This window comes from Anas acuta, chromosome 1 (genome assembly GCF_963932015.1).
Source record: "Anas acuta chromosome 1, bAnaAcu1.1, whole genome shotgun sequence".
Taxonomy (NCBI): domain Eukaryota; kingdom Metazoa; phylum Chordata; class Aves; order Anseriformes; family Anatidae; genus Anas; species Anas acuta.
This window is the reverse complement of record NC_088979.1, coordinates 121888881-122177238: the sequence shown is the minus strand read 5'-3', so window position 1 is coordinate 122177238 and position 288358 is coordinate 121888881. Positions and strand designations below refer to the sequence as shown.

The 288358-nt window shown below is 40.5% G+C and overlaps 4 protein-coding genes and 2 long non-coding RNA genes across 10 annotated transcripts; 3 read left to right on the top strand and 3 right to left on the bottom strand.

The window, feature by feature from the left end:
- The first annotated feature begins 38721 nt into the window (after positions 1-38721).
- LOC137850229 (uncharacterized) lies at positions 38722-42189 on the top strand. 2 transcript variants are annotated; one of them, XR_011092388.1, is made up of 4 exons: positions 38722-38902; positions 39058-39109; positions 39850-39981; positions 42073-42189. It is a non-coding gene; the product is annotated as an uncharacterized lncRNA (long non-coding RNA). The 2 variants fall into 2 exon arrangements; XR_011092387.1 differs by having other exon boundaries at positions 38722-38912.
- A 67542-nt stretch (positions 42190-109731) lies between these two features.
- Positions 109732-215003, top strand: SPAG17 (sperm associated antigen 17). Its single transcript, XM_068698742.1, has 48 exons — positions 109732-110047; positions 117422-117562; positions 117890-117953; positions 134674-134801; positions 139222-139429; positions 141129-141323; positions 146325-146506; positions 149966-150121; positions 150788-150869; positions 151244-151362; positions 152268-152405; positions 152489-152599; positions 153205-153355; positions 154988-155218; positions 157317-157405; positions 158070-158186; positions 159663-159817; positions 164561-164745; positions 165726-165820; positions 166667-166903; positions 168122-168233; positions 168796-168924; positions 170817-170930; positions 174913-175121; positions 179217-179337; positions 181639-182099; positions 182896-183025; positions 186069-186289; positions 187218-187359; positions 190124-190278; positions 190685-190861; positions 191952-192079; positions 193116-193246; positions 194877-195004; positions 195399-195581; positions 197933-198046; positions 199643-199688; positions 200804-200906; positions 201310-201363; positions 202576-202678; positions 203311-203407; positions 204716-204814; positions 205602-205753; positions 206216-206385; positions 209941-210001; positions 211281-211434; positions 212527-212655; positions 214866-215003. The coding sequence occupies exons 1-47, from the start codon at positions 109943-109945 to the stop codon at positions 212652-212654; spliced, it is 6711 nt and encodes a 2236-aa protein (XP_068554843.1). The 5' UTR covers positions 109732-109942; the 3' UTR covers position 212655; positions 214866-215003.
- Positions 215004-217459: 2456 nt separating this feature from the next.
- Positions 217460-237671, bottom strand: WDR3 (WD repeat domain 3). Its single transcript, XM_068698713.1, has 26 exons — positions 237501-237671; positions 236717-236926; positions 235872-235990; positions 234667-234745; positions 234212-234310; positions 233658-233768; positions 232723-232824; positions 232506-232603; positions 231471-231569; positions 230927-231157; positions 230682-230775; positions 229928-230029; positions 227932-228017; positions 227364-227499; positions 226766-226822; positions 226113-226213; positions 225701-225812; positions 225462-225596; positions 224042-224092; positions 223397-223462; positions 222628-222720; positions 222003-222050; positions 220066-220109; positions 219450-219578; positions 218410-218503; positions 217460-218241 (listed from the first exon to the last, which is right to left on the bottom strand). The coding sequence occupies exons 1-26, from the start codon at positions 237669-237671 to the stop codon at positions 218086-218088; spliced, it is 2823 nt and encodes a 940-aa protein (XP_068554814.1). The 3' UTR covers positions 217460-218085.
- A 42-nt stretch (positions 237672-237713) lies between these two features.
- GDAP2 (ganglioside induced differentiation associated protein 2) lies at positions 237714-257870 on the top strand. Of its 2 annotated transcripts, none has more exons than XM_068698734.1 (14): positions 237714-237850; positions 239409-239660; positions 240791-240930; positions 244919-245072; positions 246626-246714; positions 248256-248332; positions 250409-250568; positions 251882-252032; positions 252903-252979; positions 253461-253537; positions 254090-254229; positions 254824-254878; positions 256112-256255; positions 257114-257870. In XM_068698734.1, the coding sequence occupies exons 2-14, from the start codon at positions 239485-239487 to the stop codon at positions 257159-257161; spliced, it is 1488 nt and encodes a 495-aa protein (XP_068554835.1). In that variant the 5' UTR covers positions 237714-237850; positions 239409-239484; the 3' UTR covers positions 257162-257870. The 2 variants fall into 2 exon arrangements, with proteins under 2 accessions (XP_068554835.1, XP_068554828.1); XM_068698727.1 differs by having other exon boundaries at positions 237719-237850; positions 239329-239660.
- A 3823-nt stretch (positions 257871-261693) lies between these two features.
- Positions 261694-267340, bottom strand: LOC137864565 (uncharacterized). Of its 3 annotated transcripts, XR_011101549.1 has the most exons (5): positions 267184-267340; positions 266829-266980; positions 266261-266356; positions 265909-266041; positions 261694-265666 (listed from the first exon to the last, which is right to left on the bottom strand). It is a non-coding gene; the product is annotated as an uncharacterized lncRNA (long non-coding RNA). The 3 variants fall into 3 exon arrangements; XR_011101547.1 differs by lacking the exon at positions 266261-266356; XR_011101546.1 differs by lacking the exons at positions 266829-266980; positions 267184-267340 and having other exon boundaries at positions 266261-266563.
- A 13468-nt stretch (positions 267341-280808) lies between these two features.
- On the bottom strand, positions 280809-284273 carry TENT5C (terminal nucleotidyltransferase 5C). Its single transcript, XM_068698699.1, has one exon. It carries the CDS (start codon positions 284271-284273, stop codon positions 283101-283103), a length of 1173 nt encoding a protein of 390 aa, XP_068554800.1. The 3' UTR covers positions 280809-283100.
- Positions 284274-288358: the final 4085 nt, after the last annotated feature.

Here is a 288358-nt window from a genome sequence, read left to right as displayed (position 1 = left end):
TCATTTCACCAGGCTCACTTGCAGTTTAAAATGAAGACCGCCTCTTTAGCTGGGCATGGGTCCAGCCCAGAGGTATCCCCCTTTTGAAGGTGCAATGAATACAAAAGGTCTGGCATGCACCTGAAAACTGGTACTTTCTTTCAGGCTTGGATTTCAGGAAATAACTATGGAGAGCATTTCTTGCCCTTAGTAATTCCCTATGATCATTACAGGGTTTCATGTTTGGGTGAAGGCTACAAAGGATTATGGACAACTTAAAGCACTGAAGTCAAAAATGCCTCAGGCACCAATTTTCCCTTCCAACTAATCCATCATTCCTGCTGTGATTTGAGGGAAGTGATATAGTAACTTGTCTCCCTAGAAGAAAAGATGGTCTACTGCTGTCTTTTATATTATTTTGAATTATAACACTTTCCTTTTTCATCTGGCCTTTCATCACAGTCTTAAGTGTTTTTCTTTCCGCATATACAACCATGCAGGTTTCTCATTCATTATCTACACAGGGATGACCACACTGAGCCCATCTGCAATTCTTCCTTTCCACTCCTATAGGACCTCCTGAGGAGCAAAGTTTTTCTAATTTGAAACAGACTCATTTGAGCAATTCCTTACCAGCACCTCACCACCAACTGCATCCAAACTTATGACAGAATGGGATTTTAGGTGCTGTTTTTTCCTTCTTTTCCAGCCACCCATAGCAGAAAACATCACCCTGTCTTTGAATAGTGTATTCTGGTATTAGAAACATTGCCAGAGAGCAGTGAAATGGTCCTTCAGTTTGTATGAGTTCAAAACAAAACAAAAATTCTCAGTATTGGTGCAGCATTGATGTATTTCATACATGTTTTGTGCTTATACTTTTACCTTGATTTAAAGACACATTTTGTCTTTGTAATATAAGAAATAGAACATCTTACATCCTGAGACCACATTAGAGTTTATATCAAAGATGCCTGTTAAGATTTTAAGGGTGATGCATTAAAGATTTCATATAAATGCTCAAGCATTTATTGAATATACTGCTCAAGCAGAATCACATTGCATAACATTAAGAAGAAAATAAATGAACAAGGACTGCAATACTTTTTGTTCAATGAACAAAACAGATTCACTTTTAAGGCAAAAAAGTTGCATGATTATCTTGTACTTGGTTTTGCAGGTATGTCAAGTGGATTTTCTTAGCCATGGAAATCATTGGTAAAATGCCAAGAGTCAGATGGCTTTTTTTTCTGTCATGAAGTCCACAGTTTTGCTGTTGATACTTCGAGGTTTTTTAAAATTGGAATTTAAAGAGGAATGCCTGTCCCAGCTCCTGTGTGAAAGTGTTCAGTGAGGATTTCTGACCAGTGTGAAACATAGCAGATAAAGTCATAATCATGAAAAACTTCACAGCAGAAATCAGTTCCAAGAACTTCCTTCTCAATTGATGCTCCACTGCGGTGTGTTTCCATCTTGGATGATGCTGACTCCAGTCAGCTTTTTAAAGCACCCATAGAAACGTACCAGGAGGATAACAATGTGGAGAAACAGGAGCACAGATGTTTATGTGATATTACCATACATGCTCAGAGTTGTGAATCTATTCCATGAACCCATCCAGCAGTTTCCTTATAAGCTTGTTTAAGCAACCCTACCAATGAATAGGTCTAATGAGGTCACCATTCCTAAATTTTATTTCTTTATTTGAGGAACAGGCATCAGCAAAAGATCTTGGGCTTGGTTTGGAAGTGTCTCTCTGCTCTTCTCAGTTTCAGTCTCTGAGTAGAAATCTGGAATAGGATTAATTTCATCAAACTTTATCTGTCTCAATACAATACATTTATTTCCACATGAGCTGGTTACAAGCAACTCCCTTCAGAGTCTACATCAAGAAACAGGCATCTCTCTGGAGAAGTTCATGACCTATTTTGGACAAGATGAATGATAAGAACAGAAGAATCTTTTTCTTACTTGGACTAAGAGGGGAGTCCAGACAACTACCACAGTTGAAGAAACCCTATATTCTTGGCTTAGAAGACAATGTTCTAAACTTAGGGGATGACAGACCTGAGCCCTGAAGCCTGAAGTTTAAGTCCTGATTTTCCCTGCCCAAAACAAAAATAAGATTTGTGAACTCTCTGATATTCTGGAGTCTCCTGTAGAGAACAGTGGAATGTCTTATGCCTGATACTTTCTGAAGACAAATACTTTGAAGTCAAATATTGTGACTATATTCACTGAAGAATTCTGCATTAACAGGCACAGGCAATGGCCCTTTTGATTCAGCATCTTCACATACTGGATAATCCTTCCTTCTAATACTGACATTCACTTCTTTTGATTTTATATAAACAAATTTTTCTTCCAGACAGTCCTTCTCTTTGCCACTGTTGATACATAACACTGCAGTAACTTCTGTTCACATCTCACTGTCATTCCCACATGCTTTTATGATGTGTTGAACCTGTTTTATTAAATGCCGTCTTATGCAATTCCATTTATTTATATTCCAAAATTCTGTTGCACAAATAATAATAATAATAATAATAATAATAATAATAATAATAATAATAATAATAATAATAATGTCAATTTTGCACCATTTGGGGTACTTTTTTTTACTTATTTTCATTGAAAATTCTTGCCATTTTTGTTTGTTTGTTTGTTTGTTTGACAGCTTTGCTTATTACTTTGGGAGTTTATAAAGTTAACTCCCATGCTTTCAGTAAAGCCTCACACATCTTGTCTAGAACTGCATGTCTGTAGCATATTCTTTAATGCTTTCTTTCACCTGTTAGATTCTCATGAAAAAATGATTTTTTCATCAGATGCATTTTTCTTGTGGACACAATAGGTTTCTGTTTGTGCAATGATCCTATCAATTTCTGTGCAGCTGTAAGTAAAATCTAGATTGTGACTGAATATATGTAGGACATTTGCATCATCAACAGTAAAAAGAAGAGTTACTTTTCAATTAAGAATATTTTCAAGCAAAAATTTATTGGCACAAATCAGTGCCTCTGTTCCTGTTCCAGACATACATAGCAAAAAATCCTATTGAAAATTGTACCAGGATTTCACAAAACTCAAACCTCAGTTCAGGATACAGTTTCAGTCTACCTGGGCTCATTAGCTGTGCTGTGTGTGTTGTCCTCATCAGATGATGGGCAGGTTTCATGGGAAAACAGATACAAGTCCCTTGTATCTGCATGCTAAATTATTTTATTTTTCAGATGACTTTAAGGAACAAAAATGAAACCCTGCTGATAAAATGTATAATCCAGACCTCTGTCCAACACCCCTGGCATTTCTGTGCTGTGAAGGGTATATGGCAGTCACCAGGCTGACAGAAAGCTGCAAAGGTTCTCCTCAGAGTCCTTACTGCCCAAGTGGATGTGAAGGGCAAGGAGAGAAGCAAGGCATGATGTGTATTTACTGCATCCTGGTGTACCTTCTGCGGGCATTGCTTGTTTCAGAAGCAGCAAGTTCAGCTCTATGGGGTGGGTTTGGAGTCAGAGCCCCTCATGATGGAGTTTTCTCTTCATCCATGGTACAGGAATATCAGACACTGCCAAGGTTTCTCCCGTTGCTCTATAAACATCTGATAGATGTCCCATTTTTCCCTCTTCCAGGAGACTGTCTTAAAGAAAGCCTGTTCCTTTAGCTCATGCAGAACCACAGGAGCACTCTGCTAGCTGTTTTACTCTTCCAGATGAGTTGTCCAGCCTGTTTCCAGGAACAGGTGCTGTATCTGCCATATCTTTCACTGGCTGTATCTACTGTTTACAGATAGAGCTCATCTCTGTGGGATGATGAGCAGAAAACTACAAACCTGTTAAGGCCCCTTCTTCTCTCCTTGAGCAGCAGGACTATGTGCACTTCTGACATCCTCCAGGTGCAAACCACATTCTCCCAAGTGACACATTTCATCTTCAGTGTTTCTGGTCCCATGTTCATTAAGAAATGTGACTAATCTCAAAAACAAAAGAGAGGATTCCTTCTTTGGAACTGGTCCAATAGTAATCAGCCACTAGATAGAAATTTTAAGAATCATGATACAGATAAGCTAATTGTGCTTGCCATGCAGAAAGCATTTGTCCCTGCCTTACTGATTCAGGGATGTGAATAGCCTCATCTTTGTCACTTTCTGTCACCTTCCATTTGCTCTACTGTCTCCTTGGTCTCTTACATTTATGCAAAGACCATTTTAAAGCTTGTTAGAGGCCATGAAATGATTTTCCTCATGAAACAAATTTCAAGATCTTTAGCAATGACATCACAGGCCATCTGGAAAGGAAGGCAGCAGCTACATATCATTTGAGAACACACACATACCCAACACCTCCTTCCTATGTGGAAAAATGCAATCAAGTCCTTCTGGCTCAATGGAGTTGTAAATGTCCTTTAAATCTGTCACTTTAATGTCCTCCTTGGAAGAGACAGAATGAGGAGGTAGTTTTTTCCTTATGGTTCTGTATATTACCAACTAGACGAATTCAAAGTACTCTATGGATTTGTTACAGGAGTTCTTTGAAAATACTGTATTGTCTTCTGGCAGCAGCAGCAGCAATAAAGTTTTGAACTGTGTTTCCTTCTGACATTCAGGAGAGTCAGAAGTCAACCTGGCTGTGAGCAGCTGAGACAAATTTTTCATGGCAGTAGACTACCAAAGTCAAGCATTCTCTCTAGGGAAGGCCTCATTGTTTCAGTGTGCATTTAGGAAAGTTGTAAAAATAAAGTTTCCCATCCTAGGGAAAACATCTTGCTTGGACAACAGGACTGCAGTGCCTGCTGCCTAAAGAATGTTAGCAAATCTGTAAAAAAAATTAGTGCACAATTTGGAGAGCAGTTAGTAATCCTCACAAGCACATAACACCTCTCAAAAACAATGTCAGAAAAAACAGGGATAGTCAAATACTATACTGTTGTACCCCGTCAATATTTTATTACCCTTTCCTGACCATTGCAACTGCAATGGCTTGTTACATCAAACTGCATAGAAAGCTGCATGCAGTGAGGAGAGCACAACAAGACAAACTCCAGGCTAACAGATGGAACAACCAGCAAGCATGGAAATCACCAGATAAGAAAAGTTGTTTTAACGGAAAGCTAGGTATTTTCAAGCTGAAAATGTTGGGCAACCTTTTATTTTAAATTCAGTTAATGCTCCCCTATATAAGAAAGCTATACTGCCTCACTTTTAGAGTTGTTTTTTTTTTTTCATTTTATTCCTTTAAACTTTTTTTCCACTTGATATTTATTTTTAAGTTCAATATTTCCTTTCTTTTTTTTTCCTTTAATTATCTTTTCACTCTACAGTTCATTTGAGCATAGTGGCATGCTTGACTGGCCAACCTGGCAGGCATTGAACATTCCAATACTGTGTTTATGAAAGTAATGGATGAACTGGTTTCCCTGCTTACTTTTTTTTTTTTTTTTTTTGAGCGGGGGGGGAGGTTGTTGTAGAGGATACCCTAAAGGACATAACCAGTTTTTGCATTTCAATTTCGTAAGTTGCTTTTTTAGTGGTAGTGGTGGGTTTTTTTGTTTGTTTGTTTGTTTGTTGTTGTTGTTTTTTTCCTTGCTCCAGATATTTTTGGTTTGATCTGTAGTCAGTATCACAGTCTTCTCTGCTAAGTCTTTGGTACGTGTCACATGATTTATAATGGCCCTGAGCAGAATGTCTCCATTTGAAATACACCCCACAGCAAGTGCTTGGAAGATGTGGTGCCAAGCATACATGTGGTGCTTTCTGCACATGAGTAAGTACTGCAATGAATAAGTACTGCACCCAAGGTTTTTTTGATTGCTTAGGACAGCCTTGGTTTGTTTCTGATTACTGTACTAATTTTTCTTAAAATAGTTTTGAATCCCAGTTGTGTACCTCCCTTCCACATCTATCAGAATTCTCTTACCCTGTTTTATCCTTAATTACTGCAATTTTCTCCGTTTTTTGTGGCCAGTTGCTGTTTCATTTTTGTGTGGGCAGGAGAAGAGGTTTTGTGCTGACAGTGTTGATTAATCAGTAGGGCCACGTGTTGGGATATTTTTAGAAGGGAAAAAAAAAAAAGTTTTAAAACATTTTTTCTATGGAAAAGTGAACAAATGAAAACATTGCAATGAGAATTAATACACTGGTAACCACTCTCAAAATCAAATAATTATTTGCTGCAAAGAACAGATGAAATTAAAATAATTTTGAAAATTTCCCCAGTGCCTATAAAACTCCTTTGGTTCCGGGTGTTTTAAGACAGTTCTGGTAATACAGACTGGAAAGTGAAGGAATGCATACAGACCATGTAATTCTCTGTGAAAACAGAGAACAGTGAGACTGATATTTCCACAGCCTGATTTCTTAAGAAACCTCCTCTAGAAGGAATTGGAAATGAGTTTGCAGGACTCAGTCAATGTAGAAATTAAAAGTAACCACAACAAAGATCCCAGAATGCAGAACCTATTTCAGTACATAACATCCCCGTGAATGCTAGACAGAAAGGGCAAGTGAGACCTTCTTAATTAAAATTACAGTATCTGAATTATTCTGCATTGAGAACTCTACACTCCGTACTGTGACCACTAGAAAAAGCATGCAGTTTGCTAAGACACTTCAGTTTATGTAGCCCTTAAGGTCCCAGAAATTTAACAAAGCCTTCTCATGTGAGTGAGGGTCAAAGGGTATCAGCCAGATCTTACACTTCTACCTCCCATCTGCATATTTTCCTGATGCTCTGCTCTGAGCCAGCTCCCTGGCAAGGCACCATCACCTGGTGGCCATTCTCCAGAGTACTGTGTCACTGGAGTGCTCTACAAGATCAATATTGTAAAACTGGCCAATGGTGCCTATGCATGAGCTTCTGCCAGCCAGCTCCTCCCTTCAGGGACTCAGCATTTCAGGTTTGGCTACTGCAAGCAGATTAGCAAAACTTTGAACTGCTTAATTTTGCACGTGTTACTGGGGCTTCTGGCAATGTTAGAGTGCTGCATTGAGAAAGATGTTTTTTGGGGCAGCTAGAGAGTTACAACTCCTCCAGATAGACCTTTTGCACAACAAAGGCATACAGTCCTTTTCTTATAATAGCTGTCATCTTAACCAGAATGCCACAATCAGAGTTTGTGTTTCAGCGTTGGATGCAGAGTACCTTTCAGTCTTTCATACAACATCCAAGAGGGGGTCAGAAGATTCCCAGCAGAGCAGGTGTGTTGGCACCCTTTTTCTTCTTTTTCTATTTCATTGTGTAGGACTTAGAAAGCTCTTTCTCTCTGCAGTTAGAAAATTCACACAGATACTAATGAAATAAGAAGCAAGTATAAAAGTTTTTTTTTATATGCAATTTTGTATCATCATTTCACTAACCTGCAAACTTAGAACTTTTGATAAACCCTTCAAACTTTACCAGTGGAGCTATCAGAGCTTTGTCTGAGTGACTGTTTTACACAGCCTACATTACTCCACACATTCAGTGGTAGTAGTAACACAGTCATCAGCATTAGTTACTTGGGACACTGCAAAAATGACCAAGAGATATTTTTCAATACATCCTGAAAGAATAGGGCTATCTACATTTCTTAGAAAAGACTGAACACCCCTGTAAATGTTTATCTCCAAATCCACACAGATGCCTCTTGAGAGGTTATTCTACATGAACAGTTTAACTTCTATCACTGCATAAGAAACAAGGAAAAGATCAACTGCACCCTGGTGAAATCCTCATTAACACCTGCCATGACAAAGAACATTATCTCAAGTCTATCTTCCACTCTTTTTGCATAAGCTGCCTGTTGGCTGTTCTCAAATTTATTCGAAAAAGTCTGTAATGATGTAATAATCTGGTTACATTGCTCAGCTGAACTTCACATGCAAGTCACACATACAGCAAATGCTAATTTAGCAAACAAAATTAGCTTCAACAAGCAGAGGAAAGAAGAATGGGAGACTTGGTCCTGGAAAGGCTCCAGGGTGATTCTGCTGTTTCCTGGTTGGATCAGGGAGGAGGAATACTAAACATTAAAATCGTTGTCTTTAGAATTATGTGAGAAATTGAACTGATGCAGGCTAAGGGAAAATAAAAGTTTTCACTGACAGTTTCAAAAGTGCCTCAGTCTTGGAAAAATACTTTCCAATTTCAAGAGTACCTCTAGACTGGTTTTCTGAGGCTTTGAAGTGTGTACAGGTCCAGAAGGAAAGACACTGAGAGTTTCAACAATAGCCTGTCACATTCAGCAACTGAATTGCCATGAAGTCAAGAGGCGTAATATTTTAAATATCAGTGGATACCTGTTTACATCTGAAAATCTTATGTAAGTCTTACTAAAAGTCAGCAGAACTTGGTCTCATAGCTCTCTAACGTGCAGTCAGTCAGATGTCTAACTCCCACTGATGTAGGTTTTGGCAGATTTACTTCTGTAAGTGGGACCTAATCTATTGTGGAATATTTGCAGCTCACTTCTGTGGGTGCTAGTGGGAGAATAAGCTCCATGAGAAGGATGAGTGAGTAGGGGTAAGTATGAACTAAAGTGAGGACTTGAAAATTTACTTTAAAATTCTACTGTAACATAGAACAAATCACACCACACAGCTGGAAAGAAAATGGAAATAAAATGGGGAAAACTGATATCAAGAATAGATACCTGGAGATACTAAGATAAAATGAAAATATGCTGGATGCATTAGAAAAAAAAAAAAAGAAGGTCTGGCTCCTGTGAGGCAAAGATGATGGTGTTAGAGCAATTTCCAGGAAGCAGAGGAGCAGCAAAGAACTTTAATGAGGTCTCTGCATGACCTTATAATAGAAGACAATGGGGAAATTCTTACTGCAACGGTCCTTTATGGTAAATGAGTATAACCATAAGAAGTGTGGTCTGCAAGAGAAGTTACAGAGCAATTTGAGAAACTGCACTGCAGTAAATCACTGCAAGCATAAAATTGCACAGACATTGGTACGGCTGTAGAATTGAAGCAGAGGTATAGCAATTGCTTCTGAAGACTAGAAAACCTCTCACATGTTACCTTGTCCAGCTTTCAAAAGAGGCCAAGAAAGAGCTGGGGGATTAGAGAATTACTTTTATTGATGCTAAAGACAGTAAAGAATTTGTCCCTAAGAGCAGTTAGACTAGACTGTACCATAACACATACAGAGTACTCCTCCTCTTCTCCTTCGTTTATTTACCTTATGGAAGGTGTGTTGCAAGAAGCAGCAAGAAGAAGGATTTTTTTTTTTTTTTTTTTTTTGTAGCATTCCTCTGAGGTGAGAGCATAGTAGCATGATCTTTTCACCACTCATCTTTTCACCACTCATTTTTTACTGCATTAGTTCAACAAAAATGACTCTTATGAATGTCAGGAGAAACCACACATTTATGCACCACAGATAAGAACAAACCATAATCTGGGTTTTAACAACAAAAGTCACTGCAAAAATTTGGCTGCTACAATACACATCTTTACAAAGCTGTATATGTTCAAAAAGTAGATTGCAGAAGACAATTTCTAGCTGCATTTTAATCTATTTTTCTTCTTCACATAGAAGTCCCACAGATACTAATGTTACCACCAAGCTAGTGTCTTACCAGCCTGGCCAGTGTTATTCACAGCTTACTGTTTGCAGCAAGATAACTTAGGCCACTAGATGTGTTTCTAACTTGAGGGGGTTGTATTGGTTGCACACAAGAAACTCAGAGGGAAGCAGATCTGATGCATTCAAAAAGATGCAGAACCACCTTGGACAATCATGTAGCGAAACATGCCATTATTATTAAACAGCCACAAAGCAATCCTGAACCTTCTCAACAGCTTCAACTTACAAAGGCCCTACAGGATCTACATGCTTCCCTTGGTGATGCTGCAGACACTGGTTCAATTTCATAGAATTGGAGTGTACAAGTAGGCTGTCATGTAAGCTATGAAGAAAGGCTGGGAGAGCTGGGGATGTTCAGACTGAAGAGAAGTCTGTCTCCCTGATGGCTCCAGGGAGACATCACTGCAGCTTTTCAATATTTAAAGAGGGTTTATGAAAAAGATGGAGAGCAACATTTTGCTCAGTCAGATAATGACAGGACAAGGGAGAATGGTTTTAAACTAAAAGAGGAAATTTTACTTTGATATAAAGAGGAGATTCTTCACTCAGAGGGTGGTGAGGCACTGGAACAGGTTTCCCAGAGAAGCTGTAGATGACCCGTCTCTGGAGGTGTTGAAGGCCAGGTTGGATGAGGCCCTGAGCAACCTGATCTGGTGGGTGGTATCCCTGTCCATGGCAGGGGGTTGGAACCAGGTGATCTTTAAGGTCCCTTCCAACCCAAGCTGTTCTGTGATTAAATGATTCCATGATCAAACTTTGTAAACAGCCAAATAAATACAGAAATATGCAGCCTCTACACTAGCATTTTTTAATTTGATATTTAATGCTTAATTAATGATGTTTAATCAGGCAACATATATTGTCACTTCAGAGAGTGTTATGGTGCATAAATACATTGACACAGTTATCAATGATCCACTGAGCATGTAATCCTGAGATTTTCTTTTATTCCAAAGCCAATAGTTAATCATGAATGTATAGAAAGGAAATAAATATAACTGTGAACCAGAGTCTTTTCAAGGGTTAAAAAAATCACTGATTAATACCAATATTCCTTCTGTAAAGTGAATGTGGTGAATATTATGGGGAATCCAGAGGAGACAGAATGATTGGGCAATGTGTGTGAGAATGCCACCAGAAATACAGCCTTCTGAAATTTGTTAATTTTTCTGTTGTTGAAATGTGGAATTAACAATAAAAAATGATTTGGTAAAATTTACAGGATTTTATTTCACACATACAAAAACACACTTGCATATACCAAAACTTTCTTTTATGAAGTTCTTGCAAATAACTACAAAGGGAGTAATAGAGGTAGCGGCAATCTTTATGTTCTGCCACTACTGTTTTCTGTCACTGTCCTGCTCTTCTTTTTGGTCCATCATTGTTGCCATTCTGCCTCTCTATTGGTCCCTATGCCCAAAGAAGCACAGAGACTTTCCTGCATGTCTTGCGGCTTTTAGGCATATCTTTCTACAAACTTTCCTTGTGTTTACACTCTAACAAGTGCTACCTATAAGTAGGGAAGAGAAAAACAGGGTACAGCTGTCTTCTCTCTCCAAACACAAACCAGTCACCAAACTGACACAGCTGCTTCACACAGCCTTTCTTTCCTGAGCACAGAGAAGGTCTCTGCAAGAACTGATTCCTGCTCCTGGAAATAAGTGACTTGACAATTTTTCTGCTCTAGCACATAGTGGAAGCACAGGAAAAACCTTAACCTCCAAACCTGGAATAACAGTAAGATGCTCAAGTGAATAAAATGAAGAATTTCAACAAACACGAGTGTAAGTGGTTTTATTCTAGCTTTGGGGGTATCCCTGAACACCCTGATCAGTAGAGTTGACCTCTATTTTCTGGTGTCTGCACACAGAAAAAAATGAATGATGAAAAAAAAATAAAAATACATTCTTGAAAAAATTAACTCCTTTGCAACTTAATAGGACTCTGATCACCCATGTAAAATGAGTCACATTTTATTACACTCTTCTCTAACCCTGACCTCCTCCACTCAGACACACCTCATGGAAAGAGAGGTGGAAGCACAATTTCAAGGGCAAGGAGCAGGTAATAATATTAAATGGCCACGGTGGGACTGCAGCAATGGATTGAGCAGATTGGATTTGCCCAATGCACCAAAATGCCCATTCAGCCCTCACCTCTTTACAGGCTGCCTTCCCAGTCCCTCTGTGCTATATTTCATGGTCAAATTCAGGTGATGACATGGACAATTTAGTGTCTGAGTTCTTTCTAACCCAGGACATGGTGTTGTAATTACACGCTCCAGTGCAGGCCTGCATTCCGAGATAACAAACAACCTTGTAAAAGAGAGAAAAAAAAAAAAATCCTTTAATAGAGTGCAGTTCCCTTCTCCCTGGGCTGAGAAAGCAGAATGGCAAATGAAATTTCACAGTATTGCTGCATACCTGGAAGGACCAGTCAGAGTCCAAGTAACACCAGAAATTATTCTCTGAGAACTAATGACCATTAAAAGTACAGTTTATTCCTTCACCCTAAGTGTCTTGCTATAGGTTTAATGCAAATGCTATTTTCATAAGCAGCTCTTTTCCAGATACATCACCTCTGACAATATTGCTTCAGTCTCTGGTCTTGCTCGAAGCACTCCTCATTGAGTACCAGAGGATCATTCCATAAAACAGTTTTCATGCACTCAAATTATCTCCCAGCACACACTCAATAAATCTACACCAAAATCATCTGCATTTCTGTGCTTTGGCCTCAAAGCAGTAGTAAAAGACTACAGGTTGGGACTGCAAAGGTTGGGACACAAATCACAGGAAAAATACATAGCTATCAGAAGGCAGAAGAAACAGGAGAGGAGTAGATCACACAAACTTTACATGATATATATATAAATAAAGAAAACAAATTGGGGTGAGATGAGACTTGCAGGTAGCAGTATTATGGCATATCTCTCTGAAAAAGGTACCACTTTTTGCCAGAATCAGCTTTAACTTTCATTAAAAATAAAATAAAATAAAATAAAATAAAATAAAATAAAATAAAATAAAATAAAATAAAATAAAATAAAATAAAATAAAATAAAATAAAATAAAATAAAATAAAATAAAATAAGAGTTATGGCTTGATCCGTTTGTTGAAAACAGTATAGTTATAACTGTCCCATTCATAGGGTTGTTCTCCTTTTGGATCCTTCAGCTCTCAGTCCTTCATCCAAGTATGAAACATCAAAATACTTAATTTTCTAGGCAGGAGTCTCACCTGTCACTATAGATATCATTAGAAGACTGTTTTTCAAACATAGTGAGGCCACAGCCATGTTAAAACCAACTTTAAACAGTTTACTTTAAGAAATGAGACTTGTAAAGGAGGAGGTTTTTAAAACAGAGGTGTCACACCTGTCTGTTGCACCGTCTTCCGTTCATCTTGCAGATGCTGCAGAGGAAGTCTATCTTTCCACATTTTTTTACATGATCCCCCCTCATTAACAGAGTTTCTCTGTCCACTACCACCCCATATCTTTTCAGCCTTCCTGCATGATACCAGTTTTGGTTGTGGCCTGGAAGTGAGGCTGTTCAAAGTTTATCATTCTGCCATTTACCTTTAACAACCCTTGGACATTTTTGTTCTTTAAATTGAGCCATTCTCTTTCGTGTTTTTTTTTTTTTTTCTTTTTTTTTTTTTCTTTTTCTTGAAGTCTGTTTATATACAAGAGAACATTCACAGCATTCATGTGTTAGTACAGAGAAGACCCCCTTTTCTTTTACAGTTTTTCAAGCTCTGCCATGAACAGATGTAATTTTATCTGCATGCTAACTGGAACAATAGCTCTAAGAGGCATGAACCATGCCACTCATCTCAGCAAGTGTTAATTCAATATTCATCTATACATAGACTGGAACTAAAAAAAGACTAGCCCTATAAATCATACCTGTAGCCCAATTGTGTACCTGAATATTTTGGGGGCTCAGCTACACATTAATCTGATTTGGTTAAATCAATGCCAGGACAGAAGATAGACAAAACACTGTATCAGCTCCAGAGTACAAATTTAGTGGAGGCTGTCCACATGCTGGGCAGGAAAAGGCCACTGAAGGTAAAAGCACAGCATTGTCACGCCAAGATTTACTGGTAAGTTCAGATTTAAACCCAAGATGCTATTTTGGTTTCAGTTTGGGTGCACATAAGCTCTCCAATGCCTGTAGATAACAGCTTAAATATCACTAGCATTAACCTTTTCAATCCTGCTCATGGGTTTCTGTAACTTGGTTGGATGGGGCCCTGGGCAATTTGATCTAGCAGGTGGCATCCATGCCCATGGCAGGCAGATTGGAATTAGATGATCTTTAAGGTTCCTCCCAACCCCTGCCATGTTTCTATGATATATGAACTTTTTATGTACAGCACATCACTCCACTGCCACATACGGACAGGTAGAGGACATGACTCCTCGTATTTCTTCTTTCTCAATAAAGAACTGAACTCAGCAGAGCCTTGGGCTCTCCTGGGATATGTGAAACTTGAGCAACCCAGGAAAGCCCAGAAACTCTTTGCATCATATACAAACCTCTGCATAATGGGAGAGATGGAAGGGAAATCATTTTCCAGCCACTGTCCCTTCCTGTCTCCTCACCATCATGTCTTTTCCATATGCTTTTGGCTCTGTTGTGACCCCACAAAGGGGTTTGCACACAGGTGCGCACAGATCACAGAACCCCAGAAACACACAATGGTTGATTGAGGTTGGCAGGGACCTCTGCAGGTCATCTGGTCCAACCCCCCTGTGTAAGGAGAGCCATACAGAGCAGGTTGCTCAGGATCATGTCCAGGTGGCTTCTGAAGATCTCTAAGGAGAGAGACTCCACAACCTCTCTGGGCAACCTGTACCAGTGCTCAACCACCTGCAGCACTGGAATATAGGTGGGAGATACAGAGGGCTGTCAGGGATCAGCTCCTGGTTTCAAGCAGCAGCACTTAAAGCTCTCTTATTCCTTTTTGTTCCCTGGGGCTTTGGGCATTTTCCACATGCTGAGGACACATCCAAGCTGACTTTCAGCTGCCTAAGACAGGTAAAAGTACCAATCAAACTGTGACAAGTATTTAATATCAGACGTAAAACACAAGCTAGGGTTTTGAAAGCTTGTCTACTCCACAGACTGCCTTGTCTAAAAGCAGCCAAGTACGTCAGCTGAAATGTTTTAGGTCCGTAGTTTTGGTTCCTAACTAATGACATGCTGCCTAAGTCTTATGAACAGGCCCCCCCACTCATGCCAAGTGTTCTCCATTTCAGCTGGGGATATGTGACATATTGGCTAATCCCAAATCATGAGCCTCACTCCACTAAGCAAGTCATTTCTAATCCCTTGTGACTCTCACAGAAACTGCAAATCTCCCACTCGCAGCATCTATTTCTTTTCCGTAAGAAAAGCCAGTGCCAGCATATTTGTAGTATGCCCGTGCTGGGGGACAAGCACAGCCAATGCAGATGCTTAAGGGCCTGTGTGCTCAACTTACAGGACAAAAAATCAAATACAAAAAGCCCGTTACAAGATATAATTACACAGCCTTCTTTTCCTGTAACGTTGTGGCCACCCAGAGACAAGAGGCCCCGCTCCTCTTGTTCCTCAGTATGTTCCCACATTTCCCCAGTGTCTGCTCATCCCTAAAACACAAGATAGAAACACAAGGTTGGAAAGGACCTACAAGATCATCTAGCCCAACTGTCCTCCAATACTACCCACTCTGCTATTAAATCATGTCTCGTAGAAGATGCCCTCCTCAATGCACTCAGACTTTCCTTCTCTGATTTTGTATTTTTTTGCTAATATTAAAATAAATGGTCTTGGCATTCCTGCCTAGATTTACAGATGTTTATTACCCCTTATGAAAGTCTGTCAGATTGAACCTCAAAGAATCAAAGCCTAGTGTAAAACCAAACCTTGGGGAAAATAATAAAATAAAATAAATAAAATAAATAAAATAAAATAAAATAAAATAAAATAAAATAAAATAAAATAAAATAAAATAAAATAAAATAAAATAAAATAAAATAAAATAAAATAAAATAAATAAAATAAAATAAAATAAATAAAATAAAATAAAATAAAATAAAATAAAATAAAATAAAATAAAATAAAATAAAATAAAATAAAATAAATAAAAGTTTAATTTCTCTCTCATGCAGCCTTTCTTCAGTGAATACTTTGTGATCCAAGGAAGCAGGTAGAGAATAGCCCTTGAGCAGTGTCAGCCCTTCAGCAGTTTTACAGGGACATCATCTTTAACAACACGTTTCTTTCTGCCATAAACATTTCACTTCTATCTCTTCATTTTTCTAAAGTCACTACGTGAAGACAAGAGAGACATATATATGCCTGAAGAGACAGGCATTTGCCCCTGCAAATTCACATTAAGGTCACATAAAGAAGTGACATTATTAGGAAGCAGCAAGAGTGTGGCTGTCCCACAAGGCAAGACAAGAGGGGAGCCAAGTGCTGTTACCTGTGGGATCTGGAGAAGAAAGGCAGCTCCAGAGAGCCAATAGCCATTTCTAATGACAGCCACAACCAAGGCAAAGTGATGGATCATCTCTAGGGTCAATCTGGGGAGTTGAGTGAGGATTGGCTGGAGAAGGGGGGCAGAGACAGGACTGGAAAGGAGACTACAACATAGGTCCATAGGTCCATAGGTTCCTGAGTTGAAATGAAGTCCAGGGCCCACAGACAGTGTGTGTGGTTAGAGCTCCCACGTGACCCTGGACAAATAGGCCTTTAAGTCCTGTAAGTGCATTAAGGGCCCTGACAGATATATCTTGGTAATTTGTGGAAAAGAGAATACCTTTTGAAATGAAGTCTCTGGAGAAGTTTACCAGAAGTGGACTCTAGGCTACAGTTTTTGTACCTCCCACACAAAGCATCCATGAATTATCGGAAACTCAGCACACCACATCAGTAATAATGAGGATGATGTGAACAAAGACGATGTAGAGTCTCTGTGTGCTGGACTGAAAGAGGCGGTCTTGGCTCAGGATTTCTCAGCAGGGAGTGCTGGCCAATGGAGAGGAGAGTGGTGCCAGAGGATGGGAGGGATGATCCTGTGCAATACTGGGGCACCACAAAGAAACCTTTTCCATATATTTTTCATTTGTTTGTTTGTTTTTTAATTGTTACTATATCTCTGAGCTGAACTCTTCCTTTCCCTGCAATTAGCTCTGTCAATTTACCTTAATTTTCTGAGTCTTTAATGCACCTGATACTTTGCAGATATATTAGCCTGTGGCATTTTCTACCTCTTGAGAATGGCATTCTACAGAGTTCTAGCACAGCATCTTTATTTTGACATGCAATCACTGCTAAACATCTGGACTCTAAAGGACCAGTCTCTTCTCCCACCAAATAGGGAATTGTTCAACAGTAAGAGGAATATTTCTTCTTTCATTTACTCTCTCACTGGGTTCTCTAAGAAATTTCCCTGACCCTTTTTTCTGCTTCTCTTCCTCTCTGCAGTTAAAGCAAAATTTAAAGAGAAAGGCAAGATATTCTTACACTCCTGCTTTTCTAACTCCAACTTACTTTTGTTCCTGCCCTAGATGAACCTTTCTGTGGTCTCATACATCCTTTAATCTGCATTCCCACTCACATGGGATTCCTGTTCACCCTTAGTCTGAAGAAGACACAAATTTTTCACCTGAACGTCACACTGAAGGGGCTGCAGGCCAAGGCATCACCCTGCACAAGGCAGGCTGGTGGTACTGCATGTTGACATCACTTTTCGGCAGAGAAATCCTACAAAACATGTATTTGATTAGTTTTTCTCCTGCTGTTTTTGCTCAGACACATACCTTCGCTGTATCTTTTTATCTTCCATACAGTCCTCATCAGTCCAACACTGTCTGTTTTGCAAAACCTGGTGAAAATGTCCCTAAGAAAGCCAATGTTCTTAAGAAGCGTTTATTACACGTTTTGTCTTTCCTTTAAGGACCTTATTGATATAGGATGCAGTTTTTCTTCCTTTCCTTTTTTTTTCTTTTTCCTTTTTTTTCTTTTTCTTTTTCTTTTTCTTTTTTTCTTTTTCTTTTTCTTTTTACTTTTCTGCCTCTTCCTCTCTTTCTCTTTCTCTTTCTCTTTCTCTTTCTCTTTTCTTCTTTTCTTTTTTTTTTTTAATTTTTTTTCTTTTTATTTCTCTACTTTGCCATTGTAATTTATTTTTATTTTTTTGTACCTTTGCAACTTGCTTTACTTCTCCAAGGATGAGTTCATTTTAACTTAAATTCTTGTCTCCCTTTCTTCAGCTGCCTTGATTATAACATTGTGTTTCTCATGAAAACCTGAACTCTCAGAACTTTGTTAAGCTTGATTTGAGCTGTTTTACGTAGTCTAGAAAAAGGGACAATAAAGGTGAAGGATGAGATCTGCAGCAGGAGAAGTATTTTCCCACTATCGTCACTGTGGTGTACCCAAATCCTTTCTTGTGACATCCTGATAAACTGCTGTCCAAAATTGTCGCTTTGACAAACCTGCTAGGGACAGACAGAAAAGTGTGGTGGGGAGAGCCAACCTCTGTCATTGATTTCTGCTATGGGTCAAGCAAGAGGAAAGACCCTGGGAGTTAGGACACATGGGTGTACGGGTAGAGGATGACTGAAGTTCAAGCAGAGGCAGCCCAGGTCTGCCTACTGGAAATAGAAAATGGGTTTCAAATAATATTAATTACTAGATGTCCCTCTTTCACCTGTGTACTCCTTCCATCTGAACTCCACTCACTTTAGGACAGGCCAGTGTAATCTGTCTTCCATATGTTGCAAAGGGAAACTGTCTCTTCAGTGGCAAAGCCCGATCAATTGTTCCCTGCCAGACCCCTCCCCGTGGCTGGTGATGAATGGCCCCAGCAGGCAGCCTGCTCTGGGAGATGCACATGCTGCTCATTGGAGATTGCAGCCTTTCTCAAAACCTTTCAGCAAGGTTTAACAAGTTCATATTTCTTCACCAGGCTCCGTTCACAGAACTCTGTCAGGAGTGGATAAATCAGGCTGGAGAGCTACAAAGAGACATTATCTTGTCATTTGGACTAACTTTCTGATAAGAACTCAGTAATCCGACTCCTGCCCCCACTGCAATCAATAGCAGTATACAGTAAGCTCTTTGGAACTCTGGGTCTTAGTAGCCAAAGTAAATTTTCTGCCTATTAAGATTTTTATATTGCATTTTTTATGCTGCCTGTTAACTTCAATAGTAATTCAGTGTTTGTTGAGCAGTGGTCCCATGCTTTTTTTTTTTTTTTTTTTTGTGTGTGTGTGTGTGAAACCACTGTGTGTTTTTATCGTATTTTAATTGAGAACATTATACCGTTTTCCACCTTAAAAATTGGGTTTACAGACTAATGATTTGAGTTACAATAGCCTGGGCCCTACAAAATAATCAAAAAGATATGACATCCTGTAGCAATACACAGCCTCTTGCATAAAGATATTTTAAATATATAAAATCATATTTTTTTTGCTGTTGCCTTGTGAAGCCATAAACACCAGTTACTACAATAGCAGGAACATGTTAAGTAACTCAGAGCAAAGTTCCTGAGCAGCTGCAGCATCCCTGTAGGAGAGAAATCAGCCTGCACCATGTTTGTTGTCTGGGTGTCTGCAACACAACCTCTCCCATAGATGCCGAGACTGACACAAGATGACAGTGAAGGTAATATTTGTGTAAGTAAGAGTGAGCACAAGGGGTACTCTTGAACACAAGCGTGGCATGGAGGAAGACAGAAAGAATGCAAACGCTTACAAGACAAGTGCTCCTCTGTCTCGGGAGCATCATGATCTTGCCTCTCATTCCTCAGCATCCTTTCCTTCCTTTACCTGGTTTACTTTCACTTGTGATTCCCTGCCTTGCTGAAACCTTTGTTTCTTCTGCTACTCTTTTTAAAATTTGCTTTTCCACACTCACTCACCACATCTGCACCCATTGCTGTCTGCCTATGCACTGAGAAAAAATGCTGCCTGCTCCCATCAGAGCCCCTCTCCTGGGACATGAGTCTTCAAACAAACAAGGTAAAGCTGATGCAAAAGCTAAGACTTCCAGAAAGTCATTGTCCATGGCTTTCTCCTCTGGCAACAGGACATTCAGGAGGATATGTGTGCCCCTTGCCAGTGGGTAAGCCTCTCGATGTGACTCACAAGGGAATAGGAACAGAAATAAGACAGGAAGAGCCACCAGGCAGCAACAGGACCAGGAACAGAAGTAGGGTTTGCTTACCTACACGCGATCCTGTGGGCAACAGCGGCAGGAAAGAGGGCGTGCAATCATCATCTCTGTGGGGCTGCCAAAAAGACAGCGTGAGGTTTCCAGGCAAGGCTCACTGAGGGGCCCAAAACCTTTGAAGAAGATGTTTACGGGATGGCTTCCCTTCCGACAGCTACAAGCCACATGAGTAGAAGGGACACTCGGTCTGGCTGACTGCAGCAGCTCCAGTACAAAGCCAACCCCTGGAACATGCACAGCACTGATGCAGCAGCCTTAGCACAAGATTTTTTGATCTACTGATGTGCTCCTCTTGTCCCACACTTCTTGCTGATGTCAACATAAAGATTTATAGGGGAAATACTGCATTTGTATGCATGGACCATGAATGATAGTATGCCTGTACATGGGTATCAAAAGACAGGGCAGAGCAGGAGATAAATAGTGCTTGTTAAGGATCATGTGAAGAGAGAAGAAACTGCAGGAGACCAACAAAGACTGCTGGTAACACAAAGGAGCTGGAAGGCACAGGCAGGAGTGCAGGCTGAATGGAGTCCATCACAGATGTGGAGCAACGGTGCTGGGATACAGCCCTGGAGCCTTTCTTACCCAGAGGGATACAGCCAAAAATGAGAAAGATCGCATAATTATTTTTAATCTCTTTTCTCCTTTTTTATCTTCACTGAATGAAATACAACAGATAAGACAACATACAAGAGTGCAAGCTTGTAATGCCCCCTAATTCACAGGGCCCTTCCAGTGCCTGAATTACAGAACAGATACGTTTGATTCAGACATAATTCTGAAGTGTAACACCAGTGAGTTCAGCCACTATCTGCATGCACATCAAGAAGCCATGATACGGGCATCTTCCCCTTTTCCCTCTTGAAGAGGGCCAGCATAAAGCAGGAAAAGCTGCAGTGTCTGCTCTGTCTGCAGCACCAGTCACTCTGATACAAAGATGTAGTTGCCAGTGGGAGCACCTAAAGGTCTCTGTTCTCAGCATTTATGTGGCCAGGTGCAAATTTCCTAAAGGAAGGCAGTGGGGGGCAAAAGAAGGAGGGCTGCTGCTGCTGTAGGCCATTAACACCTCCTGAAGCTGCATACCTACTCGAGGTCATGTAGCATAGGTCCAGCCAGGCTGTAGACCTCCCTCTCCTCCCAGCCCCACTCCCTCCCATATGAGGTGTATAACACATCCAATAAATTTGACATGCCCATCTACCCTCTCCCTAGGGAACCTTCTCCCAGTGGGAATGTCCACTGACTACACACAAAAGATTATTAGTTTAAAGCTTAGGAAGTGGAGGGTTGAAGGTCAGGAGTTAGTTGGTTTTCTTTCTTTCTTTTTTTTTTTTTTCTAAGCACAAATTTGGAACCTGTGGGATTCACTGTATTACTGAGGTCAACAGTTTGTTGCTGTTCAGAAAGGGATTAGGGCTTTATATGGATAATGGGAACATACACAGTTTTATTAGACAGACTTGGAAAAAATGCTTTGAGAAGAGATCTAAGTCCTTCTCGTGTTTCAGGGCATAAGCCAAACATTAAGTAATAGAGGCTGGACAGAAAAATGCCATACACTGTAATCATCTGCTTCATCATTTCTTTCTGCCTCCTCTGATACACCAGGCACTGAAAGGAGGCTGTGGGCTTCAGACGTCTGGTCCTTCCTAGGTCATCCCAGGGCTACTCCTAAGGCAGGACAAATGCAAGTGACCAGAGCTTTCCAACACAGAGGCATGTATGCATCTACCCACGCAAACATGGGTGACAAATATCCATCCCTACCCAGGCACAAATGCAGCTCTCTTAAAAATAGGCACAGCATTTCCCTGTTTTTTACAGCAGGATGTTGTTTGGTTTGTGGCACGTTAATTACTATTTACGGGGCTGCTATAAAAATTAGTTACCTTTTTATAACAAAAGGCCCACAGCCAATATTTTATAGACGACACACAAAGAGGTTTGGAATTGATGATTTACAGATCAGGAAATAACACTTAATCAGCTGCCCTACCTTCCCAAGCGGGGCTGTGCAGTTTTACGCCACCTTGCTGTTTTCAACTCGTTATTTATTGACATTGATTGCTCAACATTTTGCGACAGGATACGCTTGTCCTGAGAGGTGCACCCTGGGATTTACCCCAACGTGGCAGAGAGGTGTGGGTTATATCATTTTGCCCACAAGTCAGCTGTATTGAGCATCCCAATACACGTAGAGCAGTCTCCAGCATTTATGCCACGCAACACAAAGCCTGCTTTCAAGGGGTGCCCACACTCTCCACACACTGAGCACGGGAAAGCCTGTGAAGGAAATGCCTCACTTGCACCCTCAACACAGTGCAAGGTGAGTGTGGCTGCCCTGCCACACCGCCACTGCTGTTTCCTGCCACTTGCTTCGGTAACATCTTTCAGCGCACGATCTCAGGGTTCTCTAGTGACGTGAATCAATTAACTGCACATCGTCACCGTGATGCAGAAAGACAGGGAATAGCCATGGGTAATTTATAGATAAGTAAATGGGACCATTTGTTATGGTCATATTCCATCTTAAGTGCTACAAATCACGGTTGGATGATTAATGTCTGCAAAACACTTTGACTATGCTTGCACTTAGTCCTTCACTGAAACATTGCTAAACTGACTCAGGCAGTTTTGGAAGGAATAGCTTCATGTGCCATGGGTGGCAACAAGTGAAGGTGAACAGCCTGCTCAGCCTCGTGCAATATTGCACAGTGCAGCTGGCAATAGCACTATGGTGGAGGTGCTCTACCAGCATTCTGCTTTAACCACGCTGTATCCCTCCTGTGCTGGAGAAGGTACTACAGAAAAAGAACTGAAGCCTATGCTCTGCAACCCTGTAGGCTCATGCCCGTGCCAAGCCTGAGGTCACAGCATGGTACTTACAGCTAAGCACTCCCAGCACAGGCAGCTTTATGCAGGGAGCTTCCACGCCACAGCTGTTGGCATCTTTTGGGAAGGTGGGAAAACAGTCACAGTAAAGGAATGTCTGTAGCTCGAGTTCGCTCCCCCCTAAAAATTGTAAAATGCATCTGCCAGATTTACCCTCACATCTACGCTCCGTCCTCTGTGAAGTGTGATTATTCTCAGAGTCAACACAGCTTCACATTCATCTCTGTCACATAAGCTGACAAAAAAAATGTATGGGATCATTGCTCATTCCCTTACCTGGATTTAGTTTTTAAAGTAGTGCTATTTTATGTCCAACCAAAAGGCAAAGATCACAAGGATAGCTTATTGAAGTATATTTGCTACTTGTGTTTTTGCGAAGAAAGCTGTTTTTCAAAATTAACTTCAGTGACTTCTCTTTTTTCTAACTAGTTAAGAGGGTTATTTAGTATTTGTTTTCTTCTTTTTTTTTTATTTCCAATGATTTAGAAAAAATATTTTGTATTTGTTCACAAGTATAGCTCTAAGACAAACAAATCAACACTAAAAAAAATCATGAAACAGTATGAAACATAATTCAGCAGTTTATACGTTACAGCTGGCTGAACTGGAAAAAAAACATCTGCAAGCATGCCAGTGACTCCACCCCTTCCCACCCATGATCCAGTCCCATGGTCTGTCCAACCTTTCCACCCATTTTCCATCATCTAGTATTATGCCAGCTTTTCTTTTCTTCGACTGCTTAACCCAGGGCACATAGGCACACAGGCATTTGTTACAGATTTTGTTTGAAAGTACTTAGCACCTACTTAAACTCTGCTTCATATGCTTGCACAAAGAAATTAATCACAGTTCATCTCATCACGAAAGGGAGACAATACAGAGATGGCAAAGGAAATAAACAGGAATCCACAATCTAGCTTTGGGGAAAAAATGAAACCATAAATATGCCTGAGTATGAAACAAATAAGAGAAAATCTTTAGGAGCTGTAAGTCATGAGGAGAAAATACACAGCCCAATAATTTCAGATTTTTGAGAGCTTTCCCAGTGAGTGAAGTTTTTTATTTTTAAAGGATGACATTGATTTCGGAAGGGAAAAAACAAAAACAAAAACAAAAACAAAAACAAAAACAAACTGTGACATTGAGTTAATCCAAAAAGCTAGTGAACCTGCATCACTGGACAGAAAATTAAAGTTGATGAGTATGTTAAATCAGCACCTAATGTATCTTCAGGAAGTATTTATTTGACAAAAGGAGCTGGGCTGCAAGACTTGATGCAACTAAAATAAACCACTGCATTATGCAGGAAAGAGTGCAGTTTCTGGTGCCCCCACTTCAGAAGGACTGATGGAAAACCTAAGAGCATCTACATGGTTTCTGTACTAATATAACCAATCTGACTGGACTCACTAATGTTATAGAACTCAAGCAACAACAATTAGAGGTCTGGACAGTATGTCTTACTGTAATCAGTGTATTTTCTCCAAAATCAATGTATTTTCTCCAAAATAAAGTTAAGAGATGACTCAATTCACAACCACAGAGAGCTAAAGAATACTCAGACATCTAATCAGACCTCTTGCTTAACCCAAGGCTTTGTAATTCACCCCGAGGTACTGCTCATTAGCATGTATGGCTAAAGAGAAGATGAGACAGAGACTCAAAACATTGTTCCTAGTAACTAGTAACTGATAATGACTATCTTTATTACCTTCGTTATCAAAATGCATGTATTTTCAATTGGGATTTGTCTGGCTTTAGCTAGCGTCATCACTATTTATCATGGCTTCCTGAAACCCCTACACCTTTTAGTGCTTGCTTACCATGCAAGAGTTTTACACAAAGTAATAGTCAACTCTGAATATTCTCTTCAGTGAAAAGAGCAATGAAGTTTCAAATTTGCTCTGTTTTCTCTAAACAAAGTTTTAAGAGCACCCAAACAATAGTTATGTCCCTCCTCTATTCCCTTGTCAATTATGAAAATATTTTAAAATTGAGAACCTAGAACTAAATGAATTCTCACCATTCTGTTTCCACCAGTACTCTACAAGGATGTAATGCTTCCTCTCCTCCAGATAGTTTCACACTACCTAACGATGGTTTTAGTTTTCTCTGCTGGTGACACCAGATGGGGAAATCATGCTGAATGTTTGTTAAAATTTTTAACTTGCTCAGTGTTTCAGGATACAGTATTTCTTTCAAAACATGGCTTATTTTTCTATCTGTAACACTGAATATGGCTGTATATTGATTTTAGAAGAATGGTCCCAATTTGACATATTACCTCAGCTTCCCACTGATTCATTTTCACTCTCATCATTTCCAGTCTGTATCATTTCTTCTGTGATCACTAGACTTCAGTGAACTTCTGGCACAGACACAGACTAATTTCTTTCTTGAAGATGTAACTTCGTATTTGTACTGGGTCTCACTGGGATGGGCTTAACTTTCTTTATAGCAGCTTCTATTGTGCTTTGTTTTGAATTTGTACCTAAAACTGTTGATAACACACTAGAACTCTGGCTATTGCTCAACCTTGTTAAGGCTTTCTCTGCATCTCACCCTGCACCACCCCAGCAAGTAGGCTGTGGGTGGGCAAGAGGTTGGGAGGGGACAGAGCCAGGACAGCTGGCCAGAATGGATATTCCTTATCATATAACATCATGTTCAGCAAATAAAAACTGGGGTAAATGAAGAAGTGTTGGAGGGTTGTTATATTCTGATGTAGTTGATGCTTGTAGACTGGCAGGTGGTGAGTGACTGCTTTTGCATCATATGGATTTTTTACTTCTTTCTTTCATGTATTACACTCTCTTTAATCTCAACTCATGGATTTTCTCATTTTTGTTCTTCCTATTCTCTTCCCTCTGAGGTGCAGGGAATGAGAGAGCAGCTGTGTGGGTGCTTATGTTGGATGTGTGGTCAACCCACAACAATATTAGATATAATACATTTGTGATTAGAAAAATATTAACCTCCACATACTTTTAAAATGTTGTTTATAAACAACTGCTGACTGTGAGAAACTTTAAGAACATGTCCTAAACTGAGGTCTCCATAGCAACATTCTGATAAACTCCATTATATCATCCCTATTAATTGCATCTACTGGACCACTCAAGAGCTTATTATTAACTGATCCATACACTTAAAAACCTGTTAACCTCTGCTAAACTCTACCCATCTCCCTGACAGGGAGGAATTAATCACTCAAGGGCTTCAAACACAATGTGTGCGTAGGAGATACCTGATATTATTTAGTCCAGCAAACAAAACAAAATCCAGTGACTGCAATTTCAGTTTAAGCTGGGGGGAATGTGCAATATTTAACCTTTGGAACAAGCATGGGGTGCACAAAATTGTCAGCTCCCAAAACTTTTAAGTTAATGCTACATTTCTTGGCACAGTTAGAGGTGATAGATCACCAAAACGGTTCAACCTGCTCATGGACTGCCTCGCGTGGTCCCCTCTCCTGAGTATGAAGTAAACTGGTGGTAGCTGCCTACTCCATGTGACCCCTCCACCTCATGGCAGACAGACCTGTGTTCTGCCCACCGTGAACCTCATGATGAAGACTTCTGTCTCACTGAGAGGTTGATGTGGAAAAATCCAATGATTCTCAGGAAAGAAGTCACCCAGGAAAAACCTGAGTCATTTCCTCCTGTGGCATATTCCCAGCCTGCACCTTTGCCAGGGACTCTTTAAACTCAGGGAACAGGTGAGGAATGCAGAAGCTGGGCAGCTGAACTATAGGAAATCCCATACCTACAGACCTGCCCAGCCCAGATCTGTGTGATCCCCTGCTCCTGGAAGAAGATTTCTGGTCTCTTGCTTCAGAACAGGATAGCATTGTACAAGAGTTACTGCTGAAATTCTGTGGCCAGCGTTATGCAGCATTATGTCCAGGGTTGGTACCCTCTAGATTTAATGTTAATGAAAGAAAAGACGGATTAAAAGAAACAAGTCTGGCTTGATTCAGCTGCAGTAATGATGCGCTACTATTAGTCCCTCTAAGCCTTCCAAAACGACAGGGAGAAAGTAGCTTTGATAAAGGTGGCTTAAATGGATACATATGAAATAAAGGGATATACTGAAGCAAATTAGATATTTCTCACCCCACCATGAAGATATATCAAGTAGTGATCTGGTCTCTGGAGAAAGTCAGAACTCCACTGCTGTGGACTTCTTAATAACTGGGCAAAACACAAGCTGAGAACATGCCCCTCAGATTGAGTACTGCAAGGAGGACTCTCACTCCATCCAAAGCCTTGCCAGCTTCTTATCGAAGATCCTAGAACAAGCATGCCTAGGGTCCTCCCCACTGCTTGCCATGGTGGCAGGAGCTAAGAGCCAGGTTTGTTTGCTCCCAGCTGGTGAGTTGGGTCCCTCTTCAGTCGCCCTTGCACATATGCACTTCATTGTACTAAAGCTATGTAACAGTGCCGTCTTGATTTATGAAGGCTGCATTTCTTCCAGTGATCCCTGCTGGTACAGGACTCACTACTTCCCTTTTATGTGTCTGTGTCAGAGGGCAACTGGCAACCAGCTGTTGGAAACTGATTTAAAAAAAAAAAAAAAAAAAAAAAAAAAAACACACACAAAAAAAACCCACTTTATTATTGTTGTGATATTATTTCAAGTCACAGTACCTGCCTGCAGTATCTACAAGGAAGGCAACGGGGACTGTCTGCAGGCTAACTTCTTCACAGGTTTGAAAAAAAAATAAATAAAAAATCTAATGAAATTATCACACTTCTCAGTGGGACAAGTCACTGGAGTTAGCAAAGCAAAACATATCCCCTGGGAATCCTATGGCAAAGCAACAGTGAATCAGACTGGGGACACATTTGCAAAGTAGGGTTCTATAATCAGGGACCACACAACACACATATTTCCCCCTTTGGAGTAGCTGCTAATAAGGGGATATCAAAAGCTCAGGAACAACAGCTATAGTAACAGCATCTTTTTGTTGAAAGAAAACCTCCCCTTATACATCCAAACCAGCTGACCCATTGTGCTGTTTTATGACATACAGAGCATGATAGTGCTGGGAAGAGCCGTCTCTCAGCATCAGGGCTCCCCATGTTCTCTGCCCTACCTTCTTGCCAGGTAAACATGAGACTCCTGAAACCAGGCTTCATCATTCCAATGGCTTATTGATCCTACCAGAACTCTGCAAAATCCGTTTGCTAAAAAAAGTCTGCCTCACCTACCCCTCCTTACCTCTCAGAGAAGTAAAACCAACTCTCGGTACACACAGGGCCATTTTTGAAATGTGCCCAGTCACCGTACCACAAGGGAGGAAAAACGAGCAAGAAAACCCCAGAGGAAGGAGGTGGAGTTCAGGCTGGCTGGGATCACCTGCATTCCCATTGGACACAGACACAGGGGTTGATGATTTGCGTGTAGGAAAAGCCAGGGTTTCTTTTCCCACTTCCAACTACTCCGTGGAAGGCAGGCGTGCAAATCCAAACAGCAAAAAATAGCTATGAGTGACCATTTTATTTCTTGCTATCCTACAGCCTCACCAGCCTCCTGCACCTCCCAGGCTGTCCTCCCCTCCTGCTGCCTCTGCTCATGCCAGGTGACAGGCTATCTCAGGAAGGTATTTATTTTGCATTATTGCTTAGCTTTGTTTTACCTCCTAAGTAAACCTTCCCAGTATTTATAGCCTTTCCTCCACACTTGTAGTATATATTAGCCTTTTATGCCTTCTCTGTCACCTGTTGAAATGAGAACTCAGGGTCTTCGGGCCTCTGCGGCCCTTCCCTTACATTAACTTAAATCACACCAGATGTGGGCCCTTACTGCAGAGGAAGACTAATTGATTTCGCCAGTCACAATATGCCTATTGTTTTTTAACACAAATAAACACTGTGGTGTGTGGGTTTGTTTTTTTCTTTCTTTCTTTCTTTTTTTTCCTTTGCCACAAAAGCCAAAGGTTATTCAATTAAAGGAGTCCAGAAAGTGTGACTAATAATCCATGGGCAGCGTGTTTCTACAGTAAAAAGGCATGGGATAAAAAAAGAAAAAAAAAAAAAAGAAAAAAAAATCTCCATGCTACCCTGAGAACAGCGGCCTCACCGGGGCCGGCCGTAACTGTGATAGATGGCTGGTGTGTGTAAGACGTTATTATTTGTTATGTGAGTGGGGGGAGATGGCAGGCACATTGGGTAGTACACCTGCTGGGCTCCGAGAAGCAAGAACAGCTGTGTGCATTGATTTAGACGCTCGCTACTTGGGGCTCCAGGAACGAATCAAGCGACAGCTCATAAAAAAAGAGGGTTTTATGATTTTTTCCCCCTTCTTTCTGCAAACAAACGGCCACATCATATGTTTTCCTAACGCTGCCATAACTCAAAATTAAATCCCAGCCCAAGGTGTCAGGCTGGTACCATGTCAGGATTGTAACGGCTTATTTTAGAGGTCGTTATGGATGTACAGGGGAAACACTGGGGGTTTCTGCACAAAGGTGCCATTTCGTTTTGCTGGAGCTCAGGCACTTAAGGGCAATTAGCTCCACTGTTAAAAAATGAGCTGAGAGTGTTTTAACTGGTGATTTTATGCTAATAGCAACTACTAATTCATATTGTTAAAAGAGAAAGTGAGGGCTGCCAAAGCCCTCCAAGCAGCATACTGTACAGCCCCAAAGCCTCCCCCTGCCCTTGTCCTTTCCATGCACAGAAGGTGCGTATCAGTAACTTCCTTACCAATGCAAAAGATCCTGGCCTTGAAATCATGGATTTTACTCAGTGTGTTATGCTGGGGGTGAAGAACTGATATTTAGCCTGTTGAGCAAAAGGGTGTGCGGCAAAGGAGAGCCTTGTAGGAACATTCAACCCCATGGCTGGGTTATCCAAGAAAGTGTAATAGGTTTTGCTTGTCTTAAAGAGGAAAGGGGATAATCACCTTTCAGAATTGGGGGAAAGTTGATCTGTTCCCACTATCTGCCAAACAAAAAGGTGCAAAGCCATTAAAAAAAAAAAAAAATATCTCAGGTTTGTAATATTATCCTCCAGTCTGTTAGACTTTCAGCCTTGGCTTTCAATTATGAGAATGACAACAGTGAAAAAGAGCAAACATCTCTCCATGAACATAAAAGGGCAGTATGAAGCTACTTATGATCCTTCTTCTCTGGCCTACCTCACAGCTTTGACATGCCAGATAGCAAATAGAAAACTTGAAATAGAATAGAAATAGAAGAGAAAATAACAAATCACATTCAAAATTTAATTCTGAACAAAATAAAATGAAATCCAAAATGAATAGATTCCTCCATTACAAAGACAAAGATACGTATGCCAACACAACCACATAGCAGCAGAATGCCTCAGAGAACTCTAAAAGCAGCAGCTGAGCCTGTGCTGCTCTTCTCTGCTTGGGTCTGACTTATTCTTAGGCCCTTGGCTGCACTGCTTGGACTAATCACCCTCCCCTGGCAGAAAGTAATACTGCTCTACCTTCTCTCAGGATCCTCCTGCAGTTTCCAACACCTCCCATCTGAGCAATTTACCATTTATGTGCTAGCCAGCAACATGCTGGCTGTTTCTCAGAAATGAATGGGTCTGCTGGTACACCTGAACCTGGGTCTGCTGAGACTGCGACTAGCTGCTGGTGCAGCTGCTTCTCCCTGCTGCCAGAGGCCGCTCAGGTAACATCTGCTAGAGCAGGAATGGAAGATGCTGTCTGCTTTCTCTCCCTGCATTTCTTTTGCTGAAGCCCAGCAGGTTTAGATGAAGAATGGGAGGACTTCTTCAATCAAAAGTAGGGGAATGTGGCAAGCTGTGATTTGAACACACAAAGTGAGTAGAAATGTTTTTCAGCATTATGAAAAACATGCATCCAAAGCTGAACTTCCACAGCCAGTGGGCATCTTTGGAAGCCCTTTATCTGACTTCTTTATGCCTTCTCCACCCCCAAGAGAAGATGGATGGAAAGGGAAGGATCCCCTCACTTTTCAATGGAAACACAGAGTATTGAACTATTCACAGTAACACCAAAGAAAAGCCAAGGAGAAATGTCAGTTTTTCTTAAAGATTGGATTAAATGAATGCGGACCACAGACTGGATGGAGAAAATTTCTGTAAACATAAGAAATGCCATTCATGAGAGCAGTGGTCCATCTCACCCTGTATCTGTCTCCAGCAGCGGCAACAAGAAATGTAGTTTTGAGGTAGCATACAAACCGGTGGTACTCCGGATCCACAGCCATTGCATTAAGGATGCTAGAGAGTACATCTGTTAGTAACCATTTTGGTCCATTTGACAGACCTGCTATCCACAGATTTGCCTAAATCAATAATTCTCTGTCTCTGCAACTGCCTGTGGCAACAAATGCCAGAAGTTTACATCCATTGTGTAAAAAAGTACTTTATCTGTTTTAAGCCTGCCTGTTATTTGTTTCATCTAGTGCCTTTGCAGTTTTTAGTGTAACAGTTCTCAGTTCAACTTATCTACCATGTTCATGATTTTATGTAGTGCTGAGCAAGGGAAAATAATACATAATAATAATAAAAATACATCAGATTGCTATTCAGATACAGATTTCAAACGTGAACTAATTCCCTAAGGGGAAGAATGGTGTCATTTAGAGAACAAATGCAACTCAATGTAATGAACCCATGTATTAAACTCTAAGTTAAACCTTGGAGTTTCTTTTCTTCATAGAAACAGACCAATAGTCATAATAACCAGGTACAATGCATCGCATCACCTGCCCTGGAGTTAAAACACTGTGAAGCAAAATCTCAGATGTTTTAAATTGTCATAACATCACTGCCTTTGCTAGAATAATGACAATTTCCACTACCTTTTTTTTTGCTTGGGGGGAAGAGGGGGAAAGGCGGAAAGAAGGAAGAAAGGGGGGGGGGGGGGGTGGAAGGAGGGAGGGAAATATTTAAGGCACAAAGCCCACCATGGTCCCATGAATCTCAAAGTGCTTTCTCACAGACTCAAGGGTTTTCTAATTTCTTTAAAAACAGGTATTAGAATAATACATGAGAATATTACCTCACCCTCTTTAAAAGAAACAATTTTTAATGTGTGTAACTGTACAGAAACGCTAAGATCTCTGTATTTTTTCCTAAGAATTTCCTCCAGATACAGAGTATCTGTGAAGTATATTTGGCTCATAGGGTCCTAATTTATTCTGATGTTCTTGTGCTTTTACCATTCTCCTATCCAATTCAACAACAGGCTCATATACCTCTCCCTAGCTTTTTTCTTTCCCGTGTAGGACTAATAGAAGCCAAGACCTAGGGTAAAAAGACTGAATGGCACATTTAAGAATACTGTTGATACTATTTTTCATTATTCTAAACGGGTTGCCCAGGGAGCTGCTGGAGTCACCATGCCTGTGGGTGTTCAAGAAAAGATTAGACATGGTGCTTAGGGACACGGTTTAGTGGGTGGCATTGGCAGTAGGGGGATGGTTGGACCAGATGATCTTGAAAGTCTTTTCTAACCTTAATAATTATATGATTCTATGACAGTATAAAAACATAAATAACATGATAGCATTTAAAAACACTGAAATATGATAACTTTCAAAAGTGTAAAACAAATAATTTCAAGGAAAGCAGAAGAATTACAGAAGATATGCACTATAATGAATATAATGAACACACAGCAGCAACCACCTACATTTTATTCTATGCACAAATAGAATGACAATATACACATCAGAACAGTTGTTACCTGCATCTTCTGAAGGACATGCTTCACTATTGTATTTTATGAAACACCGTATCTCTTTACAACAGCATAGGGAAAAGGGTGAAAAAATCCCAATCCAGGAGTAAAATTAGAAGATGATGTAGAATTATCAGAGGTAAAAATCGACTAAAAATTGAGCTAAGTATTTTAATTTCAAATGATACCCATGTAAAGTCTTCCATGGTCTCACTTGTTTAGGACTAGACATTTTCAAATAATGGAAACAAAATTCTTCATAATTTCTTTAATTGTTAAAAATCTGACATCATTCATGAAAATTATTTGCCAGGAATTAGGCAGGTGATTTGGTTTATGCCTGAATTGAGAGATGTCTCCAGTATCCCTACTGCATTGATTCTTCACTTTAAGAGGAGCATATTATCATCTCAGTTTGTGATACTCATGGTTTCTTGGAAGTTTCCTATATATGGGGTGACCCTAGCCTATGTCTTTTTAGGATGCAAAATCAGATAGGATCATAGTGCACAAGATAATTTGTTTTAAAAATACATACTGGTTACCTCTTTTCCCTGTCAGGGTTTTGCATAGGGGCAGCCTGCCAACATTTGACATATTCCAGATGGATATAGAGAACGGCAGTGCGGGTCAGTGGTGCCTTGTTCTGTGGTTAGACCTCAACACAGGAGGATAGAAAACAATGGGAAAAAAAGTAGAATATTTCAGGCGAAGTGTCCTAGTTTTGGAAAGGGCCACAGGCTTTTTGTACGTTTACAAGCACTTTCTCACATTACGAGCTGACAGGTTTCTACTGAAGCCCGTGTCAGTCAGTCTCTCTCTGTATTTCTCCCTGGTGTTCTGTTAAAGCCAAATAAAATCTATTTGCCTCTGCTTTTCCCCCTTGTTGATGTATGTAAAGTTATCAACTTCTTGCAGGTGTCTGCTTCTTGCATTTGTAATGACAGTTTAACAAAAAAAATCAACCAAACCTGAGGCCACAGAAAAGCTTTCACAAGAGGGGTCAAAAGGGTTTCCTCTTCTGCTAAAGGTCTGCTACATTATTAGCAGTGCCGTGCTAGAGATATTTACCTGTTGGTTGCTTTTCAATTGATTCAACATGTGGCTACAGGGAGGCTGGAGTCTTGAGATTAAACCAACTTCAAGTTAAAATCTTGGGCTAATTCTGGGAAGAAAACAACTGTTTGTCCTGCTTTGGCTCCCTCATGACTTTTCCCTCTGTTTGTAAGTTTAGCCTCAATTAAAAGAAAACAACAAATAGAGAAAAACAGTCCCAAACAATTAGGGTTTTGACATCTAAAAAAGCCAATATTGGATGAGGTCATCTCATCACAGCCCATAAAGCTATCTCTTCCTCCCTTTGTAATACATATGTTCCAGTCCAAGTTCCTCTTTAGCCTTTTTGTGGCTAAAGTGAACTAAACATCCCAAACAAAATATGTGTCTGATTTATTGGTTGTCTGGGAGAATTAATGCTACAAATGCAATAATGTCTAATTTCAATTCAAAAGGAAAAACAAACCCCAAAAGCATAGACCTCCCCATAAAAGAATTAAGGAACTGATTCATGACTTATAAAGCCAGAGGGGAGCAGCCTGCATATCTATCCTGACCTCCAGGATAGCATAGGCCAGACTATTTCTTCCCTGAGTTACTTCCTTTTGGAAAGAAGGCACATCTTTAAGAGAAACAGTCAATCTTAATTTTCAGATTACCAGTGATAGAGAACCCTGCATAGATCCATCAGATCTGTTCTTTGATGATTAGCTGTCCTCTAGTAAAAACATATGCGGCTTATTTTTGGTCTGAAGGTACCATGTTTTTATTTCCAGACATTGGATCTTGGGATGCCTTCCTCTACTAGACTAAATAAATAAATAAATAAATAATCTCAGTGTAGGTAGATGTGGACATTCATTTTTTCAGCCTTCTGAGATCTTTCTGAGCCTTTGCTCTAGTATAAGTTTTCCAGCCTTTTATTTACCCTCTTGATTCTTGTATGAGCCTTTTCCTGCTGTTCACTATCCAGCTTGCATTGTGGACACCAGCGAATATAGCAGTTATGGCCTCATCATCACCAAACACCAGGCCGGTATTCACTATTTATCCACTATTCTCCTGTCTATTCAACCCTAAAAATGCTTCTGGAGTTCCTTGAGGAACTCCTATTTGACAGCATACTCGCTTTGGTCCCACTCTCTCTCCAGAGCCATTACACAATATACAATCAAGTTATATATTCTCTAAGTATGACCCAGGTTCTATTTTCCAAACAAATGCCACTATTTCCTAATGTGTTGCTTGCATCTGTTTTACCAGGCAATCTGGTTTGCATCACTGTTTTATCTTCTTTTTTTTTTTTTTCCTTTTTCACTTTATAATCTTTCTGTCATACTCACTCTTATCTACGTCAGTGATAACTGCATATCTTTATCCTGCTCATTGATACTAATACTGAGTTGTTTAATTCTGAAAACTGACCCATGCAGGGCCCCACATAAAACACACTGTTTTAATAGAGATTCCAGATTTATAGTGTTACTTTCCAATTTATCAATTGATTTTTAAAACATGTAATTTATGCCACGTTAATTTTTATTATGCCGGATTTGTAATGAAAATACATAGTGACATCTATTATAATTCCATACTGAAAGCTATTTTATGGACATACACTTTATGAATTGTATTTAGGACATGAGCTCCCAAATATCTGAAGCTACTTGGTCAAGATTGATTTTACATAAATCCACTTTGAACATACTAATTGTTGATGATGCTTCAGCCACCACTGTTTTGCTTACCAGTTTCAGAGAGGCATCTGATTATTTCAGTCACTCTACTTTCACTTTATAACCAGTGCTGGCAGAAAGCTTTTATACGTATATGTACGTATTCTGTATTTTAAGGACTGCTGGAGTTCACAGCCCTATTCTTGAGGTTCAAAATTCTCCCTTTTGTCTGTAAGGCTCTTTACTGTGGTCACTTGGCCAAGGAGGGCTTTTTGCATAATTTCCATTTTCTGTGCAGAGCACAAAGCTTCAGTAATCTGGAACATCTGCACTGGCATTTAACTAACAGCATTTTGAGGGAGTGCAGTGACCAGACAGACAACCATTCCTCTGTATGTATCTCTGATGTGCACATATGTGAATGAATGGGGAGCTAAAACAGCAAAGGCAGAGGCTAGAAATTAACTTAATGGGTGGAAATATGAGCACAAAGCAGCCCACAGAGAGTTCAAATACATCTTTAGAAGCCCTTCTTTCCTCAGATGTGCAACAGCAAGGGAGATAGATAGTACCAACAGGTTTGTGAATGAAATGAAGATCTTCATTTTGGTTAAATGGTTAACTTATGTTTCTCCTACCATTGATACAGAATAGTTAGACTCTGAGCTACAAACACTACTTTTGTGCCATCTCTTACCTCCAAAAAATAAGCTTTGTTCTTAGGATACCAAAGAACAAATATTCATTGCAGCCAAGAGTTTTAATAGAATTGGCTAAGGAGTTTTCTGAGCCACTGACACAGCTTTTAAATAAATCTCAGATTCCTGAAGATGTTCTGCAGAACTGGAGGGGGGAAAAAATAATAAGCCAGTCTCATGCCAGTAATTATAAATGACCAACAGGAAGCCTCAGGAAACTATAATCCCCTAGAAACTTGACTTAGAAGGCCAGGGTCTTGGGAAGGTGGAAAGGAAAGATTGTAAGAGATACATGTAGAGAGAGATAAGAAGATGTACATTTCCCAGTGGTACATCTAACATCTCCCTGATATATTTCCTCTTCTCTTCTCTTTGACTGAAAAGTGGAAAATATCCTTAGCTAATCATTTCTGGAAGAAATGGGAGACTCAGAGTTCAACATATGGAGAAACCCTTTGGTTCCAACAGTCTACTTTTCATGTGTATGTCTGAAGCTGCCAGACACATGCTTCCTTCATATCTAAAGTATTTATTTCTGACCGCTGGTCTTCCTTTTCTTTTTCTTCCCTTGAGGCTGGCTGTGGAGGGAATACTTCATTACAGAGTGTTGAGGTTTTGTTTGTCTCACATTTTTTATTTACTCCAATCTGTTGTGTATAACAGCATTTCTTATTCAACTTGCCCTGGATAATATTTACCAGATATCAAATATCACAGTTAATTTGATGTGGGACCTTAATCTTAAACCACCTGCTTTGACCTTGTTTGTGCTGAAATGTATTGGCTGAACTGTAACGGGCATTAGTCTCGGTGCAGAAGTAGATATTTTTGGAAGCCACAAGAAAAACGTCAGTTTTCAAGTTACACAATGTATAAATTTTCTGAACTTTTTTTTTTTTTTAAATGCATTTGTTCTAAGAAGATGTTATTTTTGTGCTTCATAACTGAACAACATCTGAACTTTGACACTTGAAACTTCCCAGGTGTTTACTTTATGCTGTTTTCACATTGCAAATAAGCAAGTTAAAATTATGGAAGAATAACCCATTTAATGTACTTCTGTGCACATTTAAGAAGAAAAGAGAAGACTTTATATTCAAAGGGCTACTATACACCTCCATGTTATCAATGGTGATTCATTCCAATCCATTCAGACTTTGCACAGAGGGAATAAAAATAGGGGGAGATATGTTATGAAATCAGCATAGTTCAGGAGTTTTTTTAGCTGCTGCTACCATTTGGTTGAGGTTGGCCCCACTGCTGTTCTAAGCAGACTGTGACACTTCTTGGCATGGAATTTCAGACTGGTAAATGGAAAGCTGATAGCTAATAGGTCTCACGGATCTAATCATGAATCATATATTTGGTTTTGTTCAGTAATTTCTTTCTAGCATGACTGAATAGTGGGGAAATTTAAGCATTAATAGTTCAAATCAAAAAGGATTTTGATTCCCTTTGTGTTTGCATGACAGTTTTCAATAAAAATTTCAACTATATCTACACAATCATTTGAATCCAATGGTCCATCTGTTTTACTTTTTCATCTGCAGTAGCAGTCAATATACAGGCATCAATTATCAGGCAAAATATGCCAAATACATAAACAACAATATAAGGAAAAGTTTTTTCCTATCCTTGTTTGGTTAGGAGATGAGCTTACATTTAAAAAACAACAAAACAACCAATGTACACACCTGTTATCAGTTTAAATTTATTTGTATATCACAGGGAATAAAATATTATTTTTGGCACACTGTTTTTCCTAACTATCCTGGCATTCAGGTGGTTATGCACTAAGCAGTGTTAAGGACAGACCTACTTACACTGATACCCACATATTTTTCATGTGGTTAAGATGGATTTACAGCTATAAGAAAGGCAGCTGATTTCTCCTGTCATGCACAGCATTCATCCAGTATTGAATGTTTTTCATTCACTGAGAGTTCAGTGGCTGTGAATGTCACCAAACTTTTATGACCATTCTTCAGAAGCTTCATTCTTCCAACCCCTTCTTGCAAGAAATCATGCTCACCCCAGGGAATGCACAGGTTTCAATCTACTGTGTCCTCAGGGTGGTCGTTCCCCTGGGAGGTGCAGCTGGATGTGACGACACAGATGCTGGAAGCTTCTTGGGTGGTGGGAGGTGCCATGATGCTGTAGACAGTCTGAGGTTGTAGCTTTTACCAGGGATAGGTTTCTTCTGTGGCAGGCTGGAACAACCACACCTTCACAAGTACAGCCTTTCATCCCAGCAGAAGATGAACTTGTTGAAAATCTGCCAGAAATTACCCATGTGAACATTATAAATAATTGGAAAAAAAGAGATGTGGAAATGACAGGCTTGTAGAAATCTGGTGTTTCCCTTCATGATTTGCAAAGCAACACTCAGAAGGCAGCTGACAACATGAAGAAGAAGAAGATCCAGGAATCAGGAACTTGAATTATGTGAAGTCCCGCAGGTGCTGGCACCAGTAAAAAGAAGGGAAATTTCATATAAATAAGGTGAAGTGGGCAGGCTTCCTTAGAACACATGTACAAAATTTCATTATCATTAAATGAGGGAGCCAAGCACAGCTTTTCATTTTCAGCTCCCTGCAAGATTGATTTGACCTGTATTTAGTGAGAAACTTCAGACTTTTGTAGCCACCTGGAGCAGGGGACAGGCAAAGGCCAAGGTATTTCCCTGTCCAGGTGGCCCTCATAAATATCTCATTGGAATTTATTTTCTTTCATTTACTTTGGCATTGCTTGGGCACTGCTTGATTAAGGGGTGGTGTGCAGAAACTGACATGCCCAGAGATAGACAGCCACATCTGCTAACCATTTGGATTAATTATTACACCTGTACCATAAAACACATGTTAATAAAAGGCTGGTGAACAGGTTCAGGTTGCAGTTTTAAAAGGGCCCAAAGAAAGCAAAATTCTAACAATATATAAGAATCCAAACTGTTTGCTGATAAGATGCTGCAGGCTCCAAACATATACAAGGAAGAGGCAATGTCAGACATGTAAATAAAACAAATCACACAAGCAAACAGAATAGGAGAGTGCATATCCTAGCAAACTATGCCTTTGTAGTCTATTGGCTAGAAGGTGAACAACAGTACACGTTCTTTCTTTCCTTCTTTCTTTGCTGTTAGATGTAAAAGGAAAAAAATCATTAATCACTCTGCAGGATACAGCACTTAAATGGGTAAAGTTGCTGAAGGGGTCTGGTTAACATCAGCCGATTTTTCATTTCCTTTCAGTGGGGACAGTGTGGTGCTCTGGAATCCCTGGAGACCAGGAGCATGAATGCAGGTATTGAATTTTCAGGAGGAGACAATTAAGACCAAGCATGTGAGATACAATCATATTTAAATTAATTCAGGTACCTCAACTGAAGACTTAAACCCCCTGCCTTCTTATTTGGGATGCATATTTGGGATGGTTTTACTGGAGTGGCATTAATCATACTAGGCTTGTTTCATTTCTGATACAACACACTGGATCTCTCTATTTATTATTTATTTAATTGAAAATGTTTATTACATTCTTTCTGCCTATGTGAAATCATTTTGATGAACAAGCTCTTCAAACAAGTCTTTACCAGGTTTTCCCAGTCCGTAATTCTGAGATTCTCAGCAGCTGAAATGGATTGAAAGTGAACCCTGAACCCAGTGCCAATTCTCTGTTGCTTGTTAGATAACTCCTGACCAAAACTAGCTTCCATCATGATCTGCAGATGGGCTGAAAAAGAATAGATATCATAGGACAACTGTAGACCTCCTCACTTTGGATTGCATCTGTAGTTGATCTTGACATTTATGTGTTATTTTGGGGGGCTCTTTTGGCAAATTAATCATCATCACTGCGAATATCACCAAGGAAGAGGTGCATCTCACTGCTCTGATGCCCAGCACTACCAGGCAACAATGGATGGTTAATGAAATCTTTACAGAAAGAGGAAGCTAGAGAATGCACCTGTCCCTTGAGTCTTCTCAAATTATGCTTCACCAACAAAACCAATACTTCAATACATTTGTTCCTGACCTTTACAGCTAGAAGTCACATGATATGGGAGAAGGCTGAGGTCTCAGCTCTACCACCAAACCCTGCAGAAGCCATTGGATCAGCTGGAGAGCTGCTGTATGCTTGGTGGATTGACCATAGGTTATGAATACCACTGCCAGGTGAGACTTTCCATTTACCAGTCTGTTTCTAGCCCAGGTCTTCCCTGAGATGATGGATTCACAGACAGTATGGCAGCCTGATTACGTGTAATCCTTTGCTTTTAGACATTGTTGTACTGGGGAGATAGCAAAGGTTTCTGTGTCAGATGTGCCAGCTGACCACTACCAGGCTGAGTATGATAACAAAAAATCACAAAAAACTGGCAGGTCAGGCAGGCAGAAGAAGCTTTCTGTCAAGGACTTTCAACTTCACAAGGAATCTGGGGTTTTGACATCACCTCAGTCTCAGCTTCAGACTCTGCTAAATGGGCTGCAGTCAAGGACACTTTATAAGACTTAATGAAGTCTTGGACCAGCTAAGGCAGTCTTCTGCCCTGCCACAAAGTGAAGGGTGTTCTTTCGAGGGGATTTTGCATGAATCAAAAAAAAAAAAAAAAAAAGTAAAATGTCTGCCTCATCTGCCCAAAAAAAGTATTTTTATGGAAACATGAGAACCTCCAAGGAGTGGGGATATGGCATATGGAATTTACTGTGATTTTAAAGGCATCCCATGGTCACTCTAAGAGTGCTATTGATATAGATATTTATCTATGTGGTTTTCTGTCTGAAGATTACTTTCCCCTTCAACTTTAGTTGTACTCTCTACTTGTATACATTCAGTTTGTACCATTCACAATATGGAAATGCAAAGAATTTCCAAAACTAAGGTTATAGTTAATGCCAGGACATATATACTAAAACCTTAACAGCGAATAACACTGCCTTTGCTCTACTAGCTTTTTTTAGTGCTCCGAGTTTTCCCAGTTAATACTAGAATATGCAAAGGTTAACCAGGGGAGGGATGGGGAAGAGAAATTATGATTTTATATATTTCCACTGTAATCTAGAAAAAAATAATGGCTCGCAGAAGAGTGATACTAATTAAATGTACCCTTCTAATAGATAAAAAAGTCCTGGGTTTGATTTTGGTTGCAAGTTCAGTTGCTGGATTGTTTTTTGTTTATTTGTTTGTTTGTTTGTTTGTTTTTAGTATCCCTTGCATTCAGTGCAGATTAAAGATTCCTGAAGAAGGGTAACGTGCATGCACATGGCAGAATAACTATGTTACAGGTCCAAAGACACGCATATGCTTAAACTGTTTGGACTATTGGAGCTAAAATTAGCATTTCATTTTCTTTATTTTCAAACTGTACTTTTGCAGTCTTCTTTGTATTACTACTATATTATGCAAGAACATTTTTGTGGTTACTCTGATCATTATAGTACCGTCTAGGTTACAGATGCCAGTTTCAGCATAGCTGTAGTATCTGAATTGCAGCGGACAGAAACTACTGGCACATCAACCGCATTCATTCTTCGGTACTGCAATAATCCCTGGAATGTATTAATTGCAAGTTATTGTTTAGATTTACTATCCAGCTCCACCTTCTGGTAAACTTGTATTAAATCTAACTTCTTGAGTTTCTTTCTACTTGCAATCACTGAAAGCGAATTCTTTGCTATGGTACTGCTCAACATACAAGAATGAATTTACTAACCTGTATTAAACATGTCAGTCACTGAATCTGTACTCCATTGTCTGTTTCAGGGATATGTGGAATAAATGCAGGACTTTTAGAGTAAGCAGTAAGGGAGATCATCTGCATACTCAAGACACTGAAGTTTCTGATTCTTGACATCTCTTAATGAATAACTCCTGGGCTCCAAGATTGTGGAATAGCTTTCTCAGACCTGTGCTTCCACAAACCTTTTAATCTTAGCTGTTCCAGAACAAAAATGTGCAAATGTGGTACTTGAAGTGTCTCTTAGAGATCTCACTGCTCCCACTGCGCAAACTGTACAACTTCCATTTGTCCTTCCACAGGTTCTTAACAAAGATAAGCATGAATCATTACTCCAAGCTCTTATATATCTGTTGTTTTTTTTATGCACACTGCTGCCTGTGAATTTGAAGTTTTCTTTTGCATCCTCCCTTTTTATATTTATATATATATATATATATGTAGATAAAAATCTCTAGTCATAAACTAAACAGGACTGTAACTCAGGCTCAAGAACTACTCAACAATCATCTGTAATGTTAACTTCTAGCACGCTCCCAGACACAGTTTCCCCAAGCCAATTAGACCCTCATGGAGAAAGCCAAGGCACTGAACTAAGGGATGGTGCAGGCTAGTGAGTATTTCCCATAGGTATTGTGAACAAAGGTAGGTATCTCACTCTCCTACACTGCCCCAAATGAGCTCATTTTATTTTTTTTTTTAACATAGAGATAACCTATAACTACCATTTTCTATTCCTAAGAACAGAGAATATTAGTGTAAACTGATCCACCAAGTGGCTGCGTGGAAGATACATTAGGACATGTAGCCCTGGGACATGTAGCCCTGGTATACCTCTTGCACAAAATGTGACTGAAATTAAAGTTTCTTTTCCACTTACTCCCTACAAGCAGACCATCTTTCTGCTTAACTGCTACTTACAAAGTGCTATGAATAGTCTCTTTCTTATGCCGTTATGAAGATATCGCGTTTTCTATTAGACTGAACACTGAGAATAGTGTGTATTTTCTATATTTTCTCCTGAACCAAGTTCTTTCTGTATTTCTGCTCAAGGAGCATTTAGCTGCACTATAGATAATGAGATGTTGCCTGAGCAAGAACTTAGCATTTGTCCTCCTACTGAAGCAAAACATCTTATTGTTTCTTTCTTATTTTACCATAGGGCATAAGATGCCTGGTCTTAAACCAGAGTCCCACAGGTCTAAGGACAAAAGGAAAACATAGATCCGCCCCTCAAAGTGATTATAAGACAAAACACACTGGGCATCTACAAATGGATGAATGAGCACACAGACACAGAGAGACAACACTGGTCAGTGCAATGGGCTGTGACCTAACCATTGTCACTGTAGGCATTACTGGAAAGAAAACAATTGGAAAGAGAACAGAGCCAAGAGGGGCATTTTATTTGCGGAGGAATTTGCATCTCAGCACTTGGTGACACTCCAGCCAGAACAAAAACCGGAAATGTTGCAATTTTTGGTGAGAGAGGATGGAGACCCCAGTGGGGACGCTCTGCTGGCAGGCTAGCCCCTCATGGGACTTGCACAACCATCCATTTGCAGCAAACCGGCACATGCCAGCAACCACGAAAACACTTCCATCATAATTTTTCCAGCCAGCCAAGCCTGAAAGAGGCTGGTGGAGCAGTTTATGTGTATGTTTACAGGGAACTGCTCCAGGAAAGAGGGGCAGAAAAGGAGAAAGCATGGTCCCCAGGTCTGAAAATTTAGTGAGCAGTCACTATGGTATGGCATCATAGGCAGGCCAAAGTATCTTCTAGGTGAATGAGAGGTGATAGAAAATACAAGAAATGACCCCAGCCTGCTTAAAAAAAAAAAAAAAACAAAAAAAAAACTCTTTGCATTTGATGCAGGAGGTACAGAAGAACCTCCTTGCAAGGAAAGGTTGCAAATGGAAGGTAACAACCACAGTGGAAAGCTACAAACACAAAATGCAAACTGAGAAAACTTGGACAAGAGATTTAGCTATGCACATGGAAGGTCATGTCCCAGTCACACTGTGCAAACTATATGGTCTGGATAGGATTCATGAGTCTTTGATCTCCCAGGCTATGACCATACAGACTGTGAGTGATGAGCAGAATAGTGATCCTCAAGAACAGAGAAAGGGAGCTTTCATCAACCTGAATTTAAATTGTTGATTAGCTCTGCATAAAGAAATGCAGCTACCACAAATAAAATTTTAATTTGGAAGAGAAAGGGATTCTTCTATAGCAGTGATGTGAATTGCCAACATGGAGTATTCTGTGTGGAGACACTGGGTGGATGTGTCTGGGCCTAACTAGAAGCTTGAGGGATTTTACATTGAAAGAGGTGTCAGAAAGGATCAAATTCATAAGAAAGCTTAAGTCTGATTGGGTTCTGGACACATGAAAGAAAAGTTACCTCTGAATTCAGTCATCTGTGGGATATCTTCATCCTGGAATATTAAAAATATCACAGAAGAACGGTTGGCCACCACCACCACCCTAAAATGGCTAAGACACTTCCTCTTCTCTGAAAGCTCCTCTTTCCCTTGGATGAAAGGAGGCTGACCCCAAAACACCCTGGTAGATGATGAAAGGGAGACTGCTTGGCTCCTCAGTATTTGCTGTTGTTCGCAGTCCTTTCCTCTGAGATATCTGTCCTCTCATAAATTTCAGTCCTGAAAAGCAGTACTAAGAGGCTCTACACTCTAACATGGGTGGGCAGGCTTGCGTCAGATGTACAAATGAATCAGAAAGTCAGGCTGATAACTCATCCAGTGACAGGCAGATGTTTACCTGAGAAATCAAGGCAGTGATCACAGTTTTTTGTTTTGTTTTGTGTTTTTGTTTTGTTCCTAAGCCCCTAATCCTGTTCTTTTTTTATCAAGCAAATCAGATGTTCTCTGTGAAGGTGTTGTCTATTGGTATCATTTTAACCTATGTGACTTTGGAGGTCAGTAGGAGAGCTATTTTACTCACCCAGATTTTTATTCTTGATAGCAATTCAATGTCTCATTTGGTTTTTGGCCTATAATGACAATAGTTACCACACTAAAAAAGTACTTCATCTTAATTTTTCTTGCCAGTTGACATCAAATGTCTTACATGCAATGTGGGGGCCTATTACATTTATTCATTTTTAACTCTTTTCTTCAAAGCTTAAATGGAAATTTCCACACCTCTAATGAATAATGGGATATAAAAGTTATAACTGTGATTAAAAAAGCACAACTCATAGTCTGTCAGAGTATTTTAAATTTCTTTGTGTTTAGATACTCAGTTCAAAATTGTACGTGCTAGACCTCTTAGTGGTTAGGGAAAACAGTGGGGAGTTACTAGTCTGGAGCCAGAGGGTGTCTGATTTTCGTTGGAAGCTGGAATATCCAAAGCAGGACTTGGAGGAGCCAAAAGTCCTTCAGAATATTTTTTCTGTTTTGCAAAATAAACAAAGGAGGGCTCAAATGAAAGTAATGCTGGGACAGATTCCCATAGGAACACACAGCATATTGTAGTGGAGTCCTGGGGATCTTTTCTATTTTGATTTATATCAGCAGCATACACTCTTGATCATTTACCAGCTGCCAAGTACCAGCAGAATCTACAGGAATAATATAATTCAGTAATCTACAGGATGGCTATTCCTCAGTTACCTTGTAGTTTCCCCATCTCTCCGCCCTCATATAACTGGCCCTGTGCATGTGGGCTGGCTGATTTCTCTAGCAGGAACAATAAGGTCCAGTACAGCATCCTGCCTCCTGCCACTCTCCTCTCCTTCAACAAGCAAATTCTATCACAACCAAGCTATAGTCCATAATGAATACAGAGGGTCACCAATGCCTTACACCACTGATAGTCTGCATATCTCATACAAGGACAATAAGTAGCAGTATGACTTGCTTGTACTGGGATATTTGTATTCACAGTTGGGGAGTGCTCTACCAATTTAACTATGCTGAAATCATTAAATGAATACCAACATCACACTCTGATGTGTCCCTAGAAATCCAAACCATAAGCAGGGATTTGCCCGTTTCCTTCATCCTTGAAGCAGCTTCAGAGGCAGGCCTTGCCTCCAGTTCCATGTCTACCTTGACATAATTATAAACGGCCATCGTAGACCAGCAGGACAGTCAACATGCAGGAATTGTTGCTATTCAGGATATTTTGCTGGTTACAGAGCAGGTTAGGGTCAGCACCAAGTCCCACACTTGCTCCCTTGATTCTTCCTCCTCCAACCCCTTTACCTGTGTGCTATAACCATAGCACACAATTAGAAACAGTCAAACAGACTTTTTTTCATCTTGTATGGCAGCAAGACTGTTCCACACTGGAGCAACTGGATGATCTCTTAACAGCAGAGAAGACGTACTGCCACTAACTTGGAAGGTACGTTGTGCAATGCAACAAAGTGTACTATCATGAGTGTCATTTAAGAAAAAAAGTACATAAAGGAACAATTTTCTTTAAAATGAGTAACACTTATGTGTTACTTCAGCTACTTTTGACATTTTTTCAGGATTAGAATATACCTTCTTTGGCTGTTCAAAGCAATACTTTAAGTAGGATGTTTGTTTGAATTCTTTCTGCCGTATACTTTAGGTTAAACAATGCACCAAAGTCAGTAAGTCACTTCCCACAAATGAAAACTATTTGTAGAATCATAGATATCAAATGCCAGGATAGAATCAAGGTCTTCTGTTCTCAGATCATCATTTCACCAACCCAACTAGAAAATTCCAGAAAAAATAACGCTGAAAAAGATGTCAGGAATCATCTTCTCTGTTCCTCCTACTCAAAACATAGCAACTCCACCTAAGGCATCCTCAGCAGCCATTTTTGTCTCTACACAGACACAGCATTGAAAGGGAATACTGCATTCAATTCTTCTAGAGCCAGCAGAATTGGAGATAGGCAATACAAGAAGCTGCGAAAAACAGTGAGCAGAAAAAGTGCTTATTCAAAAGAAAGATTTCCCATACAAAATACACGAGATCAGAGATTTAGTCAACAAATTCATGCTATGGACAACTTGGTCTGTACAGCTGCTATGGAAAGGCAGCTCTTGGGTTGCGGTTCAGTTCACCAGTTGCACCAGTACTGACATTTTGTCCCCTACCCCAATCCTTGTGTCTACCTGATCTTTTTGGAGTCTGATTCACCTAACTCAACCAGCAGTGAAGTTGGTATTACACTGCTTGAACTCCCTACACACCTGTGGAATCAGACCATCACAGGAGTGGGAAGATGTTTATAGTGTGGAGGAGGAAGCAGACCCCACAAACACCTTCCTCACCTGCTGTCACTTAGGCTTAGCACAATCTACCTGCTGCTGACTCTTTGGGAGAATGTACATTGCCCCTGTCACCAGAAACAAAACTCTTCCTCTGTCCTGCACCCCTCCTTGTGCTACCTCATGTAATTGTGCACCCACACAGGAACCAGGCAAATAAATAAATAGATAAAGATAACAAAGCAAAGGGGACGAGAAAAAGGGCAAGGCAGAACCTTTACTGTCAGGATGGAGCAGGGCTGGCTCACTGCCTGCTTGTAAAGGCAGTGTGGAAACTGTGCCCCAGGCTGGGACAGACTTGCTTAAAGGACGCCTGCAGCAGGGTCATGTGCACCTGTTGCACATCCCAGTGCAACCATAGTCCCTCATGGGAGCACTGATAATTAGATAGCTTCCGTTCCAACCAACGGCAATCATGCCTTATTTACCTGACCATTCATATGTCTCTTTAAGCATCTCTAATATGAGATTTTAATGAGGAGCCACAGGAAAATGATTTGTTAGCCAGCACCAGGGAAAACACCCATCTATTTTATCTTCACTATGGCACTGAGTGCTCTCATCACCTTTGGTATTAATACAAATGGCTGATGGCCTAGCTAAATGATCCTCTTGTTCCGGCTGAAGTCTCACACTGTGATTTTTATTTTTATTTTTTTAATTCATTTAAAATGAGGCAAAGAATGTAGGGAGAAGACTAAGAAGCTAATATGCTAAAGTCATCATTGCCTGGCAAGCCTAGGCTTACATGGGAGGGATTTCTGGAGGCAAACTTTTAGGGATAAGGTACTTGGTGGTAACTTGTCTCTGATACTTCCATGTCAAGAGTGTAGAGAAATAACTTTAGCCCCACATTGCCCATTGGTCTCAGAGGTCCCACACTGCAAAGACACCAGCTGTGGATTCACTGTTTTCTTATCATATAGTATTGATTTTCCCTGTGACAAGGCACCACAGCATATTACAGTTGCAGCACCACAACGTTTTTCCAGCATGTTACCTCTCACAACAGCAGCTGCTATTGTTATTATCATCATCACAACTGGCTGTGCAGACTTCAGTATTGCAACACTGACAAGATTGAAGCTATCAGCCATGGCAGCTCCAGCTTGCATCATCAGCTCTAGCACTCTTGCTTGTTTCTCTGCATTAGCAGGGACAGTTTTATGGCTCATACCTCTAACAGCAACAGCTTGGTACCTGTGGTGGCTTTTCATTTATTGCTATATCGGCTGCACTGCACAGAGCCCTGAAGAAACTCCAGGCAGTAGGGTGGGCCAGCTGCATGCCTTTACCAGTGACAAGATGAACTACACAGCCATTTCAGTTCACAGCCTAAGAAATGAAAAAGCTCGGTGCAAACAAAACACATGGGGGAGAAATGCAGCTCTCACTGCCTGTAAACGATCACAGAAAAACACTGGAGGATGAAGACCGCCCCGCCGCCCGGCCGTCTGAGCCACTGTCTGAGTGAGCGCTCCGGCTGGACCTGGATTTTCCTTGAACCACAAGGCTGCATCAATCCCAAATTACCCGGAGAATGAAAAGGCACAAATGAGGTGTTTGTGGTGAGACAGTCTCCACTGAACTGAACCCGAAGCGGCAAGGAGATTTCCGCGGGGCTGGCGAAGAGAAAGCTTGTGGGGCAAGGATAGGGAGACTGGGGTGACTGGGGGCAGGTCGTGCAGCGCAGGATGCTGAGGGAGCAGTAGCGGTAGCTGAAAAATGTCCAGCGCTGCGGCCAGTGTCATAGAGATGAGGAGAAGAGCCATGGAGCAGAGCTGGGGCTGACCATTGCACCTCCCAGCCCATGGTCAGAGCCAGGGAGTGGGTCCCTGGTGCTGCCACAGGAGACAACCCCGTGCTCTCTGCGACCTGTGGGCAGGAGCTCTGCCAGCTGAGAGAAAACAAAACCTCTCCAGCTAAGTACATAGAAACCGTACTGGAACAGCTGGAATCTGCTTTCTGCAGTCCTGGGGCCCCTCTCAAAAGCCTAGTCAGCACTTTGTGATGGTCTGGGTACCAGAACTACGGTCAAATTGCACTGTTGCTTGTTGGAGACGTCTAGCAGAGCTGCTTGTCATCAGGGAATCAATTTCATTGAAGAAGAGTTGTTTCACAGGTCTTCAACGGTTTCGCAGAGGTTTTATTTCAGAGGTAAAGCTGGAAGAGATGGTCTGACACTGTCAAAAGGACAAGGTCTCTTCAAATGAAGCTGTGGGCTGTGACCTTGAAATTACTTGTTGTAATGTTTATCTTTGTCATGCATATTTTGATTTAATATTTTAAAAAGATATCAAAATGAGATGTTTGATCCACCTGGAATGTACACTTTCCTGACTATTATTTCACAAGGATCATTTATTGATTAAATTCAAGCATAAAAAATGTAAGATATTCTATTTTCTACAACTCTCAAAGACATGATTAGTCTGAGCTAAGAGCATTGATTTTCTCATTCTTCTCCACAAGCATAGCACTCTGGAAAATAAGAAATCCTTCTGGGGAATACTCTTCGTGGCACCAGGGATACAGGGGTGCCATGTCTTCAGAAGGAACGCACCTGAACCTCACCAAATACCTGACCTCCCCCTGAAAGCCTGCACAGATGAAAATGGCATTAACGCTTCCCCTGCCCCGTGCTTAACGACAAGGACTCCTGTTGCCAATTAGATGAGGTTAGGGAAGAGCTGTCTTGTGCATACTGTACATGACAGCCTATTCCTAGATCCATATATTGCCTCTAAATTGGCTAATGCTGAATTCAGGATGGAAATGGAAAGCTATTTGCGGGAGGCTTGTCCTGAGTCCCCAGCAGGGTGTAAGAATTTGTGCTTAGTGCTCATGTAGGGTTGTGCTGCCTTGCTGATGGATGTAGCAGAGGGCTGCCAAGAAGAGGCTCCGGAACCATTTCCTAAATAGCAGCAATAAAAATTACTGTTAGAGCCTAAATCGTCACTGTTTTCCTATATTCCAGGCAACTCCGATCTGCCTGGGGGAGCAAGGACATAATTTGCCCTCGGAGTGTTATTATGGAAGTTTGTGTTCACTGAGCTTTTTATACCCGCCTCACAAGAAGAAAGACCAAAGGGAAAAACTCGGCATGGAGAGTGAGAAAGAACAACGTGAAGAAAGAAGAAAAACACCCGAGCAGGCTCAGAGGGACCAGAGACTGTACGAGAGCACCGTCACGTCAGAAAACATCGCACTGCTGCGTGGTCAGAGGTGCCATGTGGCCCTGTGAAAAAAACCTTTACCAAGCAATCAAAATAAGTTTTCATGCATTCCATCTGCTTTGCGGAGTCTAAGCAAGGATCAGTTTTAAAAAACAAATTTTGGAATAAAATAGTCTTTGCCTTTAAACCTTTGCATTGAAACATTCGTAAACAGAACAATAAATCCTTGCTGATAAAAAAATCCATTCGAAATTTGTATTGCTCAAAAAAAAAATGTCTTAAAAGCAGAACTTCAAAAATGTCTTTTAAAAAGAGTTTTTTGTCTCCACCAAGGCAAATATTTCAAAATCCTGGAATGTGAATTACAATAGACTGGATGATAATTTGATCTTGGTTGATGTTTATTTCATTCATTTTTTTTTCCCTTTTATATAGTTATTTCTTTTGAAATCGTTCACAGCACTGGGAATGTTACAGAGGAAAAGCTCCTACAACTCTGCTGCTCTTTTTAAAAGCTCTTGAAGTTTCATGTTAGCAGTTTCAGTTTCAATTTTTTTCTTCTGACACTTACTTTTCTAAGTTGAAATATAAACACTAACATTCTCAATGGTGTTTGCTCTCAATGACCAAAATAAAACAAAAATAATAAAAAATAAAATAGTAAAAGTAAAATTATATCTGGAAAAAATATAAAAAGAAAACACTGAAAAATATTCTACCTTTATTCATAGGAAGGAGAAATAATTCTGAATTTGGTGCTTTTGTGTGAAATAGTTCTAATATTTTTCTTACAGCTTCAATCCACACATATATTTGTGTAGTGAAAGAAAAAAAAAAAAAAAAGAAGAAGAAGAAAAAAGGGTGCATTCAGAACTACTCTGTTTTTCTGCAGTGTGAAAGTGGAAATTGTCCGTTCCGATGCCTATTGCAGATATACTTTTTTATTATACAAACAGAAAACATATCTATTTCTCCCCAACCTCCCCCCCACATACACACACTTTAAATTTGGAGGAATTCTGAAATGAGGAATATCCATAGTAATGTAAGGAGTATATGAGAATTAATTCCCCTTCAGTTTTGTTTTCACATACGCTGAGAGGCAAAGCCGTGCAAACGACGAGTTATATATAAATATATATATATATATATATCAGATACATATATATATCTGCTAGCACATTCTCATCTGTATTTTTCTATTTACACAATCTCTTGCAGAGTTTTGTGTTTGGCAATTGGATCTAGTTTTAACTTTCACCCTCCTGAAACTATATTTGTCTACGGTCTGTACCTCTTGCTAGTCACAAGGAAGAATTACTTTTCAGGCAATTTTTAGATCCCCTCTATCCTCCTGCTGCAATTTAGTTATATCTTAACAGGAGCTTCTGTCTGACATCTCTGGGACTGGGCTCCTCTAGCAGGGGAAATACCAGGATTTGATCTTCCCTTCCCTTTATAATCAGCCAGAGAAAAAAATAACATGATTTTTAAGAAATATTGCAAGACGTTTTCTTCTAGGTTACCCTGTTACGTTAAGACCAAGAATGCATGGATTAGGATCTCAAGTTTATAAAGAGACTGATTAAAAAAAAAAAAAAAAAAAAATATTAATCCCTTCTTCCCTTATCTGCTTACCACCTTCACTACATTTCACATTTATCATCCTGCAATATGAAATCATTTTACCGAAATTTTTCTTTTTCCTGATGCTATTTTCCCTGTGTACAGATTCCACTCTTTTCCATCACGTTTTTTTTTTACCATTTTTCCTCTTTCCCTCTATTAAGCTGAAAATGTTGTATAAGTACCTTCACCCAGAAACTGTTTTTTTTGTTTGTTTGTTTTGTTTTCTTTTGTTTTGGGTGTGGGAACGATCTCTGAATGCTTCCTTATTCAATTTTATTGATATATCAACTTAAAGAATAGTGTTAGCCTGTTGATCTTGCTGTTTGTGTAGACTAGCAATTTAATTCATAACTGCTGTTACAACCTCCACCTACTAATTGATTACACTTTATCGCAGAAGCTCCCAGGAGTGTTTCCCATAGTGTGTAATGTTGACGTTTGTTTCCCGTAGGATACTGACCTGGGTCCAAGGAATAAGCATGACCTAAAATCTCTAGACTATCTCCTGTGCTGTGATTTATGGAGACCTTTGATAGGAAGATTGCAGACATCAAAACTTCTTTTGGAGCCTTCCTTTGCCGTTACCTCTCCACCCCACAGCTGTGAAATCCTGGGCAAAGTCACACAGCAGATCAGATGCTGGTTCATTTGCAGCCAGCAGCAGAATATTTTGGGCAAGTGTATATCCCACCAAGTCAGCTGCTAATATTTTGCTGTTGCTTTTCAGTGAGGCAGGGAGGCATGAGATATTCTGACTAAGACCCAACTTGCACATTCCCACTACAGCTTAATTTGGCTGCATTGCAACATCTGTGTTGTGCTGTGTCCAGTATCTCTCTGTGCTTTCAAGGCCAAACTCATCTATCATCACAGGCAGCAGTTTGGAGCATGGCACTGCTGCTGCTGGTCCTAACTAAATGACAAAAAGAAGAGAAAAAAAAAATCTCTTCACATTTTAAAAGCTGCCCAATAGCTGAGGCTACCACTCTAGGCAAAAGTGGACAGAGTTACACTTCCCACACAAGAGGTGCATACCCTTGAAATTTAATAAAAAGAGTGAATGACACACCATAATTTTCATTCCAAGCACCAAATGAAAGGTGACATTACACAATAAGAGTAAATCTCCCACTCCGCTTATACCAGGCCAGTATCCAAAGACATTTCTACCATAACTTTGAAACCAAAATAGCAATTGGTGAAATACAACCTGCGTGCTGTTGTCAAAAACAAGTGCAAGTATTGTAGTTAATGCTTGGCAGTAGGCCTAGGAGCCAAAGTTCACCAGAGGGGCCCTGTGGGGGATTCCCACATGCTCTATATAAATCTCTGCTTCCCTCCTCCCATCGGCTGAGGCTCACAACATGGATGGGAGTAGCCTGAGAAGTATCCCACAGGTTTCCAGCCGCAAGTGCACATCACAGTGCAAAATAAAATAAAATCATTACAGGCATCATATGTGTGTGCACACAGAAGAGCAATGGACAGTTCATCTTTTGATGTAATCTGATGATCTTGATCTGATAATCTTCGACCAACCATTGAGACCACTTGGTTCTTACTAGACTCTTGCATCTGATAATCGTGGCCTGATCATTTTGGCTCTCACTGGCCTGGCACATGCTATGAATACTCCCCTCAGTAATACAGTTCATGACCTCACAGTTCAAAGCCAATCCACAGCATTTGCTCTAGGGAACTATACAGTCTTATTTTAAATGGTCAGAGTGATGCAGGATTTACATTTTCTACTACTTATGTGTCCCAAAGGTCAAGTATTAAAAAATAAATAATAATTTTTTAAAAAGTCTGATAATAGATTTGAAGTGTTCAGCTCTCAAACCTTGTTATATACCTTTGTCTACTAGACTGAATATCCCTGTAATATCAGACACCTTCTCCTCACAACAGTAATTATAGAACATGATTGAATCATTTCTTAAGCTCTTTTACAAGTGAAACAAATAGATCCCTTCTAATCTCTCATAGTAAGCATGTTTTCCAGGCCACAAACCATCATGGCAGGAGTCAAGAGTCAACTGAAGTCAGTGGAGCTACAGCAGTACTCACTCACTTGGGATCTGACCCCTCAAATGCCAACATGAATATTTACAAACTAGAATGTGTCTAGGTATGTAACTAGAGTGTGTACTAGAGTTACATACCTTTTATTCTGGTCACAGAAAGTATTCATAGTGTTGACTGCCTGCACTCTCATCAAATATAGTATATTCATCTACATACTCAAACTCACAGGATACCTGTAAATGCACCACTAAGCAAAACTCAATATAGTTATCTAATAGAAAATTCTGGCATTTGAGATTCTTATTTTATACCAGCTCAATAGACAAAATACATTTAAAAAACAACAACAACAAAAAATCTTTTTACCTTAAAAATGACAGAATGTTGAATAAACATAACAATACAGAGGTTTCACAAGTATCTACATACACATTGCATGTACAAACAAAACTGACATATGGACTGCTACATATATATAAATCACAAGTAAAAACACACAGATTCTGAATGCATGCAGTCAGAAAACCTAAATTTTAGATGACTATTCTAAATAGAAAAAAAAATTCTATCTCTTTCAAAGAGCCTCCTCATCTAGAGGAGATGAATCTTAGGACAGTATAAGTTGTTTGCTTCAAAGTTTCTCTTTACTTTCTAGGACGTGCTTAAATAGTTGATTTAGACCAAAGGTTTTTGTGGCTAAAATATACATTCTGCACAACAGCATTGTAGAAGCACATAAACATTTAGTTATTCTACTACAGATGAATGCAAGTACAAAATATGAGTAGAAAATACTGCTAATAGAAACACGTACCCTGATACCTACCCTGCAAACAGAAACAAGGACCCTTTTAACCAGCTCCCAGAATTTAATATATGTCCTGCTGTTTTCTCCATGTCTTTATTCAAACCTCAGCTCTTATAGCCAAATGATCACTGTAGAATCAGAAATCTACTTTTACAATGAAAATGTTGCTCTTCTGTCATCAAAGTTGTAAAGATCAGATTGAAAACATGAATCTGACAAGCTAAGAGAAAAAAAAAAGAAAGAAAGAAAAAGAAAAAAAAAAAAGAGAAAGAGAGAGAGAGAATGAGGAAAAAAGAAACAAAAATCTATTATTTTCCCCAATCTTATGACTTACTTTGTCTTGCTCCATTATTTTTAACACTGTTGGCAACACTGCAACAAGCTCATACACATTAAAAACACATTCAGAAGCAAAACCTAAAAACATAAATACATGGAGATATTACTGGCATAAACTCAACATATGTGTGCATATCTTACTGCCACTGTGCAAATGTGGATATCCAAACCATACAGATGAGGGTACATTCTGCAAAATGTATATAACACCTGCAAATACTCAACACGCATCCTGCACAATACGGTCACACTACCACAATTATGCACACACAAATATTGCAAACCCACATACCTGCAGTTTTGGAAGCATGGAATAGTCTGACTTTCTGAGGAGATGAAATGAAAATATTTTCATTTGTAATTGATACTTTGAAAGTAAATGAAAAATTTTGTTTTAGTTCAAATTAAAATGTCAATTTTTGGTTAGAAAAATAAATGAAATGCTTTTATGTCAAAATAGCAATTTTAAATGACAGATTTCCTTGGGTTTCAATCTAAATTGTTGTTTTGTTTTGAAAAGAAGAAAAAACATTTAACGCAGAAGGAAAACAAAAATGAGCATTGTGTTTCAACAGGCCAACCCAAGACAAAAATACTACTTGGAGAAAATGAAAACCGACTGGAGAAATTGCAATGAAAAATCTTCATTCAAGATTTCTCTTGGGAACCTTTACTTTCTAGACAGTGGTAATGCATACACACAATTCCCTTCTTCTTCCAGGTACGTGCATCATCTGCAAAAGTGTGTCGTCCAGGCACTCTCCGGGCACTTCACACGCACGCTCATGGGCACTTTGTGTTTGTGCTTTCTACATGTGTACAAGCATCAAACACACATTGGCGGGCAGCAGGCACACACATGTGGACTCCGTTAAGAAACCCACGAAATAAAGCCAATTTTAGATCAAGTGAGCTGTGGTCCCCTGGCTCAGCTTCTACTGCAGGTGATTCTATAAACAAAGTTTAGTGCCAATGTGAAAGAACAAATACACTATAAATAGTTCGTGGCTTCCAAACCCCCTTGTCTCGTTCCAGCCCTCATTCTAACCCAAGCCAGCAGATGGGCTGAGAGCACTTCAAACTGACTCCTTGAAATAAAATACTGGAAATAAAGGGGAACAGCATGAAGGCAGTAAAACAAAATAGGAAAAGGAGGAGGGGGGGAAGGTTTTAATTTATTGGGGAGAGCACTGGGAATGTAAAAAAAGCAGGAGTGGAAGGAAGAAAGGGGACATCATCCTGCCTGATTGCAATTGTCATTAACTTGCAGCAGGGGTATTAAATTGCAGCATGGGTGCAAGTGCATGCGGCCCACCTCCAACCCAAACCTCCTCGGCATCTGATTCTTCCCCGAGCCAAGCAATTTAATGCCCTGGTCCATGCGGTTTATTTACTGCCTTTTGCTGCTTTTAATTGAACCCAGGGGCCTTCACACCCGTACAGGTCAGTGGCAAAGCATTTGTTACCTGTGCCGGGCAGCACACCAGAGGCACGGAGAGGGAGGGGACTGGCCATTAAAACACAAAAAGCAACAGTTGGGGTCTGTGCGGTGGGACGTGGCTTGCTGTAGGCTCTGATTAGTTTTATGGAGCAGGAGGCTGCGCTGACATCTGGAGGGAGTTTGCGAGGAGCTGAGACAACACGGGACTGATGCAGTAGGCTTTGCCTGTAATGGGCATTTGCACACACACAGAGGTGTTAGAAGAACTTGAGAAAATCCCCAAATTCTCCAGTGGAGATTAAGTGCCCTAAACACAGTTAAGCAGGCAATTGGTTTAACTACAGCCTTTATAGCTGTTGAATGTCAAATAATGACAATTGCCATGCACTTACGAGTAAGAAAACAAGACCCTTTAGGTATTTACCCACAAAAGGAACCAGGGATTGTGGCAGCTAAACAAGGTGAGCCAGCATTACCATTAGATTATCAAAATTCAAACCTACTAAGATTAAGTAAAACTGGAGTTATACGTAATTCAGTATTTCCATGTGCTGAATTCTAGTCTAATGGCTGGATCTCCACAGGAGAAATGAAGTGGCCACAATAGCGTGGCAATTGGTGGATCTCCAGGAGGGGTCACTACAATATGAAAACATAGAGAATTTTAGGGTATGCACACAGCAGACAGTGCCATGAGGAGACAGCAAACCAGGTTCTGTATGAGCACAGTGTTAGACACAGAGGCATCAGCTATGCGGAAAGACACTGTCTGGCACAGATATAGCTTTGGAAATCTTTTTTTTTTTTTTTTTCGGGAAATGTGCTATGGAAAGAGCAGCATGGCTGAGAGCACAGCTTTTAGGAACAGAAGCAAGTCGACCACAAATGCAGAACCACTGTTCAGTACCATTGGATGAATACTACTGAAGCTCTCAGAGATCTGTTGAGGAACTGCAGTCAGTGTAAGGAAACACATGTCAACTGGAAAAAAAAATAAATAAAATAAAATAAAATAAAAAGTTAAAAAAAAAATAATAAAAAAGCTCCTGAGCACTGGGCTAAAGCAGAAATTTATTTATTTATTTATTTTCGGGGGGGGGAGGAAGAGGGGAGGACGACACCCATATAAAATACATCACTACTTCTAATTACTATTGAGACTTCTGGCAGCTAAATGGACTGCCAGGCATTGCAACAGTAGCTATTAGAGACCAAACAGAGATGTATTTCAGCAAGTATGGCCTACTCAAAAAGTATAAGACTTTGGTTTTCTTTCAGAAAGTTTGTGGCAATTAGCCATGAAAAGGAAGACATCATCTTCATCACACAACCAATCAAATGGTGACACTGACCCAGCAGTTAAAATTGTTAAAATTCTGTCAAAGTCATAGAAGTTACTCACTGCACCATTCCTGGCCAGACAAATGCCCAAAAGGCCCTGGAAAGGCACAAGTGAGAATTTTTGGTGTTTAGAGCTTCAGCAGTAACAAAGCCAGATGCAGTGAGAAGAGTAATAGGAAAAAGAAAAAAAAAAAAAATGGAACGAAGAGACAAGTAAAATGATGGCTAGAATGCGGTCCCAGAGGTATAATATCTGAACAAGAACTGTCTTAGATTAAACTTTTTTCTTGGGAGAAATCTGTTCCTGACAGAAAAGTCACAGGTGTCAAATAGATAAAACTTTATTCGTAAGTATGATAGTGTATGGACTTTTTCCTTTGCGGCACAGATAAACCTGTCTACCTCTAACACATAAGCAAGACACAAAAGCAGAAGAAAAAAAAACATTTCACTTATCAGTGAGAAACAAGAGGAATTTAGCCTGGCCAACAGGCTGGATGGAAACACACTGTCCAAACTCCCACACCATCAAAACAGCTGAGGGCAAGGTGGTACACTTCAGTTACAGGAGTTATATTTGCACCTTATCAAAGCACTCACAAACTAGACACAAAATTCCACACATTTTAAAGGCATGAAAAAATGAGCCTTCTTAGCCAAACAAAAAATTCCTTGTCAAGCAATTTTACAGGTTTCTGACTTTAAAAAATCTACATTACACCATAAGTTTGCCAATGAAAGCTTTATGGGAGCATTACACAATGCTAAATATGCAAACAGATTATCCTTCTTGTGTTTCATTTTATTCTAAATAAAGACAAAAGAGACAGGATAATAAATAAATCCATATTGGGACCATTTATATAAAAATTTTCACTCTGATTCCAGGTGGCAATACTGAAAGTCATGAAGGCATGACAAAAAAAAATACTGAACACTGCAGTATCAATGATATTACACAGAGTCACAACACGTACCAGAAGTGTAGGCAATGCCAGTCAAATGCCTTGAGAGGATGAAGAATGACTTTGGTGTCACTGGATAAGGACGGAAAACTAACACTTGTCTGCTGGTGGTCTCAAGCTTGCCTGGGAATGTAAGGACTCGCAGTACTTCTCAGCATGCTCCAATGAGAAAACGAGGATAATCTTTGCTGTCAGGGTAGGAGCAAGGAGACACTGAAAAGACAAAAAACCCTTAACCAGATCTCCTAAATTTAAATTTTTTAAACTATTGTATATGTAAGGGAGTTTAACTGTTGTGTTACCAAACATTTGAAAAGCTTCAAAAGAAATATAATCTGTGAAATCAAAGAGGTACCCTGGCAAAGTTGAAAGCTAACAAGCAGAAACTTTTTTAGTTTATCAGAGAAAGATCTCAGCTTTAAACTGCAGTAGTATGAATGTGCTATATTTGAATAATATGAACAACAGGGGAATAAAGATAACTAGTAGAAAAAATACGCTTAGTGAAATACTCTAAAAACCTTCTAAAAGTGGAGACAAATGGAAAATCTTTCATCACCATAGCTAAGGTCAGGAGATTACGGGCTACAGATACAATGCATTTAGATATCTAACTGACTTTACAAATCTGGCCCTGTACTTGTCTGAAATATAAAGAAAGGTAGTCATACTGTGACTTCCCTATAAGGCTTTTTCATTAAAGGAGCACAGAGTGACAAATATGTCTGGAAAAAATAAATAAATAAATAAATAAATTCCTGGCTTTTACATCATGTAGGGGTGAGTGGAAGATGCTTACTGATGAGTGAACTGTGGGAGTTCATTTATATTGCATGTTTGATTAATAGGGCTGGGTGTTATTTGCAAAGTCCATACCATAGTTGGTATTAACAAATCAAATTATTTTCACCAAAGAGTGTTTTGAATTCTATCAAATGGTAGGAGAGGTGAATACCAAACATCAGGCTTCAATTGGTTCAGAGAGACAATCTGAGAGAAGGATCAGTGATTAGGTGAGCTGCCAGAAAATATTTGATAAGCAGCAGACCTAAGGAACTGTTACATGTCCATTTTCAAAGTCCCATTCTTTCCTGCTGTGTAGAATCAAGAGTGTTATTTGGCTATGTGTGAACTACAGAATCCGAAACATCTGGGGGGTGGGAAAGAACTAAACAAAAGGAAGGACAATGGAGGAAGCATTCATGTGTTCCTGCTTCTTCATCGAAAAGGATAATTTTCCAAGACAGGCAATCAGCAAGTGCTAGATATGCTGCAGGATGGGGTAAGAGGGTCTTGATCATACCTAAGTGTCTCTTGAGAACAGCACTTGAGCTTCAGGAGAGCAAGCAGATCTGTAACCATTCTGCATATGTACGAAGAAACATATTTCTAGCAATAGACCAAATAAATTAAAGGTGTCAGACAAATCTGTCTCACTCAGATTTGCAGTTTTACAGCAAAGATAAGATGGGTGGAAAAATGGGAAAAAGCAGGTGCCAGGGATTTCCCATTGGATCCTCTCTCACTTTGGTTGGAACGATAAATACCCATGCAAGGGCAGTCCACACCACAGACACAAGTCAGAGCTCCCTGGACCACGGGACTATGTAGGCATTCAGCCTGCCCTGGAGCTGGCAGCCCCAGGACAGCTGGGCTTCGGCAGAGTTTGCGTAAGTGTTTGGAACATGATTAAATTGTAAATGATACAACCAAATCTGCTATGATGGTAAGAGGGAGCATCGGGTAAACAAAATGCCTTGCTTTCCTTTTATCAGACTTTACCAGTCAGTTCCCTGTTGTGATAAAAATTATGTGATCTGCTTCCTTCTTCCTCCACTCCACCCAACAGAGCCTTCTCCTGTGAGAAACAATGAGACTTGCCAGCACCCTTTTCACCTTGACTGCATCTATTCACTACTCCTGTTAATCATGGTGGTGGCAGCTCCAAACAGCCAAGCAAGCAGTAAGGAAGAGAGGAAAGGAAAGGAAAGGCACTGCAGACTTTGGGGTTCAGCCTATGAGGACAACTGCAGAAAGAAAACTCATGGAAGTGAGCCTCCTCCAGCAGCTGTTCTTGCACTGCTTCAGGAGCACCAGTTTGTACACATTGTAGACTGAAAGCATTGTAAAGGGGCAATAAGTAGTCAATTTTTTTCCATACTTCATTTCAGCTGTGTTACAATGATATTTTCAGAAGATATATTAAGAAGCCCATTAACACATTCAGGTGCTGTTACCACAATAGCATAGGACTGTGAGAGCAGGATAGGAAAACACAGAGTGCCTGCTTTCTGGGCATTTGTGAACCAAAATCATCCTGAGAATGTAACATGGCCTTTAAAAGGGACCAAAACCACACAGGGCACATCTCTTGCAGTTGCTCATTAGACCACGGAAATTAAGAACTAGACCTTGAGCCTATCGTTCTTGCTTCCTCATGTCTTTCCCTATGCCATTAGCCAAGACAACTCAGCAGAGAGGAAGGCTATAGGATCAAGTCCTCATTGGTAAATACAGAAATCTGAACTGGCTTTGAAGGTGGCTGGGAACAAACCAGTGATGGGCCATGTCCATGCATAGCATACACCATCAAGATGTGACATGTGGCCAGTATAAATCCCAAAGATGCTTCAGTCAAGCAGTCAAAACAGGATTTCGCTGTAGCACCGAAAGCCACATCAGCTATTTTTCTCACATCTTATCTCAGATCAAGTCTGTAGAAGGCTGTGATGAAAAATTGCAATAAACATGTTTAAAAACCTTTATCTCTTCCCTGCTCCAGAGAATGAATGCTGGTTTCTTCTAAAAATTCACCCAGTGGGAACAGGTGTATAGGTGTGATCTATACAGAAAATTGGAAAGAATTTCTTAGAATGCAATTCAAACTTAACTATGGACCTGTCGCTTTGGTGGTTGTGATAATTCATGGATGTTAACACCAGGAGGACTATTGCCATTGAATTTGTTGAAATGTAAAACACATATTAACTTGGAAATATGTTTCCTTACTGATGTAATGTTCTTTATGGAAGTGATTGAACAATTACCACTTCCATGACCTAGAGAAGGCCTTCATGAAGGACTTGTCCAACATTTCAGAATTGGGCTAGAAAGCAACTTTAAAATACACATACATTCTCAATTTCAAGTCTGCAGCATGTTACAAATTTAGGTTTTTCCTTCACAAACTGGTCTGGTTATTAAAAGTACTCATGGTTAATAAGCAGTATGTTTTTACTAATTTGCATTTTTTGAACCTCAATTTTCAGATGACACATCTAATTACAGTCTCATCAGCTATATTAAAGGGCCTCAGAATGATATATATCTCCTTTTGCAGACATCTACTGGTTATTAGTTTACCCATTAATGTTCCCTTTCATGAGCTCTTTTAGTCTCTCATTTTAAGGTATGCTTTCCAACTTTCCAGACTTTTTCCAGACTTTCTTTCTCTCTATTCTTCATGCCCTCTTCAATATTCCAACTTCATGATTTGAGTCAACATGGAAAGCAAAAACAGTACTTTAAAAAGTAATCTTAGCAGTATTCTGCAAAGAAGAGATGTTACCTCCTTATTACATGCTAATTTGAACTGCTTCTGTTATGTTTTTTTGTTTGGTTGGTTGGTTGGTTGGTTCGTTGGTTTGGTTTGATTCAGCTTGGGTTGGCTTGGGTTGGCTTGTTTTTTTTTTTTCTGTTGTATGTTTGTTCTTAGGTCCATGGACTCCTGGCTTGTAGTCCTCTAAAATTATGCAAGGCTCTATATTAATTTTCAAATCCAGAGCTTACTCACTTATAGGACTCAGGGTGTGATGTTTCTTAAGATTTTTTCAGCTACTACACTAAAGGTAAGTGCCCAGATCAAAACTTGATTTAACATTAAGTTTTGCTCAGTAACTTTACAAAATTAGTATATATATTGAGAGACTATTACAATTAAGTCAATTGCTAAAGTGAATAAAGCTGGTTTGTAACATGAAGATCACACAGACGTATATGCAACACATACATTGATACATTTCAGTTCACACATTTTTGAACAAATGTTCCCATCTAAAAACAATTGATTCTGCTGTAAAGATCAGTGGGAGTACAGCTCAGAATAAACACAAGGGATTGTATTGTCAAAAGTGTGAATAAGCCATTTTGCAAATAAGAAACATATACAGAGATGGTTAAATAAAGTCACACTTGTACAACACAAATTCACAGAAACAGGCGAAACCAAATGTGAGATTTTATGTGATTACAGATTGCCTAGTCTCAGCTACTGTCAAACAACATTTGCAGGGACATAAATAAACTCGAAAACAAAATACTGTGAAAGAAGTAACATTTTCAGAATAAAGAGGGAATAATAAAACAGGAAATATCTTTTCACCTCAGAGTGCCTCATCTCTTTCTGCCTGGGGAAATAAAAATATCCCTTTACAGTCAGACTCACAGCAGCTCTCTCTAGACAGGCTACAGGGTGCTTATTTGTAGTATTCATGTTTGCATAAGGCAGTCTGTTCAGTTACAGATCTTATTTAAAAAGTGGCAGCATATGTAATCCTTTTTTGCTCTGATGAAAATATCCAATTGTTCCTTATAGTAATGTGTTTCTGGAAATAAGAATTTGGAAAAAATGTTTATAGGCAAATACAACTGATTTGTTTTTAATTAAATAGACTAAGAAAGCAACAAACACTTTCAGAGGCATCCTGCCTCTTGAAGAATAATCATTTAAAAGCAGTAAAACCTGACAGACACTCTTTCTTTTCAATGCCGTACAGTTTCATTTAGTTCAAAAAGAATCACTGAGATCAGCCAGCAAAGTACATGCACACACACCCACAAGGCAGATTAATTTTGAATAAAGGATTAATTTCTAGTAAATCTGGAGAATGAATAGAGATGTCATGTCAGTCTGTAATGAACTTTTGGCAAATCATTAGATGGTACTAAATTATTGAAGTCAAAAGTCAAGAAGGAGGATGAAGTCATGAGAGAATTGTGGTCCAGTGATTAGGTCATTCATTATCTCATTTTAATGTCTATGAACCAAAGCTATTGGGCTGTCCCAGTATTCATACTCTTTAAGAAGTATTCAACAATGGATGTCACCAGGTATGAGATCTGGTTTTTGCTACCTTTGACCTATCACTCATAATTTCCAACACATTTTTTTCCAAACACTGATTGATATGAACAGAAGGATGGGAGGAATCCCTGGAGGTTTTTAAAATACGTTTAGATGTTGAACTTAGTGATGTGGTTTAGTGGAGGACTTGTTAGTGTTAGGTTAGAGGTTGGACTCGATGATCTTGAGGTCTCTTCCAACCTAGACAATTCTGTGATTCTGTGATTCTGTGAATTTAAATCTCCTAAAAGTATGCAGCTGAACAAACAAGGAAAAATTGATTCAAAGAGAATTTCAGCCTGTAACAGTTTCCCTAGATATGCTTCCATCTCAAAATACTATGTGTACAGAGAACAAATGTGCTGATGATGTGGTAAGCCATTTGGCCCAAAAGAGGAAATTAAATTCAAGTACAAAATATTGAATCACTTGGATATACATTCCATACAGGGAAAAAAAATAAAATAAAAAATTATTTTTGCCACAATTTACACTAAAGAAAACAGTTCTGAAAAGGTCCATCCTTGCTGTTTTTTTGTAAATCACTGTACCACTGTAGCAGGTCTCCCTCTGAGTTGAGGAGGGCACCTTGGGATAGGAAGGAGGAGGAACCATACACCAGTGCAGGGCTACCTACTACAATGATGGCCTACATCCAAACCCTTTATGTCAGCCCAGAAGTCCTGATGCTAAGGATTAGTTCTGTGTTGTATGACCTCCTGAGTTTCTAATATCACATCTGATAAAAATCACAAGATGTTAGTAGGTCTCTTAACTCTAAGTGGTATTGATCTTCATGAAAGTTTCTGGATGGTTAAGAGAGAGTCCCACGCAGAAAACAAGTTGTGAACATGAGATGTTATCATTTACAGTGAAATACCTGCACATTTCAGGAACTGTGTGTATCAGGATTTCTTACAGTTGTTGGAAAACCAGCAATTACACTGTCTTTAAACCTATAGTCATTTCTACTGGGAAAGAGACATTACATGTCACCATATGAGACAATAGGCCATTCATTGCAACACCTCAAACGTAAGGGAGAGTGTAGGTCTTTTATTTATTTTCAGTGACACACTGTATCAGCTTTGGTAAGTTCACTTCCCTCTCTCTCTTGAAATAACATTCACAGGTTTTGTATGATGTATGCTATTTTATAATGAGGAAAAATTCTTTCAAGCTTGTCCTGTTGTCATATGATAGCATGTGTGTCCTTCTTGATCAACAGCCATTACTTCATGCAAGCCATCAGGACAATGCTAAGCCTCTTAGAAGCTTTCCTATACGTGCATACTACCTATACGCAAAAATAATATTAAGGCTAGGGGGGGTTGATAAATTATTTGTTTGATTTATAGACTAAAGAAGAAATGTCCAGAATTGCATATTGGCCACTGTTATGTTATTAAATATTTTTTCTGGGCCATTCTGAGCTAATCTGCTGTCACACTGCCAGGAAAACAACAGTGCTATGCTGCTGGATTGCTCGGGGTTAGGATAACTGATGACATCAGATGGGTTTGCAGCAGAGTCAACCTAGAAACTTTGTGGTGCATACACTAAAAGTGTGATTCTTAGAAAAATTGTCTGTCCTCTCAGATCAATGTAAAAGGTGCAACGTAAATAGAGTCAATGGCCAACTGGACCAACAAGAAGGTAATCTAAAAATGTCAGGGAAGGTTGACATGGTAGCAGGAAGATCCTGTGGACACCCAATACTGCCTTTTGCAGTTTTTGACTGCATTGCAATTTGTGTGTGGTGGATGTGGCTATCTTCTCCCCCACAGGAGAATAAGGACATTAACTGGCCAGTACTGAAGACCATCCATGCACTAATTCCCTCCCACTATTTCCATGATAAGCTCAGAGAACCACCAGCAGTCTTCTGTGCTGTTCTGTAGAAAGTGCTGGCAGAGAGTGTTGTGATGAATTACAGGCTTAAAACTGCACATGATTTAAAACAGCTAATGATTTAAAATGTTTGCTCAGACACTGGGAGAATATTGGCTAAAGCTGGAAAAAAAATAATTTGCTGTGCTGATTGTGTTGCACAGAAGAAGAAAGAAGCTTCTACTAGCACAGGGAAGAAAGTAGAAACCACTTACCAGAATTTCAGAAAAGTACAAAGGCATCAATCCTGGCCCAAAACTTGAGACAATCTCCTGGTTTTACTACCACAGGACTTCATTTATCTTGTCTCCCCACACCACTTTTCCCATTTTGAGCAGCATTCAACTGCTTGACACAGGAAAGCATGAATTCTCTCATCTGCATTCTACCATCTACAAGAATTGAGGCCCAGCTTGTACCTTCTTACAACATATCCCCGATCTAGACCCTACTAAGCAGGGTTATCTGAGAAGCAGGTTGTCTATGGGAAAAAAAAAAAAAAAAAAGGAATGCAATTAAGTTAAAAAAAGCTAACACCATAGCACAATTCCAAGAAAGGGTGAGTGAGTTAAGCCTGGGTGGTCAGCTTTAATCCTGGGATGTCCTAACTTCTCTATAAAATTCTTTTATTTTTTTCTTTTCATATTTTTATACAGTTGAGTATACAGAGGCATAACCAGTACAAACTTGTGCAGAAGAGGCAGCTATTTGGCCATTTCTCTTGTCAGCATTAACTGGAAGAGAGTGATTCCTGCCTGCTGCTCCACTGTAGTCAGCACGCTCAGTGGATACCCCACCAGAGTGACACATCTCCTGAACCTTTGTACTTCTCACCCCAACCTGAGTGACATCTGCACCTATCTGTCTAAGAAGCCACTTGCTCCTCTAGTAGTAAAATTGTCTATTGCATCTCTTGCATCCATTTTCAGGGTTATTTTTCAGATTGTCCCATCCAATTCTAACTTTTTAATCGTGCTTACAAGAGAAGTACAAATACGCTCAGCCTGTCTATGACACGCATGTAAATATGGACTTGTGCCTGCACTCAGAGCACAAGGGTGCAGCCTGTAAGCATCCATCACATCATGACTCACTACCAGGGCTATAAAATGTGACCTGAAAAAAATAACAGTTCTGTGCTTTTTAAAGGATGGGTTTTAGTTTAGAGAGACAGTCAGAGCCCTGGGGGTGGGTTCTGGGCATTTCCTGCTGGAATATGCAGCTGTAAAGATCAGTCACCTTATAAGCTTAAACAACTTGACAGAATCCCTTTAACTAAATCTGCAAATGAAGGCAACCCCTGATGGGAAGGAAGGGCCACTGTGGCTTAATTAACTGTTAATGAAGAGCCTGGGCCTTTCCAATACTAGTACAGAAGGGCAACTTAAAGTAACACAACCAGCTGGGGATCACTGCTGGAAAAACAGAAAGCTGCAGCCCTCTTTCAAGAAATGATATTTCTCTGCCTTTTACAGTTTTGGTCCTGTCCAGCAAGCCTCTGTAATACAAGATATAAGATATAAGATATAATTCCAGCAGACCATTACCAATTACTCTCTTTTCTTACCCCACCATCCACTGTCCCTACATCAATGTACTAGCCATGCTTATAGTGTATTTTGACATAGAAATTATCATCTCCTGTAAAATATCTAAGTACAAAAGTCAAAGCCTATCTTTTGAATGTCTTGAGTGATGGCCTCAATTAAACTAGCCAGATAATTCCTGGATCCAAACAATTGTTAGTTAGATGTTGTCAGGGCCTCAGCTGAAAGCCTTCTGCCTGGCGGGCTCAAATGGGGACGTGTTGATCTGCTGAGGAGTCAGTTTATCCATCTTTCCACACTGGTCAAGAAATTTGTGATCACCAGCATTCACTGACTTACTGTGGCAAACTGAGATGAAGAAGGATTGAAAAACAAGCCCTTAGCAATTGTTCACTACAGTGATCCAAAACATGAACATACCCATGGACATTCAGCTATCAGCAGTATTTTTTCTCTGAGCTAGTTCTGCATTAATCTTCTTCAGATCTTGTACATTGTCATAAAAATCATGGGAGTAGAAGTGGAAAAGCCCATTGTTTTCATAGTATGTAGGGACCAATGAAGGCACAGTCCTTTTGAAATATTTGGCAATTTTGTACTTTTAAGCACAGGACTGTTTCAAATGTCTCAAGAACTATCTCTCACCATTTCTAGCAGACAGATTTCCACAGTTAATATATGTCACCAAAACATTTTTTTTTCTTAGTGGTGCACCTATGTTTTGGTTTCTTTGTATTTATCACATTATTCAAACTGTAATATTCTACCTTTTTGGGTGTTTTCATACCGGAAGTACACATAGATGTCTCACATGAATTTATAGAGTCTAGAAGGGAACATTGTGATGACTTAGTCTGAATTCTACGTAACATACTACAAAAATTTTGTCAAGTGATTGCATTATTTCATCCATTAGTTTGTGGTAGAATCAAAGTGTCCTTTATAAAAAGACAATGAAGTCTCCATTCAAGTGGCAGCACACTTAAGATATCCTTGAGTAATGTGCTTCAGTTGTCCATTATTCTTATAGATACAATTTTAATTCTGAATTTTAGTGACCTGAACTCTGTACCACCTACTCTTGTTACAGCTTTTGCTATTAAATAATGTTCTGTTTTTAACTATGCTTGACAAATCACTTAGTTTTCATGTAGCTTATACTCACTGGGAGTGTTTAAAACTCTCTGACTACGGTATTCCAGACTTCAAGGCAACTGAGGTCTCAAGATTACTCAGAACTACCCAGGTAATGTCCCTCGTAATGTTTGACAGAGATCTCCCTCTCCCCATATCTTAATCTTTATGCTTCCTCTTTCTCCAAGAAGGAAAAAAAAAAAAAAAAAAAAAAAAAAAAAGATAAAATAAAAAGCCAAACAAAGGAAAATGAGATTCAAGTGAGTAATTATTACCACTTTTTCCATTCTGTACTTGTGATATTTTTCACCCAGAAGATCAAGATTATCTGTGATACAGAGACCATTATATGCATATATATATGGAACTGGAAGGGATGGCTCTGAGGAATATATGCACCAGGACAGCAAGGAATAGAGGCCAGCAGTTTTCTCCAGAATGCTATTGTTATTAAACAAATTTGTTACTATAGAAACATATAGGCCTGTTTCAGAATAATGACCACTCTGAATAATGATTGACTTTTAATGATTCCTCCCAGAAGCCTTTTCACACACTGAAGAGAAGGGAATTCATCCCATGCACCTAAAAAATAATGACAATAATAATAATCTTTCACTGCAATTTACAGATTTGACCTTGTTGAGCATACATTTCCGTACCAGTACAAACTGTTTTGGTTAGAGGCTTGACTTTATTTTTACCTTTGAATTATAGCCTCAGCTGTGGATATAGTCACACTTTATGCTTATCCTGGTATAGATTATCCTTCTCCAGTAAAGGACTAAGCTATACCAGTAAAAACAGGTGCAGATTCACCATATGTGTCTGTGTTTCCCCAGCAGCACCACCTGCAGTCTGTGCTTGCTTGGATCACACTGTGCATTAATGGCCATGTAGCTGCACAGCTGCCTCCCCCATCCATCCTTCCCAACTATTAGCACCCTCTCTTGAGCCTAACAGAACGAATACAAGTGAGGAACTTGATAAAACTTCAACTAAGCCAGAACAGCTATGTCTCAATAGGGGGCTTGAATAATCAGTCCACTGTTCACAAAGGGCCTTTTGGACACAAGCAGACATTAGGCACCCTGGCATGAAACATGACAATAATTTGATACCACAGCATTAGGTTCATTAGGTAGCTCCTAGTGGAGCAATGTTACTCTTGCAGGCTCCTCCGTTCTGCTGCTCTTTCTCACCTTGGTCAGAGAACTTACAGGTAGTTACTTCTCCTGACTTGTTCTCCTTGGTACCACCATACAGCTGGAGCTCTACGCACAAATACACCTGCTTCTGCCTGGATGTTTGCCAACATATTTTTGCTGCTAGAGCTAAGTAGATTTGTACAGGTCTTGGAGAAACAACACAATGTCTATCATCTATGACTAAACTCTCCAAGAAATTCCAAGCATGGTGCCAAGCAGCATATGGTTTACATACGACTTTGGTAAATCACATGTGGACTAATCATTGTCTGTAATTTGGGGTCATTCAGATATGGCCCTTAGGATTAAAGACTTGCAGACTTTAAGTTCAAATTCAAAGTACTGTCTGTTCTGGGAATTGGTCGATGTGTAGATAGTTGGTAGCTCATCTCCCAGACTGATTCACACTCCATTTTAAGGAGAAGTCATTGGAACATTGGTATAAATTCACAGAACTGAGATTAGAAAGCCATTACGCCATTTTGCACCATCTTATACAAAGAACTTTCGAAGGTTTCAGAATATGACCTTGTTAATCTTTTGCATTGTACAGTGACTTTTATTTGAGAGGGGAGGTGCATATCAGCCAGAAGAGGAGAGTTACAACATATTACTTGTTTGAAAGCAAAGAGAGTTGAAGTTTCTCTGATGTCACAGTACTGTGACATCAGAGAAAAACTGAGACTACACAATGATACAAACTGTTTCTCCCTACGTAATAGAATAAGTGAGGGAAAATGTTCTGGGACAACTCAACAGGACCATCTTCTGTGGAGCAGTGTTTTCAGCATCATTCATCATCAGGATCTGCACACAGCCCACTACCCACTGCTGACTGCAACGTCTGCCCTACCATCTTTCTTGGTCATGAGACAGAATCCAAACACGAAAACATAATCAGTTCTCCAAAAAATAAGTGAGTTAGCACTCTGTGATGGTACATCTCAGGTAACAGACATGACATATCAAACCTACAGAAACCTCTTCTGGTAGCCAGGCTGAGTAAAACACAAAGCCCAGATTCTTTGCCACAAGTTAATCTCTACTCCATGCTAAGTTTCAGGATTTCTGCAAGTCTTAAAGAGTTATTTAAGTGAAATAAAAATAACCTTTCATAAATAAACAGTTTACTGACCAAACTTGCCAAGGCTGCATCTCCTAAAACCTCAAGGGAGGAATTGGCTGTACTGAATCAGCTACACTGAGAAAAGTCCCTCTCTTCATGCCTTCAACACCTACAAATCTTCCTGGCTGCCCACAGACTGACAGCATTTCTGCAATTAAAATAAACTGGCCTAGAGTCAATTGTACAAAGGGAAAGTGCAGAATTTCTTTCTGGATTATATGGGAGAATGAAGGGGGAGAGGCTTGGGAGAAGATAAAGTAGTAGTTGCGGAGTAGTAGAGGAAGAAAGGATAGGGTATAGCTGCAAAAAGCTGTCTTGTGTTGTCCTTGGTGCTTAGAAATAGTTGAGCTTTGGGCATGTGAGAAAAATACAAGTCTTTCCACCTAACAAGAAAAAGACTTTTTTAGCCTTTTTTTTTTTTTTTTTTTTTTTGGCGTTAAACACCTTGTTAATTTTTCAGCGATTAACAGCCGTTTAGCACATGGAGAGTGAGGTGGGCAACTTATGTAGAGGAATAAATTAAGGCTAAGAATGCACACTAAGATGAAAATCAAAGCTGTCTGTTTTATTGGAAAGGCATCTGCAAATGAGAAGGGAGGAAATTGGTATCTCATTAAAAATGGGAAAGAGAGCGACAGAGAGAGAGAGAGAGAGGAAACTGAAATCTCATTAAAATAACTGGAAAGTCTGTCCTAATTATGTGTTTCCAATTGCTAACAAGAGGATATTTGTTAGAGGTTCAGAGTGCTTTTCTTCCAACCAAAACAAACAATACTAATGGCATTATTCTGTCTCCTTGGTGCAGTAGCAATGACAGAATCTTTTTCAAAATAAACACTTCAGGACGGGAGATCAGCAAAAGTTAATGCAAGCAAAAAAAAAAGAGGTCAATTGCTTTTTCTGTTAATGACTGGTTGGAGTGTTGTGGCCTGACCTCTACCCTCGTACACATGAAGAGGCAGGTGGGGCCTGGAAGGAGGCAGCTCTCCTTAGCAATGAACTCATCCATAGAGCCACAGAACTGCCCTTGCTCTGAACTGCAAAGTGAACAGCTCCCTTCAGCCTCACCGAGCACCAGTGAATTGCACCAAAATAGTGAGATTCTTCACCAACCTCTAAACTTAAAGCATGGTGTTTAACAGAGTACTGAACTGAACGCCAGGGATTTGCGACATTTATTCCCAGTTCTTCCTTTGGCTGATTCAGTGACTTTGCAAATGTTACCTTGCCTCAGTTTCCTTCTGTACAGATAGAAAAAAAAAAAAAAAAGATAAAAAATATCTGTAGATAAAAATAACTTTCTCATATTATTTCAAGATCCCAGTAGAAATGAGGCAGGATTATGAAGCTCCACCACACTAGAGAAGGGAGCCTGGAACCTCCTTTGACTACTGAACCAACTGCAACTCAGCTTGTCAGCAATACTCAAGAATTTGACCCTCAGGTAGCCTGATTTGGGAAACTCATTACACAACATGACAGGACAGTGACTCACAGCTGCAAAACAAGCTGCCCACAAATAGACCCCATAGCCTTCAGCTTTATCTCTGGGTCTGATGTGCCAGCGAGAGTGACTCAAGGTCTAAGGAAAGCTATATACAGCTACACCTACCATCTCCTCCCTATTCCAGCACCCAACACTGGTGTGCTTAGAGGCAGTGAGTGATGAAGAGAGGTGCAAAGAAACACTGCCTGTGAGAGTAATCCCTGGCAGAGGCAAAGATCTTGTCCTTCCCCGAGGAGAGACAACCTGCTTGCATCCAAGAGGAGCTTTTAGACCCTCAGGCAGCACAGCCCAGTTATCCTGAAGAAGCCAACAGCAAAGCTGTCTGAGAGGGCAAGAGGGGGAATGGTTGTGACCACTTCCAAGTGTATTTCAGTTTTTGTCCAAAAGAGCCCAAGTGTCAAGAGTTCTTATGCTTTGATGCCAAATTTGTTTTTCATGTGCATAGACCGCATCATCACAGCAGTGTGTACTCACTATCTGCCTACATATGCCAAGTCAGTAGCAAAACCAAGTTGCATATAATTGGACCAGTGGCCCTGTCCTGATGACTGGGGCAATGTGTCGGGATATGAATACCATCTACTATCCCTCCTACAGTGCTGCTGTGAAATCTTTTTTAAGCAAACAGTGCCATTCAGAAGGTCTGGGCCTGGAATGGTAATAGATAAAGGCCAACTTGCACCACTTGGCCAGAAAAAACAACAGTTCATTCTTCTGCTCGGGAAAAAAAAAAAAAAAAAAAAAAAAAAAAAAAAAAGTACAATGTAAATGGAGACAAAACTTCCAAGATAAGTGAAGGTGACACATTAAACGAGCTGCATAGACATATGAAACAGCATAACTATCTCAAAGCAACACTTCCCAAAGATCATTATTATGCTGCCAAGAAGCAAGAAATACTAGCTTGGTCAATAGTACTGACTTAGCTAGACTGCTCTTGGAGCTGTTTTTGAACACTGATTCCCATCTATTCCAGACTGTGCACTGGGCCCTTCTGACCAGCCTCAAGGGAGAGAAAACATGCATGGCAGACAGTGAGATGGTCAGACATTGTGAGCAGCTGAACAGAACCAGGCTCAAGTGAACATCACTGTAAGCTAGCAATGATTGGTGATTTATAAGGGGTAAACTGAATGCCAATATTGACTACCTTGTGACTTAGCCTGGTAATGTTTCTGGAATCTTTGTACAGTGTAACAAATAGACATGTCAGATTTTACTAGAAGGAGCCAACAGCAAGCCAAATTCAATTTATGATCTCTTCATTATGCAACAAAGTCCACAAGTACCTTCCCCACTGTTTGTTGATTTTATGGACCACAGCCAAGCTGCCATTAAGCTGTATGTAAGTCTGTTAGGAAAGGCTGGCTCTAATTTATGTCACTATGAATCATCCAGTAGACTCCTGCTATTGTAAAAATACTTATAATGATAGGGACAGAAAAGGCCTTGAGTGATTTCAGCATGTTCAGAAAAACTCTATGCATCTGCTGTGGAAACCATGGGGAGGCCAAGGAATGCACTTGTCCATGTGGACCAGATTGCCCATGCAAATGCAGAATGGACCTGAACCAGATGACCTTCTTTCCAATATTCTTTCTCACTTTCTCCACTTTTCTTTTTTTTTTTTTTTTTAACAGGCGATTTCTCTGATAATCCTGCATGCTGGTATTACCAGCAGCACACAAGTGTGTCTAAAACCTTGACGACAGTAATTAATGTATTCCATCAGCACCCATGTCTCACAGCCAGCTGTTTTGTTGTGAAATCTGCCAAGCCCTTGAGGCAGAAAACTGTGCCCCCTCCTTTCACTCCATACAATGTCTGGTGTAACTTTCACTTAACGATTAGAGGCTTTATTCAATCCATCACCATAGGGCAGGGGTTACACTACTCTCAGGGGCATCCAGCAAAACCTGATCTGATAGAGAGCACTCTGCTAAAGGAGAATTGCCTACCAGAAGAGTAGCTGCAGGTGGAGAAATGAGAGAGGAAAGAGGAGAGAGAAATACCATTTCTGTTCTGCTTAGTTATCAGAGCATGCAATAGGATGCCTGGGGAAGCAAGATCTTGGCTGTCAGAAGGCACATAAGATAGAAGCTATGCTTGATTATTTCAGTGATCACCAGACTGTGCATCTGGGCTTTCCATGTTTTATTCTTTTCCAAATAGAGTCTGAGAAACCTGTCTTGTACTGTCAAGCCACTATAGCTTCTCTGTATGGAAAGCTCCATTGTTAATTGCACTTAAAATAGGAATGAAGTAGTTTTATATACCATACATATTTGCCAAGTAGAAAAGGAACATTGGATCATCTGTAAAGAAAATCAAGATTTAGAGGAACTAGAAATGGAAAAACACTTTACAAGTCCCCTTTAAAAAAAAAAAATCTTTGCACTGACTAATGAATTTATGAGACATTAAGGTTATTGCTGTCCTTTGTTCCACAGCAAGAATGTGCATACAAATGAATTTTCCATTAATATTGTGTCAATAAATGCACACAAGAAAAAAATCAAATGAAGAAATGGGACTTGAACTTTGTTCTCAAAACAAGCAGGTTTATAACTTTTCTCAAATCTTCTGGAGGCAGTAGCATCAAAGTGTTCTTTACCAGGAACATTACATTTTAAATGTGGCAGATATGAAAGTTCCATAAGCTCCCTGTTTTCTCTGGACCCGTTCCCCAGCCGAACCTACTTGGAGGCTCTCAATCAGTCTCTGTTGGCTGCTTTAAAAGTCCTTCAAACCTACCCTCTATTTCCTTCCTGAGCTGCACTGCAGGATGCAGTTGTCATTCTGTGTTCCTGCACTCCAGGACCCTTGTTTGCAATAGCCTTTCTGGCTTAAGTCTTAACTTGTGTCTTTCACCTTCTCATCACACAGCAAAACTATGCTCTCTAATTTCAGCTTCATAACTCTGTTCTTAATTCTATCTCATCTATGATTAGGAATGCCTCACTGTTACTGCTCTGCTGGGTAGATGAAGAAGCTGTGCGTCCTTCCATCAGAGTTGCCTGTTGCTGCATATACCCCAGCCTCATCTAAAGAGGTTATCACCACCCAGACTCCCAACTTGGGTCAGGGCTATGCTGCCAAATGTTGCCATGAACAAATGCTTTTCTACCCTTGTGATGTTAGATATTTTCCTATGCTTGTCTTCTTCTCAGAAATACCCTGGGCTGTCCATGGTTAGGAGCTTTCTTCTCCTGTTACAGTTCTTTTTTATTTACTGGAATCCTTTCTTTTAGCCATACTTTGGGTCACATTTCTACTTACTCTCTTTTATTTACAATATGGTAAAGTTAAATTCCTTTCATAAAGTCATGGGGAGAAAAAAGGGACAGCAATAACTTTCCAATTTCTAGCAGAAAACTGATCTTGCCACTTCACTGAAAAAAAAAAAAATATAAATAAAATTTTTTAAAAAATCAGTAAAGTTACTCTGTGTGTGTGTGTGCATGACTTTTTTCACAAACTTTCCAGAGCTTTTCAGACCTGAGTCCCAAGTCTTGGACAGCTTTCAGTGAGGAGCAGGTAACCCCATTTGATCCTTCACTCTTTTGCAGAAAAAGTGTATTGTTCCTGATCTTTGCGGTAGGTGACAAATACCTCCAATAGGTAGGTGTAATATTTAAATATAGGTAAAGACTCCCTCCTGTGGAGCTTGTGAACTCTGCAAAACCGTGCCAAGTTTTGAAACGGCTCAGCAAGGGAAGTTGTTAGCACAAAACAGCATTGGGACAGTCATTAGATTTGGGGACACAAGTATTTAGGCAGTCAGTTTGAGTTGATGGTGTTTATGTCCAAATTTGTTACCCTGAAAACCAGACTCTGCTTCTGCCTACATCAGTGGGCAGGTACAGCGAGGTGGCTGTGTACATCTAAATCATTTTCAGAACAAAAAGCAATGGCTGCTGTGCTATCTATCATCAGTTGGTGACGGTGGGAAGTCCCAAGTGTACCAACTGGTACAGCAGGGATGTGTTGGAGGGCAGTTCAAGACCAGTAGCAAGTGCATTTCGGCAGCCCAGAGGAGCCAGCCTCTTTAACTCCTTCCTGATCCAAGGCTGGCCATTTAGGCTTCCCAGAGGCAAAGAAGGCCTTTGTGCACTTTATTTCTCCCAGGAGATCTGCAGTCAGCTCTACCATACACCTGCCACCCTGCCAAAAATAATGTAAACAAGGTCCTTCTGTTTAGTCTGCAGCCAAGAAAATCTCTGTATATTTTGAACAACCCTGGCCCTGATGTTCAGGGTTTTTTGAACATTTTTTTTTTTTCCCCCTTTATTTCTTTGTGTGTGTGTGTGTGTGTGTGTGTGTGTGTGTGTGTGTGTGTGTGTTTAATGGCTTGTAGGTGGTGTGTTCTCCTGTATTTATGCACAGCCTTACTTTTACTGGTCCAGGGTTAGACTCTGAAGTATGTCTCAAAGGACTGCACTACTACATTTAGGGGCATTTGAGTTCAAAAGCAAAGTGTTCTGGATATGCTAAAAGGCTTGCAACAATGTTGGTGCCTCATGGAGAAGACTTCTATAGCTCTGTAAAAAGAGAAGAATATTTTTACTGCTTCCCTTAGCTGCTTTCTTTATATTGACAGTGCTGTTGGAGAAAAGAAGTGCACCAACTAGGTAGAAGGCTGAGTTTTAAAACACAATAATTGCTTTTGCTGTGGGGAATTATTTTAGAATGATTTAGGATTAGTTTCACATTTCAAAATTCCTCTTTATATTTTATTTCTGCTGTATTTCTTGAACACAAGGCATCTAAACACATCACAGAATGGGAAACTTCTTTCACTTGCATAGCTAAGAAACATACAACGGGATTGTGGTCAAACTTTCTAAAAAATTTTACCTCCGGAGCTGAGACCAAGCACTGAAACAGGAGATTATAATAAAAGTCCAAACATAACCTTAATGAAAGGTTTTGCTGTTTTGAAAGCTATAATATAGGGCAACTACTTGTACCAGCCAAGCATGTGGGGCACGTCTTTTGTCTCTGACACTTACAAAAGCTTCCTTTGAGCTAAGAAAACATGTTTAGGTTCCTTAACTGAATCACCAAAAGGAAAAGAAATCGGGTAAAATTACAAGAAAAAAAGCCCTATCAACATCATCTAGTTCTTCAAGCTCTCAAAATAACAAGAGAAATCAGCCAAACCTCTGACGCCAAAAGATTCTCTCATTCCATGACCTGATCTTGTGTTTTTCATTCCACACTGGGATAGAAAATTTCACTAGCCCCTTCTCCTGCATGTGCTGTCAAGCCATGTCCATCATGCATTGTCTATTCTTCCTGTACTGGGGACACCTATGGTCATAGAATAAGAGCAATGAATACGGAGCACAGAAGGGCAAGAAAGAGAAAGTGTTAGTCATGTTGAAAAGCCAGAAGACAAGAGAAGCTGAATAGATTAGATAAAGAAAATGCAGGGAATGGTGAAAGGAGAGGAAGGTGATAAGAGGAATAGAGATGTCCCCGAGAAAGAAAATGATATCTTGGAGAAATATTTTACTTTCCCATCCATCTGTTAAAAGACAAGAAAGCAACAGAAGTGCACTCTTCATTTCATTGTATACTCAGTGAAATTCTCCCATCTGGTTTGACATGCCAGCTGAATCTACAATCCACCCTGTAGCCTCTACAAATACGTCAATCAAAATGACCTGCTGTGAAAGCTGTGAGAAGGCACTCTATTGTGTTATCCTCACATGCATGTTAGACCCACACAGAATCCCTGCTGTATCTTATTTTCAATCACAGGACATTGGAAAGCTCCTGCAGATGTTATTTTTGCCATGCAAGTAAAGGAATATTGTGATGTGACTAAACCATGAAAGATGAGGAAAAGCCATGAAATGAGGTCTGGTGTGTGAGCTAGCAGAAGGGGATCAGTCACACATGGGAGGCTCTGATACAGGACAAGCTCAACACTCTTTTACAGGACTCATTTTGGAACCATGGAGACAACCAGCTTTGCAAATATTGCTAGAGAGCTCATGGTGAAATTGCTACAGTGAACCCAAATGTTCCTATAAAGAAGCCCTTCAAGTCAAGAAACTCTTGAAGCATCAGTGATGGCCAAAGAAAACTTTCCCATTATACCACACAGAAACTTAAACAAGTTTCACCATCCAACCTCAGGAGTTTTCTTATGGTACGGTTCTTTTCTAAGTTTGTGCATCTCAGATGTCTTTGGATCCAAAAGTCACTTTGATAATTCAATAACAGAACTAAATCCCTTACCTCACAGGAATTTTGAGGAACATCTTCCTTCACTTCCTTCACACTGTATTACAGCGTCAAGTTTAGATTTAGTTAAATTCTGAGGAAGCTGCTAAACATGCAACCAACTTGGTCTACCAGTTTCCAAATGGTCTTGATCCAGATGCTCACAGTAATGTATACTGGTCCTAGACCTATCTGTTACTTGTGTAAGTAGTTCTCATAATAGATAATGAAAAGTGTTCAGGTTTACACATCTCTATTCAAATGATGTATAACTAGGCCCCCTTTTGGTACTTCAAATATCATGAAACTTATAAGTGATATAAAAGTAATTTGAAGAATTTTCCCTGTAAAATGCCAGATTTTTTTTCTCACCTTAAGACCAGGCTTCCAAAGGAGAGACAGAGGTTCTCTGTTTGAATAACAGAGCAATGTTTTTGTAAGATCATTCCAGTACATTTTCATCATCTACCATATGCTTCCTTCACATTTCTATTGCCATCAGATAAAGTAGGAAAGCGTTCTATGTTTTGGGGTGTTTGAATGCAATTAATTCTATATTCATAATGTAAATTGAATTCAAGTAGGAAATTCTGACATTTCTATGAAGGGGGACAGAGTTAGTATTTTCACATTCCTGGCACACAGTAGTATAAGTGAAATCAGAATAATTTTGTGAGAATGCTGAGGGAAAGGATTGTAGTAAGACATCCATATTCTTTTGGAAAAATGATGACCTGTAGATAGAATGGCAGGGTGAAGACTAGCAAGAAAATATATAACAAATGCATAATAAAGAGGTATTATTTTACATGCTTTCATAGAAAAAGTCAGGGGCACCGTTTTCTTGGAATTACATAATACTGACTCAGAGATAAGCATAAATGCCTGGTATCCTTCCTCCCACCTCCTGATTTTGAATACCAGATGCTGTACTGGGTGTAGCCTTTTCATTAATATTGCACTCCTGGTACATAGTCTTCTGTAAAATCAAAGTATTGTATAGTTCCATTCAGGGCTGTACTGTAGGGGAAACATTTAAAAAAAAAAAAAAAAAGAAAAGAAAAAAAAAAAGGAAGAAAGAAAGAAAAAAAAATGTTATTTCAGAATAACCAAAACTTTACCAGACAAACAATGCCTTAGGGAATGTTAATACTATTTCCTTCTGACAGGTAGTCACGACTTAAATAAATGTGTCTGGGTGGAAAATTGATACAGCAGTGAACACTTGTGTATGCTCCCTGATAGAGTCCTCGGATGCTTCACTGATTAATTCATTTCAGCTTCAACTGAGTTGCTTTACTGGCCCTGCTGTACTTAAGTTTTCAACTGGCCTGCAATTGGATCTTCATCATGCATCTCAAAGGTATGGGGAGCCAATTTGAGCCAATGTTGATGACTCACTGTCATGCTAAGCAGGTCACACTTGTCCTAAAGGCTTGCGTAAGTGTTGGGGGATGATGCTCACCAGGACAACGCTCAACTGATCTGTGCTGATCTCAGTCAAGCCTCTGTCCAGCAGTAAATCAGATGCTGTGACACAAGTAATCAAAATAGAAATCTGATGTGCAAGTGTCTTTGTGAACTAGAGATTGTTCCTTTCTTTAGACAGCAGACTGGTAAAATGATGCCTCAAGCAAGCTAAAGTGGAAACAGTTTTAGTAAGGCCTACTGTATCAAGCAGAATTTTTGTTCACAGTGGAAACACTGCAAGCATCCAAGGACCTGGTTTTGCTCTCAGCTTCTGATACAAGGAGTGCCAGTTCTCTTACATGTTCTGAGAAAACCAAGAGACCATGTTTCAAAAGAGACAAAGAATAGTTGTCTGGGGTTTAGTTTGCACTTTCTGTATTTACATTGGGTTCTTGACCATTGGATAAATAAGTTTTCAAAATCTGGATAAATAAATAGCCTCTTGCCCTGTCCCCCCAGAGGATCTTTCTCCACAGTATGTTCTGCAGGAGCTTTCCTTGCTGTCTTGCTCCACTCTCCATTCCCTATCAGATAACCAAAGTGAAGTTCTAAATAGAAGAAGCATGGGGACAGCTACATAGCCTCATATGGGAGAACTGCCCTCCCTTTCCTCTTTCCCTGTCATATGATCAGAGGTGGAGCCACCACATGCCAAAAATGCCAGCATCCCACATCATGTGAGGGGCACACATGCTCTCGCATAAGGGGGGATATCATTCAGCCATGTGATCAGCTCACTCCTTGTCACTTGATGGAAGGAAGGGCTGTAGGGCTTTGGAAAAGAGGATAGCAAAGAAGAAACTAACAGAAACCTTAATCCAGCTCACAACCCCATCCTTGTCCAGCCACTTCAAGTGATGCTTTCTCCTGTTGATGGAAGGCTTTCCTAGCAGACAGTGTCTTGGCCATGTCTTTGCCATCACACAGCTGATCTGTAGCAATGTCACACACTTTGAGAAGAAACCATTAGACCATATGAAACCCCAGCTAAATACAGAGGGGAACAGGCTGTCCTTTCATCCATATAGATTTGTGAGACATGATGCCTGACCTCCCTGTGCTCTGGGTGTGTTCTCTAAAGAGGTACAAAATCAGAAACAGGATATAGGAAATTAGTATCAATATCTTCTTTGCCATCTGCTCCTCCAAATGCCTGTCATATTTTTTGATATAGTCTTTTCTATAATATTGTGAGAAAAATCTCAAATAATTTTCTTCAGACAGGATCTTCTGTGAAGCTATTTTATTCACAATTGCAATGGCAGGCATTCTGCCAATTAGGAGCACATTTTAGTGAACAAATCATGACCTTTTATTCCCTATTACCCAACACCTGGTCACCTCCCCTGTTTCGTCATTGGCTGAGTACTACAGGTTCACAAGCTACTCAATGCTCCTCTATACCATATACGTGTTTTTTTTTTCTTCAACCCTTTAATTTCTCCTTTTTCCTTTTTTTTCCTCCTTTCTTATGTTTTGAGAACTTGTGATCTTTGTTTTACTGTTCTCAGACTGCTCATCCTGTTTTTCGCAAGCTTCTACCTTATTTTGGAATGGTGATGCCTTCTACTGTCAACTTATCTACTTAGCATTTCTCCTTGTTATGACTACTCAGCTACCTTTGGATACAGAAAATTAGTTCTCTACTGCAAAAAAAAAACAACTTAGTTTCTCACAATATAAACAATGCAACATGTTCTTTTAACTTTTTTTTTTTTTTGACTGAACAAAAATGACAAAAAATATGTTTCTCCCTATGGAACAAACTTTGCTCTTCCAGCAGCAGCTTCTTCCACTCCTATCTTCATAATTCTGGCCCCCTTTTTTCACCCATGCACTCTGAGCCATCTGTGGTACTCACTATGGCATCCTCCTTGGATTCCCATCATATCTGTGCCAGAAAAGATAATCTCTGCATTTACATTGGTTGTAGCAGTTACAGGTCCCATCTGAATGAGGTGCAGGGAGCCACATTAGTAATATGTTTCTCCCAAGTTATGTGGTATGGGTGATGATAGCAAGGGGGGCTGCACCTCAGTAAATCTACTCCTGAAATGGCCCATCCAGCCTCAGATCATTACTCTTGAATTCATCATAATCTTATCTGGAAGGGGGCTATTTTGTATTCTTTGCATAATGCTTTTCATAGAGATATCTTTGTCCCATTACAGAAGTCTCTGAGATAGTACGTACAATGATGATAGTGATATATATTGAATGAAATCTACTGTGCTCATCCCATTTTCTTTGCATGTCCCTGGACAATGGAAGAAGTTTGAGAACTGCTTCTTTATCAGATAGTCATGCAAGGATGACCACTTTGGAGCCTTGATACTTACATGTTTTTTGCTACCTCAGTTTACTACATTTTTGAATTTCATTTCCCTCTCAGATCATTGCTTCTTCAAAGTTGCAATTTTCTGTCCTGTGAATCAAGTTCTTCGTGATCTACCCTCCTCTTCATGTCACACAGTTCCTGATGAAAAATTCATCATCATGATGGGTTCTGATTGACAGTTGCCATTCGGCCACAGATTTGCACTCAGGGATGCAAGACAGAGGGGCATTAACTGAGGAACTCCCCAGACAACATGTGCTCTAGTGTATTCAGCATAATATGGGTATATATTTCACCAAAAAAAAACAAACATGCCACTTCAGCAAACCAACTACATCAATTTGAGGACATGCGTAAAAGTTTTTCTTTGGTCAATATGTCAATTAAATAAATAAACAGTAAGTATTTCTGAATCACTCTGTCTCTATTGTGTTGCAAGAATTTTTGATGTTTAAATTTTTGTGTTTTGATCTGGGAACAAAAATTAATGTTGAAATATTGTGATCTCCCAGAATATTGTGCAATGCGGATAACTTTTTAGTGCCCTACATAGTCTATTGCAATTTCTTCTGATGTTAATTGATTGCTTGTAAGCAACTGATGGGTTCTGCTGAATTTTTCTGAAGTGGAAGAGCAGTCATCATATCTGTTCCCACCAACCATCATAACCTGGATTTGAAGCTTTTTAGTCAAGCTGAAACACCAGTATTTGAAATGCACCATCTCAGTGTAGAGGTACCTCCAGTCCTTCCCCTTCTGCTAAGACGGCTTTCTTCTGCTAAGAAAAGGAATGAGGCAGAAATGCCAGATAAAGGCAGTATCTTTGGCCTTCTCAGCAAAGATTCAGCATACTTCATCAAATGAAGCCCTTGTGCTTGCTGTACTGCTGGATTTGCATCCCAGGAGAGACATCTGATCACCTCAGGTGAAGGCCATTGCCAAGATATTTCTGTGGTTGTCCTTTGGCTTTGCAACACAGATGTCTTAGCCCTTTGCTCACCTTGCAGTGTGTGCCTTTTTGTTCCCTGACATCTGGCAGAACTCTTGGATATGACTTTGTAATATAAGTGCAATCGAACACTAATAAAAGAGGAATTCGGTTTTGTGTATGTGTGGACATTCCAGTACTTAGCATTTAATTTCTGTACAAATGCCTGGACTGAGCTGAGGCAGGGTTCTTGCAATATAAGAATAAAATGTACCTAAAAAAATCTAAATAATTCACTGACAGTAAGAATGGCCTCTTGATATTTATAAACTATACTGACACATGGAAGTGTTAATGTTAATGATAATGTAACTAGATTATCTGCATATAAAATTAACCGGTCAGTTTATATCAGTGCTGAATGAGTTTTCTGTATAGCACCTTTTAAATTATGTCTCTTTTCCTTAGCTGATCACCTTTTTGAACAAATTTTCCTGTGATTTTTTTAAAGAAGAAAATGAAAAATCTTGACTTGAAAAGTAGTCACATTGGCTGATCTATCAAAACTGCCAAAACCAATTATGAGATAATATCTTCCAAGCTGCATATTTCATATTTTAGTTCCATTATATTTTTAAAGAACTATCTTTTGTAAAAGGAATTGATTTCACAAAAATACCACTTGGGGAAAAATTCTCAAATGAACTAGTTCAAAGTCTCAAACTTTTTGCAATTAACATTTTCCTATTTAAGATCAGACTTACGACAGCTAATGTGAAGTATATTGAGATATTTTAAAGAACAGTACCACAGAAGAGCAAAGCAATATTTCTTTCCTACTGGGACACATAACCACAACTGTCTGAGTCCAAAGTATTCACAGTGAGTGGATCTTAGAACTGGGAATGAAACTTCAGGCTTCTGGCTTGCCATCCACCATTTGAACACTATTAAAATAATGAATACAAATAATGGAGTAATGAATAGTGCGGTTCCTGTGCCAGGCATCTTCAGATGATACTTGTACTTAGCAAAATAGTAGACATTTAATTATATGAAGATTTTCTGCATTATGGATTTCAGCCCTTGATAGCATCAGTGTCTGAAGACAACAGCTGTACAAGCAGCAGAAAAATTCACCCTCTGCTTCCATCTCTGATCAGAGTCAATTTTTGAAATATTGTCTTTCATGAACTGCAGAATAGACTGAAGAAACAATTATGTCTCCAGCGCTTGATAGTGTTCAAGAGTGTGTGTTTTGTGAATAAAGTCCATTTAAGTACTGAGACACCAAAATCGCTGTTACGGGTGTTTCCATAGCCCAGATATCTCTTTTCATTTCTCATGGAAAGGCCACCAGCACCTGAATAGAGCAAGTGTCTGAAAAAAGGGCATCAATATTCTGAAATATCCCACGAACGAAAGGAGGCAGCACATGACTGTAGACTTTACTTAATAGCACGAGTATTTAAACCTCTGTTTTTCCTGCAGTAAAACTGTTATTATCTGAACTCTACATCTTGGTTCCAAATATCTGGATCTTGTCAAATTCACCTATTTTTGAGAAATTACAAAAATAACAAAATCCATTTAGCAAGAGACAAGGAATAAAATCCTTGAGGAAAATAACAGTTCCCTTTAAAAACCTGGAGTGAGGCTCCAGTCTGCAGTGCCAGATTGCAACAATGGCGAAGGAAAAAGTCATCAAGGAAAATGCTGACTTCATATCACACCTGATGGTAACAAACCCAGCTGCAGTTTCAAGCAGGGGAACGGTACTTCTCCCTCATCACTTTAAAGTCTGCTCTGTTTTAAAGTTCCTGCTAACTTTGACGGTTTAAAGGGGCATTTAATGGAATTGCTCCTGTACCTTGGGTTATGTTTTAGCTCTGGAAGGAACACTTGCCAGTTTTGCTGAAGTCATGCCAGGAGCGTGGCAATGTGTGGTATGCATGATCATCCGTTTGGGACAGAAGCAAGATGGTCACTTGCACAGACCTTTTATAGCCATCTGAAGATCAAATGACACACTGTGGTTCTAATCAGGGCTCCGCTCTACTGGAGCTGCCAAGAGGGAAAGGCCAAAGGAGAGAGAGAATTCAAAGCTCACATCATAACAGTAATCAAGCAGGACCATAGTTACAGGCAAACCACAGAAGTGAGCAGGGTAAAAGAAATATCCAGCTATCACAGGCACATTAATGCTGGTCACATTCCAGAGCACTCATTACAGCACTCCAGTGTGGCTCCCTGTACAGCTGGTTAAACAATGCTCATCAAATAAATGATTTGACAAATTTTGCAGAGTTTCAAAAATAAATTATCCAAAAAGTGTGCCTTTTAATTATTCCCACAGCTGTAGTCTTGCAAGTCTAGAAATATGTTCAAAAACGCCTCTTTTCCTCAGCTTGCTCACTCTCTACATTTTCTTAATTCATGCTCCCCAGTTGCTCTTTCTGAGCAGCCCTGTTAAAGTAAGTCTCTGGATGCACATTGCAGCTTTCCTAAGCAACTCAAAATAGCAACGCAGTGTACTTCATCCAGTTCTCCAGAGCACCCCTAAGTTTTAATAATAAATCAACATGTCAATACACATGACAAAGCCCAGAACTTTGATGGAGTTCCTCCCAGACAAGTCAGGCATCCACTTGTACCTTATCTTCATACCACTGAAGTTAATGGCACTGTCTTGATTTACATGGGATGAGAATCTGTTCTATTTTCATGATGACTCAAGTCAAGGCACCTTTGAGAAAGAGTCCTTCTTAGCTTCTGGCCTGCATTTGCTTCTCTGTTGTCTAGTACATTGGAGTTTTTAAAAAAATACAATCCTGCAAATTCCTGTTTTCCCCTAATAACCTTGTTTGAAAGATAAATACAGAACATACATTTATCAAGTTTACTTGTTTGAGTTTTTTTTTTTCCTTTTATTTGTGTAGGCATCACAATGACTATACATATTAGTGTACATTGAGTGTATTTCCTGAATAACTATAAAACACCAGGTCAGCAAATCTATCCGAGTACTTCTGAGTGACTTTAAATGAGAACTGTGTTTGTACAAACAAGACTGTTCATTCCTCCCTCAATGCTAGACCTGGCCAATTCAGTTCTCCATAGCCCTTACGCGTAGGCCCTTCAAGTGAGAAAGGCCAAAGTCATTGAGTTCCTCTGTATGGTTAGGAACAGAGACGCAATAAAAAAAAAAAAAAAATAATAATAATAAAAAGAATTTCATCTCCTAGCCCTGCTGTACCTCCTTCAGTAGTATTAAGTGTAGATTTAACCAAAATAAAATAAAATAAATAAATATAAATAAAAAATAAAAAATTAAATAAAAAGAGAGAATGTAGAAACAATTCAAAGCCATGCAGAAAAAATTATTAAAATGTTTGATTTTGACTGCATTTTCAAAGCCATTTTGCAAGTAGTCCCAGATACCTGGTAGATTGGCTCCTCCTCTTGATTCTAACAAGAGCTTCCTTCTCTTGAACAGTGAAATTGTCTGTCGATAGAGGGAGGCTTCTGACCATGAGAAGCAGAAACCTGAGCCAGACCAGGGCCAGGATGCAGAATTTTGCTGCCTCGTGAAACAGGAGTGTTTGTTCAGCTTTGCCACTCTTAGGATGAAATGAAAAACTGCCAGTTTGAAAAGGTTACCACTTCACCACTACTCACTGAAAATGCATATTCTGCATAAGCCAAATACATATGAATACAAGTTTCTCAAAATTTCTTGTCACTTTTTGACATTTCTTTCAAACTTGACTTTGACTGTGGCTGAGAGAGGGCAATGGAGAGAGATGTATTATTTTGTTAAATCCAGGGAAGAGGAAGTTTTGTATGCAATAGTAGGCCTAGAGACTAGCTTTGGAAATATATCAATTATCCTTAATTTTATTAAGTTGAGGGGCGGGGAGAGGGAGCCTGAAGTGTTCCATTCTATTTTGCTAGTTCAAGCTCCTCAGAATGAGTGTTAAGCCATGTTGCAGACTCAGTGGGAAATTAAATTGTGGATTGTTCTTATGATTAGTACAGGAAGAGTAGTGTGTGCTGATGGTGGCTGTGTTGGTGGTTGTAGGCATGTGATCTTTTTCCAGATCATAGCAATATATATGTATTATGACCTGGACAAAGACGTGCCATTTTGTTTTGTAAAGAATTCTGAGCTGTCAAAGCAGATCTGTAATGTCAGTGGAAAATCAAGCATAAAGAAAAAAAAAAGGAGGTTGCAGAAACAAATAAAAATAGAATGAAAATGTATGTATAAAATGGAACTAAAATGTTAGTGGTATAACTAAAAGCAAAAGAACTTTTTGGCCTGATTCCATATGTATTTCAAATGTTCTTAAAACACAGAACCATACTCATTTTACCTTTTTCTCTCTTTCCTCGACTGTACATTTTTTCACCATTTTCTATCTTGTTATACTGGACTGGATTCCAAGCACATTTGTATGATCCAAGGAGGAGATTTTAATTCTGTCAGAACATTCAAACTTTAAAATATAGGACAGAGAGAGGGGAAAGGGAAAGGGTCCAAGGGCCAAGAATTGCCAGAAAGCACCAGACTGTGTTTTTCCAGATGCAGAATTGACATCTATTTTGATTTTTATAGGCCAATCTTAAAACACAAAAAGCATACTTTCTGCCTACATCATTTTAATCTGGGATTGTTAGACTTGTAGATCCAAAGACATGAGCCCTTTTCTAAGAGGACAATTACCAATCTTCTTGTTCATGTACACAGATGGGGTGGATGTGGGGCAAACAGGTCTGGGCTCAGGCGTAGCCATCATGGCAGTCTCAGAAGTCTTCCTTGAAGCTGAGAGATGAGGAAGCTGAGCCTGATCTGTGGTCTCTATGCAGCTTCCAGCAGTGTTTCATATTTAGATGGGTCTCCAATAAGTGGTAAGTCATCACGGATACAACTTCTGCTGCCACTGCTTCATGGGTGAGGAGGACTTGTGGAAAGCCTTCCTTCCCTGAGCGAACTGCACAAATCCTAAGGGAGACTCAGAGAACAGAGCTGGAGAGACGCTTATTTGTGGCAATAGTGAGATAACAGGAGAAAAGGGAAAAAAACATACCAAAGGTAAATAAAGAAGTGTAGGTGTAAGCAAAGATGCTAGAGATGTTGTCAGGGAAGAAGACCCCATTAAGATCCTATAAAAGGACTGAGGGACAAGTGTGGAAATGGACAAATGGAAATGAAAAGAAAGAAACTCAGAGAGAGAACTGTAAGAAACAGTGCTTGACAGAACATGTGCCATAAGAGCAGCTGAGTGGGTGAATAAGGGCATTGGGCCAGAGCTGAAGAGAAGAAGAGCAAAAATAAGTCTTTGCTCAGATCAAAACTAATGCAAACAGTGAATTCATTCAATATATGGACTGGGTACCACCAGGGGAGAAATTTGAGAGACTGGAATAAAAGCAGGCAAGGGGTCCATCAACAACAACCAGCCAGGATCATCAGTTCAGAATCCGACAGCCTTGCCATTGGAAGATGACTTGGTCATAGTGGCAGGGAGCAGGAACAAGGAGACTTCAAGGTCTAAATAAGCATTTTAACTATGAAGCAGGTATTTGAGAGCAAATGGACAGAAAAGGTAAGAAGCATAAAGCTAAACAGACTTCAACAAGAAGGATAGGGTGAAAGGAGAGCCTGGTATTTAGAACCTGCATATTTCTTCCATGAAACAATGAGGCAATTTATTTTGGAGAGATTTATACTTTGTGGAGAGAAAAGAGGCTGTAGACGATCTTTCTTATGCAAGTTAGATTTGAGCCATTGGTGTCAGGTGGCACAGGAAGGGTTAACTTCAAGTCCCACTAAGCGGCTGTACAGCTGGTGAAATGCATCTGTCAACAGAACTATTACTGTCATCCCCAGATCAGCACAATGTCCTTGACCCTGGAGGTCAACGGAGAGGCATTAGCTGTTACACAGACAGAGCCGTCATGCTCCTGTGGGAGCAGAAAGGTCAGAAGACCAATTGAATCAGCTGGAGAAGTTCAACCATCCCTCCTCATCCAGTAGAGACACAGGTGGAGTGAAGTGCGATGAAGCTGTTCCAGCTCCTCTTCCCTTTGGAAAACTCAGTTTAAACACTCTTTCAAACAGACAAGAGTTGACTCCAGTTATCATCATTCATAGTTACTGTTACACACAAGGCTGGCATGTCATTTGTGGGTGCAAAACCCGCACCAGACATTGAATGGAAGCAGGTTTGGGGTGGGGGTACAGGGGTGGCACAGCTGGACATGGGTTGTAGGACCACAGTAGTGAAGAGCTGCAGGACAAGATGAAGTTTACACTTTTAACCACAGGGAAGGCAAGCACAAAGATGTCCTTTTCCAAATAACTGGTGGCATTCCCATCAAATTCAGCAATGTTTTTTTTGCCATTTTGTTTGCAGTGCAGTCACAGTGACAACTTGTCGGTCATACTACAGATAGCGGGCTCTTACTGTCACGTGTCTCTGAAAGGATGTGAAGTCTTAAAGATAAGATTTCATTAGAGAAAAAATTTCATTAAACCTCCTCTGCTGATATATATATTGGCCTATAATCCAGAGCTGTTCAATTGCCAGGCATGGCTATTACAACCCAGCTTAGCTGAAATATTATCTTAGTTGCATTTTCAAAGGGGTGATTGACAGCAGGAGAGCAGTATTTCTCTCAGTATTCGAATATGTTAGCATGAAAGGGAGATGAGAGACAGAGGAAGCAGAAAGGTTGGAAAAGTTTAAAGGAAAAGAAAAAAACTATCAGGTTCTACATTTCTTCCAAACTGATTGTGAAGTGGTCATCTGGCAGCATGTTGTTCAGCTTGTAGAAGCGCATACCCTCTTGCTCAGCCACCACACACACACCTTTTTTCTCTCTTTTGAGGAAACCTGCATTAGTAAGACATTTTTTGTGTTACTTATGTCTGGGACAACCTCCCACTGAGCTCTGTGCACAGACAGGACTATACTGTTTTGTTTGTCTCCGGCATTTGGAAATCTTGCAGTGTTCATGAAGTTAGCTCAGCACTCACAGCAGGTGGAAGTTCCCAGCCCCAGAACAGCTGTGCGCAGCCTTGATCTTCAGGTTTTCACACACAGTCCTCAACCTCCCTGCCCAAAGCTCCTTCTCCTCCTCCCCCCCACCCCCACCCCCCACTTTCTTTTTTTTTTTTTTTTAATGCAGAAAGCACTAACCCTCTGGCCTGGCTAGCCCCCAGCTATCAGATTCCACTGGAGGAATTTTGGGCACGAAGCTTCACAGGGCAAACAGGTCTCCTGCCCTCCCTAAATGTCTCTCCCTCCCTCCCTCTCTCTCTCTGTCACTGGGAATCCACCCTTATCCACTACAGCGGGGACGATATTTTTGAATTGTGTTTATTTGTTGGCACCCTGGTGTGAAAGCGCTTCCCATCAACTGCATATTAATCTTGTCAGCAGTTTGTGAGCATTTTCCTCCCTCTTTGCCCTAAGTAATTTATGACTTTTGGGTCTCTTGCTCCCTCCCATCCCCACCTCCCACTGTAATTAAAGATAAATTAATCTTTCTGATTTCTGTTAAAGTGACTCCAACCATGTCAAAATGGTAATAAAGGGACTACTTTAGCCCTAGGAGGAGTGAATTCAGGCAAGCTGTAAATTGACTTTTAGGAAAACATGTGTGATGTTATAGATATCTAGCCATTACAGGTTCAGAGGATCTTTGAAAGTCCTAGGCCATTTCTTGCTGCACTTTTTCCATTGATCCATAGCCACTGGTTGGAAGCTCTGCTGGGTTTTCCTTATCTTGAAATCCCCAGAGACACTGAAAACACCCAAGACTGTATTTTCCTTTATCTTGAAATCTTTGAGGACATTAGTTATATTCATTGATGCAGCCTTTTGTTCACTGTATCCAGACACATTAGTGCTTCTGCTAATTGATTAACTAAACATGCTCAGACATTTTTTGCAATCCCCAACTCTTGGTCCTTATTTCTTGGATACATAACCCACAGAGTTTCAGGGGGAGCTGAACCAAACTGAGTTGCAATGAGCAATCTTCTTCAGGAAAAGGCACTATTAAAAGCTCTCTGGAAGATGGGGGGGAAATGCAAATGGTATGATGCTGTTAATAGCATAGCATATGGAGACACAGACTTGTGAGGCTACACTAGCACAGAGTAGAATGGGACAATCACTTCCCTCAATCACCTGGCCATGTTGTGCTTGATGCACCCCAGGGTACATTTGGCCCTTTTGGCTGCCAGGGCACACTGTTGACTCATATTCAACTTGCTATTGACCAAAACGCCAGATCCCTTTCTGTGGGTCTGTTCTCCAGCCTCTTGTCCCCCATCCTGTACATATATATTATGCCTTCTTAAAGAGTATCTTCCTGAGACTGCACACCCCCAGGGCCCTGAGATTTTTGTCATCTGCTTATTACACTACAGTTTTGTTGCTTGTGACCCAGAATAGCCAGGACCAAACTGAACAAAAGATTCCCTCCTCCCTGCATCCTGTTCCCACTGATGCTAGTGAAGGTGTTTTGACAAATCCAGACCACGAATCTCCAGATCTTATTTGTCCTTTTCCCATCCTGGAGTCCAAAATTACACAGATCTGTCAGCCTTTTTGGTACACAATATAAATTGTTTATATATTAGTGTTTCAGGAAAAGAAACAGCAATAGGATAGAAGGGAAAGAAGGAACTTTTATGTGGGAGAAGGAAAGTGGACCATGGTTCATATTTATAGTGTTGAGCTATCTGCAGTAAGAATACTCAGTGATGCTGGCTGACAGATATTTTATAAGAATTTGATATTGCTAAGCACTTTAGCACTGCTGTTCTGTATTTGTATTTCTACTATCTTTACAAAGCCTTTCATAGCAGGCAAATAGGTATCATCCAAAACTGAGAAGCCAATGGCTCATCTGAAAAGTTAGCACCTTTGTTCTTGGGGACTTAAAGTAAACTCTTTCTCTTCATAGACCATGTTTTTCCTACCACAGAGTGGAGCTGTCTGCTTCAAACAAGCTCTGGCTCCATTGGAATATCAAGAGCATGATAAACACTGAAAAGTGCAGCAAGGTTAGTAACATGTACTGATTAAAGATTAGAAATGCAACAGGCAGAGGACACATTATATGCTAGGTGCTTTAAATTTGAATAATTCCATCATCTGTCCTCTTCCTGTACAGATTTCACCTGCTGCTTGTCCAAATGCTGGTCTCCTCTCTCTACTGACAGAGGTACATCCATCTCTTCTGAGCTCTGTTAGTGACTGCTACCAAATTTACAGGATTTGCAAATGTGCCACTTTATTATTTATGTCAGCATCATGCTGGTTAGGATTAGTAAGACTTTGTGTACCCTAGGTCTGCAGCTATTTCTCTTATTTCTGTTAATAGGTCCTGCATAAAAGGTTTTGCCAGAGTGTAAAAAGTGTAAAATTGATGACATAATCGTGGGAGAGTCAATGGGAATATTAAGGAGGATTAGGATACTATCAACAAATCAGGTTCTAAGTATTGTTCTGCTAGGCAAGGAGTGTTTTCAATTAATTTGTAATTAAATAAGGGAAGCAATTTAGTGAAGTCAGAGAGATATTCCAGCAAATGGTTTATCTCATCAGTCTGAACCTCACATTCCTCCAGAACAGGATCATTGTTTAGATCTTGGACATGTTACATGATCCGACCTATAGGAGTAATTTAATAAAACATCAATATTTTCCTTCTATTAACCCTCAGTCTCATGCTGAATTGAGAGAGCAGCCTCTGCCTCCCTTCACAGTCCCCATAAGATCTGCACCCTCTTTAACTCGTTGGACAGGTGTTATCACTAAGCAGCCTGGGGCTTTCAAATATAGACAAGCCAGGACAGCAAGACAGCAGTGATACATGAAGGCATGGAGATGTGGCAAGGGAGAGGAAGGACAGGTCGAGAGGACTGAGAATAACAAAGGGGAAACATGTTCTGCTTTCACAAAAGAAAATATAGTGTCACATGAAGAGATTTCCAACTAAGATAATGGGATTTGCTCATATTTTCTCAAAATAATCTTTAGAAAATCCTTTCTTCAATCAGACACACAATTATAAGGTAGTATAAGAGGACCTGAGAAGGGATGAGCAATTCCAGATGGGGTTCTATGCATGAATATATTCAGTGCAGGCAGAGCAGGGATTTGTTGATTGTTTAAAGGGCTTAGTGCAACAGCTGGGCACATTTTGCGTATGACCAAAAATAAGAGTACAAATGAATGCTGATGTTCAGACATCTGGCCTTACAGCTATTGTTCTTGTGGCCTTTTTTCTTCTCATAGCAAAAGTCATTCCAAGAAGGAGATTGAGGGGGAAGAAAAATATGACTTGGGGGAAAAAGCACCAAGAGAAGATATTTAGGAGATACTTAAGAGGTAGACTAAAAAACAAAACAAAACAAAACAAAAAAAACTACAATGAGATGTGAAAAGAGTATAAAGAGATAGAGTAAGAGATGAAAAAGATACAGAACTGAAGCATTAAAATGGTGGGGACAAGGAATTGGGAAAGGGATTACATGGAGGAGGAAACTAGGCAAGCAGAGGGTTGAAGAGAATACCAGACCATAACTATGTTGTCAATGACTTACTGCAAATGCTGATAAAGAAAGATATCGACACCTTTGTTATAGATTTCTTCTTTTCTGGGTATCCACTCACTTTGGCTTCTCCTTCCCTTCTCTGTCCCTAGTCTGCCTTGATCATGTGATATTCATGATAAAACACTTGTTTGGAAAAAATCAACAACAAAAAAAACTAATAATTGAAAATAAATGAATTATGAACTTTTTTTTTTTTTCTTTTTTTTTTTGGAAATGGGAATACCATTTGAATCAGGAGTGTTCCCTTTTCTCTCCTTGTGAAAGCTATCAGAGCTTGACCAAGTTGGAAAGATTTCATTTTGACATGCACAGGTCAGAGCTGTGCAGCTGAAGTCACCAAGGATTTCGTGAATGCTCTGCATGCATAAGAAGTCAAGTAGGATGTTACTGATAGACACTGCTCCTGGAATGACCAGTGGTAGGAGAGATTATCTCAGGATTGCTATAATGTGCAACTCAGAAAACCTGGTGAAGAGGACATACTGAATGGAACTGGATGTGGAACAGAGAGGGAAGAAATAAAAACAAATTGATATACTGAGCAGGAAATTGACTTTAGTATAGAAACTGCAAACTTGAGTTGTGCAGATAATGTTCAGGACAGGAATCTGAGGAAAAGTGGAGGCTACATTGAAGAGGAGGCATCTGAGGAGTAAATAGTTTCAAGAGAAAGCTGAAGCAACAGTCTGTATTGCAAACCTGTTGGATGAAGAGATGTGGCAGGAAAGAGATCAGAGCTAGTGGGGGCTCTGTCCAGTTAAAGAAGCTGGACTAGAGAAACCCAGAGGCTAGAGAGGGAGCAGCAAATATGGAAGGAAGAAAAGAGAGTGAAGGCCAAGGATGGATGAAGAGCTTGAGAACCTGGTGTGGTGTGAGGAGAAAGAGAGTTTGAGAGCCACAGGTGGGGAGAAATTAGTGTAAACTCAGAGTGGCACAAGAAACAGTTTGGTAAGGGAACTGGGCAATGTTGGTGACACACATCAGGGAAGGGAATCAGTGACGAGCTGAGCAAAGCAGGGATGGGGAGAAGGGAATGAACTACATGTGTCTAAGGATGGTGAAAAGAGAGAGCTGCAGCAAGGACCAAAGAATAGAGGTGGGGCAAAAGGAACATGGCTTTTTTGGTGCAGGCAGAGGGGATCCCCTTTGATCACAGTCCCCATTGGAGCAGAGTCCAGATTTCCCCTGCCATGGAGTCTCTCCAAAAGCCAACAGTATGTGATAGTATGAATAGAATGACTTCATCCCTTTCTAATGCTCACTCTTCTACCAAATAACAAACTTCTGCCATTACCAGTTATTCCAGCTAGCTCAAGTGACAGGGGCTGCTGAAAGTGATCTTAAGTTATCAGTTGTGGAGTTAAGGATGTCAGCCTACATAACTGGTTTATTTTTCTTCAAGTTCACCTTTCCTCTTTGAGGCCTAGGAACATAAACTCTGAAAAAAATATTTTAAGAGAATACTATTAAGCTGTTAAGGTCAAAGACTTCTAAGTTGTTGAAAATAAGGTCAGCATAGTGAGGTATGCATCATGTCAAAAGTATGAGGTTTTGCTACTGTAAGAATTTAACTTTATTTTTCTTACAATCTCTCCTGTGATGTTATATTAGTTTCCATTTTGTATCTAACAGTGAACTCAATGTCAAGCTTGATTTTTAGTACCCTGAGACACAATATTCAGTGTGTCTGGAAATGGATCCAACATTTAAAAGAATTTGTCTGAGCCCTTCTTCAGCTACACATCCTGCAAAGAAAATGTCAAGAAACATCTCATATAACCTTTGGGGATTCTCTCTTGCTCTGGAAACTTCTCCTTTCCCTGCTCCGGCAGCCGTGGTTCACCCTGTCCCTCTCAAGCTCTGAGATGAACACTGACCTTAGGACGTAAATGCTAAATACTGTTTGAAGAATCAGATCACATTTTTTAACGTCCATTTAGTACTGGCTCCTTATCTGCGTGTGGCTTAAGCAAGCCTAGCTTTTCTGCCCATCCCTGAAATAACTGTGTGCCACTATGTGTAATTTGCCTCTGAAGTTTTGAAAGAGATCACTTTCCTTTTGGAGAAACTGGGCAGGACTTGGTTACAGAACAATATGAAACTTCAGTCACATAAGAATTGCCTTGTTTGTGGTTGCTGGGGTTTTGGTTTTGTATTTAAAGGCTGCTTAACTCTAGGAGTGGAATACAGCCAGGGACCCGACTTGTTTATCTTTGTTTTGGTTGCACCATAAACCTATAAATGAAACAGAAACCCCAGAAAAGGATTTCTGAGCTTAACTTCTGTTGAGTTTTTCCCCAGCTATACAGCCCCTAGCTTTTCCTCAGATAATTATGAAAGGCTTGATCCTCAGTCATGTATGAATTTTCTCCCTTGCAGAAGGGGAAAAAATAGTTCTTAAAATGAGCTCCACAAGGCCAGAGGAAGTGCTGTAGGAAACAATGCATGGAGCCCCAGTTATGGCTTAAGTAGGGCCTGGCTGGCATTTTTCACTCCCATTGTGGATGATAAATCCAGAAGAAGCTATTCTGCACATCTGTGCTGGCCTCCAGCATAACACAAGGCATAGGACTTTCCTAAATTAGCTTATCTTTAAACTATAGCATTTGTTACAGGAGGAAAAAACATCCAATCTCATCTGGAAGCTTTCCAGAGAAGGACCGTTTGTCATAAGGCTTGCTAATTGTCTCCAGCCATTAGCTGCATTCCACATTAAATATGTGGGGCCTTGTTTCCAGGCTGAACTAGTCTGTCTTCACCTTCACCCACTGCATATTACCACACATTGTCTGCTATACTAAAATGGTCCCAGTCTCCGTCTGCCTTATCTATCATGCCTGAGCATTTATTGAACGGGGTCATCTCTGCAACGTGGCTCTGTGGAAAACAAAGCACTTGAACACAAGTCATGAATGATCCCCACTTCTCCTCAGCAAGGACTGCAGAGCACCGTTGAGAGAACTCATTTCTTTAAAGTCAATGGGGGTTCCTAGTGGTAAAGACACGATGACTTTCAAAACACTGAAAAGAGTTTATAATTGAAAGAGTCACTTAAAAATAGATCCACCTCATTGTCATGTGGGCGACTTAATTAAGTAGTGCAGAGCGTGTGCGGTCACTTATCTCAGATGATAGAAAAATCTGTATTGGTCCTTCACCCTAATGTGAATTTCCTGACCTGACAGATGGGGATTGAGTGTCTGTTTATGCCAGAGGAGTTTGCTAACATTTTTCCTCTAATTACTAATTATACCAGTGAAAGGGGCTTTGCAGCCAGGGTCCTGGAAATGCGAAACTCGATCATCAGAGATTTACAGGAAAGATGGAAGATTGATGTGTGACATCAAACAGCTGACAAGGAGGCCAGGGCAACCAGACGGACAGCAGCTGCTCCAAGGGGTTTTGGGGTGGGGGGGGCAGCTGCTCAGCAGGGCCGGGAGTCCATGGTGGAGCAGCATGGAGCGGGGTGAGCCATTTTAACAGTTTTGCCTTCATCCACTCTTTTCTCAGTCATTTCAGATATGAATAGGTCTAATCTCCCAGGGTTTGAGGCTGCGTGTGAGAGTGCTACTACCAACAGGTGGTCAGGAGGAGCAGCAAGGCTGAAGGCAGCTGCAGCCTGCAGCACGGTTTCCTCGTCTGGAGGAGACAGGAGTTGTGTATTCTTGTCAAGATGTACAAATTCTTGTTTAGAGGTCCAAAACCATTATCAGTTTGGCTCAAAAATACTCTGTTTATCTCTGGCTTGATAGTAGGATGAGCACATTTCCTGATTCTCCAGAAGATGCTTGGCCTAGGCTGGGTTGTGTTACTGTTGTGGTTTTACCCTGCTATACAACTGAACTCCACCACAACCATTCTCTCACTCTCCCTTCTCAAAGGAATAAGGGGACAAAATACAATGGAAAGGGCTCAAGGGTTGAGATAAGGACAAGGAGATCACTCATCAATTATCATTACAGGCAAAACAGGCTCAGCATATGGAGATTAACGTAATTTATTGCCTATTACTAGAGCACTAAAACAGTGAGAAACTAAAAGCAAACTAAAAAACCTTCTCCCCCATCCACCCTATTCCATGGTCTCCTCTCTGGGTGGAGCAGGGGAACAAGCAATGGAGGCTACAGACAGTCCCTAACACTTCATCTCTGCCACTCCTTTACAGTTACTCTCTTCTTCTGCTCCAACATGGGGTCCCTCCCACAGGATGCCATCCTTCCTGAACTGATCTCTGGGGGCTTCCCACGGTCAGCAGCTCTTCAAGAACTGCTCCAATATGGGTCTATACCATGGGGTCCATCCCCCAGGAGCAAACTGCTCCAGCACGGGTCCCCCAGGGGCAGTAGCTCCCCCCAGGCCCCCTGCTCCTGTGGGGGCTCTACATGGGCCACAACCTCCTCCAGGCCACATCCACATGCTCCACCAGGGGCTCCTCCACAGGCTGCAGCATGGAGATCTGCTCCATGTGGGACCCATGGGCTGCAGGGGGACAGCCTGCTCCACCAGGGGCCTCTCCACAGGCCACAAGGGAACTGCTTCTCCGACGCCTGAAGCACCTCCTCCCTCCTTCTTCACTGACCTTGGTGGCTGCATGACTGTTTCTCACTCCTCTCTCTCCCAGCTGCTGTTGCACTGCCTTTTTTTTTTTTTTTTTTTTTTTCCTTTGCTTAAATATGCTCTCACACAGGTGCAAACAATATTGCTTATTGGCTTGGCCCTCACCAGTGGTGAGTCCTTTTTGGAACTGGCTGGAGCTGGCTCCGATCTGACATGAGGCAGCTCCTGGACTCTTCTCACAGAGGCCACGCCTGCAACCCACCTGCTACCAAGCCCACACCACAGAAACCAAAGAGAGTTATTTCTATTCTCTTAATGTCCATCAAGGTGGAGGCTGGTGCTACATTGCAGTGGTTGCACAACCTTGGTCTGCAGGTGTTCTGCCTTGATGTCTGCCACTTCACGTGGCCTCCAGACCACCAGTTTTCGTGACATTATTGGGAATCACACAGATAAGCTTCTCCTACACACTCTGTTTTGTAAGCTGGACATCTCCTCCCAGTTACAGCTGATTTGCCAGTGTGACTATCCAGAAAGGACAGGAGGCCTGACAGATAAGTTAAAGCACCATCCTGAATGCCCCTGAGTAGACCTTCTTCCGGATAAATTAAACCACCACCTTGAACAATAGTCCCTGAGTGGACATAGGAGCCCTGGTGGTGGCACAGCTGCTTCTGCTCCCAGGATTATTGCCTGCTCACCAGTGTCACCATGAAGAGAATTAATTATCACACCATGAGCCCATATAACTATGCCAGCAAACTGCAGCCCAAATCCTGCCCAAATCTGGTATTCTAGAAAGCACGCAAAGTAGACACTATAAATATATGATCTGGGAGTCTCTTGGGGAAATGAAAGCAAACAAGCTTTGTCCGGGAGAAGTAGGCAACTGTTTGATTTCTGTAATGCTTATTACAACTTTATTCTTGAAAGGCCCAAACTACTGGGATTTGGTTTCATATCCTATGAAAATGAAAGAAGCAAACAAATAGTAAGCTGTGGTTATGAAAATTACTTTTCACTGGATGTAGGAGAGTGGGCAGCAGCAGTAAGATAGGGATGAGTAGAATGTGTGACAACAGGAACTCTCTCACCAATACAGTGAGCTGAATTTAAAACTGGTTTAGAAAATAGCACACCGTGTATTAATACATAAATAAACTCTACTGCCACCTAGCCAGTAATCAAGGTAGCTAACATTACCACAAACCCCATCTCAAGGTAACAATTCTGTCTTTCTGTCACTTTCTGTCATTTTTCTGTCATTTGACAGAATACTACAATAATTATGATTGCTTTTCAGCATTTTTCTTCTTGTAGATGGAAAGTAACGAGTATCTACTAACATAAAGGAGAACAGTCTTTCTACTTCATAGTGTGAGGAAAGCTGCCTTGAAGGAATTAGCCTGAGTTTTGTAGCTCCAGCTTTACAAATATATAAATAAATAACATCCTGAAAATATGCATATTTAATGCTAAAACAAGATTTGTGTCATCTTATTATATCTCTCTTTCTTCCAAATATGTTTTATACATACTATTGTACAGAAGTGTCCTATGCTTTCTAGGAAAAAAAAAAAATAAAAAATAAAACAGGCTTTTTGAAGTACTTATCATCAAATCCTCATAAATATCCCAGCAAGAAGCTGGGCAAGACAGTCCCAACTCAATCTTTATCAGACTAATTAGCTGTTCTTTTAAAAAGTCTAATGCAAATGATTTCCAGGGCTTCCCTCTAGGTCAGCAGCCTTTCAAAACTCAATTAAAACGTTGTATTTCCCCACTGACCTGAGAAAAACAAATAGATGAAAGTCTGTGCATAATGTTTCCTTCCTTTGACAATTCTTTACATTCCAAATACATAAGTGGAGGTATAGAGCCCAACATTGGAGGATGGGCAAACAAATGGGTTAAGGCAGGTCAAGGTACCTCAGTTTAATAAGACTTTAAAAGCATAGGACAGTCCCTAACAGTAATATTGCCGTGCTCCACTAGTACCGTGCCCCACCATCAACATATTTGCATGGGCAGAACTGAATTGTTTCCTCACAGCCTCAAGTGCCTGCCTTTCAGTACTTGGTCTTCTCACCCTTCACACACTTCCAGCTGCATGGGCCGCTGTCTGTGTGTAGCAGCAGTGATATAGTGTGCCTCGGGCTTCTCATTTCGAGCTCCATCCCTCCTTTGTTTTCTCCATGCCTTCAAATCCCATACATAGATAAAATCCGGAATAGGAATGTACTCATTCTTTCAGAAAACCACACGGTTCCTGGCTAGTTGATGAAATAATCAATGATGGCATAAATACAGCCTTGAGGAGTGCCTCCCAAAGCCAAGCGGCATCATCAATAGTCCTTTCTTATGAAGATTTAGGCAAGAATTTGGTTTATGGCAGTATAAAGCTTTTTATCATTTTCTCATGTTTCTGAAAAGTAAAAATGGTAGCACTTTCTACAGTGCTTAGCAGTAAAAATCTCCAAGTCTCTGATTTAAACAGCACCCTCTTATGTGTGGTGGATGAACTTCCTAATGCTTCTTTTAAATCCATTAGAAGGATTGGATGAGAAGTGCCACCAATCATATCTGCTGTGTAATGCTGATGCCCTCATTCTGGACAGAAGGGAAGGGTAGGACAGTTCAGTCTGCCCTATTTTGCCCCGTTAGACAGACCTCTGATTGAATGTGATTATACCTCTAGTGATCCAGGATGTGTGGCAGAAGGTGCGTGAGCCATGTGCATCAACTTAGATCTTCAAAGGTACCTGGGGAGCTAACTGCCTATGGATCTGGGCCTCAGCCTGCTATTCGAAACATCTAGAATTACTCAAACTCTGATGGCAAGGTCTGAATGAGGTAAGTGTTGAGCTTTAGTAGTCAATATTTTCATAGCTCCTAAACTGATCAACTGTTCCCACAGCTAGCTTACTGCCCCCAAATAACAGTAATATATTTGCACCAGCTTGGAATCCCATGAACCAAGCTCTAAAAAACAACTTAAAGTGTTGGTTGAAGCTTTTGTGCAAAAGCTAAATTATGATTGCTGAAATCAAATTCTATCACCTCTGAAAAATATAATGAAAACAGCTCTAGAAGTAGTTCTTTTTCAGCATAGCCTTTTATTACACACAAACTCTCTCTTGGTGGCATAGCTCTGTCTTTTTCTAATGCTGTCTAAACATCATTAGACCAGAAGACAGACTTTCAATACCATTTCATTAATTTTCTGTCCTGGAAAGCAATAGTTGGGTTGCAAAATCATATATATATATATATATATATATATATATATATATATATATATATATATTCTATTCTATATATATTCTATTCTATATATATTATACCTATATATATTATATCTATAATAATTCTATATATATTATATCTATATGTATTATATATATTATATTATATTATATTATATTATATTATATTATATTATATTATATTATATTATATTATATTATATTATATTATATTATATATATATTCATATAAATCTTGCGAATGTTAGACTTTTGTATAAGAGGAAACCAGACAAGTTGTACTTCATTGATGCATGCTGGTAGTAATGGCACTCAAGGTTTACTGACAGGAGTTTGCAGTTAAAAGTAACTAATTCATCATGGCTTTCTTTAAGATGCTATTGCTTAGTTTTTGTAGGATTTTGTGGGATGATGAAGAAAAGCAAAGATAATTCAAGGCAAATGGAAGAAGATACATTCACCAAAAAAAACTTTTTGTTGGCATTTAACATACATTTTAAAGAAAGCTAAGAAATTCTGCTTTGTTTCATTTTACTCACAGTCTTACTTTGTAGTTACTGATGACAGGCAGTCAAAATGACTTTCGGATGTTTGTGTAGATTTGCATGTACTCAGAATACATCAGTGCTGGCCAGATTTAGAGTTTAGACACCACAGCCGGCACATTGGGCCAAACTGCTGAGCTCAGCTGGTTATGTCAAATCTCTCCACATTATTCTCAAATGCTGACTAGTCCCTCTCTCAGAAAGCACTAGGTACAAAATAAACACCACAGATCTCGTGAACACTGGCTCAGGTGGGTCATTATGTTGGGAATCTAGCCAGGTTTTAGCTAAATATTGTACCTGCTCAACTGACAGCCCTTAGCATCTTGCATCCCTGGCACAGTAAATGTTTTGCTTTGCCTGATGTAATGAGATCAAGAGAGATGGGAAAAGGCCTCATTTTACATTCTAACTGATGTTAGTGTGAATTTATTAATTTGGCTGATGGGAATTAATGTTTATACTATTTGTTCACTAAGAAAAGTGCTAATTAGAAATCCTTTTTGACTTGATCTCTGTAAAGTCCTGCTGTGTTCTATTTGTTTAAAGCTTTCTGAATATATATAGGTGGCCATGGCAGAAGCTGCATTATGTTAATGATAAGGTGTTACTGTTTGTTCTTTGAAACTGTTATTTATTAGAAAATACCTGTCAGTAGTGAGTGGAGCTTTTACATTAAATCAGTCATTTAAAGGCATCTGAGAGGCTTTCAGGGAAGTTAAACTATTTTAGTGTTTAACAATATTTTGTTACTTAGCTTCCTTAAAATTACATAATTCACTCTTTGAATAAAGAATTAGTTTTATGAGAATATTTAACTAAATCTGCTCTCCTTCAAATAGCTAAAAGAAATACAGAAATTCTGACAGAACGTTGTTTTTGCTGTCATTTACAGAAGCAAAGAACAAATTCTTTCTGCTTCCCCTACTGTTGAGACTCACTAAAATCTTGCACATAGGATAGATAAGAAGACTTGGAGGAGTGCAGGAAATTGTCTTTTGGGGGTTACTTTGCAAAACCGCACTGCATTCATCCAGTGAAGGTAAAGAATAATATTCTATTACAGGTAATTCCACAAAGGTAAACCACCTTTCATAATAATTTTCATCTTTCACTTAACTCAGCTGGAGGGGTGTAAGGTGAGGCCCTGGCATGCAGTTATTGCTCTTAAGCTGCTCATCTCTGACACCTGTTTTTCACTGAGTTTTTCTGAGTAATATCTGGAGCTATAGCACTTGTAAGGGGCACTACGCAGGTTCAGAGCTCGATTCTGATGCCTTCAGGATGCCCATATTATTTGATTTCCTACAGGATGGCTGGCCAAATTCTAGATTGCCAACTCACTATGTACAGCATCACCTAGCCTTCCCATAGTCTTTTATTTCAAACAGAATCACAGAACCAGTGGTCTGGAAGGGACCTTAAAGGTAGTTCCAGCACTCCTGCCTTGGGCAGGGACATATTTCAGCAGACCAGGTTGTCCAAAGCCCCATCCAATCTAGCCTTGAATACTTGCAGGCATTGAGCACCCACAACTCTCTAAGCAACCCATTCCACCACCCCAATAATAAATGATTTCTTCCTAATGTCTAATCTAAATCTACCCTCTTTTGCTTTAAAACCATTATCCCTTGTCCTATCACTACACTCTGTGATGAAGAGTCCCTCCCCAGCGTTCCTGCTGGCCACCTTTAAGCACTGGAAGGACACTAGAGGGTCTCCCTGGAGCTGAACATCCCCAGCTCTCTCATTCTGTCTTTGTAGGAGAGGTGCTCCAAACCACTGATTGTCCTCAGGCCCTCCTCTGAAACCCCTCTAACAGGTCCATGTCTTTCATATTCTTTTATTTCATATCAGCCAGGAAATGGTGGTTATCAGTCACTTAAGAATGTGCTAGGGAGGAGGCATGCCAGGGCAGGTGATGAGGAAGACAACCACACCTACATAAATACTTTTGTTGGAGCACTGTGCCAAGATCTCTTGCACTAAGATGCTCAGCAGATGGGTAACAGATCACACAGACCAGACATATCTAGAACCAAGGATTGGCAGGAGAGAGGTGATGCTGCTTTGAACATCAAAGTGATGTTCCTGCCTTTGCTGAAAGGTGCTGGGTTTGAGTCTTGGTGGTGCCACAGTCTGCTGACACAGGCAGAGTTCTGGACTGGAAGTGGGGGGAAATTTCAGGGGATTGGGGTACTGGTTGATTTTTGGAGACACAGAATGAGGAAAAATTGTGAAGAAGAAATGGTGCAGGAAGGAAAAAGAGAAGTACAGGATGCAGTTGTGGTCTGAGGTAAGGAGAATATTGGTACACTTCAGGTTTAAGGAAGAGTAAAGGATTTAGTGGATGATAAATCAAGGCACAATAGTATTTTGGAATACGGTCATAGGACTGGCAAGTTTAATCATTACTGTTCTATAAAGCAGATTTTAGGCACAAGTGTGACAGAGAGAGAAAGGTGCCAAAATAGGGCAGGAAATAGATATTATTTTGTGTATTTCTTTCCAAAATCTAATCATTGAACTAGATCTACTGGGGCATGCATATGCTCAGGGAAAAGGGTTGGAAAGAAAGGAGGGGGAATTAAAATTGAAGAAACAGTTTCAGAATAAATCACACTGCTGTAATTTAATTATTTTACAGTTGGACATTACTCTCAGAAAATTCACAGTTAAAAAGCATCCAAATATGAATTCACAGAATTAGGACATCAAAGTCAAAGAATTATGATCCTAGCTATTTAATTACTGCAATTCTAGTTCAGACTGCATAGATTGTTAGAACTAATGTCTTCTCCTTTAAAACAATAAACAAACAAACCCACCATGTCTTTCCACCACTTATTATCAATACTTTCAGCGCAAGCTCTGGCATGAATCTTAGGTCTGTTTACCCTCCATGGTGTTAATGTTTGTTTTCAGTGGATTAGAAACAGTTTTATTTTTGCACCAGTAAGAGTATAATGTTTCAAATTCCATTTATTTAGACTTTGCTTTGTTTGGCTGTTGAGAAAGGTTAGCGGTTTGTGCTCAGCACTACTGTGTAAGATTCCCTTTCTTGACAGTGGTAGGAGTGCTACAGAAGCAGATCAGAATGGAGGACTCTCTAATCTTAGGGAATATACTGCTTTTATGCCAGAAGGAAGTATGTAATGATAAAGGATTTGAATGTGCAGAAGGATAAGGTTGTAGAGGGCATGGGGACTTTGGCTTTTGCCAAGGGTGAGCAAATGTTTTCCTTGAATTTACTTCTTCAAGGAGAAAAATAAAAACCTCATGATTTGTTTTGGAAGATGCAAGAATAAGGCCTGAGATATCAGAAATTGGACTTTTTTTAGTGACTGGCAACAATGAATTGATTCCAAAATCCACTTACCGAGAGACAGTGGAACTACAATACCAAATGCAGGGGGAGTCTTTCTTTAAAGAGACTTGCACAGCATCCAGCTGGAATTTGGAAGTCATTTTACTGACAGATGATAATGGATTTCATTTTGAGCTTTGCCAGGAATCCCTATATCATTGGCTACAGAGAGGAAAAAGCATTCTCCTTGCACATGCATACACGTGGGAGAGACTAGGCTATGAAAGCATCTTTTCTGAAATTAAATGCAGGGCCTTGTAAGGTTTGGTTTGTTGGTGGTGTGGGTTTTTTTTGGTTTTTCTTTTCAGTAAAACAAAGTTGGTGGAGGCTCTTAAATGTAAGCTTATTTGTATATATAAAGGAAGTTTGATTTGTTCTGCATGTTATATTATTGATAAACAACAGAGGCTACATACATTTGTAACTCAGCTTGACGGAAAATATGAGTGAAGAAAAAACAATGGCTGGCCACCAACACCAAATGCTAGAGCCTGGGGGAGAGGAGAACATAAACAGCTTCCTTTGATTTTGGCCACATTATTAGATGGACAGGCTTAAGCAGCATATTTACAGGTTATGTCTATTGATAAGCACATGCAGTGGCTTCGATTTAGAGCAGAGACCTTGCCACTTGGCCAATAGATTTGACTCCGGGCTGAATTGTACTGTTTCTACATTTAAGTGCCTCCTTTCTCTCTAACCACTCCTGCGTGATCTTACAGTTCAGCATCATCTAGCACCTCCTACGTGATTGTATTATGAAGGCCTGTTACAGTCTGAGGAAGGTTTTATTGTTTATTGTTTATTTTACAGGGTTTATTTTATTGTTTCATCATGGTTAGAACAGATCCATTAAGAAATTAGTGACTTTTGTTGCCAGAAATATTATAAGCCTGCCTTGCCACACTCAGAAGGGGACTGTGCTAATATATTTATGCTCAACTTTTGTTCCTTTCAGGGCACATTGTTAACTAAACTGCACTGATAATTCACTGATGTAGAAATAAGCTTTATAGGTCCTGACGCCAAAACATATTACTTGGTCTACGTCCACAAGGCCAATGTAGTTCATGTGGGAAGCTTTATGCAAACTGTACAAACAAATTTAGAAACTGAGAAACAAATTGCAAGGAAGCATTTGGTGGCCAGAGCAGCAACTGTAGGCGAAGACCTCCTACATCCAACTTGATATGTGGAATTTCAGGGAGGCTGGGGAAACACATGCAATGGCTGCCAAATCTGTGTAACTTGTGAGATGGTTGTGTCCGGGGGGGTTGCAGACTTCAAGAAAAACAGTTCCCAGCCTGGGTGCTACAGCCCTATGAAACTGAAAAGGAAAACGACATGAGTTTTATGGTCTTCTCCCTCTTCATTTCTGAGGGGACAAAAAAAAAAAAAAAAACAAAAAAAAAAAACACGAAATGTTCTCAAGAAAAAAAAAAAACTTTTTTCTTTTAGAAATGTAAGGAATATGAAGGAATATGAAGGACTGTTTTCCTTAGCAGTGCTGAAGGCCATGTTAGCTGTTCTAGACAGCCTTCTGGAAAGTTTTCCAAAACGGAAACAGCTTTCTGAAGCTATAATTCAGGAAGCCTCGCTGTTTAAGAAACATTTAAACATTTAAATCCTAGGAAAGCAATATAAAGTAATTAAGCGTGTTCTTAACAACCTGAGCAAAGAACACTCTTTGCTGACTTGTCAGCTGAAGGAGAGAAGTTGATGGTTCTTACTGAGATCGTTTTTTCAAAATATTTGTCAAGCATTTAAAATAATCACTTAAAAACATACATATATATATAAAAAGAAAGAAAGAAAAAAAAAAAAAGAAAAAAAAAGAAAATTAAAATTAATTCCCCTCTCAGCTGGTCAGGCTTTAATTATTTAAGATCCAAAATCTCTACTAGTTCTTCAGTCAATTGTAGTCTTTCAGGAAATATCAAGTAGAGAAGACATGATTTTTACAACTAGTAGTATCTTTTCACTCTTCGCCCTTTACTGGAGAGCAAGTATGAGCAAATGTTCTTTAAATCACACTACAGTAAAAGGCAAATAGTGTTTCTTCCTCCTGAAGGATGTAGGTACTATACCTACTTCTCTTCTATATTATTAGAAGGAAAGATCTCTTCTATATTATTATTAAATACGCGGGCACAGGAATGTTACTGTGTCTAGCTACACTGCAGCATTAACCTGCACATTTTCTTACCCTGTTGTACAAATTGAGAATATAGGGAGTAGTTAACTCCTCTCCCAGGAAAATGCAAGTTGCCTTGTATTTACACACAGCATTATTTAGAATTGCAAGTTTATGTTAAAGTCACAGCTTTGGTTACTCCACTGTCATTTGTTCATGTATTCATATTTGTTTTTTAATAAGACAGAAAATGAAAAAGTGACTTGAAAATTTTAAGGTTGCCACTGCAAATTTCATCATCAATATTCCTGTCATACAAAAAGTCATTACAGATTTGCCCATTAACTCTTGCTCTAATGGTAGAACCAATTTCTCTGTGTAGAAATGGCAGTTTTACATCTGTGAATTCCTTTTTAGCAAGTATATCAAACCACATAAAGTCACTCTGGATCCTTACTTTGCATATTACTTTCATTCTTGGTTTATAAGTATAGTTGAATTACATTCAGTTTTGCTAATACAAGATTTAAGATTTCAGTAACTTCATCTCAGTTATCAGAAGGAAGCTGGAGGTTTTCAGATGGCTCAGCGACAACTGGGCGTTTTGCAGTCTGCATGACTTGGAGGGAACAAAAGCCATAGTTTCCCAATATTTTTGATTTGTTGTTTTTGTCTGTTGGAGGATTTAACCAAGAGGGTTTCAATGATCTGGTTTATAGCTTGGCCTACAAGCATCTTTGGCAGCACAACTGAATGGACAAGGACAAGCAGCCAAACAGGAGACATCTTTAGCTGACTTCATTAGTGGAGAACCTATTTTAGAACAATACACTGGGGCCTTTTGTAAGAAGGAATAAATATAATTTCCTTCTCTCCTTTGTTCGGGAGAGTGGTGGAGGTCATTTTAAGCTCCCAGTGATCAGCTGTCCTGCTTCAGCTTGACTCGCTGTTTGCTACAGCATCCAACAACAATAAACAGCAAGTTAGTTAGATGTGTTTAGTAAGACGATAGGCAGCAAAACAAAACAATTTCCTTTAACTAATCCTTATTCATCCAAGCAAACACACAATAGATAAAACCAGGCCAGTTCATGATTCTCACAGCTATTGTTCATGTTCTCTGAGCTGTTTGTGACTTTTCTGTCTTTTAGCCTTCCAACAACCCTGAGCTTACAGACCCAGGTGTGGGCACAGCAGGCAGTGCTTTTAAGCAGTCCTCATCTCTCACTGACATCATGGTGGTGCGTATTTCCAGCCGTACCATCAGGAGCTGGGTGCAGAACCCACCAGTCGGTCATCCTGATTCTCACATCCAACCCTGTAAACTCAGCCATAAAAAAGTAGGACAGTTAATAGTAAAGGCATTTGGCAACTTCATCTGTGCCTTCTGCCCCATACCTCTGTCCTGTCCTGCTGTATTAACAGCTGTTCCTAGCCTGATCCTCCTTCCCCATACTCTCTCAATACACCTCAGCAGGCACAGTCTGCATATCCAAGACCTTAATGAAGAACAAGGGTATGGTGGAAATGTCACAATCCCTGTTTCTGTGAACAATTGCAGTCTGATTTTAGTTTTTTTTTCTTTCCTGGACAACAAAAGAAAACTTCAAAACGAGAAAAATGGACATCAGCCAAGAAATGGGGTGGGGGAAAATGTTTATGGATGTTGGCAAATCTACTGTGCAGCTTTCCCATGTTATAAACTACATCATTGTCTACAAACCCGGGCAAGATACACTTCTGCAAACGAAGGATGATACAAGACTTGTATCTTATGTTCCTTATAAACCTGAATTCCTATTTCTCCACTAAAAGCCTGTAATTAAAGGTGTTTTTATAAAGCACATACATGAGGTCAGTATCCTCCTAGAATAAGATTCAGACTAAAGCAGTAACGGGCTGCACAGCGTGGCTGAAAGACTCCTGCGAAGTTAAAATAAAAGATTTGGAGGCTCCGAGCAGCGCTGGTCGGTACAACCGGGTGGGGGAAGGGCACCATGTGGTTTGGGGTATTTTCACCAAATGTTAAATCACACAGAATATTTCACTCGTCTCCAGTGTGAGATCACGACATGACTCCTCTGTAATGAATTCTTTATCTTGGCAGCCCTCCTGCTTTCTCCCAACCGTGCCTCCCTCTCTCCCCTCCTGCTCCCGGCGCAGCCACATCTGGCAGCGCTGGGGGTGCGCTGTGGGGCTGGGGGGGCTGCCTCGCCGCCCACACCTGCAGCCTCCAGCACCGCTGCCGTGTCCCCAACCCACCACAGCCCCGTTCCCAACACGGCAACCCCCGAGGCCCCGAGCCGCTGCCGGGCCGCAGGGCGGGCCGGTGCCTGTCGCCAGGGCGACGCGTGAGGCGTGAGGCCGCTGCCGGCACCGCCATGGGCCCCAAGCGGCCCAAGGCCGCCGCTGCCGCCGCCGCCGCCTCCTCGGGGCCGGCGGCGAAGAGCTGGGAGGCAGCGCTGGTGGCCGCCGCCCTGGAGGAGGTGAAGGAGGCACCGAGGGGGACCCGGGGCAGCCCCGGCGGGGCGAGGGGGTGGTTTGGAGGGGCTCTCACCCCACCCCGGTGCCCCCCCCCCCCCAGGGAGCAGCCGCTGCCCTCCCCTCGGCGGGGTGGGTGCCAAGTTGGGGCTGGGAGCGAGCTTTTTTTATAAACTGCTGAACAACGGGGTTTGATGGAGGTGCTGACACAGCATTAACTCCAGCGTTGAAAATGCGAGGCTGTAATTTTCCTGCCTCGGTGTGTGCAGCTTTTTTTTTTTTTTTTTTTTCCCCCTTCTTCTTTTTAACAGCGTGTGAGGATCTGAAGGCGTATTTGGGTTTCCAGGTTCTGTGTAAGCAATGTAACTCTAATAAATCCTGACTCGGGAGAAAGAATTTGATTTCAAAATAGCGTAGCAGTTTCCCAAACAATAATATTTATCTAGCATGTGTTTACCTAGCACCACTTCTGTAAGTGAGACAAATGACTTCCATGGCTCCCTTGTTTGTTGGGTCCCTGATGTGCCTTACTCGAAAACCAAGGGTATTTTTTCCTGTTCTGGTGTTTTTTTGTTTGCTTGCTTTTATTGCACTAGTTCTAGTAATTATCAAGATTTCCATATTCTGCAGGCAATTTTTCAATTGACTAATCAGCTTTCCAAAAATGCCACAGATGTCCAAAAGTCTCTTAAGTACTCCCTTGCATTTATTTTTTTGTTTGGTAGTCACAATATCGTACAAGTATATCACAACTTGAAGTAAGTGCTGCTCAGCTAAGGCTGTTGTTTCCCGTTTTTCCCCCAGAACATCCCTTTTCAGTACAATTCAAAAGCGCTCGAGCCCTTTCTTGCTAGCAAATCCCTCCCCTGCCCTAGGAGAACCTCCCTGAAGCATGGGGCTGAGTGCAGGTCCGATCTCCAACACCTACTCAGTGCCTGGCCTTTTTCCTGGGCTTGCTAGCAAGGTGCCAATTAGTGATATTTTGTTTTTATGGTGGTGTTTATGAAGGCTGTGGATATTGTCCAGTGAACTCGCTGAACAAAGTGCTTTGTTTACTCCACTGCTCCTATATGTAATTTATTACATTTGTTAAATGCAAACCATTATATTGAAGTTTTTTAAAAGGTAAGAAATAAATGCTCGAAATATAGGAAATGCCAGAATTAGGATTATTCAGGACCACACATTGAGGCAGATGGAAAGAAAATGTTGAATATGTTCACTGAATGGGGAAGAATACTGTAGGAAAAAAAGTTTGTGATCGCCTAATTAAAGATTATCATAATGCCTATACCCAGCGGGGCTTAATTAAGGTTCTTTGGCTTCTTAATTCTGGTATTGTCCATCTGTTTTATGTTCCAGTTAAACTAATTCCACTTTCTCTGTCATGCTGCTAGCAGGCAGAGCCTCGGGGTCAGTTTGAGCTCAGGCTTCTGTGGTGCTGGGCAACTGCTAAAAATTCTTACTGCAGGAAAATTCGTGTTCAGCTCCGATAGTCTTGGTTAGGGATATACATGGTGCAAAGCTGTTAAATGCCTGCAGATCTCTGGTTCATCAAGTATGGTCAAACATGGGAATGCTTAATATAAATAAACATGCTGTGTAAAAGCACACCTTTGCAACAGTATGTCTAGGCTGCCAAATTTTAGTTCCTTCCTCTTGAACATGGAGAAAACTGAATTTCTTAAGTACTTAATCTTACAGGGTTTTTTATTAAAGGATAAAAATGATCTTTCAAATCAAACCTCATTCTGCAAATAGTCTAACCACATTATCTTCTTCCTCCGCCCTCCTCAGTAAATATATAGCATACATAATTTAAGCTTGAATACATAAACTGAAAGCAGCCTGTAACACAGAGTGTTGAGCTACTTTAATTATACATGTCACCAGCCGCACTGTACAAAATTATTTCTTACATTGTGTGTGATATACCGTATGAATCTGAATTTATTTGGGAGATGACAGGAACTCCTATCAATTAAAGACATTTCTCTCCTGGTAAATCATGTTTAATGAATTTTAAAATCTTTTACTTTTATCAGTTTAGATAATATTTTTTCCTATTAGTGGAGTCAAAGAGAATTTACTAGAACTGGTTTTATGTTGTACCAGATAGGCTGAGCAATGAAATTTCCCATTTTAATGTGTGTTTATGACTTACCATATTTTATTAGTCTGATCTATGAAAAGGAGTCATTTTACCAGTGGTGTTAACATTTTATGGAAGGGTATGCTAACTAAAATATGATTTAAATGGTATTTACTAACCAAATAATGGCTTTTACTTAAACACACTGTGAAAACTGGCAAACAGACAACATAAAAACATGTACAGAGGAAATACGGATTTTGGAGAGCCTCACATTATAGTTTATATGCACCTTTTGTGTCTAACATGCTGTGCAGAAGAACATACAGCCGCAAGATGTGTTTTTCTTCATATATTTATAAAGGTATTTTGATTGGGTTCACTGCAAAATTAAATTACAAAATTAAACTTAAATGCTTAGTTTGAAACTTTGTGTGCTTTAAGTCACTAAATATACTTGCTAAGTGAAATTCTGGTCAAATACAGCCCTGACAATTGAAGTAATTGTTATCTATTATATGTCCTTATTAGCAACTGTAATTAAGCATGGCAACTGGAAGCCACGTTCTGTTCTGTTTTCCCATATGTGCTGTTTCTGCCACTTTATGTGCATTTTAGGGCCTGAAGATTGAACTGAAAGCAAACCTTGTATAAAACCATTTAAAATGTTCTGAACTGGATGACTCCGCTTTGATTACTATTCATACTGCTTCCTCTTAGGAGAGGAATTAGATTTGCAGTTGAATTGTGATACTCTGTAACCTGCAGGGATAATGCAGCAAAAGTTCAGGCCCCTAAAACCAGAAGCCAGGAGCAATATGGTCATGTGTCAGTCAAGAGGTAATGAAAGTGGACTTGGAGATCTCTTAATGCTGGTGCTCTACCCAGTCACTACATGAGGGCTGCAAAATGGCTGATGAGCAACCTTTTCCAGTAAAGCCTGCTGGACTTGCTGATTTACAAGCTCCTTCATTGTTGAAAGCAAAGAATGCTAGAGGGGATGTTTTCCTAGGTGTTCATAAATCTTTAATAAATCTCACTATTTCGAAGGCTTTACTTAAAAATCGGGAGATTAAAGAACTCTTGCCTTTTGATGCTGAAGTGTTTGGAGTTTGAGTTTTCAAATGTTTCTCTTCAGCCATTACACTTGTATTTGAAACTAAGGTGTAAAGAAATGAGCCTACTTCTTGTGGCCCTTGGAAAAAAAAATAAAATACCAGAAGAATAAGTGACAATGAAAAATGACAGATACTCAGATTTCCTGGAAATGGGGATGAGGTGACTGCGTGATGCTTTTCCTAGCAAAAGAGATCTAGAAACTAGTACTGCAAACACAGTCAATATAGCTGATTTGTTAAAATGCCTTCTCTAGAACAGCTGCTCTTCTGTGTCTAGGAAATGAAGCAGAAAGTACAAGACAGATTTAAAAAGGAAAGAAAATTCTGTGAGCTGCGTCTTCTTTCTTCTTCAGCATGGATGGAAGTTAGAGATTTTTTGACATACCTTTATTATTCCAATATTATTGTGATAAATAAGTTATGTATATTATATATACTGATTTTTAACTGGTTGAAAAAAAAAAAAAAGGGTTACAAAGGAACACAGTTGAGGCTTGAGACTCTGAGTAGGTAGTGCTTCTGCTGCTCTCCCAGTGGCAGCCTCCCCAGACTGTTTCCATGCTTTTCCTCTAGTTACTTGCATGGTTTTCTCTGTCCTGTTCTTTAAGCTGGGAACCTCATTTAAGGTAGCCTTAGGGTCACTAATCTATCCCCCTTCAGATCCTTTCTTAGGTCTCACTTCTACAAAAACATTTGAAAGAATTAAACTAAGTAGAGGAACAGTTGTATATTGAGGGAGAAAATGTTTTTAAAGTAACCATATACATTTTACTACTTTTCCTTCTCGTTTTTATGTTGTGATTTTAGGTGGTGAGCTGTAGAAGCAGGGTCTGTTTCTTCTCTATCCTTTCAGTGCCTTGTACATTAAGGATACTGTTACGCTATTGATAACATAAGGACGATGTTGCAAAAATAATAGATTTTAATGTCAGAAAAAAAAAAAAATAAGCAGTCACTTAAACACCTTAAACTATATACTAATGCTGCATGTTCTCTGTTCTCATTGAGTCCAATTACTGATCTGAATGTTCAGCTTTTCTGAAAAACGAGCTTCAAAAACAGTCTGTAGAAATGGATGACATGCTGTTAGTGACTGGGAATTCCAGATCATTATTCCCTGCAAAAGTGTGTGTAGCTATTTCTGGCATTTATCTAGCTCCAATTTCCAGGTATTGTACCTTTTGCATAAAAGGCATATATATTTGATTCATAGAGGGATAGGATAACATTGCTTAATGCTGTTTAAAGTTTTACACAAAAGACCTTGCATCGTGTTGCATATACTTCTTCAGAATTGTTAGGTGGATTTTCACTACCAATTGTCTTTTAGATGTTGATTCATGTATTTTATTTTAAGGTATTAGCCAGCATTTGGCCAATGCTATATGTACTCTCATAGCTGTTGTGTGGAGAAGCTCTAGCAGGTTGTTTATTTGAAGCAGAGAATTAGCAGAAGGAAAAAGAGGTGCCATGCTGGTGTCAAGGGCATATCTTTTGCTGAATCCCAAGAATGTTAGTTGGATAGATCCTGTGTTTTGAAAAATCAAATTTTCACAAGCAGGATTTACCCTGATGTTTTGCTTTGTTGTTACGGGGTTCTGTGAAGGTGGCCACCACAGTGGAAATCTGGAAAATTCACTCCATTTCTTCTGATGCCTTCCCTGGGAATGCAGAAGTGTTGCAAAAGAGAAAGTCTTATTACTGAAACAGAACTCTGAAAGTGCCTGGGAAAATATTACAGGTGCTAGGAATTTAACAAGGAATATAAGGGTTGAGAAAGGTGGAAATGGGATCAGATAATGAAGCTTAGGGACTAGCTGGACAAGGAACTGAGGAAAAGATGATGCTAGGGGTGCAAGTAAAGGATGTGTGAAGGATTTGGAGAAGTTATGGCACTCTGACAAGGAGCAGGGAGTTGAAATGGAAGGAGAAATGAGCTAGCAACCATTGTGAGGAAGGGGTGGAGAGGTCAACAAGAGACAGGTCTCTGAGGAAGACACGTTTCACAGACATCGTGGTTGCAGGATGTTAACCAGTCCTAAGCAGGTGTAATTTGTGGGCACAGAGACACCAGCATGTTCTAAGGAGGAACTAAAGTCATAAGGTAGAGGTTTTAGGACTCTGACAGAGATTTCTTCACACATCCAAAGAACTGGAGGAAGTTGTAGGAACAGGCTCTGTTGCTGCTGTACCATGCCTCACCACAAATCTAAACCCTAATTCCTGAGTATGGTGCACTTTCCGTGCTGTCACTGTGTGTCTGTGACACTTGCAGGGCCCCATGCTTCTCTTTTGGTGGCTCACACTGAAGAGGACATTCTGGTGATACCATTTGCTCCATTAATTCACCCAGCATGCGGATGTAGCTTTTCTCACAAGCTATGGGAACACCAGGATGCCACCACATGGGGGCCTTTTGATCTCGACATTTTGCAATTCCGAAAGCCTAAAAATTAGTACATTTGCACACAAGTATGGACATCCATGTGCGTTGTTCAAAGAATTAGTTTTGAGTCAAACTCTTGGCAGCTATACGATGACAACTTTAACTTGAATTCAGATTAACTGCAGCTCCTGTACACATGTATTGATGGTGAAATACCAAGCTCTTTCAGAATACTTTCCACCAGCAGCTATGTGGTTAAAAAGAGGGGCACTTTTGTATAATCATGTTATGCCATGTTTAAGCAACATTATGTTTTGTTACCTGAAGAGTATGATAAAACATTGCAAACATTTACTAGTTTGAAACTTACATCACGTCAGCTGTCACTTTCTCCCACCTAAAGTCATCAGTTAGTCAAATTGCAAACATTTAGGGTAGGATATTCTTTTTTTCCAGATATGAAAAGGAACAAATGAGGAAGGGTGTTTTACAACAGGAAAAAGATAAATATCTCCTCTCACCACTTCCATCTCACTTTTTTTTGAAGGCTCCTTTCCCTCACTTTACCATAAACTCAAGCTGTGTTCCTCTTTTCTGCAAGTATGTGCATATACACTGTACATGATATATGCATATGAAATTATTTCCATCAAAGTCCTAAAGCTACCAACCTTACTTAAATTTGTCTTTAAAATCTTTCCCTGCCGTGATGTGTACTGATTGGCATGTGAGTCTGCTTAAGCTGGTCCTGGTTAGTGTGTGACAATGCCCTGGGACCACCTGGGTCTTACTGATGCTCTTTCCATGTTGACCTTTGTTAAGTTTTATTGACATCCTTGCAGTTTACACATGCGAACATTGAACTTTATAAAAAAAATAAAAATGATGCATCCTGAAGAGTGGAAAGCACAACCCCTAGAAGTGCTTAAGGTGTCACTGATGCTGATAGAGAAGACTAGAGAGAGATGTAGATGTGCTGGAGACAGCTGCTCATTTTCCTAGAGAGATTCCAGTAGGTTAGAGTAAAAGAAGTAGGTGGAGAAGAAGAGTAACCAGTTGCTTAAATTACATCATTTTAAAGCTTTTGTGGATGTATATCCATAAGTAACTTGCTACAATCTTCTCTTGCTTGCGTTTCTTTTATGCTGAAAACAAACTTTTCTTCTTAAAAATGCGTATTTTCCTGCAGATGTTTGCAAGCTGCTAGTGTTTTTTATTTGTTGACATTGTCATGAAATATAACTTGCCATTGATACAGATTTTTTCATGTTTCAGAACACTTACTGAAAGCATGTAAGAATGATAGCATGAGTAAATATAACCTCCTGAAACACAGTACAAACCATGCTACAATTAGAAAATAGTTCTGGGCTGAAAGTTGTTTATTTTTTCTAGAGCAAAGAATGACAACAGTATAAACACATACATTTAAAACTCTATTTCTTGTTTGTTTACCAAAATGTGAAATCTCCAAATAACGTTTTAAAGTTCTTTTATCTTTGTGTGATGCTAATGCGGCCTTTGCCTGTGCGGAGGTTTTTGGAGTGTTTCTAGGCATTTGTGTTTTCCACAGCATAATGCTGCCACCTGATGGAAGAAAGAATTGAGACAAAGCTGTACGTGCTTTTTGGGATTGTATAATTTATTTCAGCGTGATTCATATTTTAATGTTGAACATGTCTTAAAGAGAGTAATCATCTCTGCAGGCTTACTCCTTGAAACTGCAGAGAAGCATTTTGTGTGCTTGTGTTCTAATGCATTAAATATTTTATTTTGTAAATAGGATAACTGGAAGCCTAGCGTCGCTTTTGTGGTTGGGACCAAAATTGAGGATGAAATCCACACAACGGCCTTGTCTCTTGCTGTGCAGGTGCCACAACGGAAGCTCTTCAGCGTGGTGACACGTGAAGATATCTTCAGACAGGTATTCCAAGAAATCAACTTTTAATAACAAACCAAACCCTATTTAAATTCTCTGTGGAAGTTTTAATAATCACACTAATTCATGAGAAAATGGAAGAAAAGCTTACTGCATAAGCTGGTGTGCCCCTTGCAAACACTGGGGTTTTCTGCAGACTTTTCTTCAAGATGCTGGTCATCAAAGCTCTCTCCCTAAAATACATGGGTACTTTAAGATGATTCCTTACCAATTTAGAGTGTGACCGTAGTGTTTAGTGAAAGAGAATAACAAGTAAAATAATTTGTTTAAATTTAAAATCTACTCACAATATAATACCATATTTCCTTACAGATTGCAGAATCTGGAAATCAGAAGGGAAAAAAGGTTAAGGATGTGCCTATGTTCTATGAGGTAGGTTGAGACGTATTTCAGAGTCAGAGCTCTTTTACACTGCAGTAATTACAACTGTGTAATTATGGTATGTATACCAGAGTAAATGCAATTCTACCTGGTAAAAGCACTGACCCATGTAGATACTTAAAATTCTTTCTTCTCCTGATACCAACACAGTTCCATTGGACTACTAATTATGTAAGAATCAAGATGTCTTTCTATGGATCTGAGTTGTATTAAGTTGAGAATATGTTACATGGTCATATTTTGATGGTGTTGTTACAAATTACAGAAATATAATTAGACTCTGCCCTCCCAGATGTTCACAGTAATTTAGAGACTTGTACCTTCCTTCATTTACAGGCATGCAGTCCCATACATGAAATACCATCTCCATGTGGTAGTATCCATTATAATCTCAGACTGACGTTAAATTCTAACGTGGTTCATCTAGTGGGGTATGTCAGCTGGACTGAGAATCATGCATAGTACAAATAGGACTTCCTTCTCCCTACCTTGTTAATGTTTTACGTACAGCTTGTGAGAGGTTATAAAATTCTGTGATTAATTAGAAGATTGTTTAAAATTTTCTCAGGTAAAGTTTTATGGCCCTACAGACCTGGAAAATAAAGAATTTTGGATCCCTCTAAAAAGATTGTGTTAGCATTTTAGTTCTGAAATGACTAATAAACTTTTAATATGTCTCAGGTTTTGGCGGACTTTATAACAGGTCTTTTTAGTTGCAGTCTGTTTTTCAGTATTGCCAGACTACTATCTGAACAAGTCCCTTTGGAATTATTTACCACTGACATGACTGTGAATTTTACGCAATTAACCCTCTTCATTTAGGACTAGCCTCCCAGGCAAACTCACCCTTATATTACCTGGGATGTAAAACCCCTTCAGTCCTACTGACAGAAAGATTTTGAAGTCTGGTTCTAAGCAGAAGCTTTGCGTGATACCTGTATTTAATTACTAAGAGCAATTTTCCTTGTGAAGGGGATACTTATTAAATTCCAGCTGTCAGTGCTGTGTCTCATTAGCTACTTACTTTACTCCTCAAAGACATTTTTTTTCCTCCTCTCCTTTAACAGAGAATATAAAATGCCTGTTCTGACCTTTTGCTTGGACTCAGTTTCCGTTCTGGCTGTAGCAAATTAAAAGATTGATCATGTTGCTACAAGCATTAAGATTCTGTCTCTCTGGGTAGAAACTTGCTCCTGAGTGTTCATTTAAAGTCCACGTGCAGTTTGTGCATTCAAAACTTTCGCTGCAGTAAGGATAAACAAGCACGAGGCTAGCACAGAACATAAAGCTGGGAAATGTTCTTCCAAGAGGAACATTTTTGTCCTTTCTGCATACAGTTCTCTGTTTTGGGACTTGACACACTGGGATTTCCACAAGCGCATATTTGTTTCTAGTGAGACAGTAAATATTAATTATAGAACCTATAATGATCTTTGAACATATGAAGTATACATGTGTATGAATTTGGGACTGATGTCATGGATAGCAATGTGGTTATTAATGGTATTAATGGTAACATTATTACCCATGCTATTAGTCTTGCATGTTGCCTTTACTCAAATGTGGGGTATTTTAATAAATTTAAGTGCAGCAGTCTGCGCTGTCCGCTGTAAGTCAGGAAACATTAACAAACTATATTGCAGGCTAGTTATGTATTATATTAAAGTAATGCCTTTTGTCTATTCTAAATTATTTTCATTCAGGGCTTTTAACATCTTACTGTGGTCAATTTCACATCATTCTTACTGTATAAATAGAAGAGGATTTTGGCCTGGGTTATGAACGTGTAGTTAAAAGATTTCCATATCTGGGACAATTTGGTGTCTAACTGTTTCTCTGTCTCTTAAGTGACTTGATGAGGAGTAGGAGTCCTGATCTGTAATTTTGTGCTAATTCCAACACTTAATTAAAACATGTTAAGTTGAGTTTCTCATAAAGATGCCATGAAAATGATTTTTTTTTCTTGTATATGCGAAGGAAAATGTTAAGTTTCCTGAAAAACAGCAACAAATTTAATAGTGAATCAGGTTGATTTATCATGTACAGTTTTTCTAACAGACAAGACCTAAGGCTGCAGTATGTTTGAATAAATTATGTGTATTATATATCACAGAATCATAGAATGGCTTGGATTGGAAGGGGCCTTAAAGATCACCTAGTTCCAACCCCCCTGCCATAGGCAGAGATGCCACCCACTAGACCAGGTTGGCCAAGGCCCCATCCAACCTGTCCTTGAACACCTCCAGTGATGGGGCATCCACAACTTCTCTGGGCAAAATAGAATATATGCATATTATATTATTTTATATATATATATATACATATACCTTGTATAAATATATGTATATTTATATACATATATACACATATATTCTATTGTTTATGTACCTGTTTTTTGTGTCCATTTTCTATTAGAGTTGCTCATGTTATGTGTAATTAAGGTGCTTCACTACTACTAAATATGAAGCAGTTTCTCAGTTACCATAGTTTGAACTTCGAAAATTTATTCAAGCCTAAATTTTCCACACTAGTTTATTCATCAAGATGTTTTGTTTTGTTTTGTTTTTGTGGAAAATTCTGTTGAGATCAAGTTCAGGGGCTGTGTAGATGGAAAGATTTTTTTCCCTGCAGCAGTTTCTTTTCCAGTTTTGTTGAACTCATTGATACTGGGTTAGGAAAGTTGCCTTGACGTTACTCAGGAAATTTTGAGAAGGATTCTTGTCACATACTCAGAAGGGAATAAGTTGAGCTGTGGAGCAGTACCATAGTGAGAAAAGACTGTGAAACAAGATGGAACCTCATGCTGCCCCTTCATGTGAGAAGACTGGAAGTAGATAGCCAGGTTTGCTGCAAATAAACAATCGAGTAATGGATGTGGCCATGAGGGAGAGGGGCACGGAAGGGAGAGAGACATGGAACAATTTTGTGGTTCTCTCAGGCAAGCTGAGATGCTTGAGACAAAGGGTCATGGAAGGATGAAACAGGCACCAGTGGTAGAGACCAGAGCAGTTTTTTTTGGATGTGAATCTCAGAATGCAATTTTCAGAATGTGTGCCTGTGCTTATAAAGCCAGCGGAATCGAAGTCTCGTAACAACAGCATCCTTTTGTACACTGCTCCAACTCATCTCCAGGACAAGCCAGACTGTGAATCCTGTGCAAACAAAAAGGTTGATTGCAGTTTAAAATATTAATCTTTATTCCACTGCATGTGAAAAAAATTAATATATTAATTCTGCTTTCTTGCAGGAGAATTGTTAGGTGTCAAACTGAGAAATACTATCAAATCCGGGGACAAACACAAATCCTGACCCATTTGTAGAATCACAGAATGGTTTGGATTGTAAGGGACCTTAGAGATCATCTAGTTCCAAACCCACTGACATGGGCAGGGACACCTCCCACCAGACCAGGTTGCTCAAAGGTCCATCTAACACGGCCTTAAACAGTTCCAGGGATGGGGCATCCACAGCTTCTCCGGGCAACCTGTTCCAGTGCTTCACCACTCTCATAGGAAAGAATTTCTTCCTTATATCTAATCTAAACCTACCCTCTTTTAGTTTAAAGCCATGACTCCTTGTCCCATCATTACACTCTCTAACAAAGAGTCCTTACCCAGCTTTCCTGTAGGCCCCCTTTAGGTAGTGGAAGGCTGCTATAATGTCTCCCCAGAGCCTTCTCTTCTCCCGACTGAACATCCCCATTTCTCAGCCTGTCTTCAGAAGAGAGGTGCTCCAGCCCCTTGATGATCTCTGTGGCCCTCCTCTGGACCTGCTCTAATACCTTCATGTCCTTCTTACGCTGGGGGTCCCAGAGCTGAAGGCAGTACTCCAAGTTGGGTCTCACTAGAACAGGAAGAGGGGGATAATCACCTCCCTCAACCTGCTGGCCACACTTCTTTTGATGCAGCCCAGGATACAGTTTGCTTTCTGGACTGCAAGTGCATATTGCTAGCTTATGTTGAGCTTCTCACCAACCTACACCCCCAGGTCCTTCTCCTCAGGGCTGCACTCAGTTCATTCTCTGCCCAGCCTGTATTTGGGATTGGCCTGGCCCAGATGCAGGATCTTGCAATTGGGAAAGAATGTGCTTGCATTTGCATGCTAGAATTCCATGCCACTGGAACAGATTAAATCAGCTGTAAATAAAAGTTTCTCAGCTGTTAATCACTGGGTAGACAGCAAACTCGACTGATGTCTGCTGCATTTTGGCGATGGACACAGCATGAACAGTGTTCACTGCACTCCAGAAGTCCTCGCTAGACTTGTTATTCCTTGAGGAAAGGTATAGGTGAATGCAAGACAGAAAATCTTTCAGGCATGGTAGAACTAATAAAATTTAAACAAAATCAACAACAACTTAAGCCAAGAGTAACTTCATTTTCTGCTAGACTCTGTTTAGTATGCTGTGGAAAAGTGGATTTTAAAAAACTTTTCTGCAAGCATGTTTGAAGTAGAAAAGATGGGCAAAACTGTGGGAAGAGTCCATTAAACAAGTGAAGTAAAGTCTGTGATACCAACAAATCCCATAAGTTGCAGGGTGTGGTAGGAGAAGATGGTTAACTAGGTTATTTCAATTTTTAATAACTAAGTTTAATTCTCAATAACTAAGTTCATATTCTAAGTTAATAACTTCTTTTTCAATAAGAAAGGCTACTGACAAGAAAAAAAAAAAAAAAGTCAACACTGTAGGCCAAGAGTTGGATTTCTTATTAATGCAGCTATCATCAATTTATGTCGTGTGAAATTAGTAAATTGATAGATATGATTGGTAGAAGAGATTATCGTGACCTGTGCCACAGGTCACAGTGGTGTTTTTTCCAAAAAATAATCAGCCTTGAAACTTCCAAAATCATGATCGGATGTTTTTTTTCTGAATGATTACAAATGACTGAGAATATGTTACAGCTTAATTTCTTTACAGGAAGGACCTTTCCTGATAAGATTTACCTATAGTTTCAGTGTAAATGCATGTTTCAATATATGGCCATATTTACTAGATCAAAGAAAATCTTGCAATCAATCTTCTCAGTGTAAAAACTTTGAGATTGTGTTCAGATTGCTCCTAATTTTTTTCTCTTTCTTTAGCAATGTGTAATAGACTTCTTCATATTTTTCAAATCTGTGAGTTTTCTTTAAGAAACATTTACAATTCACTATTTAATTGTGGACACCAGAAGGAACTTAGTGGTTTTGTTGAATATGCATCAAATACAAATGTAATGTAATGCACATACTCTATTTGATGGCTCATTGTATGCAAGTCTGAAGATTGACTAAGTTACCTTGGCTAATGCCTTGCTTTGAGTGTGAATTCACTTTTGAGAGTGAATTTTCAACTGAGTTGTTCATTGTTGACCAGTAAGTCCTTCCCAAAGTTACCACTTCTCAGGTTCTCCATCCTTTAAATTTGGTCTGTTTACTTTGTTCTAAGATACATATCTTGTAATTTAACAAAATAAATCATATTGCTTTCTCACACTATGCTGACTAAGCTAGCCAAATTGCTTTGTATGAATGAGTTTTATGCTACATTCTTTATAACTGCTATGGCTATTGTGTCTTCTGGAAATGGAGTAATTGAAGATTTTGTGTCTTCTCCAAGATCACTTAGTTTTTTAATAGAGAAGTTTAAACATCTTGTATGTTTCAGACCCAATAAGAAACTCACCTGTTTGATGGTGCTTCTTTATTTATCTCTGCATTTTTAGGTCTGTCAGTTAATGAGTTTCAGTCTTTGTCACTGCTTCCTTAACTGTAGAATGCTTATTTCTAAACCAATAGTTAAATAATACAGAGGGAAATATGTTTTTCGCTATATCATTGTTAATATGTTTCAACTAGAATTGCAGCCTTACCAGGGCTATTCTGTTTGTGAAAAGATCTTTTCTTCAAAAAGAACAAAATTAAATTGATAATAACCATTTTGGAAGGTGGTCCAAGTTTCATGGAACCCAAGTTGATTGTTGTAGTGTGTGCTTTGGCAGATGTTCACTTAAGAATCCTCTGCTTTGCATCTTTTCATTTGGTACAGTGAAATACTCAAAACTTTTCTGTTACAGTATCTTCCTAATTTTTCTGAAGTTGCCTGTAATTTGTGAGGTATCTTGCAAAATATTTTAAAGTTGAAATGCACATTCTACATACCAACTTTATAGAGCTAGAGTAGACTCTGATCATAGAGTAATTTCTCACATTTTGAGTATGGGAAGATTGTATAAAACTCCACTGTCTGCCTACCACTTATGAAATGTTCCTTTCATTCTTTTCATTGTAAAATTCTCAACAAGATTCATCTTTGTTCAGCACTGTTCATTTTCTTAAGACTAGGATAAGCCACAACCATATCATGCAAACCATTTTTTTTTATGAGCATGATCATTAAATTATATTCCACAGTTTTCATAAAGAAGACTTAATTATGGCTAGAAGCAGTTCAGTTATGTGGAGAGTCTCTTGGTTGTATCTTTTCTGCTATTCACAGCCAGCTCGCCCTTATATCTCTATAACCATGCCCCCTTTCCATGTTCCCCATAAAGAAATTGCCCAGCTTTTTCCTCTGACTTCTTCTGTCTCTCTGGGTATCTTTCATGACTAACTCCTTTCTTCCTTAAATGTGAAATAGCGAGGACTTCTAAATCAGGCTGTCCAAGATCCTGTTACCCATCTGATTACACTGAATTGTCTCTGATTCTGCAACCCAGAAAATCATTTTTCTCCATCATAATCATTAGCTTGCAAGTCACATGCAGGAACTGTTAAGATTTAAACAGAAGAAAGCGTAGGATATTTACTACAAATTGTCATATTTGGCTGAACATGGAAACGATTTGATTCTCCTTTTGGCTTGCTTCTAGATATGCACAGCAACTGATTGTCATTCAAAACCTCATTTCTATTCTACCTTCTTTTTTACAGGGAAGAAGTATCAACTCAGATACTTCAAAATTCAGGACTGGCAAAAGCAGAAAAAGTGCCAGTTTTATTGTCGGATTGAAGATCCATAACAGACAACCCGTACTGACAGGGATATAGAAATATCAACCTAGTTGTGCAATTTCAAAAAGCAAACCAAAGAGACAGTCCAAATTAAATCCTTCTACTGCTAAGCATAGTATGTACACTTTGCCATCAAAATGCAGTTCAGTTGACTGTTTGCACGTAAATCTTAATTAGTTCATGTTTTGTACATTTTTGAGGACTAAAAGGTTATGGATTAGAAACAGAATCTTGCATTGTTTTAAAATTATTTATAGGGTGCTTTTTTTTTTTCTTCATTTACTTTTTTTTTTTCTTCCTCAGTTTGTGCTCTCAGAGTCCTTGGGAAATTGTGTAATGTTCACAGCACTTTTTGCATTAATAATAAGCTGTAGCAGGGTCAGAAGGATCCTTGGGTTTTCTAGGTGTAAGTGAAACATATTCTTCTCCTGTCACTTCCAACACAAAATACATTACCTAAGATATTAAGACTTCATGTAGGGTAGTGAAACATAGCAATGAGCAAGCTGAAGTAAACTGAATGAATTCTGGCAGAAAACAAGGAATTTAAAGCAGTCTTACTTCAAGCATTTCTGTGAATTGTTTGTTTGCTTGTTTTCTGGAATTATGTAGAATGTAGATTTGTGAAGTAAAGGTTGTTGCTGGTAAGACTATTTGAAGTGTTCTTTTGGTGGTATCACAATGTAAAGAGAAGGTCCACTTTTTATTGGAACTCAGTATGTAGTTCTTGGGTATAGGTGTTATAAATGTATTATGAAAGTTTATACATACACATACACGTGTGTTTGTGCAGGCACGTAAGTATTCAAAGCTATGTTATTCTAATAAGTTCTCACCTCAATGGCATGAATTTCATTAAGGAATTCTGAATATTTTTTATGTCCTCTCTTCAGCTGGTCCTAAATAATTCATGCCTTTCTGTTATCTTTCTGATTGTGTCCTTTTTTTTTTTTCTCTCTTTTTTTTGGGGGGGATACTGCCATCTGTCTCAGTACTTTCATGGGAAAAAAAAAAAAAAAGGACAAGGGTATGTGTTTATGTTGCCTTAAGAATATTACAGTAAATTTCTAGCATAGAAAAAGCAAAAGGTTTAGGTTTATTGTGTTGTTTTGTGTGTGTGTTTGTTGTTTTTTTTTTTAAGTGATATAGCTATATAGCTAATGATACTACATCTTCAGCAAAAAAGTGATATGAATCTCTCTTACAATGCTGTCCTGAATGAAGTAGCATTAAATCTCACACAGATCTTGCTTTTGAAAGAACAGAAATGAAAATCAACATATCTGGCCCATTGGCCCCTGCTCTTATAAGAATTCTTCTAATCCTCTGTAGTGATCCCTCCCATAAAAACTCTCATGTCACCCATTAGCTTCCTGTCTCTAATTGCATTCATGATTCCACATCTCCATTTTAGCTGTACAGTTCCTTCTACTCTATTACCATAAGTATTTTCACAGTCTAATGACCTAGAACAACTTTGTAATGGTATATATTTCTTGTGCTTCATTCTTGCTGCATAAAATTTATATATACAATGTTTTTCACTAGGATTTTACATGAGGTTAATAATCTGATGTAGAAACAAAATTCTTAATGCTGCAGACGTAGTGCTTGTGGCTAGGAATATTTTTACCCAAGAAGGTACAAGCTGTTTTGAGTTGTGCAGTGGCATCTGGAGGAGATCAAAGAGTGGTTAGTAGCCAGAATATGTGTCACTGAAGAAACAAGTTTCGGAAATAATGCTAGTTAAGAGTATTTTTAGGGAAGCCTTTTGATTTCTTGTGGAAACATATAATTAAATGTGAATAGTTTTTGTGGAAGCATATAGATTTTTACAAAGCACCGTCAGAATGGTCAGGATCAAGAGTAGGCTCTCTCAAAAGTAGAGATAGTCATTCTAAGATGCAGTCTTTCCAGTTGAAAGATGTGTCAATATAATTCTATTTTGTAGTAAAAGTTAGCAAAATTTTGTTTTCTTTCCACTCTAGAACAAAAATTAATTGGAAAAGTGGTTGTAAAGTGCAACAGTTCAGGGGCCAAAACTTGTCAGGTGTCATTGTTTTCTTGAGTGGGTTTGACAGTAAAAAAGAACTTTGGCAGCCTTGCTGAATGGTCAAAAGGATAGAAAGATTTCATATTTTTTCCAGTTCCAGTAGAGAGCAAAACAAACACTGCAGTCTTAAATGTTGTAATAGAATGGAACCGTTCTCTAGTCAGCCTTTGTCAAGTGCAATTGTGTGGATGTCAGTTAAGAGAATTTTATTGCAAGAGCGCTTGGCCTTCACTCTCTATGGGTATGCTGATGCTCACAAAATGGCTAATGGCTGTCATTAAATGAGGACGCCTTTTAGAGAGGTACTGGCTCCAGGGAAGGGTAGGGGACATTTAAATCCTACTGTGGGCACCATCTATTCCTTGCTTTTCATGTCTGTAGTACCAAATACCTAGCAGGTAAATAATTGTATGGAACATAACTTGTTTTGTAAATGAGCCTACTGCATGAAGTGTATTTACCTTAGAGCCATCTATTGTTTTGTCTTCTTAGGAGAGTTTAACTACTCTTCCTCCCGCGTCCAAGAATCTAGGTCAGTTTACTTAAAAGGAAGTTAAGGAGGGGAAAAAAAAAAAAAAAAAGTTAGCTTGGGTTTAGCAAGGTTCATAAATCAGATTGGTCTCAGCTTGTGAGTATCAATATGAATGATTCTTATGGAAGTTGACCAATGTCTGCATATCAGCTGAGGTTAGATTTCCCTCTCTTTATCTCACAGGAGACCTGTACAAACCATTCAATTTGCTCTGCTGACAACTGAATAGGGACAATTTATGGCTGTGCTGAACTATTCCAAACAGAGACTATCCCACCCCAAGACACAAATCTTTGGCATCTCCAGATGAACTGCAAATTTTGGGGTTATCCATATCCCTCCTAGATAATTTTAAAATATTCCAGGATTTTTGATATTCTGCTGGCTCTGGCTGGGTTGGTAGTAACTTTCCACAGGGCAACCCATATAGTGCTTTGCTCTGCACTTGTAGCTAGAACAGTATTGATATCACACCAATGTTTTGCGTATTGCTGAGCAGTGCTGACACTGTGTCAGGGCTGTCTTTCCAGCTCCCACCCCCTTACAGGCCAGAAGGCAGAAGAGAGAGGTGGGGAGGGGACACAGCCAGGGTAGCTGACCTATACTAACCAAACGGATATTCCATACCATACACCGTCACACTCAGCAATAAAAACTGGGGAAGTGAAAGGAGGGGGAGGGTCTCTTGTTATAAAAGCATCTGTCTTCCCGAGCAACTACTACATGAATTTGTTGAAGCCCTGCTTCCCAAGATGAGGCTGAACATTGCTTCCTGATGGGAAGTAGAGAATAATTATTTTCTCCATTTGCTTCTGCACAGCCTTTGCTTACTTTTTATTTTCCTTTAATTAAACTGCTGAGTTTTCCTTTCTTCACCGTATCATCTCCCCCCATACTTCTGAGGAGGGAGAGTGAGAGGGCAGAAGAGTGGAACTTAGCTGTCCATCAGTTGTTAAATCACCACAGATACCTTGAAAATTTTACTAAAACTAGTGCTTTCAGCTACACAAGCTTCCTTCTACCTGTTGTGCTTACCTTAAGAGCTGGATACTTCATAATGCCTTTCACTGGTGGACTTCTCAGAGCTTGCTACATTGCTTTGGCAGACAGTTGCCTCACCAGTGCTAATACCCAGGGGAGTAGGATGTCATTGTCAACTATTTTCTCAAGAGCTGCGTGTGTACTACATTATGTTATCAAATTATGTGCCTTCGGCGTGGGTTTTGTTTGTTCCTTGAGACTGTACTGCTGTTGCTATAAACTGGTTGCTCCTAGAAATTCTCGTTGCTTACAATCAATTTCTAAAGCTTCTGTAGTTCTGCATCCCTTTCCAGGGGCCCATCTAAGGGCAGTATGTCACATTAGGAAGTTCCAGGATTTATAAATGCTACAACTCGGGTGAAAAATCTTGAGCTCCTGCAGAAAAACAATCTGCATCTTCTAATTTTGTGTTTCATAGAAACTGAGAAATCTGCTGCTATTGTTTAGATGAGACAATTGAACATATTTTATTTCCATTTCAGAATAATGACTCTTCATAATCCTAGCTCTAGTATTCTTCAGGCAACACCCTCTGCCTGTATTATTATTTTATTACTGTTAATTGTAATTATCCGGCCTGAGGCCGTTTATAAAACCCCAAATTGCTGACAATTTATTGTCTAGGAAAGAAACTTGATCCCATTTGAAATTCATCAATCTGTTTAAAACTTAGACTTTAAACTTGCTTAGAACTCTGGTGACACCTTGTTTTTGCTTTCTGCATTACAAGATTTCCTGCATATGTGCAACTTAGTATAATTTTTTTTTGTTGTTTTCCATGCAAGTTTTGTTGCAATCTCTATGTTAAGCAAGTATGTCTGTAACAATGTCATTCTTAAACTGGTAGAGGGACCCTCTGGAAAATAAAATACTGATACCTGTTTAGTTGCCTTCAAAGTTTCAGGTGATTATAAGTGGTTAATTATGGGCTGTGGAGTGTAGGACATGTTTCTCAAGTAGGATAATTAACTACAGAATCCTTTATCACCAAAGGAAAAAAACATGCCCAAGGCCTGTCTGATGCAAACATGGGCGTAAGTGGAAAGGTCCTGCTGAGGAGCGGTGCCAAGCCCATGAGGTCATTGGGCCCTCCTGTCCCACAGGTTCTGAGGGTTCGTAACAAAATTCTGGCAACGTGTAGCTGGGCAGGTTCTGCCAGCACAAGCGTCGATGAGACAGCTCTACTTCTTAAATCTTTTTGTTCCACCTCTTACTGGTTTCTCTCTGTAGCCAGATGTAATATCAGAGAAGCATGACTTTAGCTCAGTAATGTTCATTGTGCAAATCCAATTGGCTGGGATTACTGGAAAGAATTTACTTCTCAGAAGCACAAAATATTCTGCTCCACAATGAAAAGACAAGCTGGGCACATTTATACTACTGAAATGTAAATGTTTCAAGATTTCATCATAGCAATATATCTTTTCTTCTGGGAACAGATCACAGCAGACTGGCGTATCTTCTCATTTTAAAGCTCTGGGGTCTTTAGAAGTTCTTCAGGCTTGAGTCACCATTTCAATTTTGTCTCCCCAGTTAGGGTGTTAAAAACGAACAGGTATCTAAAGAGCCACATGAGAGAATCTTTCCTTTGCATGACACTCCTGTTTCCTGAGATAGCAATGCCTAATGATTGCTCTTTTGAATAACTGGACATTCATTTCATATTTTCCCTTAAAGAAGGTGGGTTTGGTAGCAGGTCAGGAACGCATAGGAGGTATATGCCACAGATGGTTAGAGCTGTTGTATGAGATACTTAATAAAGCCAAGGTTAAAAATCATCATAATTTGTATGTAATATGTTTTCTCTTTTTTACTTAAATGAGGTTATTCAACTATTTATGTTTCCCTTAAAACATTATTTGAGTACTTCTAACAGTAAGACACATACATTGTACATAAGTGTCTTATGAAGTACTCCTTCTGCATTTCTGAGATTAAACCAGTTAAGAAGGTCCTGCAGAGAAGGACTCGGGGGTACTGGTGGGTGAAAAGCTCAACAAGAGCCAGCAATGTGCACTTGCAGCCCAGGAAACCAACCATATCCTGGGCTTCATCAAAAGAAGCATGGCCAGCAGGTCGAGGGAGGTGATTCTCCCCCTCTGCTCTGCTCTTGTGAGACTCCACCTGGAGCACTGCCTTCAGCTCTGGGGTCCACAGCATAAGAAAGATATGGACACTGAGGGGAAGAAGGGAAACATCAAATCTACTCTGATAATTTTTTTTTAATTTTCTGAAATACATGTTGGTAGAGTCTTTATTGATTAATGAGGATGATTTTCTGCTTTGGCTTAAGTTTTGCAGTCTACCTTGTGGATACATAAGCTCTGTATGGAGCTCTTTTCAGATACGCAGTTGATTTACTGATTTAGCTCGGCTTGAATTGCGAGAGCTTAATTCAGGAGTGGAGGATGATGATTATACAAGTGATCTTTTGACATCATATTTGGGAAGAGGTTCTGAGAGGTACAAGTGAAATGAGGGGAATGGTCAGACAATACAAACTAAATTACCTTTCAACAAACTGCAGGTGTGATCTGAAAGAAGTTGTTTCAGTCCGCTCAGGGCCTTCCTGGTATTCTTTTGAAATGATATCATATGCTCTAGTCAATGAAATGGCATCACCAGATTCAAAAATATTTAACACTATGCATACAGAAGTCTTCTTTGGCCAGAAGTAATTTTTCAGTATTACATGCAGCTTTCATTCCATAGTCTGTCTTGAAAGCTTCTTGTGAGGGATTCACAACACTGATGGCAGATTGGTTTAAGATTTGGCTTATTTTATTGGCTTTTATTAGCTTGCTTAACAAATTATATTTGAACAGTAAGTATTAACTCCATCGATTAAGTAGTCCATATAACCTCTTGACTGATGGCTCTTCTGTTAATGATAGATTACCTGTTTCAAACTGACTATCTATGTCAGCTATGAAGCAATATGTTTTACTAAGGAGTTCTTCTAGGAACCATTATGTATGTGAGTCTTGAATTTATACAGTTTCAAGTACAGGAGGGAAGATGGAGTTTTACAAAGCTTATCATGGATATAGAATAACTAGGGCTGACCACTGTTCATAGCAAGTGATGCTAGCCACTTCCAATTAATGATAATGCTGTGAAAGTTGGTAATTCAATTTATCACTTCAAATGCTTTTCTCATTATAATTTAGCAGCCACAGAATGGTTCTGTATAAAGAAAAGGAGGCATTTCAAAGAAAGATACTATGAAGACTGGCTTTAAAGGTTTTCCAAACTTTTAAAACCTGTCTCCAATCTCAATGACATCAGCATATGCCAGTGGTATAGTATCACCTACAAGCACTCATGCAGTTTTTGAATGGCTTGAAATACATGCCCTTTGCACCAGGCAGCTAAGGCTCTGCATGGTTCATACTGCCACCATATGAGATCAAATACTGCATCACTGCAGCCTTTCTGCACTTCACAAATGTGACCCCTGCTGTGTGAGGAATGCTAAGTTTCCTATTCCTTTAAAGGAAAAGAGGCCCTACCTAACTGAGTTTGTCTGTCCAAGTTTCCATGGTTTCTCACATAAGGAAAAGGTCATCATTGGCAGGATAAAGTATAGCCAATCTGAAATGAATCCACCTCGTAGTATCCCAAAAAATTCCTTCTGTACTCCTACCAAGTCTTTGTCTTCAGCTTTTTTTTTTTATTATTGAGGCTCTGTGGATTTTTAGCTGTTTATGCCAGGTGCCTGCATAATTCACAGGGCCACAAATGAAGAAAACTTGCATGAGTGTAATAAATTCTTTTATCTGCTCTGCATGAATTGATCTATGTTCTATCTTTAAACAAGCAGTGATGAAGGATTTTTTTATTATCATTATTTGCTTATGCATGGAGCAGACTTTACATTGCTGTGTGAAAAACTGTTTTCATGGTATTGCCAAATGTAGGGTGCTCGTTTTATTTTTGTCTGAACTCTCTCCCCAGTATTAGAATGTATTCCTGTTAAATAGGGTTTGGTTTATACTTCTCTGACACCTCACATTAAAAAAAATAAATAACAAATAAATGTCCCTCTCCACTCACTGAGTTGTCCAGTTTACTATAGACCTGGGAAAAGTCCCTTAATTTCTGTATTCTCTATCTACAAAGTAGGAATAATCACAATGCATTGCATTTAACTGGTAAAGCACTCTGAATTTCTCAGGAGGAATGGGTTGTAAGAATCTAAGCATTCCTTCCTTCTTCCATGAATAATAAATCAGCAACTGCCATCAAGCTCTGGGTTACTATATATACTTTTCAGGAATCCTTCCAGAATCTCTCCATTTCCCCTCTATTGTGCGTCAAGAAATGTGCATCTCATCTAGATTAGGCATTTGGGAAGCATCTCTTTCCATAGGCTGTTAACACCATTTCTGCAAAAAAGCGATATGGGTATTGTTTTTTTTTCTCTAAGGGAAATGACTATGATATTTCTACCAAAATCTCTTTCAGAGCTCAGATTTTCTGTAGCTAGCTCTGGGTGACTCTTCTTTGTTGGAATGGCTAGTAGATTTTAGGGTGCGTACAGTCTGTGGGATTTTTTAAGTCAGTCCTTAATGTGCCATTGATTTTCTGCCATGACTCTGAAGTTACTGGGATTCTTTCCAGAAGCCTTCTATGGTTGGCTTGTTGAGATAGTGACCAGTAGTATTACTCAGAATACAAAAGATGTAAAGGAAAACTCATCTTAACCATGATGTATTTTCTTACGTATTGTATGTTAAGGAGATATCAGATTTATTAGTGTTGGAGATGGGGGGTTATAAATACAAATATTTTGTTTGCTTTGTCTCCCTCTTATGTGATCCAGAAAAATCTAAAATTTAACATATTTTTTTTCCCGTGTTTTGTTCCCATGTACATGAAATACTAATTTGGCTTATAATATTCTGGATTCCATTCTGGCATTGATAATTCAGAGAAGCATGTGTAGTGGCTATATTTACTTACCCAGGTTTTACTGGATAAGTGAAAATTTCTAAGCTGGGCAAGAAACTATGAAAGCTCAAAGCTAATGGTGGTGTTTGCATTAGACAAGACACAGTTCAGTGAGATGCAGTGTGCACCTTCATTGTCTGAATGTTAGCAAGCAAAATTGACACCATATGTGCCCAACTGTAATTGCTCCAAGAAGGGAAAAGAGAAACATGTCAGAACATTTGAGTAACACCTAATTCAGCCCATGGTTATAAATAAAGCTGATGGTTGCTTAAAAACAAAAGTAGGAAAATATTATGGTTATATTATTCCTCAACAGCGCTTCCTACATAGGTGAACTTTATTACAGAGACAACACAAGTGAAAAGAAACATATAACAACTTTTTATGGTATTTTTATGTTATTTTATTTTTTTCGCAGTAAATAAAGTGGTTATGAGGCTCCAAGGAAAACGGCCCAGATGTTACTGTGTTGTACGAAATTTAGTGGAAACAAGCTGTAAAAAACATAGTCATAAAACAGCCTGTCAATGCCACACATCTGGACAATGCAGCTGTATGTTCCCGCTGCTGTCATCACCCTAAGAAAACTCAATAGCCTTATTTCACCCCAATTAGGCTGCATACCAACAGAATCAGCATTACACAGGGAGGGGTGTATTTTCACCAAGACAGACCCTCTCAAATTCCCTTCAAGAAGTTTGTATCTTTCATTCAAGGCTGGTGCCTCAGACACTAGTCACTTTGTAAAGTAGTACTCCAAAGTATTCCTACCGATTTTGTACCTGCTAAATGTTTTTTTTTTATTATTAGCTTATAATAAGTAGTTGCTTAATGTTGCCTGTTTAAAACCAATATATATATATATAAATATATATATGCAGTTTACAGTAAAAACAGTGCATCTGTTCACACTTGCATAGTTTTCTCTCTTCTAGTTTTATCTCATACTTACAGCATTTGGACCAAAGAATAGCTATGCATCTTACTGATTTGCTGTTTTTCAGAACATGTGGCCATTCTGAGCCACATATTGTTCAATGTGAATAACACCCCATCTTTTCTGCATGCAAACTATGTCAAATGCAGTATTAAAACCATACAAGTAATAGCTGTTTTTGTTTTCTTCTCTGCAGGTAGTAGAAGCAGCCAAAGCCATTCTTGACAGCGGAGAAGAGATTCCTGTAACACTAACTGGAAAGCTATTGAAATTTCAACTGCTTTGTCTTAAACAGAAAGACCTTCAGAGAAGGGAAGCTGAAAAGAAGGTAGTACAGTATGCCATAGAGAGGATGCTTAATTAACTTTATGAAGCCACTTCTATTCAAGAGCTATTTGCATAAATTCAGCTTTCTACTTATGCTTCATTCCCTGCATCCGTAATTGAAGATAAATGTAAATAGAAATTTATATTTTAAGTTAATTAGATTTTCGGGAAGAAGCTCCCAATTACTCAAATGCAGGTGAGACAGGGAAAAAAATAGAAAAGAAAAAGTATTGCCTGTGAACTCTTCACTTCAGTAAAAAGTAGTAAAGTCTTAGCTGAAGCATAGAACCACTAGAAAATAGTGGTAGAAACTTGCTTCAGCTCAATATATCTCTGCTGAAGTTAAGGTAGGAGAAGTTATATTACTTGAGAGGTATCAGGGGTATGTGCAGAGTAGCATTGTGAAGAAATTACTATCATGAATCACTTCTCTGGAAGAAATTTGGAGAAGTTATCTGTTCCATCCTCTGGTATTAAGGCAGGATAAAATATACATAAACTATTCTTGGTAAATGTTTATTGAACCTGTTCTTAAAAACTTTGCACTGCTGCGCTTTCACCTTTCTACAGCAATCGGTATTACTGTTCAAATACCTTTGCAACACAGATATTTGTAAAAGGTTTCTAATTTCATCAACCCTGTTCAAATTTAAATCCATTGAAGTTTCATTTCTCACTATGTATGGGGACAATGGCTCAAGATCCAAGTGGAGAGCAGGGATAAGAGGTGTCCTTCAGGGGTCGGTATTGTTACCAGTATTATTCAATATCTTTGTTGGTGATACAGACAGTGGAATTCAGAGCACACTCAGCAAGTTGCAGACAACACCAAGCTGAGTGGTGCATTCCACCAGCTGGAGGGGAAGGGTTGCCATCCGGAGGGACCTTGACAGGCTTGATAGGTGGGCTTCTGCAAACCTCACGAAGTTCAACAAGGCCAAGTGCAACGTCCAGACCTGATGAGTGGATTGAGAGAAACCCTGCAGAGAAGGACTTGGGGGTACTGGTGGGTGAAGAGCTCAACCAGAGCCAGCAATGTGTGTTTGCAGTCCAGAAAGCCAACCATGTCCTGGGCTGCATCAAGAGAAGTGTAGCCAGCAGGTCGAGGGAGGTGATTCTCCCTCTCTGCTCTTGTGAGACTCCACCTGGAGTACTGCCTCCAGCTCTGGGGCCCACAGCATAAGAAGGACATGGACCTATTAGAGCAAGCCCAGAGGAGGGCCACAAGGATGGTCAAAAAAACCCTCACTTCCACATATTCTCCAAAATCGTTACTTCTAGCTCCAAGACTGCCTTAGTCAGATTACTTCTGTGTTCTAGGAGGAATTTTAGCAAGATTGCACAGAATCACAATCATATTTGACTTGTTAGTGTTAGGTCAGAGGTTGGACTAGGTGATCTTGGAGGTCTCTTCCGACCTGTGTTTCTGTGATATCAGAACCCTAATTGCTTTCTAACTGCTGTAATTATAAAAAGTAAAAAAGTTGTCAGTGCTACATTTCAAAAACTTACTGAACAAGTAAGTATAGCACACACTCAAGAACATTAAATGCTAGTTGATGATTTAGTGTACTGGTCTCATTGAAGTCAATTACAAAACTTTTACAAATGATAATCACAGAATCACAGAATGGTTGAGGTTGGAAGGGACCTTCAGAGATGATCTGGTTCAACTCCCCAGCTCAAGCAGGGTCACCTAGAGCACGTTACACAGGATCACATCCAGGCAGGTTTTGAGAATCTCCAAAGGAAACTCCACAACCTCTCTGGGCAGCCTGTTCCAGTGCTCTGTCACCAGAACCATAAAGAAGTTCTTCCTCATATGGCAATGAAACCTCCTGTGGTTTAATTTATACCCATTACCCCTTGTCCTATCACTGGTCACAACTGAGAAGAATTTGGCCCCACCCTCTTTACATTGTCCACTCAGGTATTTGTAAAGGTTGATAAGATCCCCCCTCAGTCTCCTCTTTTCTAGGCTAAACAAGCCCAGCTTGCTTAGTCTTTCCTCATAAAACAGATGATGTAAGCCAAAAAAATGTGTAAAGAATCTGAGAAAAAATAAATAAATAAATAAATAAATAAAAGCTCAACATGAAGAAGAATTCAAAGGGTAAAGCTGAAGTTCAAATTGTTCATAACAATGGAGGATAAATGACTTTTCTCTTAGATATTAATCAGTGCTGGAAAGTAAACTGTAAAACAAAAAATTGAAGTTTAAATATTAGTCCCTTGAATATTAAAATGGAGCCCTAGGCTTTGTTTTGGCAAGGTTACTCTTGTATGTATGAACTTATTTCCCTGGAGAATCTGAGGATAGTTGGATTTGAAGGTAGAAGAACCTCCAGACTTTACAGTTTCTTCTTGGTTAGCCAAGCAACCTGGACAGTTGTCTGCTCCACTGGATTTTATTTATCAAAGTGTGACAGACAAATATGAGAGAAGCAGCTGAAGGACAAACTTGTCAGTTTGGGAGGCCTCAGTCAGCTGGGAGGCCTCTTCACTATAAAGATACTCTGCAGTACAGAATGGGAAAAAATTGGTGTTTAATTTAGAATTTTAACTCTAAATTGCCTGCCATAAAATTTCAGTCCTTTCCAACTAGCTTGTACAGTACAAGTTCCACTGATGGCTCAGGTGTTGAAACCAGGATGTCACTGGCAGATTAATTCTCAGAAAACTAACGTAGCTGTCCATTTTTCTTTGGAGTAAACACCAATAAATGGAATGGCAGAAGAAAAGCAGAAAGTGAATATGCAGAAATAAACCATAATTCCATTATGAAATCTCTGTTTTTCAATAGGAGCAGAAGCTTGTCATTAACTGCCAAGTGTATCCATTTGAATTATTCAAAGACACTTCAGCGTAATTAGAAAAGCGTGTGAGGTAGTAAGATTTATGTAATTATGTAATACAAAGTTTAAAATGACAGATGGAAGACAAAACTCCACAGAAATCTGCACCTAGTAGGGAACAAGAAATGTGACATCAAAAAGGAAAGAGTCCTCAAAAGGAGAGGCTTTTAGTTCCTGAAATTCTAAGGACAAGTAGTGTTCTTTCTTGGAATCTTAACAAATTCAGATACGTCTCTGCTGATTGGAGGCTTAATTACATTAAATGATTCAGGTGCAATTAACAAAACTGATTGTAAACACTGTGGCCTGATGATTGCATCATGTGTTTTGATGTGTTCATCAACTTAGAATTCAAATTGATACTATCAAAATCTTTTGCTTAAGATGTCCAAAGTTGAATAAATCTGAAACCAAATCATTAATACTGTTCAAAGTCCACAGTACCACAGCACAAACAGTTTTAAGAATCTATTGAAGGTATTTCTAAATGGTACAGAAAGCGAATGCATGAAGAAGGGAAGGAAGGAAATGATTTTCAGCTTTGGTTTTGAATTTGAGCTAAACACAATTTCTACAGCTGGAAAGTCTGCTTTTCCAGCTGAGTGTAAGGAAAACAACTGTGTAGAGTCATCTGACCTATCTCATTTGCATGGAGAACTTTATTATTATTATTTTATTATTCTTATTTATTTATTTAATAGCCTTTAAAGTGACACCTGCAGTAAGTTAAGATAATATCTTTTCAATGTATTTACTTTAGCTTTACAAAAAAACAAAACAAAAAAAAAACACCATTCTCATGTGGTTAGTGCATAGTCATGCTGCTGGGAAAACATAAAGATTCTTGTTCTTACAGCATTTCTCTTTGCCTTAATATATTTTGAATTATTTTAATTTTAGACTTGTGAGCTTCTTGGATTTATAATGTGAGGCTTTGGGACACTATCACCATCTTTTTTCATTCTTTACTCTTAAATTACCAAGTAGAACTTAACATAGGGGGTTTGCTTGGAAATAATGAGAATGGCTGAGTAATATCCTGTGTGAAATGAGCACAAGGCTCTTGGTTGTAGTTTATAGTAGACAGATATTTACATCAAAGACAAAATAGTGCTGGTACTGTTTTATGCCATACTCAAGAGTGTTAACAGAGATGCTGAAGACTTAACAGAAATTGAATTTTTAGTGTTATTTTCCTTCAGTCTAGGGAAGGTTTCTGGCTGATGCAAGTACTGTAGTGGTAGTTGATGAAGGTCATTGGTTCTTGTCTTTCCACCAGTATTCGTTTAATCAATTCTGTAGGTATAATATATACCTTCCCCTCATAGTTCCTCTTTAATGTCAAGTCTTAACACTATGATTTAGTAAGAATATAATAAACTGAATGGTGTGCTCAAGAAGGAAAAAGCACTGTTTTAGACATCTTTAACACAACTTTATAACTCTGAGAGGGAAAAGTACTCAGAAGTATTCAAGTTATTCACTTATCCACTATAATTTTATAGCAATCTGTCCTTTGTTCTTCACAAAGGCTACAATGAAAATTTAGTTTCTTCACCTTTTCAGGCAGAAGAAGAGCTAAAAAAGGAAAAAGATGGAGGAAAAGAGAAAGGTAAACCTCCTGGCAAGAAGGAGAAACCCCCTAGTGCCAAGACAGCTGAGAAAGAAAGGAAAGGAAGAAAGACAGACGTAGCCTCTGCAGTGCCAGCTACTGTTAAAAAGAACACCCAACTGAAGCGACGAGGAGAAGAGGAAGAGGAGTACAAATACATTGGTATGTAAAGAAAGCATATATGCTCCTGATAAACTTGCAAAAATCATCAAACCTAGCTTCACATTCAGTATGTTTTTTGTTTCATGTTGAAAGATGTATTTGGCAATATGAAAGCATTGCCACCTTGCATTTGAAGAGGGCACTATACTTTACTTAGAAGTAAGATATATTGTACAGTCCAAGAAATAAAATAGAGATGAGATGTGTAGCACATTAACATCAAAAATGTTTTAGCATGTGTAAGACTAAAGTGGCTAAATAAGTATTAAATATCCTTACACAAAGATTTCAGAATAACTAAGTGCATGTGTCAGTATCCAAAGGCATCTTTCTCCTTGTATTAATAAAGTAAAACTGAGCTGTCCACCATTGTTTAGAGGTGAAGCCAGGTTCTGTATAAAGGGCAATATGAATTAATTTACTGTAAAAACATGTGGGTAGTGCTAAGACCTGAAGAAAGCTAGTCCAGAAGTGAGCTATACAAGGTAAGGAATAATATACTAAACAGTGTTGAGAAAATCTTTATTCTCAATACATAGCACCCATGGTTACAAATGTCACTGGAACAAAAAAAAATGGGAGAATGTGCATACTTCTCCTCATTAGATCATGGTTATATTTAATTTGGACCACAGTGAGCTTTAACTACGTCAGAAAAAACAGGATTTCTCCCACTAGAGAAGCACTTGCTGGTCTTGAATGCGTAGCCGGTATTCCCCAGTTGAACCCCTGCAGGCATTCCTTCCTATTTCATCAGACTTTGTCCATATCTCTTTTGAGATCAATGATACTCCTCAAGCATTTAAAAAGCATTGATCTAGATGTTTAGAACAAATCTGAATCTGAAGCTGACGAAATTGCACAGGAACAGAACAGTGGCTTTCTGTGCATTAGCACATGTTCGTGGATAAGGCATGGCAAAAATATCATTTTGATAATTTTAAGATTTTTCACGGACTTAGAAGTGTTTGAAGAAATTTCTATGCCTGTAAGAATCAAAGCTAAAGTAATGTAGAGACCTCATTTTATCTTACTTATGTGAGTATAGATTGTACTGTACAGAATGGCTTTGAGTAGCTATTAATGTGGTTCTGCTAGGCCCTATAGAAACAATTTTACCAGATCCAGTGTTTTTGATTCCAATCTGAGGGGTGTCTGAGGAGTGGGCAGAAAACATCAGGTACCTGTATAAAATAAGAGATTTTTTTTTACCCCATATCCATACTTTGCTGCCTTGTTAGTCACAGCTAATGATAAGAAAAAGTAGGAAAAATAATAATTGCCTCCAAAAGCTAACCACCATGAAAAGTGTCTTTGTTTAGTATGCTTAATAGTTTTATGTTACGAACTGCTAGCATTGCCATTAAATTTTATTAACTGAGATCATCTCATTAGTCCCAAGGGTATTTACAAAACAGTGATAGCAATGATTGCAGATTATCTCAAAGGAGAATTTGTCTAGTTACTTTGTGCTTGCAAATATGATAGAGGAATAAAAAAACAAACACCCCAGAGACTGTAGGAATATCAGAAGCTACCTACTGTTTTTTTCTGAATGCTGCATTTTTGTTAATTGTTTGTAATAGTTTGCATCTGTGACCTTAATTTGCAGTATCACTGTATATGCAAGGGGAAAAAAAAAAAAATTGTTTAGCTCTTGAATTCCTTACTCCAGTCTGTTTTAATGTGTTTTGAACAGATGATGAACCAGATGATGGTGCCCATTATTACTTTATAATCTTGGGTTTCCACAACCCTCAGCTACTGCCCGTGATGTCTGAGCTTGGAGTTAATGTTTCAAGTGTAATCAGGATTTCTTCTGAGAATTATGATCCATTACAGACATACTTGGAAGCAGCTAAACTTCAAGAAGAATCTTTACTTTCACCTGAAGGTAATTTGGTCATAAGAACAAAATTTGTGCAGAAAGAGTACTGTTTTATATTCAAGTAGACCATTCCTGTTGTGCTTTTCTCCTCTGTGCCTTGTGTGTGTGTATACTACCTGTGAGCAACTTTATTTCCTAGTGCAAAAATGCTATTGCCATTGGTTTGGTCACCAAACCAAATGGTTTGCTAAAGCAAAAGTTTGCCTTAGCTGGCCAGTGGAAAGGACTGACTAAGCAGGCAGTGTTGCAGCCACAGTTCTGTGCAGCAGCCACCAAGGAACATTTTATCAAATGCACACCTGTATGTGTCATTAGCCAGGAAGGTCTGTTTCTAAGAAAATTTGGACATTTGGTAATTTCAAGAGAAGTGCACAGGTTGTGACTGTGTGCCCAGCCAGAAAAGAATGTGTTACAGAATAACACTCCGCAGTGGTATAGCCTGAGGACAGCTGAGTAGCACCTCTGTTGAAAAGGATGTGGGGTTCTGGTGGACAGCAAGCTAAATGTGAGTCATCTCAGCTGTATTAACAGAGCCAGTAGGTCAACGGAAGCAGTTGAAAAAAAAAAATGTTTTTTTTTTTACTGTTCAACATAGAGGAAGAACTGTAAGAGGTAGTCCTGAGAAGTCTAGCAGTAGTTAATGTTTTGAGGGGCTTTTTGTACTTGGCATGGGTATTGTGGAGGGTTAATCAGTTTTCACTACAGATACCATTGCAGACAGGTGATGGTTACAACTAACTACAATTAATGCTGGTAACAGAAAGATTCAACTTCAGATTGCAAAGGAATAGGCAAAATAGATGAGTAGTACTGAAGTAAGACAGAGGAGTTTTCAAATCAGCAGATTCAGCTTAACTTAAATGGCATTCAGTTTAAAGATCTGCCTGCCATTCTCATTTATACTTGAGACTCATAAAGAACAAATGAGATAGTGGAAAAAGATCTGGGAGGAAGAGGGAAAGGAATACAAATAGCCAGGGCACTGAAATCTGCTTAATTTCTGTTTCTGGGAAAATACTGGAACAAAGAATTTACAACTGGTTAAGAGAAATGAATATAGGAGTAACAGCTAGTATATCCCTGTACTCAGCTCCAGTAAGGCCTTACCTTGTGTACTGTGTTCAGTTTTGGGTCCCTCAGTACAAGAAAGACATCAAGGCCCTGGAGCGTGTCCCAAGAAGGGCTACAAAACTGGTGAAGGGCCTGAACACAAGTCTTATGAGGAGCAGCTGATGGAACTGGTCTTGTTTATTCTGGAAAAGAGGAGGCTCAGGGCCTTATTGCTCTCTGCAACTACCAAAAAGAAAGATGTGGAGAGTTGGGGGTTGGCCACTTCTCACAGATAACCAGCAACAGAACAAGAGGGAATGTCCTCAAATAGAGCCAGGGGAAGTTCAGGTTGGAAATCAGGAGAAATTTATTCTCAGAAAGAGTGGCTAAGCATTGGAATGGGTTTCCCAGGGAGGTGGTGGAGTCACCATCCCTTGGGATGTTTAAGGAAAGATTAGATGTAGTATTTAGGGACATGGTTTAGTGGGTTGGTAATATTGGTGGTAGGGGGACGGTTGGACTAGATGATCTTGGAGGTCTTTCCTAACCTTAATGATTCTATATGTTGTTCAAGAACAAATCATATCAGGTAAGTTTAATTTCCTTACAAAATTAAGTACTGACCTTTTAAGCAGAGGAATAGTGTTGTATATTTGAATTTTACTAATGCTATTTCACATGGCCCGCAGTAAGCAAGATAGGTCTAGAGGAAAGTGTGTGTATAGTAGGTGCAACCTCCTTGGAAAACCTTAGCTTTTGTAGAGTAGCTATTAAAGGCTTATAAAATAGAAGGATGCATGGAGTGGAGTCAAGAGAATTTGTGCTTGTTCTAGTATTATAAAATATTATCATCAATATTGGAAAAAGGGGGTGTGATTCAAATGCAAAATGTTCTTGACAGAATAGAGAATAACAATTTGGAATAAAGCATATTATGTTTAATGTGGGCAACTATAGTATAGTATATTTATGCAAGAATAATTTGTGTACAAATACAATCTAGGAAGCACCTAACTAAAAGACACATTGTGAGACATGCTATCATGCTGACTCTGTAAAGGAACATGTCATCAGTATCACTATGCCACTAAAAAAAATCTCCAGATTATAAATGAGAATATGACCTAAAAAAAATACCTGAAATAATTCTATCATACAGCTCAACAGTGAGCTAAAATTTCATAATGTGTGTCAATCAGAAAATTCCAAATGATCACAAAGAAAATTATTAGGAATCTGTAAAACTTGACCTATGAGGAAAATAAAAAAAAAAAAAAAAAAAATTGTCAGCCTTATCTTTTTAAACTTAAGGATAAAGGGCATAAAGGGAGATGTGGTAAAAGTTTGCAAGTTTATAAAAGGCTAGGATAGAAAATAAAGAGTATAAATTACAAAAAAAAAAAAAAAAAACAATATAACAGGAAGAAACTTTGTACAGGAGAGGTTGGTGAAGTACTAAAGCAGATGGAGTAGGAATATTGAGGCTTTTAAGGTTATATTAGGCAAATGTTTGTCACCAGTGATATAGTTAATTGTGCCTTGGAGCAGAGGTTACATAATTTCCTAGTTGAATGGCTTTTGAAATAGATCATGACTGATCATTTCAGTAATGTACAAAGATGTACTTCTAGAAAGGAAGACATTAACCTGTAAATCCCATTGTGTTATAATGTTTCTGTTGTTCATGGCATTAGTACTCCTAAACCATGGATTAGGCACCATAGCTTTCATGTTCTTTTCCTTCTCAGGTGTCTACATGCCCTATTGGCTTTCATTTTGTGATGTTACCAAGTCAAGCACTACTAGTACCTTTCATATGGTTAGGTTTTTGTTCTTCTAATCACTCTAGTAGCTCTACTATTATCTCCTCTTTTCCGAGAGTTAATATTCAGAACTTAGACCAATCACTCAGCCTGACAAAATGGAATTTGTTTTTCTGTTTCTGCTGGAAATCTGTGACCTGACACGTCCTAGTGATTCTAGGACTTCTGTTTCCACAGCGATGGTTCAAAATCACTATGCAATGTATTAGTATATACTAGATGCTATTATTCCACTGTTACATGATTATAACAGATTGGTGTTGTTCCAAAATTACGTAGAGTACCACTGAATACCATCTTAATTTCAAATTCTTTAGTAATAGAAATGAGAATTCAGTTCTTCTGTGGGGTTGTGTCACATTTCTTCTGCATTGACAGTTTCTCCCAACTCCTGCATCTTCTTTTGGGGTTACTCATGGAAATTTAATTTATTCTGAGAGGGTTTACATGATGAAAATATACTTAAGGACCTTAGTACTATAGGCATAAGAATGAAGAAGAGAGGCGATATTCAAGGATAGAGCATCTAACGATTGATGCTAGAGAGCCAGATGTTTCTGTGCAAGGGAAATCTAAGTGTCATATGCTTATGTGTTTTATTATTAAACTGTGGGGCAGAGTTAGTAAAACATAATTATTCTTCTGTTGTAAAACTTATATTTTGGGCTGCAATATTGTTAGTAGAGTGCCACTCAACTTCCATTCAACAACATGAAGTGGATGACCCATGACTGAGCAGTCTAAATACTGTTATACTGCCATGACATACATTCAAAGCTGAGTGTGTTAGGAGAACATTACCACTGAACTAGAGTTTATCTTTCATGAGCAGATGAAAAAAGAAGGAAGAAGAAAGATGGTCCTATAACTGAGATGAGCTGTTAGGAGAATGGAACAGTTTAAATCAAAGGACCATCTGGGCCAGTGTTCTATCTCCAGAAGTGGTCATGAACTGATGCCTGAGGAAGATGAGAGGAATATGAAAAGAGTAAAGGAAAGGAATAGAAGTAATAAGAAAAGAAGAAGCGTAATAGGAAAAGCACATATGAAACTTCTCCGTGTGCACCTCACTTAGCATCCACGTATTTTCAAGTCAAGAGATTTTCCTGATCCTGATGTGTCTTGTCTTTGTAGTAAACCTCAATGTATTTATTTTATTTTTTAAGGACTTGTCAGTTTTCCTTGAACTCCTGAAAATTTCTTATATCTACAAAATCTTTTGGCAGAGAGTTCCATGATCTTCTACCCAGTGCTTGGAGTCACTTATGGTACATACCTTCAAAATCATGATAGGGCCATTTTATAAGTTAATTGGCCATCACTTCTGATGGCTGCTGCACAAGGAATATATATCTTTGAGTTCTTTAAGAAGGTCAGCATTTTTTGAAGAGTTCACAGCCTCACAGGGTTGTTTTGGTTTAAATCCATAGGGCCACTGGAAAAATACAAGTGTGGTATTTGGCCTCAATGCTAAGGTTTTAGAAGTGCTGAGCACCCACATGTCCAAATGAAAGCAAGTCATTGCAGGTTTAATGTTCATATGTCCCTTAAATTAGGCTATAATAAGTATGATTGATCTTGGGTTCAGAGTGTGATTGTAAGTTTGGCATTAAGAGAGAAAGTTTTTTTCTCTGTACCTGGAGCACCTTTGAAAACTGATCATCACCACGCAATAAAAATGAGAGCTATACAACTTCTAGACTCACTATTCATAGTCATGCTATACCTTAAACTTCTTTTAACCCCACTTTCCACTTCAACAAAATGTTGATAGTAAAGCTTGCTTATCCTATATTTAATGAACTGTTTGGTCTAAATTTGTGCTGGCAGCTTTGGAACAGTGCAAATATTTTTATATTTCCTAGGTTTCAAACATTAATTGTTATTTTGGTGAAGTTTTTCTTTTGCTTTATTTCTGTGTGTTTGTTTTTCTAAAAGAAATGCCATGTTAGCCATACTTAGGCTTTATCTTCCTGGAGTTTTTTAAACCCAAAGTTTGGTGTCAGATTTATTCTGAGACCATGAGAATGGGAATATTCTAGCAGTACTTATAGAATACTATTATACAATGTGTGCTTTCTGTAGAATGGAGATAGTGTACTATCTAATTTTATCTAATACTTTAAAATTTTAGATGTTGAAGCAGAGAAAAGAAAGAAAGATGAAGCTGTCAAAGATCTGGAAATGTTTTGGAAATACCTAGAGCCAGTTCTGAACAGTGGAAAGCATGGATCACGTCTCTTTGATGTTGCCAGACTTCATCACTTGGTTAAAGAGAATGCCTTTCCCTCCGACTGGTCTGACAAAGAAATGCTGGTCAGTAGATAATGCTTTCACAACATGTGGCATGCTTTGAGTTTTGTAACATTTAGCACCAATTTAGAACTGGAAAGAATTTTTGCTTACTTTTCTATGAAACAGAAAGAAAATAGTGTATTTGTTATCTTCAACAAAAAATATTTTGTATATATCCAACAAACGTATTCAGCATGTATTCATGAGGAATCCTTTGAATAAAAGTACCTACCCTGGAGTTTCTTAATGTTGTAGGCCACAGCAGCAGAGTTGAAAACAAGGTTGAAGTACTAAATTTATTCTTTCGCTTCACAAAGGTCCAATTTGAATCTCATTAGAGAGTCAGGTGTCAGTGCTAAGTAAAAGTAAAAATATGTTGTTGTCCTACTGACAGCAGGTCTACTTACTGTATATCAGAAAAGTCACAAGAACTAATGAAAATGAATACAAGAGTGCTTTTTGTTCATAAGCTGTTGTTTTAGCACTCCTTGTACTACTTCTTGTTGTCCTACCCAAAACATGTCTCTGATGTGTTACTCTTTATAGCCTGCTGAGTCAGGAGCATTGGAAGGCAAAGTAAACTGTTAGAAATTTTTTCCAAACTAGGATCTCAAGTATGACAAGGTAAAAAGGTCCTGCTTCTTCCAATCCTCAGTGGTGGCAGTGAAAAATAGAACATGCTAAAGCAACATTCCATGATTTATCCTACTGTATTTGTGGTCTATATTATTAGGGTTAAAGGACAAACTACATTCTCCTAACACTTTTTTATAGTACATTAAATCCTGTATATAAACAATTTGGTGAGCTAGGAAGTACCCTTGATCCTGAAGGGATCAGAACTGAATTGGGCTAAATCCATAGTGGTTTCCAAGGCATTCACTAAAAATGCCTCAGTTGTGGAAATGTGTAGACTTGCTACTGACAACATTATTCACCATTATATTCTTGATCTAATCTTAAAATATGAAGCCAATTTTGAGAAAGAAGTTCTTTAATCCTGTCTATCTTCCCAGTAATCACCTTTTCTAGGGGCCTGTTGCAGCCCATAAATATCCTGCAAGCACATCTTTACTGAAATAAAAGAATAATTATCTGTCACTGAAATTGTTCCAGCAGATTGTAGTTGTAATTTCACATTCTTCTGTATCAGAATTCAGCAGAGCTCTAAAGAAGTAGGAACATTTGTAAGTCTTTAAAGAAGCAGATGGGAAGAATGCAAGTCATGAAATCATAGGTGGATAGAGTAAATCTGTTCTGGTGGGCTTCCAGGCGAGTCTTTGAGTCCTATCTTGCTGCATCTGGAAAGATCAAGAGATACAGAAGGAGAACTTTTTTGACAAACTGTTAGGCATTGTTACAAAAAATGATATTGTTATATACAGATGGTCACGTCCTTTTAAAATATTTTAGATATTTATAATGGAAAATGCTTTCAGAAATGTTTTCCTTTGTTCAAGAGTCACTGGTGGCTAGACTCAGAGAACTTTCAACAAGAATCTGATTCTGTTCTGAGATGAGTAGAAAGCAGGGAAGTAAATTCATAAAACTAATTATACTAGCCTTTGTATCTGTCCCATTAAGCAGTGCCAGGTTGCACTATTTTTAACTCTGTAAAAATTAGAATCATATAATCATAGATCGGCTTGATTTGGAAGGAACCTTAAAGATCATCCGGTCCCAACCCCACTGCCATGGGCAGGAACACCTTCTGCTAGACCAGGGTGCCCAAAACACCATCCAGCCTGGCCTTGAACACTTCCAGCAATGGGGCATCCACAGCTTCTCTGGGTAACCTGTTCCAGTGCCTCACCACTCTTACAGTGAAGAATTTTTTCCTAATATTGAATCTAAGTCAAAACTCTCTTAGTTTAAAGTCATTACTCCTTGTCTATCACTATACTCCATGATAAAAGAGTAACTCTCCAGCATTCCTGTAGGCCCTCTTTAAGTACTGGAAGGCCACTATAAAGTCTGTCTGGAGCCTTCTCTTCTCTAGATTTAACATCCCCAATTCTCATTGCCTGTCTTCATAGGAGAGGTGCTCCAGCCCTCTGATCATCCTTGTGGCTCTCTTATGGACTTGCTCCAACATGTCTATGTCATTCTTATCTTGGTGGCTTCAGTGTTGGACATACTAGTCTGGGTGGGGTCTCATAAGAGCAGTAAAGGGGGAGAATCTCCTCCTTTGACCTGCTGGTCACACTTCATTCTTGTTTTGTTTAAAAGACTGTGCATGAAAAACACTCCAAGACTTTCAAATTGAAATTTTCATATGCTCCAGTGATTTCTTGTAACCTATGAATGGAAAGTTTTGCAAAAGATCATTGAATTAGAAGAACAAAGGTGCACAAATATTAACTCTGAAAATTCTGTTTTCACAAATATGGCTCCTCTCCCAAACACCTCCTCAAAGGTTCAAACGTTACGAAAACTGAAACAAGTATTCCGTATCTGATCAGTGATTTGGGTGCTTGTTTTGAAGAGCAATAAGGAGGGCCAGATTTAGAGAAAGCAAATGCTTGGTACTTCTTAAGGGTCACTTAATGCTTTTAGTGTGAGTTAGGAACTTAATGACAGTTGTGTTTCTTCACCGTGCTTCATTTTAGGATACTTAAAATTGAGACATCTGATATTTACTAGACACCATCATTACATGTTTAGGCTGTGGAGAGAAGAAGGATATGGCCACTAAAGCCACTTAAACCTGAGTGTGGCACGTGGTCTGAACAGGGTTTGGTATCAGTACAAAAGCATTTCAATTTTAAAATAGCGGTTGCTGTTAACTTTTCTATTCCTCCAAAACCTTGGTGAAAACCACAGTACACCACCTCTGTAAACTTGTCTCTTCCTATGTTAGATTTCAGTAGATACAGTTTTCTCCCTTTGGATGTTTGGGTGATATGATGACATTCCTTTGTTTGCGCAGCTATGGAATTCTGTTCTTGAGGCCTTCTTTGTTTTAACATAGAAATAGAAAGAAAGAGAGAAAATATTATGAGATGGCATTAATTAGTTGGATTATTTATATTTTTTTATCCTTCTAGGGCAGGAGAATGGCTGACATTGCACATATGCTGCAGGTTGATCACCAGTAGAGACATACACAGATGATAGAAGTATTTTATGTTCCGTTGCCTTTTTCTTCCCATCCAAAAAATAACCTACATTTCAATTGCAAGACAACAGACCTTGAATGGTTACTGTTAAGATTATTTAAGCTGTATACAACTGCAGCAGTTGTATACAACACTCAGTCCATACTGTGGTATGGCAGCATTTAGGCATATAAAGATGAGGATGCCTTGTTTTCTTAGACTTACTTTATAAAACATTTTGAATTAGTAAACAAAAATACCCTTGGAAAATTTATAAACAGTTGTGTATCTGCTGGTTAGAGAACTAAGGACTTCTGTGTCTTAAGTTACATAACACTTTTGCATGCAAACTTCATCCTTTTTATCTTATTTTCTGTTGTAGCTTGCACTTGGCACTGCGCTGTTTGAAAGTATTGCTTGTTTAATGTATGACTCCCTGGATTGGAGAAGACAGCATTGTAACTACTTGGAAAACACCAAGTTTATTAATGTGCCTGAATTATCAGAGAGCAAATCAACACAACCACCTGCAACTGAGGCAAGGATCCTTTTTGCTTTACCACACTTTTTGTGGAAAATAATTAGCTATAGGATAGAATTATCTGCCTTTAATTCTGCACTAAAAATAATCAGCTTGGACCATCACTCCACGTGTAATTTTTTGTGAATGAAATTGGGATTTTTGTCTTCAGCATTTAAAACTTCAAAACTTGGAGAAAAAAAAAAAAAAAAAGCAAAGCAAAGTGTCATGGGTGTAAAAATGGCTTAAATAACTTCTGGTGACACCTTTATGTGCCTAGAAAAATCACTGTGCTTGCAGAGGTACTATGTCTTGTTACAGATCAACTATCCAAAAAAGATGATTAGTTCTGTGCCAGATCAGTTCCTTTACTTTGTTCATGGTGGACAAAAGCTTAAGTGGGCACAAGAAAGAAGCTTGTAGGATGTGTACTAGTGCTGGGGAAAAAATTGGATTACTCCATCCATAGCAGTGCTACTGAATGTTCATTTAAAGCATTCATAAAACAACATTGCTTGTTCCTTTCAGAGTCAGATAGGATTTGACTCCCATAGTAAGAACCATTTAAAAGTTTAGACAGAGGGTAAATAGCAAAAGATAAAGGAAATTGTTTTTTCCCACCAATTTACATTGGGCAATCCTCATTTGTTTCTGATTTTTTTGTCTTTATCTTTGCTCTTTTAGATACAACCAACACCACAAGGTACACCTTCAAAGAAAAAAGGGCAAGCAGAAGAAAATCTGCCAACAGTAATTTTGTCACAGGGTATGATTAAAGGATTAAAGCACTTGCCCTGTAGCTGTTCACTGTTAATCTTGCTGTTCCTTCATCTGACAGCACAAATCTCTGAAATTGTTTGTTCAGTAAGCCAAATCTGATTTGATGTTGTGAGAGTAGTTTCTTAGTGAAAACGTGAAAGTCTGTGGAAACTGCAATGGTGATAAATAAGTTCTTCAGAGAATCACTTTTTCTACCTGTTACTAATCACACTTGGATATGAGAGATATACAGTCCTGGACTTTATCAGTCTTTTTTAGAAAAATTGTTTAAGAGTTGAACTGGTCAGTAACACAAATTGTAATTTTTTAATAAATCCATCCTAATACATTCTTTTTTTGTTGTTGTTGTTTTTACAACAGAGGCAGAATTTCCGGTTTTGGCTGCTTCTATGGATATGAGATATTACAATGACTTGCTGAATCAGATTCCTGAGGAATACTTTTCTGTGCCCTTAATGCTGAGCTGCATGCTGGAACAGGTGGGAATATTATTTTTTTTTTAATTCCTGTGGTTAATTCAGCTTAGACCTGTTATAATGAACTGATCAAAGATTAATAAATCCATCTCTCTCATACAGAGCTAAGAGACTATGCATAGAGGCACTGACCATGGAGGTTTAATATAAAGGAATCATAACTCAGAAGTGGCTTACTTATTTTCTTTTCATGTTGTACACGCTTACTCTGTACATACAGTATTATCCCAAAATCATATTTCCAAGACTATAGATCCAATATAATCAAATGAGGAAAAGCTTGTCATTTTGTAGCTAAGTCAGTAACAGTTTTTCACATCTTGCACCAGCAGTACTAAACTTTTACTGGTTTACTCAGTGCAAAGGTCTTACGGCAAACTTAACACTAGAATTCGTGGATATCTCTGCTAACACTAGAAAGGTCTGATTTCTGTTGAGTTCAGACACAATTTACAAGATAGTAAAGCTCTGTGTTATTTGAAAATCTTCCTTCTTTTCAAAATAATATATCAGTTCAATTAGTTTATTTACTTCAAGAATAGACTCAGGCAAAAAACCTCAAGATAAGGTCCAACATCTGAAATGCAGTCAAAATCTCTGTTCATCATTACAATTCTTAACATTTCAAGTCGGATATATTTTTCTTCTTATCCTTTGAAAAGTGAGTAATAAAAGAACACATTTATCTGTTTTCTATATTCTGATTGGGGCAGAAACTAACATGCAGAATTGCATTTTTGGTATTTGTAAAAAAAAAAAAAAAAAAAAAGGTTTTCTTTCTTTACAAAACATACGGATATGTGTTTACCTTATAAACTTAGCTTATCTCAGGATCTGTCTGCTAGTTTTCAGGATGTTATGCAGTAGTCATACTAGTAGTGAAAGCTATCATATATCATATTTACTAGGTTATTGCAAGTGAAGAAGACCTTACACCACCTAGTCTGGTGGTGCCAGAGCGCCGGGCAGATGGACTACATCATACCATTGCAGATCATATAGCCTCGGTCCTTCCTTCTCTTCCACTTTCTGACAGTGAAAAAAAGGTTTGTGTTGTCTTTTATTTGTTACCTAAAATGACAATTAAGTATTATTATCGGTGTTCAATGCATCTTTCTTTTTTTAACAGAATCTCTATGACTACTTTGCTCCTAAGTACAGTGAAGAAACTGTAACCCCCAAGTACCCTCTCTTATTTAATTACCATGATACTCTGGCTCAGCAATTGCACCTGCTGAAGGTATAGTGCTAACAATCATATATAATCAGTTCTAAAGTCCACAGACAGCAAGTACTCAATGCACTAGAAAGGGTAGAGTGGTTTTTTACAAAGGAGAACTGCATAGCCTAGATTTTTCCTACTGAGATAGACACACTAATACGTTTTTAGTCTGCTTAAGAAGCAATGGGTTACTGCTGCTGACGGAGGACACGTCAGAAACACAGAGCATTATATTAGCATTATATTGATTTCAGTGTTTGCATTAATAACAAGAATGTTTAGCTTTTGGTGTAGATGAGAGATACAGAACTCTGTTGATTTACTCTAGTATTCCAGAATTTTTGAGACTATCTAACACAGACAAATATCTTCTAACATCTAGCTGTTTTTATGTCTTCTGTCAGTTCTTCTCTTATGCATGTTCTTTTTCCTGTCCAAAATATCTGACACCATGATTCAATAACGTACTGTGAGCACATGCTCAAAATTTAAGTATATATCCAACTGACTTAAGCACAGTTAACATTTTTTTCTATAAAAGGATGTATTTATTCTAACAATTTTTAGAAATCCACTAGTGTTAAAGTTTACTTTAACTCTTGTACTTTGTTTTTTTGTTCCAGGTCCAAGACAACTTAAATCCAGAAAAGATTGAACATGAAATGATGGATAAATTGCCTCTTAGGGAACTTATCCATTTCACCCTTCCTTCGACTGTAAACAACACTAAACGCTTAGCCAGCGTTCATGAGCTCATGCATTATTTCACTAGTGGTGAACTGATTTTCTTTTTCATTGATATAATTTAATCTTTTCTTCTGGCTGATGATTCTGTTGAATAGATGGAATTTGGGGATGAGTTTTGTCAGCTACCTAAAACCTTTGAAGAACTTCCCATTTTTTGTATTCTTGATCATGCCTTGGCCTACCATACAAGTTAGGCTAACTTTAGACCTCGGTTTCATGTTTCTTGGGCAAGCCAATATGTGTATTAATTATTGTATAACTAAGAGCTGGAAGCTTCTCAGAACTCTCTTATTACTTATTCATGTTTAATAAGAGAGAAACAGTTACATCTGAGAAAGGGAAAAAAAAATTGTACAAATTGCTATTTTGATCTTAGGATACAGAATGCATTTTGGGAGACAATGACATGCACTGCATGTTTATTTACCAACATTCTTCTGGAGGAAGAGCACATGTATCTCAGAAAACTTTAATTGAACACTAACTGGTTTTAAAAATATATTCTCTGTAACCTGCTGGAATTAATAATGAAATGACTTCTACAATAATCTGTATCAAACCAGCAGAATACCTTCACTACTTCAACTATAATCACTTATGCTGTAACTTTTTCTTATAATGTGCATACCACTGTGATGTACACTGTGAAACAATCCCAAAGATTGCATAAATACCCTTAGGCAGTTTTGAAAGTTTACTCTATGACTACTAAGAAATATAAACATTCAAATCTGTTTCGTTACAGTTATGTCATCATATAAGGCACAGTATTTGAAGTTACTTTCCCAGCTATTCATTCCCAAAATCCCATGTGTTGGATTAGTTTACACTAGCTGCATTGTTTCTAGTTGTCAGTATGTTTTTTTTAGAAGGTGTGTCTTACCTATTAAGGTATTCTGTATTGCTGTAGCTTGCCAGCCGGTGGATATCAAATTTGATGGTTTTCACTGGACCATACTATACTACCAAATTCTCCCAACTGTTAACTTTGCTCAAGATAGCCAACATTTTCAAGATATTCAATGTTTAACTCCTCCAAAGAGAAAATGTTTCAAATTGAAGATATACTGTGTATGATTTGGGGACAGAACTACCTGTCTTAAAGTTCAGTCCCTGTCATAATTATCAATGTGTATGGACACCAATGCAAATAACCATAAATAGCATTTGTTATTGCCTTTGCACCTTGCATGCTTCTATGCAAATTTTGTGTAACATGTTGTCTGAAGAGGAAAAAAAAATCACTTGGTTCTTTGTTTGAAAAGCTACAGATTAAAATATATATATATATAATGATAATAGAAGCCTTTTCATGAGCTAAAGCTGAAAATAACTAGTTGTTAACTGGTTTGGTAAAGCTTACACAGTACTTTAAAATCAACATAATTTGTATAAAGTTAATGAGCCAGTACGTATTCAGATGTAGGAAGCACTTCATTTAAGATGGATTAATAGTCAGGCATATCATTTTGCAATTTGGAAACATTCAACTTTGAATGCAGTGTAAAAAGTAGCTGACATAATTTGATCCAATACCATTAAGGAAATTGTTCTTGGCTTTTGCAGAGTTGCCAAGAACAATATGCTTGCATAGTCTTCTATTTATCTTCTGCTGAGCCATAAGAACATTTTCAGTTAATGATTGTAATTCTTTTATAGAACTTCTGAGTTGGGCTGAAGTAGAAAGAGCCTTCAGAGTGTTTACTTTTGAAAGCCTGAGGCTGACTGGGCTGAGTGACTCTGGTCTCCTGGAGAGCTCTGGATCTATGGTTGGAGGTGATTCTGAAGTGTCTTATATCCCCTGGGATAACCCAGCCAGGTTTGCAAGACAGCTGAGACAACTCTTCCTTATGGAAACGAAGCTTAATGAGAAATCACCAAGAGGCTCTGGTAAAAACCTCTCTATTTATGTTACTCCTGAAGAATTTAAATCTGCTATTTATTTTACCATATCGTTTGCTGTTACAAGGCAGTGATTTTTCTTCCTGGTACAAATCACCAAATATTAAATATTGCATAGTGTGCACATTGACTATCAACATAGGAATACTGATATACTAGATATTTTTGTATGACAACATTAAACAAATGATTTAAGCAACTCTTTGAAATGGTATGTGTAGAAAAATATGTACTGTAAAACTGTTTAATTGCTTGTGACATCAAATACATTTTAGAGACAAAATAGCTGAAAACATGCTTTAATACCTTTCTGAATGCAAGTTCTTATAAGTTATAATGGCAGCTGAATTTTTACTACCTTAGCATCAACAAGGTAAAATCAATATGATATATAAGGTTAATTAGATGATTACCAGTGAACAAGTAAGAGGAGTGGAAAATATATATACCTTACACATGAGGACTCTAGAAGATGATATAAAAAGCTGAAAGGTTTTTAAAAAAAAAAAAAAAGGTTTTATTCTTGGTAATTACACGTATACATATCTTTTACTGCATTTTTATCTGCCAGGAGTTCCTCTTCTTTCACATGCAAGTAAATTCAGCATGGAGTTTTTATATTCAAAATTTTAGGCCCAATTTAGAAGAAGAACCATATTTATTTTGTGTCAAAGAAAGTAAGACCAGCAAATAAGGCTAACATATGGTAGAACTGACAGCACCAAGTTCCAAGCTAGTGGAGCTTGCAACTTATTTAAAATGAAGTGTATGTTCAGGTTTATGTTAAAACTTGCTTTTGCAGCAAAGATACAGGAAAGCATGAACCTGAGAGTTCTGCAAAAGAGAAATTCTACAAAAACTGTATATACAGAATGAATGTGTTATACCTGGCCTAACTTTATCTGTCTAAAAGTAAGCATCTAGCCAAGGCTAATTATCTAGGCCTTTTTTGTGACCAGGGGAGAGAGAAGGGTTATTTAAGCAATCAGCTTAGATGGGATCCTTTCCTTACAATGTTGGTGCGGACAAAATGAATCCTTCTTATCTGCCTCTTTTCTGAAGTTTGAGAACATTTTTGGTGTTTATTTTCCTTTTTTGCTAAACACAATACTAAATATTGTAGTTGCAAACACAGCTGTCAACATTTTAACACTTCTGCAGCACAAAAACAGATACCAAGAAGAGAAAATTGCTCTTGGATTTCTTTAGTCTTCTAAAGGCAGTCAGTAAACAGATGTAATTTCCAGAGAATCATAGCCTAAAGATACGTTTAGATAAATGTAGAGAACCATTCTGGAAGATGAGCTGTTCATGAACCATTTATGAACAAATACTTCCAGAAGTATTTTCTCTCAGGAATAGAATTTTTCTTGTATGTATGAATTTCGATCAAATATTAGTGACTTGTGCCCTAACCCAGGGCATAAAGAATTCTATTGAAATGAAATTATTTCAGAAAGAGACAAAATGAGAATATAGAAGTAAAAATCTCCTTAAAAATCTCTATTCACATCAGGTGCCCATTTTAATACTGATAGTTTATCAGTCATCAGAATTACTAGTTAGATCCTTGACAGATGTGATCTGTCAGTAGCTAATAGAACTCTATAAATCCAATGATTCTCAAAAGTTTAAAAAACACATTTTTCAAAAATTCTAATATCAAAGTAATTTATTTTACCTCTTATTTATGTAATCTGTGCAAAGGAATATCTGTAGTTTCTCAGGTAGTAAGCAGAAAAATGGTTCTTCATGTTAGAATCTTGAGGACACTTAGAGTATTTTTAATCTTTTTGACCGTGCAAGGCCATCACAGGACAGATCAAGAGGAAAATTTGAGTGGAACTTATAAAGAGTTCTTTTTTTTTTTTTTTTTTTTTTTACTGAACAGTTTGGCGCTTGTTGTACATGGGTTTCAAAGTGTGGGAGAGGTATATCATGTATTTAGCTTACTAGTGTCGTAAAAGAAAGCTTCAACTTGATGGCAGTCTCACTGAGGAGACTGAAAGAAATTGCAGAACTCTGATCTTAGTGTTGAGGGCTGGAATTTCTGGAGCAATTTTAAAATTCTGCTTTCAATTTTCAGGACATGCAGAAACAGATGATAAGGATGGAAGAGATTGTCTGGCTGATCCTGTTTTGAACAAAGAAATGGATCTTTTTTCTTCTGATCTGGCAAGTGTGATTGATGAGCGGACTAAACTGTGCTCTATAGTATGAGACAACAGAAAATGTTCAATGCTGGGAAATGTTGATGTGGATTCCTTTGCAATGCTGCATGAGAATGTCAATTTTGTGATGTTTAGAAAATAGTGACATAACTTTTAAGTACTGTGCAATCACTTGCTTTGAATTCTATGGTGATGGGGTTTGGTGAAGCTACTAATGGCAACACTGGTTTCATTGAATACCAGGGGTCAAATACTTGGATGAGAATTTGAGAGAAATTGCCAAACTGTCAAACTAATAGACTGTGTAGTTTGGCTTCTTTAAAAACACCTGCCTGCCATACAGCCCTGGATAAATATAGCAATTTTAAGATTACTTCATAGGACCTGTCTAAATATTCATAATTACTTACAGCACTCAAAAACATATAACCTAATAATAAAAATAGTTGAATTATGTTTGCCATAAAGAAAAAACAAAAGCACAAACCTTTGGGAGCAATTGTGTTTTTTATTAAATATTGCCATACGGCTCTACACATGTGCAGCATTATGCAATTAACTGTGATGCAACATGGGATGCTGTCTACTAAGACAACAGATTACAGTTAACTTAATACAATTGATACTGAAATGTTGATATTCATTATTTTGTTTTGCTGTATTTTGAGGTGAGTCTGGAAAATAATGGCCTAGAACTAAACTTAGAAGAAATAAAAAAGATTCAGAAGCGTTGTCTGACAGACTGGAGTTTTGCCGAGTATTTTCAACCCCGTGTTCTTCTTCAGGTATCTGTGAACTGACAGCGTTATAGATACAGTCATGCCTCAGAATGCTTCACAAAGAATTAGTAGTGGAATTGGTTCAGTTTTATTCCTGATACATTTTCACCAAAACAAATTGTTCTTCAGCTGCTTTAAATTTCAAATAAGAAACTGAAGTTTGTACTTGTTTTTTATTTTGTGGTTTGGTGGCACTGCAGCTGTTCTTTTTCGTATGAGTCTTTTAACTAAATGCATGATGGGGAAAAAAAAAAATCTTACTCTTAGAGGGAATCCTCCATGACAGTTATGGGATTCATTAGTCCACTGTATGTAGCAGCATACTTTGCAAGTACACATTCAGCATATGTTTTATGGGCAAATAGAAAATTTTGTCATAATCATGCTTTACCCTCTCAGGGCTACAAGGTTCATCTATAGAAATCTTGCAAGCTAAAGACCAAAATTCTTCTTGCGGTGAGACAGAAAAACAAATATGAAAAATAAGCTCAGGTATAGATGTTATAAGGTGATAGACATTCTCTTGGGAGAGGTATAAGCTCTGAGCTGCCTTGAGCTTCACATGCTTCAATTCGTTTTTGATCCTCACACATGCTATACAAGCATTGAGGAAAGGCTGCTGTTTCAGCACCACTTTAGCATCACTGCGTGTCTGGTCACAGATTTCAGGAATTCCTTCTTATGCAAGGTAAATAGCTAATACTAACTGAACTGTCAATAATTAATGAATCTAGCCAAAAAATACTGATTTAAAATAACTGCAACAGAAAACAACAATATTTTGGTAATAATATTTCTTTATTTCCTATACTAAATGTCACATCTAAGCACAATTCTTACAACCAGCTGGTAATGAGATTTTCATATTTAAATCATACTTATTGTTATAGTATTACTTCAGTTTTACTTCAGTTCAATAGTTCTGTAAAAATGATGGTTTCAAAGAAAACTTTCTTCTGGCTATTACTAAAAAATAAGTTACAGCCTGCAGACAACGTAAACACTGAAAGTGATGGACTGTCCAGAACAGAGTGAAATAATAAAGGACACAGTAAATCTCAGAGACATATAGGTCATAACTTAGCAAATTGGATACCAAACTAACTTAACAGAAGTTAGTTTGTTTTTCTCTACCTGCTACACAATAGTTCTGCTGTTATTCATTATCTATTTAAACACTTGGTTTTAAATCTTAAATAGATATAAACAATAATTTTATTCTTTAGCTGATATTTTTCATTCACAGTCAGTCTCAGAAGTGGAGGATACTGAGTACCTATTCTCAATATGGATAGTAATGGAGTTCAGTTTCCACATACCTGAACACTTCAGATTGCTAGAATCCAAGTGCTTTGCGTACATCCTGATGGAAGAGTGAAGTTCCAGTGTACCTCAGAAGTACCAGCTAAAAGCTCTGCTGTGTACCATCTGCACATACTACTTTATATAGGGAGGATGTACCTTTGTTTCTTTGTTTTTCAGGTTCTGTATACTGCAACCCAAGAGTACAGATGTATTGATTGCTTTTATCATACCCAAGATAACTCTTTACTAATGGTTCTTCACAGTCCTATGAATCAGTATCGTTCATGCAAAGAGACCTGGGATGTTGCATTACACTCTAATGTTGGATTCAGGTAATTTTATTATTTATATCTCATTCACAGTCATTTTCAATTAAAGCCTGCATGGCCATGCTTGGAACAAAGCTTTGTAATGAAAAGATACCATGATGTAACTATATTTATGAGAAAGCAAGTCATGCAGGCGGAGAGCAGTACTATATCAAAGTAATTAGATGAGACAAAGCTATTCAGAGGAGAACCCTGCAGTAACTGTGTATGTAACTGCTTATCACATGCTATAAAAATACAATAATGCATACACATGAAGTCATATTATGGATATGCACATCAAGAAAATGATGCTGAGGTGGAGGATGTCAAAAAGGAAACGGTCTAAAAATTATCTTTTTTTTTTTTTAACTATGTTTACATAAATCATGCATTGTCATGGAAAATTTTTCAAGAAAAGCTAGAGGCCCTTTGTCAATATTAGATTATTTTTTTTTCTAACAATATCACATTCTTCTTGTTTGCCACTTTCTGCTCACCAGTAAGAAGTATCAAAGTACTTGCTGTGCTATTATTCAAGCTTTTGACAGTGGACCTGTTTATTTTGGAATGCATTTTTGTACTGAAGCAGCAGTATACACGATGATGTATATCCAACTGCTATTCCAACTTATTGATCACAGGTAGAATATGTGTCCACATGTGTCCATGTACTGATTTGTAAAAAGGCTATGATGTCATGGAGAGATATCTGAGCTAGCTTTAACTTCATCACAGTGGTACATTGTGATTTAATTAGATTTGATTTATCAACTAGAGTTACAAGCAACTTATCCAATGGACAAGCTTTTTTTCACAGATCTGTCAGCAAGCATCGCTTTCTGAGTGAGGTGTCCTATTTACCAGAATACTGGAATCTTAACATAATTTTTTGTGCGTACCTATATATTTAATAGGCTTGAATGCTAAATAGGCAAAATATGTCTTCCTCAAAACATATTTTGTATCATGTTTCATATATTTGCTCTCAGTCAAGGAACTCTATGTGTCAGTCTCAGCTTTCTAGTCATTTGCACTTAAATTATTTGCTATGAAAAGAGGCTGTTGTGATTAGCAGTGACTGAGACCCGAGTCAGGAGAGATTTACCAGCAGAAACTGGAAATTTCTTGGAGAAAATGATGGCTGTTTTGTGGTTGTTCCATTAAATCCAGTAAATGTCTGGTCTGTCTGGACAATTTTTTTTTTTCTCCCGTGTATTTAACAGTTGCAATGTACCCCAAAGATAATGAAAGATTGTATGTTAAAGTAAATGCAGGTCCTACATTCAGATAGACACAGACAGATAGTCAGTAGTGCCAAATGAAGTCCATTGCACAAAATAATACTGGTGGATCCTTGACCTGTTTACTTTACCAACTATTCCTACCCTTCTTTAGATATTTTTCCTATACCCTATGCTCTGGTTCAAGTTCCTAAACATAAACACCTGATGCCAGTTTAGCTGCCTGTGTCTGAGATGTCTGCACAGGGTAAGCAGATCTGATACCATCAGAGACCCATCCTTTTCTGAAATGACACTGGAGACCAGGTTACATTCCCTAATATATCTAACGTTACTTGGTGTTTACATGAATAACCTCATCCTAATGGCCTACTGTTGTGTTAACCGTAGAAGCAGATAATGATGACCAAGACCTCCTCAGGAAGCAATTATCCTTGAAAAAATAACTCTTCATCTGTGGGGTCCTAAAACAATTTGGCAGCTCGTGTTGAAAGGGCATTGAAATAGTCAATTCAAGGCTAGTTGCAAGATGGGAAGAGCTCTTGAATCCTGCAAAACAAAAGTTAAATGATTTTGCATCCAAACAAGGAATGACGCATGCTCTCTGGCAAATGAATTATAATTCTGTTGAGGCTTTTCTAGCTATATATTTTCTTATTATTATTCTTCCAGATATACTGAAAACAAGGCTTAGACATTAAATATAGCTTCTGCATGGGGCATGCCAGCTTTGTTCACTGACACTTCACAGCGTTCTGTTTCAAAGCAGAAAGGCATTTCTAAAGAAACTGGCGTAAGAGCTAACCAGAAGGTTTGGTTTTACTGTTCTTTTGGAGAAATATTCACCATGAGTGCTCTCTGTCTTACTTGGTATCTATGAGGAGCTATAGGCTCTCATTTGGTCCAGTTATGTGGCATCTATACCTGCCTTTTCTCTGCAAAATAATGAGCACGTTTTCTGACCTTATTCAACCTTTTTCTAAAGATCATTTCAGATTTCTAGACAAAGTGTCATAAATATTTGCTAGTGTATGTATCCAAGCAACATAACACTTCTGTGAAAGACAGCCTTTAAATACCTGGAGTGCTTCATGCTGTTGCCTGCATTAGCTTTCAGATCTTGAGTTGCCACACACACGTACATAAACCCTACTTATTAATGTAGTTTCGGTGATAGTGGTATTTTACCTTTATGCTTATATTATAAAAGTATTTTTAATTTATATTTATAGTTTAATTATACTAAGTATTACATTGTATTAATTATATTAATATTATATTAATTTATATTCTATAATTTATATGAATGTACTGCTTGTGTTAATAATTATATTAATTATATTAATAATTATGCATTATACTTAGACTTAACTATTGGCTCCTGATGAGTTTAATAACTATTCATTAATTTACATTTTATTAAAATTACTATTATCCTAAATTTGGAGTTATATTTAAGAGTCACACTTTCACCACAGGAAGGGTACTTGACTATCTCTTTGTTATGGTGTTTGTTTACTTGATGCTTTTTTATTGTGACATCTTACAGACCAGATTCCCACTTTGTTGGTTTTTTTCATAGCTGCTCTCCAGAATATACTTCTGTTACCTGCTTATTTGAGAAATGACTACTAGTGGGTCCTGTTATGGTAAATTCTAATGCAAGACAGAAATTAAACTTCTTATGTTGCAGCAACTTGATTTAGAGTTGGTTTTGCTCCTAGAGATGCCAGTTAACGTTTCCTTCTTCACTATGGATATCAAATCCTATAGTTCATCATGCAGAACATCCAAAAGTGTAGGAATTGTGCCTTTCAAAGGGTAGGCAGTAGGAGGCTACCTGTGAAATCCAGTGGATGCTACTTACAAGCAGGGTCCAAAGGCATAGGTGTGTATGCCTACAATGATACATATGTACAAGACGTTTTGATTTTGGATAGAACTGACCACTCTATCAGGAAGCCAATTGAATTCCAACATTATCATAACTATTCTTTTTCTCAAATTCAATCTTAATGACATTTGTTTACTGTTTCATAGTAAACACATTACACAAGTTACTGGAAAAAATAATCCTTTCTGAGAAATGATTCTGAGTCAGACATTGGCAGTAGTGACATCAGAATACATATTAATAGAATGTGTATTTTTGACTTTGAATGACTGTTTCATTGCCCTAGAATATTTTCCATGCGAATAATCTCATTTTTATTTATAACATATATTCATCTTCAAGTTATTCCAGTACTGGCAACTGTAGATCAGACTAGTTTTGCCTTTTGTTTTCAACATCTTTGTTTTTCTACCTCATTCACTTTTCTTCAGATACAGAGTTGTCTTGTCCCTACTGAATACTTGATAAACAGTTTCTCCATGCAAGTACCTCAAAGCAGGCTCCACACACATTGCAGGAGGTAGGAGAGGCTAGGGTATCTTTAAGGTGTATACGAACTGTGTACATCTCCTGCCTGTGTAGATAGCATACTTATTAAATCTCTTGACCATACAGTGTAATGCTACAGTAGCAAATTTGAAACTGTCATGAGGTCAAGAATTGTTTGTGCTGCCTACATGTTCACAAACAAAAACTGCAGATACATACAGAGCATTTGAACACAGTTGAATCATATTGAATTTATAAATGAAAAACATGAAGATGAAACAACTGAATCTTGTGCACTCTATACTAGCCCCTTTTACTTTTGCACATGTGAAGAGTCTTACATTGAAGAATTATGGTAACCCTCCAAATAAAGAGTGGCAACTGCATATATGACTTTCAGCCTTCATCCTACCTTCTAAGCAGTTGTCCACAATGAACTATTTTAGTAGTTGTTTCAGATACCACTGGAAGATGAGATAATGCAAGTACAGATGCCAGCTGCAAACTCTGGATCAGTTTATCATTCAGTGCTGACTTCAGCTGTTAATTATCAATATTCTTAATTTATGCCAGGCTACAGTGCATTGATTCACTAATCTGGTTTTAGGTGACAATTTCCAAATGCCTTTCCAGTCATACTGATAGAGAAGAGCTAGAAATTAAATAGAATAACACCTCCTTAGTTGATGAAAAAAAAAAAAAAACAAATGAAGTGTATGCTAAAAGACAATATAAATCAAGAGCTACTAAGAAAATAAGTCATCCAAGTGACTGTTCAATATTGACTGAATAGTGAAGAGCAGAATTGGTCTCAACATTTCTTAAACTGAATGTCTATATGTTTTCTGATTTATGGGTTTTCATTGATGGCAGGCATTCTTTAGAAAACAAGTTTCTAGTATCTCTTTGCAGAAAAGAGAACTAAAATCCCAAACATAAAAGAGATTAAGAAAATATCATCCAAGCAAAAATACCACCTTCTTTTAAAAAGAAAAAAGAAAAATGAAAAGAAACCCTGTCAAACACAATCCTTCTCTCAACAGTTACTGAATAATATTCGTATAAAAAACTGAGAAGCCAAGTGATTTTGTTTGACCTGAAATCATATGAGTGGAAATAGATAAATATTGTGCTTTTCAGGAACTATCTTGAGCTGGTAGCCAACTCGATTGAAGACTGGGTGAAAGAAGAAGAAGTCAAATACCAAGAAGAGAAGATAGCTAGGGAAGTAGAGGCTCTTAAACTGGCAGAAGGCACTGCAGAAGGACCTTCTGAATTTTCTGAATGTGCTGTCAAAAAAAACGGCTTCCCTAAGAGCGCCGCAAGTGGGTATCTTTCTGTTTTATTGTAGAAAATTTATTCTTCATATTAAGTATTGAGACTCAAAGCTATTCAGAGTAGAATCCCATATATTTTTCATAAGTTAACCTTGTCTTGTCATCTATATAGACATAAACATGTTTCAAAATTAATTAAATTAACGTGTTTAAATATTCTGCATCATCCTTCATTCTGCATACTGAGGCTCTTAATGTAAATATACATTTACAGTACTTGTAGTTATTTAATGGAGTTACTCTAAGGATTACAAACAAATAGAATCTCTGTTTAGATGACTGACCATATGTAAAGATGATCAGTAGTTGAAGTTGGCATCACCGTTCAGAAAAAATCATTTTTAAAAGGGCAGCATGTGAGAAGCTGTGAACTAGAAGCTAAAACTGGAATTGACTAGCCTGGAGAGCAAACTTTAGTTACAAGCAACATTTTGGATAGTGAAAATTGTAAGCCATTTATATAATAAATTTTGAGCAGGCAACAGAATCTGAAAATACTTTTTCACAAAAGAGAACTCTTGTCCAAATTCTCTATTTGTGTATTTAAATTGAATTAACAATGATTTGTTATTTAGTCTTTGCTTTATTCACTTGCTTTGAGAATATACTTGAAATCTTCTAGAACTACAAATTACCATTTCCAAAAATAGGATTGTAATTTCTTAACCTACTTAATGCTTCTGTAAATAGTTTGGAAACCAAAAGGACGCTTTCAACTTTTATATCATAACTTGTACCCATCTAGCTATGTGTCCTGCTTTTGGCTAGGATAGAGTTAATTTTTTTCATAGTTAAATAATTTAACATTTGCTTTAGTCTACTTTTATAGTTGCGTATTTTACTATTTACTAATATGTATATTTATTTACTCACACTACTTTTTATTTATTTTTCCATTCCTTTTTTTTTTTAATTATTCAATTTTTACATGTTTATGACTGTACTTATTCCCCTTTCTTGTCTTAAAGACAGCACATCAAGACCTGAGAGCATAATGGAGACTATTCCAGAATCTCAATCCAGCAATGAAAAAAATCCTTTTATCAGAGAAGGCTCTCTTAAGGTGAGGCAAAAATATGTATTTTTCTGAAATGGGTTACATAACACTGATTTGTCAGAAATATAAGCTTTTGTTCTTATAGACTTATATAGACTTGGCCCTATCCATTACACTACACAGATCTAGCTTAACTAATGTACTCCCCTTATTTTTTTTATTTTTATTTGACTATATCTCATCTTTCTTACAATGTGTAGTAATGTGTAGTGCTCTGCACTTCAAGTACTAACACTGGAATGTAGATATGAAATGGTGTTAGCCAATTCCTGGATACACAACTTGAGCAGGTATAGCTCAAGTTAGGCTAATGCCTATCTTATACTTGTGAATGCTTACTGTTTCTTCCACAGTGATTTCAGTGCTTTAGTATACTGGAAAATGTCAGATATCTCATGTTGTCTTTCTGATACAACTTGGTAATTCTGGTCTTGATACCTCAATCTTCTTTCTGTAAAAGAATGAGATCAGTTTATCTCACAGTTACACTTTGGGAATAAATTAATGCAGTGATACATTCTGATGTTGTCATAAACATTGTGGACAAGTGAACAACAAAACGAATAATTCACTTATGACTGAATGTGTAAGATACAAATAGTAGTTCTATATGTCTCCTAATGTCAAGAATGACTGATCCTGTGACTTGAATGAGTCAGTTATTTTATGCAAAATAGAGTATGTAATATTGTAAAACTATAGACAAGTTTGAAAAATGTGAGTAATTTAGAAGACCAAAAGAACCAATGTTCTTTTGAGTTTTTTTACCGATACTCTTTTCAGCATGCATGTATGAAATACTGTGAAATAGAAAGAGAACCACAGTAATTTGAACTCTAAAATTTAATTTAGGCTTGGAAGGAGGAACAGAATCGATTACAAGAGGAAGAACGACTTAAGGAAGAAAAAAAAGCAAAAAAAGAAAATTTGAGTGGTAAAAAGAAAAGACAGGAGACAGCAATATGTGTAGAAAGTGAAGGTTCCAATAAGAAATCTTCCAAAGAGAAACTTGAAGATGAGGCAGCAAAAGCCCCTGAACCTGAGGAGGATCCCAGCATCCCAGAAACACATCCTGAGAAAGTGTATAAGGTAAGGAATCATACTGTTGCACCACATAGAGACCTGTTACAATTCACTTACTTGGGCATTGCTAGACCTAACTGAAGTTTTGGCTGTCCACGTTGGAAATCAAATGAAAGGAATTCACTGTTTCTTCCATTTCCTCTTTCGAATTTCATGTTCTTGGAGTGAGTTAATACAAGATGTTCTGCCTGTTACACTAACAGAGGGATATTCCTTACCAGGGGAACTCTTCATTATTGTATCCAAACAATTTTTAGACAGTTTGCACTGATTTATATTTGCTTTTTTACATTAAGCCTTGCATCCAAGACCATCATCCTGTCATTTCCTTCTCACTACACACCATGAAACTATAGACTTGCAAAGCAAATCTTCATAGATACTAGACTAGATGTCCCAAAAGCTATTCATTATTTCAATACCAGGAAATGACAGTTAATATCCTACTTCTCCTTGAACTTTTCTGGGGCTAAAGCTATGAAAACAGGAGATCCATATTCAAGGAAGTACTTCTGTACCCAGCTTCTACTTTCATTATCCACATCTCTTTCAAATTAAGGAATGTAAATAAGGTACAATAGAGTTCCTTTGTGACACAAAATCCCATTTTACAGATGTAGACAATGGTTGTGCACTGCAAATGAAGTGACTTGCTTGTGTCAATATATTTTAGTCTAAACTTGCTTGAGTATGAGCTTCAAACAGAGAGATGTAACTTCCTAGTCTGAACTTGCCTGAGTATGCTTAACTAAGTTTTTCCAATTTGTGGTTGGTTAGAAGGCAGAGCAATCTAAGAATCAGGTTTACAGTGTCTGAAATCCAAAATCTTAGAGGCTGAAAATCTGGATCTTTACCTGTCCTGTTCATGATGTACAAATCTCATGGCATTGGACTTTGTCTCTTTGCACTTGTCCAGAATTTTTCTTTCCCTCTCATTATATGTTAAGCCACCAGACTGCTACTCTTCATTTCCACTGGTGGCTCCATACCACTGAATGACCAGATTCTGCACTCTTGTAGAACAAGTTACTTCAGTTAGTAACCAAGGTACTATTTGGATATACAAATAACATGCAATATATTTGCTAAAGTAATAATAACAGTAGTTAAATGTCTAAAAAAAAATGTTCAGAAAAATACTGTTGTAATGATCTGTCCTTCATTTACCTCTTTCACAACTTCTGCCTTTCTCATTTACCCATAGTCTAAAATTTGTTTTTCCAGTTTCTTGGCTACAACATGGGGGAGAGTCTCATTCAAGTATCGGGAATCAATCACTATCTTTTCCCATCTGATGGAGGACAGATTCAAGTAGAGAAGATAGAGTTTGTAAAAGGTGAGTCTTCTGCTCTTTATGCTTTCCTTTAACTCTGTTAATAACTGATGACATGGTTTCTTTATCCATACATGCTTTTTTGACATCTCAGCAGTAGAAATTCAGTTAAAGACATAGTGAGCATACCATATAATTCCATATTAGACTCTATTACTGCTAAAGTTTACATTTTGCTATAGTAGGTTAGCAATTGGTAGATAAAGTATCAAAAATTAGAAATGAAAAATCTGTTCATATTTATATCCTCAACGGCAACCACTGCAAGATATTCCAAGAATGCGTGTCCCAATACTATGTGCGGTCAAATGCAACATTTCTAAGTAACAGAGTTATTTTGCAGCCTTTCAGATCTCATTGTCAGGAAGTTTTCTGAATTTTTAGTCACACAATCTAAACTCAGATAACTTTAATTTTGTCATCTTTGCCAATAGTAAGCAATTGAATCCAGTTCTGAGCAATTTTCTTTTTCGTGTACCTTGTTGTTGCATGTGCAAGCTTTTTGGGGACAGAGGTCAGTTCTGAAGCCTGGTGGGAGAAGTAATAGTATTCCATTGCGTTGCAGGTCTAACCTTGGTGAAGTTGAAAGTGATAAAGGACAACCACAATTTCTTCATTCATATCACAGATCCCAAGAAAATCTTAACAGAAATTGAAGTGCAAGAAAATAATGATGAACATAAAAGTACATCAGGTTAGTGGTTTGACATCACTGATATAAAGAATTAATAGTTTGACATATTTAATAGTTGGGTGCAAACCTTATCAGCTAACATGAAATAAATTCCTAATTACGGAGGGTGAATAAGATCAGTGTTGCTCCAAATAGATGCGTAATTTCAAATGAAGAATGTGGGCAGGAATTTATGTTATTAGACGTCATTCAAAATTACAAATACATCAGAATCTCTGTGAATGTAAGGTTTTTTTTCCACCATAAGGTGTAAGTGAAATGCTTAGCTATTAGTAACATTCATTAAAAAAAAAAAAAAAAAAAAAGTGAATGTGCATTTTTCTGGCCAGTACCATCTCTTTTACAATTCACTGTCCAGATCAGAAGTCCAAAGAAGACGTAGAAATATTTTTTTCAGTAGACAGACTTACAATTGAAATAATCTGTTGGGGAATCTTGGAAACCTGCAGATCAAGAACAGCTCCAACAAGTTGGAGTTGAAAGAGTCTTTGGTCTTTGTACCCTCTGAGTCAGGAGATGGCAAAGACTGTGTACTTCTGCCTCTGTCCTCACCCTTGTGGACTGTGTTGTATGGAATGTTAATTTATGTGGGGAGACAGCTCTTTGTATCTGAGATCGGAGGAGGACCCAGTCATTAAAAGACACAGGACTAAATAATAATCCAGTTTTCTGACTTAAGCATCATGTAGAGATCATATCATGGTATAGAAGTAAGCATAGTGCAGGACAACAGGTGCAAAGCACTCTCTGAGGCAAGGAAATCACTGAACAGATTCACTATTCCTTAAGAGAAGAATTCTCTTCTTTAGTAGTAGACTCCTGATCTTAATGTGGCCTGGGAAAGCCTAAGAGAATGCAAACTGAATTGTGTATATTATGCCCAGAATAAATTTCCCTGGAAAGGGAAGAGTTTCCCCTTTGAACTGGATCTCCTTTTGCAGATCATATGGCTGTAGAATTATTGCCTCCTCAAGACATTTGGTGTGGAAACAGATCCTTTCTGCAGTTCAGCAGTATCTGTTGCTGGTTGCCATGTTGCTAACTTACACGAGTATTGAATCCAAATCCTTCCTGAACCCAGCCGAGGGTAGTTCCAGGAAGGAAAGTGTTTTGTAACAATATGTGTATATATTTGCTAAAAGCACTGTGGGATTGCTCATGGAGAGCTGAAGAGTGTTGGAAAAGTATGACTTTCAGTAGATGTGTTAGTTCTTTTATTCTTCAGTGTTAGAAAGCATCCTGTTCCTACTCCTCTCTTTGGCAGCAGCTGCCACCATTGACATAGTAGTAGGTTGGATGAATAGAAAATTTGCATCCCTTCCACAGATGAGATATTTCTTGTCTGCCCTTCTGAAAGTGGTCCTGTGTCAGTCTGGGGTCTGTCAGATGGTACTTTCAATCACAGTGTGTTAACATCTGAAGCAACTCGTAGTCATTTGGCACCAGTGGGAGGCTTCATTTCTGTGTAAACAGCAGTCCACCATGTGATAGAAATGAGCAGTTTAACATTCTTGTCAGCCAGTACGGGAGAGAAACAGAAAACCTGACTCTAGAACTTGTTTCTTCCGCTGTTTAAATTAAAAAAGACTTTTCACTCATTGTTGCTATTAAACCTGTTCTTACAGACATAGCTAATTAGAATGCTATTTGTAAATGGAAGGCCACAGGTACATTATACAAAACTGACTTTCATACACTACCGTATGAGTGGAATGACAGGCAATGCACCACAGGTATCACCCTTATAAAGCATTTCCCATCCTGTATTTATTTATTTTATGGGTTAGTCATCCACCTTAAGGTGCCACTGTTTGCACCAGTCATTGGTTTGCAGGTCAGGTGGTTCTTGTATGTGTTGCTATCTGTAAAATTAATTTATTTTTTTTTTAAAGGAAAAATGAAGAATCAAAAGAAAGCTGTGAGCAAGTTTGGATCTTTTTCAGCCACCTTAGAAAATGGAATCCAGCTGTCCCTGAGCTATTATGGACCTACAGGGAAGACAGCAGGTAAAGTAAGCAAATAGAAGAGGATATTTGAGAACCATAGGGGGAATTATTTTTCTTCTTTTTTTTTTTTTTTTCTTTCCATACACCCCTTATTCAATAATTTGTTGCATGCAATTTTGCCTTTCTTAGCAGCTGTTACTACATGGTGGGGAATTTTCAGCAAGGCTTGAGATGAGATTACATTGTCAAGAATATTCTGTGATTCAGATTTCAAAATGGAGGGAGGTCTCCATGCATTTTTTACTTACTGTGAAAATAGAGCAGTGCAATGAGAAACTTGAAAGTATTGTTATTAAGTAGTCCAGCAAAATCAGCCAGTTAATTTGAGCCAAAGAAAATGTGATTTGCTGAGGAGTCTTCTTGGTTTTCCAAGAAATAATATTTTTGTTAACTCATATAGGTGATTATGGAACTTTCATTTTATGTTAGGAGTTGGACTCTAGGCTACAGTTGTGCAGTCATAATGAGGGATTTCTCTCAGCCTTTCAATAAACACATTCACCAACTGGAAGCAATTGCTTCAAAAAACCACAGTGAAAATAGCGTCTGCTTTTACCAAGAACTTTTTGTTTCCATTACATTTGAAAGGCCACTGAAACCATCATATGAATAAAAGTGAAACCCTCCTCTGATCAGAAAATGATCCCAGCATTTTTCAGCTCTTAAAATATCAAAACATTTAATTGAATGCATCTTTGTGTGTACCGTAGTAAACCATTCAACTATACACTCAATTCATTTGAAAAATGTATTTGAATAATTAAAACTACTAAAAAAGAAATTCTTAAACTTGAGCAAAGATAGCATCCACAATGTAGTTGACTATGAAAATTCATGTATTTTGGCATGAGACGTGTCTAAACACCTACTTGTCAGCTGGTGATGTTCAGGTTTTTTTCACATATACCATAAGCAACCTGTTCTACATTAGAATAATCCTTGCCATGTTGAGCTTTACTGCATCACTTCTGACTGGCTGGTATGCTATGACGGTTTGCAGTTTTTCTACAATCATTTGCTTATGCCTATGTTCCCCTGTGGGCATTTGTATTATAAGTGCTCGAAAAAATTCTAACCAGAAAAACTCTGGCTTAGGCTATTCATATACACTATCCATCCCTAATGTAGAATGGTATGCCACGTAATCTATAGTTTCTCCCCATGGATTGGTTAAATTGCGTTACTGAATCATTTTCTGGAACCTCTATAATTCTCTCTGTTCTTCTTGTTTTTCTCATTTTATATCTACCATATTCCTTTCTTGAAGTTAAGATGTCAAAAATCCCCAGATTGTTTGTCAGCTTTATGCATCTTTTTTATTTCTTGGTTGACTTTTAATGATGTTTAAGTTAAACAAACTTTTAAGTTCTGAATTGTTTTCTCTAGCATGACCGAAATCTAACTTTTGACTTAGGAGTAAGCTTCTCATCACCTTGTGATGTACTGCTTGAGCACTTGTGGGACTTTCACATCAGGATATTATATAACCTTTGCACCTGTCTTTGTGCCTGGATGAAATCCTGAGAGCACATCTCCCAGTGCTGGAGATCTGATTTTGTTTTCAGCAGGAAAGAAACCTTCCTTACTCTGACAGTCTTCTGGAATTTCCCATCATTCTCAAGACTTCTAAAGACACTTTCCATCAGTCACAACAACCTATTCTGTCTTTGTTACCCTCAGACAATGAGTTCTTATTTTTCAGGGCAACCATAGTAAAAGAGTAGGTGAAATTTCCTTAGGGGTTGAGAGCCTATAATAGCCTTTATTCCTAAATTCAGCACTCTGGAAAGTATCATCTGAAACTGATCATGCTCCACTTATCATGCTTGATAGTGCCGTCACTAAATGTGAGCGCTTGCTTATACCTAATTTGCAGTGTTCACATGGATATTTAGACAAACCTGAAAGGATATATCATGTTCGCAAATGATTTTAAAGGTCAGTTGCCTCAGAGTCCTTCATGTCACCTATCCTGCTTCTTGGTAGAGAATTACTTCTGTCCAAGCTTATTGGTCAGCTGTTTCTGCTCATTAGCCATCTGTAGGTCAGTACTACTGCTTTTTTATTAAACGGTCATGCTGTCTAATAAATGTGCATCACAATGGCTGCCATGGAGAATTTTAAACTTTCCAATTTTGTATAATTATTTAAGAACTTATTTCTGGCATATTACAAATAAAACAGATTTGTTTGTCTTTCCTCAGACTTCCAGTGAACTATAAAAGTCACACAGCATAAATTTCAGCACATGAAAACAGAACCACCTAACAAAGCATCAGATGTGTGTGTCAGCCACGTATCAGCTAATGAAAATGAGGACTTCAAAAATCCTTACGCTGATCTAAATTTTCCTATCAGCTAAAGGTCATGAATGTATTGAGATACTGGTGCATTTCCCTAATGCTGGCACCATCACAAAAACTGAGGCTTAGCTTAAAACCTGAGGTGGAAGGCTTGTTTTCCAAGGGCTTCTAATTATGACTTTATCACCTGGTAATAGTTTCTAGATGATTGTTAATTTTTGTGTCACTTTTGCTGTTCCCATAAATCCAGAATCATTTATAAGACAGATGTTCCAGAACACACAGACAGCCTTTCTAGTAGTTTAGAATTTTATTTTTGATGTGGGCTCTGCATTTTCTTATCTTAGATGCTAAAAGCATCTAAGCCAAAACCTTTCTGGAAACCATAAATACAGTAGCAGTTGGGCCTAAATTTTATCTTCTTCAGCTGAAGATACATTAACACGTCATTTGCATTACAGAAAATGCAGTGAGCTCATACTGGAATGGTTTTATTAGCACACTTCTGTAAGCATTTCTTCCCCCTTTGTCTGAATGCTATTTGGCTTGCAGTTTGTCAATGAGTTAGTTAACTTTCTTTGCCTAATTTATTAGTTTTCAAATTAGAAAACATTGGAAGAAGCAAAATTAAAAAGTAATTTAATCAAAAGGAGTTTATAAAATGGATTTTTGAAAGTCTTCCTAAAGACACTCTTGCAATGACTGACTTGTCATTAAACTTCATACTTTCAGAAACTACTAAGCAAATCAAGCTTGCTGTATTAATTTAATTTCTTTTTTTTTAAAAAAAAAAAAAAAAAAAGCTGTTTTCTGAGGATCATGTTTTGCTTACTGGCATTTTCAGTCCTTTATCTATATGGATGTGGTTAAGATATGGATAATAAATAGCTCCATCTGGGGTAACAAATTTTCCAAAACAGACAGGAATTCAATTGCCTGAATTATCTGGATGGAAAACAAGGTGCTATTCCATGAATTGTAGTCTTGGGACTTGAGCTGCCTTCACACAAGAGGAGGTGATTAAAAAAATGTGTCAAAAAAAAAAAGGATTAGGGTTACAGCTGACTGGGTTTTTCAGATTAAGGAGAAATATTTGTTCATTGAAACAAAAAATGTGTTACAGAAAATCTTATTTTATATTAATATTATTTTCAAGTCAGTGTTTTGGAAGGCAACATGAGTACTTCCTGTCAGCATGCTTAGCAGGCTGCCCTAATGACTGACTTTTAAGAAGTGAGAGAGACTCAGCAACAGAATCTTTCTGAATCATTTTAGCAAAATAGAGCTATGGAGTCCAAAACGCTGGAGTCAGTCCATGCTTCATCAGCCTATGTTAAAGCATAATAACAGTGACTTTATCCTAGATGCTAGACTCAAAATGTCTCCACATATATAAGTATTCTGGAGGTAGAAGAGAAAAACAAAGCTGTATTTTCTATTTTTGAGACCAATGACAAGCTATTGGAAACAAGTTCCAAGATTTCTTTTAGATTGACAAGTATTCCATCTGTGGAGAGATCTTCCAAATAATTTCATATATTCAGTCCCTCTGTCTTATTCCACTGAGTTTATTATTTCAAAGGTAAAATTTAGTGTATGAAATATTATCAAAAATAGAATGTGGTAAACTACATTTATGAAACTTAATTGCATTAAAATATTTCTTTTCCCTTTTTTAGATGATGAAACAGATCCTGTCTTAGCAACAGTTCTGAACATCCCTTCTGTTCATGCTCCGACTGTTCTTCCTTCTACTACATCAGCTTCAGGAAAAAAAGATAAGTCAGTCAAACAAAAACCAGGAAAATCTCTGCCATCTACAAAAGCAAGCCATAGCAGAGTAAGCTCTCCACCACCAGACACCCACGTAAAACAAGAAGAAGGAAAGGTGAGAGAACAGACATTATCCAATTAACACAGAAAAGAAATGAACCAAAATTTAAATATAGAAGCTTATGTAATAGACAAATATATTCGTCTCAGAGGGCTTTGAGATGTGCCTTAACAAATTCCTAGTAATTTATGGTGCTTCTAAGGATATGTTTTACTCTTCCAATTGCTCCTGGGTATAAATATTGGCAGTTGTTAATGAAGGTATCCTTTAAGACTCCATGATGTAGAACAGTGAGTCTTCCATAATCCACATGTTTTATTGACTTTGGCTTTACAGCTAAGCCTGTTACATTCTCACTGACTAGAACTGCTCTAGAAATTAATTTTTAGTTTAACCAAATAAGAAAGCTTCTCTGTGCTTTCCACAACCTGTACTGGAAAGCCTTTACCGAACCAAATTGGAGTCATAGAATCATTTAGACCCTTAATATGATCAAGTCCAACCACCAACATAACATTACCTAGTCTACCACTAAACCATGTCCCTAAACACCGTGTTCACACATCTCTTAAATACCTCTAGAGATGGTGACTTCACCACTTCCCTAGGCAGCCTGTTCCAATGCCTAACCACTCTTTCAGTGAATAGATTCTTCCTGATACCCAATCTAACCCTCCCCTCAGGCAACTTGAGACTATTTCCTCACATCCTATTACTTGTCATCTAAGAAAAGAGACTGATACCCACCTCACTACAACCTCCTTTCATGTAGTTGTTAGAAAACAATGAGGTCTCCCCTGAGCCTCCCTTTCTCTAAACAACCCTGGTTCCCTTGGACATTCCTCATATGTCTTGTTTTCTAGTCCCTTCACCAGCTTTTTTGCTTTTCTCTGAATGCATTTCAGCAACTCAGTACCATTCTTGTAGTAAGGGGTCCAAAACTGAACATAGTACTACTCAAGGTGCGGTCTCACCAGTGCCAAGTACAGAGGAGCAATTACTTCCCTAGTCCCACTGTTCACAATATTTCTGATATATGCCAGGATACTATTGGCTTTCTGGGCCATGTGGGTACACTGCTGTCTCATTTTCAGCCAATTGTCAGCCAGAACCTCAGGTTCTTTTTTGCTGGGCAACTTTATAGCTGCTCTTCCACAAACATGTTCAGCTCCATGGGGTTGTTATGACCGAAGCACAACACCCAGCAGTTAGCCTAATTAGTGGAGAGTTTTGCAAAAGCCTTCTTTGCAATTTGGTCTTTCCAGTTGATCGTTAGCCAGGGACCAGCAACTTGAGGAAGCTGTTTTTGTCTATGGCTGAAGTTATTTCTGTCACAGGACAGGCCTTTGGAAAGGATGGATGGCATTTCAAGAACACATTCTGAATTTCTGCTATGGAATACTTATCACAGAGTAATACAGAAATTACATGGCCATGTGCATTAGAAGAGCATAACATTTGATCTTGAACATCTTTCATAGAGTTCTGTGAGAACTCCCTTCTTGTTTATCAGAGGGGGCACACTCTCCTCGGCCTTTCCTTTCTGGCCAATGTACCTGTAGAATCCCTTCTTGTTATTCTTTGCATCACTTACCAAGCTCAGTTCCATCTGTGCCTTGGCTTTCCTGATCCCATCCCTGCACATCCGAACAGCATCCCTGTACTCTTCCCAGGCCACATGTCCCTGCTTCCACTGCCTGTGAGTTTCCTTCTTGCTCCTCAGTTTGACCAGCAGGTCCTTGCACAGCCATCCTGGTTTTCTGCCCTCCCTGATCACTTTCTTACACAGGGAGATGGACAGTTCTTATACTCTAAGAAAAACATCCTTAAAGAGTTGTTAACTGAGCTAGGCAAAGCTGTTCAAAGAGGTGGAATAGGCAACGTGGAAATGAAGGGTTAACTGCAATAGATACATTTGAAACAGGAAATAGCTTCCAGTGAACAGAAAATGAGAGGAAAAGGTAGTAAGAAAGATAAGAATGGACAGGTACTGAGAATGTCCTTGGAAGACTCTCTGACATGACATAGCTATGCTGCTCTGTGGTACCCAGTGAATGAGGTGATGCTGTGTCTCTTGTTTCAACATGGATTCTGTCCGTATCCACAAAAAATGCTACTGAGCCAATTTTCACAAGTTTAACTAGATATTTATAAAGCATGAGCATTGAAAGTGGTGCAGGGATTTGCCAAACAGCACTCAGCATAACATACAGCAATTGTATGGTACCAAAAAAAAACTGCATAAATTCCTTTTTCACTAAAATTCTGTCATGAGGACATCTTGAAGTTCCTCCTTTTATTCCAAGAGGCTTTTTATGATTTCATTTAGAATGTCTTCAGTGATTTTTTGTGTTTTAATAAAAGCTAAAAAAAAATCAATATTAATTTGCTAGTGCATACAGCACTAGCTATGTGAGTCTGCAGGTATTTTAGAGGACAAGATCTGAGGTGAAGTTGACAAATTCACATGGACATCGTCCAGAAAATAGGATGCAATTCAGTAAGAAAATGTATTAGGTTCTACAATTGCACATAAATAATATATCAACAGAATGGATGACCATTCCATCAATAACAGTTATGCAGAAAAAGATCTGGGAGTTGAAAAGGATCACAAGCTATACGTAAGTCAACAATGCCATCTTGCTGTGAGAAGGGCAAACACCATATTGAGGAGAATAAACAGGAGAATAGCCTGCTAAATATGTGAAATTATTCTTCCATTCGGGGCTGGTAAAGCCTCAGTTGCAGTGCTGTTTCCAGTTATGGATAATGCACTGCAAGAAAAATATTGGCCATGCTGCAGAATTCTAAGGAAAGCACCAGGAACAGTAAGAGGTCTAGAAAACTTGACCAGTGAGGAACAGTTAAAAGACTTGGTTTGGGTTTCTTTGATCCAGAGCTTAGAGACAGAACAGCCTGCTCTAAAGAGCTAAATGGACAACATCATCTCTTATGTTAGCCCATATAACCAGAAATGGTTATAGAAATTATCAGAAATAAACTTAATTTTTTGCAAGAGAGATTCAGGCTAACGAAGAGGAAAGTCTCAGTAAGGCTAAACAAGGTAAAGCACTTGGAATAGATTGCCCAGGGAAACAAGGAAATGTCTAGCCCTGGAAATTTTTACAATAGGTAGGTTTTCTCAAACTGTATAGTTATACTTGATATTTTGATATAGCTATACTTGAGTTTTTTGTTTGTTTGTTTGTTTGTTTACTATTAGAAAAGGAGAAGTAGATGACAACTGAGGTTTACTTCTACCTTTTTCTTCATTGTCTTCCTTATGACTCCTGTGCCTGTGATCTTAGGGTAATGAGGATAGCCTTAATTACCCAGTAATATGTAAAGTAGCTATAAAATATACAGTATCCTTTATCTAAAATGATAGGGCAAAATATCTGCCATTTTTTTTTATTTTTTCTCTATATTTCTTTTCCTATAAATCAAGAATACGGGATAATACCAGGACTAGTTCTCTCTGTTACCTGTCTGCAAAAAAAATAATTTCATCTTAGGACTGGCATAGAGTAGCTCAGTGTTACATACGTTTCTGAGGAGATATCATCAAAGGATCCACTGTTGTATATTTCCCAAATGTTCTAGTGTCTTCAGACATTCCTTAAGTCATCCTCGTCTTTTCTATTTATCAGGATGGTTTCCACTACAAAGCAGTACAAAGAGAATTACACCTTTTGATTGTCAAGTGTTCCTCTTGTCCTCTTCTCATCTACCATATTTCCAGCAGACTGGAAGTACTGCTCTACTTATCTTTTATGCTCTTTTAGTAATTATAGGTGCTGTTCACAATTATACAGTGCTGTTCTGTTATGGTCTTCCACTTCATGTTATCCATGTATTGTCATATCATCCTGACACCATGCACAAGGTAGCATAATGACTCAGCAAAATTAATAAAATTTGGAAGAGTTTTTCTTAAAGGGTTAATGAAGAGGAATGAACTAAGATAGCATAATCAAAAAAATCAGGTAAGGTTTCCCCTTCAGAATCCATACATTCTCAAAGTGCTAAAAATGACTGATAGAAAGTACTTTTTTGAAATGTTTTGGTAAATCTGATATGTATATAATCTAATTTTTTCTTAAGTCTTTTCAAATGGAATAAACTAATTCATGTTTCACTCTGTAGGTGGAAATAGAAGAACCAGCTTCCCAAACACAAGTCATTTCAGATGCTCTTGCTTTCCGAAGCTTGAATGTCTCCTGTCCCAATGGACTAGTATTAACTTTCCTTGGTGAAATTTTTGAAGGTTAGTTTTTTCAGCCACTGTAGAATAAGGAGTTTTTAAAGAAGTTTAAATTACAGAAGGAAATTATTTCTGCCTTGATGGGTGTAGATGTAGCAATACGAAGTATTAACATCTCAGATTGCTGATTCTTTCATAATGGCTATTTAATAGCAATTGTAACATAAATAATGTGTTTCACTATTTGCACTATTTTTCATTATTTGCACTAAAAGTGCAAGGATTTAGACTGGGGGGGAGAGAAGCAGGAACCCTAAAAATACTGTGGGAGTCATGTTGAATAATCTGTTGAGTATGCATATGTATAGGAATACAGGTGAAAAGGAGCAATTTCAATTCCTGAATACATATATACAGAGGAATATTAAGTGATAACAGTAAGATAAAGTTACCTGTATCTGTGTTTCTGTGGAATATTATGTGTTGTTGTTAAGTCTACAAGGCAAGTTTTTCATAGTTTGGAATATTCAGGACAGAGTAACAAGAATGATTAATGGATCGGAAGGTTTATCTTACTGTGAGCTCATGTCAAGAGAAATTTATTTGATCACCAAAATAAAGATTAAATGAGTGACTGGTGCCAGTGTGGAAGTACAAAGAAATCAGAATTTTGATGACAGCTTGTAAATACAGAGCTTGTAAACACAGTATACAAATGTATTACAAATTTTAGAGACTTGAAACTCAAGAATAGTGCCTTTATACTAGATTTAAGATACGCTTATTTTTTAATGCTAAGAGTGACTAACAAAACTAACCCATGCTGTGATATACTGTCTTCTACTAGATATTTTATAATTGGGTTTCGTTGCTTTTCTAAAAGATATAATCATGTTGAAAAAGGAACCACTTCAAGTAAATCCTTTGCTTTATGTCACCCAGAATGTACAGACAGGGTGTTTGTAACAACCCTTTATGCACTTATGTTTGAATTTCCTGTCAAAGAATGATCAGGTATTTAGATATACCTGTAAGTTTTTGTGCTAGACATATTCTTCTGCAATGCTTCAATTTCCTTGCATTTTTGAAAATCAGCATGAGGTTCATCTCTGCATACCTTACTGTTCTAATTACTGTTGTAATTCTCTTTTTTTTTTTTTTTTTTTTTTTTTTAAGTTTTGGGTTTTGAAGCAGACAAATGTGTTTTAGTTTTCTTTTGTCACATGGTCAATTTTTAAAATGGTCGCATCCAGATGTCATTTAATGCCTATGTAGAACAGATCCATGCAGCCCAGGATGTGTTAGAGCAACTGAGTAGGTGAAAACAGAACAGAACAATTTCAGAGGTTCCTATATATCCAGGAATTATCACACATGCCAAATCTTGCTATCAGTAATTCCAACATGTCCTGTATGTGAGCTATTGCATAAAAAACAGCAGAATTGTTCATTTTCCTGGCAACCAATGAAACAACAGTAAATATCATCCATACCTCTTAGAAACTAGCCAAGTAGCAAGTCCAGTGTATATAAATTAAGAACAAAAAAAAAAGCTGTTTTTGTTAAATAGCATTAGAAATGCTATATTGTCCACCAAGATACAGCACAGGTTTATAATCACATGGTTAGAAATACCTTGATTTTTTATTTTTATTTTTTTGCCATACAAGCCTGAATTAATAGTAAACTCTTCCCTCATTTTTCTTATCAGATATCCCTTCCCTCTTCATATCAAAATATTTTGGCAGTTTAGGGTAAATGTGCTCTGATCAATCTGATATAAAGTACGGTAAAGAGGATGCAGATGGTTTTCACACATACAGTTTGGCAAGGAGCGTAAGTTCAAATACTAAATAGTTAAGGTTAATGGAACAGTTAGGGACACATACATGTAGTGTCTTGACACAACTGCCTATTATACTCATTAGCACAGTGAAAACACTGCCATAATTTAATCTAAAAACTTTTTTTGTTCAAGTAGACAAAATATCTAAGTTCATTTCCATTTAGTCTTAAATTTGGTGAAACTCAGTTACTTTTTCTCTGTTAGGGGAAGTTAGGAGATTCCTCTCACCAAATGTCAATCTTCCAAAAGTTCAGCATCCATAGTAAATCCTTCTTCAAATTTCTCTTGTTTTCATGTGGAAAAGACAGACACCTCCACAGGAATTTCTAATTAGATAACTGCTTTAAATTGTTCTCTGATAGAGACTGTCCCTAACTCCATGGATTGCAGAGGAAACTGAGGAGAGTTACTTTTAATAGCTTAAGTTGAATACCTCCGGTAGACAACATGGTGCTGGGGTTTTTACACTGTTTGAGTGTGTGTTGCACAGTATTAAGTAACTGTGAATATGCTTTCAGATTTGAAAGGTGAGACCAAAGCAGATGAAGCCAAGGAAGAGGAGCCTGAGAAAGGTGAGACCAAAGCAGATGAAGCCAAGGAAGAGGAGCCTGAGAAAGGTGAGACCAAAGCAGATGAAACCAAGGAAGAGCCTGATAAAGGTGAAACTAAATCAGATGAAGCCAAGGAAGAGGAGGTTGAGAAAGCTGTAACCGAAGCAAATGAAGCAGTGGAGGAGGAGGTTATGGAAAGTGGAGAGAAGGAACATGAGGTTACAGAAGGTGAAGTAAAGCAAGAAGACACTGAAAGAAAAAAGGCGAAACAGCCTGCTCTGGAAATTCTTGTTAGGCAAAGTTATCCCCAAAAGATAAAGAACTCTCAACTATATACAACAGTGGCAAGTCATATAGAACAAGAGGTGTCAAGAGTCATCACTAGACAAGGAACTGTCGTAAAGTACATGATGGATGGATCTACCTGGGTATGTTCAGTTGAATTAATTGGAAGCAGCCTGTGTATGGGATTACTGTTGAACTTGTGCTTGTCAGCTGACATAGAGAAGTATCCAGTGTATAGATGCAGGAGTTAAGTAACAACTGAGCTTTGCAGCTATGTCAAGATTAAAATGTTCTTGGCTTCTGTTCAGAATCAGAATTTAGGGTGCATGTGGAGCTTTAATGATGAAACTTTTAGGCAGGTGAACATTTAGACAACTTTGGGTTTAGGAAACAGCTGAATAAAGTTTTGAGAACTGCATTCCTGGAATTACACATCTAAAGTGTGGATTAGTTATTAGTTTCTCAGAAACCAGATATAAGATACATAACCGTGACTACTTTTTATTAGCTGCCTTGATGGATAAAAAAACTAACAGCAATTCTAGACATATGGAATAACTGAATCCCAGATCAATGTGGTGATACAGGTGCATTGCTAGAAAAAGAGTGGCATTCATAAAACGACATCAACCTTTGACCACTTAAGCAGTCAAAGAATAACCTTTGCTTTTATAATGCCTATTTGTTTCTAAATATAATCCCCATTGATTCTATATGTAAGCTATAGTAATTAGCAGTCCTTTCTTTTTAAGATAGCTTCTTTATTTTTTTGTATTTATTCTGGCAGTCTTACTTTTTTAGTTCTATTACCCACTATTCCAGTAACCCAATATTCTAGTCTCTATTCTAGTGACTATTATATTAGTGACACATACTTTTGAGACTCTTTATTACTGTTTGAAATTATTTTAGCCTCTAATATGTCTTTGCTTTTTGTAGATTCTGTTTGCTGATGGCACAGTGAGTAGGAGTCCTGATTCTGGCCCTGTCCTTCCACCACCTGCAATTCCAGATAACACGGAACTGTTACCAGAATCAGAGCCTTTGCCAGAGACTAGCACTAAGAAAGGTAACATTTTGAGTGTTTCAGGCAGATTTAAAGATAGCAGGGCTGATAATACTAAATAAAGGGCTTTTTTCTTTAGTCTGAATATTCTGCCAGTGTAAAAATGAAATTTTATCTGTACTCAGCTGCTGTACACTGCTAATTTGTTATCTTCACAGCAGATCATTTCTCTCCTACTCCAGTTTTCTTTTTCTTCTAAACTGCAAGAACTCTAAGTTAAAGGGTATATAAGAACTACCTAGCTAGAAGAGTGACTTAACAGTCATTTCAAAGAAACCCTTGCAACTACGGTAGTGTCAAATCTTTACTTATGTATTACACAGTTTTTAGTCCTGGTGTTCAGAAATGCTCTTTTCACAGAGGACTTGCAACATTTTTCTTTCTTGTTGCATGTATTTCAAGGCACCTAATCTTGGTCATAATCAATTGATTGTATGGATTTGTGGTCTGGCACAGTATTCTCATGTTACTGTGTTTGGCAGATAAGCAAACATTTATTTGTTTCTCTATCATAGAATCATTTAGGCTGGAAAAGACCTCTAAGATCATCTAGTCCAACCTTTAACCTTACAAGTCTACCATTAAACCACGTCACTGTTCTACATCTACATGTTTTTTGAAGACCTACAGGGATGGTGACTCAACTAGTTCCCTGAGCAGCCTGTTAAAATACTTTGCAACCCTTTCAGGGAAGATTTTTTTCCTAATATCCAACCTAAACCTCTCCTTGCACAACTTAAGGTCTTCTCTTATCACTTGGTGTGTGGGAGAAGAGACCAATCCCTACTTTGCTATAGCCTCCTTTAAAGTAATTGTAGAGCATGATAAGATCTCCCAAGCTTCCTTTTCTCCATTCTAAACAACCCCAGCTCCCTCAGCCACTCTTCATACAACTTATGCTCTAAACCCTTCACCAGCTTCACTGCCCTTCTTTGGACACACTCAAGCACCTCGATGTCCTTCTTGCAGTGAGGGGCCCAAAACTGAACACAGTATTTGAAGTGCAGCCTCACCAGAATTGAGTACAGAGGGACAGTCACTTCCCTAGTCCTGCTGGCCACACTATTTCTGATATAAGCCAGGTTGCTATTGGCCTTCTTGGCCACCTGAGCACACCGCTGGCTCATATTCAACCAGCTGTCAATGCCCGGGTCCCTTTCTGCTGTGGAACTTTCCAGCCACTTTTCCTCCACCTTGTAGCGCTCTGTAGAGGTTGCTGTGCCCCGAGTGCAGGACCCAGCACTTAGCCTTGTTGAATCTCATACAGTTGGCCTCGGCCCATCAGTCCAGCCTATCCAGATCTGTTTGTAGAGCCTTTCTGCCCTCAAGCAGATCAACACTCACACCTAACCTGGTGTTGTCTGCAGACTTACTGAGGGTGCACTTGATCCCCTCATCCAGATCATTGATAAAGATACTGAAGAGAACAGGCCGCATTACTGAGGTCCAAGGGACACCACTAGTTACAAGCCTCCAGCTGGATTTAACTCCATTCACTATGACTCTTTGGGCACAGCCACCCATCCACTTTTTAACCCAATGAAGCGTACACCCATCCAAGCCATGAGCAGCCAGTTTCTCCAGGGGAAAGCTGTAGGAAATGGTGTCAAAAGCCTTACAGAAGTCTAGGTAGACCACATCCACAGCCTTTCCCTCACCCACTGAGTGCATCACCTTGTCAGAAAAGATCAGGCTTGTCAAGTAGGACCTGACTTCCATAAATCCATGCTGTCTGGGCCTGATCACCTGGTTGCCCTCTAAGTGCCTTGTGATGGAACTCAATCTTCTCCATGAACTTCCCTGGCACCGAATCCAGACTGACAGATCTGTAGATTCTCAGATCCTCCTTCCTGCCTTTCTTGTAGACAGACATCACATTTGCTAGCCACCAGTCAACTGGGACATCCCCTGATAGCTAGGACTGATGATGAATGATGGAAAGTGGCTTGGTGAGTGCTTCTGCAAACTCCCTCAACTTGCTTCATACCTCAGAGTGTGGTCCCAGATCACTGTCAGTGCTACATAGTACAAAGAATAATTATGAACTGTCATAACATTAACTTATAATTTACTGGAAGCATGTGAATAAAAATTGCTGCTTAAGAGAAGTCTTTCAAAAAGAGATTTTCTGATTCATCAAGTCCAGTCCCCTGTTTTTAGGATATTCCTTAGGATATCTGGAAGGATGACTGAGAACTACTCTGACAAATCATCTTCTAATTTTTGGTCTCAGTATCTGTGGCCAGTGTATATATTTTATTACTTATCCTTTTTTTATAATCACTTCCCCCCCACCTTTCCTCTCTACTACTTAGTCTTGCCAAACTTACAGTGAATGTTTGTATCTTTTTTGCATTTTGTTTACTAGGATTTGTATGCTGTAAACTTCTAGAGTCTGGTCCAGACCATGCCGTTGTATTTTGCCTACACTTTATCTAGTTCCTTTTCTTGTATATGGGAGACCAAAATTCTCTGTCATATTCTTGATATCTCCATTACCTTTCACAATGTAATCTGTACCTCTTTTCTTCTGATGTGCCATAGGTTTGGATTTGCCTTTTTTGTCACTCTGCTTTCACAGTGATAACTTACACTCTTTCTATATGGATAGCATATCCAGGTCTTTGTCTTACTCGACTGCTGCAAACTTGTCTGAAGCAGAAATCATTTTTATTAGTCCTTCTTTCATACACTTATTTCTACTAGGTTTTATCAAATTCCTACTACTTTAGTCCTCAAGCTCATGGGATAGTTTGGCATGTCTTTTTTTCCTATAAGCCAGTCAGATTCTGTTCTGCTTTGATAGTGCATTCCAAAGTCATGTCATAATCAGATATCATTAGCATGCTATTTGTTTTTATATGTCATTAATGAACATATTAAAGAGCGTACCTTTGAGTAACAGCTCTTGTGATTTCTGTCTAGTCTGGTAAATCATTCTTTCAGTTCTGTCAGAGACAATACTCACAGAAATTCTTCAGTTGATAGATTTTGTCTTTTGCCTTACAGAATACAAAGTCTAATACAGACGTTTTTGTTTCTGCAGGAAAAGGAAGTGACAGAAATGGTGCATCACACCCAAACAAGGATGAAGTATCTGAAAATACCATTCAGGGTCTAGTTGATTCTGACCAACCTAAGGAGAATCAGGCAGGAACCTGGATAACAACAACCCCATTAGGCATTCGAGTGGGCACTGAAGGAGCAAAACGAATGGATCTGGAGCCAATCTTAATCTATCAGGCAACTGACCCAGCTGATGGAACGGTACTACTATTTTTTGTGTGTTATTATAGCACTCTTAAGAGACAGGGATGCCATCATCTGTTGTAGCATATGTTCATAGAATCATGGAATCATAGAATCATAGAACGGTTTGGGTTGGAAGGGACATCGAAGATCATCTAGTCCCAACCCCCTTGCTTTGGGCAGGGACACCTCCACTAGGCCAGGTTGCTCCAAGCCCCATCCAACCTGGCTTTGAACACTTCCACAGAGGGGGCATCCATATCTTCTCTGGGCAAACTGTTGTAGTGCCTCACCACCCTCACAGTAAAGAATTTCTAACCTAATATCTAATCTAAATCTGCCCTCTTTTAGTGGGCATGTGGCTTTAAAGCCATGACTCCTTGTCCCATCACTACACTCCCTGACAAAAAGTCCCACCTAAGCTTTCCTGTAGGCCATCCATAGGTACTGGAAGGCTGCTATAATGTCTCACTGGAGCCTTCTCTTCTTGAGGCTGAACAATCCCAAATCCCTCAGCCTGTCTTCACCGTAGAGGGGCTCCAGCCCTTTCATCATCCTCACGGCCATCCTCTGGTCATGTTCTAATACGTTCTTCTTGTGCTGGGAGCCCCAGAGATGAACACCGTACTTCAGGTAGTCATCAGTCCAGCTGCTCATTGACATAGAGAGTAGTAATTAAGCCCCTGTCTGTAGCACCAGTCCTTAACCATCTATTGATTTGCTTGATTTGACTGTTCTTTCAATACATCGTAAAGATTTTATTACACTGTTACTAATAAAAAAGCTGCAGATTTTGAAGGAAATGTAAATCCTCGGTGTCTGAACTAGATAAAGTTGTATTAGTCCAGCTTGTTCAGAGTTTCAATACATATCATCTTGTATTACTGTTGTTGCTGTTAGAGGTATCTCAGTACTAATATATGTCCATATTCCTTCATTCTTTCAGGTTATGACTGTACGAGATGATGAAGTGATAATTGTTGAGAAGCTGGATGGTAGCAGAGTAGTAGATCATGCTGATGGTACTAGAATCACAACTTTTTATCAAGACTGCAAAGAACTTGTGCCTGAGGATAGTGAGGAAACAGGTAAAATCAAAAGGGGCACATTTATCTCTGCTTTATCATGTTTGAAAATTGTCAAAATATACTTATGAAGGCTCATGCTAGTAGCCTAGATAATAAATCCAATGATGCAGTGTAGGCTAGGTTTGCCTTTCTGGTGTTTTTTTTTTTTTTTTTTTTTTTTTTTTTTTCCCATCAGCAGTCATTGTAAAATTTACACTGCAGCAAAGAAGTAAATTTCCTTCTTTCCACTTACATGTTTGTATGACCCACCTCACCATGTGAACACAGTGCCTGAGAGTTCTGTTATTTTCATTGCCCTCCCTACACCTGTCCTGATATAGCATGTAAGTTGATTTGAATCTTAACTGAATATATGTATAAGGACTGGGGCATCCTTACAATCCCCAGACAAACCGTGGTATAAGGGCTGGGGCATCCTTACAATCCCCAGACAAACTATGGACTCCACAACCTTGGAGATATTCAAAATTTCATTGAATATGGCTTTGGAAAATGCCCCATGAAGATACATTTGCCTGAAACAAATGAGGCTAATGGTCATCCATGTTTCTTGTGGCTGGCAGTGTATTCTGTATGCTTCCTTCAGTTGCTGTACAAGTTCTGTCTTCTGTAATTAATATGAAGTATATATTGACTGTGTCGGTCTCAAGCCGACAAACTGTTCAAACAAAGTAGGAAGTTCTGGTTGTACAGGGAAAGATAGTTATTCATTTAACAGTGTGGAATTTTAAAAATCAAAACAGTGACCTGTCTATTCGATGGGAAAGCAGTGGCCAAATTAACACACCAGTTCGATTTGATTTCTATCACTTGTGCTGCTGAACAGGAATTCCTTCACATCCTAGAGCATGTATCACAGGCATTACGTACTTCAGTGATCCAATATCTGTTACAAATATCCAGATCATTATGTTTAGTTACATACCTGATAAATGAGAATGTAGTCACCTGGCCATCCTTAGATGAATGGACTCGCTGAGGTGATCAGCTCTGGTGTGGGTCGGTTTCACAGCAGAGTCAGGGATGGTGGTGTACAGGGGGGTCTCCTGAGCTGGGGAAGCCCCAGGGGAGCACAGAGACCCACCAGGGGCCAGCAACTCACACAAGCAGCTGACGAGGTGTGGGCACAACCAGTAGTAATGGCAGCCACCAAATAAGCAGCCCCTAGGGAGCACGGAAAACAGAGTGGGCAAAAAGGGCATGGTGTGGCAGTTGGCATGGCAGTTTGGGTGGGAGGGCATCCCTTTGAGGAAGGCCCATCCCACTGGCCAAGAGGGAAGCAACAAGTACACCTTAACCCTGCTCCTGGATCTGCACAGTCCACGGGCACTCACCCTACCTGATTCTCAAGGCAGAACGATGGGCAAAGGCTGTGGCACTGGCTGCATCATCTACCCCAGTGGTGGCTAATGCCTCTACCCAGACAGAGCTACTAAGGGGTGAGGCCGCAGTGCAGACCTCTGACTAGCGAAGTGCCTTGATCTTTCCTTGGGGTAGGGACAGGTGGCAGACCTGCCTGCAAAAGTTTTGCCTAGGAGGAGGACCTCCTGCACCAGGTGGTCCAAACAGCTCATGACCAAACAGCCTGAGATTCCCTCACTGCCACTCACAGAAGGGAGGGGGGGCAATAACAGCAGAGTGGAAGATCCAGCTTCAGAGTGGAAGGGACCAACAGGAGAATCTTCCCCCAAAGCCTGAGGTGCCCGTGTGGAACTGCTTCACCCCTCTGCTTACTGAAAACACCCATTGCAGGGAGGGTGAAGCTGAGTAAGACAGCCTGGTCTGCTCCCTTCATATCAATTAGTCCAACTAGGAAAAGGTGACAAGTGATAGTAGTAGGAGACTCTCTTCTGAGAGGCACTCATCTGCTGTCCTGATCCAGTTAAAGGGAAGTTCTGTTAACTGTTCTGCCAGTTAAAGGGGAGGGGGATTGAAAAAGCCAGTCAAATCTGGCAAATAAAAAGATGGTTACAGGACTGGTGCCACAAACAGGGGTTTGGTTACTACCCTCCAAGTGAACGAACAGCTGGAGTGATGACTACCCGGAGTACCATGTTCAGCTCTGGGGCCTACAGCACAACAAGGACACTGGCCTCTTAGGACATGGCCAGAGGAGGGCCATGAGGATGATGAAAGGACTGGAGCCCCTCTCCGATGAAGACAGGCTGAGGGAGTTGGGGTTGTTCACAGCCTCAAGAAGAGAAGGCTCCAGTGAGACATTATAGTAGCCTTACAGTACCTAAAAGAGGGCCTACAAGAAAGCTGAGGAGGGCACTTTTGTCAGAGAGTGTAGTGATCGGACAAGGTGTCATGGCTTTAAACTAAAAGAGGGAAGATTCAGATTAGATATTAGGATAGAAATTCTTTACTGTGAGGGTGGTGAGGCACTAGAACAGTTAGCCCAGAGAAGTTGTGGATGCCCCTTCTGTGGAAATGTTTAAGACCAAGCTGGATGGGGCTTGGAGCAACCTGGTCTAGTGGAAGATGTCCCTGCTGATGGCGGGGAAGTTAGAATTGGATGATCTTTAATGTCCCTTCCAACCTCTACCATTCTATGATTCTATGAATCTTCCTATATTCAGTAGAGAGTTCAAAAATTCTATGGTTGCATAATGTTTACACAACAAAATTATATGATAAAGGATATTATCAAAAGTTTGATGGTCTTTTACTGATCAGCCGTTTGAGAGAAAATGCAAATTGAATCCTAACACTGTCCTATGGTTCATTTACTCCAGTCTAGTTGTTCTGTATTAATTCTTAGATGAACTCTCAGAAGCCATTACAAAGAAAGTGAAACATGTACGAGTAGAAAATCCCAAGTTTGCTACTGTTACAACAAATTGTGAGGACGGTTCTTGTTGTACCATCTTTGGAGATGGGACATCTGTTATAGCAAGGCCACAGGGAACATATCAGGTGGGAGTTATTATACTTTGTGACAGTGATATTTATCTGTGTCCAGAGTTCCACACCATCAGCTTTTCTCACCTTGACTATTTTAACTCCCTCCTCCGTAGCCTTCATGAATTGTATGAATCTCTCTATTTTATACTCTGCCAATGTTTAGATAGTTACTCACAGCTGTAAATTTATTTCACAATCTTAAATTATTTTCCAAAGTTAAAGATTTTACAAAGACTAGCATCAGCTTACTCTTACCATCTTCCTTCTTCCTCTCCCTCCATTCCCTCAAAACCGTAGGATTCCGTAGTAAAGATCTGAGAGCTCTCTTGATTTGCACCTGTTCTTTATTTTTATGCTATATCTAAGCTGAATATTTCACCTTTGAGGACTGAACCTTATCACTTTTTTACTGTGATAGGTTTTACCCATCAAGACAGGCTCCCTTTTCATTGATGAAGATTGCACAGCAGTTTATACCCATGAAGTTTACAATTTCATCAGCAAGAAGGAAGGAAAACAAACTGGGAGATACGTTATGAAACACACTTGCAGCACTATTTGTGAGATGATGGATCCTGAAGGAAATCTTTTCAAGGTAAATTAACATGGAAGGAAATGAGTTTCTGTGTTTTAGGTAATTTTATCTCATAAACATTTTTCAAAGTTAGTTTGTAGCCTTCTAGTACTAATTCTTAAAGTAGCCTAGCTAGCCAGAAGGAACAGTTCCTGAATCAGATCTCTGAAATGTTCTTGAGAACGTGACAGTTCTCAGGTTTTACTTTTTAGGTATTTCCCCACTCTAGAGAGGTTGAAATAAAACACATGGTCTACAGTTTACTTCACCTGTAAAGCTATCTTAATTATTGACTCATATCAAAAAAAAAAAAAAAAAAAAAAAAAAAAAACAGCTCTGCAAACAAGGATTAAAAATGAGAGAGGGCATTGGCTTTTCAGAAGATCCATAGAAACACACTAATCTGCCTGGTAAGGCAAATATTGTTGTAAAATTCAGTCTTTAAATTCACACTGTTTGTGCCGTGATCCTTGCACACCTAAGAGATGCTTTTGAGCTAGGTTAGTACTTATCTTTGAGTTCATTTAAGCGTCTGTGATCCACATACTGTTTTCCATTAAAGGTTCTACTTAAAGGTTCTAAATGTGACATCCAATTGTAATCATTACCATTTCTCTGGATTATGTGTATTTGTTTATAACCACATGCCCTGATATAAAGTACACTAAAATGGATATAGAGGGGCTTCAAACTTAACGGTTTGGCACTGAGACTCCCTTGGATATACATTGGCAATATGTGAGAAATATCCCAAAAATTTTCTAAGACAGCGTCTCTTGTTAACTAATTTATGCGCAATTGCAATGGCAGGCATCCTGCAAGCAGGAGCATGCAGCAGAAGTGTGTCATAGTCCTATGTCCCTTGCTACCCGATGCTTGATTTCTTCCTAGGTTTCCTCACTGGCTGAGTACTACAGGTTCACAACCTACACAATGTTTATGTTTCTCTTTTTACACTTTTTTTTTCCTGTGAATTTCAGGTTGCTCCACCTGAAATATGATTATTTTTTTTGTCTCTTTCACTGGGCTAGATCATATTACAGTCCAGCAGCAAGTTACTGTTTTAAATAAGTCATGAAACGCAAATAATTTTATATAATTTCAATTATAGGTCATGGCTGATGGCAGCACATCTGTGGTTGTTCCTAGCATTGGCTCTGACAATAAGGAGAATAGAAGTTCAGTATCAGTGCTCCCAGAAGATAAGAAACCTGTCATTTATGATGAGCATGTCCCCAGGTAAACAGCATGAGTTCAGGTTTTGTAGACTGGCACTTTCTTTGTTCAGTACTGTGTATCTACACGTTTGATGTCAACTTCTTGAAGTTCCATTTTCTTGTTTTGTCATCACAGTGCTTTTTAATTTTTGCCATCTAGAAAAGAATGCAGTTTGAAAGCCATTGGATTTGATCGGTGTGGTGGGTTGACATTGACCGTCTGACAGACACCCACTCAGCCGCTTGCTCGTTTCCCCTCCTTGACGAGACAAGGGCTGAAAATAAAATGGAAAAGCATGTGGGATAAAGACAAATTGAATAACAATTACTGTCATGGGCAAAACAGGTTCAACTTAGGGAAGAATAACATCATTTATTGCCAATTAAAATAGAATTGGATGGTGAGAAACAAAGACAAACTAAAACACTTCCCAACCCAACCCCTTATTTTTCCCCAGCTCAACCTGACTCCTGCTCTTCCTCTCCTTCACACACCCTGAGTGGTACAGGTGTATGGGGAATGGAGGGTGGTGGTCAGTCCATAACAGTTCCTCTCTGCCTCTTTTTCCTCCTCACACTTCTCCCCTGCTACAGTGTGGGTCCTCTCCATATGCTGCAGTCTTTCAGGACAAGTCTGCTCCCGTGTGGGCTGTCCACAGGCTGCAGTTCCTTAAGGGAATATCCACCCGCTCCACCATGGTCTCCTCCATGGGCTACACGGGAACTTCTGCTCTGGCACCTGCAGCACCTCCTCTACCTCATCCTTCTCTGACACTAGTGTCTGCAAGGTTGTTTCCCACACTTTTTTCCTGACTCCTCACTACCTACACAGCATTCGACCCTGTCTTAAATACGCTTTCCCAGAAGAGGGTCCAGGTTGGCTTCTGGGCTCAGATGTGCCTGGAAGCTGGGGCCATTGCAGCCAGCTGGAACCATATGTGTCCAGCATGGGGCAGCCCCAGCCTCTCCTCGCAGAGGCCACCCCTGAAACCTGCCCCAGTGCCAATACTTTGCCTCCTATGCTCAATACAATCAGAGTTGTGTGGCTGGCTCTCCAGGTTCTTCGTCATCCACACGGATGGTTCTGGAACTGAACTCCTGCGGCGCAAGGATGTAGAAGAGTACCTCGCTGAGGCTTCCAGTGATCCAGCTGCTGTGGTCTTGCAGGAACCTGTGCAAGAACATCCAGGTAGGAAAACTTAATTTCTTTTCTGACAAACTAGTAAGAGAGAAAAATACAAAGGTGGGATCGGAAGTGTAAAAACTTTTATTTGGAGAGGAAATTTGAAAATGTTGTTCCCCACATAGACAGGCATCCAAACTTCTGGCAGTGAAGCAAAGGAAAGGAGGTTGTGCAAAAACTCTGGGAAAAAGATAATTAAATGAATGACATTTTGAAGGGATCAGTGGAGGAACAGCTGGCATATCTTTTTCCACTCTCAGATATGCACACAAAAGCATTTACCAAATGCATAGATTCTCTGTGTGTTTCCATCAAAAGTATTGAATATATTGCAATTTTCATTTAATGATATAGTTGGTTTATCTATGAAGACAGTGATGTTCTGTTGTTGACCATTAGTCTAGCTGTTGGAAAGAATAAATATATGTTATTGAGAAACTGAAAAAATATGACTGAAGTAGGAGAAGCCAATACAAGGTTGGTACATGGTACCAACCATCCCGTTACAGCAATGCAAGAATTTACAACCTGAAATGGCTGTTTGTTATTGTGAAGTTAGCTAGAGATACTGTGTTTCTATAAATATACTGTGGCATAACAGGTAGATACTTATATTAAACATATCTTGAAAAAGACAGAAATATATGGTTCCCCTAGATGTTGGTGATGATAGTAATGACCAGTTCCTCCCCACTGTATAAACTGACTGGAATAATTTTGTCATGGGAGAAAGAAAAGAGAAAGGGCACTGAGAGACCCAAAAAAAGACAGGGGAAGTGGAAATCTCAGGAAGATGGAGAAGATACATACCAGTGAAAATCCCAGCCAAGAAAACCTGCTTGCAACCAGCATTCATTTGTAATGGTGGCAGTTCAATATTACCTCCAAGGAAAATGACTTTCATGAAAGTATTCCAATCACAGGTTAAGAGGAAGATAGAGGAAGAGTTCCAGGTTCGAGGTTTTCTTTGGATCCAGCCGTTAGGATGCTCTTCCAGACTCGATACTCTGCCTTTCCCTGTACACCATTTGAACTGATAATGAAGATTTACAATTTTGAATCATTGTAACAAAGTACCTCAGTGGCAATATCAGAAGTCCAACAATGGGGTAGATAAGATTAGATTAAGTAGACTTCGGGTTTGGGTAAGAAAAAATATTTTTAAAACTTCAAAATTAATCAGAACACTAAAAAGAGATAATTCATCTCTGATGGAATCCATCCAGTGACCAGATTGTGACGTATAAAACACAGTAAAAAATTATGTTTATTCTGAATATGATGTACATCTTTTGAGATTAGTATTCAGTAAACCTGGAGGATGGTCTGTTCTTCTTTGTTTGGGATATTGTACACACTGTACTACTGAGCTGTTACCCAAGACTCAAAGCAAGTAGTGTAGGCAGTCAGTTGTTAAAGATGGTCTGAGTAATCCAAAGCTGTCAGCTATTCTACAATCACCTCAATCAATCCAATATTATCTATAGCCATGTGTATCATATTTTCACATTGAGTTTTATACCTGATAATAAGTTTCTTTATACTTACAAATGTATATTTTTTCTGGAGGTCTGAAACATTTGTCCATCATTTTTGGATTCAAATTGATTCTTACCAAAATGTGCCTTTGATCCAGGTGTTTTAAGTATTACTGTCCTCCGCCCCTTGCTTGAAGCCTCCCCCTGGGTAATGAAGAAAGAACCAGAGAGTATTGTTCCTCCAAATCTTCAGACAAATACTTGGAATACATTTTCTCCTCATGAGGTATAATTTTTCAAAACTGCCTTTTGCTATTTAAGCAATATCAGATGTTTGGTACAGAGGGGGAAGTGGAACTCTAAACAATGTGACATTAAGTTCAGTTTATGAAGCAAACAAAGCAAAAGGTAAGCTGTGTCAGGGAAAATGTAGTCAACTTGTGTTTCTTTTATACTCAGCGAAGTGCTACAGCAGTTTTAAGGAGAGTTCATTTTTCCAGATGAAGAGGTCATAAGATAGATAACTTGTGCCTAATGATCTACAGACTTGATTATCTGGATCTATGATGTTATAAACTGAGTATGTGCTTTTCAGCCAAGATAGGCATTACTAATATCTGTATTTAGCCAGTAATATAAATAGCCTCTTGCTCTTTTTCCTTGTTCTTGCCTATGTTCAGAGGAAGATCACAGATCCTCCAGTCAGAACGTATGTTTGGAAGGGTCTCGACATTGGATCCAAAAAGCAGACATGCTTGCCAGTACCTGTGCGAAAATGTCCTAATAAACTGCAAATCCGTCAGCTGTTCCAGTATCAGCCACTCAGTGATGAACTAAGAGAAAAGCTACAGCTTTCTCTCAAGGTAGTACAATTATATTTGCTTCATTCTTACGATGAGTAACCGAAAACAGATAAATCGGGTGACATGAATTTATACACATCTGATACAAGAGTTCTAATACTTTTGAAAAACATCCAGCATTTCATACATAGACAGGTACTCTAAGAAGAATGTATTTCTGAAGCAGCTCAACTCTCCTCTCCCATCCCTTTTGGAACCGACTTCTGTGCAAACACATGGGGTTCAGTCCAGTGCACATCATAGACAGTAGACTAACAAATAGTGTCTTTTCTGTCAGTATTGATATCTGTTACTTTTACTTTGCTTAGGGTTTATTTTCCTGCACAAAGTCTTGAAAACGTATATCTATAATGTTGTACAAGTATTTCTAACCCACCATAAATCTAATTAGCTTAGTGACTAAGTCACTGAAACAGTAGTCTTTGTTATCAGTTAGTTTTCATGGATCAGTACAGAATATTCCTAGGTTCAAATCTGAATTCCATCACAGTTCATGTTTAACAAATAGCTGTCTAGCCTTTTGATAAAGTGCCTGTCCATCCCTCATTAGTGGCGGGTTCATAAAAAGGTCAAGGTTGCACCTCCTGTTTAAGCATTCTGAGATAGGATCTGAAAATTCCGCTGTTGATCCTTACTGGTAGTTCCATACTTCACTTCTCTGTTTTGGTATACCACTGATTTATTTAATTCACACTGTGAAAATGCTCTTAAAACAGATTTTAGAGTTAAAAACACATTGTTTGCCAACTAAAGAGTATCAAATTTACACATGTTCTGTAACTTAATTATTTAACATATTTTGGTGATGGATTTGCAGACTGTATTTCAAAATTATTGGCATGTAAAATCTGTGAAGGTAGTAGCACATTGTAACTTGTCAGACTGTTTTTTCACATTATAAAATAATAGAATATTGTTGACAGCTGTTCAGCCCTGGCATGGTTTGAAACATACCAATCTATCAGAATTAAATTTTATCCTTTTACAGTCTATTCATACAGTAAGATGATTCTTTAATTTGCATGCTGATTTTTTCAATGGAAACACTCTAAAGAAAAAAGTTCCAGACCAAAATGCTAACTTAAGTCTCTTCATCAACCAGATCTGTTTTGGCTTTTAGAGAAAGAACACTTTGTTATGTCAGGAAGGAAGAACTGCAATTATTGGCACTGAGGTGACATTTGTAAATAACGGTATTAATCTGAAAAGGAAAAATCCTCATTGCTTATATATCAATGTCTAATTAATGTATTTCTCCAGAAACAAGTATCTTAAATTTTTAGCCAAATACTCACTTTGGCAGAACCAAGTTAGTATCTAAAGAACAAGTTATTCTTCCTTCCTCCATCTACTTGGAGAGGCATGAAGAAATGAAAATGAACTGGAACCAGATTACTTCTGCCAAACTTCTCCATTCATAAAACTCAGTATTGCATGTAGCTTTCTAGCAGGGTGGTGTGTTAGCACCACCCTGCTGGAAAGGGTCTGTAAGGACCCTTTTTTCCCTCCAACTAATCTTCTAAAGCATAAAGAAATGTGGACAAAGAAATGTCCTTTTCTTTAGCATTCTGTGATTTTGACAAAGTAAACTTGTCTGTAAAGGCAGAGTTTCAAACATTTTCTGAAGCTAATTTTTCAACCATGATGTTGTACATTTCCTTTTCCCTAATAGAGAACAAATGGAAAGGAGAGAGACCACAACCAGTGTTTGTTAGATCACCTTTTATTCATTAAGCAGATCTTAATAATATAATCAAATCATTATTATTAATAGCAGATATTTTCTCAATACATGGTTTTATTCAACCACATAGTTTACTCAGACACTTGCATGCTCATTCATAATTTCCTGGCTGGTACAGCAGCTGGGAGGCCATCCCTGACTGCATACTGAGAAGCAAGGGGTCACAATGGTGCACCAGAGGATTCTAGGTAGCTCATCACCACCCTCTTGGATATGCTCCAAGTCTCACAGCTTATTGTGGATGCTAATGTGTGCTAGCAGCCTGCTAAAGATTCAGCAGATGCATGGTGCCATCAGTTTATCAGTTCTTGCAGATTCAACAGTATTGCTAGTCATGAGCATTGATTAGACTTTGGCAAGATGTTACCTGTTGCCTTCTTGGCACATACACCTCTCTTAGACCTCTTAGGTTTTTGTAACTGTTTCTCCATGCAAACCTCTAGATGACAAGTCACACAGATTGACACAGAAAGGGTCTTTATGACACTGAGAAGTACATGCGTCCATTGCTTCTACAAACCTGTTTCTATATATATGTGTCCAATAAGTCTACTTCTGCAAAGCATACATCTGCCTCTTTCTTGTTCTTTTTCCATTGTTCCACAAGGAATACATAGAAAACATTTTAAAGCAGGAAAGTGAGCTGGAAGAGATGAATGTAAAAGAACCAAGAACAGAAGATGAAAAAGAGAATGCTGCAAATCTCCTTGATCTGGTTACGGTGAGAAAAAAAAAAAATATATATATATATAATTTTAAACTGCTTCTTTCCAACAAATATGTTGTATTGTGTTGCAAGTGTCATCCTTAAAACACATCTTAATCTATTAATAGAATAGCAAATGTTTGGATAGCACAATGCCACCTCTGCTGTAGTTTAATGGTGAAGCAGGGTCACACTGAGCGTTCATCTGGACTACTGGACATCACTACTGCCATTCTGGTTAAGCAATGCCGAAAACAGCTTATGAGTTTAGCCTCTTCAGAATGATACATTCCCAAATCCACAGGCCAAAAATCACTGAAGTACTTGTGCCTACCAGAATTAGGATGAGAATTTTTCCAGGTTGTTGTCACTCCAGCTAAGAAACTTGTCTTTTCAGTCACTGCAACCTCCATACCAAGAGTTAAAACCTGCTTTTGGGGTAATCCAAAAAAAAACTGGATCATTATTACTTGCCTCTGCCTGTATTTTGGGCATATATGCTCAGTTACTTTGCACAGCAAATTAGACTGTGAGAAGAAAAGGGAGAGGAATAGGAAAGGTGGGAAAAAGGAGAAGAGGGACTTGGAGTAGGAGTCAGGAAATGGTGAGGTGAGTGGGAGATGTGTGGTGAAAATAAATTAGAAAAGTTCACGCAGCAGAAGTGGGTGGGCATTAGAATGAATAAAAGAGACACTGTTTACATCTTATGTTAAGAATGATCATAGATGTAGTGGTCAGTTTGCTCTATTTCAGTTCTTTAAATCATTTGTTTCCTACAGCTTTCTTTAAAATTTGTTGTTTTGTGTTAACTCATATGCTTGATTTTTAATAGTTACTAAAGTGTTTTCTTTTTTAGTCTCATTTAGGAAATGTTTTTATTTCCTTTTAGTCAAATAATAAGCATATAGTAACTTCAAACATACTGAATTTAAAAATCTGGCATTTGATTTAGTCGTTTTAGTGTAAATATTCACTACCAAATGATGTATCCACCTTTCAAAAGTCAGTATATTCTAGCAAATGAACATTGTTTTAGGCTTAGAGTCCCTCCTCCCAAGTCTCCACTGTTCCCTCTCTGTTACAACCTAGATTGCATGGTCATAAGAACCCTGGCTTCCACTTAACTGTTTCAGGGCCAGCATGAAAATAAAGGAAATGTCTTAGTATCTCGCACCACGCAAACACTTTACTGTCAACCAACCTCAGGAGAGTTCCTCATTAATGAAACCTGCAAATTTCTGAATACAATTCCTATTGATTTGATTTCTTGTGTCCATGAGTTTTAAATCTGGTTCAAATCCTTTGCAGAAGAATTTGAGTTTGAATATGAACTGGCTTAATTGGTTTAATAAGAAGCAACCATGTAAAATATGAAGCCACCTGTCAAGTGCATCATTAAGAAAGAAAAAAGTACCTGTTTAGACCAGGGAAATAGTACCTCATTTCATTTTGTCCCAGCTCTTGTTTTCAAACATGCTGAAATACCTTCATTCCTGTAGTCACATTCTCAGGTAACAGAGTAACACTTGTTTGGATTAGAAATCCTTTGAAGAGGATGCTATTGTGAGATCTGTTTCTCGCCTAGTCACAGTTATTTGTTCTTCATTTCAGTCCTTCCCTATATGGGAGAAGTCATCTGAAGATCTCAGTGCCAGAGGTAATAACAATTGAATATCTATCTTTTAAAACCATTGAATGCCATAGTAAATATTAAAGTACAGTAGTAGTATTTTGAAAGAGGTAACACAAAAGTGAATTAATCTGTATGCTACATACATACTTCCATCTCTTTCATTTTGAGCATGATTTGCTCAGGGATTGGAACTAGATGATCTTTAAGGTCCCTTCCAACCCAAACCATTCTATGACCTTTTTTTTTCTTTTTTAAATTGCTATTACATAATTCCTAAAACACTAACAGATGTTGTCGTGATCAAATAGGATCATATCTCTCAAATATTCGTATATCCTAAGTTTTGCCACAAAAATTTTGTTTGAACCAATAAAATTTCTTTGAATTCACAGTCTAGGTGCAAAGCTTGAAGTAAGCAGCACATTTTATAGAAGATGTAAATAGACAGGGAAATTCTTTATTAAAGCCCCCAAACTTTTCTGAGTCTTAAATATGGAAAGTTTGGCTTTTCTGCATTGTACATGTTGAAGCAGTAGTTCCTTCCATGAGAATATTGATTGTGACTGTGAAGGCAGCTACAATTAAGTACAACGTAAGACTGCTGAAAGTAATAAAGGTACCTGAAAGCCCACATTATTTTCTTCATCTGGAGACAGAGACCTGGAACGTTGGTTCCCACTCAAAGTGACTGAATGCCAGCAACTTTTCCTATGCACAGGTATTTGATTTGTGTCTTGAAAGAACATAAATATATTTCAGGAAATACAGTGTGGAAGTTTGAGCTTAATATGCTTGGTTTTTTTTCTACATTGAACTGAATTTTGCCTCTTATTCCACAGTAATAAAGAATCTGTAATTGGCCTTTCTCATAAAATTGCTTATTGACTGTAGAAGACAGAAGAATCCAGGTTTCTCTTCAACTGGCTCTGCAGTATTATCCCAGCAATAAATCTTTAATGTGATTAAAAGTACAGGGATGTAAATAATAAGGACTAATTTTATCTTCACTGCTTTTAAACCATAGGTTTTCATCAAATGTTAGAAAGAAACATTAAAAATATATCCTTTTACATGTTATTCATAACAGTTACAAATGTTTAGGATAACACTTATATTAAGTAATATTCTATACTCTGCAGCTAACGTAACTGAGCTATATGAACATGCAGTCGCTTCCCAATACCAGCATCACACAGAGAAGACAGTCGCTAAGCAAACAGAGGAACAAGAGCAGAGTTCCAGGTAGGACAGACCAGTAAAAGCTGATGTAAATAACACCAAGGATGGAACCAAGCTGACTGTCATTAAGAACCAGGACCTAGATCTCTAGATACTTATCACAATAGCTTTTCCTATGATTATTTTGTCCCACTGTGCCTCTTTTTCTTTATCTGAAAAATGCTTGAAATTTTGTCAGAAAAGGATTCTGTGGGTTATTTTGGTTGAAAAAATACAATAAAAATTAGGATTTGTGCAAACAATTTTGCTGCAAACGATACAAATCTATGTCATGAGTCCTTAGTTAAAATTAATATAACATAAAGAGCATTTCTTTCCAGGGTTATTTTATAAATGTGTTTGTGCTTATAAAACATTATGCTAGTTTTCTCATTTTCACTTCTTTTTTTCCTTCCTGATCATTCAGCACAAATGGACAAACACCAGTGTCCAAATGGCAGATCAAACTACAAGAGTACAGGTAATAGTAGGACAGAAAGTTAATTGTTTTAAGAGCCAACTTATGTCTACATTTGGAAAGATTGTTATTGTTTTCACCATTCATTCCCAGTGAAAAACACAGCAGTGTTTTTACACATTCATTCACAATGAACTTAAAATATTTTGACAGCTATTTAGGTCATTCACTATTTCTCAGATTATACAGAATAGCCTGAAATGGTGATGAACTAGTATTATGATGAGACGCTTGTTTTTTCTTTCTTGATTTTGTAAGAGGTTAAAAAGCAATTGAAAACAATGTTCTTCCCTATTACTCCTTAATTACTTTCTAACTGACTTGCATGCGATAAAAATCTTTTTATATATACAATTTCAAATGTATACTTTAATATAACATTTTCCACTATATTGCATACAATTTAAAGTATTGGTAAAGAATATATATATATATATATATATATTCTTTATATATATATAAGGAATAAGAAATATATATATATATATATATATATATATATATATATATATATATATGCATAGCCAGCACTGAAGAATATCATGTGCAGTTCTGGCTCTAAAATCAGCGTCAAAACTCTCAATAAGATTAAAAGGGTGAGGATTTCTGCAAGTCATTGAAACAATAGTAGTGTAAAAGTGGACTAACTCAAGCTGAAAACATAAGTGGTCTTTATTTATGTGAGTTTTACCTTCAGAGGTTTGAACAGCTTTTTCTGAGTATCCACAGAGACATCAAGTTTTTCTGTCATAAAATGAGGACATTTGATTAATTTTGTTTTATAAATTTAATTTTTTTTTTGCAATCATAATGCATCCGAAACACCAATCCTCAGGTTTAGATATTTGTTGGAAGGTTCAAAAGGCAATATATTGGCAGTCTTGGACATGTTCCACAAGATTTAGAGAACTGGAGCATGTTTGGAGGAGGAACTCTTTGGAGCAGTGAACCCACAGTTTATATGCATTTTGATCAGCCCCTCCATAAATCAGTATCTGCAGAGGACTTTGTCTCTGCATGCCAGACTAGCCTCTTCTCAGTTACTACTGAGAAAACTGCAAGAATATTGTTCAATGTGATTAACCAGAAAACAAAATGCCACTTGCCACTCTTCTATTTCGCAGTGTTTCAGACATAATACTGAAAAACAGGGTGAACTCGGTTATAATGCTTTTTTCTTTCTTTTCGTTACTAACAATGCCAAAAATTTCTTAGGAAAGAACTTGATGAAGAAAAGGAAACCTTAATGGCAATAAGAAACAAAATAATTCCTCCATATTTTGAATCAGAATGGGGCAAGGCATTTCTCTCAAAACAGGTAATGGAACTGAAGACTAGATATGTTTATGTGAGGCCAGGTAGCTTCTGCCATCATCCCACAAAGACAGTTACGGTTTTACATCTCAGCCTGAAATTATCTCAATAAACTGTTACAGAGGACAACTGTGGCAGAATTAATACTGGGAATTATATGCCCTTGTCAAAGGAAACATATCTTGGAGATGTTGTATATTTACTGAGGCCAAACTATGTAGATTCCTTATTTAAAGTCTGGAGACAGTCTGATTCAGAACAGATGCTGAACCTTGGGTCTTTTCATTCACCCCTTGAAACCTCTCTCTGTTAACTGGAAAGGAAATCAGTAAGACTACACCTCCAGTTAACATGGGTGGTTGCCTTGGGAACTTTCCTGTTGTATTCTCACCTGATCAATGCTCTGAGTATAAAGTATCTTCAAAAATATATTTTGGAATCTATGGTATACTTATAAGTACTATTCTTACTACTTAGGTTCTCTTTATTTATTTCCATTGCTTTTTTTTTTTTTTGGGGGGGGGGAGGAAGGAGAGGGAGAGAAGGATGAGAAGGATGCTATTTTTCTGTTGTTTTGTTTTATTTTTTAGTGTTTCTGGTTAGAATACCTAAGCTCCCTTTCTTCCTTTTCTCTAGTTTCCTGATGTGGAAGCACTGTCTAAGGAGCTTCCTCCAGTTCCAAAAGTAGAAAGTGAAAATCTCCTTTTAGAGACAATCAAAAACCCCAGGACAGGTAATTTGAGCTCTACTGTCTGGTAACATTTTAATATATTCTTTCTTGTATTATTCAGTTGTCTCATTCCATACTGCAGTTAAATTTAAGAATAAATTATCTGCCCATATGTATTCTGGCATTTTGATACATGAAGTGCTTGGACCACAATAACCATATCTATTCTAATACATGAAACACAGCAGCATTCCCTGACACTGAGATACATCAGTATGGACAAAGCTGTCTATGCTAGTAAATTCAGTCTCCTCAAAAAAGATGATCTTTTCCTTAGCCAAAACTCATTTACCCAACAGTATTTCTGGGAGGACTGCTCAATGGCACAGTCAATATCATTCCAGTGTTCAGCAATTTAACCATATAGATTAACACGTTTAAATATCTGGGAATGTTCCTGTTTAATCCACTGATACTGATGCAGTCTATGAGATTTTGATGTTTCATGTGTTAAAGAAGCCTTTACAGACATCACTGAATATGAAAGCACCATAGGTTTTGGATGCAAAGTGGAAGAATTGTGCAATGAATGTGTGGGGGTCGATGGATTAAAAATGCTCAAGAAAACCTTAAGTGAAATAAACGATAGTCACAAGTGGGTGAGCAAGAAATGGGGAGGCCAAGTTTGGAAAAAGACTAGGATGAGTGCAGGAAAAAGCTGAGCGATGGTACAAATTGTGAAATGAAAGGGGAAGAGCAGAAACTTGGGGACTGGAGCAGGAAGGATGTGCAATAGGAAACATGCAGGGTAAGTATAGTTTAGAAAAATACAGGGAGGAAGCACTTGAAGGCAGAGGAAGCAGTGACTGAGGGTAAGCAGCGTTAAGAGTCATCTGAGGTTTAAGCTTTACAGCACTGAGAGGAATACTTCAGCTCTGTTTGAAAGGCATCTCTAGCAAGTACTGAGATGATGTAGTGAGATAAAAAGTTGTACACAGCAAAGAATCATATTAGGAAAGCATTCCTCCATGGAGTTTTATCAGGCCCCTGCTAGTTCCCGTATTTCCTCCTTTTGCAGTTACCAGAAGGCCTGTGCTGGATTGTTCATTAGACCTTCCTGACTTATTTCTCAGTTAGCCAGAGAACAAGAAATAAAGAATCATAAGATACACATTTTTAAATGATCTTTGTTGCCTTGTGGAGCAAAACGTTACATGCAGAATTTTCGTAGCCTCTCATGGTCATGTAAACAGTTTTCAAAGATTGTCTAAATAAGGTGCCAAATACGTTGGGATTTTTTTCATGTGTTTATTAAAACATTGATGATTGTGAAAAACACTTGTCACAGTATCCCATTATTTTTTCCTTCAGTATCTGAGTGTCTTAACAGCACAAGTGATTCTTCACCTTCTCCTGGTCTTCTGCTGAAGACTCCTTCAAAGCATAGAAAAGGTTCCAGCAGCACAACAGGTAAGGCTGCCTTCCAGAGTGTTGTTTGGAGTAGGTTCATTTCTGTCATCTTATAACTTGATAAAGTATGTACAGTAGAAATTTAAATACAACTATTTCTGTTCAGCATTCTGAAAGTACATTTGAACATGACTGGCAGAAAGGGAGAATACTATAAAAATAATGGGCGAAATTCCCTCCTTTACCCTAGCAGACTGCTATATGGGGATGGCAGAACTGCAGACACAAGCAAGCTATAAATCCTCCCCTAAAACATTTCCATTGGCCATTGCTCTGCTCAGTATGTCTGTATTATACAACAGAGCACAGTTCAAAGATGACAGGGTAGGGGCTTGGCTGATGATGTGGTAGACCATCTTAGCTCCAGAATCAGAAGTATACAGGTAACACACATGAATGAATTGTTGCATTCAAGATAATAAATTCTGCTAAGAGACAGGGATTACTAGCTAGTTGTGCTTACAGACCAGTACTGCTTTGGGACCTAGACTAGAATATGTTGCTATGTGGACATTCAGATTTGGCTTGACCAACCTGGGTGTTCATTGTGCAGTCTAGGCATGCCTTTGGAATAGTAATGTCCTCAAATTCAATTTCAGTGCTAGGGATTTTTGTACGTCCTCTTCTGTTTTTAATCACTTCTGTAGGTGTTTGTACTTTCACTGCATGTTTCCACTGTGATGCTTCCAAACTATTATTAAATTTTAATTACTTGCTAGCATTTTTTTAAATGTACTTGGAATTTGGTGCTTAGTTTTTTGTGCTTTTGGAAATATTTTCTTTCCAGATCTAAGCAAGACTGAAGGGTCACGAGAGATACCCTTTCAACTTAAAGTTCAGAGTCTGCTGGTGGATGCTGCAGGACAGCCAAGAAAAGAGAAAGTGAAATTACCATCATCGCTCCAGGGAAGAAAACCAAACTTCATACCACACAAAAAGGTAAAATGTTAATTGTTAATACTAATATTCTCTCAGTCATCTGTTTTGCATAAAATCTTCATTCTGGAGCAATACTGGACAATGTTTTGAATCTGTCTACTGAAACAATAGAGCTTACATTTTACACATAAATTTACTAGCCATTCTAAAAGTAGCTTTCCCCTCAGCTACTAGGGACCACAGGCACCCACATGAAAGCACTGGTTGCCAAAAGAGTACGCTCAGTTTCCCTGAGATATCTCAGTGGCTTCCTTGTATGTCCAAAAACTCAAAGCACTATAAATTTGCAGACACTATTAGAAGTACTTAGCTTTGCTTCTTCAGTTAGGGTGCCTTTTTGTAATTTTTCAGCATGAGTGGGCAGAGTTTAAGTGTAGGTTACGTTAGGTTTAGTAGCTGTGAACCCAAGTTGTTGGCCACCAACTTTCTCTGTTGTCTAATACTTTAATTCTGTTTCCAAAGATAGAAGATCCTGCCGCAGGAAAGGTCAACATATCTTCTCTTGCAACAACAAAATGGAATCATTGTGGCTTCCATCTCATTCCACCAAGAGTGACATTTGGAGTACTAAAGGAAGGCTGCACCTATGCAACCACTGTGATTCTGAAGAACGTTGGCATAAACTTTTCAAGGTTGGTTCAAATTCTTAGTAACTTGTTTTACAACTGCCATAATTTGCACTGCTTGTTAACTGTCAACCTTTTCATATGAGAAATATAAAATAACAAATATTATTTTTATATTTAGAATCATTGCTAATGATTGAGTGGGTTGAGACAAGATAATATTAGAAATACTTCAGTGTTATTTGCATATTGTTGTTACTAGGAAGGTGCAAATCAGTAATGAACAGCAGGTCCTATATGCATAGGCCTAGCCCATAGCAGATGATATACTGGTTCTTATTGAAGTTCTGAGGTTTAGGGACTGGTATTATGTTTGGCTTTGCTGGAGTTGCTGCTGAATGCTGCCTGTCTGACAATCTAAATGGTCTGATTTGTATTCAGGCAGCCACGTCTTGAGCTGCATTGAGAAACAGATTCAGCAGACAAGGATGATATATAAAGCATTTCTTTGTGCACGTTTCCTTCACTCGGTATCGCCCCTATCAGTGAGTGAGAGAAGATAGCACTGCATTGTGTTCCAGCATGGTGAGGATAAATCCATTTCTAGGTCTGCAGTCCAGCAGTGCAGTCAGCACTGCCTGACAAAGTACAGGAAGTTATCAGATTTACCCAGCTGCGGTTTAGAAGATATACAAATACAGAAGAAAGCACTCATAAGCATTTTCTTACTGTGATAGACTTCCCCTTTGGGGTGACTGCACATATGTTTAATTTAATCACTCTTGCATAAGCACTGTTCCAGAGTTTTTACTTGATCAGCATTCAGGCAAGTGTGCTTATAGCCCCTGTCCTCCCAGCTGCCATACACGTGACAGAAAAGAGGGCCAACCATGTTCCTTCCCCTCAGCTCGCTCAACTGTACTTGTCTTAGCTGTGCTATATGCACCTTGCTTTTTAGCTCAAGGAAGAGCCTGCAATAATTGCCTTTGACTACTACAGTTTTTGAGCTTCCAGCTAGGGTTTGTCACATCAGCATAGCTTCAGTTGAATGGGAAGAATCCCACTGGCTGGTTTCAAGAATTGCAGTAGTTAGTGAGATTTTTTTTTTTCCATTTCAGATGGCTCCAAATCCCCAAAGCTAAAACCTGAGACTATTTTCTTTATAAATTCCTCTATTCTGAGATAGCTCTTCTTGCCAAAGTATGCCAATGTCACTTTCTTAATCCCACCTATCCTCAATTACACCCTGAAACTGGAAGTATTCCGTTTATACTCTTTATCAGGAAGTGTAATGATGGGACAAGGAGTAATTGCTTTAATCTAAAAAGAGGGTAGATTTAGATTAGGTATAGGATTAGGAAGAAATTCTTTACTCAGAGGGTGGTGAGGGACTGTAACAGGTTCCCCAGGGAAGTTGTGGATGCCCCATCCCTGGAAGTGTTCAAGGCCATGTTGGATGGGGCTTGGAGCAACCTGGCCTAGTGGAAGGTGTCCCTGCCTAGTGTAGGGGGGGTTAGAACCAGGTGATCATCAAAGTCCTTTCCAATCCAAGCAATTCTATGATTCAGCAGTTAACTGAAGGCTGCTGCTATTTATGGTTGGGCCAGAGGATCATGGAGGTCTTTTCCAACCTTAATGATTCCATGATTCAGGCCTATCTCAGCCACTTGTCCTAATGGACAGTTATAGCCTGCTCTCTCTGAATCATGGATTAAGCCAGACTTGGACCATTCCTGTTGCATGGGCCTTTTTTGTACTAGACCAACAGATCACAGGAGAGGGAGGCTAACTGAAGGCAGGGAAATAAACTTCCTACCGTCACGTTAGCCTGGGCCATTCAAAACCTGATTTGTCTTTTTAGCACTGACGATGTAGCTTTCACTTCAACATCAGCATTGATTAAGGAAAATAAAAAGGAAAGCATTAAATAGCCTTAGTCTTGGGTGTGCAAGTGTCACATCCCTGATGGCCGTACTTTCTAATATTGTATGTTTCTTTGGAGCGTTCTTCACATGAGCAAGCACCTGTCAAACTTTGCTTTTCTGCATGCAGTCTAATGTCTTTGAAATCAAGATAAGTGTCACAGTGATACTATCTTAGCAGTCACAGCATCTCTTTACTATGGTACCACAAAGTCAGAATAACATAAACATAGAGCATTTACCTCTGATATTTGTTCTTCCTCTTTGAGTAGCAAATTATCATCAAAACAGAAACTCAAGGGAGATACACCCAGCTGGAATCATCGTGGTCTCTTGTCAACTAAGTCAGGCAACTGAGCACTTTAGAAAACTGTTCGAGACCAGCTGAGAGACTCTTATACAACTCCTTCCATCAGAATGGAGGAGGCTAAAATAAAATAAACCGAATTAGATGTGGTATCAAAGGGACATTTCTTCTTTAATGCACATTTCAGCATCATGGTGCATCCTGATAATAAATCAGTAGGTCATATATCAACATCATGTGGCTCAAGATGTGCATGTTATGTTCTTTAGATACATGCAAGAGCACTATATGGAGACAGTCATGGAAAATACCACCCTCATTCTGCTAAATCCAGCTTAACTTTTAAGTCTTTTACTAGCTGCTTTGAGAAGTGAACTAAGTGAGTAGGTGCTGCATGACAGCAGTACACACTGATGAGTTGGCTGTTATGGCCCATGCCCACCATGTGCTGAAGCATTTTCCAGGACAGAGTCTGTAGTTTACATGTCTTCCAAACTGTCTACACTGTTGCCTTTAGAATATCCTGACAAAGATAAGTCCAGTTTCTCCTAACAGCCAGCACTCCATGAATTACAACAGCCAGTTTATAATTCTGCCAAAACTTTTCTTAAATCAGAGCCATGTACTGAGCATGCTTCTTCTACTACCTTTCCTTTATCACCTTCTTCTGTAAGAACTGGTAACTTGTTCAGGTGGAAATGACAATCACAGGGTAAAGTTAAAAAGTTTGGTTGGTTGGTTTTTACAAGCCAGAGCCACAACAGAACATAACTATCTGCATAGTATTAATTAAGGAGAGGGACAGGGGGAATGTCACATCACAATGATCTGGAGCAAGGGAAGGTGCACACACGTGGCAAAAGGACTGCACAGATATGAAACAATCAATGAGAAATGAAATAAAACTACTGCCTTAGTGGGTACCATGAAATTAAAGAGGCTCATTTACGTGAAATATATACCAGGATCGTGCTTTACAATAGAATCACATCAAACCACATCAAACAAGGATCAGTAAGGACTTCTGGGTGTGCAACACACAGGCGTTTGTGAAACAAAGATGTAAGTTCAGCTTCCTGTGTGTATGCAGGCTTAGGCTGCAGATGTTTCACGTCCTGTTTTAAGGACAAGGCAGAGTAATGAGCTCTTTGGAGACTTACTTTGGCCCATTAAACTGCTGCTTTGTTTTTTTGGTAGAAACCTGAGCCTTGGCTAAAAGCCCAGGAATATTGCTGTAACCAAAGTTGTACATTGTGATGGGAAGGATGATCTAAAAAAATTCTGCTGTCATTTACACAAGCACAGGAAAAGCAGATGGCCTGCTTTCCAGCTGTGCACTCTGCTTCCTTGAAGGAGATTCTAGCAAAACTGATTCTCTTCCTATTCTGACAGGTTTCGGGTGAAGCAACCACCTCCGCACACCGGACTGAGCGTGATGTACACACCAGGACCTGTAAGTTACACAAAAGATCTTTTGTTTTAGGCTAGACTCACATGGCCCTCAGGCCATCCATCTAGAGATCCTCCCATACCAGCTGTCTGGGAATAGAGCAGGCAGTTATTTTGTTATAGTTATACATGTGGTTATATATTCAAATAACTTGAAAATTATTTGAAGTGATGCTACTTTCTGCTGTCTCTGTTGCCTTCTACCAAGGGCCCTATTTTGCCCTGAGACTCCAAGTCTCAAAGCCTGCCCCAGAATGCAGAGGAATAAACATGCTCAATTCACTGGAAAGCAGCAGGTCAAGCACCGAGGTTAAAGAGGGATTTTTTGATGCAGACTGGATACTCTGCCTCTACCTCCAAGTTTTTTCATGGCATAAGGTATTTGTTATAGCTGCTCTGTCTTATGCCTGGACCTTTATGCCTATCCTGATACCTGTAAGAGCTGAACCTAGTGAGCTGTTGCCTTAACTATTCTTCCTCTTGCTTGCAACTATCCTCCACCTTATCCCCTTTTTATCCATCTATTTTTATTCAACCACCCTCTGCTTTATCCTCCACCTATCCTTTTTATCTAGCAGAGCACCCGCAGCATGTGAAATCGTCCCATTAAACAAAAAGCTTTCTTACTTTCTGCTTTACTTTAGTCTCTCTTTTCACCTGCATGTTATATGTGAACAAGTCCTGTTCAGATACTTGGGCCAGTATCCAAACAGCACCCTGGTAAATACCCATCAATGTCCTTGTCCATGGTTTTACAGGCATGGAATAAAGAAGCAACACCTTTTGCAAGGAGTCCGTGCTAGAATACAAGTTAAATTTTCTAGTCTGGAGCCCCTGCCACAATCTGACACTTAAGAGGGCTAAAAGAATTTCCATTCTCTTTTCCCCTCCACACATCCATTCATTTGTCTTCTCCCCTTTCTCCCTCATCTCTATGTTTTTTCATTCTCTCTCAGCTGCCCTCAATTCCCCTTTTCCCTCTGGAAGCTAAAAGAAAATTTAAGGGGAAAAAATTGCAAAGAGGTAAAAAGAACACCTGACACTTTCCTTTCAACCTGCAATGTGAAGAACCACTGTTTTGTGCAGACCTCTTTAATGAAGCAGATACTCAGTAACTGGCAAGCACAAGCATTTGTGCTGGGCACAACTGAAGATGATTCAAAGACACAGAAGTCTTTGATTTCATCAGAAAACACAGAACATGAACCAACTGTAAGCATTGCTGGAGGGGGCTATGAATGAAACATGCACCTTACCTGTGAGCAATCCTCTGTCTCTCCTAGGTGGCAGCAGGACTGCAGGTTGAACTGGAGATAGAAATTTTCGCCATGGTAATTGAAGGGGAAGGTACTGATGGGCGTGAAGAAATTTCCCATGACATTGAAATATTAACAGAAACAGAGACCATTCTCCTGCCCGTGAGAGCAAATATCCTTTGTTGTCTTACCTCTCACCCTCTGCATGCACAACTAGCATCCACCTTGAGGTCTGTCCACCTGTCAAGAGCTTTAAGCATCATTTCCAGTGCAAGCTGTAGAGTCCTTTTTGGAAACACCAGTTGGGTATTTTCCAAAGCATAACAAATGAAGAATTTAGGATTCTGGCCCAAAAAGCCACTTAGGTAAAGTAACAAGGTTTTGAAAAGCAGAGAAAGGAAAAATAGTATGACCAGAAAGATGCGGCTTTTAAGTAATAAACATAAAGTGTAAGAACTCTTTCCCACCCCTCATTGACAGAGATTTTTTTACAACAGTTTTGAATGTATGGAAGCATCTTATGGTACAGCCTCACATACTAAACAGATAAATGAGACAATACCTATGTCAGCAAATACAGGAGCACAGAACTGCATGAATGCTGCCTGAAATGAGCCCAGTGGGTGTTCAATAGACTTTTAGTTGTTTGAGGACAGAGGTAGAGTAAAGAAAGTAACAAAGTCAAGAAATATTATTTCTCTTTCCCTTGTGCTCCAGACCTCTCCTGAGAGGAGCAGTCTCCTTGAAGGCTTTAAAATAAATAGTAAGGTAAGATGCACCCAAACAATCATCATGACAGAAACTCTCGGTCTTCATAAGGGCCACCCTTACCAAAGAAAGGAAGAATTCAGGATCCTTTGAGGCTGACCAGAGTACTAGGGTAATTGCAACTGCATTGAGGCTTTATATGTTCTGGAAGTTACACTGAAACTCTGCAAATTTACTTTGTTGTGATATGAAGATGTCTTCTTTGTCCATTATTGTGGAACTGAGCTAGACAGGATTGGTGGCACAGCAGCAAAAACAGTTTCTGCTCCACTCCCACTCACCCAGTCCTGTCACACACTTACAGACCTCCAAAACAAGCACCCTTCCCCACCATTTTACTTGGCCTTTGATCTCTGAGCTGAGGTCAGTAGTTCAGATTCAACTTGTTTCACAGCCTCATTTCCAGAATTCCTTCCAGCCTCCACCCATGTTCTTTCAGTTATATAAACGTACAGAAATTTACAGAAACGTACAGATCCTTAACGTAATATCCCACCTGTGTTAGCCACTGACACCTATGAGTGCCGCCCACAAGGATACCCCCAGGGTGGGATGGCAGCAGCAGTCTGGACAGTTTCTACAAAGCCTAAGCCGCGGTTCCGGATCACACTACCCCGAAAACTTTCTAGCTAACGTAAGTACTGCATGCAGTGGTGCCAGCTGTGAATTAAATCACAGTAATTGTACCTCCTCTGGGCTTCTTAGCCACATCATCAACAAACCTCATGGTACTGACAGCAAAGCTGCCATGCACACACCACACACGACGTGACATGAGAAAAGGGAAGCACTGGATGGCATCATTAACAAAAAGACTCCCTGCAAGAGATTTAAGGATTATCGCAGCTGTTCTGCTCAGTGGAGGTACTACTCACAGCAGAGCCTCCCTACTCGTGTCCTTCACTTAACTGCCTCCACATTAAACAACTCATTGAGCCTCCTGGCAGCAGGAGGCTAGATTTATTGCAGTTAAGCCCTAATAAATCAGCCTCTTTTTAACACCCCTCGCTTTCTAAAACCAAGTCTTACTGCTGACCCTTTGACACTGACAGCAAGCCTAATAAGGGACAGCAGCTTTACACAGACATAATGTGACATCCTCCAGCACACACAACCCTCTGCACACATTTCATACAGCGTATTTCTATACCCTTAAAGAATCAGACTGTATACAGAGAGTAGACGTCTTCCCTGCCAACAACTCAGCCTTATTGGGGAATTTCTCTTCAAACCACCGTCCAACATGTTTAACATTAGGCTGGTGTTTCATCTAACTCAGGTGCTCTACAGTACAACCAGTGGTGATGGTTCATAAACAGGATTTCTATGGATGTTTCTTCTCTGCTTTGCTTAGAGTTCCCATTTGTCTCATATCTTTAACACTGACATCAACTTTTTCTTTCAACTTTAACATCTGTAAGTCTGTCATGTTATCTAACAAGTCAGTAAAGAAATCCCAGCTGTATCTCATTTCCTCTCTAGAGGAAAGAAAGACCACATCGGTCAGTTCTCAAAAGAAACTTCAGAGACATGCACCTCTGACTGCTGCATCTGCTCTAAGACTGCCCAGAGTACTTCAAACATAGCTTTCTTTCCTGTTTAAGTATCTTCTTATCCTTTCAGTGTGGAATTTTACTCCCAGAGTAACAGACCGCTGTAGTCTATGAAAAGCAGTGAATTTAATGTCTTCCATCTTAGCAGCTTACAAGCTGTAGTTCATCAGTGAAGGCAATTTAGACAAACCTCTCTCACTCTGCTTTGAAATGGAAGAGAACACTCAACCCAGTCAGTTCATATTTCAGTGAGACACCTCGCTGTCCCAACTCAGCCCACTACAGTCCTGCACTAAAATACAGCTGTTGGATCATCTCTGTACACCAGGTATACACCTTTTCCTGCCAAGTCTAAGCCCTGAAAATGCTGATCAGTGTCATCTCCCATTAAAATTTCCAGGTGGAGAGAAATTAACATCACAGTAACCTCTTTCGCCATAGCCAGATCTCCTTTCTGTTCTAAGAAAGTCTTTGTGTGAGTTGATTGATAATTCCTACTGAATTATCAATTATTATTAGTTACACCACACTACCCGAGCAACTGAACCAAACGTCTCTTTGAACATTCTTCCTCCAAAAAAACCCTGAACTCAAAACCATGTCCAGCTCCAACATGTCAAAAAATGGATTGGTGGAGTCACAGAACACTGACACTCCTAGGTTAAGTCTTGTACTCCATTAAATAGTCCTATTCAGTCACCCAGAATAGATGTAGTTAAGTCTTTCCTTGGAAAGGCACATAACTTTGTAAATTTCCATCATATTTCCCAGGTGATTATCACCAGAGCCAATACCATTCTCTCCTACGAGACCTCAAAACTTCCCAGCAATACTAGAACTGATCACAAATTAGCCATACCTCCTAGCAGAGGCCAAGAAGCAAAAATCACTGAAGCAGCATAACCTGCTCAAATTTAGTAATTTATTATATTTTCTTAGTTATTTCTCATATTTAAAGGATTTCACGAGGATTCTCTTAATATACTCAATATGAAATATGGCATAGGAAGCTGCTGGTGAATGCCTTCAGTATTTCCAAGTAGACTGCCAGCCTGAATCCCTGGTCATTTTTATTCCATGCAATTTATGGAATAAAAAAACAAACCCTTAATCCAGCTTAAGCCTATGCAAGAACACTTTTTCAAGTTATTGCCCTCCAACAGCAACGGCATAGACCAGTTCTACTGAAGGCAGTCTGACGTTATTACTGTGTTTCAATAACTGTACAAAAGTAGGGTTTTTTGTTTTTCTTTTACTTCTTATGTTAACTTTCTCTCCTCTTTCACTACAGGTCAGAGCCCTGGAAGAATGATGTAAAAGATCGGCAATAGTGTGTTACCTGAATTTTAGTCTAATTTTATGGAAATATTCCCAATGTAGACTTTTTCGTTTATTTAATTAAAAAATAACACGAATAAAATTTTTTTCAGTCCCCTATTAATGGGAAGGGTAGTCTGAAAGTTGCACTGCCTTCTGTCTGAAATGTGAACAGTGGAATGATTCTTACATTTCAGTCCCAGTACTTCATAATCTGCACTTCAGAAGAGTGCTGAGTGCATCCTGACAGGTTTATTTTGTTTTTAAAGGGTTTATTTTGTTTTTAGAAGCAATTACGTTTCTACAGCCCATGCTGAAGCACCTGAAATTTTTTTTTTAAGTACTGAGCAGCAGGTTTCACTGAAGTCAACGGTGACTCTGAGAAAGAAGCTGTAGCAGGAGCTGCTGATCTGCTCTGGTCTTCTAATTGCAACATTTCTCCTTGCTTTCACAACGAGAGCTTAGCTTTCTGTACACAGACTGTTCACCTACCTTTAATTAGCTTCAGTGGGGTTTATAAGTACATGAAGTTGCACACTTGACAGAGGAATTCTCTCTATATCCTCTTGTTCACTGTCAGCCATGATTATCTTCAAATGTTCATTTTTTCCATCATGGAAGATGGAAACACGTAGAGGTAGCATTTTCCCATTTTTGTTCCTACTTACGTAGTAGTGACTAAAAAAAACATCTTGGTGTCTTTAAGAGATACCTTATTCACACATCCCAGTGTAGTTCTGCTTTCTTTTTATGAATTTATTTCCAATGACTTATTTTCCTGTGCTGCATCCTTTTTCACTATGAGACTGACAGATGGGGAATTTTCCTTGATAACACAGATGACTTGTTTTCTCAACACTTCACAGTGACTGAGAATCTCACAACTGGGGATTGAACAAGAGCTTTCACCAGTGTGAAACATAAATGTCAGTTTCAAACTCACCCATCCACAAGAGTTTGTGGCATACGTATTCCAATTATAATTTGACCCTGCATTTGCAAGTGATTTCCTGCTCAGGTTTGTAAATCCAGGGGATTTTACTAAAGGAACAGGTAGCTGAGGTATCCCAGTCTACCAGACTTCTGGGAGACCAGTTGCAGGTACAGACTGGTCATGAGATACAAATCAAAAAAACGGAGGGAAAGTTCAAGGGGAAGCCCATATTAGGACCTACGGAGGGGACTTCCCAGCACCTCAAACACCTTTTCTTCTGAGATTCTTCCCGAATCCCAGGGACAGCAAACAGAGATGGAGGTGAAGAAATTCCACCTCCTCCAACTTACCTCAAAGGAGTCACCTGTCACCATCATGGTAAGATCAGAGTGCATCCCACATCACTCTTCTGTACCATGATGTACATGCTTCTCATCACCTGTGGCCAGGACTCTTCTCCCAGGGCTCCCAGAGGATCATCAAACAGCAGCTCATTGCTGAGGTTCCCGAATATTTATCTCCCTGGCATAAAGGTTAAAAACAGAGCACATCACACTGAAGCACAGAGTCAGCCTCCCCCTTCTGGTACCTCTCTCCTCAGTCATCACTGCTGAAGGTGCACTGTAGTGTCACAAGCCACCCCTCCATTTGTAACACTTCTCATCCTTTGTTTTCCTGCTGCACCAGCCTTTTTCAGCAGCTGTTGACAAGGATACAAGACTTCAAATATTATTACCAACAGAGTTCATCATCATACTGTTGCACAGAACTTCCTCTCCCTCTCTCTTAAAGGTCTCCTTTAAAAGTAAAGGAATAGAACAGTCAGGATGGAGATGTTTGAATGGAGCTGTTTGATCTCATGTTTCACGTAGACCTACATAAATATAAAATTATAGAGGCTCTCAGAAACACCTGGCAGAGCTGTATGAAGATTGCTATTCCCACAGAGTCTGAGACCTCTCTCATGGAACTGGAGTAGGAAGCTGTGCTCTAAATTTAAATTACCTGCTCCGAAGAAACAAGTGAACTATCAGCCCCCAAGAAGAGTTACTTACTAACAGCAGTTATTCTCTGAGCACCTGAAGTGCTGCTAAAAGATTAACTCACAAAGCTGTTTACCTTATGTTCTGTTACTAGCAATTGTACATAAGTCAAAGACAGTAGAGTCAGCAGTAACTGGGATGCAATTAGAAATTCAGATGAAGTTCAAGTTAAAAAGAAGTCCTGCTCTGAGTACCTGAGTCAGACCTGCAAGTTAAACAGTATTATTATTTTCAGTGAAGTATCCAGAACCAGCTCCCACCACATTAACAAAACCCATTATTACTGGGGGAAAAAATAATAATTATAATATACGCTAAAAACTAGTAACTGACCAACAGCAGCAGAGACCTGCCCACTTTACTCTGCCCCCCGCTATGAAAATAAATTATTTTATCTGATATAGGACAAGTACAACATTGCAACAGTTCTGTGCAATTTCTAATAATTGGGAGCAAGAACAATACAAATAACCCACACTTCTCATCATCCATCTGCCAGCTCTGTAGAAGAGCACAATACTTGACGGCAGCCCTTTCATTTGCTCCCACAGATTTTATTCTGTGGAAAAAAATAAATCCTTTGAGAATTGATAAAACATGGTGAAGCAGTTGAGGCTTTACTATAAAAATATCAGGACAGAACTCCATGAACAAAGTTGTCTTATAAAGCATATATAACCATGTCTTGAACAGAGCACAGTTTTCTCCCCGTTCCACTAAAAAGTGAGCGGCTGCAGACCAAGTTGTCACACCCCTGACGTCTCAGAGCCTTGCACACAGCTTTTAAGCACTTCCACAAGTCACCAGCAGGTGTCAAAACAGCACAAAATCTTGCCGGCTGCCTTCCAGGGATGGGGCATGGTCTCGCTGTCAGTCCAGGTGCTGACTCACCGCATCCAGTAACACACTGCCAGGGAGCTGATCTCTTCTGCAGTAGAAATCAACTCCAATTCTAACTGGCATTCTGCAAGAGGAAAGGCATGCACCTGTCACAGCCACCCCAGAAGTGGTTCGAACACATACGGATACAGCAGAACACAGAGAGTTCATCTCACTAGGCAGAGACAACCTTTCTGTGTTGGCATTGTCCCCAGAGGGGATAGACTTTGTCCCAGTCACTGGACATTATCAGAGATGTTCAGCCACAAGAAAGTTCCATGGCCAGCACTGAGGTTACACAGCCCCATCGATATGTTCTGGGTCTCGGGCAGCAAATGCTAAACCACTGCAAGAATCATCTTTTCTTTCTTCTTCCTCTTCCTCTTCTTCTCCTCAAAACGGTCAGTAGCATCAGCAAAAAACATGACCTCATCCTTGGCCTCAATCTCCCTCTTCAGATGCTGGAGCCCTGCCATGTTAAATCCCAGCACATCCTGCAGAGACAGACAAGAAACACACTGTTCAGCATACCTCAAGCACACGAAGAATATCAAATGGACTGAAGACCACCAACCAGCTTTCCCACCAGATACCACACGCCCCCAGCTGTCAGCCAATCCTCTTATTCCAGACTCTGGAAAAGGAGAGGCTGCAACACTCACCCGGGCCTCGCTGACTCTGGAGATGGTGGTTTTCTTCAGGTTTTCTATCACTGTCACCAGCATCTGGTTGGTTGTTATCTGACCAAAATGTATCCTGGGAATAAAGCAGGCAGAGAGCTCTGATGTACAGATGCAGCGTTGGTCTTAAAAAGATCATTTAGGCCCCCTCCCAAACCTCTATATATTTTCTGGATATAGGATTTTTTTTATTATTATTATTATTATTTATGCTTCCCTAGACCATATTTGTGTAACAGTCATGGACGGATTTACCTGGAAGAAGCTGCTTTCTGAAGCTTCTTTTCAACATATGAATGGTTCAAGGGAAAGGTCTCTGGGGCACCACCTGAGGACATGGGTGCATGTGGACAATAACTCTGTGCCAGTGGCTGGTGGGTGCCATTTCAACCTTGATGTAGACTCTTCCATACCCCTGAGGCAGGATCAGCAACCCATATCAACGTGGGCACGTCAGCACTCTGCTTCCATAGGCATCTGAATCCATAGGCAGGGATGCCACCCACTAGACCAGGTTGGCCAAGGCCCCATCCAGCCTGGCCTTGAACACCTCCAAGAATGGGGCAGCCACAACTTCTCTGGGCAGCCTGTGCCAGTGCCTCACTACACTTACAGTGAAGAATCTCCTAATGTCTAGCCTAAATCTATCCTCTTTAGTTTAAGACCATTCCCTCTTGTCCTATCATTATCTACCCAAGTAGAGAGTCCTCCTCCATCTCTTTTGTAAGACCCCTTTACGTATTGAAAGGTCACAATAAGGTCTTCCTGGAGCCTTCGCTCGTCAGGCTGAGCATCCCCAGCTCTCTCTGCCTTTCTTTGCAGGAGAGGTGCTCCAGAAAGGGCGTATTTATGTGCTGGCTCACAGCACAGGAGCAAGGAGCACTCCTCTGTTCACATGAACTGGCACAAGAGGAGCCCAAAGGACCGTGACCAAAGCCTTGTTGGGGCTTCCTGGGGTCCAGATTTGGACAGCAAATTTAGACTAAGACCAGCAGACCTGTCTGGGTGGATGCAAGACTCACTTGAGCAGGAAGAGGAGAGCACGGCACAGGAGTTCAACTTCTGCACCCAAGCGAATGTATTCATTGAAGAGCCTGAGCAGGTCAGGGACGTAGGAGAAGGGCAGCACCAGGAGAGACTCCTCCAGCTCACTGAGGAGGAAGCAAAGGTATGCAAAGCATAGTCTCAGCCACTGCCCTGCTACAGATGAGCAAGAAACACTTCCATACTGGAAGGTTCTGGCACAAGAACTGTACTAGATGTTCCCCACTGCTGGTCCATGCCTGCCCACAAAGCACAGTGCATCTGCACAGACCAGATCCAGGGCTAGCAGACACCTTCTGGCATAGAGCAGGCACGCAGCCTTCCCTCCTCAGCATCCCCAGGCTGCTCTTCACGTACACATGCATCTCCAGGCAGCCAACCCGCATGCACAAGCTTCATCCAACACTCCCCACGGAAGAACAACTTCCATTTCCCAGTTCCACACATACTCCAAAAAGACTGTCAGAGACAGTAACCTCCCTGTTTTACAGCACAGCCCACTCTAGCACAAGGTCCATCCCAAGACACAAACAACCCCGGACCCAGAAACCCAATCGAACACAAACCTGTTCAGCAATAAGACTCACAACTCACCTTGACTTGACCTTCTTGAAAACTTCCAGCACGTACTCGGAAGGCTGTAACAGAGAAAAGACACCAGCTCTGCACATCAAGAAACATTCTGACACAAACGTGCCTTACAGTCCATTTCACCCAGTTAAAAAAAATGCAGTCACATCTTGTGAGATGGACAAATCACTATGAATACAACAAAGAACACCCCTGCAGCACCAGTCAGCTGCCAGTCTGGAAGTTCTCCCTCCACAAAACATAAACCCAACCTTCTCAGGATACATTAACCTGGTGAAGAATATTTTAAGAAAACTAATTTATATTTCAGTAGCTAAACTATCTGCCAGCTAAATAAAACCAGCTATCAACTAGCTAAACAAAGTCTTGGTGAAACAGACAAATTACACATACAAAACCTTATGCAAACTCATCTCCTGAAGACTTAGTGATTCCTGCTACTCCTGTTTATCTGCTCTAGGTTTGGCACACGCAGAGCAGAGCTGCCAAGTGCCCAAGAGAAGTGCCAACATACCAAGTCATAGGGTTGAATTCACTTCTGTTCAGTCTATGAACCTTATGATTAACTACAGCTATAATCACAGAGGAAGGAACAGAATGGCTCTGGTAAGGTGGTTTAGAAGGAAATTTCACAAAAGGCAGTTTCACTTGACATGACACACTTCAAAAAAGGGGAAAATGAAAAAACAAGCATCTTCATAAAGGTATTTAAAAATGCATACTGTAAGTATGTATAAGAATAAACCAAAAAAGCCAAAAATGAATCTACTCAGAGTAGTGGATTTTTATTTGACAATTAAATCCACACATCTGTGCATGTGTATTTTGTATAGTCAGGAACTCTGAGAATATAATGAAAACTGTCAGGTAAGTGTGACAACAGCAGGTAAAGGCACCACCTCTAGCCCTGCATTACCCGAGCACTTAACTACCACATGGAATTCTCTCAATGTAAATTCTTTACAAAAAGAAACGGAATCAGTAAAAGCTGCACCAATACTGTAAAAATAAACCTGGGTGGCTTAAACACAGCCCTGCCTTGCTAGGTGCTGCCCTGCCCAGCGGATTTAGGTCAGAAAGCATCCACATGCTTCTAGCTCCTGCTTCTCAAGTCAGAGCAACACAGTAGAGATGCTGGGACAGGTGTTCCACAATCAAAGCCTCTCCCAGGAAAGAGGATAACAGACTGTCAACACAGAAGGTATTTTTGTTCATGGTTTGACACAGTAAATGCTCATCATGGTCAGCTTACCACATAACAAGCCAGGTCCTAACTTGCCCCTGTGTTTTTACCCAACAACCTAGCACTCAGGCACTCTTCCAGGACCTTCACCATACAATGAAACTGAATCAAATCAATTGGTACTTAATAAGCCATGGGATTTCATTCACCCCTATTCAATCTATTTAACTCGCACTTAAATGTGCCTGTATTTACAGAGTAAGGGGGAGAATGGTTCTGGTGAAGTGCTTGCAGATGCCACGCGGCCAGGGCAGCACAGTGGCACAGGTTTTCAATTACCAATTCCAGAGAATGCTCAGGTATTTTATATCAGACAGCACAGCTCCACCAGAACATGCTATAGCACAACAACTGCACCCTCCTGCCAGCAGGAAGATGTGCTGGCTCAGGAAAGATTTGAAATAGCAGAGAAAACGCATCTTGGAGAGTATTATAATGACTGGCTCAACCTGTGCATGGTAAGGTCAAGGCTACCATCAGGGTTATGCCCAGCTGCTTTACTTTTATTATACACATATAAAAAAAAAAATCTGTTTACTTTGCACATGAAGCAGAAGTGCTGCGTTTTCATTTCAAGTTGAACCAAAAAAGTCTTCCCACCCCACAGCAACCCAATGCTTTGGCTCAGACAGAAAATCAAACAGCCTCGTTCCCGTTGAGGATGGCACACAGCCTGTGGCCCAGGCGCTCCACTTACTGTAATGTTTCCGTAGGCACGGAGAATGGGATTGACAGGATAGGGAACCTGGAGACACAGAATGGGTTAGAATGAGGCAGGTGTGTCTACAAATGCATATTCCCAGAGAAAACTAACCCACAGTAGAATACAGCTTTTATCAAACGTCTTTGTGCAATTCCCACACTTCCATCCTCCTCAGAACCTTACTGAAGGCCTCATTTGTAGCTGGAAGACAACCTATTCTCAGACACGCATGACTAACTCAAATTCATACGAAGTTTCTTCCACTGCTTATTGCTGCTTCACTTTTACCCACTTATATGGCAGCCATTTATTTAGCAAGAAGTGCTGAGATGAAGGCAAAGAACAAGCTAAGTGATGGGATGGATTTGCAGCAGCATAGCCTCCCAGAGACAAAACCTACAGCCTACTATGACTTTAAATACAAAAATCCTTGGAAAGAACACACCACTACCTGTGCTCCAGGGCACAGTGCCACCCTCTTCCCTGAAAGACTTCAGCAAATCTCTCCTGTTCCCAGCTGTCCTGATTTTATCTGCATGCTGAGCCTTTCCACCAAGATGCCACAGCTGGAAAGTTACACCCACACACCCCAGGACTGGGACTTCCCTCAGCCTTTTACCTCTTTTCCTGCAGCTTTGCATATGGCCTTGTGCTCCTTCAGTTTCACCATCTCTTCTCTGTACAGCTCGATAGCCTCCATGATCCGCTCAGCCTGCGCAGCACGGGAACGGCACCGTCAGTCACAGCGCACGAGGCAAAGCAAAGCTCCCATCCAACGGGACAAATACAGGGGGATGCAGCGGGGCTGACTTGGAGGACATCTTTCTCAGAAAGGGAATGTGTATTCCAGACCACACTGCTACTCTGAGCACAGCAGTCGTGTCCTGAAGGAGTCAAACACCATCTGCATTCCCCCAGGGTGCAGCCTCCATTACTGCCTTGATGTCAAGCTGCATAGTTCAGTGTTGGAGAGATCCAGCAAGTGCTACCCCATTGAGGGACAAGCTAGGGTCGGGCCGTTTTGACTATTCAGACTAAGGATTTTCTCTGTATTTACAAGAGCATCAGAGTGTTCAAATCTGTGGCCATGAAATCACCCACCCCCATGCCTCCTGGTACACCTCATTCCTCATGGGTGACCCCTCCAGAGTCTTGAAGAGGTCACATCCCTCCCTGTGGGCCACAGAGCAAGACAGACTGCTCTTGCAGGCAGAAGCAATTCTGCACCTGCAGCTTTGTATCTCACAGATCAGCTCCTCTGAGCTGCTGCAGTTACACAACAGCACAGATTTCTCCTCTTCAAACTCATGTCCTGCCCCTGTGACAGCCCTGTTCTTTGGGAGATCGATAAGGCACGAGGCACTGCTGGGGGATCCGTGCAATCTTACCGCTTTGATGGTTTCGATGGTCTTCTTTCCTGCCAGCCCCGTCTCTCCTTGTGTCTCTCCAGCCACCTACAAAGCACATAGTTTGCAGTTCCCTCCTGCAGCAGCCGGGCAGATGATACAGACACCCCCTGCATCTAATCAGGGCCATTCCCTAACTTTGTCTTTTGTCTGAGCACACAAAGGACTTCCCAGGTGCACAGCTCTTGCACAGGAACAGAGGCATTGTGTCAACACTGAGCTCTAGGAGGCCACTAAACACGGCTCTCGCTCCACTAAACGAGGCCAAGTGACCCGCCCAGTGTCAAAACCACCAGCAACACAACCCCAGAACCTGCGCAGGAGGAATCAGGCTTCCCCACCCATCCTGGACCTGGAAGCAGCTGCCAGAAGGCAGCACAATCTTGCTAAGGAGCTTCTGGGGATGTGAACAGTTTGGTGAGCTCCACACACACTCCTGAAGTTGTCTGTAGCAAGTTCCAGAGTCAATTCTATCGCCACAGCTTCAGCAGCACCTTCTCCCACACATCTCCTTGAAGCCATAAAATCACCAGTCTTCTCCGACACCTCTTGTGTGTCTCTTACAGAAATCCTGACTTAGGAAGGAGCTCTGCACAGTCTGACACACGCTCAGATGGCACAACTCACCACAGGCTGATCTTCCTTCGCCACGCTTTCTTCATACTCAGCTTCTCGTTGCTGCAGGGAAGGAGGACACAACGCATTAACACAGGCAGCACGCAAGGGGACGAGTCCCTTCTAGGCTGGTGGAGCAACAGAGCCTGCAGCTTCTCGCAGCCCAGTGCAGAAACTCCTCAGCAGAGATCAACAACACCGGAGCGAAACGCCCGCTTGTCACCGGTCCCCTCCCCACAGAGAGCTCTGGCATCTCCCAGACAGAAAGAAATCAGGCTCTGCAATGTGGATGCTGGAACAGGCAGCCCACAGACAGCCCCATCAGGCCGACACAGAGACAGCAGCAATTCAGCACCAGACTGAACGGCACGTGGCACGAAGCACAGAAGAAATAATCCTAGGCATGTTCCAGGACTGCCCTAGCCTGCAAGAAGTCTCCTGCCCACCATCTCCCACATTTATAGGGCTCCATCAGTGTGTGATACATTATTGGTGTATTCACACCCACCTTGTTACACAAATTTGCCCCAAAAGACACCTCTCACATCTGGAAAAGGAACTCTGTCTCTCCTGTTACCATCAGCTTTCCCAGCACACCAACTACTGGGCATCAGGACGCTGCCTAGGGGTCACCTCAGCTCTCTGCAAACAGGCTGGGATAAAAAACATTTCCTGTGGGTTTCTCGACCACTCCTGCTTCTGCACATGCTGCTACATCGCTCCCCACTGTGGTTTGGGAACTGCTTTAAGAATGGGAGACAGAGGCAGGCTCCTCTGAGGGTAAAAACAAAACACCAGAGTTACAGTTTGTCCCAGAGTAGTTTCCCAAGGGAGGTGTGAAAAAATGCTTCCCCACCCCAAGGGTGGTTCAGCACTGAAACAAGGGCTCAGGCTGAAAAAACATCCTTCCTTGGAGATGCTCAGGAATAACCCAGAAGTCTTTGAGCAATATAAAAGGGCTTTAGTGGCAGCCTGCTGTGAGCACGAGGTTGGACTACAGACCCCCAGAGCTTCCTTCCCACAAGGGTCCTTCTGTGAGCATGGCTCCTCACGATACAGGTTCAAAAGGAGAAGGAGCTTCTTGGAGCATCCATGAGCTACAGAACTGCAGAAAACTGCAACTACAGAGGAGAACCTGGGAAGCAGGACAGAAGCAAAGCAGAGGGCAAGTCAGCCGGGCATCTGCAATGCAGCACAGACAGGAGAGCACCAGCAATATTTGCAGTGCTGTCTCCAGACAGCTCAAGGCACCAGTCCAAGCGTGCAGGAGATGGCAATCAACCTCGGCACCTCAGCACCAGGCTGTGGTGAGCGAGAAGCAAGTCTGCCAAGCGTGGGGCCGGACCCTTCCACAGTGAAAAGCAAGGAATCTGCCTGCTGGGGAGAAAACGGGTCTTGAAGTCATTTTTGGCAGGAAAAAGGCAACTCTCACCATCTCCCTCTCCTCTTCCAAAACAAGTGGCTCCCTCGTCCTTTCCCACAGGCGCAGGGACTTGTCGTGGGATGCTGACACCACGTAGTCTCCGTTGGGACTGAGTGCCAAACACCACACCTCCTGGTGATGCCCCTGCAGAGCAGAGACAGGAGGCAAGACGTGAGCACCACACAGCTCCCACCCCTGAGGAAATTGCTGCCCACACAAACACTTCAACAGCCTCCACAGCTTCCTACCTCCAGCGTCTGGATGTGCTCAAATTTATCTGCATCCCACTGTTTAATCTTGCCGTCCTTCCCAGCTGTGAAGAAGAGATGAGACTTGGCCACAAACTGGAGATACATCACACTGGGAGGGGAAAAAATAGGGGAGAAAGGAATCTCAAAATACACGTGTATACAGCAGAGTATTCCAAACCTTGTGCTTAGCCCACTGCCTGGGACTAGCCGTGGAAATCCCAGCTCATGGGCTTGGTGCTGATACAAGAGACCTTGTGGAAAAGGTAGCCAAAAGGCTCAAATTCACCCATTTGGGGAACACCATCGATGGCTTCTCCCCACTATGCTGGACAAAAAGGTCACTGCTGGATCACAACCCCCCAAAGACAAAGCAGCCCACAGCCCCGAGATGCTGTGGGACTTGACTGACCTGTCGTCATGGGCAAAGAGAGAGCGGTGACAGTCCCCAAAATCCAAGCCCCAAATCTTCACATTCCTATCAGCAGAGCCGGTGGCAATCAGAGTCCCGTCCTACAGGGAAATGCAGGGAAGAAAGGCGTGGGCAGCTGGCTGGCAGACCTGTGAGGAACCAGTGACTAAGCAGTGCCAAGGCACTGGCTCCTGAAACATCCCCTCCCCATCCCTCCCCCTCCTCTCCCCTTAGCGTGGCACATCCTTGAGGTACTGGCACAGCCCACAGGCAGCACCCAGACTTTTCTGAACCTCTGCAGGTATTTAAGACCTGAGCTAACTCTTGACGTTTTTGGCTTCCAGTGGGCCTCATTTCAAGGCCATCCCAGAGCGGGACACGGCCCGAGAAGGAACAGGCACGAAGAGGCTGCTCCACCTCAGCACCTGCTCTGTGCTCCCACTAACAAAGAATTCAGACTCCACTCAAGTTCGTAACTTCAGCAGAGAGCGAGCAGAGATCAGGAGGGGCTTGCTGTGCCCCATCAAGAAACTGCTGGCTAGGTCAGGAGCAAGGTGGTGAGAGCATTATCCTGGCAGCCCTGCTGCCAGCAGAGGTTCTCACAGTCATCAGCATCACCACAGTCCCACCTGCACACCCCTAATGATACTTACGTAGGAGATGTCCATGCACAGCACTGGCAGCTTGTGTCCGTACAGAGAGAGGAAAAACTGAAGGAGAAGAAGGATGTCTTAGTTAGAGCTGCTGGGAACAGCTGTGTGAAAATGTCAAGCTCCTGGCTAGCTCTGCTCTGCCTCAGGATGCCAGTCTTCCTAGCACCACCCTGCCTTCGCATAGCTGTCACTGTTGCTCTTTCTTTTGTCATTTCCCTAACATTCGTGTGCTAATACACAAATCACAAAACCACCACATGCTGCCTCAAACTGCACGAGGAAGATTCTCCTCCCCCAGGATTTGCCTGTGCTATTTAAGTGCCACGTGTGACACTGATCCTTCTCCACCCTTCCAGTGCCATCACGCCTGCTGGGTTAGAGTGAATCTTGCCACCTGCAGGTTCACAACCTTTTCCAGATCAAACATATTTTTTCCTCAGGGTGGGCAAGCCAAGGCTCTGTCAGTTTTCTTGGCAAACAAGTGCCCAAAGTGGGACACGTGGTCTCTCCCTGATTTTTAGTAGCGCCCTGCAATAAATGGGCACTCTTCCAACACGTCCCCGCCCTGCACAGCCTCCCAGCCCATATGGCCATGCACCTTGAGTGTGTCAGTGTAGAAAATCTTCACGGTGCAGTCCAGCAAGGAGACAGCCAGCAGTTTCTGGTTGGGGCTGTAACGCACGCACAGAACATCTTCGTCCAGCTGCAAGATGCGCACCTGCTTCATGGACAGCCTGGCAACACGGAGAGAGAAAAAACAGAGTTGTTATCCCAAAGGAACAAACCGGGGAGAGGCACAAATACAACCTCCACAGAAGTTAATCCTAACGTGCAGCATCTTGTTTCTCATCAGGTCTTGAGGAAGACAGGATTGGAAATGAGCACAGCACCGCAGGGTGACAGGCTCCACTGCTAAATTTACCACAACGAGCTGCAGACCCATCCTGTGATAAGAGGCTAAATCGCACACAAGCAAGGGACCACGACATAACAAGTTCCCTTCCTCAGCGAGGCTCAGACCTCCACAAAACCGCTCTGAGCTCTTCTCCCTGCATTCCATGCACATGTCAGCAGCAATTCTTACGGTGCAAAGCAAAAGCCGAAGCATCCGTCGGTAAGAATGAGTACTGCAGCTGAATGCAGCCTGGAACAGTTTCTTTTCTCACCTTTTCTGAACGCTGCTCTCGTCCTTCACGAGCTCAAACTCCCAGAACTTGACGCATTTATCAGCACCTCCCGTCACAAAGCCACGCTGCAGGGGAAGAGCAAAGGCAATGTGAAATCAGTTCCACCATAACACAGGAATTCTTCAGACAAGGAACTGTCAAAGCACAAGGAGGTTTGTGAAATGCCCCACATTCCCACAGCATTAATGATTAAGAGGACACCGTGAGGAACATTTGCTCTGGTTGGAGCATACATCACTCATTGGCTCAGCAACAACAATTTCAAAAGCTCTGGCAGGCAGCTCTAAGGCTGCAAATGTAAATCTGGACATGGACTGAAACACTGAGACTGCAAGCAGTCATCTCAGCCGTAGGTAATGAAATGCACATGTTTTATGCGTGGGCAAGCTGATGCTCTCGTTTCTCGATCACAAACACCTCACCATCAAACCACAAGTACATCCTTCTCAAGGGTTGAATGCACACTTCTACGTGAAGAACAAGGGTAAAAACTGCCCCGTATGTTTTAATCTGCAGAGTAAATGAATCCCAGGCAGGTTACTTGCTATGGTTTTGATACCACTGAACGCAACACCATAGCTTGTAGCACAACATGGCCACTTCAGAAAATGAAGAAAGTTGACAGAAACCAACATGTACCCAAATTCTGACAACAAAGAAAGAACAGCACAAGGAATAAAGCGACACAAGCTGATTTTGATTTCTTCAGCCAGAATAGCTAGGACAAACTAAGTGAGCGTGTGAATGTAAAATGGGAACATAAACGTGTAATTTCAGGAGCACTGACCATTTCTAGAGAGGGCTACAATAACTATTACGCATCATGGCTCAGAAAGTGTATGGGTTCAGCAAACAATTCTCATCTGTTATACTTCGGGAAAAGCCACATACCATGATCACATTACAAGACTGATAAAACACTGCTCCAAAAATTTACAAGACTGTCAAAAAGCAGCTACCCACATCAGATATTTATAAATCAACAGATTCCCCAAATCTAAGGCTTTTACAGAGCAGAATTAGGTACTGTCTAGACTGTCAATGTACATTCTCAATAACTTTGGAAATATGATGGGAGATCCAGGAAGATACTACTATATCACCAGAATTCAGGCAGAGGAAACAGGCGGGCCTATTAATTGTGAGCAGGGGTAATAGAAGAGACAGGTGATTGTAGTTTCATCAACCCAAGTAAACTGAGTATCAATTAAAACAAGCTTGGGGAAAATTAGTGTGATGAAAATCATCCTTTTTTCCTTAAGATTACAGCTGTAGTTCACAGAATCACAGCATGGTTGAGGTTGGCAAAGCCCTCTGGAGGCCATCTGGTCCAACCCCCCTGCCACCAGCAAAAAAAAGACTGCAGTAATGTAAAAGGTACCACGAGAATGATTAAGAGCCTGGAAAACACATCCTGCAGGAATGGAAAGCAGAAGTCTGGCCTAAGCAACATCAGATAGATGGGGAGGGTGATATGGTCACTCAGCAAGAGTACAACACAGGATCTTTAATACAGCAAAGGTAGCAGCAAGTCCAGAAGTTGGAAGTTAAAGCTCAGCAAGATGGAATTACGAAGCAGCAGAAAATTTAACAAGGAGGATAACCGGCCACTGCAGCAGCTTACAGGTGGCTGAAGTTCTCCATAGCTGGAACGCACCCACAAGACACACACTGCTGCACTCACAACGTGTGGGGAAGTGCGAGTTCCCAATAGTGAAGAAGCCAGATGAGACAACGATGGCCCCAGCCAGCCTAAAGACTCCCTGTGATGTGCCACGTGAGCACAGAGAGATATTTCATCACATTGTGCACACATCCACAGCCCGAGTTCCTTGATGCTACCAGCTGCATCCTCCACCTCCCATGATTAGGGGGGGGTCCCACGCTCCCACCAGTAGCACAAACACAGCACTGTAGGAAGGAGCTACACAAAAACACGTGCAACATATGATGCTTCGAAAAGTGGCTGAGATACCTGGTCTGGTGAAAGGGCAATAGACCACACGGCCCCGTCGTGAGCATTAAGTGTCTCCATCAGACTCCCAGAAGCCAGGTCATACAGCTGCAGCTTCCCTGTCTGGGGAGAAAGACACAACAAAGAGGACAAAACAGCCCCTCCACATTCACAGTACACTCCAGGAACAGCTTATGGAGCACTAATCAGATTTGCAAACGGACTTGAGCCTTAGGTGTTAAAGCGGTCTCCCAGAAATGACAAAAACGGGTGAGACTCCAGCAGTGACAAAGCAGCCACGCATTAATGGAGAAAGAAAGCTCCAAAGGTAGAGGAGAGCTCAGAGGAAACACTCCCAGGTTATGCAATCCGTGTGAGGAGCCAGGGCAGGGCCCTGCTGACAGCAGAGGAGCTCTTGCTCCATTTGTGGGCTCAGCTGTTAAGGTTTCAGTAACTCCTCAGAGGAGAGCACACCTGTCATGTCTCCTGAACAGCCATCTTCATTAAATGGCTGCCACACACAGATGGTCAAACTCCTGGTCTCCATCTGGGACTTCCCAAAGCCCTCCCCAGCTGTCCATGTCCAGCTCAAGCCATAGGAGCTAGATAAAGACTCTGGGCATAGAACAGGCACTGGCACTAAGGGTTTTACAACTAAAACGGAGCGTTCCAGGTCAGGAAATGCAATGCATTTTCAGTTAGGTTGCCTTAATGATGTTTTCAGAACATGCCCCTGGGCCTGGGCAGTCAGGAGCGCAGAAGGGACACTAGTTACCTTGGTGCCAACAATGACCTGCCGATCTCCGGGGACGAAGAACGAGCAGAGCGCGTATTCACAGTCCATCGTCCGGATGCACTGCAAGGTTGACCTGTGGACAAAGGCAGAGTCCAAAACCTCTTATCACACAAAATCTGGCCCAAGCGAGACACGCTCAAGATATGCCTTGAACACAGCATCTCTGAGTTCTGAGAGACTGACGTGCACAGGGCAGAGGGGACTGACACAACTGCAGGGCATACCTGTTCCAAATCTTTACAGACTCTGCGGATGCTGAGAGGATGGCAATGTTGTCAGAGCTGAAAGCCAATGTCCTAACGTCGCTGCGGTGGCCTCCAATGCTTATCTTGGATGCACGGACAGCCTGTGGGACTTGCGCCGACAGGTTCAGCAGGTATGACTCGATGATGTTGTTCTGGAGCAGCAACACAACCTTCAGCTCTCCTTTTGGAGAGAGAATCATGTCAAACGACCTGTTTGATTAGACAAAAAAAAAATCAGAACTGTGCACAGGGGCCATAAGACAAAATGTAGTAGGGATCAAGTGTTAAGAACAACTGAAAAAGGGGAGCATAGGCAGAGTGCATGCTACAGGCAGGTGCATGTTAAGCCACAGAGGTCAACAAGAATAGACTGGCAGATCATGGTAGGCTTCTGCTCAGCTCCAAATTGAGCAGACATTGAGGGGGGAACTTCTAACCACCTCCCCCATAATGAGCTGTGCAGAGCTCTTCCCAAGCAGCTGCAGAACCAGAGCTCAGCCTGCACAACAGGATTTCCACTTACTTGATTTTAGCAGAAGCTTTGATGTTAGTGACCCGCTGGATCTCCTCCTGCAGGCTCAGCTCCACATCCCCTTCAGGCTCCTCTTCCTCAGACTTTTTCCTGCAAATGTCAGATAACGGAGGGGAGGCAGATAACTCAGCGCAGCCAACGCAAACTAAGACAGGGTCAGAGAATAAGGAAACCACGTAGCCTGCTGAAAACAACTGCCTTGTTACCCAGCAGCACTAACCCTTTTTAAGAATAGTGTTAGAAGGTTAAGTTCATGCTGGTAGACAAGCTACTGCGGAAACAAATTATCTCAAGGAAGGCAACCTCCTCTGGAAGGCACCCAAAGCACTCAAACAAGGCAAATTAGAATGGTGGATACAAAACAGACGACAGCATTGTGCCTGATGGGAAGATCAGCTTCTGCTCATCTCCTACCACTCACCAGAAGTCCTCATTCATTGCCAAAGTGACTCCAGATTTATCTGCCCTATGCTTCAGTTTCTACCCTGGAGCCAGACCTCTCCCTGTGGGCTATTGTGAGGCATCCATTAAGTACCAGAGTACCCAGAGAGCCATTTAACACAAAGTACCCATTAATAAAGCTCTGACCTCTATCTCTGCCTGCTGTAAAACAGGAGATGAGGTACCAGAGTCACTCTGACTTGTCAGATGAAACTCTCATTCCAGTATGTCCTACCAGAGACTTTATTTGATACAGCATTGTAAATACGAACATCAGGTAGAGGTGAGAAGCTCTGGGAAAAAAAAAAAAAAAACATTTTCTGCCCATTCCCTTCCACACATTAGCTCTTTCTGCAGGCAAAGTACTCAGAAGGAATGTTTCTCGTGTTCTAAGGAAATTCCTTAGTCTCTGGGAGCAAGTAAGCTGCTTAGACATGTGCCAAGGATTCACAAAGAACAGTGCCTGCAAAATACCACAGCCAGCACAGTCAGAACGACCAGCAGCTTGGAGTTCAACCCCTGCGTCATGTTGCTTGAGGGGCTAACAGTTTTCTGGACACAGAGAGCATCCTCATAAATTCTTACTTGGCTTTTTTCTTCGCCTTCTTCATTTTCTTTTCCAGTTTCTTTTGGACTTCCTCTTGAGAAAGGATGGAGAACACTTCCAGAACAGAATCAGTTCCCTAGAGACAGGGCAAGCAGTCAGAGGCATGCAAAGCCTTTGGCTGGCACTTACAAATGTTATCAAAGGTCTCCATGAGCCTCTTCTGCAACTCAACAGCAGAGCCCCCCCATTACTTACATGGCAGGCCAAAATTTTGCCCGTTCTGTCTGTGGCAAGAGTAACTACTCGGTCTCTCCCTTCCCGCATGATGGATCCAACCTTACTGCACTTCAGGAGGCGCTACAGGAAAAAAAAAAAAAAGAAAAACCTTGGGTCTGGAAGGTCAAGTGATCTTCTCAAGCAAACTGAGAAACCTTCTCCGAAGGGAATTCAGGAGGAGAAGAGGGGGAAAATGAACCTACAGGTCCTGGTAGGTTCAAGGTTCAAATAGCAAGGACAATCTAGGAACAAAACAATATATAGCTTACACAGCTGCTTATCTCCTTTCTTTATATCTAAAATGCAAGAAACATACCATTGACAGTCCCAGTGGAAAAATAACTTAATTCCCTTGGCAAATCATAGCCATTTAAGAAACAAAGCTGAATTTCCATGCTGTAAAGGCAGGAGAGTTCAGCTCCTCTGTCACAAGAGGCAGAGCAGGTAGAGAACAGAGACTCTAAAACCAATGATTAAAGGGAGGGAAATCCTCTGAAAGGAAGTTGGGAAAGATCTTGAACAAGGACAGTTATCTACCATAACTACAGTCTGGAGTCAGAAAAAGATCCCAGAAACTTTCCCCAGAAAAAACAGACTGGGTGAAGCCTCCACCAGCAGCACAAGTGGGAATGGCTTTGCACAATCCAGTCTCACACCACACGGTGCCACCATGACCCCCGTGCTTCTATTGCTGACCTGCAACAGTGAGCATCAGCACTGAACTCCCCAATTGCCAAACAGCTAGTAACTACATCATCCCCGTGTTGCTTAATGAAAGAGCTCTGCCAAACATTAAACACTTTTAACCCCCCCCTCTCCCAAACAGAGGACAATGCAACAAGTGTACATGCTCTGGCACAAACACTGCTGATGTTCTACACCATCCCACAGCCAGCATGGAAAAGTGAGCTTACCTCTTCAGGGCTCTCATCTAACTCTAGGGTCTCATCCTCTTCAGCGTTTTTTTCTGCTACAGGTGAAGACCCTTTGCTTTTCTTAGATTCTGGCTCATCAGGGTCTTTTACCTGTTCATGGACAAAAATCCATAAGGAATAACTTCAACCACAAGACCTAAGGCGTTCTGGTTCCTGTTTCACTTGCACTTTCGTTCCCTGAAGGAACAGTTAGTGTACACAGCAACAATAACAGACTACAGCATGTCTGTAGGCACCATGTCCTTCCCTGCTTATCCCACAAAATTATCTTCTCCAGCTGGAAGATCTGGCATGCTCTAGGAAGTTTGTTCTGGATGTTCTGCAGCTTCATGTGCAAGCTCAAAATACAGAAAACATCCAAAAGTCTGTCCCAAGAGTAGCTTCTGGACCCCTCAGACAGCTGACAGCAAAGATGCTGCTTTGGCTCTGTTTCCCAGAACAGCAGTTGGATTTAATATGTTCTAGACCCATTTTAGTCCAAAGACAAGCAGATGGATGGGCAAGACTGGGGGGCTACCGAGGGAATATCTTACCTCTTCTTGGATATAACTGATATCCCACACTCTCAGCTCACTGTCAGCAGTCCCAGTGATCAGACGTTTCTCTTCTGATATCAAAGCCATCCCCCAAACCTGTCCAAAGGCACAATGTGAGGAATTGGTTTATGACTCCTTTCAGCATCATAGCAATAGCAGAGCATCTTTAATTGGTTTATTTAAATGGGAACCAAGAAGAAATTGGAGCTAACTGGAATTTCCTCCAGGTATTGGAATTGTCACCCACTGTATGTTGATGACAGTTCCTAGAAAGTTTGGAAGCCTCTCATTTGCTCATCCCTAAAGCTTAATAACAACCAAGAATACATCAGAGTTCTAGTTTACAACCCCTGAAAACAGAGAAAGCACAAGGTGAGCCAATCCAAACCCAATCCAAAACCAATCCAAAGCCCCTCCATCTCTATGGTTCTCTTCACATTCATTTTCTTCACCTCAGTGCGGTGTCCAACCAGAGTTTTGAAGCAGTGCTGGGTGTCCAGGTCCCACCATTTCACCAACGTGTCTTTGCCACTAGAACAAAAAAGAAAACCTCAAGACGTGAGGAAAGATTGCTAGAGCTCATGTAATACCATGAGCTTAGAAAGCTGAAGAAATACAATCTAAATCTAATACAGTATGATAAAATCTAAAACGTGCTGCAACATATCACAGATCAGCTGCTCAGAGTAGGAACACACTGAATTTCACAAGCTATGCATGGACAAGAGTGCAGCAACACAAAGATGCTGCAAAAAGGTACCTAGGAATTCATGAAAGTATTTCCTTCTCCAGATTCAGCTGCAAGCCCCATTGTCATGCAGCCCCCTTTTTAGCTTATTTAGGGCAAGAACAATATTCTTTAGGGTGAGACCAATAAGTGCAAAGTGCTGAACAAATTCTAAATGTGCCTTTCAAACCAAAAATATGAGAGATTCTCTATATCAATGTAGCTACCGAGAGAATTAAGAAGCATTGCTAAAACTGACCTGCAAAGACGTGAAATTGCATTAGGAAAGAGGCATCATCTACCAAACTAACTAAATATATTATTTTCTACTTGAAACAGCAAAAAAAAAAAAAAAAGCATGAGAAACTTGTTCTAATTTCATACTGAACTGATTTGAGTGCCCTTTTCTATTAACCTATTAGATTACATTAGTAAATAAAAACATTATAGACAGATATTTGAGTGAGAGTATCTTCTGTTAATCAATTATTATTGAAGGGATACAGTCAACATGCAGGTGTTAAATAACTAGAAACAAGCCCTCTATCATCTTTTAATTAATTCATTTCATTACTACCTACTAGGAAGCAATCCTTCTGTCACACTGCTGCATGAATTACACATATGGAAGGTAAGTCTACCTAATTCCTCAAGATAAGTAGCAAAAATAGTTACATACATAATAAACATATTACTTCTCATTGTTACAATAAGCGTAAGTTGCTTTATTTACCAGTAAGTTAAAGCCTTTCACAAACGTTACTTTTCAGAAGAGCTGTTTCCCTTCAGCTTACCACATCTGGAATTCAGGCAACAGATTTATAAAAACAGTGGACATGACAAACCCATATTTTAGGATGCTAGCAGGTTTGAGACCTTGTTACTCCATCACAACATCCTATAGGACTCATATGTATGGATGGGACTCACCTGGTGACCAGCAGATTCTTCTCCTTCAAGAAAAGGACTTGAGTGACAGCATCCTTGTGTCCTTTCAGCCGGTACAGACCGCTCTCATTGATGACATCCCACACAATGACATCTGTATCCTGGAACAGAGAGAGTGTCTCCAAGGGACCAGCATTTGTCTCTGCAAAATGTCTACCTCTTCTATGATCTCTCTACGTCTTCATTAGGGAGTGTAGCGTTAGGACAAGAAGTAATGGCTTTAAACTAAAAAAGGGCAGATTTAGATTAGGTATAAGGAAGAAAATTGTTACTGTGAGGGTGGTGAGGCACTGGAACAGGTTGCCCAGAGTAGCTGTGGATGCCCCATCCCTTGAAGTGTTCAAGGCCAGGGTGGCTGAGGCTTTGGGCAACCTGGTCTAGATGGAGGTGTCCCTGCCCATTGCAGGGGGGTTGGAACTGAATGAGCTTAAGGTCCCTTCCAACCCAAACCATTCTATGACTGAAAAGACTACCCAAGAGCACACTTTCTCACCTTGAATGGTAAGGATGATTGATGCAAATGATGATCCTACCCTTGATGTGCATTCAGACCAATAGACACACCTTTCTCCTGGCTTGAGTCGCTTTTGTTATTTTTAGACCTCACAAACTTCTTCACCTTCAGCAGATCTGCTAATACCCCTGCTGCCCCTCAGCATTCTCCCAGCCCTGGACTTCCCAGCCCTGCTACTGTCTTGCAGCCCTAACTCCTCAGGGCACATAACCCACCTAAAATACCAAACATTTTAGCTCAGATCAACCTTCTCCACAGAGCCTCTCCTTCTCCCTACTGTGAAAGGAAAGCCCCCCAGATGTTCAAGCCTCACCTTTGAGCCAGATACCAGCCGGCCGCCAAGCTGGTCGTACTGCATGGCCGTAACTGCAGCCTTGTGCCCATTGAAAGTCACATTTGCTTCCCCATTCAGGAGGCTGAAGATACGGATCGAGCCGTCCTCATAGCCAACAGCCAGGTGCAACCCATCTGGAGAGGGGCAGAGGTATCTGGCCTCCTGCTTGAGACCCTTCAGGATAAGAACCTGCAATTTTTAGGAGAGAAAACATGTAAAGTGATGATAAATGATACATCAGAGCCAAAACAAAAAGTGATGGTAAATGATACGTTAGAACCACGCACTTAGCAGAATGTATTTTGTGTGCCTACTGATCTTCCAACAAAGTGTTTCTACATCTTTATAAATTCATTTTTCAGGTTTCTGTGCTGAATGGAGCATAATTAACCCCATTTTACAAGGCGTGCAGGAGCTGGAAGTAATCCCTCACAATCAAACAGGAACAGGGCCTGGAACCCTGAGCGTATTTTGCGCTCCTACTGCACTTCCAACTAAGCGTTTGTGCACGTTTTGAAGTTCTTTTTTCAGCTTTTTGTGCTGAATAGAGTATAATTAACCCTATTTTACACGGCACAAGGTAACAAGTAGTAATTCCTCCCAATCAAACCGGCACCAGCACCCAAAAACCCCAATTCTTAACCCCTGCGTTTTAACCCCCACAGAGCGAGGGGCTTTACCCCAGAGCTGCGGGGCTGCCTGCAGGCACCCTAACCCATCCTCCCTCGGCTGGAGGCATCCCAGAACAGCTTTTTCACCTCACCTTCTCCCCTTTCCTCAGGTCCCACACGAAAACATGCTCGCAGGCGGCCACCGCCACGCCGCGGCCCCGCTCGCCGCCCAGCGCCACCATGGCGGCGTTGCCGCCGGCGCTGCCCAGCAGCCCGAAGAGGGCGGCGGGCACATAGCGCAGGTACTGCCGGCTCAGCCCCATGCCGACCCTACACCGCACCGGCACGTTGCCGAGGGAAGCGGAGGCTCGTCACGGAGGGCCGGGAAGCCGCCGGGGCGGAGCTGAAGGAAACGGAAAGGGTGGTGAAAGGGGTGGTGGTGATGCCCGCCCCGTTCCGGGGTGATGCCGCCGCAGCGGCGCCCAGCGGGACCCTCGGGCCTGTGAGTGGGGGCGTGGGGAGAGGGGTTTTGGATGTGTGTAGGGGTGGTGGATGGCTTCATGCGGCCAGAAGTGTGCTGAAACGTGTCGCGGGAGGGAGGGAGAGCCGCCCCTGTGGGGTGCTGTGCCCGGGTCCTGGGGGTGCGGGGCTGCAGCCCCTGTGGGGGGGTACACGGGGCTGTGTAAAATGTCCGCCCCCATGCTGGGCTCCTCGGCTGGCTCTGCAGTATGTCAGCCCTCGGAGCCGTGCCGGAACGCCGCCTCCGTCGCAGGAGGTCCCCAGGCTACAGAATTTGGGTGGAAATATTCCAGGAGGAGCTGTGGTGCGCCTCCTTCCCTGCTGCCTCTTCTCGCCGCCCTGCCGAGGCCACTACCTTTGTCTGCACCTCACGGGGTGGGCTCTGATCTATTGCAGAATCATTAGCCGGGCTAACGAATCCTACCGGCTTTTGTTCATCTCTTTTTTCCCAGTCATCAGGCCAAAAATCTTATCTATATGCTCTTATGGCCACCGTTGTCATAGCGTCTGCCTTTATTGACCATCAGCTGGGTTTTTTGGCGGGGTCGGTTTGTTTCCTAGCTAGCAAATGTACCTCAGGTTTTGGAATTGCCTTTTGTGGATGCTGTTTTGTCAAAAACATTATTGACAAAGCTGTGAAAAAGGTTAAAATAAGCGTATATGTAGCAAAACGAAGTTATGTGTGTGAGCCTATTGGTGCCAGTTTAATTCCCCAGTATGGGTCAGTGTTAGGGGGTGGAAACGTAGCCTACGTGCTGGTCTGTACTGGCAAGTGAAATGCTCAAATTTTGATCGAACACCAGTGCTATTTTGGCCTTTTGAAAAAGGGGTTGGATGTCAGAGTTCAGTCCACTTCTTCAGCGTTTGAAGTTCGTTGGCAAGCATTCAGCTTTACCTCTGCTTGTTTTTTCCGCCTAAATCCATTTGGGAGAAAAGGTTTTGGAAGTGCACGACTGTAAAAATGGAGCCTTATTGGCAGTGCCGCAGAACTCACTGGACTTGCAGTTCAGTGCATGGTGCTGCGATACAGGTGTACAACAAAGTTGTACCACTGGGATAGGGGCTTTTTTGGGGGGGAGAACAGGCACTTGTTTTCTTTTGCGTTGTTTCTTTTTAGGCATGACCCAGGGCTAGGCCAAAATATCTGAAGGAACAGATCGTAGGCACCCTACTGCAAACTTGCTTTTCCTTTCTATAAAGAAATACTGCTTTTCAGAAAGGGTAAGGTCCTTTCTGCGCTTGGGAGCTTGCTTTCAGCACTTTCAAAATAAAAGCCCACAAGTCAGTGGGACCAAGTTAATAGAGAAGGTGTTTTTTTCTTGCACTATTGGAGAAAACTTGTCCTACTACCACTATTCTATGAGCATTTTCATCATCCTTTGTTATATAGATGACAAAACTGGAGAAAGAGGTTGAGTTGGAAATAAATCTGTTTTTCTGTTACCTGTGATTGCATTGTAGCCTTGTGAAAGGTCTGACGGCTCCATGGGAATTACGTTCTGTAAACAGCTGTGACCTGGTTTGATTTTCTTCCTTTAAAGCACCCAGAAGACTCCATTGAGAACTGGAGTGTGACAAGTTAACGAGGAAAAAAAAAGGAGCCGTTCTTTCCATTCCATGGATCCCTTGGGTGCACCTTCCAAATTTGTGGATATCGATACTCTGCCAGGCTGGACTGATGTCTATGAGGCTAAGCAGCTGGATTCTCACCCAAACCCGGTTGAAAAAGCTCAAGTTGATGTTAGATCACCCTTTCCATACAGGAAGGACATCAACGAAAAAATAATATTATGGTAAGTTTGACGTGGTTCCAATGCCTTTGTCATCACCTCTCCATTTCCTGCAGGATCTGACTGCCTCAAACAACCACTCCATGTTTTTCTACCAAAATCTATTGATAAGTACAGTGTGCTGAGGTGAACTTGCTCCATCAGTTTTTCTTGCTTGTATCTCAGGTACTCAAACCTACTCTCTAGGTGAGTAACTCTGTTAATCGGTATGAAGAGAGGAGGATTGAAGAGAGGAATGATGAAATGCTGTTATAGAGTCCTAGAATCAACAGATTTACTGGGAGGGCAAATTAAGGGATCAGCCTGAACATCTTTCCTGATTCGTACTTGTGGGAAATAGGACTGTTCATGGATTTGCTGAACCTGATGAAAGAAAAAAAGAAAAGTAAAAGGTTAAACGTCTCCTGTGAGCTGTGTTTGGTTAAAATAAATGTGAGATATTTGAACTGTCACTTGAATCTCTCTCTGTGCTTGGGAATTGTTATTTCCCTTCCTATGCTGTTTGATTCCAAAATCCCTAATGACAGCTGCTGTGACAAAAAGCAGGTCAGAGTTCTGCTGTTCCATCTTCTCGCATGTATCTCTGCTGTGTTTATCTTCTGCATGTCTGATCCTCAAGCAGCAGACTGAACATGATCAAATTGTGGGTTCACAATTCCAGAACAAAAGTAATGAAAACTTGACTGGCCACAGTGTTGCTTGAGATCTTTGGCGGTCTGAGGAACAGCAGCAGCAGCAGTAAGGCGCCCTGGGTGGTATGCCTGCAGTATCATCTTATTGCTAAGATATGAGAGAATACATATTTTTTTTAATGTGTTATACTGTGCTGCTTCACATGTTCTGCTAACTAAACCACCCTATATAAAATGAAAACACTGCATTATCTACGTGCACCCCTAAATGACTTGAGGCTGAGAGTTTTCAAGGAAATGAGGGGCTGCAAGCAATCTGTCTCTATCAGTTGGAGACAGGATGATTCTGCATGGTGAGCACGTCAGGGTACACTACACTATGTGGGAACTGGGATATTGTTAATGCTTTAATTCATCATTTCCTCGCTTGTCAGCATTTATTTGAGAATATCCTGCTTAATCTGATGTTTAACCTGCAATAAACTTTCCTTGTTTCCTCAGGAAAGGAGACGTAGCATTACTGAACTGCACAGCCATAGTAAATACCAGTAATGAGTCTCTCACCGATAAGAATCCAGTATCTGAAAGTGTCTTCATGCATGCTGGGCCTGACCTGAGGGATGAACTCCAGAAGCTCAAGGGTAAGTAGCTGGAGACATTTTTTCATACTGAAATCTGCTGTCCTTGCATAGTACAAAGCTTGAGCCAAAATCAAGATGTAGCTTTTTCATTTTTTCTCTCCCATGTCTGGTGTTAAGGTGAAATAAGGAGGGGAGGCTAGATTGATGTACATTTCCTTCACTTTTGGTGAGGTTTGCATTAGCTAGATTCTTTGTTAGCCTGTCATATTGCTGATAATGAGACTTCTAAACATTCAGCTTTATTCTTAATGCCTGTTAGATGAAAATAAGTGTCTTTCTTTACTTTGTGTGAGGAAACATGAGTTTATAGTTATCCAAGGTCATACAAATGTCTGATACAGCTTGCAGTTAAAATTAAGATTTCCCACACAGTACTGAGCTGAATTTTGAGACCTGATCACCCTGAAGCTGAATTTTGAGAACTGATTCCTGAGTAGTACTGATCACCCTCTTTGGTAACAGCTCTATCTCCTTTATCATGCAGTAACAAAATGGGATAGAAGGAGCATTATATTTCCAATACAGGCTCTCAGTAGCTTAAACTGCAATAGAATAGGCATGCTTAGTTTTATGAAATCCTATTCAACTCATTCAGCTTGCCTTTTGTGAGTAAGCTGGAAGTAAGACAGGAGGAAGGCTAACCATTGCATAGTAGAGGGAAAAGTCCATATGCATCCTTAGAATAGAAACAACTGTTAAAATACAGCAGATGTTATGGAATAGTTAGGACCCTGGTACGTATACTCACTTCTCTAAAAATAAACCGAGGAGTTCTTTCAGTGCATTGTGGAGTGGGAAGAGGGACATTTTGAATCCTTAACGTTCAAGATCTGTCAGCTCTGTAGGAAGTTCTCTATAAAAGCTGGGCTGAGCTTCTTAAATTCTCTTCTGCCATCCTAAGCTATATGCAGTTTACATCCTCCACCCCTGTGGTGACACTGATATCTTTGATGTAATCTGCAGATGCGTGACTCCTTGTGATAGTTTCCCTTTAGTCTTGTGACAAGATCCTTTCAGAAATCAATACTTCTCTGATGCTCTAGTGGCGTGTTGTGTGGGGGAAGAAACTGGGTTACAGCTTCAGCTTTTGTGCACTATTAATGAGTTTCACAGTAGCAGAAACAAAGCTTAGTTAAGAAACTGGTTTATCATACTTCTGTCACCTCAGCCTCCTTTTTGTGCTCTTTCCCATTTAATTTTTAATTTTTCTTTATGTGGGAGAAAGTTCTTGGTGAGAATTAAAGATGTATGATCTTGGGTCTAAACCTGTAGATTGTGTGGAGTGCTGGTTTTTCGGTCAAGTTACTTCTACTGCTCCATATATTTCCGTGTTTCATAGACTGAAAGAAAAAACATGATCCTAAAGCATGTGACATGCTGATCTTTAGAAGAATTGTGCTTTCTTTAAGGCTCAGCTAACGTCTGTGCTCCTGGGAACAGTGTAGTTTTGATTAACACAGAAATACTACAGGGAGTAAAGGGAGGGATTTTTTATCACCAGATTAAAATAATAAGATCTCAACTTCAGTTCCATTTCTGCCACAGACCTTGACCTTGTACAAGTCACTGTACTAGACCACCTGACTCTGTGTCTTAAAATGGGAATAATTCTTACTGCTTAATTTAGTTTTGCAAATTTTGTAGAGATTTGTACACAGAAGGCATTGGGAAGTACAAAGTGTGATGCACATGTAGTTAGAAATTACTGATTCTGCATCTGGTTGTCTGAATGTATTAGTTTCCCTACTGAGCTCACGGTTATACCTCAGTCAAACTCTCTTAATTCTTTTCCACAAGAGAAAATACTTCAGACAATTTTTATTACAGGCCTTTGCTTGCTCTTTTGAGTTTGTGTGACTTTATTCTTCCTTCTTGATCCAAATCACAGAATCACAGAATAGTTTGACTTGTAAGAAACCTTAAAGCTCATCCAGTTCCAACCCCCCTGCCATGAGCAGGGAAACTTTCCTCTAATCCAGGTTGCTCCAAGCCTCATGCAACCCAGCCTTGAACACCTCCAGGGATGGGGCACCCACAGCTTCTCTGGGCAACTGGTTCCAGGGCCTCACCACCCTCACAGTAAAGAATTTCTTCCTTATATCTAATCTAAATCTACCCTCTTCTAGTTTAAAGCCATTCCCCATTGTCCTATCACTACACCCCCTGACAAAGAGTCCCTCTCCAGCATTCCTGTAGACCCACTTTAGGTACTGGAAGGCTGCCGTAAAGTCTCCAGGGAGCCTTCTCTTCTCCGGGGTGAACAAGCCCAGCTCTCTCAGCCTGTCTTCATAGGAGAAAATAATAGCTTGATATCTGATATATTAAATGTTTTGGCTTTAGCTTCTCATTTTCCTATCTTCGGCTTACCTAGATATGTTCTTTGCAGTTGAGGCATTTTAGAGGATGTACTGTAGTTCAAAGTCTATGCTCAGTTTTAGTATGCCGTTGTGTTCTTTCTGCTTATTTCAGAATAAAGAAGGTCGACTTCTATAGAAAATAACGTGATTTATGGGATCAAAAAGTTTACAAGATGTTGGCTTAAAGGCAATGTGTTGACGCCGTTAAAAAGGCATGCCTGAAGTCTTGAGTAAGATTCTCAACCTGGGATATTTCCTGCCATAAAACATGCTTTCATGTATGCTGTGAAGCAGCCTGTCTGAGCACCACAACAAATTCAGTGGAGTAGGAGAGAAAGTGAACATTTCTATTCAGTGTGAAGCTTCATAATCGACTTGAACCAAGCTGCAGCAGTGCTGCTGCCAGAAGGGTTGGGCCCAGCCACTTGTTCACGCAGAATTTCTTTTCATGGGCATTAGCAACCTATAAGATCAGGTTGCAAGCTGATCTGGTGAAAAGATTAGTTTTCAGCTAGATTAGAAAGCTTAAGTGGCTCTCTGCAGCTGTACAAGCAGAGGGAAGAAGATGAGAAATATTCCTCCTTGAGGGCTGGGAAAGAGAGACTGAAAGTACTTCTTCAGCTGTTCAGAACTGCAGTGGAGTTGATTTCTTGTGATTTAGGTGAAGAAGGGGAGAGTTAGCAGACTTTTTTCCTCCAGGAAAGGTACCTGGAGGAAACAGACTTCAAACACAACAGCTGTTGCTGGATATTTGGATATTTTTTTTAATCCAAAATGTATTGACAAAGGGCAGGCAGTCGAGAGGCTTACAGATGCCACAGAGGGTTCTGACAGAATGCAAAAAACTTGCAAAGAAATGCAGAAATTAAACAGGAGGAACTTGCAGGGGATAGCCAAAGAGCAGTGCTAATCAAAGCGAGTTAAAGACTATGCAGTAAATAATCCTAGAGTATGTAACTGGAGGGTGCTGGGAATGGAACAATTAAATATAGTGTTCAAACTTCATTGCCTTTGGACTAGACATCTGGTCTGTCAAGAAAGGTATGATCTCCTGGAAAATCATCCTTACGGCTTATGGACACTAAGAAATTTGCAAAGCAATGAATGTTACTTTGCTCTGGGAGTGTAGATGAAACATGTGCTCAGTCTTCCCATTTCATATAAGTTTGCCAGCAATTGGTGAGTTTGATAAGGAGCTTTGCAGACCTTTTATCCAAAAAGCAGTTTCCCAAAGCCAAGCTGATAAATTCAGAAGGACTTTTTATTGGTGGTTGTATAGCATATTGGCGTATCAGCATTCTGCATGTTGTTAACACGTTTCTCCCTTTGGCTCTGTCTGTAACATAGTAAGCACTGCAGTTAAGGCAGCATTTCTAACAATTTGTGGTTTGCCTTCATACGTGTAGCTTTTAAAACTGAGAGGAATTAGCACAGCCTTCACCTCTTCAACCTGACTAGGTGGTATTAAGCAGTTGCTGTGAGAGAGAAGGTGCTATCCTTAATATTTGATACCCAAAATGCTGACTTTTACGGATGAAGTCAAATTATCTGACTCAGGAGGAAGTCAAGGGCTTGAATACTTTTCACCCTATGGCATTTGTGCAAATCCTGGTGTTGTTTTTTTTTTCCAGGGTGCAGGACAGGGGAGGCTAAACTCACCAAAGGATTTAATTTGGCTGCACGCTTCATCATTCACACAGTGGGACCCAAATACAAGAGCCGGTATCGCACAGCAGCTGAGAGTTCTCTGTACAGCTGCTACCGCAACGTCCTGCAGCTCGCAAAGTAAGCAGCCAGCGCCTTACGTAAGGCTTGCATGGCACATCCTTTCTCCTACAGGAGGCCAAATGGCCATGAATATCATCTCACATCTATTGGATTTGGATCAGAACATAAGAGTGTTGCTGTGTTTACGGTATACCTCACATCTTCTGACCTGTGTTGCAGTTTAAATAAAATATGGTGAGAGAGCTGAGCAGGTTCAAGGCCTGGAACAGCGTAGCTAGAGCTGTGCAGCGTTCAGACATGCTCAGAAGCATCGTTAATAATTCTGCCAGACTCCATGCTGCAAAAATCTTTAAAAGAGCTTGGTCAAGCAGCAGTTTCAGGTGTCTCTGTGCAGCCACATGGACATACCCAGTCAGATCAGACTGCTGCATCAGTTCATGTATTTGACCTCTCAGCCCTCATACAGTAGCCACAATTCTGAGTCAGGGTGCAAGGTTATTTCTAAACCAACAGTTACTGCAGATGGGTCTGTAGTTTTTCCTCTTTCATCCGTAGTGTCTTCTACTTCCTCTTAGCTAACATTTTTTTTCATCTTTATGGTTTCTGTTTTTCTGTGTTCTTTCCTGAATTCTGTTCTCCCATGAGGGCTGTTGTAATAGTAGTCGGCAAAAAATAGTTGAACCAGAACAGTGTCAGAAAATTTACTTCACAAGTACACAGGGTAGGGAAGATAATTCTTCCAAGTCTGATTTCTGTGGTGTAGTGCAGTAGTAACTGTTTCACAATCCAGATTATAGTTAAGTCTTCTAGTATAGACCAGTTCTTGGGTGGTTTTTTGTTTGTTTGTTTTTTTCTGCCTCAGATGTAGCAAGCAAAGCCAGGTCTGGTTTGAAACCTCTAATAATGAAAAAAATGTTGATAATTCTGCTTGCTGATTTCTGAGTGGCTTTTAGTCCTCCTGTTCTCTAGAGTGATTTTTGACACCTGTGAAATGACTGTCTGAAATTACAAGCTCTGAGCTTGTTCAAACTCCTCTGACTATTGGCACCACCTTTACTTTACTAATAATGTGGCATGCTTCTGTTCTTACTGTTTAGCTTTATATCATTCCTTGCCAGTGGTTGTCTAATCGTATGTGGGATCAAGTAAGCCATTTCAGTCAGTGTCTGGACCACTGACATAACAAATGGCAGAACAAGTGGAGGAACATACTACTTACAATAAAGAGCACCTTTTCTTCCCCTCCTTTCCCTTGTTGTGAATCCTATACAGGAAGGAAAGTATTTTGAAAGGATTACAGGGAGCTGGAGGTAAGAACTTCATTCAGGATGTGAGAAATTGAAGAAAGAAGGTAGTAGAGGTAGAAAGAGAAACCTGAGAACAAACACAAGAAAGAAAAACAACATGGAATCATGAATGGTTTTTTCCTTCCCTGCTTATTAATGCATCTTGCCAGGAAAGCATCCTTCTGCACAAACCTGAAAGAGGGTTATTACTACACAGAAACAGGAGAAAAGTACTGATGTTACCTACTGTACTGGCAAAAGTTTGCTCCCACCTGACCTCAAGTTATGTTTCTGTTCATTTACTTCTCTGTTTCTGGATTTCAGGGAACAGGCAATGTGCTCTGTAGGATTTTGTGTCATTAACTCTCTGAAAAGATGCTACCCCTTGGAGGATGCAACCCACATAGCACTGCGTAAGTTTATGTTGGAAAGTGAAGTAAATTGAATGGCAGTATTCGACAGATTGCTTACCTCTGGCAGACTGCTATTGATATGGGGAAACTTTTTTTTAGGGGGCTGTAATGTGTTGCAGGAGGACGTAAAGAGGCAGGCTTTGCATGGATGAATGGGAAATGGAGGATAAAAACAAAAGACCTTTTTCTGAGAGGTCATCAGGAAGCATCCATGGGTTGGATGCTATGTTGGAACCTAGTGTTTGATACTTTTTGTTTAATGACCTGGAAAAAGATGCTGAAGAGTGAGGGGAGAGTTTGCTGATAATAGAAAAATGTTTGGGATAACAAGGATGAGGCCTTAATTGTGAATAACTGTAGATAGACCTCAAGCAACAGAATGAATTTCAGCTGCTATTTCAGTGTTGTCAGCATAGCCAAACTTAAAGTGTATTTGCCATGTTTGTTTTTTTCCTTTTCCTCTTTTAACTTTTCATTCCCATTGTCCTTCTCTTCGTGTCTGCTTTCCACCACCACCCATTTCCTGGACCTTCCTGTATGGTACTCCCACACAATAGGGAAGTTGTTGCAGGTGGGATGATAGGCTTTTCCTCTTGCTGTGCAAGCTGACTGGAGAAATCTCACCCTTTGCTTAGCAGAGGTGCTGGCACTCGAAGAAACCTATCTGTCTGTTTCTCTGGTTTCTCTGCCACCTGCCTGAGTAAGACTTCAGAAAATATCTGCTCACACAGGTTCAGGAAAATACTTGCTGTGAAACTGCAGAACTGTGTTTGTCCTGTAAAGTAGTGTTGTGGGTCAACCCAGTTACACGTGAATTTCTGTACAGGAAGTTTTTGAGAAGAGATTTTTTTTCTACTGACCCGTTGTTACTTCTTTCCTTTATTGCTTTATTGTTGTCTGTGTAGGGCTATATGCTACCTGATAAAAATGTTGCTAGGCCAATGTATTTTTAGGACATTTTCTCTCTTAGTAATCTTGATAGAAAAGCACTTGAAGATCCTGACATCTGTCAAGATTACAGATGAGGGCCTTTAGCTGCAATATAAGTCCAAGAATTAGTAGAAGGAATACATTCTCTCATGACTTACGTTTATGATTTCTATATGCTACTTTTGCATAGCTGACCCCTGAGTTTTTGTGTGGCTTGTGACTTGTTCTAGGAATAATCCATTTTTGACAACTTGCAGAGATTTGGTAAAGGAGGGCTTTTGCTTGTTTTTTTTCCACAGGGCACTAAGATCACATTCTATAAATTGAGGTGTGCCTAGTAAGCTAAAATCACAGAGAGACTTTTTCATTTTTTTTTCCATCTGTAAAGAGAGAAGCAGGAGAGAATGGAGATGGAATTTCCAGTATGCCCAAAAACCCATTTCATGTTAAACCAACACTTAATCCATGCTTGTGTACTGCCTGTGGAGCTATTTGGTGCAAGGAGAGAGATGTCTTTCTCTGTTCTGCACTCAGTTGATTTCTGTGCTTGTAGCCATGTGTAAATTTCTTCTCCTATTTTGCTATCTTACATTTACTGTTCTTCCTTGCAGGCACAGTTCGAAGGTTCCTGGAGATTCACGGGGAGACTCTGGAGAAGGTTGTGTTTGCAGTCTCTGAGCTCGAAGAGGTATCTCTTTGATGTTCCTTCCATCAAAATTCATGGACGTGTTTGATCTCAGCAGCAGTATTAACCCCTGCACTGTAGACTGGGACTCACATTCTCCCTAACAAATCATCCTGTCTCACTTAGACTTTCGGTTGCACAGCTTATTTCTGTCTCTTATCAGCACAGTATCTTTTCCAGTGCTTTTTCCCAGCACACTTTGGGCAGTCACCATAGATTTGTTTACAGCCTTTCCATTTCTGGCTTCCATGTTCCTGAGCCACAAACAGGAGTCAGTATTAGAGGTTAGAGCATGCAGTTGTGCTGGATGCATTCTACCAGATAGACACAAATTTCTCAGGCAAGACTTGCTCTTTATACAAGGTTTGGTCTTCTGCTTTTAAAAGATTGTCCTGATTTCCATTCATATATAAAGACCTTAAACGTTGCTGAAGTAACAAGCTTGATGTTTAATGATCTGTTTTCAGATAAGTGCTGACAGTTTCAGTCCTGTTTTTGGCTGGAATAGAGTTAATTTTCTTCCTAGTAGCTGTTACGGTTCTGTGTTTTGGATTTAGGGTGGGAATAATGCTGATAATGCACCTGTATTCTAGTTGTTGCAGAGCAGTGCTTGCACTGAGTCAAGGACTTTTCAGTTGCACTGTCTTTATCTCAACCCTTGATTTTTTACTTCTTTCATTTTTATTTTTTTCCTGATTGTCTCCTCCATTCCACGGAGGGGGAGTGAGCAGACATCTGTGTGGTGCTTAACTGCCTGTCAGGTAAAAGCACAACAGTCCTTTTGGCACCCAATATGGGGCACAAAGGGTTGAGATAAAGACAGATCTGCCCAGAGCATGTTAAAACACAATTGTTATGAGCACTGTACCAGTTTAACAGCTGCTGATTAATGCCACTGAACACTGTGCTCAAGGTGCACACACAACCCATGTAAAGGACTGTTGTGGCTTAATCCAGCAGGCAACTAAGTGCCACACAGCCATTCACTCACTCCTCCCCTGCCACCAGTGGCATGGCAAGGATGGAGAGGAGAAAGGTAAAATCTCGTGGGTTGAGATGCAGACAGCTTAACAGGACAGAAAAGGACGAGAAAATGATGATAAAAATACCCAAAGCCAAGCAATGCACAATGCAGTTGCTCAACACTAGCTGATCGATGCCCAGCCAGACGCCGAGCAGCAGCCCTACTCCCCCAGCCAACTCCTCTCAGTTTTATTGCTGAGCACAGTGCCCTGTGTTAAGGGATATCCCTTTGGCCATTTGGGGTCAGCTGTCCCCTTCCAGCTCCTTGTGCACCCCCAGCCTCCTCACTGGCAGGGCAGCAGGTGGAGCTGAAAAGTCCTCAACTCAGTGCAAGCACTGCTTTGCAACAATTAAAACATCAGTGTGGTATCAACGCTGTTCTCATCCTAAATCCAAAACATGGCACCATACCAGCTACTAGGAAGAAAAATTATTTTATCCTAGCCAAAACTAGGACAACATCTCTTAGATGTTGGACTTACTAATAGCTGCTCCTGTGCAGAATACCCACACTGTTCAGACTCTGTCACATCTGGATGACAAAATGAAATTACTTAATAGGGTTTCTAAAACTACTCGTCTGATGGAGGGAACATGTGGTGAAGTATTACAATGTTTAGTAAAGATTTTCACTGTTTTCCTACATGCGAGGAGGGTTTCTCTTGGTTGTTTCTTGTTTATTCTTTTTTCCAGTCAGATCACTTGAGTTGGTCTGTGTAGTGATCCATTTTCATCTAAGCAACCTTTGCTGAAGTCTGTCATCTACATGTATTGTAACTTCATTATAATGCTGAAGTATCTTCAGTCCACCTGAGTTCATGAAATTTAAAGCAGAATCTTCTCTGGGTTACTTACCAATGTGGCACCAAAATAAAATTATTAACCTTGATAAAGGCTATCTGCTTTTATTGCCAAATAGCAGCCCAATGTAAGCCATCAAGGAAAGTAGCACGTTGCCTCCAAACCTCAGAGAAGATACCTGCTACAAGGGTAGGTGTTACGTATCTGAAGAGCAAGGATGCGTGATAGACCTTCACGCATTTTTCTTATTTATAGGCCACTTACCAGAAGTTGCTGCCTCTGTATTTTCCAAGATCATTGGAAGAAGAGATACAATCCTTGCCTTACCTCCCTGCAGATATTGGTAATGCGGAAGGGGAGCCTGTAGTACCCGAGCGGCAGATCAGAATTACTGAGAAGCCAGGTGTTCCAGATGGTGAGTTCTTAACTCAATTTTGGAATAAGGATCTCTTTGTGAAAGTAAGCAAAAAAAAACAGAAAAAAAAATACATGGTGAACGAAGAGGTATCTGGGGTGAGGTGGTGTGGGAAGGCAGGCTGTAACGAAAAGAATTGTCAAGTTGCCTCATTAGCTTTGTGTGTTCGACAGCAGTAACTTCTGCTTTCTGTCTCGAAGTGGAGAGTGGTTAGAGGATGTGGTAAAGCTGTCGTTCTGTCTTTTTATTTTTGGGGGGGGAGGGGTGATGGAGTCCTTTCCCTCTGCAAATTTTCTCCTGAGCTGGTTAGGAGCTTTTTTTCCCATTCAGAATCATACCAGCCCTTGGCTGAAAAAGTCATTATTGTTACTGAACTGTTTTAGGTGACATTAAAATGCAGTTTCTAGCCAGGACAGATTCTGTTGATCCAGTACATGCATCAAACTGGTAGGTGCTTAATGAAAATTAGCAGAAGCTCCCCTAAAAAGTAGAGGAGCTAGATCAATCCAGAGATCAGTGTTTGGGAAATGGCTGTCAAAAGCTCAGTGAGAGAAGACAGATTATAAAGAGGTTGCCTAAATTTCAGGGTTGAAATGGTAAGAGGTGGATGGCAAAACAATACAGCGTGTAAATGGGCATATATAGGAGCAAATGGGTATGGTGGAATCCTACACTCCTGTTCCATGTCGTAGTAAAGTTGGGAAATTCAATTCCTAACATCCAGATTGCCCAGGGAGGCAGTACGAGAAGCCTTAACAATATTCCTTGATGATATAAAGTTCAGTGAAGCATTCTGTTATGGTTGCCAGCAAGTAAGCCTGTGCTCTCTACCCCATTGCACAGCCGTGTAGTAGATACCCAAATTCAGGTTATCACTCTTCTACGGCATCTGTTTCAGCAGAGTCAACATAAAAGGCAGAAGTGGGCCCTTTCTACAGTACAGCCTCTAAGCTGAATAAAACTGCAGCACGTGTCCCTCCGCATGCTAACTTTTCCTCGTAAAACAACTAGGACAACTGGAAGCCCCAGGTCACTCTCTCCAGACCTTACTGTGGAATCCACCTGGGAGAATTAACCATTTTCTGTGTGTTACAAGGTGGTAACTAGGACTTGCCCAGTTATTTTCCAGACAAACCAACACTTTAAGAGAGTCTGTATTTCTCAGTTGCATGCTATAATCATGGTACACTGTGGTTTTTGTGTGTGTAGCGTGATGAATGAGTTGGCTCACAGAGGTATTTAGCAGTTCAGCAGCAGCACTGCTGTTTCGTACACAGCTTGAACGTTTTATGCTACCTTTGTTTCTACTGCAGATGCTTCAGATGAAGAGGGGTTGGAGGCAGACTTGTCTTTCATTGGTTCCCATGCTTTTGCCCGCATGGAGGGAGACGTTGACAAACAGAGACGCCTCATCCTTCAGGGACAGTTGTCAGAGGCAGCACTGCAAAAACAGCATCAGAGGAAGTGAGAATTCCCTTGCCTGTGTGAATGTTTTGGGTTAGCTAGCTGTTTGGAGGACCGGCTCTCACGATGACTTAGTTATCCATAAGGTCTGATGTCCCCCTGAATCTCGGTGGCTTCTCTAGCCTGAAGGGAATGGGCAGTAGAAGGGAAGCAATTGATGAATCCTCTAGCACGCCCAGTGCATAGGGCCAGCTGGTTTATCCCTTTGCCACAAGGTGTCACTGTTTAATCATCACTTTCTGTGGTTAGGTCAGTACTGCCTGCTTGCTCCTGAGGCTCTGGGCAGCTAGCACGTAGTTTTTTAGAAAGATTTAAAAAAAAAAAAAACAAAAAAAGAGGATGGTGACGCTTCTTCCCTCTTTTTTTTTTTCGTTCTTTTTTGCCATTAGCCTTAATGGGCATAACCACTTTGCAAGAAGCCAGTCCCATGCTGAGGAATCTTTAAGGTGTGATATTTGCCCTCTTTACTCGGATGAGGCACTCAATTCTTCACCATTTAAGAAATAAAATACGTATGTGATGCTGGTTGCTGAGTAGTAAGGTTCAACCTACGGAGTTTTTTAAGAAATCTTCCGGTTTTTAAATGCTGACATGGAGGTGTTTCAGTGGAAAAATCTTTGAGATGTTTTCAGCCCAAATGCAATGCCACCGATAGTTACTAGGTGGTGCATATTCAGTGCCCCAGTAAAAATCACTAGGGAAGTCACTTGAATGTTTATTTTAATGCTTTATCAATTTGAAAGTAGCTCTATTGATCAGAAACCCACATTAAAGAGAGATCAGTGACGAAGTGCTAGTTTTATCTTTCTTTAGGCTTCTAATGCTGACCCAAAGGGGATTAGATCTGACCAGATGTTTTTCACTTTCTAGTTATAATCGCTGGCTATGTCAAGCAAGAGCTGAAGACCTCTCTGATATTGCTTCCCTTAAAGCCTTGTACCAGACAGGTAAGTTTAGGGCACTGATGACTCTCGCTATGGTGATGACCCCGTCTTAAAGTAAAAATACAAAATAAAAATACGATATTTTCTGTAGAATTTGAGTACAATACATCATGTCATCAAGTCAGAAACCTGGCCAGGAACTAGGCAGCACATCTGTAGTAAATCTGGTATTTTCATGTTCTTTCTTGACTGACTTTGAAAGACTGTGTGGTAAGCTCCCCAACAGCTCCTCTTTAACAGTCTGGGGATATATACATATTCTGAATTTGCCTGTAGAATGCAACCAGTAATAGCCTCAGAGAAAGACTGAACTTAGTGTGAATGGCAGTTTAAACAAATAAAAAGTAATGTTCTGTGGTTAGTTTAGCAACAGCAGTAGGGAGGTTCTGAGTTGTGGCTGGTTCTCCCTGGTTTAAAAAGGACCAGCTCTGAAACCTGACATGACTATTCTGAGTTCTGAGTCTTATTTTTCTTTCTCTTGTAGGTGTGGATAACTTTGGTCGCACAGTGATGGTAGTGGTTGGAAGGAATATCCCTGTAACATTGATAGACATGGAAAAGGTAAGACTTTGCAATGCTAGAGTTGGGTAGGTTGAATGTGAATGTTCAGGTTGTGAAAGCCCAACTATAAGAGTACGTCAGTGTTAATTCTAAAAGTGTTATCTGTAGAAGACTTAAGAGACTAAATAAAAAATATTTTCATAGACAGATCAAAACTTATTCCCCCGCATGCTTTGTATGTCTTGGGGTGGCTTTTCTGGAGGAGGAAGTGGATTGTTTTCAGAGAAAATTGTTGGTTTTCTTCTCAGAAAGTAAGACTTGCTCCGCTTCTGTAACTGGAAGATATAGAAAGTGAAATGTAGCAAGTTAAATGAGTTTTTCATGCAAACAGCAAAACTTTCTCTGTGAAGTCAGTTAGACAAAAAAAGACATCCAAGTGATTACAGTCAAGTTCAAGACTTGGAGTGTTCACCTTGCTTTTGTAGCTGAAACAGAATGCCACCCAGCTTCATGATTCCTGATATTTGAATGAATTAAAGAAAGCACATTAAAATATAATGCAACTGCAAAAGAGTTCCTTGCATATATAAATTTCACTTCTTTCCATCTCAGGCTCTTCTGTATTTCATCCACGTCATGGATCATATTGCAGTGAAGGAATATGTCCTAGTGTATTTCCATACGCTCACAAATGATTACAATCAACTAGACTCTAATTTCTTGAAGAAACTCTATGATGTTGTTGATGCCAAGTGAGTGTCAATAGGAGAAGAACCCCTCTGTGCTGTGCAAATGTTTGTCATTCCTTTTATCTGGTTTTCCATTTATTCATGGTGCTAGGACAAAGACCTAAGTAAGTAACAAAGGCAAAAAGAAGGGATATCAGTCATCTTTCCTACTCACAGAATCATAGAATGGTTTGGGTTGGAAGTGACCTTAAAGCTCATCAATTTCCACCCCCCCCCCCCCACCATGGGCAGGGACACCTAGCACTAGTTCAGGTTGCTCCAAGCTCCATCCAACCTGACCTTTGAAAATGTCCAGGGATGGAAGCTTCTCTGGGCAACCTGTTCCAGTGCCTCACCGCCCTCATAGGAAAGAATTTCTTCCAAATATCTAATCTAAATGTGTCCTGTTTTAGTTTAAAACGATTCCCCCTTGTCCTATTACTACACTCCCTGATAGTCCTTCCCCAGCTTTCCTGTAGGTTCCCTTATGAGATCTAGCTTTGTAAAATTGCATCACAGGCACTTTAAAAAATTAATCTATATTTTGACAGTTCTGTTGTCTAGGTAAGCTTGATTAGAAGTCACTTTTAAGATGTTTTTTTTCTTTCTTTAAATCAGGTACAAGAGGAATTTGAAGGCACTGTATTTTGTCCACCCAACATTTCGTTCGAAGGTGAGGTATATAGTAGAAAAGAAAACAATATTTTGGGTGTTGGCAGATAAACATTTAATCTTTCTTTCTCACTGCCATGCTCATCCAGAGCTTTACTTTCCAGAACTTTCAGAGCAATACTGCATCAGACTCAGTCTCCTCCTCTGGAGGATGACTAAGTTGTCCTTGTCTCTGATTATGTGGACTTTAGATTGATGCTCCTTTCCTGACCACTGTTACTCTTCTGTATGGTCTCCCAGCTTGGAATGTCTCAAGAATTTCTTCATCCAGTAGCAACATCCTTTCAGCCAGGTTTCTATGTGCATTTCAATAACTTCTGTGCAACAATATTAATATCTGAAGCTGGAAATAAAATGAATTCTTTTCCTCCGAGCCACCATGTTAACATATAGATTGTCAGCAAAAGGTATTTTACTTGATTTTTATTTTCCAGGAGTTCAGCTTCTATTAGCAGACACCCAACTGAATTTTACCTGAAGTTTGGAAAAATTCAGTGACCTGCATGCCACCTACCATAGGCCCTTGACCCCTCTCCTCTCCCCTCAGTATGAGCATTTGTGACCTGCAGAACAGCAGCCTCTGCTTCCTGGAGTGTTTTTTTGTTGTTGTTGTTTTTTTTTTTTCCCTTCATTTCTTATCTAGGCTGATAGAGTAAGTAATATAGTGCTCAAGTTTGGAGAATGCAGGTTTAAAAGCAAAAGTTTGCAGCATCAATCTAAACAGCAGTATCTAACAACTTTCAGAAGATGGTGTCTTACTGGCCTTTGCAAAACAAAAATTCCCTTATCCCATTTACATCCAGACACAGAGGTACACGTACTTCCAGTAAAATCTTGTAGAATAAGTTGAAATTGCTTCTGTCAGATATAGAGTCAGATAGATCATATTCTGAAAAGGCTAAACCCGAACCTGAAGTGAAAACATATTGCTACATAGATTTTATTTTTTTTTTAAGACAAAAGTAGAATAGCTGTCACTATTCTATAGTAGAAAGAGAGGGCCTTAAGCTGGCAGCTGGGGAGGAGAAGGAGCTAGCATGGAGTCAGATAGCACTAGCTTTAAAGCTCTAAAGCTTGCTAGCCCTCATTGGTGTGTACTTCCTGACCTCCTTGTGTTATTGCAATGGTATCAATGCTTCAAGTGTAATTCAAGCCAGATTTGGAATATTTTGTTCAACTTGAAGGTTTTGAAACAGCACCATCTTAATTAGTTTTTGTTGGGGTTTATTTTCAGGTCTCGGCATGGTTTTTCACAACCTTTACAGTCTCAGGGCTAAAGGACAAAATCCACTATGTGGAAAGCCTTCAGCAGTTATTCACAGCCATACCCCCGGAACAGATTGATCTTCCCCCTTTTGTCCTTGAGTATGACGCCAGGGTAAGTGATTTCATGTGGCACCTATCTGTCTGTGTTCCCAAGTGTAGTTACTGTGTATCTCCCATTCTGCTCTGCAAAACCTGCAAAGGGATTGACCTCTCTGTATTAAGAATGTGTAGAATAAAGAGAGGGTTCCTGGAAAGCCTAGTTTCTTCTGTGACTAACGATTTTCTTAGATTTTTTTTTTCACTATTTGTCCTAGGAAGGGTCAAGAAGTAGATTCTATTCTCAATAGTGCAGCCTCCTACATGTGTAGGAGGCAGACTAGCTTTCTTCAGCCAAGAACTGTAACATAACATGCTAAGAGCCTGTGCAGAAGATAAAATTCATGTCATATATGTGCTGTATACTTTACACCTACTGGAAAAAAAAAAAGCTGTCTTGTCGTCTTCTGTCCCATGTATCAAGGAAAAAAAAAGGCAACAAAAAATGGAACTGTAGTAGGATGCCTTGCCATTGTGTGGGTTCATCCTCCTCTCGAGTCTCTATACAAATGGTGGAATGCATATGGCTTGCACCATTCAAATCAACTCAGTGAGGATGTACTCTTAACTACAAAGTAGCAGACACAGCTGCAGGGCTGCACAGGCAACTTTGTCTTGAAGGGAATGGCTGGCTATCCTAGCATTTGCGGTTTCCTTGCATCACTGTTTTGGCTGGATTTTAACCTGTATTTTGTGTTTAAAACCAGTTTAAAACTGATTACCAGTACAATCCTGTTCTGGTTGAATTGTGGTGGTCACTGTATTCACAGAAAAAGCAGTTAGGAGCACCTGTTTACGTCTGTATTATCATCCATTGTACCAAGGTGTGTTGGAGGAGGCTTTCGTTCAACTATTTATTCTGTTCTCATTGCAGGAAAATGGGCCTTACTATTCCTCTTATCCTCCATCCCCTGACTTGTGATCTGCAGTCCTGCAATGCTGCTGGTTTCCCATGGATCCACTGACCTGATGTCTGCCAAAACCTGTGCATTTGCCCATGTACAGAATTCAGAGAGAGGGTTTTCCTCCCCCAGCTCTGGTATTTTTTTACTGATGAGATATTTTCAAGCACTCAAGCAATCAGAGAACTTTATGCCACTGTGAACTGTACAACTATTTCAAATATATTTATCCAATGGAGAAGTTGAGTTCAGGATCACTAGGTACATTTTATTTTCTTCTTTTTTGAAGCAGTTACATTTATTCCTGAACAGATGTTCTCTTTTCAGGGAAGTGTATCCAAAGCACTTGATCATATTTTTAACTATTATAATTTTCCACATCCATTTGCAATACCTGTTTTTGACTGGGTTGTACAAATGCTGTGCAGTACCAGCCTGACATGTTGCTCACCATATGGTCGCAGTGCTTCACATCTGGTTACTTTCCCTTTCTGTTAGCGCTGATTACTCTGGTCTTGCCCCAGCAAAAGTACCTGGAATTGGGAATACCACGTCTGCAGGCTGAAGAAAGCACTACAGCCAAGCAAAGATTACTGCAACACTTAATATGATAAATGCTGGGTGATACAGGAGCCTGATACAGTCCCTGCCAGTTTTCATTGGATGATGTGACATGTCAGGATGCCACTACCCTCCCAGTAAGAATAAAGTTGAAAAGCATTAAAAGTTTCTTTATCCTCTTCTATAGTTATTACGCTTTGAAATGGACAGACGTGTTTCTATGATAAGCGAATAGCGTCTGTCGGAAGTGGTGGGGAGGTGGAAGTGGCTCCAGCCCCAACCAAGGGTGGCAACCGAAGGTGTTTTAGGCATCTCGGTGTCCCTTTTATTTCCTGGTGTGCTGTATGGCACAATATTCTATATGGCAACTGTTGATTTTGACAGGCAGTGTGCATGCAAGAGCTCAACAACAATACTTACGGAAGTGGAGGTTCAGTCTTTCAGCCTGACAACAGAATACTGAGAGAAGAGGGAGAAAGCTCCCTTGTAAAACATCGTCAGGGATGATGGCATCCCTGGTAGGAAGGACATCACAGAAGTACTGAGTATGAAAATGATATTTTGTTTTTCATGTTTTCATTCTAGCTGCTCTTCTATCCTGACACATCTCTGATACTCTCTCTTTACCAAACCTCAATCTTCCTTTTTTTCTGCCACCTTTGCAGTAACTACCTTTTTAAGAGTAAGTGAAAGTCATCATGAGATTGTAGAAGGAGGTTACTCATGCCCACCACGTTGACTGGAAGCAGGTCTCTCTCCTACTTAAAACCACTGTAAATTGTTAGGATAAACAGGGCAAAATCCTGCCTTTGCCTTGATCATCTAATTGCATGTCACAATTCATGACTGAAACTCAGGGTTATGGCTTTCTTGTGTTAGTATGGTGAAAGATGGCCCATACCGAGTTTCCTTTCTGTCCTGCCTTGGCCTCCTTTTGGCTTCATGTCGTGTTTGTACTCCACATATCCTCAGCATGTTGGTATGTCGGTTACAGATGAAGATATCTTGGCTGGGGTTTAGCAGTCATGCATATACAACTTTAAAAGTGGTATTGCTCTTTAAGTGGCCTCCAGGGTCTTTATGTGATTCCACTATCAGATCCAAGGTGTGCTGCTAAAAGCTGGAAACTCTAGCACAATGGAAAACCACTTTGGTGTTCATGCTTAGGAGCCTTGCACCTTGTGGTTGGTTCACATCTGCTTCCTTCAGCACTTTTCTGGTGTTTTTTAAGACAAGGAAATAGCAGCAGTCTACATGGAGCAGCTACTATGTGTTCCTACCTCCTCTTTTCACCTAGCTGTTTACAGCTGCCCCTGTCTACGGACTGTTTTATAGGCAGCAATGAATTTTCCATGCTCCTCTAACGATTTGTGTAGCTTTCCGCCCCCATTAACCATCTGCTGTTTTTCACACCCATGGCATTTTCACCAGGGCTGTTGCAAAATAGCTAGTGCCCACTTAATAGGCAGATTAAAGGTGATTTGGAGCATATTGTGAAAACAGAACTCGGCTTCATCGGCTTTGAGCTGGTGCCTGTCCCTATAGCTCACAGATGGCTCAGAGTCATAAAACCTGAACCGTTTTTCTTAGGACTCAGTCTGCACGTTTTTCAGACCCGAGTCCAGTCATTTTAAGAAATTATTTGGCACAATGAAGTGCAAATCTGCCTCCAGAGTGTTTGCAAAGAAAAAAAAAAAGATGATCTTGGCACTGTGCATCTTACTGTGTATATTTTTCCCTTGAAAGACCTTGCTTTAATTATTTTATTTTTTTTTTACCGCAGTCTTGCAAATCTGAGTGGCAAGACAGACCTGCATTGTGCTGCAAAGATCCTGCATTTTTCCAAGGAGTCTTGAGCTGTGGCAACCTACCAATTGCTTTCTGCTGCAGACTGTTAGAAGTAACATTGTCATGGGGGAAAAAAAGATCAAATCACGGAAGTGGTCAGTATATCCATTTGTAGCAAGGTATTTCATTTTTATATGCAAAAATTTGCATAAATCAACAGAACTGTTTTTGTTTTAGGCTGAGATAAACACTGTCATCCCATAATTAAGGGTGGATCCAATGTATGCATCCTAGAGAGGCCCAGGGAAGCAGTTTCAGTATGTCTTAACAGTGAGTCTGTTCTAAAAACCTTACCCCGTGTGGTCACCACAGAATTAAAACTTCTGCTGAAAGCTTTATGCCTTGCTTAAACCATTTCACACCACCTGCAGGCTCAGAAAGGGAGTCTCCACAGGGAAGTGTATTAGAGTAATTACGTGAGGGTTGCTGTAACTCCCTGTGTGGTGCTAACGTTAGACTGACACAGTTCTTGTCACTAAAGCTCATATGCAGCACTTCGGCCACTCATTTATTATTAGCTACATCTCTTCTGAAAGCATCATTGCTGATGCTGTGATTCGAGGTCTTCAGGGCCAGGTCCTGCCATGCTGATGTCTCGCCATGGACAGGTCATTCTGCTTACCTGTTGTCATTTGGCCAAGCCAGAGTTTGAGGCAATGACCGAGGCAGTGAGAGGTGAAGTATTTGGTGGCTGCTTCTCTTCTTCCTGTTGTATTTTGTGCTTGCTTATTAACCAGATCATGTTGGGAGTAGGAAGTGGCAAAAAGTTGTGGACAAAGTCAAGAACGTCAGCTTTGTACAGGCAATTGAGCCAGCGTGAATTTGCCACGTATGCTTGAAGCTGAGGTCTTCTCTTCCTGCACTCTCCTTTCAAGATCTTAGAGAGAAAACAGAGCTTCTGAGTCTTTCTGGCATCTTTTCTTCCACTCCAGTAGCCTAATACCTTGTTTTTTTCTGTCATATATGCTTCTACCTCATCTTTTTGCTGAATTAGGCCTTCTCTCTAGTCTGTCCCTGAGCACTTATGTGGCTCCAGTGCTGCGAAGGATTAGCATCCAACTGCTGAGACCAGACACTCCATGTGAAATTAATTTAGATGGCTCTGCTATTCAGCGAGCTGATATCAGCCCTTCTCCTTTGTCAAAGTGAAAAACAAGAGCAAAAGGAGCGATCCCCTTTCCTTGGCCTCTCTGGGACGAATCTCCTATTACATCCGTGACCAAGCAATAGAAGTAAGAGTCCCAATCTGAAACTTGTTTGCACCTCTAAGTATATTACAGACATTCCTGAATATGTTGATTCTGGCTGAAGAAGAACTGATCCTAGTGGCTTCTGTTAGCACGTACGGTCTTGGGAGAAGGGATGTGGTTCAACTGCACTTGGGGGAGTAAGGTACAAAGCTCAATGTGTGATTCCCCAGTGCTAAGGAAGACAAACATTAATCCTAGCCTGTGCTCCTACAGCAACTGGCCTACTGCTTTTTCTTCAGTTGTCCACAGGAAAGGAATCCATCCCGAGCTAAAGGGATGAATGACTGACCAACAGCCTCTGCACTAAGCTGAGGATGTGGCTGAGCTAAAGCAGCTCTGAGCTGGAGCAGTGAGAGGCAAGCATGCTACAAGGTGATACTTCCTTCCAAAGCTGAATGAGAGAGAGGTGTTTTCTGCCTCTGTATTGGGATACAGAGCCCTCCTAGCTTGTACGCTTAAAACAGAAGCAAAGGGTGTGGATTGGTGGGAGGGTGTCCCCAGAGGTGGTGGAGTCCTTGCCTCTGGAAGAAGGGTGGAAGTGCTCCATAAAGGTTAAGGGTGGCAGAGATGGAAATGCTACAGCCCCAGGCCTTTCGCAGGATGGAGTCTGACTCCTTTGGATACCAGGTGGCTTTCTGATGAGCATTCAGCTACTTGACTCTAAAATCCCTGTAAAATATTTTAAATGACAAAACCATTCACAATATGTATAACTGGAAGAAGTGCCAAGATTCCTAATGCAATTTAGACATAGCTATGGGGGAGGTGGCTGTGCTTGGAAGGACATTATGTACAAAAACGAGGGGAAGGGGATTGTATCAGATGATCCACAGCAGCCCGTCTGCCAGCACAGCATCTGTTTTTAATTGGCTAATCAGATCCTGTTTGAAGCCTTTCTCAGCTGTGCTTCCCTTGAAAACCAGATTCCTCGTCCAGATGAGGCAGGACTGTTTGCGATTACAGTGCGGTTGGAACAAGAGCAGCAAGACTCGAAACGTACTGTGTGCTCAACACTTTCACCAACATTTCATGGGAACATCTTACTCTAGCAGAGATGTAGCAAGCAAGAGTATCTTCTTCATTCCTTTGGTCTATCTGAAGAGTCTGTCCTATGCTTTTTGGGGTTGGGGAGGAAAAGGAAGATAAATAAAGGTCTATCCCTGTGTTGTGAAGGGAGGACCATCTGAGGCGTCAAGCCTCAGTTGAGCATCCTCTAATACTGGTGCTTCTGGGTGGAGGCACTTGGAGGAATGAGATCTGGAAGTCAGCAGTGGCACAAGTAGCCTGGGCCAGGCCTTGGAGAAACCATCTGCCTAGGTTTGAGAGGAGAAGGGGCTGTACCTGGATTAGACACACAAGCCAGCATCCTCACCGAATGTGCAGTGTCTGCCACGTTAGTCATTGTGGCCCTGACTCATCTCTGCCTGCTGCTTGCAGCTGAGCTGCTATCTGCATGTATCATTTTCAGATCACCCATCATCAAGGGAGCTGTGGGAAAATACGAAGAGAAGAGCTTAATCTCGGTCCGTTGGAAACATTCTGTAACTCGCTGAGAACACCAACACCAAATGCTCAAGAGAAATTGTCAGCACGATTATTTTGCTCTTGCTGGCTCTGCGGTGATTTTTTTTTTTCCAGAAAGCAATGAACAACAGTTGTTGAGCAGTCAATAAGGAAAATGACTGATTTAATCACTGACCCTTTAATAAAGACCTGGGGTGATGGACTCAGCATCTCAGCTGGGACCAACTGTGTGGCCCATCACAGGGTTGCGTACGCACAGATGTATCAGGAGGCTGGTGTCCTGTTCTGGGGCTGGGTGCACGTCCTGCAGAGCACACTAAGTGTTGTCCATTGGGTTTACCGTGTTTATTTCCTAGAAAGAAGTAGTCACAAGCTCTATTTCTCATCCTCACCAGAACGTCTGCACAACAAGGAGCTCGTAACTTACGCGGTGTAAAAGGTTAATAGCAGCAGTTGGCTCGCATAGCGACTTGGACACGCTTTAGCCATTGCTAATACTTTGGCAGAAGGAGCTGTATTTACATGATCTGAATAGGTTTGCTTATTCACAGGCAAGATGTTACCCTGTCTGCCCAGGAAGGGCATTTCAAAGGTGTCTGTGCCTGCTGAAGGCTAACAACTGCTGTCACAAGAACAGGGGAGGTGCATCGTGGCCCCTTGACTGAATTCGTACTGCAAGAAAAGGAAATGCTTGCCTGGCATTTGGTGGCTCTGCTGATTCTCCAGCTCACTGATCCAATGGCAAACTCTTCACTGGATCTTGCTGAGGTGGGTTTCTACTGGAGCAGTGAGCTGCTCTGACTGCTGGCTACCATGTGCCCGCTGGGTTGAAGATGGGAAATGGCAAAGGAACCATTTGGGGCAGGTGGGTTCATAGCAAATGGACCTATTTTCTCTTTAGCTGCCAGCAGTAACTTCTAAAAATGCCTTTCGGTGTCATTCAGAGCTCGCAGGAGAAAGCCTCTCTGGTTCCTTATCAAAATGCCTCCGGAAGGCCTTGCACATGGTATGAAAGGTGAACCTGGAAAAAGTTACTGAGCAAAGACCAGCTGGTGGTTAGCAGCACGGGCAGGATGGTAACGTTACAGGAGTTCAGAAGTTTTAGAAGTGCAGAGAGATAAGAAGGACCGCTAAGCAGAGGAGCTGCTCTGCTACGAGAACAGACAAGAGCGTTGTAGATCTCCAAAACGCAAACATGTTGTGCTGTAATGGTAGGACAGCTGTATGGGCAGAGCCAAATCAAATAGTTACATTAGAGGGAAATGCTGCTTGTCCTGTTTCAGAAACAGTTTGTTTGCACTGGAGAATCTCTTTGAACTTAACTTTGTTATAGCGGTACAATGAGGCGCTTTCAATGGACTGATCCGGGAATTTAAACGCAAATAAAATAAAAACTTACAACCCAACAATTGACAGCCCCAAAGCAAAACACGTAGAGACGTTCTGCAGTCTGGCTAAAGCCATCAGCAGAATTTATTTATGTGCCCGCCGGGGACAGCTAAGCCCAGGGGTACAGGGTGGGTGCTTGGTACAGAGAGGGGACGGATGGATGCATGCAGATGGAGTGTCCCTGAGCAAGATGCCCTTTCAGATGTTTCCGGAGCCACTGATGCAGCTAGGCAAATTCTCTGCTGCATCGCATTTAAATGTTTCACTCTACGCCCTGTGAGCATCGTTGTTATCACCAGCAGGCAAGACCAGTCAAATAGTCATTACAGAAGCAACGGTGAAGGCAATATTTGACAGCTCGCAGTGAGCTTTCCAACCCGGTGACTAAAAACAGCCTCTGGGGCTGCCCCCTGCAAAATCCCCTCCTGCCCCATCCTCCGCTGGCACGTTTCCAAGGGGACTCCAAGTGTGACAGACCCAGCAGCTTTTTTGATCATTTGATCATTTTGGGTGGGGAGGAACAAAGCTGCTTAGGAACCCCCTGGACCTATCAAGCATCCTCAGATATGCCAAAGGGCCACGAGTTGGGTGCACACCTGCACCTCAGGAGTGATGGGGTTGTGCTCATCTTCTTTGAGCCACCAGCACCCTGCACGGTCTGAACAGCACGGGGTTTGGGGTTTGCTGTGCCTGGCAAATCCCAAGGGAGGAGCAGTTCCCAGACAGAGGCACGGTGCACACGGAGCCAGAGAGAAAGTCTTTTCTCTTGGCGCCGTAGCAAGCCCTAACGAGAAGCAGCCCACCCAAGCGTTTGAAGAATGAACTCACCAGGAGACTCCTCTGCTCTGATCAGCCTCCAACCATCTCATCTGCTTGTGAGGAGTAATAAGCCAGGGCATACGAGTTATTTTCGTGCACGCAGTTCGAGTAACCTCACACAGCGCTGCAGTGCAGCAGGGAGCCTGGAGGGCCCACAGGAATCCTCTCGCCCTTGGGGAAGATGTGGGAGTGGGGTAGGGACAAGGGGACAGAGTGCTCCACTTCCCAGGGCCCAAAAGTCTATTATTTTTGACATGGACACGGGTTAAAAATAATGCTGATGGGGGACCTGGTCCGAGCTCCCACCTGACCGCAGCCCAACATTTTTGGCAGAAGAAGGGAGAGCCCAGGCGCTCCACAAACCACATCCAAAGCGGCCCAGTGGAGCCCAAGCACCGGCATTGTTTGATGCACACACAGCGCACAGATGCCTTGCATTTAGTCCCCTTGTAGCATTCCTTCCAGAAATTTTCCAGAGATTCCTCTGTGCTCTGCTGTGAGGATGCAAATCATATCAGCTCAGCCTCAGCATGTTCCCTGGGGAGAAAAAAAGGCTTGTGCCTTGGAGTGAGACTCATCTTTTCAAAACATTGCTCCCAGGGGCAAAGGTGGCGATCGCCACTGCTTTGTGACATATTTGCTGTAGGGCTTTTGCTTTCTGGTCCATAAAAAAAAGCAAAAGTAACCAAGACGAGGCTTTCTGTTGTTTTGTTGGTGGTGTTTTGTCATGGATTTGATTTTTGAGTCCTGACTCGGGTTCTCTTTGCACGACCTGCTTTCCCTAACGTGTCAGTCCCAGCGTTTTCTGCCCTGCTTTCTGCCGGAAGATGGCTAGATAAGGGTAATTTGTGATGGAAACTTTCTCCATTTCTAACTGAAACAGCTAACGATCTTTGACTGTTCACATAAAACACCTTCTGACAACTCGTCAGACATCTGGAGACAAGCAGCTGCTGGGAGGAACCAGCCCAAAACACACATGTTTTGAATGATTTGACTGACTGAAATGTGTTTTTTTTTGCCTCTTGGTCACTCCTGTTTTCCCCCCTTGGTTAGGCCATGTCAGATCCATGTTCTACATGGCCGCTGCTGGACAAAATCTTCCAGGAAAAAAGAGCAAGGAGACCTGGTTTCCTACCCAAAAAATAAATAAATAAATAAATAATAATAATAATTCTCCCCTCCCTCCTCATAAGGAAAGACAGAAATCCACCTCTCCTTTCTGTTTTAATGCTGCTTTGAAGAGAAAAGGGACGTTTTCAAGTTGTAGACGGAATGAAACAAGGTAATTTATGCTGGCAATTTGTGCCGATGCTTTTGGAAGGCTTTAGGCCACTGTCTCAGCAAAATGCAGCCCCAGCAGGCTCGTGCCCTACCTGGCAAACCGCAGCAAGGCAAGGCGAGGCCGAGGCACATCTCCCACACCACACCGCCGCTGAGCGCAGCCAGGGGAAGCTCCAGCAGCTCACCAGCCCAAAGGGATCTTCAGCTCAGTCAGCCCGAAAGGACCTAGAAGGGAATGAGCTGGCAGTCACCTGGATTTTTCACAGGATTTTTAATAAGGTCTGCTGGAAGATCATTCACAGACACTGCGTGTGGATACAGCGTTGTGGGCAGCACCCTTAATTTATTTTGGCTCTCTTTTGCACGACGAGCAGATGACACAGCAGACAGCTGCCTTGCAGAGCCATTTCTGACCGGTCATCAAGGTCTCCTCAGGATCCTTACCTCCAGGACAAGGCCTCAACACCCTTGTTTCACCCTTGAAACCATCCACCACTGAGCTGCTGGGCATCCCAAGCACACAAAGGTGGCCCCAACACCCTGCACAGACGTGAAGGAGAGAGGAGGAGGAGGAGGATGGGAGCTGAAGCAGCTCACAGAAAGGGGGCACCTTGTTCCTGCAGCCCAGGAAACATCTGGCTCAGACTGGGAGCCCGGGTGTCCTGTGCATGCAGTGGGATACGGCTGGTTTCTCTCTCCTTTTCTCCCTCCCCCGCTCAGTACATTATCACCACCTGGGCTGCTAATAAAGGTTTTGTGTAGGCTGCACCTGGCCCTCTGGCTTTGTCCCCTTTTAGTTGTTGCGTGCTCTTTCAGAATTGCTGTTCTGAGTCAGAAAGGACACCAAGAGGGAGGCTATTTCCAGCCACCAGCCCTGCTGTGTCAGAAACAGCCAGTCCTGTCCATCCTGGCTAAAACCCGAACGAAGCCACTCAAAATCCTTCAACAGCTGACATCCCTGTAGCATCCCAGTTTCAGTGTAACCAGGAGGCCTCTGGTACTAAATGCTTACCCGCTGGGCTGCAGCTCCCCTGGAGACTTGGCCTCTCTTCAGGGCCGTGGCTTGGCCACATTGGCCCTCGTACTTGCCAGCCCATGTGGTCCAAATGTGATCCCTTGGACAGACAGGACCTGCAACTCACTTCACCCCTCCAGCTCGGTGTCCTGAATGATAAAGGAAGAAAATCAAATCAGAGTTACATGTTGTGTCTTTGCAGGGATCATTTCCTGACGCTATCAATGCTGTGGAGGTGCCTACTTGAACCCTAGCCAGCTTTTGCCTACATACAGCCCTAGGATAGCCCCAAACTTGGCCCTAGGGTCAGAGGTTCCCCTTCTCATTTTCTCTTGGTACTCGTCTGCCTCACCCAAAGCCATGTCCAAGCCTGCAGAGAGCCTTCACCTCCCAGGGGCTCTGCTGGTGGCATCTGGACCTGCCACCATGCAGGGCTCCGTATGACTCCTGCCCTGCACAGCAACAAGGCTGCCCATGACGTGCTGCTTTCTTGTAGGTTGTCTAAACTGGGGCCTGGGGCAGGCACCAAATTCATTACTGAGAAGCCAAGGTAGGAGGAAGTGAAAGCCACAAGGGCCATGACACCTGTTCGGCCTCTTTGTTTCTTTTGTCTCTCTCTGTCTCAGGAAACCTTGAGTTTCTATATTTGAGCACTGATTACCTCCTGAGTTCGTCCTTATCCTTGTTTGTGAAGTTTGACTGAATTCACACACTCCTGTGTACACAACAAGCTGCCCCAAGGCTGCCAGGGTGTTTGCACACCTGGCCAGGCTCCCCCCAGGCCACAGGGGCATGCACTCCTGGGTAGGAGGCGTGCAAGGCAAACACTGGGCTCTGCAACGCCGAAATGCAAGCAGACCTGTGGAGCCAGCAAGGATCTGCTGGCAGCACAGGCATGGCACAGGCACATTATTTCAGCCCCCACACTGCTGTGCTTCTTCTTTGTCACTGTGCCACAGGGTCCCACGCACCTGCTCTGCCACCACGCACCACATCCCACCCCTCTCTCTGCTGCTCCCAGGCCCTTCTGTGCCTGGAGAGTGGAGGAAAAAAAGGCAGGAAAGCTGCTGGGGGCATTTTCAGCTGAGCACAGAGAGGACAAGGCTTAAAGTCAGTCCAGCCTTGGAGCAGGTCCTCTTTGACCTGGTCAAAGCCCCTGACAGAGCTTCCAAGGGCAGCAGATGAAAGGCCACCAGCGTGTCCTGCTCCTTCTTCCCATTGACATTTCAGTGCTCAGGCTGAGCTAGTCGCGATCTCTCTCTCCTTAGTGACATGTTCTCCTTTCTGAGATTTTCTGTCCTTTGCACACCACTATCACACTCATCCATACGGAGGCCTATTAAGAACCCATACCACATGGTGGGCCTGCCCAACATTTCTCTCCTCCATGTCAAACAGGTGAGAAGCTCCTTGTTAAAAGTGGTGCCCAAATGCTGCTCTGAGCTAGTATGTGGTCCCCAGCCCAGAGAGCAAGCAGATTGCAAAGGCTGGGAGCTTACACTGTAATACCAGAAGAGAAGGGTGAATTTACTATTAAAACCCAGCACCCAGGTGAGTGTGGCCTTTAAAATATTCTCAGTTGTGTGGAAACAACCCCCTAGCAGCTTTTGACTAGCATACACTGCGGGAAGCAGAGGTGGGAAGCCGCTCTTCTCATATTTGACCTGTTATGGTCTACTCTTGAATTATCTTCTCTGTGCAGCCGTCTCCTAAACAGGCTTTGCCTTGAGACTTCCTTATGCTTGGCTGGGCTTCTTGAGGAGGAAGCACAGGAATCCGTGCAAGCCCGTGCTGCAGCGAGGAGCGTTTCGTAGCAGCTAGCTGGAAGGGACACAACACCGTGTGACTATTTCAGTTTTCATTTCCTTCTCCTTACAGGTCTCCACTAACAAATTTTAAAAAAACGGGGTTAAAACTCTTTCTCCCCCCGGCTGAAAGGCAAATCGATTGACCCAGGGCGGCAGGGCGGGACGGCAACAAAATGGCGGCCGCCCAGAGCGCCTGGCCCGGGAGGGGAGCGGGACGGGGCCGGCGCTGTCCGCGGTGCTGAGCGGGGCTTCTGCCCCTTGGGGGGCTCGATTAATGGGGGGGACACGAAGTGTGGAATAAAATTGCGATTGGACCTTGGAAATCAGGTTTAAGGCATGGAATCGTGGATTGTAGAATACCCCCAGGTGGACCCACAAGGGTCATCAAGTCCAACTCCTGGCACCACATAGGTTTACCCAAAAATTCAGACTATAGGACCACGAGCACAGCCCAAAAGCTTCTTAAACTCCAACAGGTTTGGTTCCATGACCATGTCCCTGGAGACCCTGTTCCAGTGCCCGACCACCCTCTCAGTGAAGAACCCCTTCCTGATATCCAGCCTGAACTGCCCCTGATGCATGAGTTTCTCCACCCTGTACCAGCTCTGGGATACCATCATCTTCCAACCCTACAGACAGAAAATAACACCCAGTCATCTTGTGTGCTTCACAACATAATCCACATTCCAAACCAAGTTTCCTAAATGCTGAAGGGGAGGGCTTCTTGCTGAACTCTACAGCAACCTGAAGTCTGGGGGGAAGCAGAGAGGCCGAGGAGCTTCAGAGAACCACTTCTGTAAGGACACACTGATAAGTGTCCTTACAACTTTCAGCAAGCCTGCCTCTTCACAGACACTACGAGAGTCCCTCCAGGCTGTCTGTGACCTGAAATTAATACAAATCATAAAATGAAACTCAAGGCAGAGGTGGCCCATTTATCATGGGCCCAAACAGGCACATGCAGCAGCTGAACAGGTGCATGATACATACAAATTATGGCAAGCAGCAATAGAAAATGACTGAGGGATTTACTCGAAGAACACAGCAAGCATGCACAAGTAGAACAAGTCACTGCTCATTCATTCAGGCAAATAATCAGAGACAGAACAGAAAGGGGAATGACTTATCTCAGCCTAAATACAGGCATTGAAATACCTGCTTCTTTTCTCTCTCTTAATTGTAGAGCCTGTGTTTCTCTGAAATGAGAAATAAAACCCCAAAGCTTTCTTCATTAGCAATATTTATTTAGGGTGAGCAGAACTGGTTTGCAGATAACATGACCTGTCCTAGAAAACTTCAGAGAATAAAGGTAATTGGCTGAATTAGGCAGGAATTAAATAAAAAGGTATATATATCCACTTTTGCAGACAGGATCAGGGGTCTGAACACTAGCCATTGCCTTGTTTTCTCTTTGTAAAATGAAACCTCTCTCTTGTACCAGCCTCATTGATCAGTGCACATTACACCATCCACCTTTCCCCTATATGGATCAGGGATGGATCAGGGAAAGCAGGAAATTAGAAGAGGAAAAGAGATAACATCAGAAGACTAGGATTCAAACAGTCCACCATGGTTTATAAGCTTTGGGGCCAAGAAAGCTGAAAGTCAAGAAACTCCATTAACACTCTCCACCTCCTAGCATACATCTTCCTTTTCCAAGCACCAAAACTTTGTTGTAGAAAAATAAAAAAAAAAATAAAAAAAAACCCTCAGGTATAAAAAATGGTCCTCTGTAAAGCTGTAATCACTTAAAGGTGTCCATGTGAAACTGTTTTAAGGAGCACATACCTATTTTTTAATACTGTGTAATAAGCAGAAAGCATGCAGTCACCTTTTCATTGTCATAAAGGAAAATGACTTCTTTGGGCATGTGAGTTTGTCAAGCTATCCTGATTGTACAAGCCACATTCAAAACCAGGATGGTCATACATGTAAGTGGGCAACAAACACTACATGAACGTGTGAAAGTCTGACCTCCATCAAGACACTTGTGAAGGGGCTCAGACGTCATCTTTTCATTCAGGAGGGTCCATCTGAAAGACTTTCATTCTGTATTGTCCATCAGGATGTTTTTTGGGGGGTAGGGTGAGGACGCCTGACAGGATTGTTCACAAGTGCTAACTGGGGCTGGATGGGGTCTTACGCATTTGCTAGCTGAAACTGGAGAAGGCCATTTGTATGTAGTTACTTGACCCCTCAAGCCGGTGCCACAAAATGAAGGGACATATCTTGTATCATCTCCCCTTAGCCTACTTCCAGTTCCTCTCGTGTGAATTAAGCAAGTGGGGATGGCTCTGTTGCTCTGTAGTCGCAGCAACACCTCAACACCTGCAGCTGCTGGTCAGGACCTGTATTACCCCATGCTCTGCAGCGACACAGCAAACTCAATGCCCTCACCCACAAAACAACATCCTGAAAAAGCCCATGTACTCCCTCACATGGACAAGGCATTTATTCACTAACTTGTAAAACCGGAGTCAGAAATGAGGATTTATGTGGTTCTTCCTACATCCCCTCTTACAGTACTGGAATAGAAGCCTTCTCCTGCAGTTTACCTTGTACTCCGAGATTTAACATTAACATCGGCAGACCAGAATGCTCTCCAGCCAACTCCTATCACAAGTTGCTGTTTTCTAACAATTTCTCCCCATTACTAATGGGCTGAAGAGCAGTTTGTCTTCTAAGCAGAGCACCTTCCCTTCCAAACATTGTCAGAAAAAAATATTAAACACTTCCATCTTTTTGAATCTCTATTAAGAGACTTACTTCCAAACAATAAAAGGGTGTGTGCCTTCAGTACAGTAAGTTTTGTTCCAAAAATGAAATATCTTTCTATTATCTTCAAGGAAAATACTTCTTTAATGTGGGAATATAGCTATTTGGCTATCTAATATGTTATTCCTAAAGAATTTTCCCCTTTTGAAAGCTTATTCTTTATCCACAGAGTTTTCTTCCCATCTGTTTTACTCACAATTTCCTCCTGTTGGGATATTAGGCTTTTAGAAACATGCCACAACATATCAAATCACAGTTTCACTGTTTCACATCCTGAACTTGGAAACACATTTCCAAAACAGCTTCCAGACCCCTGCACCCCTGTTCCCTGAACCAGTCTCTTTTGCACAGTCCCCACTTCTCAGCACTGACTGAGTAGAGAGACTCAGTCAGACTTGTTTTAGAGAATAAGTCTTATGAGGAGCAGCTGAGGGAGCTGAGGTTGTTTAGCCTTGAGAAGGCTCAGGAGAGATTTTACTGGACTTTACAATTACCTTAAAGGAGGTTGTAGTGAGGTGGGGATCAGGCTCTTCTCCCAAGCACCAAGTGATGGCCTCAAGTTGCACCAGGGGACGTTTAGGTTGGATGTTAGGAGAAATTTCTTTACTGAAAGGGTTGTGTGGCGTTGGAACAGGCTGCCCAGGGAAGTGGCTGAGTCACCATCCCTGGAGGTCTTCAAGAAACCTGTAGATGTAGAATTTAGCAGCATGGTTTAGTGGTGGACTTGTCAGTATTAGGCTAAAGGTCGTACTAGATGATCTTCAAGGTCTTTTCTAAACTGAGTAATAGGTGAAAATGGCTAGGAGAATGGGTTAAACATAATTGAAAGATGTGAGTCTTTCCCCTTTGACAAAGCTATGGTCTCTGAGTCAGACTTAGCCCTTGAACACTGCTCCTGTCATCACAGCAGGGCTTCCTTGCACATACACAGAAGTGAAGGAAAAAGAAAAAAAGGCAGAAACAAGCGGGTCACCAGACTTCAGGGAAGACTGGATGTCAGAGAGCGCATAGACATCTCTTCACCAAATGGGACTTCTCCACCCTGTTCCTTGCAGACCTTGGGCTGAAATGGCTCCTGACACCCAGCTTGACACGAAATGGCAGAGACTCAAGCAATCTGCAAGAACGGACCATGAGACAGAAAGAAACGCTTGCAAAGAAAGTGGGCTTGAAAGAAAATTCCTGGCGTTTTTGTCTGATTTCTGACTGCTTGAGATAAGATTCTTCTTGACCCTTGTCAGCGTAGATTTCTGAGACAGCCACTCTGGGATTTCTTCATAGTCACTGGAGACAAATTGTCATTTTAGAGTCTGAGTTTGGACCCCGGCTAACCTGAAACCAGAGCCTCAGAGAGCAAAATGCCCCAGCCAGGCTGTGCAACCCAGCTGCCTGTTCTCACAGTGACTCCCCGGGCTCAGGACGCACACTGTGTGAAATGCCATAAGCAACTTATTTTAGGTGGCTGCACATCAGGAAGCCTCGGCCAAAATAAACGCCAAGGTTTGTTCCAATGCATCTAGATTCTAGAAAAGAATTTTTATAAATGATCTTTCATGAAAGAAAAATATTGTTGCAGGCCTGTGCAATATTTCACCCTGATTTTTCAAAGAAAATGTGATCTTCACTCCAGAGCATAAGTACTACATTAGCCTGAATACCAGTCAGAGCTACATTTTGCTGTCCTTATCACCTACGACAGGAATATCAAAGTAACATCTGGGAGCAAGGCTACAACTGGTACCTACCTGAAGAAAAATTAAAGTAGCAGCTATGTAATAAAAGTAAGATTTTAGTTCTTTAAAAACATCTTCAGTAATAGGTTCCCTTGACCTTTAAAACATTTTTTTTAATTTTTTTTAGAACACTTATATAGCAGTTACACCTTATTTTTAAGTGCTTCAGTTCTCTGCTGCTCTGTACTGCAAGAACGAAGATTTGGTTAAAGTCTCGATAATTTGCCAGCACTCTGGCATGTCTGGATTCTCAAGAATCCATCGCTACGGAAATAAAAAGGAAATTAAACCACTAGAAAAATAAAAAAAGTATGTTAGGTTGCTATGGAGCCTGATTAACAAGAGCAAGGAAATGTGGAGGTAAGATTCTTACTTTATGCTTAATTCACTCCATTATGCAGTGGCTATGGCAGGAGATTCAAGGGCCCCGTGCCACCGCTCCGCACTCACCTGAGCACCGACTCCTCTCCAAAACCCACCAAGCACCCAGGTCCCCTCCTCAGGAACCAGACCGAGTGCTGCCAGCTTCTAGGCAGCTCTGGGCACCTGAACTTCATGTTTCTTTTTGCACGTTTAGCCATTTATTCAGCCTGTTTCAAACAGCCCCGTGAGCCAGTACTATTACATCGCAGCCTATTTTTGATCTATTACAACTGCAGCAACGGAAGGCCTCCTCTGAGATGGCCCCTCTCACAAATTACACATCGTAATTTATTAAGCATGCCTGGAACAGCCTTGGGAATCATCAAGAAATTAAGCTGTTTTTCTGCCATTTTCCACTATTCGAGTACAGACTAATATAATGACTTACGACAGGACTACTACTTTTCAATGAAGTCTGTGATTCAGAGTTTTTGTCAGCAATGGATGTGCACTCTTTGATAACAAGCAGGTATTATAATACTGCAAGAAAAGTCAAAGGATCTCCGAGGTGGACTGGAGCTCCTCTCACTGCTCATTCTTTATGAGCAATAAGTCAGGCAGTGGGGGCCTTCAAAGTAAAAGCAGCTGGTCTGGAATTAAAAGTCATAGCTTTACAAGCAGTTTTGCACTTAAGGACAAGACCACTTCCATCAAATACAACATTGGTAGCTAATGAACTCTCATTTCTGAATTACTTTTTTTCTTCCTTTTTCTTTTTTTAACTAAATGCATGTTTTGAATTTCAATTTTCTATTTCAGTGAATCTGGATTTTCAGCAGTTAAAACAAAAAAATCAGGTTCTGGTCACACAAAACAAAAAGCCTAGAGTACCAAAGGGCAGGGTTGACACCATAACTGCTGAGGCCAGCCAGGTTTATAGCACACGATAGCAGAGCAGGGTGTTAATCACCATGATTTTGTATTGCAATTGAGTGGTGCAAGAAGTTACAAACCAAGAGGGTCTACGAGTACCTGCATGTGAACATGGGCACAGTGTGGCCCCCTGTGAGTCTCACTGGCACGTTGCTTCCATTGCAAAAGTCAGATGTGCCTGTAAGAACACGTATCATGCAGATCTACCTCAAAACTACAATTCCCCAATTCATCTCTGTGCTTTAAGTTACCCTATCCTTCTATTCTATTTCTGAAATGAGTGAAACAAATGCCCCAGTACCCGCACCCTTCCCTCTCTGCCCCATCAATATGCAGGGCTTCCAAAATATCCACTCCTGGCCCTGTCAGCAAGCCACTGGGTTACCTAACCGTGCTGCTTCCTTTCCTCAGGGCTCGTTTTTTGTCTGTGAAATGGTAGTAAACAGGAATCCTCCTGTCACAGAAGTGCTGCAAGGAAGGAGGGGAATGGCCAGTGTAAAGTGTCCATATACTCAGCTAGAATATTTCTCCCTGTTCAAAGCTTCCTCCCATCCAAAACAGACACCATTTTTTTTATATATATATATATATTTTTACAAGTATTCCTCCGGAGTAACTCCATGAATTTGATCCTGAAGGCACAGCCCCGTGTGCAGGCGTTGCTTCCTCGGGTTGAGCAGAGCTGCAGAGACACCTTCCAGGGCAGCCAGCAAGGCAGGAGCCCCGGGCACATGGGTCTGCCAGGCTGTTAGCAAATCCATCCTGCTGTTTGATGAACCCCCTTGGGAACAGGAGAATGGGACTGATGGCAGGCTCTCTTCCCAAAAATAGCTTACTTCCCCCTGGTCTTGAGGAAAGCTGCCTGGGAGGAGAAAGCAGAAGGCGGCTGCTCGTGAAGTCTATAAAAACTACATCAGCCCTGGCAATTATTCAGTACTACACACCATTTGGGGAGCCCCAGATGAACAGTAAAACAGCCCGGCAGATGACATGATGACTACCAGATGTAACAGCAAGAGCAGTTCAGTCATGCTGCTAAGTCCTGCCCCTGGGATACTCCTCACTGCAGTATTTTAGGTGTAGGGGTGCAGAGGAAGGGACTGAGGAACTGCTGTTAAGCACAGTGGCAGAATATAGGCTTCGTCTGCTGTCTGTACCTTGCATTTGAAAAAAATAAAAATCCCAAAATAACCTGTGTCCTGTACCTTTGTGGACATCATGCTGACATTGTTTCTAAGCCACCTGCAGGTTTCAAAGTGCCCGTAGCAACCTCAGGCACACTTCAGTATGCAAGAACAACTCAAAACAATGAGTGCTGCTGTCATTTGCAGGCATTTCACCACACTTGTAGGTCGGTGAGCTAGTGAACAATGAAGTCGAGTTGCTCTGTCCTTCTGCTTTGTCGGGGTTTGACCACAGGATTCAGACAAACTGTTTTTCTAATACCACCAAATGCAAAGCGCTACATCTGGAAACCAGGAGCACAGATGTTGTCAATACCAGATGGGAGACGGAGCTTTGAAAAGCAGCAGATGGACTCTGAGCTCGCTGCAAACAACTGCCAGCAAGAGCACTCGGCATGCCATAACGCTACGGTAAAAACAGCAAGCACAATTTGGGGATGCAAGCATCAAGAAGTTGAGAAGTAATCTTAGCACTATTTCTTTTCCGTGGCTACGTGGAGCACTGGGCTAGCCACTGGTGTGGGTTCATTAGATACAGAGAAACAACAGAGCTCCCAGAGAAAAGGTTTCCAGCTTCCAAATCCGATACATGCAGTATCGGGCTTCAAGGGCTCATTTTCCTCAGTTCATCCAAGAGCTGAAGGGATTAGTGGGTAGCACGAGACAGCCTGGGACGTTTCAGCTGTGTTGGTAAGGATGCAGCAATCCCCAGGTCATGGATTCTCGGGAACCCATCGCTACAGAAATAACGTCATTCTCAGCGAGGGCTACAGCCAAATATTAGAACAGCTTCCCAGAGCACACGCTAAATTTAAGGCAAGTGCTTTAGAAAGATTGAATGACTTTCCAGGAGTTACATTGAGATATAGCTTTCAGAGTAAGTAATTCAGATAAGGGAGATATAGGGGGTGGAGAAGGGAATTGCTGCAGGTGGCGGGTTGACTCCAAAGGGAGAAGAGTGCCCAAAATGAGACCCATTTGTGGGTGCAATTCACGTGCTTCACATCCTACATGCTCAGAAGACTTGCCTTGCAGTGTGAAGGCAGCAACCGAAGCAGAAAGCTCACATTGCAACCCTTCCCTTGTAAGGAAGACAATTTTCCCTCTGCCTGACATACAATCAGTATAACCTGTAGGTTTCACCCTTTTCTGAAGCAGCTTTGCTGTCCCAGCACCATACGAGTCGGATAGAGAACGAAGCTAACACATTTCGGGGATGGCAGTGAATGGGCATGGAGCGTCCCCTGCACAACTTAGCAGCCGTGAAGACTCAGCACAGCATTTTTCTGGATTAACTAGCCTAAATAACTGGTTCCTGCTGGTTTATTGAACCCCCATCTGAGAGCAAACGTGGTAACGCTGCAGCAGATAGCAGAGCTTCCCTTCATTTACATAAGCGAGCTACCAGCTTCCATCTAGCAGCTGCTTTGCACATGGCTCTTGGCAAGGCTCTGTTTTTCCAGCACGATGACTCAACTCCTTCCTACTAGGAAAATTACTAAGGTTTGGGAGGTTAACTGCTCCCTCCACTAGGCAGCCTTGCCTAGAGGATACGGAGCTTATCTTTTTATCACCAAACCAAACCCAACAGATTACAGCACTGCTACTACGGCAAGACATGTCTGGTACGTCTAACACCCACACTCGAGTGGTGCATTGCATCCTTTGATACATCTCCCTTCTCAGTGGCTGCATAAATGCAAACCCTATTTTACTGCTAAAGACAGCAACCACCCCTGTTCAGTGTGTTAGGGCACTACATCTAGTAAATATGTAGTGAAAAATGTTCAAAATAAGCAGGCACACAGTCTGGTTCTCCTACAGAAGCATCTGCTCTGTCTGTAGGAGGACACATCGAGCGCTGACTTCAAAATATTAAAGCCAACAGGAGCCACCATCACAGGAGGCAGGCAGGAAATAATTGCATCCACCAGAACAGCAGTGACAATTTGGAGGACCAGTCCTCTCAATCCTCCTGCTCCCCATCACAAAACAGAGCTCGTCTTGCTCAGTAGGGGTGAGGCTGGGTTCTGGCAGTACCACCAAACAGGATGCTTGTTTCCACTGACCATGCAGCAGCAAGAGGGTAGAGCAGTTCACTTCTTCATTTATTATTAGTTTTCACCGTGCTGGAGGTTCCTCGTGGAACTGAAAGTGTGAGCACAGCCACTCGCCTAACCCCGGCCGCCTGGCTGTGGCACCGTCTGACCCTGCACATTTTAAAGTCTGGTATCCGAGAAACCTACGGGAGGCTGCCCAAAATAACTCCGAAACTTTTACGACAAGATAAATCGAGGGGTTGAGGTAAGGGAGTTTCAGGTGACAAACAGATGGTTTGTGGCACCCGGCTTCTGTGCAGCTGCATTATCAGTTCTCCATTTAAGTCCATAAGGGAGAAACTGCACCTTGGAAAGGGACTACACGGGCTCCACGATTGCCTTTGTAAGATCATGGTGCTCCTGCTAGCCTCTGCAGAAGTTTCCACTGCAGTTGTTACAAAATCCTGAAGGCTGGACTTTCCTCCAGCATTACCTAACTGAGAGGGCAGAGCTTCTCTGAGCTCTGGGAGGGATTAGGAGCAGGCATGCTTTTTATAGTACATTTATTTTTGATTCTAGAGCAGCAGATATACTGCCACACATCCCCAGCTTTTATTTAGCTTTGATCTGCTCAGCCTACATCAATCACCTACCTGTCTCATTTAACTCATCCTCAGCCAGGTAAGAGGCAGATCTGTAGATTAGTGATCAAAATTCTTGAGGAAGATCTAAAAACCAAACATTTCTTCCCCTCCACCAGTGTATTTACACACACCACTCAAGCTCCAAGGACTCCCAGTCTTGCACCATGACTTCGGTGCAAGAATAACTCAAGGCAAGCAATGTTTAGCATGAGTTTATTTGTACAGGAATTGCAGGATCATTAAGGTCCAAAACCCAGTTCCCAAGGGTGAACAAGTGAATACCACAGTGCAGAACAGCAGAATGAGTTCTTGTGACCAATCTCACATCAGGGCTCGTCACGAATCCAAGTACTCCTAGTATCTTGTTCTGCCAGCCTAAAGGAAAAACTCACTTTTTCGAACAAGCGTGAGATTTTTCCAAGAGCCGACTTCTAATAGTAAAAAAAAAAAAAAAAGGAAATAAACATAGAAAAAAAGCTTTCAAATTTCAACAAAAAGTGCAGTTTTAATCAGAAAGAAAGACAGACAAGCCCAATGCAGATACTTCAGTGAGCGGCCTTCTCTTCCGATGGAGGAGAAAAACTGGAGTGCTCCAACCATTCCCACAAAAGCTCCTACAACTATCGCCCGGCATCCCACCTCGTAATGAGTTTCAATGAAATTAAAGAGCAGATATGAAAGACACTTTGCAATAGTTAACAAGTCATTGACAGCAATGGTTTGAGTAAGACTTCGACGCAAAAGCTACAAGTATCACTTATCCATTTGGCTCTCCCAGTGCCCAAATTAGACCAATTTGCCAGTAACGATGGCCAGCTTATTGCTTATTTCATTGCCTAACATTTATGGCACTCTGATTCAACAGGTTTAGTAAGAGGGACAGCAACTGTACGCTGTCAGTACGCTGAATTGAAGCAATTTCCCCAAGTTATTTCCTAAGAGGCCTTTTCCCAACCAATGGCACGACAAGCAGAGATCCCTACAAACGTTTGCAGGAACTCTAACAATCAGAAAAACCCACAACATCTAGGCACAAGACCATACCAAGTGCTTAACTTGGCAACTCAGTCACAAAAAACATGGGTTTTTAAGTCTCATTAAATCTCCAGGTACTTGGACTAGATTTAAATACAATCTTCTGCTTTGTAGATCAGCATAGGGATTTCAGGGAAGTGACTAAAACCCACCCCGGTCTCTGTGGTAGCATCTTGATCAAATATAAGACTTCATCCAGCTTACAAATGAGCAAAAATATCAATAAACTGTATGTTAAGGAGGACTCAGTGATAAATATTCAGGCTAAGCATCTGTTCTCAGACTGACTTAGCCCCGCAGAGTTTAAGGTACAGGAAGAAGAGAGCTATTTTAAAGCATAAGGTCTCATTTCCCAGTAGCCTAGCCCTTCGGAATGATGCACAGACACGAGTCCTGCAGTGCAGTGCCGCTGTAACTTCGCTTTGATGCTGCTGCCTTGAGGGAATGTATTGGGGAAATAGCCTGAAGCATAGCAGCCTGTCCCAAACCTCCACTTGCTACAGAAGCAGAGGAGAGTGCAAGTTCGCATCATTTAGCACTAAAGGGAGACTGAATCAGGCAGCCTGAACTTGGCCTAAGGTCATCACTTTAACCTAGCACTTCTTCTCGTGTTACTCCCAGCTACAGGGCCCCCAAAAACCTGACCCCAAACCAACCAGCACGCAGCAGATTAAGCTGCTGCTACCTGTGGCAGCAGGCTGCCAGGACAGCTTGAAGTCAGGAAGGGGCAGGCTGCTGGCAGCACCACAATGAAAAGCTATCAATTATTTCAGCTCCACCTAGACTGCCAGGCTGGGCTTGTTTTGAAGGCAATGACACCACACATTGTCCCAGCAATCCCTTATAACTTAGTGCCAATACAATAGGTGATGTACAACTCCAGGCTACAGCTTAACTACTCAAGACCTTCACATCCAGACTAAAAAGCATCAAATATTTATCATCCCAGAGCAATTTAAGACGCTGACAAGGGAACACAGCAGTCCTGCAAAGCTTAAACCGAGGAAGGCAGACGTTCAGAGAACAGCCATTCGACTTTTAAGAAAGCTTCCTTAGGATCCTCTGTTACAAGAGACATTAGCAAAAGCACAAATACTTTTGGCAGGAAGCTTGAGTTCTCCATAGCTCCGTCCCAGCATAAATCCAGGAGAGCTTTCTAGCACTTTCTTTTCCATTAGATACATCTGGCCCGATGTACAGCAGCCAAGGTACTCAAAGACCAGTAAGAAATAAGGCAGCTTGCTTCAAGCTAATGAGGACTCCCCCCAAGCATGGGCTGCTTCTTCCACAGGAGCTGGTGCACAGAAAGTTCCTAAAGATCAGCCATGAGATTTCCTAAAGGTAAGCTGAGATGCTGCAAGACATGTAAGCTATTTGAAATGAAAATCAAACACATTCCTCTAGGCACTGGTTTACTTCTGCAGTGGGCACAGCTTTTTTTTTTTTTTTTTTTTAAAAAAAAAAAAGCCAACTGCAGCTATTTAAGAGATGAGAGCAAATAAACCCTTAAAAAGGCTTCCTCCCTTCTGGTGATACTCCGTGCTGGTCCAAGTATTGCTCCTCATGCAGAAGTTACTCATTCTGGCAGTAAGCTCGCTCTGACACAGGACAACACCAGCAATTCATTAGTTTTTAAAAAAGCCTTCCAGCTAGTGTCTTGGGTGAGAGGTACCTTGCCTGCGTGCTACTCCAAGTCCAAGCCACAGTTTATACAAAAGAATGGGTTTACTTTTGAATCCAACTCCTTTGGCAGACTATTCAAGAGCCTTCGATAATAAAAAAGCCACCAAACTATTTGCTACTGAAGATGCTTACAAGACTGTTGTAGAAATTAACCTAAAGCATGCCTGGCTGCAGCCAGCTTCCTCAGTTGGATCCCTCCCTGCCTTCCTAAGCTAACTGAAGCAAATAGCAGCTCTGCTGCTGTACTGATGTGGTCTTCATCAATCAGTTACGTTGCAAGTTCTCCCACTTTTCATAACCAGAAGTCTTTGGTCCTACTAAGAAGAGGCAGTTTTTCATTGCCAGGTAAGAGCTGCACTGCTACTGTTTTCTACCTCTATTATCAGCTGTAGGTGTTTCATCTGCTTTCTGCTTTCCCTTCTACACATAAATCGTTTGTTTGATCCAACACTTTCACTTCTAGCAGTCTGTGTGAGGTTGTGAGACCCAGGAAGGGTTAGCAATTAAGTATCCTTAAACACTGCACTGCTACATATTAAGTATCTCAACAATTTGCCTTCCTAGTTCTGCACCCCTTTCTGTTTCTAGTACTTCTCTGGTGAAGCAAAGGAACCTCAGGATCATTTGCTATACATGTTTTATTATTGCAGTTCAGTGAAAAAGTCTTCCAGTCAGTTTCTAGTACTGCTGCATGCAGCACCATGGAACTCTGAACCATCCTTATAAAGCACAGGAGCATCAAAGCAGCAAGTTCAGCACATACCCGTTAAGAAGGTCAGCCTCCAAGGGAGCACACACTCTCTCAGAGGCTGTTCTGAAAGCAGGGGTAGACTTCCACTACACACAGCCTCTGTGGAAAGCTCTGCTTAGGGTTTATATACATGAAGTGAAGGTTAAGACTGCTAAAGACAAAGATCTCAGCTTTAACCTCCCCAAATCCTATCTCATACAGTGACCAAGTGATAGTGACAAACTTAAAAAAAGTGATAAAGCTTAACCCTTAAGAGGAGACAGAAAGGCAAGCCTTCAGGACCTCCTGAATTTGTACAAGAAAAAAAACCCTTAGGAGGCACTTAAGGAATTTATGCTGTGGCAGACGTGCACATCAGACTACAAATTAGTGGTTTGGTTTTTCCTTTTTTTGCCTGCTGTGGACCCATGAGGAAGAAAGATAAGTCACACTTCAGTGTAAGAGCTGCGCTACTTTCCAACTGTGCCAATAACTGCTTCGAAAGAGACTTTATCTTAAGCCTATACTTAATAGTATTTTCCCCATCTTAACCATTCAAACAGCAGTTCCAATTTAAAGGTTTTAGTGCCTTATTCCAAGGACTTAATTTTTTAGATCAGGTTTTGGTGCATGATCAAGCCCTTCCATCCCTATTTGTACTCAAGAAGGGTTTAGCCAGCTCATGCTTTAGGAACAGATTTACTAATTCATCTTCAACTTCCAAGACGTTATCTTGAACTTGATGCAGGCCCACATACACCCATGTACTACAGGAAACAACCTTCAGGCCCTCTACAAGAGGGACAATATTCATCCTGTTATCAGTTCTACACAGCCAGAAAGTAGAAGCAGCCCAAGCATGACACAAGCCTACTCTTGCACAATTAGTTCAATAGAAAGCTGACTAAAAATTGAACTGAGGAAGTATAAAGTAATGAGATTAGGCAATAGAAAGCAGAGTTCGGGATCAACTTCTGCTCTGCACAAGACGTTTTCCAGTCTTTGCTCTATTAACTAACCCAGTTCACTGAATACTCCACACTTAGGTGACATTAACAGCCATTTCCAAGACTGGTGCCTAGTTTTGTAACCATTCCTCTAACACTTGGCTGCTGGTTCTCTTCTCCCAGTGAGGAGGTAATAAGGCTCCTTGGCATTTGTAGAGATATACTGAAAAAGGTTCTTCACACATCACCTGGCTGTGTATTCCTACCGCACACCAGGAAATGGATAGTCTGACAGTCCTATTTATTAGAAAGCCTCTAACTGGCAGTCATTGTGTATTTACACTTGGCAACTCGGCTTTTAGTAGCCTCCACTCAAGAACGCTGGAGAGAAATGATCAGTTGCAAGGCAACCAAGTCGGGTAGGACTGGCTATATGGCACGGGAGCATTGGCAAGGTAGTAGTTGCTGAAGTTCACATCACTAACGTAAGGTGCTGGCTGGTAGTAACAGGTAACAGTAGTGGCATTAGGGATGATGTTCTGCTCTGCCAGTACTCTGAGAGCCAGCAGAGAAATCAAGTTGAGAGTCTGCCTTCGCTCGTGCCCCATGAGACACACCGTGCTCTCATTCACCACCCTGCGCAGGATCATGAGGTAGTCATATTTGCTCCTCTCTTCTTTGGAGAAGTGGTTCTGGAGGTAGGTCTCGAGCTTGCGCTGCTGATCCAGGATGTCTGGGAAGTCTATGAAGAACCGGGAGCACATGTAGCGCTCCAGTGTTTTGATCTCATCTTTATCCATGGGCCTGAAGTCCCGCACTAAGAGGTTACTGTACTTCAGAAGCCCACCACCTCGGATCTCTTCAGGATTTTTGGTAGCTATCAGCTTGTTCTGGAGGTGATCGAAAGCTGCTTCGAAGTCTCCATACATACTCTCCCCAATCACAGTTGGATGGAAGTGCTCTGACATGGGGTTTTCCGAGTAGTCATAGTAGAAAAGCAGGGAATCCAGTATGATTTGGAAGGAGTCCACACTGAACTCGAACTGTCGTCTTATACAGTCTACAAACTTCAGCTCCACGTTCCTACCATGTTTGTTGGAGAGTGATATCAAGCTCCAACGGTCCGATTCTGTGGACACTTTAACCAGCTTCTGGATGTAGGCTTCCTTCAGTGTTACTGGACTGATTTTTAGCTTGCTTACTCCTTCTGGCAAGAAATTCAGGAGGGAGCGCAACACCACATCTCGAACTAGCTGAAACTCTGCCTCACTCGGAAGAGACACTTGAAAAATGAGATCCAGGTCTTTGCATCCCAGACCATTATCCTTGACCAGGACGTGGCCAGCTGCAGAGCCATTCAGACGGACATCATGTACCGCAATGCCTGCTTCATTCAGCCTGCTCCGAACGGTCTGAACAATGTCCTTCAGAGTTATCTTCAGCGTCGGGAAGTTACCTCGTCCATGGATTGGGACCACCTCTGTAAGAACCTCATGCAGGCGGCTGACCTGCTCCCAGTTCAGTACGCTGCATGACATGCAGTCTGTATTACTTCCTTTGCTTGCCATGTTCAGGTTTTTCTTCTCCAAAGAAACTGTAAGGAGGTGGAGGAGGAAAAAAAAACATAAGTTAAACTTTCGGTTTGCACTTCCTAAATATACATCCTATGCTCTGCTTGCTGTCTACATGTAGAACCTAAAGAGAAATAATTCTACAGACTAATGATTATCAGCAAGCCTTTCACCTGAAATGATTCTCAGCTTCCCTACTTGTTCAGGCACAAAATGTAGTTGTCTGCATCCTCCTTGGTGGTACAGTTAAGTACTGCACCACAGCAGTTAATTTCAAAGGGCAATTATCAATGAATAATACAAATAAGCTTTGCCCAGGTTTCTAAGATCCGCAGTACCAGCTGAAGCCGGAGATAACCATAAGCACAGAAGGCTTCCAAAAGCTAACCTTGAACTTGTTTCATTATAGGTAAAGCTCAAACCTCTCTCCAGCTAACACAACAGTGGAAAACACTCAGGTGTTTTAGTTCCAGAGCTTATAGATCCAGTCCACTGAAAGCACAAGATTGTTTTTTCATAGAAGTTTTTTGCTTTCTTAGTATCTCCAGTAGTTTCCATTATCTCCCTCTTACAGGCTAAGGGAGAAGTCCACCTTGCTCCTGCAAAAACTATAGAACTTCAGCATCTTGGAGAGCATTTCAGCTATAAAGCCAGATAACAGAACTTTTAAATTTGCATTCCAGTCTGCCAGCAATTCTTTTTCAGATACACTACATAATCAAATTACCTTTTGGGCAATATTCCTACTTTCCCTGACCTTTTTAGTCGTTTGTGGAGGGAGAACAAGCTTGTAAGAGCTGGCATATATTCAGGTGGGATTAAGGCGCACATGTCAGCGTTACACTAAGGACCTGAGAACCTCAATGACCAGATTTTGTCACAGCCTACTCCAAGCTTTAGCACTTTAAGGAGCGCTGTCACTGCTCCTGTAACAGTTGAGCAGATATTCTCTGGTACTTCAGCGTCTTGTTTTGAAGTACATCAATACTTACACGTACTCTACAGTCACTCAACTCCAACAGGAGTTAATACGCTTTCCTGTTTTAAGTGTTACAGCTTTTTATGGTGGCCAGGTGCTCCCTGACAGCTACAGACTGAGGTCTCACCTTCATCTGCCCCAAGTACTTGTGAAGGCTGCGCTGGCAGCTGCCAAGGTCAGAGCACTCAGACTTAGCGCAGTTAACTCCTGCCTACCGGGAGCTGCTTAAAAAGCAACCACACTGTTTGGCAACACGAACCAGCACTGTGTGGGGAACACTTCAAGCAAGATTCAAGCAGCAGCTCTTGTTATCTCTTGCTTGTCAGCCTCCAGCTTTTGGCTTTCAAGAAGCTCTCTGACTGTGTTCACAGAGGTGACAGAGCAAGACGGCAACGCAGAAGTGCTCCGGGGGAAGCAGCTTCTGTCCTTGGGCATGAGCAGCTGCGGATCATATCAGCTTCAGTAGCCATGAAACTAACTTGTGATTCATAAAATAATTAATCCAGGACAAAGCAAGGGCTTCTTCAAACCCTTAACGCTCCAGCACAGCATAACCCCAGAGGCACCGAGGCTGACAGGAGCTGCCCTCAGGCATGTTAAAACACACTTTCACCTTAAAGCACTATCTTCTCCACAGCACGGGAGTCTCTCCTGACTCCTGGCTCACTCTGCAAGCCCACAGGCTCCTCCTTTCCAGCTGTGGGCTCCTCAGCAGCTGGGGCAAGGCACACAGCACCCCACGGGAGGACTTCTCCAGCGCAGCTTCCCACCCCACCGCCCGCCCTTGGTTGGTCTCCAGCGTTTTTGTCGTGCAGGGGCACAGCGTGCATCGCTGCCCTTATTACCACAGAAATAATCACCACACGCCAAGCCCCAGAGGCTCGAAAAACGAGGAGCTCCGCGCTCCTTCTCGCCTCGCCTCACCCCGTCCCCGCTCACCTCAGCCCGGCCCCGCCGCGCCGCCCGGCCCCGCTCCCGCGCACGCCTCCCTGCCCCCTCCGCCCGCCCTTTATGGCCGCGCCGCCGCCCCGCCTCCGCTCCTCCTCCGCCCTCAGGGGCGGCTTCTCCTCACACACGGGCACACGGACACGGTGCCGGGACCGAGCCCGAGGAGAAGGGGACCGGCTGCCTCGATCACGGGGAGCCCAACGCCACAGTGGTTGTCCTGAAGAGACACCCCCCCCCCCGGGGCGAAAGCCTCAAGGAAGAAAAACTGCACTTGCTGCTGGAGACCCTCAGTATTTGGGGCAAAAGAGGAGAAAAGGGAGCTGGGGTGGTTGCTGTGCGCCTCGCTGTGCCACAGCTGTGTTTGCAAAGCACTGGGAAAAACACATCTGGAGTGCTGTTCTGTCACACGCACCAAGGGGAGATGGAGTCAAAGCTGATCCTGTGAGAGGAGACTGAAAAGCTCCTCTTTGCTCAGCCACCAGAAACAGGCCCTCAGCCACCAAAACAAAAGCCGGGCAGGCATATGGGTGGATTTCTTTTCTTTCTGTATCTTCCTCTATGAGCACACTTGGCATAGGTCAGCATCTTTTTGTCTGCTGACAGCACCATCCCTTCAGGCTAGTGCAGCAGAGAGGGAGGAGAGTAAAACTAACTCATTTTAGATACCTGCTAGATAACAAAATCCATAATAGGGTTGCCTGTGACAGAGTTACAGGGTTGAACTTCTGAATGCAGGACATCTTTTTCAACATTTTTTTTTTCCCTGTGCTTCTGAAACAAGAAAGAGAAATAGGGAACTCAAAAAGGAGTAATAGCAGACATGACGGAGGCATAACCGCCGGTAGGGAAGTGTCTCACTCGGAGGTTAAAATACTGAATGGTCTCCCCTGTTAAAAAGGTGTTTTCAGCAGTACTTCTGCCTCACATGCCATTGTCTCTTTTGGATGGTATGTTTTCTGTTCCTTCTTGGAGAAACAGCAATTACACGTTGAAAAAATATGCTGTAATATTTATTTGACATCAATAAAGGCAAAGAAACTTGCAGCACAATGATATTACAGATGTTAAAATACTGATACAAAGATCGTATTTTATTTGTTTAGAAGTTCTTGTTTCACAAAACTGTGAAAACAAAGGGGTACCTCAACCATGTCGTAGACATTGAGTATGCTTCAGTGGAAGTGCAGAGCTCTTTGTCGTGAATTTAAAGCTCCTGAAAATATGGCAGTCGCTATCCATTGATCCTACAGGAAGGCCAGGGGGACTGGATTTTGAAACACTGTGTGAAACCTGCTGGGCCAGACTTGTGTAGGATGCAGGAGGAGCGGGGAATGCATCTTTGAGTAATGGATGCCTAGGGGAGCGAGCCCATTTCCCCCTGGCAGGAGCCAGCCTCCTGTTATCCATCTGCATCTGCGCAGTGGATTCCTGTGCCGTGAGGATGGAAAACACGGGAAGGCACAACCCACTGGCGAGACAAGAGATTAAAAATGCATGAGTGCTGTGGCTGCTGAGGGGGTTCTGACCCCGTCCCAGAGCACAAAGTGCCTGACATTTAGGCAGGACTGTCTCACTGTCAGCTCGAACACCAAGCCTAGGGAGAAGTGGCAGGAGACAATCCCAGTCTCAGCAAACCCTCCTTTCTTCGAGAACAACTGGGGGACAGATTCCTGGTGAGAGGCACCATCTCCCTCTGCTCCTGGATGATCACCCTCCTGCCCTTCTCCCACAGCCGCTCCGTCCCTCATCTCTGCCTGCAACCCCACAGCTATGCTCGCTCCTCTCCTGCCTGTAGCTTCCCTGTGTTGGGTTCCCCTTTGGGACACACTCTCTGGGAACCATTTCAAAGAGTTTTCAGAGAGGATGGGGAAGGAGGAAAGACCAAATTGGTGCTGGGACATTACCGTAACAGAGGGGAAAAAAAAAAAAAAAGAGTCTGGAAACCGCCAAAACAGAGCTAAGGATGAAGTTTTATAAACACAGAGCAACGTGTTCATTTTAATCCAGTAAATAGGGCAGCAAATTTGGCAGATGAAATGCACTTAAAAACTTGTAAGTCGGCTCAGTGACCTGGCACTGTCAGATTAGTTTCCTTTCGTGATGCATTGCCGAACGTAATGTGTCACTATAAATCTTGCTAGCTGCAACTGTTAAA

Excerpts from the sequence above, each read along its gene's own strand:
- SPAG17 (XM_068698742.1), top strand. The coding sequence starts at position 109,943 with ATGGGCCCCAAGCGGCCCAAGGCCGCCGCTGCCGCCGCCGCCGCCTCC. Across the intron at positions 157,406-158,069 it reads ATCTTTTTTCTTCTGATCTG|GTGAGTCTGGAAAATAATGG; the intron begins GCAAGTGTGATT and ends CTGTATTTTGAG. Across the intron at positions 192,080-193,115 it reads TATGATGAGCATGTCCCCAG|GTTCTTCGTCATCCACACGG; the intron begins GTAAACAGCATG and ends CTGGCTCTCCAG.
- WDR3 (XM_068698713.1), bottom strand. The coding sequence starts at position 237,671 with ATGGGGCTGAGCCGGCAGTACCTGCGCTATGTGCCCGCCGCCCTCTTC. Across the intron at positions 228,018-229,927 it reads TTGCCCTTTCACCAGACCAG|CGTGGCTTTGTGACGGGAGG; the intron begins GTATCTCAGCCA and ends CTTCCCCTGCAG. Across the intron at positions 226,214-226,765 it reads TGTGCATGGACATCTCCTAC|GACGGGACTCTGATTGCCAC; the intron begins GTAAGTATCATT and ends ATTTCCCTGTAG.
- GDAP2 (XM_068698734.1), top strand. The coding sequence starts at position 239,485 with ATGGATCCCTTGGGTGCACCTTCCAAATTTGTGGATATCGATACTCTG. Across the intron at positions 250,569-251,881 it reads GAAGCCAGGTGTTCCAGATG|ATGCTTCAGATGAAGAGGGG; the intron begins GTGAGTTCTTAA and ends TTTCTACTGCAG. Across the intron at positions 252,980-253,460 it reads TAAAGCCTTGTACCAGACAG|GTGTGGATAACTTTGGTCGC; the intron begins GTAAGTTTAGGG and ends TTTCTCTTGTAG.
- TENT5C (XM_068698699.1), bottom strand. The coding sequence starts at position 284,273 with ATGGCAAGCAAAGGAAGTAATACAGACTGCATGTCATGCAGCGTACTG.